The sequence below is a fragment of the Erythrolamprus reginae genome, chromosome 6 (assembly GCF_031021105.1).
Source record: "Erythrolamprus reginae isolate rEryReg1 chromosome 6, rEryReg1.hap1, whole genome shotgun sequence".
Lineage (NCBI taxonomy): Eukaryota > Metazoa > Chordata > Lepidosauria > Squamata > Dipsadidae > Erythrolamprus > Erythrolamprus reginae.
In genome coordinates, this window is record NC_091955.1 from 10639759 (window position 1) to 10928116 (window position 288358).

At 42.1% G+C, this 288358-nt stretch overlaps 1 pseudogene; it reads left to right on the forward strand.

Moving 5' to 3' along the window:
• Positions 1 to 13717: 13717 nt before the first annotated feature.
• On the forward strand, positions 13718 to 203898 carry LOC139168934 (potassium voltage-gated channel subfamily KQT member 1-like; annotated as a pseudogene).
• Positions 203899 to 288358: the final 84460 nt, after the last annotated feature.

Here is a 288358-nt window from a genome sequence, read left to right on the forward strand (position 1 = left end):
AAGATAAGGAGAGACAACTGGACGGGACGAAAGGCACACTAGTGCACTTATGCACGCCCCTTACTGACCTCTTAGGAACCTGGAGAGGTCAGTCATGGATAGTCTAAGGGAAAAATGTTGGGGGTTAGGTTAACCTTGTCAACTGGCAATCCTACTGGGAAAATATGTCCATTCCTAACTATGATGTCAAAAAGACAAAATAAGCACTAATAACATGGTGCAAGCTCTACCCTTTAATGCAGGTGTCCTCAAACCCGGCAACTTTAAGACTTATGGACTTCAACTCCCAGAATTCTCCAGCCAACTATGCTGGCTGGAGAATTCTGGGAGTTGAAGTCCACAAGTCTTAAAGTTGCCAAGTTTGAAGACCCCTGCTTTAATGTTTGTGTCTTGAAATCACACACAAGTACATAAGATGCAGAGTCTTATGCACATGTCAGTACTACCGCTCTTCTCCAGTGAACCCCAAGAACAGACAAGCATTATTCAACTGTGTGAAGATGAGAAACAAGGACACAAATGGAAAGATCTGCCCACCCCCATGCCCCACCAACTGATTGTGACCAGAGCATCCAATGATGATCTGATATCAGCGTTATTCTCATCTTTCATTGATCTCATCTCTTCCCATGGAGTTTTACATTGCAGGTACTTTTTTTTTAAACAATAATCTTGCATGGCCAATCAATGATTTGTTTTATGGCCAATCAATGATTTAAGTTCCGTTTCTCTCCTACACTACTATCCAGGTAGGGCAAATAATAACATTCTTAGGGATGACCACCTCTAAAATTCAGGAGATAAAAATTGCTCAAAGTTATATATAAAGTGGTTTCTTTTTGAGGGATCACCAATGAGAATGAGAAAGCGATGTGTTGCAGGAGGTCATTAATTTCTCATGAAATCAAAGACAATTACAACTGATGAGGCCATTAACTATTCATGTGGAAGCTGAAAGGTAATAAAAGGGCAAGAGACTTGGGTGTACTCAATACACACTAAGCACACACATATCATATGCCCAAGTCTTCCATCGCTAGGTAATACTAGAGCCAAGCGCACATGTGCTACTCTGGAATTAGTAACCTCACCTGTTGAGTTTCGAGTGTAGAATCAGTGTTTGAATGCTACAGAAAGGTAAGTAGACTGCCGTACATTGGTAATGAGGGAAACTTCATTATCTAAAGCTTTGAAAATGCTAAAGCATTTAATTAGCACCGGCTACACAGTAATCCAATCCCAAGGTTGCAATCAGGTCTGTTGAAGCAGTTCTGGAATTTTACAGCAGGGGGTTCTTGCACTGCTTTCTAGGTACAGTGATATCTCGTCTTACGAACTTAATTGGTTCCGGGACGAGGTTTGTAAGGTGAAAAGTTTGTAAGACAAAACGATGTTTCCCATAGGAATCAGTGGAAAAGCGATTAATGCGTGCAAGCCCAAAACTCACCCCTTTTGCCAGCCGAAGCGACCGTTTTTGCGCTGCTGGGATTCCCCTGCAGCATCGGAAAAACACGGAAGTCCGGAGGTGGTGTTTCCCATGGAAGGGAGCCTCAGGGGAATCCCATCAGCTCAAAAATGGGCACTTCGCTGGCAACAGAAGTCCGGAGGCGAGGCATCCCAGTGCCGGCGGCTTGGGTTTGTAAGGTGAAAATAGTTTGGAAGAAGAGGCAAAAAAATCTTTAACCCCGGGTTTGTATCTCGAAAAGTTTGTATGACGAGGGGTTTATAAGACGAGGTATCGCTGTATTTGCAAATCCAGATTCAGTAAGGACAAGATTACCCAAAACATGCAGGAGCAAGAGATCTCTTTTCATACAATGTTCAGGCAGAGAATGTAATGTGTTCCAAAAGAGCTTATTTTAGGATCCCCATTGGGCTCACAAACCCTGCTTCCTAATTCTCACTTCCTCATTAGTCATGAATAGAATAGAGAATAGAACTAAAAAATTATTGAATAGAAATCAATACAACAGAACAAATAAAAATAGAAATGAAAAGAAATGAATGGAATGGAATGGGAATGGAACAGAATAGAGCAGAGCAGAACACAATTTATTGGCCAAGTGTGATTGCACCCACAAGGAATTTGTCTCCAGTTCGTAAGCTGTCAGTATACATATAAACAGCAAGTACAGTAGTAGATCATAGGACATAATCATAGTTAAAATCATTATTTTATTTATTTATTTATTTATTGGATTTGTATGCCGCCTCTCTCCGCAGACTCGGGGAAGCTAACAACAGCAATAAAACAGCATATAATAATAATCCAATACTAAAATAGTTAGAAACCCTTATTTTAAAACCAAACATACATACAGACATACCATGCATAAAATTGTAAAGGACTAGGGGGAAAGAGTATCTCAATTCCCCCATGCCTGGCGGCAGAGGTGGGTTTTAAGCAGCTTATGAAAGGCAAGGAGGGTGGGGGCAATTCTAATCTCTTGGGGGGAGTGGGTTCCAGAGGGCCAGGGCCTCCACAGAGAAGGCTCTTCCCCTGGGTCCCGCCAAGGGACATTGTTTAGTTGACGGGACCCGGAGAAGACCCACTCTGTGGGATCTAACTGGTTGCTTGGATTCATGCAGCAGAAGGCGGTCCCGGAGATAATATGATCCGGTGCCATGAAGGGCTTTCTAGGACATAACCAACACTTTGAATTGTGACGGGAAACTGATCGGCAACCAGTGCAGACTGCGCAGTGTTGGTGTAACATGGGCATATTTGGGGAAGCCCATGATTGCTCTCGCAGCTGCATTAATTATAAGTTACAAACATCAATTGATAAATAAATCATATGAAACCAATAGAAGGTAGTAGGAAATATGTTAAAACTTTAAATGTTACTGGTTAAGATTTAGTAGGATGGGAAAACAGTAGAGTGAGAATTAAGTGGAGACGAGGAATAAATGGGACACAGCTATTCTCTGCATTGCTCCATCTCTACCCTGGGGTCTGTCAAAGCCCTTGTGAGCACCTCTCCTTGGCTGTCATGCATAAAAGATGCTTAGGATGCAGATGTACAAATGCACACATGTCATCTTGAACTTATAACTGGTTCTTGCACTCTCACATTTACCACTGTTGCAGCAACCGCTATGGCCAGGTGATCAAAATTCAGGTGCTTGGCAACCCAGAATGTCTCTGTGTCTGTCCGTCCATCCATCAATGGTGGTCACAGCATCCCAGGATCAAGTGATCACCATCTGAGACTTTCCCATCAGTTTCTGACCAGCAAAGTCAATTAAGGTGGGGGAGTCAGATTTGCTTAATGACCATATGATTCTGGTCTACACCACATGGATTTGCTTAACCTTGTTGAAGGTTAAAAAAAAATAGATTTCACCACTGGCTGCCACAAAGAAGAGTGGGTCAATTTATTCTCCAAAGAAAAAGAAACCATGGATGGAAACCAACCAAGGAGAGAAGCAACCTGGAATTGAGGAGAAACTTCCTGACAGTGGGGATGTTCTGTCGGGCTCTCTGGTAGACTCCTCCCAACAATTCACAGGTACAAATTTCAGACACACACACGTTTGAAAATTCAAAACAATGTTCTTTATACTGAAAATTCACTTAAACCAAGCCCTCTTTTGGTATAGCAAAGAGCACTCGTCTCCAAACAAACTGGTAATTTGTACAAGTCCCTTATCAGTTCTGTGATACTTAGCTTGCAGCTGTGAGGCAATTCACAGTCCTTCTTCTTTCACAAAGTGAAACACACTTTGCTCTGGTTTAGTTTCAAAGCGGGGGGAAAAATCAGCACACAAAAGGTCAAACGCAGCAAAGCAGGCACGAAACACAACGATCAGATAATCCTCAATGGCCAAACCCACAGGCTGCTATTTATAGCAGCCTCACTAATTTCCACAGCCCCACCCAACCACGGGTGGCCTCATTTTCTTTGATAATAATCTCTCAGTTGTTGCTGCCTATGCATCGCTCTCCACATACGTGGCTGTATCATTAACTCTTGTTCCGAATCCAAGGAGGAGAGAGATAATTGATCTCCTTCTGAGCTGTCTGAGAGAGAGAGAGAGAGAGAGAGAGAGAGAGAGAGAGAGAGAGAGAGAGAGAGAGAGAGAGAGAGATCGGAGAGTTGGAGAACAGACCGAGCACGCACCTCTCCGGCGTTAGGGGGAAAAGAGTGTTGCTTTCAGTATACGAAGCAGCCCGAAAGCAGAACAGGCAACCTACTTTGCTCTCTTCCCTTGTCTTACTGTTTTTATGCTTTTCAAAAGCAGGAAAGATAATAAATTTTATTTTATTTATTTATTTATTTATTTATTTGTCAAACAAGTATAGTATTATAGTACATATTAACACAACATAACACAACATAACATAACATAACATTTATTTATTTATTTATTTAATTATTTAATTATTTAATTATTTAATTATTTAATTATTTAATTATTTAATCATTTAATCATTTAATCATTTAATCATTTAATCATTTAATCATTTAATCATTTAATCATTTAATCATTTAATCATTTAATCATTTAATTATATATATGGCGCCCCTCTCCGAAGACTCGGGGCGGCTAACAGCGATCATAAAACAGCGTACAATAATAATCCAATACTAAAAACTATTAAAAACCCGTTAATATAAAAAACCAAACATACATACAGACATACCATGCATAGAATTGTAAAGGCCTAGGGGGAAAGGGAATCTCAATTCCCCCATGCCTGGTGGCAGAGGTGGGTTTTAAGTAGCTTAGGAAAGGCAAGGAGGGTGGGGGCAATTCTAATCTCTGGGGGGAGTTGGTTCCAGAGGGCCGGGGCCCCCACAGATAAGGCTCTTCCCCTTCATAGGTAGAACGTAGTAATAGAAAGGATAATAAGACAGTAGGACAGGGACATTAGGCACATAAGTGCACTTATGCATGCCCCTTACAGACCTCTTAGAAAAGGGGAGAGGTCAATTGTAGATAATGTAAGGTTGAAGATTTTGGGGTTGGGGGAAGCAACAACAGAGTCAGGTAATGAGTTCCAGGCAGTGACCACTCTATTGCTGAAATCGTATTTTCTGTAGTCAAGTTTGAAGCGATTTACATTCAGTTTGTATCTATTACGTGCTCTTGTGTTGTTGTTGTTAAAGGTGAAGTAGTCACTGACAGGGAGTACATTATGATATATGATTTTATGAACAACAGTTAAATCAGTTCGGAGACGACGTAGTTGTAAATTTTCTAGATTTAGTATTTGAAGTCTGGAGGAGTAGGGTAATTTGTTACGTGAGGAGGAGTGAAGGACTCTTCTTGTGAAGTATTTCTAGACTCCTTCGATTGTATTAATATCTGATATGCAGTGTGGATTCACTGAGTACACCCACCTTCAAGTTGCTAAGGTTGAGAAACACTGATCTGGAATATTAAAAACATTTTAAAGCTGATTGTCCCTTCAAAATGTTAAATCTAACAAACTCTTATGGAGAGTAACACAGGAAAAGGTGTCGGGTCTAAAGAACCAAGGATACACGGAGTTCTTCTGAATAAGTCCCTTTGTTGTTATTCATTAACAAACAGAATCTTGACAGTAAGGCAACTAACACAGGTGAACTATATTCTAGAATAGGTCTGATGAATGTTTTGATAGAAATGACAGACTGGGAAGCAATACACACCCAAAACATTGAGATAAAAGTCTGTAGAGATTTTTCAGTTGTCTGTTGTCCATCCATCCCCCCAATGGTGTCCCACTTTATTATTTATTTTATTTATTTATTAGACTTGTATGCCGCCCTTCTCCGAAGATTTACCAAAGTTATAATCTGGTCGCCTTATTTTTAGAGGAATAAATAATGAATATGTTTCCTTTAACTGGAGTGTGAGATACGTGTAGTAGATTTTTTTTTTTTAAAGAAAGCTGCTGTTCAATAGGCTTGTGTTTTGTTTTGTTTTTTAAATTGTCCTTTCCTTTCAATTTCCCTGTATAATTCATGATGAGAGTTTACAACCTTCGTGTCATCAAAGGTTATGCGGAGCAGTGTGTGTGTGTGTGTGTCTTTTTTCCAGCGCATTAATAATGATTGAAACTAACCTACCAGGACCATACAAGGGCACTCAGTATAATTGATTGTGGAATCAGGTAACACTTGCCGGCCAGCATACAAGAATTTATATTGTCTTGTGGTTTGAAACCTTCCCTACGATTGACACTCGATAGCTCTTTAATAAGAATACACCTCCGTAGGCCACCAGTGATTCTTATCTCCTTTTATCAGGTTCAATAAGGAACAAGTGTTCGGTGTCTTCAATACACCAATGTAGGTACATGTTTATTTATTTATTTTGCGGTCTATGAAATACAAAGTTATGTGGATTTTTTAAGAAGCTCCATAACAAAACAATAGGTTTTTAAATTAATATTCCATTTTGCAAGCTCAATAGTAGTATTATTTATTCAATTTTATTTATTTATTCAATTTTTATGCCGCCCTTCTCCTTAGACTCAGGGCGGTTTACAACATGTTAGCAATAGCACTTTTTTAACAGAGCTAGGCTATTGCCCCCACAATCCGGGTCCTCATTTTACCCACCTTGGAAGGATGGAAGACTGAATCAACCTTGAGCCGGTGATGAGATTTGAACCACTGACCTTCAGATCTACAAGTCAGCTTCAGTGGCCTGCAGTACAGCACTCTACCTGCTGCGCCACACCGGCTCATAGCGAGGAACGCAACCAGAAAATATTCAGGTGTTTATTGACCTCTAAATTGGTTATGATGAGGATGGACCAACCTTACTGGGTTTAAAATAATCCCAAAACCCCACCTCCAGACTTCCATGCTTTTGTGATGCTGCAGGGGAATCCCAGCAGCGGAATCCAGCAGCGCAAAACTGGGCGCTTCGCTGGCAACGGAGGTCCGGAGGTGGGGTTTCCCAGTGAGGGGAGCCTCAGTGAAATTGCAGCATCGCAAAAACACAGAGGTCCGGAGGTGGGGATTCAAGGGCTTCGATGTTTTTGCAATGCTGCGATTTCACTGATGCTCCATTCGCTGGGAAACCCCACCTCCAGACTTCCGTTGCCAGTGAAGCGCTCGTTTTTGCGATGCTGGGATTCCGCTGCTGGGATTCCCCTGCAGCATCGCAAAAACACAGAAGTCCAGAGGTGGGGTTTCCCATGGAGGGGAGCCTCAGGGGAATCCCAGCAGTGCAAAAATGGGCGCATCGGCTGGCAAAAGGGATGAATTTTGGGCTTGCACGCATTAATCACTTTTTCATTAATTCCTATGGGAAACATTGTTTTGTCTTACAAACTTTTCACCTTAAGAACCTCATCCCAGAACCAATTAAGTTTGTAAGACAAGGTATCACTGTACTTGTAGAATTTTGTCGTTTCTGCAGGACAGAAAGGAAATTATTATTATTATTATTATTATTATTAGTAGTAGTAGTAGTAGTAGTAGTAGTTGTATTATTATTATTATTATTATTATTATTATTATTATTATTATTATTCCAGTGCAACATTTTATTATTTTATTGTACTGTTAATTTATTTATTTTATTTATTATTTATTTATTTATTTATTGGATTTGAATACCGCCCCTCTCCGTAGATTCGGGGCAGCTAACAACAGTGATTAAAAAACAGTATGTAACAATCCAATACTAAAAGAACTAAAAAAACCCTTATTATAAAACCAAACATACATACAAACATACCATGCATAAATTGTAAAGGCCTAGGGGGAAAGAATATCTCAATTCCCCCATGCCTGATGGCAAAGGTGGGTTTTAAGAAGCTTACGAAAGGCGAGGAGGGTGGGGGCAATTCTAATCTCTGGGGGGAGTTGGTTCCAAAGGGCCGGGGCCACCACAGAGAAGGCTCTTCCCCTGGGTCCCACCAAACGACATTGTTTAGTTGATGGGACCCAGAGAAGGCCCACTCTGTGGGACCTAACTGATCGCTGGGATTCCTGCAGCAGAAGGCGGTCCCTGAGATTGCGTTTTCAAGATGGATTTGATTTTACCACTTACAAATTCCCTTTCTTCTATCACAATAAGCAGTGCAACATGTGACCAATGATTTCATCAATCGTGATTTGCAAATGAATAGAATAGAATAAAAACCTTATTTATAACTTTACCATTTAAATGCGCAATAATCAGCAAACATTAAAATGAGATCGATACGTAAAACTACATAAGATTATCAAGAATTTACGCTGAATATTTGGAAGTTTGAAGAGAAACAGATAGTTTCTCTCATTTTTAGCATTTTCTTTCCTTTTTGCTTATGTTTCTTGCCTTTTTCCAAAAAAAATTTCTTTTTGTTTTTTTGTTTGGGGTGAAGGTTTTTTTTGTCTTTAACTTTCCTTCTATCATTTTTACATTCCGGTTATGTATATGTGAAGTTTGTATATGTATGTTCAATATCTCAATAATTTTTTTTATAACAAGAGGGGAAAATGAAATTGAAATGAAATTTTACTTTCATTCAATAATGAAATAAAATTTAATTTTAAAAATGTTGCCCGAGTTCTGCCTACATTTCAGTAGCTCTCTCAATTCTCAGCCCTTTTCCAAAGGGCACCAGCCAGGCTTGGCAGGTGCCACATCTGTCTTCAGACAAGGTAAGAAGGTGGTGTCGAGTCCACTTGTTTTGAACTTGCTGGGTCAAAAGAGGTGCTAGCAGGAACTCAGAGATAAAGCTCCATTTGTCTGGGCAGGTGCCCAGAACCTCTTGAGCTAAACAAAACCCAGCAAGGGAAACGGAGGGGAGGACTTATGGATGTCCGAGGGTGGGACTTTCTGAAATGGAGGACGAAGCCAGAAGCTCTGCATCCAGTCTTGGGTGATACCAGACGGAGCAGAGAGAAAACAGCAACACGAAACAGGAGAAGATGCTTTGCGACTTTGTCTGCGTTGATATCTGAAGGGTGAATTTGCAGAAGCCTTCCCTGTGAGAAATTCCGCAGCTCACAAGATAATAAGGTTTATTAAAACGGCTTGAGGGGGGAAAGTGAGCCTGTTTGCTCCCTTATAAATTCGTCCCCCAGAAGCAATAAATACTAAGACAAGGGAAGAAAAATTAGCTGGTTTGTACTGTTCCCTGAAGAGGAATTCCTGACTTACAAATGGAACTAACGGGATATATTTAGTGGGTGCCGTGAGAATGCGTGACAAAAAGAGTAAGTTGAGTTGCAAATGGGAGCTGTCCAAAACTTTTGAAAGTACTTCTGTTTTATTTATTTATTTTTTAATATATTTTTATTTTATTTAACATACAGACATTTAAACACCATGCAAAACAACATTAAACATTTACGATTTATATATATACAAAATTTATCTTTTACAATTCTGTTTGCTATACCTTTTTCTTAATTTCCACCCAGTTGTATATTTTCTCCCACACTCTATAATAGTCCTTGTTTTGTTGATTTTGTATCTCATATGTTAATTTGCTAAATTTGGCGCAGTCTAATATTTTTTTAATCGCCATTTCTTTGTTTGGAGTCTTTTCTTGTTTCCATACTTGTGCACAAGCTAATCTTGCGGCTGTGAGTAAATGATTTATTAAGTAATAGTTTTCTTTACAGTAGTCCCTCACCTATCGCTGGTGTTACGTTCCAGACCCGGCCGCGATAGGTGAAATCCGCAATGTGGAATTTATCGACTGATAGTACTTATTTAAGTATTTATATTGTAATTGTTTGGTAAGTTTTCATTGTTTTAAGTGTTTATAAACCCTTCCCACACAGTATTTATTTTAGATACAGTATTTAAATACAGTATTTACAATTTTAGATATATATTTTTTGAAAAACCTGCCGATTGAGTTTGGCGGGCTGTTTAAATCTGCCGATCGACTTCCTCAGAAACCCGCGAACCAGCGAAGATCCGCGAATGATTTTTCTCATTAATATTTCTTGAAAACCCGCGATGAAGTGAAGCCGCAGTAGGTGAAGCGCGGTATAGCGAGGGACTACTGTACTATGTTTGCCTCTGATTATGCCCAGTAAATACATTTCCGGTTTTATCTCAAGTTTATAATCCAGTATTTCTTCCATCCGTGTCTGGATTTGGATCCAAATTTTTTTTGCTTCCTTACATTGCCACCAAATGTGGAAGCATGTTCCTACCTTTTTTTGCACTTCCAACATTTATTACTAACCTTTACATTCATTTTGGCTAAGCGCGCTGGCGCATAGTGCCATCAGAAGAACATTTTATAAAGATTTTCTTTATAAGGTGTTGATAGAGTCATCTTATAGTTTACTGGCCATAGTTAGTATTTCTGTTTTAAGGCAGAGCAAAATCTGAGTCAGTATGTTTTGACGAGGGAATTCCAATTTGGAATGTTTTGAAATCATCCCATCCATTCCAGAAAGGAACAATTGTAACGTTTAATTCAAAATGTTTCACGCTGGGAAAAAATGGATAGATCACCGTTTAGGCACCAGTTTTACTTGGGTTTTGAGATAAAAGGTATGTTTTGTCATTGTGCTACAGTTAAATATTAATGGGTGGGAATATATACACCGCAAAATAATTTCCCAAAGAAAGGAAACTAAATTCCTTGTAGCTTTAGGGGTAGGTGAATAAAGTGAGGGAAGGTGTTTGATATCTATTTAAGTTTTTGCTGATCTATGAAAGGTGAATTGTTCATTTTGGATCTTCAGATGTGGGGAAATGTTCCTTATTCTAAATAAATTGGATATCGAGAAATCCCACTGACACAATGAATTGTAAGTCATCAGAAGCTGCTACCAATTGATAGTATAACAATGATGACAATCATTTATATAATATGTGGGAGAAAGTATATATCTTTGCAATAATTAAAACTGGGACCCTATGTCCAGAATACCTTATATAATTTCAGGTATGCTTAGTTACATTTTTATAATGATTTCAAATATTAAATACTGTTAAATTAATTGAAAACTAAATTGTAGTTTCATTTTTTTTATAACTTTAACTAGGTAGACTTGAGTACCAGTTATAGCAGTGGGTGTTCCCATGAAATATAAACTGGAATTCTATCCTATCCTATTCTATATAATATATGTTATGTATAGAAACATAGAAGACTGACGGCAGAAAAAGGCCTCATGGTCCATCTAGTCTGCCCTTATACTATTTTCTGTATTTTATCTTAGGATGGATATATGTTTATCCCAAGGATGTTTAAATTCAATTACTGTGGATTTATCTACCACGTCTGCTGGAAGTTTGTTCCAAGGATCTACTATTCTTTCAGTAAAATAATATTTTCTCATGTTGCTTTTGATCTTTGCCCCAACTAACTTCAGATTGTGTCCCCTTGTTCTTGTGTTCACTTTCCTATTAAAAACACTTCCCTCCTGGACCTCATTTAACCCTTTAACATATTTAAATGTTTCAATCATGCCCCCCCTTTTCCTTCTGTCCTCCAGACTCTACAGATTGAGTTCATGAAGTCTTTCCTGATACGTTTTCTGCTTAAGACCTTCCACCATTCTTGTAGCCCGTCTTTGGACCCATTCAATTTTGTCAATATCTTTTTGTAGGTGAGGTCTCCAGAACTGAACACAGTATTCCAAATGTGGTCTGAGCAGCACTCTATATAGCGGGATCATAATCTCCCTCTTCCTGCTTGTTATACCTCTAGCTATGCAGCCAAGCATCCTACTAGCTTTCCCTTCCGCCTGACTGCACTGTTCACCCATTTTGAGACTGTCAGAAATCACGACCCCTAAATCCTTCTCTTCTGAAGTTTTTGCTAACACAGAACTGCCAATACGATACTCAGATTGAGAATTCCTTTTCCCCAAATGCATTATTTTACATTTGGAAGCATTGTATAATGTTTTACATTTGGAAACATTGTATAATATATAACATATTGTATAATATATAACCTATACAATATATGTATAATATATATAATATGTCCTGTAGTTTTGAGGTGTTGGAAAAAGAAGGACGTTTTTTCTTCTCACTACATTCTTGTTCTGTGTTGTGTGTGTTTACTCTCCTATTAGTTTGTCCGTTATATGTGGCTGGGCAGATTTTACATAGTATTTCATAGACTCCTTAGTTTTCTAGCTGGATCTTGTCTTTGGGGTTTCTTAAGGTATTGCCCTTTTTGGGGGGGGGGCGCAATGCCAAAGACTGTCTTGATATTGTGTTTGTGGAGAATTTTTCTGATTTTATCTGTGGTGCTTTTGATGTAAAGGAGGAGGGCGATGGCATTGTCCTGTTCTGTGTCTTGGTTCTTGGGGTGTGTGTGTCTCCTTTCGGATTAGGTTGGTGATTATTTTTCTTTGTAATCCATTGGAAATTAATACATTTGTGAGATTGTGTAATTCAGTTTCCAGTTGGTCTTTGTGGGCTAGGCGTTTGGTTCTGGAGAAGAAGGTCTTGGCTACGAGTTGATCTGTGCAGGGTGGTGGTGGGATTGTGCGTTTAAGTAGTGGTTGGTGTGTGTTTCCTTGAAACAACCGCTGGGTGAGATCATCCAAGGGCATGGGGTGAGATATCATCAATATGTAGATGATACCCAGCTTTACATCTCCACCCCTTGTCCAGTCAGTGAAGCAGTGGATGTGATGTGTCGGTGTCTGGAAGCTGTTGGGGTCTGGATGGGTGTCAACAGACTCAAACTCAACCCGGATAAGACGGAGTGGCTGTGGGTTCTGCCTCCCAAGGACAATTCCATCTGTCCGTCCATAACCCTGGGGGGGAACTATTGACCCCCTCAGAGAGGGTCCGCAACTTGGGTGTCCTCCTCGATCCACAGCTCACATTAGAGAACCATCTTTCAGCTGTGGCGAGGGGGGCGTTTGCCCAGGTTCGCCTGGTGCACCAGTTGCGACCCTACCTGGACCGGGACTCACTGCTCACAGTCACTCATGCCCTCATCACCTCGAGGCTCGACTACTGTAACGCTCTCTACATGGGGCTACCTTTGAAAAGTGTTCGGAAACTTCAGATCGTGCAGAATGCAGCTGTGAGAGCTATCATGGGCTTTCCTAAATTTGCCCATGTTACTCCAACACTCCGCAGTCTGCATTGGTTGCCGATCGGTTTCCGGTCAGAATTTAAAGTGTTGGTTATGAACTATAAAGCCCTTCATGGCATCGGACCAGAATATCTCCGGGACCGCCTTCTGCCACACGAATCCCAGAGACTAGTTAGGTCCCACAGAGTTGGCCTTCTCCGGGTCCCGTCAACTAAACAATGTCATCTGGCGGGACCCAGGGGAAGCGCCTTCTCTGTGGCGGCCCCGACTCCCCCCGGATATCAGAGTTGCTCCACCCTCCTTGCCTTTCGTAAGCTCCTCAAAACCCACCTCTGTCGTCAGGCATGGGGGAATTGAGATTTTCCCTTCCCCCTAGGCTTACAAAATTTATGCATGGTATGTTTGTATGTATGATTGGTTTCTTAAATTGGGGGTTTTTAGATTATTTTTAATATTAGATTTGTTTATATTGTCTTTTTATTGTTGTTAGCCGCCCCGAGTCTGCGGAGAGGGGCGGCATACAAATCTGATCAATAAATAAATAAATATTGGTTTTGACTTCTAGCATCTAAATATCTTCTCGTGCTTTACTTTCAGCCTCCTGACATCAGGTGATGGACATTTGGACGCCGTAGAAGAATTTGATAAGAATGCTCTTTTTGGAGTCCTCAAGGATTAGCAAGGCTTTATCGTGCTTTGATTGCTTTAAACGTTGACCAAGGGATCGAGTCTTGACTGGACTGCAGAATGTCCTATGCTAATGGCGAAACTGGTGGACACCCAAGGCGTCACTTGTCCAAGCGTGACGGTTCTCAGGTGGGGAAACTAAATGGCCCCCCAAAGGCTTCAAATTCGCTAGAAATGAGGACAAATGTCAACAATGTGGAATATTCTTCCGTGGCTCTTAATTCAGATTCCCCGGTGACAAATGGATCACAGGTTCTTCCAGAAACTGAAGGGGACAATTCACCGGATTCTGCTTTCCAAATCAATAGTGAATCTATAGGACGGCACGAGGCTCAGCAACCTTACGCTCCTAAGCGTTATTATGGCCCACATTTAACAAAAACTAGTATTCAAGGAGACGTGTACAATTTCCTAGAGAGGCCTACAGGATGGAAATGTTTCATTTACCATTTTACTGTGTAAGTGCCCGTTTTTTTATATAAAAAAACCTTTCTTGTGAATGTTTAATCTTTAGTTTCTAAATTGCAAAGTAAGGGAAAACATTGATCTCCCCTGCTACCGCACGAATCCCAGCGGCTGATAAGGTCCCACAGAGTTGGCCTTCTCCGGGTCCCGTCGACTAAACAATGTCGTCTGGCGGGCCCCAGGGGAAGAGCCTTCTCTGTGGTGGTCCCGGCCCTCTGGAATCAACTCCCCCCGGAGATTAGAACTGCTCCCACCCTCCTTGTCTTCCGTAAACTACTTAAGACCCACCTATACCGCCAGGCATGGGGGATTTGAGACACCTTTCCCCCAGGCTTATTATAATTTATGTTTGGTATGTATGTGCTGTTTGGTTTTTAATTATGATAGGGTTTTTAGTTTTTTTAATATTAGATTTGTGCCAGTATAATATTGTTTTTATCGTTGTTGTGAGCCGCCCCGAGTCTTCGGAGAGGGGCGGCATACAAATCTAATAAATTATTATTATTATTATTATTATTATTATTATTATTATTATTATTATTATTATTTTTACTTTAAACATCAATCAAAGCAAAAAAGCCAATGTTTTGTACATCACGAGATAACAGAGATAACCCACACACACACACAAACTTTAACCTTAGACTGTCTATTGTAGTCCTCATCCCATTCTAGCAGTGGGTTGTTCCTGGTTTGGCCTAGGTATGCAAACTGGTAGCAGTGGTGGCAGGAGGCTGCACCCGTCCACCTGCAATGTTCATGCGCAGAAGCATCACGTTTGAGAGTGTGCGTTCACGAGCGAACTGGTAGTGACAGGATTTAGAACTCACTATTGCCCTATTCCTAAGAGGTCTTTAAGGGGCGTGCATAAGTGCACCAGCGCGCCTACTGTCTGTCTCTCTCCTAATGTTCCCTTTTATTCATATCCATTTCATGTATTCATAATCATGTTATACTTACATCTGTTTTCTAATACATGCTTGATGAAAATAAATATAAGATAAGATAAGATAATCCCAGCGACCGATAAGGTCCCACAGAGTTGGCCTTTTCGGGGTCCCGTTCGCCCCAGCGGAAGAGCCTTCTCTGTGGCGGCCCCCGCTCTCTGGAACCAACTCCCCCCAGAGATTAGAACTGCCCCCACCCTCCTTGTCTTTCGTAAACTACTCAAGACTCACTTATACCGCCAGACATGGGGGAGTTGAGACAGCTTTCCCCCAGGCTTTTTTATACTTTGTTTTATGTTTGGTATGAATGTGCTGTTTGGTTTTTTAAATAATGATAGGGTTTTATATGTTTTTTAATATTAGATTTGTTTCATTACTATTTTGTTTTTTATTACTGTTGTGAGCCGCCCCGAGTCTTCGGAGAGGGGCGGCATACAAATCTAATAAACAATAAAAAATAATAATAATAATCATATAATCATATAATGTAATGTAATGTACTATAATATAATGTAATGTAATATAATGTAATACCATAATAATATTATATTATATTATATTATATTATATTATGTTATATTATATATTATATAATATTATACTATACTATACTATACTATACTATACTATATTATATTATATTTTATTATATTATATTATCAGTGATGGGCTCCTATGGGTATAGTCAGGTATACAGTACAAGTAGAAGAATTTTGGTCAGGTTCGCAGAACTGGTAGAAATGTTTTGAATTTTTTTCTTTTTTTCCTTTTTGGGCTCTGGGTATGTTTTTCCTGTCGCATTAAATGAGGTTGAATGTGTATAATTTTAGAACAGCTGTGCATGTGTGTGTGTACATACAAATACAGTTTATATAGCAGATAATTTATATTTTTGTGTGCCTGTGTGTAATATGTATGTACATATATGGCATATATACATTAGAATTAAAGAGTATATTTTGGATGTTCAGTAATAGTAAATAAATTGGGAAATTGTATCTCTTTGAGGCAAGGAAAAGCCAGGCACCCTAACTCTAACACAAACCCTTGATTTGAGTGATGTCACGTTGGCCACCTTTAAGCCAGTCACATGACCTTTAAGCCACCCCTGTCACATGGTTGTCAAGCCACTCCCACCTGGTCACATGGCTGGCAAGCCACCCCCACAAAATAAGCCACGGCCACAGTATGGTAGTAAAAATTTTTGCAGCCCTTCACTATATCCTATCCTATCCTATCCTATCCTATCCTATATATCCTATCCTATCCTATCCTATCCTATATATCCTATCCTATACTATATATCCTATCCTATCCTATACTATACTATATATCCTATCCTATCCTATCCTATACTATATATCCTATCCTATCCTATCCTATATATCCTATCCTATACTATACTATACTATATATCCTATCCTATCCTATCCTATACTATACTATATATCCTATCCTATCCTATATATCCTATCCTATACTATACTATATATCCTATCCTATCCTATCCTATATATCCTATCCTATCCTATGCTATACTATACTATATATATCCTATCCTATCCTATACTATATATCCTATCCTATCCTATATATCCTATCCTATCCTATCCTATACTATATATCCTATCCTATCCTATACTATATATCCTATCCTATCCTATCCTATCCTATGCTATGCTATACTATACTATATATCCTATCCTATCCTATACTATACTATATATCCTATCCTATCCTATCCTATACTATATATCCTATCCTATCCATCCATCCTATACTATACTATACTATATATCCTTCCTTATACTAATACTAACACTAACACTAATACTAATACTAATACTAATACTATAATAATATATAAAAAAGAGGCACCTCTAGGGATTACTAAGAATGGTTCTGGATAGAGCAAGTACCCAATGTTTGCTGAGCTATTGCCAAAATGTTTCTGTACTGGCGGCCAAATCTAGATTCATGCCTCCCTACTGTTCCCATTATAATACAAAGATTTAGATAACCGTGTAAGTGTCCGATCTCAATTGTCCAAGCACTGTACGCATCTTCAGGCTATGCAAGGTGAAAGATATGTTTAACAACAAGACCGGCAGACCTTTGAGCCCCTTCAAAGCTCTCAAAACAATAGTCTGAATGAGGACACAGATAAGTGGCTTTATCTGCAATGATGAGATCAAGGAGGCTTTTAAGAGGTCAGGTGTTGCATTCCTGGGCCAATTTCCAAGGCATCCTTCATCACCAATGGGCAACATTAAGCAGATGCAGCCATATCAGGAATACCAGTGATTCAAAATTTCTTAAATATATTTGGTTTTCTTCTTTCGAGGCCCTCCAAATTCCTCACAATGGTAGGATTGAGCCAGAAATCTTTCTTGTGATTATATTGCCAAGGGAGCTCATCATTATAAGTAGGAACAAGGATTTTGACCAATGGGTAAATCTAATTTTTTTTACTACCGATTCGGTGGGTGTGGCTTGTTGGGCGTCATGTGACTTAGTGGGAGTGGCAGGGGAAGGATACTGCAAAATCCCCATTCCCACCCCATTCCAGGGGAAGGATACTGCAAAATTTCCATTCCCGCCTCACTCCAAGGGAAGGATACTGCAAAATCTCCATTCCCACCCCACTCCAGGGGAAGGATACTGCAAAATCCCTATTCCCACTTCACTCTAGGGCAGGGGTCAGGAACCTTTTTGGCTAAGAGAGCCGTAAACGCCACATATTTTGAAATATAATTCCGCGAGAGCCGTACAACATCAGCCCTGCTGGGCAGGCCTCTTAGCCCCACCAAAGAAATGGGGGTTAAGGAAGACCCCACCCCCCACCTTGCCCCAAACACTGGCACTCTGCATAACCCATGCGGGGGCTTTGGCTTCCCCTCTGCAGAACAGAAGCTGGGGACCTCTCCCTCCACATACACTGGATCCCTATGGCCCATCCGAGGGCTGGCAAAATAGGTGTGCCCCCCCCTGCTTTTCTATCTCTCTCTCTCTCTTTCTCTCTTTCTCTCCCTCTCTTTTTGTCTCTCTTTCTCTCTCTACTTTTCTTTCTTTTTCTCTTTTTCTCTCCCTTTCTCTCTCTTTTTCTCTTTTTATGTCCCTTTCTCTCTCTTTCTCTTTATATCTTTCTCTCTTTTTTCTTCTCCCAACCTCTCTCTTTCTCTTTCTATCTCTTTCTCTCCCTCCCTCTATCTTTCTCTTTTTATCTTTCTCTTTCTCTCTCTCTCTTTCTATCCCTCTTTCTTTCTCTCTCTTCCTTTCTATCTCTCCTCTTCCTTTCTCTCTCCTCTCTCTCTCCCTCTCTTTCTACCCTCCTTTCTCTTCCTTCCTTCTCTCCCTCCCTCCCCTCCCTCCCTCCCTCCTTCCTTCCTCTCCATTTCTCTTTCCCTCCCTCTCTTTCCCTTTTCTTTCTTTTGGTCCACTTCTCTCTCTCGCCGCTTCTCCACTTGCCTCCCCCTCGCGCCTCGCCCTTCCCACCCGGCCACCCGCGCGCGCTTACCAGCAGCAGGAATTCAAGTAAGCCCAAAAGAAGCCATTGGCTCCGGGCGGCGTTCATGGCCCCCCCGAACCCCCAGCCCAGCTGGAGCTCCCTCTCGCCGCCGCCATCTCCCTATGACTGCCTACGGCCGCTGCAGCTCCCCCCCCCCCACCGGGCCACAAAGGACACTTGCCGACGCCAGTGAAGCTTCAGCTGGGCGGGGCGCTGCCGGTACTTCCCTCCTGGGGCTCCCGCTCGCAGCTGTCCCCCGGCTTCTGCTCGATGCCGCGGTTTTCGGCGTTGTCCTGCTGTGCCCCAAAGACGGAAGGCGGGAAAAAGGCGAGAAGAATGGAGCCGGCGCTGGGTGTGAGGGAGGATGCTTTCTGTGCGGGCGGAGGACTACCCTCGCCGGAAGAGCTGCCCATCTAGCAGTCCCGCTGCCCCATTGGCCGGCAGGGGATGATGGGCAAGGGACGCCTCGGGGAAGGTGGGCAGGGTGGGAAGGGAAGGAGGGGGCTGGCGGGGGTTTAGGGAAGGGGAGCCGAGGCCAGCCTTGCAGCTCCTCGGCGGGAGGAGTCGAAAGCCACCGGGAGAAGACTGGGCTCAGCAGCAGAAGCGCCGGGCCCGCCCCCCCCATTATCCCATAGACAGGCAGGAGTCCTGTCTGCGAGCCAGATACGGCCATCAAAAGAGCCATATCTGGCTCGCGAGCCATAGGTTCCCGACCCCTGCTCTAGGGGAAGGATACTGCAAAATCTCCATTCCCACTTCACTCCTGGGAGAAGGATACTGCAAAATCTCCATTCCCACCCCACTCCAGGGGAAGGATACTGCAAAATCCCTATTCCCACTTCACTCCAGGGGAAGGATACTGCAAAATCCCTATTCCCACTTCACTCCTGGGGGAAGGATACTGCAAAATCTCCATTCCCTCCCTACTCCAGGGGAAGGATACCCCCCCTCTTTTTTCACCTTCTGGGCTCTGGGTATGTTTTTCCTATTGCAGTAAATGAGGTTGAATGCGTATAATTTTAGAAGAGTTCTTTGTACACTTTATATAGTAGATAATGTATATTTGGCTGCCCATTACTGCCCTAACCCAAACTCTTGATGTGAGTGATGTCACGTTGGCCACCTTTAAGCCAGTCATATGATGTCTAAGCAGAAGTGGGCTGCTGCCTGGACAGGGGGGACTGCAGTGGGGTAGCGAAAATGGAGCTCCACCCTAGAGCACCCAATTTGCACTGAAAGATGTTGAAAGAAAATGCAGGGCGTCCTGCATAAGCTACGCCCACTGTGTGGTAGTAAAATTTTTGATAGCCCTTCTCTGCCTTTAAGCCACCCCTGGTCACATGATCATCAAGCCACTCCTACCTGGTCACATGGTCGACAAGCCACACCCACAAAATAAGCCACGCCCACAGAGTGGTAGTAAACGTTTTTGCAGCCCTTCACTGAGATCAATTATTCAAAAAGGAGTTTCTTTTCAGAAATCCAAGAAAGGAAATTACATTCCTGACCTCCCTAAACCCCATCGCTACCTGCTCACTCGTGTGTGTGTTCTCCCGCGCATGCATGTGCCATTTCTGCACATGTGCAGATGCGTCCCGGGTGGGTGGGCGGAGCTTCGTGCTGCCATCATTGCTACCAGTCTGCAGAACCGATCTGAACCTGGAGCAACCCACCGCTGTTATGGATGTATGTAAGTCATTAGTCAGTGGTCAGACCATATTTTTCATGTGATTTACAAAATTACAAAACACACACGTATGATTTTATTTATTTATTTATTTATTCATTCATTCATTCATTCATTTATTTATTATTTAGATTTGTATGCCGCCCCTCTCCGCAGACTCGATTTTGTTGCTGGGAGGGTGAGGTGTGTTTTTGTCGCATTGAATGCTTCAGCCAAAGGATGCGGGTGTTTAATGCAACTGCTATCTCGGTTACTGATAGAGAACCGTTTAGGAAAGAACTTTGCACAATATGGCTCTATTACTGGGACATGTTATCTTTGATAGCAAGACATCCCAAGATGCAATTTGAAGTCTTAGAAACTCTTATTAGAGGAAATATTGACCCCTCCCCAATGCACTGTTTAAAAATATATTCCTAAAAATATGGATCAACTGCTTAGGAAATGCCAGCTTCTCAAGTGGGAAGTACAGTGATACCTGGTCTTACAAACTTAATTGGTTCCGGGACGAGGTTCTTAAGGTGAAAAATTTGTAAGACGAAACAATGTTTCCCATAGGAATCAATGGAAAAGCGATTAATGTGTGCAAGCCCAAAATTCACCCCTTTTGCCAGCCAAAGTGCCCGTTTTTGCACTGCTGGAATTCCCTTGAGGCTCCCCTCCATGGGAAACCCCACCTCCGGACTTCTGTGTTTTTGTGATGTTGCAATTTCACTGAGGCTCCCCTCGCTGGGAAACCCCACCTCTGGACTTCCGTTGCTAGCAAAGCGCCCATTTTTGCACTGCTGGGATTCCCCTGCAGCATCACAAAAACATAGAAGTCCGGAGCTGGGGTTTCCTATGGAGGGGAGCCTCAGGGGAATCCCAGCAGTGCAAAAACGGGTGCTTCGCTGGTAACGGAAGTCCGGAGACGGGGCATCGCAGTGGCGGCGGTGGGTTTGTAAGGTGAAAATAGTTTGCAAGAAGAGGGGGAAAAATCTTAAACTCCGGGTTTGTATCTTGAAAAGTTTGTATGACGAGGTGTTTGTAAGACGAGGTATCACTGTACCAGATTTAGCATGGATTTTTAAAAAATAATTGTGGAAAGGGGATGAAAATAGCATATCTTCCCAATCTCCCTCTTCAGACCACACCGCACATTTCCACCAAGGAGGTATACATGAGGTGGAGAGATCAGAATTGAACAATAACAGGTCTGTAGAGATTCTCCATCATCCAACGTCATGGTTGCCCCAAAAGTGCTTTTTTTCAGGGGGGAACTGGACTTTCTTGTTTTTCTTTTTGAGGACTTTTTGCTTCTCATCCCAAATGTCTTCATTTATAAGTTGATAAATGTCCCCAAATGTCTCAGTCTCCATCAGTTGCTTAACATAAGCATATTGCTTTAAAGACTAGAAAATGATAATTTTAATTGAATTACCATTTTTTAATTATTATTATTTTTATTTGTAGATTTCTGCTGGTGCTAGTTTGTTTAATTTTCAGTGTTCTATCTACTATAGAACATTATGCAGAATTTGCCACTGGAACGCTTTTTTGGATGGTAAGTGATTTACTTTGAAATATTATTTTGAAAAATCCCACCCACATCCTCTTATATTTCTTGGCGACTTAAACCTGCCACATATAAACTGGTCCCTAAATGAATGCACAACTGAACCCATTCACTCCACCTTCTACAATGCTATTCCTAGTCTAGGGCTAGTTACAGACAATACCAAACTCAATAATTGTCTAGACCTCTAGCTATGCAGCCAAGCATCCTACTTGCTTTCCCTACCGCCCGGCTGTGAAATGTGGTGTTTTGGGCTGACAAGGAGGAAAGGGGCTGCCCCTGGCATTGCATAACTTTTTAACATAAAATGCTTTCTGAATGGTTGATGCAAGTGCGTATTTTGAAAGAATGTCAAAAATAAACCTGATTGTCTCTGATTTTAGGAAATTGTCTTGGTGGTCTTTTTTGGTGCTGAATACGTGGTGAGGCTCTGGTCTGCAGGTTGCAGAAGCAAATATGTTGGCATCAAAGGACGAATACGTTTTGCCAGGAAGCCAATATCGATAATAGGTGAGACTTAACTTTTAAATAATGTTCCAGTTGTCTAATGCTGAGCATTTTTTCACCTCATCTCCCAGAATTCCCTGGACAGGATATTGTCTAGGAATTCAGGGTGTTAGAAGTCCACAAATGTCAGCAAGGGAATTCTGGGAATTGAAGTCCACAAATGCTTGCTGGGAAATTCTGGAAATTGAAGTGTGCACACTGTTGAGGTTGGGAATTGCAGATTTTATTTATTTATTCTATCAACTTTTATTGATTTGATATTTATTTTATCAAATTTATAAGCAGCCCCTCTCCTGATGGACCCAGGGCAGCGTACCACAATAAAATAACTGAAAAAATGAAAAATATCCCAAAATACAAATTATAAAAACGAATAGAAAAATTTAAAACCCGATATAAAACAAATATACAACATCCGTCATTCATACTACTGACCGGAGCAGTATACAATTGCTCAGCGGCCCCAGGCCTGCCGGCATAAGTGCGTTTTCAAAGCCTTTTGGAAGGCCAGGAGGGTGGGGGCAGTACGGATCTCTGGGAGGGAGTTGGTTCCAGAGAACTGGAGCCACAACAGAGAAGGCCCTTCCCTGCAGTCCCACCAGCCGGCATTGTTTGGCCAACGGGACCTGGAGAAGGCCAACTCTCTGCGATCTAACCGGTCACTGGGACATGTGAGGTAGAAGACAATTCCCGTAAATAATTATAGACAGATCTAGTTTAAAAACTGCAAAGACATTAATAAATGAGAGATATTATTGCTAGTCATAACCATTCTTCCTTCATCTCTAGCTATCATTATGAATTTTCCAGAAGGCCTAAGAAAAGTTTTATTTTCCTCCCTTGTGCAGTGAAGATTATCATGTTGCCCGCTGTTTTATGCTATTACTTTCTTATCAAGATGTACGGATATTTGTAAAGTCAGGTATTTGTGAAGGCCATTTTCTGGCAATCCCCTCAGAGAGGGTCCGCAACTTGGGCGTCCTCCTTGATCCACAGCTCACATTAGAGAAACATCTTTCAGCTGTGGTGAGGGGGGCGTTTGCCCAGGTTCGCCTGGTGCACCAGTTGCGGCCCTATCTGGACTGGGACTCACTGCTCACAGTCACTCATGCCCTCATCACCTCGAGGTTCAACTACTGTAACGCTCTCTACATGGGGCTACCTTTGAAGAGTGTTCAGAAACTTCAGATCGTGCAGAATGCAGCTGCGAGAGCAATCATGGGCTTTCCTAAATACGCCCATGTTACACCAACACTCCGCAGTCTGCATTGGTTGCCGATCAGTTTCCGGTCACAATTCAAAGTGTTGGTTATGACCTATAAAGCCCTTCATGGCACCGGACCAGAATATCTCAGGAACCGCCTTCTGCTGCACGAATCCCAGCGACCAGTTAGGTCCCACAGAGTGAGTCTTCTCCGGGTCCCGTCTACTAAACAATGTCATTTGGCGGGACCCAGGGGAAGAGCCTTCTCTGAGGCGGCCCCGGCCCTCTGGAACCGACTCCCCCCAGAGATTAGAATTGCCCCCACCCTCCTTGCCTTTCGTAAGCTTCTTAAAACCCACCTCTGCTGTCAGGCATGAGGGAATTGAGATATTCTTTCCCCCTAGGCCTTTACAATTTACGCATGGTATGTTTGTTTGTATGTATGTTTGGTTTTATAATAAGGGTTTTTTCAGTTGTTCTGGTATTGGATTGTTACATGCTGTTTTTTATCACTGTTGTAAGCCGCCCCGAGTCTACGGAGAGGGGCGACATACAAATCCAATAAATAAATGAATGAATGAATGAATGAATGAATGAATGAATGAATGAATACATACATACATACATACATACATACATACATACATACATACATACATACATAAAATTAACAGTACAATAAAATAATAAAATATTGCACTGGAGTATCTGATGTAGTATCTCTAAGCTGGATTGGCAAATTTAAAATCCATGTAAGAAAATCGCTTTATGTGATATCAAGCTCTGTTTTGTAGAAGGTTTTTGTTTCATAAACGGTGTTAAGCAGATATTGAAATAGTCGATATGCTTTATCCACAGATCTCATAGTTGTGATAGCTTCGATTATTGTTCTGAGCGTGGGATCAAATGGACAAGTGTTTGCTACCTCTGCCATAAGGTATGTTGAAGCCGTTTCGATAAATTATTTTAAAATGTCCTGCTTCTCAACTTTGCAACCTGCCAATAGGCATGTATTTTCATTAACCCCCTACCATAAATGTTGTGATTTTTATTTTAATGCAAATAAAACTATCAGCGGACAGGTTTGAGATAAGCTATTCATACCCCTCTGGGACATCCTTAGATAGAAAGAAGATCAACAGCAATTAAGAAGAGAAAGAGGAAGAAGAAGTGAATTAAAACCCTGCTGTTCTGTTCGAAAAAACTTCCTAATGTTATGTTCGGGTCACATACGACCCGGACCAAAAACTCTTCATTTGAAGTGCTTATGTTTGGTCAATTTGAAAACTTTTTTCACTTGGAAAGTAGTCTGAACATTTCTGCACACAATGATATGAAAATTGAAATGAAAAAAGTAAATCTTATTGGTTTATTTTGCGGATATATTGCATGCCCCCCCGTTTTTGTGAATTTTTTCAATTTATGGATAGTTTTGCTTGCAAAATCCATTCTATTTTACGAAAGTTGGTGTGGAATTGGTAGCTTGAACATTTCTGAACATAATGATATGAAAATTGAACTGGAAAAATTGATGCATATTGGTTTATTTTGTTGATGAAATGCATGCCCCTCCGTTTTTTTGAAATAGTCTTCACTTTATGGATAGTTTTGCTAGCAAAATACATTCTATGTTACTAAAGTTGGTGTGGGATTGGTAGCTTGAATATTTCCGAACATAATGATATGAAAATTGAACTGGAAAAATTGAAAAAATTGAACTGGAAAAATTGAAAAAAAATTCACAAAAATGGGGGGGGCGTGCATTATATCCGCGAAATAAACCAATAAGATTTACTTTTTTCATTTCAATTTTCATTCCATTGTGTGCAGAAATGTTCAAACCTGTTTCCAGGTGAAAAAAGCTTTCAAAAAGACCAAATATAAGTACCTAAAATGATCAATTTGCAGTCCGGGTCAAATAGACCCGGGAACATAACATTAGGGAGTTTTTTTTTTCAGCAAGAAAGAAACCCCCCACCCCCCCAAAAAAAATTCTCATAGAGAGAACCCCTGAAATGATGACAACTCATGGAATTTCAAGTTTCAGATATGCAGGGAAAATGTTTTACAGGGACTCAAACTTGGTTTCGGGTCACATACGACCCGAACAGAACAGCAGGGTTAAGAAGAGGAAGATGAAGTATACAAATGAAGGGACACGTTTTATTTATTTATTTATTTACTTACTTACTTATTTATTTATTTATTTATTTATTTATGGACAGTCAGACAGGATAGGATACATAGATAATAGATAGATAATGATAGGTGTGTATGTAGGTAGGTGGTAAGAGGTAGAGGTATGTATGTTGCAGGTATATTTTATGTATGTACAGTGTTCCCTTGCTTTTCGCGGGGGATGCGTTCCGAGACTTCCCGCGAAAGTCAAATTTCTGTGAAGTAGAGATGCGGAAGTAAATACACTATTTTTGGCTATGAACAGTATCACAAGCCTTCCCTTAACACTTTAAACCCCTAAATTGCAATTTTCCATTCCCTTACCAACCATTCAGATTATTATTCACCATGTTTATTTATTAAAGTTTATTAAAAAAAATATTTATTAAAGGCGGACGAAGGTTTGGCGATGACATATGACGTCATCAGGTGGGAAAAACCGTGGTACTGTATAGGGGAAAAACCCGCAAAGTATTTTTTAATTAATATTTTTGAAAAACCGTGGTATAGACTTTCCACGAAGTTCGAACCCACGAAAATCGAGGGAACACTGTATATTGCATGTGTTATATATGTGTTTGGGTAGAATATACACTTTCTTTTGAAGAGCTAGCATGAGAATTTCATTTTCATCAATGTAGGCCAGTGTGCTCATAGTAAAAAAAAAAGAGAATAAAAGTTATCTTAAGTGCCAGCCTCCCTATCACTATTAATTCCAGACCTTGACATATAAAGAACACTAATCTCAATCTTCACTCTACATTTTCTCTGCCAATGTTTTTTTTTACAGGGGAATCCGGTTTCTGCAGATCCTTCGCATGCTTCATGTAGACCGACAAGGTGGGACTTGGAGACTCCTGGGATCTGTGGTATTCATACATCGTCAGGTACAGTGTCAAATGTGAAGCGGGCTTATGCTGTTGCAAACACGATCGCTTTTCAACTTGCCAGAGAACCAAGCTGGGAGGGAAAGGGGAGATGGATTGCGGGCTCCAGGCTTTAAGCAGAAGAGCTGTGAGAGCCAAGGACACATCGGCAGGTGTCTGCCAAGCCTAGAGACTTTTCTCATAACAAAATAATGGCACTCAATTGGATAATGTGACCTATATTAATCAGGGAATGGGGAATTCCATATTGTAACTACAGTATATGGGCTAGCATGGGAGATAATCAGAGCTGGTTTGCCTTCTTGAATGCTGAAATGATGTACCCAATAAACCTTGTACGACCATGTACATCTTACGACCATGACAACTTATGATTGTATAATAAGACAGGCTCCATTATAGTTGTAATTCGAGGGCTACCTGTACATGTTACATGAAAATTACGTAATTTTTTTTTCATAACAAAATGTCAAGAAATAAGAATATTAAATATGAAAGATATTATTATTTAAAAGTATTATACACATGGAATGTTGTGTTTATTTATATTTCATGTTTTTTTTAACCAGTGAGGGGCCCTGGGCAGTGTACAATTTAATCAATAAAATTAAAAGTCGGGGTGGCGCAGTGGTCAGAATGTGGTATTGCAGGCTAATTCTGCCCACTGGCAACAGTTTGATTCTCAACCGTTCTAGGTTGACTCAGCCTTCCAGACTTCTGAGGTCGGTAAAATGAGGACCCAGATTGTTGGGAGCAATATAATAATAATAATAATAATAATAATTATTATTATTATTATTATTATTATTATTATTATTATTATTATTATTTACAATATTATTATTATTATTATTATTATTATTATTATTATTATTATTATTTATTGGATTTGTATGCCGCCCCTCTCCGTAGACTCAGGGCAGCTAACAGCAATGATAAAAACAGCATGTGACAATCCAATAATAAAACAACTAAAAACCCTTATTATAAAACCAAACATACACACAGACATACCATGCATAACTTGTAATGGCCTAGGGGGAAGGAATATCTCAACTCCCCCATGCCTGGCGGCATAAATGAGTCTTGAGTAGTTTACGAAAGACAGGGAAGGTGGGGGCAATTCTAATCTCCGGGGGGGGGAGTTGGTTCCAGAGGGCCGGGGCCGCCACAGAGAAGGCTCTTCCCCTGGGGCCTGCCATACGACATATGCTGACTCTGTGCTTACAGAGGGATGTAAAAGTTCTGTGAAGCGGTATATAAGTCTAAATGCTATTGCTATTATGTCCTGGCTTGCAGGCTCCAAGAAAGTCATTGTTGTTTTCCTTAGGAACTCATAACTACCCTGTACATTGGATTCTTGGGCCTAATCTTCTCCTCCTATTTTGTCTACCTGGCTGAGAAAGATGCTGTGGATGAACAGGGACAAACGGGATTCTCCAGCTATGCTGATGCTCTCTGGTGGGGAGTGGTAAGTAAATATCATAAGAAGATACGTACTACTTGCATCAGAGCCTCAAATGTGATGTGGCAGCTGTGTGACCCCTGGAAACCTAATTAAAGAGGGAGATTTTACAGAGACGAGAGCCAGTTTAATTTAGTAGTTGTTGTGATTCCGTCTGAGGCCCCTCAGGGAACTGCTGATCCTCTGCCGGCTTCCTGCTCAGAGGGGGAGGATGAGGAACAGGAGGTTCAGGCAGACGGGGAGGAGGAATCTCAGGCTGAGGGAGAGGGAGGACAGCCAGAGTCCCCCGAGAGGGAGCTCTCCCCAGCAAGCAGCCTGGATTCCTTAGATGAAAATGCACAAGCAATCATAGATCTCCGGCAGAGAAGAGCAACACAACGAAGGGGACAATTAGCCAGGTACTTTCAGCACTAAAGAGGCAACAGCTGGGTTTGGGTGTGGTGCTCTCTGGAAAGGCTGAAAAGGCAGACCCACCCTTCCTGGCTTGTGGAGTATTATCTTTGGGAGTCCTGGGACCTGGCTGTGATCTTTGGCGTCTTGGAATTCTGGTTTGTGACTTTGAATACTGAAACCTTGGGGGGAAAAGGTGTGGGTCTTATTCTCTACAGTGGTGGGTGTGCCAGCAAGAAGTCTGCTGTATTGTCTGGCCATCAGGACTCTGCTGTGAAGTCTCATAGCCTGCCTGTTGGGAAGAACAGGTTTTTCTCTGTGTTTATTTTTCAAACTATAAAGTGCTTTTGCTTTTACCAGCGTGTCTGGCTGCTTTTTCCAGTTGGTGTTGAAGTCTGGGGGCACCCAGACAGAACAGTAGTTAAATAATCTGGCTAGAATAAAGGATGCAGTGGCTCAGTGGCTAAGACGTTGAACTTGTCAATTAGAAACGTCGGCAGTTCGGTAGTTCGAATCCCTACCACTGCATAACATAGTCCTATAGTTATAGTCAATAATCCATATCTGCTGGCATGCGAGCCGTTACCCTGGCTCAACTCCAATGTGCATGTGTTTGCTAGCCAGCTGGTTTTTTGGCTTGGCCAGAGGCTCTGGGAGGGCATTTTTGGCTTCCAGAGAGTCTCTGCGGGGATGCGGGAGGGCATTATTGCCCTCCCCAGGCTCCAGAGCCCTGGTAGGGTGAAAAATCGATCCACTGGGCCCACCAGACGTTGGGAAATGGGCTGTTTTAGGCCTCCATAGGGGGCAGGGGAGGCCATTTTCGCCGTCCCCAGGCATTGAATTGTGGGTGTGGGCACTCATACATGCACAATAGCACACACAAATGCACTTTCAGCGCCCAAGGAAAAAAAGGTTCACCATCACTATTCTATGAACTTAACAAAACGAAGAAGCTTTTTTAAAATACATGCTTGATACGAAGAGGCCCAGAGCTATTGTATCTTCTTTTAAATAGCAGAGAATAAATGTACTTCCAGAAAGCCACATCAATTTAAAAAGCGTCTGTACAAGTATAGTCTGAAATGTTAACAGTGTCCTGTTTTAATATTAAGATAAGGCAGCTGAGTTAAACCCTGCCTTAGTCATGTTTGGAGTAGATCTATTTAAATAACTGGGAGGAGTTAGTGTGATTACATTTAAGAAAACCTTCTGGCATTAATACACTGCCATAATGTACATTTCTCCAATTCTTTGCTATTTCTATGGGTCAGGCATATATGCACAGAAATACACATCAGTATATATATCGTCTGTGCTGTTTGCTATTTAGCAAATTGCTGAGAGGCAGAGGCCTTTTTCCCTTGTTTTCCTCCCCCAAAACTAAGGTTGTGCAGTAATGGTCAACCAAAATTTTTACTGCCACACTGTGGGTGTGGCTTATTCTGTGGGCGTGGCTTAGTGGCCATGTGACTGGGTAGGAGTGGCTTGCTGGCCGTGTGACCAGGTGGGAGTGGTTTGAACTATCATCATCGTTCAAGTGAACTGTGAAGTCCTCGACTTACACTCTTACCAGCGTCGCTTGCTGTAGTGAAAATTGGCTTAGTGTTTCCCACATTCTTCTTCCTGGGTCACCCTCTCCTCCTCAAGCTGGGTATCTAGGCAACTGGGGGCTGCTAGAAGCATAAATGCTGCCAGCACCGTTTCCACCCACACCTTCTGCTTGCACCTCAGGGGGGAGGTGGTCCCGTAAGGCTGGAGGGGAGATGGCAGGAGAGAGGGAAGGCCAGGAAGGAGGAAAGAGGAAAAAAGCAAGGAGCGCAGACGCAGCAGCAACACAAGAGAAAAAAGGAGAGTCGAGCCGAGACCAGTAATCCAGGAAGTGACAGCCGCCGATCAGCTGGAGCTGCGCACGCATCTTCATTTCCACCGGTGGAACTGTGTTCCACCCCGTCCTGCCTGCTGCCCACCCCTGCGCCTGTGCATCTTATACTCTGAAAAATATGGTTTACAGAGTCAGCCTCTTGCCCCGAACGATCTGGGCCCTCATTTTACCCACCTGGGAAGGATGGAAGGCTGAGTCGACCTTGAGCCTGGTGAGATTCGAACTGCCAAATTGTAGGCCTGCAATCTTGCATTCTAACCACTGCACCACCATGGCTAATTCAAATGTATACTGCTCAAAAAAAATAAAGGGAACACTCAAAGAACACATCCTAGATATGAATGAATGAAACATTCTCATTGAATACTTTGTTCTGTTCAAAGTTGAATGTGCACAACAGCCTGTGAAATTGATTGTCAATCAGCGTTGCTTCCTAAGTGGACAGTTTGATTTCACAGAAGTTTGATTTACTTGGAGTTATATTGTGTTGTTTAAGTGTTCCCTTTATTTATTTAGTTTTTGAACAGTGTATATTCCAGACAAATCCTTTCTTCTCTCTTTGTGTAGGTGACGGTGACAACGATTGGCTACGGGGATAAAGTGCCACAAACATGGATTGGCAAGACAATTGCCTCCTGCTTCTCTGTGTTTGCAATCTCATTCTTTGCTTTGCCTGCAGTGAGTATATGAGTATTAAGTATGAGCCAGCAGTGTCCTGCAGCTGCCAAAAAAGCCAATGCAGTCCTAGGTTGTATAAATAGAGGGATATTTTCAAGATCATGTAAAATGATAGTGTTTGTTTGTTTGTTCGTTTATTTATTTATTATTTATTTATTGGATTTATTTATTGGATTTATATGCTGCCCCTCTCTGAGGACTTGGGGCGGCTTACAACAAATAAAATGTCGGTTGGCGGGACCTCGGGGAAGAGCCTTCTCTGTGGCAGCTCTGACCCTGTGGAATCAACTGCCTCCAGATCTTCCGGAAAGCTATGTGTGTATGGTTCTTTTTAGAATGTTATTTTATTGTTTTATTAGATTACTGATTTTATTATGTATTTTGATTGTATTTTAGTATTGTTGCATTTATCCCACTTGTTAGCCGCTCAGAGTCCACTTCGGAATGAGCGGCATATAAATAAATAAATAAGTAAGTAAGTAAGTAAGTAAGTAAGTAAGTAAGTAAGTAAGTAAGTAAGTAAGTAAGCAAACAAACAAACAAACAAATAAATAAATGGAAACAGTGAAACACAATAGATAAATCCAATTAGTTAAAACTAGATAAACTAATCTAAAACCCCCAATTTTGTTAAAAAATCCCAATCATACCCATTCAGATAACAATCACACATAACATTCGTCAGCCAGGGGGCCAAGATCTTATCGGCCCAAGTCTGGCGGCATAAATGAGTCTTAAGATTCTGGTGGAAGGCGAGGAGGCTGGGGGCCTCCTCTTATTAAAACCTCTTATTAAAAAGCAAAACATACACGCAAACATACCATGCATAAACTGTATAGGCCCGGGGGAGATGTCTCAATTCCCCCATGCCTGACGGCAGAGGGGGTTTTAAGGAGTTTATGAAAGGCAAGGAGGGTGAGGGCAATTCTAATCTCCAGGGGGAGCTGGTTCCAGAGGGTCGGGGCCGCCACAGAGAAGGCTCTTCCCCTGGGTCCCGCCAAACGACATTGTTTAGTCAACAGGACCCGGAGAAGGCCAACTCTGTGGGACCTAATCGGTCGCTGTGATTTGTGCGGCAGAAGGCGGTCCCGGAGATATTCTGGTCCGATGCCATGAAGGGCTTTATAGGTCATAACCAACACTTTGAATTGTGACTGGAAACGGATCGGCAACCAATGCAGACTGCGGAGTGTTGGTGTTACATGGGCATACCTAGGGAAGCCCATGATTGCTCTCGCAGCTGCATTTTGAACGATCTGAAGTTTCCGGTCACAATTCAAAGTGTTGGTTATGACCTATCACTTTGAATTGTGACTGGAAACTGATCGGCAACCAATGCAGACTGCGGAGTGTTGGTGTAACATGGGCATACTTAGGGAATAATAAAATATTCGGAAAGCCATTTGCCAAGAATGGAATGGGGTGTCCTGGTTGAGCAGTAGATTCGAAGAGAAGACTGCCAAGGTCCATTACAACCCTATCATTCTATATTCTATGAATGGAAATATGATGCAAAAAGGCGACACTTTCTGATTTTGAAGATTGTGCGTCTGCCTACATTTTTTTTATTTTTTATTTATTTATTTATTTTGTCCAATACACAATGAGGGTTTTAGTGGGTGTATGTGTGTGTATATATATATATATATATATATATGTTTTTCTTTAACACACACACATATATATATATATATATATATATATATATATATATATACATAGTAAAATACATGATGAATGTTATAGAGGAGATACTCATAGTAAAATATATCTAAGAAATAATAGAAAAGAAGATATGGGAATAGAACATATCAATGAAAGAATAGAAGAAGAGATATAGGAATAGAAGAAAGGTATAGGAGATATAGGAGAGCAATAGGACAGGGGACGGAAGGCACTCTAGTGCACTTGTACTCGCCCCTTACTGATACTATTTGCTAGTTGCACAACTACAAAACATCTGAAGCCAATGTGTAAAAATGTTTTAAAACACTTATAAGCAAAATAATAACCGATAATGATAAAGGAAGAAAAGAAGACCATGATGTGATTAAATGGCTTTTTTAAAAAAAATAGTTTCTTTTGGTTTTTAGGGAATTCTGGGATCAGGATTCGCCCTTAAAGTCCAACAGAAACAACGGCAGAAGCATTTCAACCGGCAGATTCCTGCAGCGGCATCTTTAATTCAGGTACATATAGAGCGCTGGTGAAACCACATTTGAAGTACTGTGTTCAGTTCTGGAGACCTCACCTACAAAAAGATATTGACAAAATTGAACGGGTCCAAAGACGGGCTACAAGAATGGTGGAAGGTCTTAAGCATAAAACGTATCAGGAAAGACTTAATGAACTCAATCTGTATAGTCTGGAGGACAGAAGGAAAAGGGGGGACATGATCGAAACATTTAAATATATTAAAGGGTTAAATAAGGTCCAGGAGGGAAGTGTTTTTAATAGGAAAGTGAACACAAGAACAAGGGGACACAATCTGAGGTTAGTTGGGGGAAAGATCAAAAGCAACATGAGAAAATATTATTTTACTAAAAGGGTAGTAGATCCTTGGAACAAACTTCCAGCAGACGTGGTTGGTAATTCCACAGTTATTGAATTTAAACATGCCTTGGATAAACATATATCCATCCTAAGATAAAATACAGGAAATAGTATAAGGGCAGACTAGTTGGACCATGAGGTCTTTTTCTGCCGTCAGTCTTCTATGTTTCTATGTTTCTATACCGAATCGTAAAATTGGAAAAATGAACTGAACGATAAGAATGAAAGGGGAGAGGAACTTCTGTGAAGCTGAGCTGAAGTGGTCATTTCTATCTGTGGCCATTGAGGGGTGGAGGGAAGAGAGAAGAAGGTTCCATAGAAATTGTTGTACTCTCGTGTTGGAAAATTAAAATAAAGGAGTGAAAATGTAAAGTTAAAAAAATCACCGTGTTCGCTATGAAATAGCAAAAACCAAGGAGCTGCTGATACAGTTGTACAGAGCAATCATTGAGTCTGTCATCTGCATCTCTAAAACTATCTGATTTGGTTCTGCAACCCAACAAAACCGACACAGACTTCAAAGGAGAATCAGAACTGCAGAAAAAGCAATTGCTGCCAACCTGCCTTCCATTGAGGACCTGTATACTGCACGAGTTAAAAAGAGGGCGGGGAAAATATTTATTGACCCCTTGCATCCTGGACACAAACTCTTTCAACTCCTACCCTCAAAACGTCGCTACAGAGCACTGCACACCAAGACAACTAGACACAAGAACAGTTTTTCCTCGAACGCCATCACTGTACTAAACAAATAATTCCCTCAACACCATCAGACTTTTTACTAAATCTGCACTTCTATTCTACTAGTTTTTCTCATCATTCCTTTCACCCATTTCCTCCCACTTAGGACTGTATGACTGTCACTTGTTGCTTGTATCATAAGACTTTTATTAATATGGATTGTTTCTTCATTGCTTATTTGACCCCCATGACAATCATTAAGTGTTGCACCACGTGATTCTTGACAAATGTATATTTTATTTTATGTACGCTGAGAGCATATGCACCAAAGACAAATTCCTTGTGCGTCCAATCAAACCTGGCCAATAAAATTCTATTCTATTCTATTTTACACCCTGTAGACTTTGTGGAGAAGTTACGCAGCAGAGAAGCCTCAAGGTTGCCTGGCGACCTGGAAGATCTATGTTACCCCAACTCAAAACTCAAAGAAAACGGCAGTACCGCCCAGCCCAAATCTCCGAAAACAGGTCAGAAGAAGATTTGTCCTTCCTCCACCTGCCTGCCCGCCAGTTATTTACAATTATAAAGCATTTTTCCTCAGTCCCAAACCTCCAATGTTTTTATTTGTTTGTTCGTTTGTTAAATTTGCATGCTGCCCAGCTCTCTGGGGATTTTGGGCAGCTCACAACCCAAGAAATAAAACATATAGTGTAATATTTATTTATTTATTTATTTACTTATTTACTTATTTATTTATTTATTTATTTATTTATTTATTTATTTATTTATTTATTTATTTATTTATTTATTTATTTATTTATTTATTTATTTATTTATTTATTTATTTATTTATTTATTTATTTATTTATTTACAGTACTTACTTACTTACTTACTTACTTACTTACTTACTTACTTACTTACTTACTTACTTATTTATTTATTGGATTTGTATGCCGCCCGTCTCCGTAGTAATAAAAAACATAATGTAAATCCAATACTAAAAACAACTAAAAAACCCTTATTATAAAACTAAACAAACATACCATGCATAAATTGTAAAGGCCTAGGGGGAAAGAATATCTCAATTCTCCCATGCCTGACGGCAGAGGTGGGTTTTAAGGAGCTTACGAAAGGCAAGGAGGGTGGGGGCAATTCTAATCTCTGGGGGGAGTTGATTCCAGAGGGCCGGGGCCACCACTGAGAAGGCTTTTCCCCTGGGCCACGGCAAGAGACATTGTTTTGTTGACGGGACCCGAAGAAGGCCCACTCTATGGGACCTAACCGGTCGCTGGGATTCGTGCGGCAGAAGGCGGTCTCGTAGATACCCTGGTCCGGTGCCATGAAGGGCTTTATAGGTGATGACCAACACTTTGAATTGTGACCGGAAACTGATCGGCAACCAATGCAGACTGCGGAGTGCTGGTGTTACATGGGCATTTTTGGGAAAGCCCATGATAGCTCTCTCAGCTGCATTCTGCATGATCTGAAGTTTCCGAACACTTTTCAAAGGTAGCCCCATGTAGAGAGCATTACAGTAATCTTAAAACCTCTAGCAAAACAGTTTAAATTTAAAACCAACAATTAAAAAACATGCATGCCATTTATGGCTGGATCGCTATGGTACACCATAAAATTAATGACTCTAGGCCTGCCGGAAAAGCTAGGTCTTTACAACTTTCTGGAAGGACAGTAGGGTGGGGGTGGTCCTGATATCAGGATGTAGCTGGTTCTAGAGAGTCGGAGCAGCCACAAAGAAGGCCCTCCCTTGTGGACCCGTCAGCTGACACTGTTTAGCTGACGGGACCTGGAGAAGATCAACCCTGTTTTTAAATTTATGGGAATTTTGTTAATTGTATACTGCTTTTATTCTTTATGTCTCCCTGAGTCCATTGGAGGAGGGCAGCTTATAAATCTAATATACATCATAGCTAGAGGTATAACAAGCAGGAAGAGGGAGATTGTGATATAGAGCGCTGGTGAGACCACGTTTGGAATACTGTGTTCAGTTCTGGAGACCTCACCTACAAACAGATATTGACAAAATTGAACGGGTCCAAAGACGGGCTACAAGAATGGTGGAAGGTCTTAAGCATAAAACGTATCAGGAAAGACTTCATGAACTCAATCTGTATAGTCGGGAGGACAGAAGGGAAAGGGGGAACATGATCGAAACATTTAAATATGTTAAAGGGTTAAATAAGGTTCAGGAGGGAAGTGTTTTTAATAGGAAAGTGAACACAAGAACAAGGGGACACAATCTGAAGTTAGTTGTGGGAAAGATCAAAAGCAACATGAGAAAATATTATTTTACTGAAAGAGTAGTAGATCCTTGGAACAAACTTCCAGCAGACGTGATTGCTAAACCCACAGTCACTGAATTTAAACATGCCTGGGATAAACATATATCCATCCTAAGATAAAATACAGGAAATAGTATAAGGGCAGACTAGATGGACCATGAGTTCTTTTTCTGCCGTCAATCTTCTATGTTTTCATGTTAATAAATTCAATTCAATCTGGCGAAACATTTTCAAAATTCTGTCAGCATGATTTGCTCCTGCATATGGAGGATCGTAAAATTTGAGTGTTCTGTTTTGTTTCAGAGTAAAAGATATAAGAGGAAAGGGAAACCTGGGCGTGATAATGGCTCGACATCTATCAATCCAGGTGACACGGCGTTATCCATTCCTCAGATTACTTACGACTTCATCGATGATCAAGAAGACAAGAAAGAATTTAATTTTTACCTTGATGAACCTGGAGGTAAACTGTCTATTTCAGGCTTGGTACTTTTTGAATTAATACTTCCTAGATTCAGAAGAGATACGGCTGCTTTAATGAACTGGAGACTCAATACTTCCAGAACTATCCTAACATCTGGATGTGTTGTGTTAAGCAAAAGGGCGAGACCTTTCATGACATCATCAGGGTCATTATTTTAATTATTTGGACCATACCTTGCGGACAACCCTGGTTGTGGCATCCTAAATAGGCTGACCTGTTCAGGTTATAAAAGAATGGTGTACACAAAGAAAATGAAATACCTCTCCTTCTCTGGAAGTTCACCATCAGGCATCCTATAAAATTGTAGGACTAGAAAGACGGAGAGAAACAGTTAACCAAGTCTGTTCTGAATGAGAGGTGGCTGGGGAAGGGAGGGGACCGGTCATTCTGCAGCAGTTTCTGACATTTGGCTAATTCTGAATGTGACTTGAGATCATTCCTTTGAAAATCTTCCAAGCTTAGATCATGTGTAATTTACGTTTACCAAAGAAGGTAGCGAAATGACGTGCGTTCCTTTGATATTAATCAAGACAGAAAGTGAGTAGCTGAATTGAAGACTGTGACTGATCTGACTGTGACTGTGACAGGTGTTACCACAGTTTGGAGAGAGATAGAGAGATAGAGAGATAGAGAGAGAGAAAGAGAGAGAGAGAGAAACACACAGACAGACAGACAGACAGAGACAGAGAGAGACAAAGAGAGACAGACAAAGAGGCAGAGGGAGAGACAGAGACAGATAGACAGAGAGAGACAGAGACAAAGAGACACACAGAGAGACAGAGACAAAGAGAGACAGAGACACAGAGACAGAGAGAGACAAAGACAGAGGGAGACAGAGACACACACACACACACACAGAGACACAGAGACAGAAAGAGAAGGGGGGCCAGAGACAGAGAGAGAGAGACACAGAGAGAGACGGAGAGAGAGACAGACAGAGTTAGAGAGCAACAGAGAGAGACACAGTGACAAAGACAGGGAGACAGAGATACTGAGAGAGACAGAGAAGGACAGAGAGAAACAGGCAGAGAGAGATAGAGAGAGAGACAGACACAGAGAGAGACAGAGACAGAAAGACAGAGAAAGAGAGACAGAGAGGGGGAGAGAGAAAAAGTGACAGAGGGAGAGACAGACAAAGAGAGACACACACACACAGAGACACAGAGATACACAGAGAGAAAGACAGGAGAGAGAGAGAGAGGAGAAAGAGAGAGAGAGGAGAAAAGAAGAGAGAGGAGATGGAGGAGAGGAGACACACACAAACAGAGAGAGAGAGAGAGAGAGAGAGAGCTACCTAGTGCAAAAAAGAAATGCAACCTGTGAAAATCGTTGGGGTTGTTTTTAGAACAATGGGATCATCTTCCCACCTAGGACCAATTTAGAAACAGGTAAGAACTACGAGGGGCTCTTTTTGAACACATTGCATCCTTCTTCCTCCATTAGGTCTTACGCGGATTTTCAAGCAAACAGGTAGGTTGAAAAAAACAAACAAACCACCACTGTGAATATGCAAGTCATTTTAAACAAGCATATAAATCTCAGTGATGCACCCACCCACCCACCCACACACACACACACACACACACACACACACACTATGGGTTCTGTGCATGTGGCTTGGTGAGCGTGATTTGGTGGGCATGGCCGGGGAAGGATACTGCAAAATCTCCATTCCCACCCAACTCTGGGGCATTTGACAGTTCTCCGAACTACTCAAAATTTCCTCTATGGGTTTGTCAGAACTGGCTCAGTACTGTCTCTGGATGGTGGTTTTTTTTTGGAATGGTAGACTTATTGAAATTGTTGGCGTGATACAGCAGCTTCCTTGATTGGGCAGTTTATAATTGTCCTTTGGGCTCCTCATTTGGACTAATAAGGGTGTCTAAGAACCTAAGAACCTGAGAGTAGAGTAGAGTAGAATACAATAGAATACAATAGAACAGAATAGAACAGAATTCTTTATTGCCAAATTTGTCTTTGGTACATAAGCTCTCAGTGTACATAAAAGACAAGATGCAATCATCAAGAATCAGAAGAATCTGTCTTGGATCAGTGGGTGGAAGAAAGGACGAATACAAAAATAACAGGTTTGTAAAGTGTGGAATCATGAAATAAGACATAGAATCGAGTGGAGTGGAATAGACGAGACGAGAATAGAATAGAATAGAACAGAACAGAATTCTTTATTGGCCAAATCTGATTGGACACACAAGGATTTTGTCCCGCTGGAGAGATGTACCGCTCCCTCCCTGCTGGTCTTTCGTAAAGCTCCAAAGGCCTACCACTGCCGGTGGGCATGGGGGCCGGGAGTGGTGATATTGTCTCCAGCCGATACTATGCATGATTGAATTGGATGAATTCTCATGACTGTATATGGGGTTTTTAATACTTTTTTTTTTTAGTAATTTGTATAATTTTTTATAGTCACTTAGATTTCTTTACCTATTGTTCCATTTATAATGTTGTACGCCTGAGTCGCCTCGAGAAGGGTGGCATAGAAATCTAACTAATAAACAAATAAATAAATTAAAACTTGCGAGGGAGATTTCGTGCGCGAGAGATTTCGGCATTTGTTTTGCTCCTGCGCCTTCATGGAAGCAAAAAAAAAATTGCTGAAATCTCTCGTGCACACGCGGCCTCTCACGAGATTTTGCTTCCTGTGCATGCGCAGAAGCTAAATCTCACTGGGTTGTGCGCGCGTGCCTGCCGGCAACCCAAAACTATGTGCATCTCCCTGCTGGCCGCGGTAAGTAGCAGCCCCTGCCTGAAGTATGGGGATTGTTCCCGTTTACATGTGATAGCTTACGTATATACAGTAAAAAGGACATGCTGGAGGAATTTAACCTCCCTGCCTAGATTAACGAGCGTTCCATTTCCCATTTTTCACCTTCTAAACTTAGTCAAGAAACATCTGGAAGGCAACAGTGGTGGGATGTCGAGAGCCGGCAGCTTCATTGACGATGTGGACCTGCCGGCTGAAGAGGCTTTTCTGCCTGCTGTGACAGACGTCTCACAGTAAGTCCAGTTGTTATATTTTCTCCCTAGGATTGTTGAATTGGTGTCTTGGATGTTTTTATCTGAACACAAAATCGGATGGCAAGCCTCGGGGGTCTAGGTTGCTCGTGACCAGCAAGTAGATGGCATCGGACCAGAATATCTCCGGGACCGCCTTCTGCCGCACGAATCCCAGCGACCGGTTAGGTCCCACAGAGTTGGCCTTCTCCGGGTCCCGTCGACTAAACAATGTCGTCTGGCGGGACCCAGGGGAAGAGCCTTCTCTGTGGCGGCCCTGACCCTCTGGAACCAGATTAGGATTGCCCCTGCCCTCCTTGCCTAGGTTTTGGGAATCAGTTAATTTTATATTTGTGTATAACAAAGAGTCTCAAGGTCTATGCATGAGGTACTGTTCCCAAAAGCAATGGGATGTTATGTTAAACAATGTTTTTGAAACCCCTTTTTGTACTTTTATTTTTTGTTTCCTTACTAGCATTATTTGTGAGATCTAGTGAAGAACTGCTGCTTACATTGAAGCTACATTATATAGTAGCTTTTCGAACATTGGTGTATCGTAACTGTTTTATATGTTTAAGAATATCATTTGTCTGCAGATCATATTTCCATCACTAACTTCCTTTTTGTTAGAAAACATCTGGGACAAGAAATTACTTTGAGGTGGACAGAATAGGGTATTTTTTCATTGGGTGTTCTGAATGTTGGATTTTTCCCCTCTTGATATTGGAGTTGTTTTTGACACCACCAAAGTTTAAATTAAAGCACATTTGTTAGTTGAAGACATGTTTACTGTACAAATTGGTGATTATGAATAAAAATCCGTAATGTTTATATGCTGCCAAAAAAAATTGACCAGAGTGGGTCTCAGCAATCTCTTTTGTGACCTCCATAAATATTCGAATAAATAAATACAATGGCCAACCTTCTAGGTTTTATGGGAGGTGTTAATGGTTCTATGTGCTTTTATTTATTTATTTTATTTTATTTTATTAAAACAAAGCAAAACACCAACAAGCTCTTGTCAGAAGTTTCCAGAGAAAAACCTTTACCAATCTTTTCGTGCAAAGAAACACATGCTTATATTTCATACTAAAACTTTCTCTTTTGTTCTTAACTACTTAGCATTCTAATAATAGATTACAATTTTACTATTTACAGATTAATAGCTATTTAACTATGACTATTTACTTATTTATAATATATTTAGTTCTCTGATTATTCCTTAATCTTCTGTTCAACCAATCATAGACCTTATCCCAGACTTTATAAAATTCTGTTTCCTCTTGTTCTAGGTGCTTTTATGCTTTCTTCTAACTTACATTTGAAACTCAGACTTTTAATATCAGCTTATACGCAATATAATTTATAATGAATTGAACTCAATTCAGAGAATCATACTAACTAACCGCAGCTTCTGTTTGTGATTTCCAAAATGCCTGCTGCATAATTAGTTGAATGTTTCGTCCAGTTCACTGTACCGATCTGCTCTGCATTTTGGTCATTCAGCCAGAATTCATCATACAATGTGGATAACTGATGATTCTGATCAGTAGTGAGTTCTAAAACCCTCTACTACCATTTTGTGCATGTGTAACGCTTCTGCACATGCTCAGAAACATTCTGGGCAGGTGGGCGGAGCCTCCGGCTGCAGCTGCTACCAGTTCGTAGAACTGGGCCAAACTGCTGCCTCTGATTGGATCATGGCAATCGGCATCATTAGCAAGGTTTACAATCTGATTAATAAAGGATCGATAGAGTTCTTTTTCTAATCATGCTCCTTAGGGCTGAAAGGGTAGTTACGCAAACTATTAAATCAGAACTTTCTACTGTCGGGCCAGTTCTATAGTGTTGTGGTTAGCTCTGGCCCTGCTCCTGCCCCAAGGACTGTGGATGTGGGGGAGACATCCACATGCTGCAGGCCTGTTTTGCCCCCGGTGGAATCTGATGATGAAGGCTCCTCTGACCAAGAAGACACGAGTGACAGGGAGGAGGAGAGTGTGGCAGACAGCTCAGAAGGAGATCAATTATCTAGCTCCTCCTTGGATTCAGAACAAGAGTTAATGCTACAGCCACGCATGCGGAGAGCGATGCATAGCCAGCAACAACTGAGAGATTATTATCAAAGAAAATGAGGCCACCTGTGGTTGGGTGGGGCTGTGGTCATTAGTGAGGCTGCTATAAAGAGCAGCCTGTGGGTTTGGCCATTGTGGAGGATTATCTGATCGTTGTGTTTCGTGACTGCTTTACTGACTTTGACCTTTTGTGTGCTGATTTTTCCCCGCTTTGAAACTAAACCAGAGCAAAGTGTGTGTCACTTTGTGAAAGAAGGACTGTGAATTGCCTAACAGCTGCAAGCTAAGTATCACAGAAGTGATAAGGGACTTGTACAAATTACCAGTTTGTTTGGAGACAAGTGCTCTTTGCTATACCAAAAGAGGGCTTGGTTTAAGTGAATGTTCATGATAAAGAACATTGTTTTGAATTTTCAAACATGTGTGTGTCTGAAGTTTGTACCTGTGAATTTTTGGGAGGATTCCAGCAGAGAGCCCGACAGAACACATAGGAACATGTATTTATCCAACATATGTGAAATAACAGTCTTTGATTTGTATTTTAGCATTGGGGCGGATCACTTACTTAAGCAGAAGGGGAAATAATTGAAGGATTCGGCCCGACAAATTGGAAAATTCCTACGCCCTAAGAAATTGCAGGAACTGTGTTGTGTACAAAATAATATAAAGTATTTTTTCAGTGTGTTTTCTGCATTGGTTGGTTTAAAAAAAGGCACGAGGAATGTTGCTCTGTTTTGATGGTTGGACGTTAGAGGGTGCTCTGTCATAATAAAATGTTTTCATGGTCTCCTGCTGTTCCTCTTTCAGCAAAATGAGACAGGAGGGAATTTGTATTTTGAGCCAAGAATTGTAGAATGAACGAGTGAGGTTATTCTAGCAGCCGAAGTTAACACTAGGTTAAATCACGTGCATTTTTACAGATGCTGTTTGAATAGAACTAAACACTCCATCTGGAGCACTTGACAGGAACAGAGGCCAATAATTAATAAACATTTCAACATTATAATATTTTTGAGGCACATCATTAGTTTACCTTTCAGCTGTGGCGAGGGGGGCGTTTGCCCAGGTTCGCCTGGTGCGCCAGTTGCGGCCCTACTTAGACAGTGAGTCATTGCTCACAGTCACTCATGCCCTCATCACCTCGAGGCTCGACTACTGTAACGCTCTCTACATGTGGCTACCTTTGAAAAGTGTTCGGAAACTTCAGATCGTGCAGAATGCAGCTGCGAGAGCAATTATGGGCTTCACTAAGTATGCCCATATCACTCCAACACTCCGCAGTCTGCATTGGTTGCCGATCAGTTTCCGGTCACAATTCAAAGTGTTGGTTATGATCTATAAAGCCCTTCATGGCACTGGACCAGAATATCTCCGGGACCGCCTTCTGCTGCACGAATCCCAGCGACCGGTTTGGTCCCACAGAGTTGGCCTTCTCCGGGTCCCGTCGACTAAACAATGTCGTCTGGCAGGACCCAGTGGAAGAGCCTTCTCTGTGGCGGCTCCGACCCTCTGGAACCAGCTCCCCCCCTGAGATTAGGATTGCCCCCACCCTCCTTGCCTTTCGCAAACTCCTTAAAACCCACCTCTGCCGTCAGGCATGGGGGAACTGAAACATCTCCCCCTTGCCCATGTTGTTTTGGTGTTAGATTGATTGTGTGCTTGTTTTAATATTCTGGGGTTGTTTTTATGAATTTTTAGCTTAAAATTGTAATTGGATTGGTGGGTATTTGATTTGTTATTATGTATTGTTTTTATCTGGTTGTGAGCCGCCCCGAGTTTTCGGAGAGGGGCGGCATATAAATCCAATAAATCTAATCTAATCTAATCTTTTACTGTGCAAATAAGTCTTCATCGGACAACTGGACCATAGGATTCCAAAGGAATCTTGTGTCTTTTTACCAATGTTTTTCGATCTTAATAACTTTCAGAGGCACGGACTTCAATTCCCTGGAGTGGGAATGCCTCCTCCAAATTTTAAAAGTCATGTCATTTTGAAAAGGCTGTTAAATCCCCCAAATCAGACACAAACCTGTTAGGGTTCTGAGGTCAAAGGTCACCTTAAAGAATGCATTGGTAAGCATCTGGAAACCAACACTGGTCTTAGAGTGGATGCTGTGATTAGGGAAGTGGGGTTTAATCCATGTTCTATTTTTGAATCTTTTCCAAAGTCGACCTTGGTACCTTTGAATCCAGAGTGTGTTTAAGCAGAATAAAATATAATAAGTAAATAAATAATCGGCATCCTGTTTGTAACCAAATATTTTTTTAAAAAAAAATTAAGCGAAGAGGACTTACTTGGAGCTATCCAAGGTCCTGTTCCTCGTTGCTTTCTGTCGTGTTTGCTGACAATTATTTCTCAAGTACGTATTGGTGGTATGCAAAGATATAACAATGTTTATATTCATGATATTGGTACTAATAATAGAGAAACATTAGGACAGGGACAGTAGGCACACGGTGCATTTATTCACGCCCCTTACTGACCTCTTAGGTCAGTAAGACCTAAGCTATTCCCTTTGAGTATTAACTGCACAAAAGACAAGGTGATTTGGCTCATTTATTTATTATTAGAGTTGGAAGGGATCTAATCCAATCTAATAAGATATAAATTGTCATAGCCAAAATATCAGTTCTGGCAACTGGAAATAAGGCCTTGAGAAAATTTGTTTGTCTGTCTGTCTGTCTGTCTGTCTGTCTGTCTGTCTGTCTGTCTGTCTGTCTGTCTGTCTATCTATCTATCTATCTATCTATCTATCTATCTATCTATCTATCTATCTATCTATCTATTTATTAGATTTGTATGCCGCCCCTCTCCGTAGACTCTGGGCGGCTCACAACAACAATAAAACAATTCAAGACAAATCTAATAATTTAAAAACATAAAAAACAAACAGAACCCGTTATTAAAGCAGACATACACACAAACATACCATACATAAATTGTATACGCCCGGGGGTGATGTCTCAATTCCCCCATGCCTGATGGCAGAGGTGGGTTTTAAGGAGTTTATGAAAGGCAAGGAGGGTGGGGACAGTTCTAATCTCAGGGGGGAGCTGGTTCCAGAGGGTCGGGGCCGCCACAGAGAAGGCTCTTCCCCTGGGACCCGCCAAATGACATTGTTTAGTCGACAGGACCCGGAGAAGGCCAACTCCTAATCGGTCGCTGGGATTCGTGCGGCAGAAGGCGGTCCCGGAGATATTCTAAATATACCTACTCAGGTTCAATTACACGTTTAACAGAAAGGAGTCCAATTCATTCTAGTCCAACCCCAAGCAGGAGACCCTATTAAGGTAAAGGGTAAAGGTTCCTCTTGCATATATGTGCTAGCTGTTCCTGACTCTAGGGGGCGGTGCTCATCTCAGCTGAAAACCAGTGCTGTCTGAAGATGTCTCTGTAGCCATATGACCCGGCATGACTAAAAGCATATGGAAAGCTGTTGCCTTCCCACCAAAGGTGGTCCCTATGTTTCTACTTGCATTTTTACATGCTTTCGAACTGCTAAATTGGCAAAAGAGGAGAAGCTATGGCCGTGATGGCAAACCTATGGCACGCATACCGCAAGTGGCACACGGAGCCGTATCTGTGGGCACATGAGGCATTGCACTAGCTCAGCTCCAGCACACATGTGTGTGTTGGTCAGCTGATTTTAGGCTGGCCCCGCCTACGCCATCCCTCCCCTCCCAAGAGTCTCCACGCCCGTTTTGGATGCTAGGTAAATACAGAGCTCGTGTGGAGGCTCTGGGAAGGCATTTTTGGTGGTGGTGTAGGGGAGGCTGTGCGTGTTTGCGTGGAGGGGTGGTGGAGGTCACACATGCATGTGCAGCGTACGGGACACATAGGGGACATTGAGTTACGGGTGTTGGCACATGGGCGCTTGCTATCACACTTGTCCATGCATTTTTGGTACTCGAAGGAAAAAAGGTTTGCCATTACGGCTCTGTAGCATTCCAGAAAAATGGCCAAGACGTCATATATATATATATTTTTTCGTAGATTTTCAAGGGTACAAGTATGACGGCCTTGGTATATTTGGGTTTCTTCCTGTGTAGGATTTAGAAATTTCTGGCAACATTTCAACGAGGTCCCACTCGTCATCTTCAGGCTGGTGCTTCTGTCCTTGTTCTAGGGCGAACACAGCGAGACCTGAGCTCTCTTCCTTCTATAAATACTGGTGGCTGGGTGTGGTTTGATGACTCAGCAATTGCCTGCTGTGTAGAAACTTCCTGGTGAGTCAGTGGGGTAACACCTGGGGTCGTTGATTTAACTGAGGTATGCTGATTAGTTAATGATTGTGGATTAGGGTGATATCCTGAGTAGTTGGAGCTTGCAGGCTACTTGGTTGTTTTGCAATGTGTGTTCTGAGTCTGGTTTCAGTTTCTATGGCTGGGATACGTTTGTTAATGAGGGCTGGTTTCCAGATGTCTGGTAGGCGGGAGGTATCATCACGCTTGTTCATATTTTGGGGATGTTTTTCTATCTCGATGGCTTCCATGATTATTCTTTTGCTGTAGTGTTCTGTTTTGGAAATTAATTTAGTACTGTCAAAATCAATTTCACGTCCTGTAGTTTTGAAGTGTTGGAAAAGGGAGGAGGTTTTTTCTTTAAGAAAAAAAGAAACGGGGTATAGACTTTCCGTGAAGTTTGAATCTGTGAAAATCGAGGGAACACTGTATATATATATGTGTGTGTGTGTGTGTGTGTGTGTGTGTGTGTGTCAAATGTTTTTTTTTTTTAGCTGGAATTTTAAAATTAAGGGAGACTAGGATGGTCCCATTTTGGCCTTGTTCTGGCCTCATCAGCTAGCCACACCCTTCCTTACTGGGATTCGATCCGGTGGACTCTGCCTTGTAAGGCAGAGAATTAGCAGTTGAGCTATCAGATCAGATCCCTTCCAGCTCTGTACCAGGGAGGGGCTATATGTTGTTGTTGTTGTTGTTGTTGTTGTTGTTTTTTATGTCGGATCACCCTGGTATATTGAAGGAACATCACAGCTCCTTTTTGCCTCTAAGCCCAACCCAGGACCATTTCAAGGCAGTTAATTTATTTATAGCCGACTACTATATATATATATATATATATATAGATAGATAGATAGATAGATAGATAGATAGATAGATAGATAGATAGATAGATATAGATAGATAGATAGATAGATAGATATAATAGATAGATAGAAAGAGAGAGAGAGATAATAGATAGATAGATAGATAGATATAATAGATAGATAGAAAGAGAGAGAGAGAGATAATAGATAGATAGATAGATAGATAGATAGATAGATAGATAGATAGATAGATAGATAGATGGATGGATGGATGGATGGATGGATGGATGGATGGATTGGTGGATGGATGGATGCATGGATGGATGGATGAATGGATTGGTGGATGGATGGATGGATAGAGGCTACCTGTATTTCCATGGCTGTTTTAACAAGGGCTAGTTTTTCTGAGCAAATCTCATTTTTATCTACCTTCTCAGTTAAATACTGCTCATTTTTTCAACATGCTCCATATTTAACCTTGACGTAATATTTCTGCTTCTCCTTAGAAGAGACCACATGTCTTGGATTGGATTTTTGCTGATACCTGGCTCAGTACTTTGGGGTGTTTTTTTCTTCCTTTCTCACAAAGAGCAGAGAGCCCAGAGCTTTCTGCATTCTGCCAGGAATGAGGCTAATCCTCCAGGGAATGGCAACAAGGGTCTTTGGTTCTGTCTGTTTCCTTTATTAAGCAACCAAATTGAAAGGACTTATGCCAAGTATACAAATATGTGCAAATGTTTACTTGGCTGCCAAGCCGTCACTCAATTACTTAATTAACTTGTAAATTAGTAATCCAAAGCCTTTGCCCCAAGCTGGCTCAATTTTGATGAATTCCCTCCTCCAGGATTGATGAGATTACTCCCAGGTATGTATGTAAGTATGTGGTTTTTGTGTGTGTGTGTGTATGTGTATGTGTGTGTCTGCCTCTCTGTGTTGTTTGTGGGTTCATTTATTTGATTATAGAATCATCTCTGGATAAAATGGATGGCATACCAATGTAATAAATAAACAAAGGAATACCAGTATCCACCTGTCTCCTGGGATTTGGCTAATAATAATAATAATAATAATAATAATAATAATAATAATAATAATAATAATAATTTCAATTTGTATGCCGCCCCTCTCCGAAGACTCGGGGCGGCTCACAACATAACAGCAATACAATATAAATACAAATCTAATGTTAAAAAATTTAAAAAACTAATTTAAAAATGCATTGTTATAAAAACCTATCTGCTACACAATCATACACACTCATATCTTTTTATGAACATGCGTGAAAAGAAGCTATGCGTCCCACCTTGTACATAGGACTTGTGAACTCTTTCTGTAGTCACCTATTGCTTTCTCTCACTTCTTAAATCCCTAAATTTGCCTTGATGGGTTAAATCAGTCCCACCGTCTAATCTGGTTGCCCTTCTCAATGAGAACACGATCATTTCACCTCTCTGTATTTCTTCCCACTAATTTTCTGAACAATCATTTGATGGATTTCTAATACATGTGTGCTGCTTTTCTGACTGCGCTAACTAGAATTAAAAAAATAATAATAATAATTACTGTTACGCTTTTCTGAGTACAACTGATTGTTAAGTGTCTTGTTCGCTTCCCCAGTTTCTTAAAAGGCTTTGATATAAAATTCCTGGTTTCTTTGTTTCCTTAAAAAAACACACAACCATTTTATCTTTTCATAGAAATGTAATATTCCCAAAGTGAAGATCAAATTAGGATTAAGGCCATTCAGACATCTGACAAAGGCAGGAATAACAAGCAATAGAGGTTTTCATGGATAGTCTGGCCAAATCATTAAGTTTTCTGCTGGCACCGATAGTCAGCCAGGCTGCGTGCCAACTATAACTCAAACAGAAAGGAATTCCAGAGTCGGGCGCTTATCTTAACAATGTCCTTGTTTGGTGGCTGTATGGTGATTTCCTGCCTGTGTGGCATCACCAAGCGGCCATTCCCACCAAATCGTAGTGGCCCGACCGGCACCTACAGAATACACAATGCTGCTGGGGGCTCTCCAAGTTGTGAAGGGGTGGCGAAGGAGTCTCAACAGCAACAATTTTACTTTCGCATGCCAACTTTCATGACCGATCCGCTTTTTCAGCAATTTTAGAGGCATCGTTGCGTGGCAATGGTAGATTCCATGACAAGTCTTATGCAGGCCCACATACAGTGCATTATTTATTTGTTTGTTTATTTGTTTGTTTGTTTGTTAGTTAGATTTGTATGCTGCCCCTCTCCGTAGACTCGGGGCAGCTCACAGCAATAATAAACAATATACAGTGGTCCCTCGATTTTCGCAGGTTCGAACTTCGCGAAATGGCTATACCACGGTTTTTCAAAAATATTAATTAAAAAATACTTTGCGGTTCCCCCCCCTATACCACGGGTTTTCCTGCCCGACGACATCATACGTCATTGCCAAACTTTCGTCCACCTTTAATAAAAAAAAATTTAAATAAACTTTAATAAATAAACATGGTGAGTAATAATCTAAATGGTTGCTAAGGGAATGAGAAATTGCAGTTTAGGGGTTTAAAGTGTTAAGGGAAGGCTTGTGATACTGTTCATAGCCAAAAATAGTGTATTTACTTCCGCATCTCTACTTCGCGGAAATTTACTTTCGCGGGCGGTCTTGGAACGCATCCCCCGCGAAAATCGAGGGAGCACTGTATAACAAATCTAATAATGTAAGAGAAACACTAAAAACCCCATTATTAAAAGCAAACATACACACAAACATACCATACATAAACTGTATAAGCCTGGGGGAGATATTTCAGTTCCCCCACGCCTGATGGCAGAGGTGGGTTTTAAGGAGTTTACAAAAGGCGAGGAAGGTGGGGGCAGTTCTAATCTCTGGGGGGAGCTGGTTCCAGAGGGTCGGGGCCGCCACAGAGAAGGCTCTTCCTCTGGGTCCCGCCAAACGGCATTGTTTAGTTGACGGGACCCGGAGAAGGCCAACTCTGTGGGACCTAACCGGTCACTGGGATTCGTGTGGCAGAAGGCAAGATTTCAAAGAGATAAGTAAGAAAAAATGTTTTTGTCCTCCACAGCCCCCAGGGGCACTCTGCAAGCCTCCCAAACCCTAAACTAAAGAGCAGAGGAGAATTAATCACACAAAATATAAATATGGATTGGTGGACTTACCTTCAAATCCAATCAAGATATAAAAAGAAACGAAAAACAAGATGGCGGCAGCTGTGGTGCCCCTCTGAGAGCCAGTTCGGTGTGTGTGTGTATTGTGTTTCCAGCCAGCTAATAATAATAATAATAATAATAATAATAATAATAATAATTATTATTATTATTATTATTATTATTATTATTATTCATTAGATTTGTATGCCGCCCCTCTCTGAAGACTCGGGGCGGCTCATAACAGTAATAAAAACAGTATAACAATGGAACAAATCTAATAATAAAATATATAAAAACCTCAACAATTAAAAACCATATAGCACATACACATCAAACATGAAATATAATAAGCCTGGGGGAGATGTCTTAGTTCCCCCATGCCTGGCGATATAGGTGGGTCTTAAGTAACTTGCGAAAGACAAGGAGGGTGGGGGCCGTTCTAATCTCCGGGGGAAGTTGATTCCAGAGGGCCGGGGCCGCCACAGAGAAGGCTCTTCCCCTGGGGCCCGCCAAACAACATTGTTTGGTTGACGGGACCCGGAGAAGGCCAACTCTGTGGGACCGTATCGGCCGCTGGGATTCGTGCGGCAGAAGGCGGTTCTGGGGGTATTCTGGAGTATTGCTGCTGCTTTGGTGAGTTGGGGGAAATTCCGCTATCGGTTCTATAGAACCGGTCCAAACTGGCAGGAACCCACCTCTGCTGCAAAGGGACAACGTCTTTCTGAAAATTTAGATACAGGTCCCGCTGCACAGTTTACAGAATGCTGGGCAACAATTTCCAGTCAACTGCATGAGTGGAACCCAACTTGTTCTCCCCAAAATGTGTTTTCCTCTACGTCCAGAAGCTGCCTGAGTAGAACAAAACAAAAGGCTTTACTGGGGGGGGGGGGGGGGGGGGCTGAATAGAGTGTGATGCTTTTCCAGTTCTTCCCCCTTTTTGGGACAATTTGATAATCACCCTTTTTATTTTCTCCCCTCGTCCGGGACGCACACATTTAACAGCCTTGTTAATTCCTGCACCATGCTGTTCCGATCATGCTTCAGTAATTCTGTTGTGATTTGGTCTGAACCGAGGGATTTGTTATTCGTTAAAGTTCTCAGTGCTTGCTCAGTTTTCCCCGACTGTGATTATACCCAGGCCTACATTCAAGTCTGTCAAAGCGACTGAAAGCACCAAAATGCTACGTTCGGCATTGAACTTGACTGATTTTACGAGTCTAGGGAGAGGGGCGGCCTACAAATCTAACAAATAATAATTGTTGTGGTTAGCTCTGGCCCAGCTCCTGCCCCAAGGACTGTGGGTGTGGGGGAGACATCCACATGCTGCAGGCCTGTTTTGCCCCGGGTGGAATCTGCTGATGAAGGCTCCTCTGACCAAGAAGACATGAGTGACAGGGAGGAGGAGAGTGTGGCAGACAGCTCAGAAGGAGATCAATTATCTAGCTCCTCCTTGGATTCAGAACAAGAGTTAATGATACAGCCACGCATGCGGAGAGCGATGCATAGGCAACAACAACTGAGAGATTATTATCAAAGAAAATGAGGCCACCTGTGGTTGGGTGGGCCTGGGGTAATTAGTGAGGCTGCTATAAAGAGCAGTCTGTGGGTTTGGCCATTGTGGAGGATTATCTGATTGTTGTGTTTCATGACTGCTTTACTGACTTTGACTTTTTGTGTGCTGATATTTCCCTGCTTTGAAACTAAACCAGAGCAAAGTGTGTTTCACTTTGTGAAAGAAGGACTTTGAATTGCCTCACAGCTGCAAGCTAAATATCACAGGACTTATAAGGGACTTGTATAAATTACCAGTTTTTTTGGAGACGAGTGCTCTTTGCTATACCAAAAGAGGGCTTAGGTTAAGTGAATTTTCATTATAAAGAACATTGTTTTGAATTTTCAAACATGTGTGTGTCTGAAATTTGTACCTGTGAATTTTTGGGAGGATTCTATCAGAGAGCCCGACAGAATACTATCCAGCATGCTTTCTGTTTTTCCTTATTTAGCAAAATCTTCTTGCCTTTGATAAGAGCATTGGCATTATTAGTGTTGTTTGATTTGGACTGTTCCAGGATTTGCAAAGACTTTTTGGATATTTCACAGTTAAGTACATTTTGTGGACTCTTGAAGGGGGGTGGCTGTGATGCCTTCAGAGCTGCCTTTATCTGCTCTGTTTTGTTTTTGCTTTTCACAGCATTCCAGGTAGTGGTTTGCGGGAGAGCACTTTGGCTGTTTAAAGTGCGTGTGTACAACACTTTTGTTTTGATAAACCGATTCTCTGTTTACTTTACAACAGCGTGTGTGTTTGAATTTACATTCCTGACTTAATTGGGACTCGTAACGTGAAGCCCGGCATAACGAGATTGTATTTAAAAAAAAAAAAAGAATAGACTGAATGTAGCTCAGGATTGAACTGTGAAGACTTCGGTGATCTCTGAGCTGAGATGTCTGCTTGCAGATGTTTTGTTACCCAGCTACGTAACAAATCGGAACACTGAAGGTGTTATCTAGTTGGGTAATGAAACGTCTGCAAGCAAACAAGTGAACACAGAGAGCATCTGCCTTCAGAAGTTGTTGGTGATCCCTCTGTTCTATTGGGCTCTCTGGTAGACTCCTCCCAAAAATTCACAGGTACAAATTTCAGACACACATACGTTTGAAAATTCAAAACAATGTTCTTTATAAGGAAAATTCACTTAACCTAAGCCCTTTTTTGGTATAGCAAAGAGCACTCATCTCCAAACAAACTGGTAATTTGTATAAGTCCCTTATCAGTTCTTGCAGCTGTGAGGCAATTCACAGTCCTTCTTCTTTCACAAAGTGAAACACACTTTGCTCTGGTTTAGTTTCAAAGTGGGGAAAAATCAGCACACAAACAGGGCCTCCACCCTCCCTGTGGTTTTCCCAATCACAGGCATTATTTGCTTTTATGTTGATTCCTATGGGAAAAATTGCTTCTTCTTACAAACCTTTCTACTTAAGAACCCGGTCACGGAACAAATTAAGTTCGTAAGTAGAGGTACTGCTATACTTGACAAAACAAACATAAAATCAAATAAAAATAAATAAAAGTTGGAAGCTCAGCATCCAACATTCCTGCTTTCTCTTATTTTAATATTTTTATTGATTTAAAATACATATATACACATTTACAAAAATATAAGATAAATAATCGAACCATAAATGGAAACAAGACAAAACTAACACATACAAACAAAAAATAATCCTAGTTAATATAGTTAATTACTTATTTAAGTACACTAAACAATAATAACAATAACGGTAAACAAGTAACATAATACAGTGATCCCCCGATCATTGCGAGGGTTCTGTTCCAGGACCCCCCGCAATGAGTGGGTTTTCGCGAAGTAGCGCTGCGGAAGTAAAAACACCATCTGCGCATGCGCGCCCTTTTTTTCATGGCCGCGCATGTGCAGATGGTGTTTTTTACTTCCGCACCTGGGAAGACCCCTGCCCAACAGCTGAGGAGCTGCCTGCCCGCCCGCCTGCCCGCCGCTTGTCCGGCCGCCGCTCGTGCCGCCGCCGCTTGTCCGGCTACCGCTCATGCCGCCGCTGCTCGTGCCGTCGCTGCTGGTGCAGCCGCCGCTTGTCCGGCCGCCGCTCGTGCCGCCGCTGCTGGTGCGGTCGCCGCTTGTCCGGCCGCCGCTCGTGCCGCCGCCGCTTGTCCGGCCGCCGCTCGTGCCGCCGCCGCTCGTGCCGCCGCTGCTGAGGAGGAGCGAGAGGAGCAGCAAAGTCCCGCGCAGGAAAAAAGCCGCGGGCAACCGAGCGGATCCTGCCGTTTGGGGCACTCGGCGGTTGGGGCACTCGGCGGGCAGGGGCATGAAGGATCTCCCCACCGGCCTCGGGAGCGCGTGGGAGGGTGGCGAGCCTAGGAAGACAGCTGATCTGCCCGGCAAACTCCACCATCTACGCATGCGTGGCCATAGAAAGAAAATGGCGCGCATGCGCAGATGGTGTTTTTACTTCCGGGTTGCAAAATCGCCATATAGCCATTTCGCAATGATCGGGGTCGCAATACCCGGGGGATCACTGTATATATTATTTAAATTTAAATTCCAACATTCCTGCTTTCTCATCTGGGAATACAACAAACAAGGGTGGAATTGCTAAAGACATGTTTCCCCCGAATTTCACCTATTATGCAAACCGATATTTTCTCCAATGCAACATATTTAAAGCGGTCTAGGCAAAATTGGGTTCAGAAACGAATAGGTTTGGAGCGCCACGGATCTCATGCAAAGGTGGAAAGACAGATGTCGCTGCTGTGCAGTCAGAATTAATCTCCTCGTAGATCCTGGGCACGGAGGTCTCGTTTCATCTTATGCAAATCTTCCCCCATAAACTCAATCAACTTTGCATCACCCAGTCTTGAAATCATTTTGACTTATAGGGGCATTTCTCAATTATTGGCTTAGAGAATAGCACAAAGACAGTATTATGTGTCTAGTCAAAACAGGCTGAAAGAGATTTTGGAATCCATCCAAGGTGTGTGCGGGTGTGTGTTTGAGCTTTTATTTACCGTACGTCCAAAGCGTCAGTTTTTCCTCTTTTGTACTAAGCTGTGAATATTGTCCCTCAAACACATGCTACATTTGTCATTAGGTATGACTTGATTTGTTTCGTTTTTGTTTGCATTTACATAGCGTATGAATATTCAGTTTCACGTTGTTTTATTATTCAAAGCAGAGCGTTTCTTTCCTTGACGATGTCCTTCCCTGGGTGTATCTGTTGTGTAAAGAGGATTCTTATAACCTCGTTGGTTTGGACCGCTACAGCTGCGAGCTCCATTCCTTCTCTGATACTGCCCTGACTCCAAGAACATCTTTAAAAAGTAGTGGGCGGCTTTATTTTAACATTTTTTTAAATTGGGATGCATTTTTAGGCATCCTGGAAAGAAATTCGCAGCTCCTCTGGATATCCATCACTTCTGCATGTCTGAGAATGTAAATTTGGGGTAGTCTTTTATAACAACTCCTTTGATGTACAATGGTGAGCAGAAAGCCCTGCAGAATTTTTTTTGCATATATAACTATATATATATATATATATATAATTATATAATTATATCTATACTGTATGTGTGTGTGTGTGTGTGTAAACTTCTCAAAACCCACCTTTGCCGTCAGGCATGGGGAAACTAAACATCTCCCCCTGGGCCCGCTGAATTTATACATGGTATGCTTGTGTGTGTGTATGTTAGTATAGGGTTTTTTTTAAACTTTTAATATTTTAATTAATTGGATTATGTATTGGATTGTTTTTCACTTGTTGTGAGCCGCCCCGAGTCTTCGGAGAGGGGCGGCATACAAATCCAAATAATAAATAAATAAATAAATAAATAAATAAATAAATAAATAAATATGTGTGTGTGTGTGTGTGTGTGTCAAATGTTTTTTTTAGCTGACAACTATATACCAGGGTGATCCGACATAAAACACACACACACACACACACACACACATATATATATATATGACAGTCTTGGTATGTTCGGGTTTCTTCCCGTGTAGGATTTGGAAATTTCTGGCGACGTTTCGATGAGGTCAGGATATCACACCTAATCAACAACCATTAACTAATCACCATACTTCAGCTACATCAACGACCCCAGATGTTACCCCACTGACTCACCAGGAAGTTTCTACACAGCAGGCAATTGCTGAGCCATCAAACCACACCCAGCCACCAGTATTTATAGAAGGAAGGCAGCTCAGGTCTCGCAGTGTTCGCCTTAGAACAAGGACAGAAACACCAGCCTGAAGATGATGAGTGAGACCTCATCGAAACGTCGCCAGAAATTTCCAAATCCTACACGGGAAGAAACCCGAACATACCAAGACCGTCATACCTGTACCCATGAAAATCTATGAAAACAAATATATATACATATATATATATATATACATATATATATATATATATATATATATATATATATATATATATATATGTATCAAATGTTTTTAGCTGATTTTTAAAAAAAAAATTAAGGGAGACTAGGATGGTACCATTTCGGCCTTGTTCTGGCCTCATCAGCTAGCCACACCCTTCCTTACTGGGATTCGATCTGGCATGTATATGACGGAATTCGATCTATATATATGACGGTCTTGGTATATTTGGGTTTCTTCCCGTGCAGGATTTGGAAATTTCTGGCGACGTTTCGACGAGGTCACACTCATCATCTTCAGGCTGGTGTTTCTGTCCTTGTTCTAAGGCGAACACTGCGAGACCTGAGCTGCCTTCCTTCTATAAATACTGGTTGCTGGGTGTGGTTTGATGGCTCAGCAATTGCCTGCTGTGTAGAAACTTCCTGGTGAGTCAGTGGGGTAACATCTGGGGTCCTTGATGTAGCTGAAGTATGCTGATTAGTTAATGAATGTTGATTAGGCGTGATATCCTGAGTAGTTGGAGCTTGCAGGCTATTTGATTGTTTTGCAATGTGTGTTCTGAGTCTAGTTTCAGTTTTTATGGCTGGGTTACTTTTGAGGGCTGGTTTCCAGATGTCTGGTAAGCGGGAGGTATCATCCCGCTTGTTCATATTTTGGGGATGTTTTTCTATCTCGATGGCTTCCATGATTATTCTTTTGTTGTAGTGTTCTGTTTTGGAAATTAATTTAGTGCTGTCAAAATCAATTTCATGTCCTGCAGTTTTGAAGTGTTGGAAAAGGGAGGAGGTTTTTTCTTTTTTCCTTAATGCATTCTTATGTTCTGCAACACGTGCATTTACTCTCCTGTTGGTTTGTCCAATATATGTGGCTGGGCAGATTTTACATGGTATTAGATAAACTCCCTGGTTTTCTAGCTGGATATTGTCTTTCGGATTTCTTAGGATGTTGGCTATTTTTTTATCTGTACCAAAGGCTGTCTTGATGTTATGTTTGCGGAGAATTTTACTGATTTTATCTGTGGTGCCTTTGATGTAAGGGAGGAGGGCAATACCATTGTCCTGTTCTGTGTCTTGGTTCTTGGGGGGTGTCTCTTTATGGATTAAGTTGTTGATTGCCTCTCTTTGGAATCCATTGGAAATTAATACATTTGTGAGACTGTGTAATTCAGGTTCCAGGTGGTCTTTGTCGGCTAGGCGTTTGGTTCTGGAAATGAGGGTCTTGGCTACGGAATTGATCTGTGCAGGGTGGTGGTGGGATTTTGCGTTCAGGTAGTGGTTGGTGTGTGTCTTCTTCTGGTAGATGGTATGTCCTAGGGAGCCATTGGGTTTTTTGTAAATTAGGACATACCGTCTTTTTTCAATAGGGGACGAAAGGCACACTAGTGCACTTATGTACGCCCCTTACTGGCCTCTTAGGAATCTGGAGAGGTCAATCGTGGAGAGTCTAAGGGAGAAATTTTGGGGGTTAGGGGTTGACACAATTGAGTCCGGTAATGAGTTCCACGCTTCGATAACTCGATTGTTGAAATCATATTTTTTACAGTCAAGTTTGGAGCGGTTAGTATAAAGTTTGAATCTGTTGCGTGCTCTTGTGTTATTACGGTTGAAGCTGAAGTAGTCATTGACCGGTAGGACGTTGCAGCATATGATCTTGTGGGCAATACTCAAATCTCAAAACTTTCCATCCAATGGGCATGGATAAAACTTTCCCCAAATTTTATAATAATCCGCGTGTTCTTTATCGTTATATTAGAAACAAAACATTTTCAAAGGGAAAAAAAACCACCGAAAGTCCAGCTGCTTTTTGAAAAGCCCCTTTGGGAAAACTATGACCTGATGACTTGAGATTCTCGGCAGACTATTAGAGCCTCTTTTTCAAAACCCAACTTTTCTGACATCATTCAAACCTGAGAGATTGGCTTCAGCCGCTCCCCACAATCAGCATCCATTCCCTGCCCTGCTTATCACCCTTAATGTAAAATGGCAAAGCTTCAAAGATCACTGATTAAGGATGGCATTACCGTTGATTTTTCTCCTATCTGTTAATAAGCTTCTGTTTTCAGTATGCCCCCTTTGAGCAGAGCACTTAAAAAACATTTGTCTGATGAGTCATACGTTGGTTCTCAGGCCAAGAGGCCTTGGAGGTGGTACAGAAGCTATTCAATCGGATACTATAGCTGCCACACAGAGTCAAGATCGGAATAGAGCTGGAATAGCAATAGCATTATAGCATTTAGACTAATAATAATACTATTTAATTAATTAAAAATTTTAAAAAAGTAATTTATTGGATTTGTATGCCGCCCCTCTCCGCAGACTCGGGGCGGCTAACAACAATAATAAACACAACATGTACAATCCAATAATAAAAACAACTAAAAACCCCTATTATAAAACCAAACATACACACAAACGTACCATGCATAACTTGTAATGGCCTAGGGGGAAGAGCTATCTCAACTCCCCCATTCCTGGCGGTATAAATGAGTCTTGAGTAGTTTACGAAAGACAGGGAGGGTGGGGGCAGTTCTAATCTCCGGGGGGAGTTGGTTCCAGAGGGCCGGGGCCACCAGAGAGAAGGCTCTTCCCCTGGGGCTCGCCAAATGACATTGTTTAGTCGACGGGACCCGAAGAAGGCCAACTCTGTGGGACCTTATCGGTCACTGGGATTCATACGGTAGCAGGCGGTTCCGGAGGTAATCTGGTCCATTGCCATGTAGGGCTTTAAAGGTCATAACCAACACTTTGAATTGTGACCGGAAACTAATCGGCAGCCAATGCAAGCCACGGAGTGTTGAAGAAACGTGGGCAAATCTTGGAAGCCCCACGATGGCTCTCGCGGCTGCGTTCTGCACGATCTGAAGTTTCCGAACACTTTTCAGAGGTAGCCCCATGTAGAGAGCGTTGCAGTAATCGAACCTCAAGGTGATGAGGGCATGAGTGACTGTGAGCAATGACTCCCTGTCCAAATAGGGCCGCATCTGGTGCACCAGGCGAACCTGGGCAAACGCCCTCCTCGCCACAGCCGAAAGATGATGATGATGATGATGATGATGATGATGATGATGATGATAATAATAATAATAATAATAATAATAATAATAATAATAATAATAATGTCAATACCACTCAGCAAACGAGATCACTATGCTGGATTTCGTATTTCATCACTAGTCAGGCGTTTCCCAAGCACCTAGGACTGCGTGATGAAGTGGAGAATTATGTTTGCCGATCCCAGTAAAGCGGCCTTTTGCAATTGACAGATGGAGATTTTGTCAATTCCGATGGTTTTCAAATGTCCGCTGAGATCCTTTGGCACTGCGCCCAGCGTGCCAAGTACCACTGGGACCACTTTCACGGGCTTATGCCGGAGTCGTTGCAGCTCGATTTTTAGATCTTCGGATTTCACTAATTTCTCTAGCTGTTTCTCCCCAATTCTGCTGTCTCCTGGGATTGCGATGTCGATGATCCATACTTTTCTTTTCTCCACAATCAGGATGTCTGGTGTGTTATGCTTCAAAATTCGGTCAATCTGAAGTCGGAAGTCCCACAGTAGTTTTGCTTGCTCATTTTCGACCACTTTTTCGGGCTTATGATCCCACCAGTTCTTTGCCACTGCTGCCTCCCATCCACTGCGCCAGAGAGAGAAACCCAGGGGGAATGGCAAGAAACTGGCTGGGCCTTCGTGCCGCTCTCAAATTTCCTGGGAAAGTTTTCCGGGCTCGAGTTCTTAAGTAGAAAATGTTTCTTAAGAAGAGGCAAAAAAATCTTGAACACCCGGTTCTTATCTAGAAAAGTTCTTAAGTAGAGGCGTTCTTAGGTAGAGGTACCACTGTATTGGGTATGTTCGTCATCTGGGGTTATTTATAAAAAACAACAAATGCAGGATATAAATAAATGCATGAATAAATAAATGTATAAATGCATAAGTGTGTTGTGGTTAGCTCTGGCCCAGCTCCTGCCCCAAGGACTGTGGATGTGGGGGAGACATCCACATGCTGCAGGCCTGTTTTGCCCCCGGTGGAATCTGATGATGAAGGCTTCTCTGACCAAGAAGACATGAGTGACAGGGAGGAGGAGAGTGTGGCAGACAGCTCAGAAGGAGATCAATTATCTAGCTCCTCCTTGGATTCAGAACAAGAGTTAATGGTACAGCCACGCATGCGGAGAGCGATGCATAGGCAACAACAACTGAGAGATTATTATCAAAGAAAATGAGGCCACCTGTGGTTGGTTGGGCTGTGGTCATTAGTGAGGCTGCTATAAATAACAGCCTGTGGGTTTGCCCATTGTGGAGGATTATCTGATCCTTGTGTTTCGTGACTGCTTTGCTGACTTTGACCTTTTGTGTGCTGATTTTTCCCCGCTTTGAAACTAAACCAGGGCAAAGTGCGTTTCACTTTGTGAAAGAAGAAGGACTGTGAATTGCCTCACAGCTGCAAGCTAAGTATCACAGAACTGATAAGGGACTTGTACAAATTATCAGTTTGTTTGGAGACCAGTGCTCTTTGCTATACCAAAAGAGGGCTTAGCTTAAGTGAATTTTCATTATAAAGAACATTGTTTTGAATTTTCAAACATGTGTGTGTCTGAAATTTGTACCTGTGAATTTTTGGGAGGAGTGCACCAGAGAGCCCGACAGAACAAATTGCATAAATAAATAAACAACCAACCACCTGTTTATTCCTGTCTCCTATCCACTCAATGGGCAGGATATTACTTTGGGAGAAAACAAGCAAACTGTAGAAAAACAATTGGCTACTGATAAGGGCAAAGAGGGCCAAATGTAAAAAGCAACCGATTAATTCAAAACGATACAGATCCCACCCAGAAGCTGGATTTAGAAGCGTGAAAGTAAAGCCAGAACTCTTTGGAGTGCTTCAGGAATGGCAGCTTGACAAGGACTGTCAGCAGATCAAATTAAGGTCACCCAAGGTAAAGTTCTTAAAGTTTATGGAAAGAGGGCAAAAAAAAAAAAATCCCGATAGAACCTTGTGTATTTTAATGAGAGAGATAAAGAATGTTGCTTTCGCTCCGCCTATGCTATAAGTCTTTGGAGAGGGGCGGCATACAAATCTAATAAATTATTATTATTAATTATTATTATTATTATTATTAATTGAATTTTATTATTTTATTTATTTATTTATTTATTTAGTCCAATACATAATACACATTGAAGAGAATAGATATGTAATAATATAAATAAAGAAAAGAATAGAAGAAAAGATATAAAAGTATAGGTGAACATATTTGAAAGGAAGAAAAGATAAATGAGATAAGGGAGAGACAATTGGACAGGGGACGGAAGGCACACTGGTGCACTTATGCACGCCCCTTACTGACCTCTAAGGAACCTGGAGAGGTCAATCGTGGATAGTCTAAGGGAAAAATGTTGGGGGTTAGGGGTTGACACTATTGAGTCCGGTAATGAGTTCCACGCTTCAACAACTCGGTTGCTGAAGTCATATTTTTTACAGTCAAGTTTCGAGCGGTTAATATTAAGTTTGAATCTGTTGCGTGCTCTTGTGTTGTTGCGATGGAAGCTGAAGTCGTCATTGACAGGTAGAACGTTGCAGCATATGATCTTGTGGGCAATACTTAGATCATGTTTTACCGTGTCAAAACAGAGGGATTTGGGCGAGTAAAAGAGCCCAAAGTAAATATTGAAATCTCAAGCACTTGTAAAGGTGCCATTTCCTGTCTTTTTCAGTTCACCTTGTGGTTTGCTATAAGTTCTAATTGAGTAACATGTTTTGGGGTTTTTTTGAGGCACCTGGTAAAATAGAGAACTCTGCCTGGGATTTGAAAAAAAATGTACAAGGGTTATCTGGGAAGTAAGGTTACAAGCAGTGAAGGGCTGCAAAAAAAATTTCTACCACACTATGGGTGTAGCTTATTTTGTGGGTGTGGCTTGCCAGCCATGTGACCAGGTGGGAGTGGCTTAAAGATCATGTGACTGGCTTAGGGGTGGCCAAATTGACATCACTCACGTCAAGGGTTTAGGTTAGGGTTAATGCCGACCTCTGAAACACAGCTGAGAAGCTGCTTCTCAGGAGACGCAGGGGGAAAAAAATCACCAAAAATTGCATCATCAGTGAGTTCCTACTAGTGCAGCGCTCTGGACCGCACCAGTAGAAACCCACCACTGGTTCGGGTGACCTGGCAGCAATTCCCCACTGAAGTTTAGTGGATCGCTTCATCCAGATTTGTAAAACCTTGAGAATAGATCAACAGAGTCGGCCTTCTCCAGGTCTCGTCCACCAAACAATGTCAGTTGGCGGGACCTCAGGGAAGAGCCTTCTCTGTGGTGGCTCCAACCCTATGGAATCAACTGCTCCCAGAGATTTGCATTATCTTCTCCTTACTGGTTTTCCGGAAAGCTGTTAAAACATGGCTTTTCCGGCAGGCCGGTGTTCTGTCGGGCTCTCTGGTAGAATCCTCCCCAAAAATTCACAGGTACAAATTTCAGACACACACATGTTTGAAAATTCAAAACAATGTTCTTTATAATGAAAATTCACTTAACCTAAGCCCTCTTTTGTTATAGCAAAGAGCACTTGTCTCCAAACAAACTGGTAATTTGTACAAGTCCCTTATCAGTTCTGTGATGCTTAGCTTGCAGCTGTGAGGCAATTCACAGTCCTTCTTCTTTCACAAAGTGAAACACACTTTGCTCTGGTTTAGTTTCAAAGCGGGGGAAAATCAGCACACAAAAGGTCAAAGTCAGTAAAGCAGTCACGAAACACAACGATCAGATAATCCTCCACAATGGCCAAACCCACAGGCTGCTATTTATAGCAGCCTCACTAATGACCACAGCCCCACCCAACCACAGGTGGCCTCATTCTCTTTGATAATAATCTCTCAGTTGTTGCTGCCTATGCATCGCTCTCCGCATGCGTGGCTGTATCATTAACTCTTCTTCCGAATCCAAGGAGGAGCTAGATAATTGATCTCCTTCTGAGCTGTCTGCCCCACTCTCCTCCTCCCTGTCACTCATGTCTTCTTGATCAGAGGAGCCTTCATCATCAGATTCCACCGGGGGCAAAACAGGCCTGCAGCATGTGGATGTCTCCCCCACATCGACAGTCCTTGGGGCAGGAGCTGGGCCAGAGCTAACCACAACAGCCGGGAATTAAGATTGATTGTTAGTAAATCACTGTGAAGCGGTATATAAGTGCTATTTCTATTGCTATGCAGGGAGCTTATGACAAATTCCTTGTGTATCCAATCACACTTGGCTGATTAAACTATTCTTCCTCCTCCTCTCCTTTTCCTTCTCCTTCTCCTTCTCCCAAACCTTTCCACTGGTCAATTGTTCTCACTGTCAGGAAATTCCTCCTTAGTTCTAGCTCGCTTCTCTCCTTGATAAATTTCCATCTATTTTCCCCTCTCCTGCCTTTAGGTCCTTTGGGAAATTGATTGATACCCCCTCCCTCCTCTTCTTTGTGGGGGCCCTTCAGATATTGGAAGACTGCTGTTTCGCTTATCCTTCTTTTTACTCTAAGGAAAATCACCTGTCTAGAGGGAACTATTGACCCCCCCAGAGAGGGTCCGCAACTTGGGCGTCCTCCTCGATCCACAGCTGACATTGGAACACCATCTTTCGGCTGTGGCGAGGAGGGCGTTTGCCCAGGTCCGCCTGGTGCACCAGTTGCGGCCCTATTTGGACAGGGAGTCACTGCTCACAGTCGCTCATGCCCTCATCACCTCGAGGTTCGATTACTGCAATGCTCTCTACATGGGGCTACCTCTGAAAAGTGTTTGGAAACTTCAGATCGTGCAGAACGCGGCCGCGAGAGCCATCGTGGGACTTCCTAGATTCGCCCACGTTTCTGCAATACTCTGTGGCCTGCATTGGCTGCCGATCAGTTGCCAGTGACAATTCAAAGTGTTGGTTATGACTTTTAAAGCCCTGCATGGCATTGGACCAGAGTACCTCCGGAACCGCCTGCTACCGCACGAATCCCAGCGACCGATAAGGTCCCACAGAGTTGGCCTTCTCCGGGTCCCATCGACCAAACAATGTCGTTTGGCGGGCCCCAGGGGAAGAGCCTTCTCTGTGGCAGCCCTGGTCCTCTGGAATCAACTCCCCCTGGAGATTAGAACTGCCCCCACACTCCTTGTCTTTCGTAAACTACTCAAGACTCATTTATACCACCAGGCATGGGGGAGTTGAGATACCTTTCCCCCAGGCTTTTTTATATTTATGTTTGGGTATGTATATGTTGTTTGCTTTTTAAAATATGATAGGGTTTTATGTGCTTTTTAATATTAGATTTGTTTTCGCTGGAATATTGTTTTTATTATTGTTGTGAGCTGCCCCGAGTCTTCGGAGAGGGGCGGCATACAAATCTAATAAATTGAATTGAATTGAATTGAACATCTCCACATATACCTCCAAAATTCCCCCCAAATCCTATTTACAGTCAAATTGCAGATTATTTTAGATGAGTGGATGTGTCATTGAGCAAGATTGTGACTCTTAATGCCATAGGTAGATTATCATTAAGCAAACCTTTCCTATTTATTTAATTTATTTACCATAGCAGAAAGCACGGTGGCACATTACCTTCATTAAATTTTGCTAGGAAGCATTTTGTTCTAAGCAGCGGTTAGGCAAAAATGTTTTCACAGTATGGAAAACCGTTGCTTGATACATCTGGCCCCTTCAGTTCTCTCTCTATAGTGCATATATACTCTCTGTTTCTGTTCTACAATGAAGACTTCAAAGATCACAGGAAGGATTATGTCTAGGGCGGTTAGACATTTAGAGCAGAGGATCTACTTAATAAGGTTTAGTTGCCTCTCGGTACAAGGGATTTCAAATCCTCTACTTGGTACAAATAAATCATTTTATTTTTAATCTTCTATAGCAACACATACCTTTGTACTGTATTGTGCCATGAAAGACTAGCCTCAGTTGCTAACTCAGATTTTACATACCGATATATAAATATTTTATTGCAGATTTTCTTGTTTGATTTCCTATTCCAAATTATCTGCTTTTGTTTCTGGAGTTGGTTCAGAGCATTAGTCTTCGGACAAGGATGACATACAAATCTAAATAATAATAATAATAATAATAATAATAATAATAATAATAATAATAATAATTATTATTATTATTAGTGATTGCTTCTTGCTTTTTTCTTCACAGTATGTTGTGCTGGAGGTTCAAATTTATTTTATTTTATTTTTGTAGCTTTCAATTGTTTCCCCCCACCACCCTTGTCCCTACAGATTACCAATATCCAAGGCAATTCAGTACATCTAATGCATAAAAAGAAAATATAAAAAGAAAGCATAAAGATCACATTTTGATAACTGCTGCAAACTTATCAGGATTTGTTTTGGAATTGAAATCCAGCGTTTCAGTACTTGAAATAGAAATAAGGAAAAGGCCAAATAAAATCCTACTAGATGGAATCTTCAACCTATCAAACAAGCATATAATAATAATAATAATAATAATAATAATAATAATAATAATAATAATAATAATAATAATAACCTGGTCATGTCTTACAAGTGGAACACTCAAAAGGGAGACAGAAGGTCTAATACTGGCGGCACAAGAACAGGCCTTTAGAACAAATGCTGTCAAAGCCAGAATTGAAAAATCAACAGGCGATCCAAAGTGCAGACTCTGTAACGAAACAGATGAAACAATCGATCACATACTCAGCTGCTGCAAAAAGATCGCACAGACTGACTACAAGCATAGACATGATTCTGTGGCACAGATGATCCACTGGAACTTGTGCCAGAACTACCATTTACCAGTGGCAAAGAACTGGTGGGATCATAAGCCCGAAAAAGTGGTCGAAAATGAGCAAGCAAAACTACTGTGGGACTTCCGACATCAGACTGACCGAATTCTGAGGCATAACACACCAGACATCCTGATTGTGGAGAAAAAGAAAGTATGGATCATCGACATCGCAATCCCAGGGGACAGCAGAATTGAGGAGAAGCAGCTAGAGAAATTAGTGAAATACGAAGATCTAAAAATCGAGCTGCAACGACTCTGGCATAAGCCAGTGAAAGTGGTCCCAGTGGTACTTGGCACACTGGGCACAGTACCAAAGGATCTCAGCGGACATTTGAAAACCATCGGAATTGACAAAATCTCCATCTGTCAATTGCAAAAGGCCGCTTTACTGGGATCGGCAAACATAATTCGCCGCTACATCACGCAGTCCTAGGTGCTTGGGAAGCGCCCGACTGGTGATGAAATACGAAATCCAGCATAGTGATCTCATTTGCTGTGTTGTACTGACTAATAATAATAATAATAATAATAATAATAATAATAATAATAATAATAACAACAACAACAACAACAACAACAACAATTAGTGATTGCTTCTTGATTTTTTCTTCACAGTATGTTGTGCTGGAGGTTCAAATTTATTTTATTTTATTTTTGTAGCTTTCAATTGGTTCCCATCCCCCCTTGTTCCTACAGATTACCAATATCCAAGGCAATTCGGTACATCTAACGCATAAAAAGAAAGTATTAAAAGAAAGCATAAAGATCACACTTTGATAACTGCTGCAAACTTTTCAGGATTTGTTTTGGAATTGAAATCCAGCGTTTCGGTACTTGAAATAGAAATAAGGAAAAGGCCAAATAAAATCCTACTAGATGGAATCTTCAACCTATCAAACAAGCATAGAAAAATAATAATAATAATAATAATAATAATAATAATAATAATAATAATAATAATAATAATAATAATAATAATATAAATCTAAGTACAGTATTCCCGTTTTTAGGTAGATTGGATGGAGCAGCATTACAATTGATATTATTTCTTGAAAGAAAACTGTTTATTTTTTTATTGTAAGACAAAAATGAGATGTATATAATAACTTATTCTATAATAAATGAATAAAACTTCACAAATATGGGTGAGCAGTGTGGTCGGGCGGTAGGAAAAGCAAGTAGGATGCTTGGCTGCATAGCTAGAGGTATAACAAGCAGGAAGAGGGAGATTGTGATCCCGCTCTATAGAGCGCTGGTGAGACCACATTTGGAATACTGTGTTCAGTTCTGGAGACCTCACCTACAAAAAGATATTGACAAAATTGAACAGGTCCAAAGACGGGCTGCAAAAATGGTGGAGGGTCTTAAGCATAAAACGTATCAGGAAAGACTTAATGAACTCAATCTGTATAGTCTGGAGGACAGAAGGAAAAGGGGGGACATGATTGAAACATTTAAATATGTTAAAGGGTTAAATAAGGTTCAGGAGGGAAGTGTTTTTAATAGGAAAGTGAACACAAGAACAAGGGGACACAATCTGAGGTTAGTTGGGGGAAGGATCAAAAGCAACGTGAGAAAATATTATTTGACTGAAAGAGTAGTAGATCCTTGGAACAAACTTCCAGCAGACGTGGTTGGTAAATCCACAGTAACTGAATTTAAACATGCCTGGGATAAACATATATCCATCCTAAGATAAAATACAGAAAATAGTATAAGGGCAGACTAGATGGACCCGTGAGGTCTTTTTCTGCCGTCAGTTTTCTATGTTTCTACGTTTCTATGTAATATGCAGCTACCATGACTCAGAATTGTTCTGAAGTTGACTAAAACCTTGTTCAACAGTAGTAACTGTGAGAGGGATCTTGGAGTCTTAGTGGACAACCATTTGAATATGAGCCAGCAGTGTGCAGCAGCTGCCAAAAAAGCCAACACATTTCTAGCCTGCTTTAACAGAGGGATAGAATCAATATCATGTGAAGTGTTAATACCACTTTATAAGGCCTTGGTAAGGACACACTTGGAATACTGCATTCAGTTTTGATTGCCACGATGTAAAAAGATGTGGAGACTCTAGAAAGAGTGCAGAGAACAGCAATAAAAATAATTAGGGGACTGGAGGCTAAAACATATGAAGAACGGTTGCTGCAACTGGGTCTGTCTAGTTTAACGAAAAGAAAGACTAGAAGAGAAATGATAACAGTGTTCCTATATCTCAGGGGAGGCAACAAAGAAGAGGGAGACAAACTATTCTACAAAGCACCTGAGAGCAAGACAAAAAGCAATGGGTGGAAACTAAACAAGGAGAGAAGCAACTTAGAACTAAAGAGAAATTTCCTGATAGTTAGAACAATTAATCAGTGAAACAGCTTGCCTCCAGAAGTTGTGAATAGTGATGGGCAAACCGAACTCACACAATTCGGGTCCGTACCGAATTTTGCGGTGTTCGGTCTGCCGAACCCGAACCCGAAATTTTTTAAAACTTCGGGCAAAGTTCGGGGTCGTGTTCGGCGTTTGGAGATTTGATGTCACCGGCAGGTTGCTAAGGACGTCAAGGTGATCACTTCCCGGATTCCATAAATAACATTTTTATTTTTAAGTGAAAGGACCACCCTTTGCCTGCAGTGCCGCTGTGGCGTCCTTTTTCGTAAAAATAACAATATTTATTTTTACGTGAAGACTTCCCTTTGAAGGAGCTGGGGAATCCCTCCCATGAAGAGATTCCGGGGGCGGAGCTTTGACATCACCGGCAGGTTGGTAAGGATGCCAAGGTGATCACTTCCTGGATTCCATGGAATCCAGGAAGTGATCACCTTGGCATCCTTACCAACCTGCCGGTATAAGTGACATCAAAGCTCCACCCCCAGAATCTCTTGGTGGGATTCCCCCTTCGGGTTCGGGTTCGCTTCGGGTTCAGCCGAATTTTGCCTCAAGTTCGTCCGAACTTGCCGAACCCGAACACTGTTGGGTTCACCCATCACTAGTTATGAATCCTCCAATGCTGGAAGTTTTCAAGATTGGACTTAATCCCTGGATAGTTCAATGGATTTGCAGCTGGCTGAAGCGTAGACATCAGAGAGTTATTGTTAATGGCGAGTATTCTGAGCAGAGACAGGTTACAAGCGGTGTGCCACAAGGGTCTGTTCTGGGTCCTATTCTTTTTAATATGTTTGTGAGTGACATAGGGGAAGGTTTGGTAGGGAAGGTTTGCCTATTTGCCGATGACTCTAAAGTGTGCAATACGGTTGATATTCCTGGAGGCGTCTGTAATATGGTAAATGATTTAGCTTTACTAGATAAATGGTCAAAGCAATGGAAACTGCAATTTAATGTTTCCAAATGTAAAATAATGCACTTGGGGAAAAGGAATCCTCAATCTGAGTATTGTATTGGCAGTTCTGTGTTAGCAAATACTTAAAAAGAAAAGGATTTAGGGATAGTGATTTCTGACAGTCTCAAAATGGGTGATCAGTGCAGTCAGGCGGTAGGGAAAGCAAGTAGGATGCTTGGCTGCATAGCTAGAGGTATAACAATCAGGAAGAGGGAGATTATGATCCCGTGATATAGAATGCTGGTGAGACCACATTTGGAATACTGTGTTCAGTTCTGGAGACCTCACCTACAAAAAGATATTGACAAAATTGACCGGCTACAAGAATGGTGGAAGGTCTTAAGCATAAAACGTATCAGGAAAGACTTCATGAACTCAATCTGTATAGTCTGGAGGACAGAAGGAAAAGGGGGGACATGATCGAAATATTTAAATATATCAAAGGGTTAAATGAGGTCCAGGAGGGAAGTGTTTTTAATAGGAAAGTGAACCCAAGAACAAGGGGACGCAATCTGAAGTTATTTGGGGAAAAGATCAAAAGCAACATGAGAAAATATTATTTTACTGAAAGAGTAGTAGATCCTTGGAACAAACTTCCAGCAGATGTGATAGATAAATCCACAGTAACTGAATTTAAACATGCCTGGGATAAACATATATCCATCCTAAGATAAAATACAGGAAATAGTATAAGGGCAGACTAGATGGACCATGAGGTCTTTTTCTGCCGTCAGACTTCTATGTTTCTAAGATGTTAGATAACCATTTGTCTGAAGTGGTGTAGGGTTTTCTGGCTTGGCAAGGGTGTTGGACTATAAGACCTCCAAGGACCCTTCCAACTCTGTCATCACATTATATTGATAAAATAACTAAATGTGTTAGGAGAATTCTGTTTCTTTTTGAAAGATGGAATAAACACAATGGATGAGTTAGTATGAAGTCCATTTTCCTTCAAAACAATCCATCAGATCTTTCGGGGAAATGTTAGTGGGCGCCTAATAAATGTAGGCTTGATTTTATGTGGAATATTAATTTCTTTACACAGTTGCGTAAACAGTATTTAGAATCATGAAAGGCCTAATTGCAATTAATTAATTAAGAGCATGGGAGCGTGCAGAGAGGTTGAAATTTATACAGTACATAACTCTTGAAAGTAGTCATCATGAAAAAAAAGTTGTTGTTGTGGGGCATTAAAGGTATTGTTAGTTTTCAACAAGAATAAATTTAAACTAAGAATAACTCTAAGAGTAAAAAATATACAGTATTAAGAAAACTCAAGATGTTACATGATACATCATTTCTTTCTGGCTCACATAAGGTTCTGATTAATTTTACATAATTTAAAAATTGTCTTTGAATGATAAAACTGTATGTAACTGGGACTTTGAGATAATTCACAAAAGCCTTTTTTTATCATTCCTTCATCATGAATAATAACGAAGTGTTTTTTTTTAAAACTGTTGTTTTAAATAGAACAGAACAGAATAGAATTCCTATCATCCTTTTCCTCCCACTCAGGACTGTATGACTGTAACTTGTTGCTTGTATCCTAAGATTTTTATTAATATTGATTGTTTCTTCATTGCTTATTTGATCCCTATGACAATCATTAAGTGTTGTACCACATGATTCTTGAAAAATGTAACTTTTTCTTTTATGTACGCTGAGAGCATCTGCACCAAGACAAATTTCTTGTGTGTCCAATCACACATGGCCAATAAAGAATTCTATTGTATTCTATTCTATTCTCCAAGTGTGATTGGACACACAAGGAATTTGTCATTTGTGCATATTGTGCACCAGTTGCGGTCCTATCTGGATCGGGAGTCACTGCTCACAGTCACTCATGCCCTCATCACCTTGAGGCTCGACTACTGTCATGCTCTCTACATGGGGCTACCTTTGAAAAGTGTTCGGAAACTTCAGATCGTGCAGAATGCAGCTGCGAGAGCAATCATGGGCTTCCCTAAATATGCCCATGTTACACCAACACTCCGCAGTCTGCATTGGTTGCCGATCAGCTTCCGGTCACAATTCAAAGTGTTGGTTATGACCTATAAAGCCCTCCATGGCATTGGGCCAGAATATCTCCGGGACCGTCTTCTGCCGCACGAATCCCAGTGACTGGTTAGGTCCCACAGAGTTGGCCTTCTCCGGGTCCCGTTGACTAAACAATGTCGTCTGGCGGAACCCAGGAGAAGAGCCTTCTCTGTGACGGCACTGACCCTCTGGAACCAGCTCCCCCCAGAGATCAGAATTGCCCCCACCCTCCTCGTAAGCTCCTTAAAACCCACCTCTGTTGTCAGGCATGGGGGAATTGAGATATTCACTTCCCCCTAGGCTTACAAAATTTATGCATGGTATGTTTGTATGTAAGATTGGTTTCTTAAATTGCGGTTTTTAAACTACTTTTAATATTAGATTTGTTTATATTGCTCTTTACTGTTGTTAGCCGCCCCGAGTCTACGGAGAGGGCCGGCATACAAATCTAATTAATAAATAAAATAAAATAAAATAAAATAAATAAATACAAATCCAATTTTAAAAACCCAAATAAATAGATAAATAGACCCTAACAGAAGGCAACGTAACGTCAAACTCTCCTCCCACCCACCCCCGCTAAAAAAAAGATTATAAGCTTTTCGGAATTTATTTTACCTGCATTGACAGAAGTTGGGGAATTGAAGGGAATAAAGAGGAGGAAGCGACGGGTGGATTTGTAAGCCTAATCTTAAACGTCGTGCAATAAAAAGCGCTCATCGGCCTGATGTCAAGGAGTGATTTATCTTTCGGCTCACAGCTGTCTCCGTTGCTGCCTTCATCTGTTCCCTAAAACCATAAATGACTTCCACGGCTTTGATGTGGAAGGTTCAGAATTCTGCAGGCTTTGATGTCTGTTTGAAGTCGTTCACATGAAAGGAACAGTGTATTGTGTCCTTTTTTTTTTCATTCAAGGGTTCGGATGGAGCGAGTGGAAGGAAGGACAGACGGTCCTGGACTGTGTTCAGCTAGGGCAAAACCAGGGAGGATATTTCGGAATCCCCGAGTTTATCGTACCAAAAATCACAACACTGAATAGAATAGAATAGAATAGAATTTTATTGGCCAAGTGGGATTTGACACACAAGGAATTTGTCTTGGTGCAATATGCTCTCAGCGTACATAAAAGAAAAAGATACATTTGTCAAGAATCATGGGGTACAACACTTAATGATTGTCATAGGGGTCAAATAAGCAATGAAGAATAGAGTAGAGTAGAGTAGAGTAGAGTAGAGTAGAATAGAATAGAATAGAATAGAATAATTTATTGGCCAAGAGTGATTGGACACACAAGGAATTTGCCTTGGTGCATATGCTCTCAGTGTACATAAAAGAAAAAGATACATTTGTCAAGAATCATGGGGTACAACACTTAATGATTGTCATAGGGGTCAAATAAGCAATGAAGAATAGAATAGAGTAGAGTAGAGTAGAATAGAATAGAATAGAATAGAATAGAATTTAATTGAATTTTATTGGCCAAGTGAGATTGGACACACAAGGAATTTGTCTTGGTGCATATGCTCTCAACGTACATAAAAGAAAAAGATACATTTGTCAAGAATCATGTGGTACAACATGATTGTCATAGGGGTCAAATAAGCAATGAAGAATAGAGTAGAGTAGAGTAGAGTAGAGTAGAGTAGAGTAGAGTAGAGTAGAATAAAATAGAATAGAATAGAATTCTTTATTGGCCAAGAGTGATTGGACACACAAGGAATTTGTCTTGGTGCATATGCTCTCAACGTACATAAAAGAAAATATACATTTGTCAAGAATCATGTGGTACAACACTTAATGATTGTCATAGGGGTCAAATAAGCAATGAAGAATAGAATAGAATAGAATAGAATTTTATTGGCCAAGTGTTATTGGACACACAAGGAATTTGTACATAAAAGAAAAAGATACATTTGTCAAGAATCATGTAGTACAACACTTTATTATTATTATTATTATTATTATTATTATTATTATTATTTATTAAATTTGTATGCTGCCCCTCTCCATAGACTCGGGGCGGCTGACAACAATAGTGGCAAAACAATGTAATACAAATCTACTAATTTAAACTAAAAACCCATAATTTAAAAACATGCACACAACACACCATACATTAAAAACATAGGCCTAGGGAAGTTATTTCAGTTCCCCCATGCCTGACGGCAGAGGTGGGTTTTAAGGAGTTTACGAAAGGCAAGGAGGGTGGAGGCAATTCTAATCTCAGGGGGGAGCTGGTTCCAGAGGGTCGGGGCCGCCACAGAGAAGGCTCTTCCCCTGGGACCCGTCAAACGACATTGTTTAGTCAACGGGACCCGGAAAAGGCCAACTCTGTGGGACCGAATCGGTCACTGCGGGGTCAAATAAGCAATGAAGAAACAATCAATATTAATAAAAATCTTAGGATACAAGCAACAAGTTACAGTCATAGAGTCCTAAGTGGGAGGAAAAGGATGATAGGAATGATGAGAAAAACTAGTAGAAATAGAAGTGCAGATTTAGTAAAAAGTCTGAGAGTGTTGAGGGAATTATTTGTTTAGTAGAGTGATGGCGTTTTATTTTATTAATCAATATTAATCCATATTAATATTTTAATAATCAATATTAATAAAAATCTTAGGCTAAAGCAGCTTTTGGCTTTGCAAAGTTTCTTCCTCAAGTGACAGCAATGTAAATATCTACAGAAACGTGGGGGAAATATGTATTTGAAACCACTGCAAAGTGGACGAGTTTGTCCCCATTTAAAACCCTTTGCAAATTATTCCGCTGTATAAATTCCATGGCATTCTCCTTTGCAGCGAAGGGTTAAAAATCTTTCTTTAAAACTTGACAGTTCTCAAGGATTTTCCAACATATTTAGCTTCAGGGAATTGTTTCCAACTCACGTTGACTTGTCTGCTGAGAATTCCCCAAGGAGATGCAGTGGAAATTTTCTGCGTTGTAGACTTTACGGGATGTTTGGGGGCCTCGCTTAGTGGTGTGTGATCTACTGACCTGAGGTAGAGCTCTTTTTTTTTTTATAAAAAGGAATATTTTCCATGTTATTCTTTTAAAGGACACCCCCCCCTCCCTTTGCTTTCAAATTAACTTGTAATATAATAAGTGAAGGGAAATTAGGAAACAGGAACAGATAAAACAGTGCTCAAATCTAACATGAAAACTGAAGCTAGGAAGCTTGTTTGGGCTCACATGGAGTTAAGTAATATATGTTTTGGAGGATCTTGAAATAGTATAAATATTGTCAGATGCTTGTATATGTTCATTGTTTGTTTTAGCTTTCCTTATAGAATCTTTGGGACATTTGCCAAAGAAATAAGCAGGGTCAAGTTCTCGGTTGATTGTATGGCCAGAGAACAAAGCCAAATGTGAATACCAGACATTCTTGGTAGATGGACAGTCTGTTGTGATGCTTTGTAATCAATCAAAAGAAAAAATAAACTAAGACATGTCTAGTCTACTCCAAGGATTTATTAGGCAAAGCAATGTTTTGATTCAGTGTACGAATTTTTTTGCTGTTGTTGTTGTTGTTGTTGTTAAAGCCCTTCATGGCACCGGACCAGAATATCTTCGGGACCGCCTCCTGCCGCACGAATCCCAGCGACCGGTTAGGTCCCACAGAGTTGGCCTTCTCCGGGTCCCGTCGACTAAACAATGTCGTTTGGCGGGACCCAGGGGAAGAGCCTTCTCTGTGGGGGCCCCGACCCTCTGGAACCAGCTCCCCCCTGAGATTAGGATTGCCCCCACCCTCCCTGCCTTTCGTAAACTCCTTAAGACCCACCTTTGCCGTCAGGCATGGGGGAACTAAAACACCTCCCCCTTGCCCATGTTGTTTTGTTGATTGATTGACTGTGTGCCTGTTTTTTATATATACTGTTTTTATGAGATTATTAATTTAAATTGTAACTAGATGGGTGGGCATTGGATTTGGTATTATGTACTGTACTGTTTTTTATTATTGTTGTGAGCCGCCCCGAGTTTGCGGAGAGGGGCGGCATATAAATCCAATAAACCTAAACCTAAACCTAAGTGTCGGTGTTAACCCAGTAATGGGCAGCCAAACTTTTTACCGCCATACTGTGGGTGTGGTTTGTTTTGTGGGTGTGGCTTAATGGTCATGTGACTGGGTAGGAGTGGCTTGCTGGTCATGTGACCAGGTGGGACTGGCTTGAACGATTATCATCGTTCAAGTTGAAGGAAAAATCCATTGTGTATAAAATAATTTAAGTTTTATTTTAAGAATATCAGTACAGTGTTCCCTCGATTTTTGCGGGGGATGCGTTCCGAGACTGCCCGCGAAAGTTGAATTTCCGCGAAGTAGAGATGCGGAAGTAAATACACTATTTTTGGCTATAAACAGTATCACAAGCCTTCCCTTAACACTTTAAACCCCTAAATTGCAATTTCCCATTCCCTTAGCAACCATTTAGATTATTACTCACCATGTTTATTTATTAAAGTTTATTTTAAAAAAAAAATATTAAAGGCAGACGAAAGTTTGGCAATGACATATGACGCCATCAGGCGGGAAAAACCGTGGTATAGGGGGGGAAAACCACAAAGTATTTTTGAATTAATATTTTTGAAAAACCGTGGTATAGACTTTTCGCAAAGTTCGAACCCGCAAAAATCGAGGGAACACTGTATTTGCTGTCTGTAGTTTCTTTCTTTAACAAGATAAGGATTTCCTGTTTTTCCTTATCTTGTGACTGTCATTTTGGGATCTGTTTTTAACAAGATAAATGTTTTCTGTTTACCCAAAAAACCATATAAGGTACTATTCATCTCCAGGAGAAAGAAACAGGATGTAGACCATATTTAGGCAAGGAATTCTATGTACCTTTGTGATTTGTAAAACCTATATAACCTGCTCTTTAGCTTCTGTACAAGTGTCTCTTCCCTTATGAAGAGTACCTGCTTTGCAAACCGTTTTTGGTATATACCCAGAGAGAATAAACATTTCTGTTCTCTTTGTCCAAACGTCTCGTGTGAACTTTTTCATAAAATTTCAGCGCACAACGTGAACTGTTAAATCCTTGACTTACAACCTCACCAGTGTAACTCGCTGGAGTGACAATTCGCTTCGCAGTTCCCACACTCTCCTTCCTGGGTCGCCCCCCATGCCTCAGGCTGGGTAGTTAGGTGAACGGGTGCTGCCAGAAGCATAAATGCTGCCAACGCTGCTTCCACCCGCCTTGTGCTTGCACCTCAGGTGGGAGGTGGCCGCGTGAAGCTGGAGGGAAGCTGGGCAGGAGAGAGGGAAGCTCGTCCGAGGCCAGGAAGGAGGAAAGAGGAAAAAAGCAAGGAGCGCAGATACATCAGAAGCAGGAGGAGGAAAAAGGAGAGCCGAGCCGAGACCAGTAATCCAGGAAGTGACTGCCACCAATCAGCTGGAGCTGTGCACGCAGCTTCATTTCCGCCGGTGAAACTGCGTTCCTCCCCGTCCTGCCTGCTGCCCACCCCTGTGTTAACCCAGTGTTTCCCAACCTTGGCAACTTGAAGACATTTGGACTTCAACTCCCAGAATTCCCCAGCCAGCGAATGCTGCCTGGGGACATCTGGGAGTTAAAGTCCAGATATCTTCAAGTTACCAAGGTTGGGAAACACTGGGTTAACCTATGTGTAGTACAAAAGGAAACTTGAAATGGTGGACAATTTAGCTTTCCTATATAGTTTGGAAAAATGAAGGAAAAGCCAATGTTCAGTCATGCGCTTTGTTTCATAATGCTATGAATATTACCCATCAAATAATGACTTCTTATTCGGAAATTATAATTTGTTATCCAGAACAGAGCAGAAATGGTACAACAAGCTGTTTTCAATCTGGTCTAAAGGGAAGACACTATTTTTAGGAGCGGGGGCTATTTTTTTGTGCTTTTTCCCCTCTAAATTATCAGAAATCAGTTCCTGGTTGGGAGGAAAACAGAGAATGAAGCACATAGTCACAATGTGTTTGAGGCCCTTTTTATCTCTTCCGTTTTGATCTTCTGGTTTTTTTTAAATTTCAAATGTTTTTTCATCCAACACCAATCCTACAGAAGCCAATAGCAATATTACGAAGTGATATTTTTCCAGTTTGTAATCCTAAACTCTTCTAATAAAATTTCCTTACAGTTTATGCCAAATCATATTCATGTATCTACTACGAATTTCAGTTGTCCTGTTCAAATATTTTAGTCACACTTGTTTGTTTGTTTGTTTATTTATTTATTTATTCAATTTTTATGCCGCCCGTCTCCTTAGACTCAGACTGCTACTTATTATTATTATTATTATTATTGTTATTATTATTATTATTATTGTTATTATTATTATTATTATTATTATTATTTATTGTTCAGGATAGAAGTGTTTTTAATAGGAAAGTAAATACATGAACAAGGGGGCACAATCAGGTTAGTTGGGGAAAAGATCAGAAGCAACGTGAGAAAATATTATTTTACTGAAAGAGTAATAGATGCTTGGAAGAAACTTGTTGGTAAATCCACAGTCACTGAGTTTAAACATGCCTGGGATAAACATACAGTATATCCATCCTAAGATAAAATACAGGAAATAGTATAAGGGCAGACTAGATGGACCATGAGGTCTTTTTCTGCCCTCAATCTTCTATGTTTCTATGTTTCTATGTTTCTATGTTTCTATGTTTCTATGTTTCTATGTTTCTATGTTTCTATGTTTCTATGTTTCTATGTTTCTATGTTTCTATGTTTCTATGTTTCTATGTTTCTATGTTTCTATGTTTCTTTGTTTCTATGTTTCTATGTTTCTATGTTTCTATGTTTCTATGTTTCTATGTTTCTATGTTTCTATGTTTCTATGTTTCTATGTTTCTATTATTATTATTATTATTATTATTATTATTATTATTATTATTATTATTATTATTTCAATACAACACAGCAAACGAGATCACTATGCTGGATTTCGTATTTCATCACCAGTCGGGCGCTTCCCAAGCACCTAGGACTGCGTGATGTAGTGGTGAATTATGTTTGCTGATCCCAGTAAAGCAGCCTTTTGCAATTGACAGATGGAGATTTTGTCAATTCCGATGGTTTTCAAATGTCCAGTGAGATTCTTTGGTACTGCGCCCAGCGTGCCAAGTACCACTGGGACCACTTTCATGGGCTTATGCCAGAGTCGTTGCAGCTCAATTTTTAGATCTTCGTATTTCACTGATTTCTCTAGCTGCTTCTCCTCAATTCTGCTGTCCCCTGGGATTGCGATGTCGATGATCCATACTTTCTTTTTCTCCACGATCACAATGTCTGGTGTATTATGGTTCAGAATTCGGTCAGTCGGAAGTCGGAAGTCCCAGAGTAGTTTTGCTTGCTCAGTTTCGACCACTTTTTTGGGCTTATGATCCCACCAGTTCTTTGCCACTGGTAGATGGTAGTTCCGGCACAAGTTCCAGTGGATCATCTGTGCCACAGCATCATGTCTATGCTTGTAGTCAGTCTGTGCAATCTTTTTGCAGCAGCTGAGTATGTGATCGATTGTTTCATCTGTTTCTTTACAGAGTCTGCACTTTGGATCGTCTGTTGATTTTTCATATTTTAATAATAATAATAATAATAATAATAATAATAATAATAATAATAATAAATAATTATTATTTATTATTATTATTAATTATTATTATTTATTATTATTTATTATTATTTATTATTATTTATTATTATTATTATTTATTATTATTATTATTTATTATTTATTATTATTAATTATTATTATTATTTATTATTATTAATAATAATATTTAATATTAATAATAATATTTAATATTTGTTGTTGTTATTATTATTATTATTATTATCATTATCATCGTCATCATCATCATCATCATCATCATCCTAACTTAAAACTTTAAATATAGCCTTTCCGCATTATATAATATCATTTATATGGCCTGTTTTGCTTTCGCAGTTTTCCTTTTTTTTAAAAAAAATATATTTTTATTGATTTTATAATATAGAACATACACACAACATATAACAATGTGCTCAGTGATTAGTGCCCGCCACCAGACAACATTCATACCCCTCCACCAAAATGGGGGCATATTTTGTATATACCATTTTAACTCAAGAGCAATATATCTATTTACATATTATAAAGTGATTCCAAATTACAGTGTTGCCTCACTTTTCGCGGGGGATGCGTTCCGAGACCGCCCGCGAAAGTTGAATTTCCGCAAAGTAGAGATGCGGAAGTAAATACACTATTTTTGGCTATGAACAGTATCCCAAGCCTTCCCTTAACACTTCAAACCCTTAAATTGCAATTTTCCATTCCCTTAGCAACCATTTAGATTATTACCATGTTTATTTATTAAAGTTTATTAAAAAAATATTTATTAAAAGCAGACGAAAGTTTGGTGATGACATATGACGTCATTGGGTGGGAAAAACCGTGGTATAGGGAAAAAACCCGCGAAGTATTTTTTAATTACCGGTAATATTTTTGAAAAACTGTGGTATAGACTTTTCGCGAAGTTCGAACCCGCGAAAATCGATGGAACACTGTATTCCTTGTAGCTTGGACTCAAATTCCTTTCGCAGTTTTCCCAGCTCCAGTTTTATGTGTGTTTGCCACGGAGAGGCAAAATATTAAATTAAAGCAAAGCACACAAAGCCAGCCAATTCAAGAGGGTATCTTGGTTCCAACCCCCCACCCTCTGATGCTTCATCTCTAACACACACATTGGCCTCCCACGTGTGTGTGTGTGTGTTAAATTCATTCTGGATTTGTATTTATGTTTTTGGGATTAGGAGTCATATGTTGACACACATGGAGTAGCGATTCAAAATCAAGGCTAACATAATACAGCCGAAGGAGACCACCCACTTAATGTCAGGGATTCCTGGGTGGCCTTACTTGACACTGTTTCTTTCTCTGGTAATCCCCCCATTCTTAAAATTGCTACCGAGGAGCTTCTCAGGAGATTGTGGTCAAGATGACCCGGGAGAGAGAGAGAAAGCTGAGGTTTCCATTTGAAAGCCACCCCAGGGTGTGTCTAATAAGGAAGGAACGTAGCAAACATATCTGAACCCCAGTTCACCCCTCATCTGTCAGAGGGAAGCTGACTTGAGTTTGAAAAATGGCATGAATCCTTCCTTTTCCAGCCTGGGAAGCAAGATATTGACAAAATTGAACGGGTCCAAAGACGGGCTACAAGAATGGTGGAAGGTCTTAAGCATAAAACATATCAGGAAAGACTTAATGAACTCAATCTGTATAGTCTGGAGGACAGAAGGGAAAGGGGGGGAGAAGGGAAAGGGGGGGACATGATCAAAACATTTAAATATGTTAAAGGGTTAAATAAGGTGCAGGAGGGAAGTGTTTTTAATAGGAAAGTGAACACAAGAAGAAGGGGACACAATCTGAAATTAGTAGCATCCCTGTGATCACGTAATCAAAATTCAGACACTTGGCAAGTGGTTCATATTTATGACAATAGACTAGACTAGACTAGAACAGAACAGAACAGAAAATATGGAATGGAACGGAGTGGAGTGGAATGGAATGGAATAGAATAGAATAGAATAGAATAGAATAGAATAGAATAGAATATATGGGATGGATAGGATAGGATGGGATAGGATAGGAGCTGGAAGGGACCTTGTAGGTCTTCTAGTCCAGCTCCCTGCTCAAGCAGGAGAATCCATACCAATGATGGAGAACCTATGGCATGGGTGCCACAGGTGGCACGTGGAGCCATATCTGTTGGCACGTGAGCAATTGTCCTAGCTCAGCTCCAACATTCATGTGTATGCTGGTCAGCTGAATTTTGGCTCACACGGAGGCTCTGGGAGGACATTTTTGGCTTCCAGAGAGCTTTCTGGGGGATGGGGGAGGGCATTTTTACCTTCCTTCGGCTCCAGGGAAACCTTTGGAGCCTGGGAAGGGTGAAACATGAGCCTACTGGGCCCAACTGAAGTTGGGAAACAGGCCATTTCTGGCCACCAGAGGGCCTCTGAGGAGCAGGGAAAGCTGGTTTCGGAGGTCCCCCAGGCATTGAATTATGGGTGTGGGCACTCGTGCATGTGCGATAGTGCACGCCCATGCTCTTTTGGCACCTGAGGAAAAAAAGGTTTGCCAGAAGAACAGAAGAAGAGCCATGCTGAATCGGGCCAAAGCCCATCGACTCCAGCATTCTGTGTCACACAGTGACCAATTGTCCATGGGGATCTTGAGCAGAAAGAGAAGGCAAGACCCTCCCCTTCCTATGACCTTCCAACAAATGGTACTCAAGGGAATCCTGCCTGTCTCAACCAACATAGAGGCGGCACTTGGCATAGAAATCTAAACAATAACAATAACAATAACAATAACAATAACAATAACAATAACAATAACAATAACAATAACAATAACAATAACAATAACAATAACAATAACAATAACAATAACAATAACAATAACAATAACAATAACAATAACAATAACAATAACAATAACAATAACAATAACAATAACAATAACAATAATCCGTTTCAATAACCACCGATACACTTGGCATCCATGAATCTGTCTAATCCTGCCTTGAAGCTCTCCAGGCTGACAGCTGTCACAACCTCTTCTGGAAGTGAATTCCATAAACCAACAACCCTCTGGATGAAGAAATATTTCCCTTTATTTGTCCTCACTTTCTTACCTGTGAGCTTTAGGGAGGGCCCCCTCGTCCTAGTATTGTGTGATAGAGAAAATATTTTTCCCTATCCACCTTTTCTATCCCATGCATGATTTTATACACTTCGATCAAGTCACCCCTTAAACTCCGTCTTTCAAGGCTGAAGAGACCAAGGCGTTGCAACCTGGTATCATAAGGGAGGGGCTCCATTTCCTTAATCATTCTTGTTGTCCTTTTTTGCACCTTTTCCAATTCCATTATATCCTTCTTGAGATGCCATCACTGGTCTAGTCTCTTCTGATCTGGGGTCATGTGATCCTCTTTTGTGACCTTCTGACAAGCAAAGTCAACGGGGAAGCTAGATTGCCTTAATGACCATGTTACTAAGTGTACAATTGAAGTTGTTCACTTAACAGCTGTGACAAGAAAGATCATCTAAAACTCACTTAGGAACTGTCTCACTTGCCAGCATAAATTTTGGGCTCAGTTTTGGTTGTAGGTCAAGGACTGCCCATATCCGAATACTTTTGGCTTACATAGAAATATAGAAACATAGAAGACTGATGGCAGAAAAAGATCTCATGGTCCATCTAGTCTGCCCTTATACTATTTTTTGTATTTTATCTTAGGATGGATTTGTAGGTGAGGTCTCCAGAACTGAACACAGTATTCCAAATGTGGTCTCACCAGCGCTCTGTATGGCGGGATCACAATCTCCCTCTTCCTGTTTGTTATACCTCTAGCTATGCAGCCAAGCATCCTACTTGCTTTTCCTACCGCCCGACCACACTGTAGCCCATCACTGTATACATGGTACTAGTAAGAGATAAATATTAGGACAGGGGACGGAAGGCACTCTGTTGCACTTATGCACACCCCTTACTGACCTCTTAGGAATTGGGAGAGGTCAACAGTAGATAGTCTAAGGGTAAAGTTTTGTGGTCTGGTGCATCACTTACTCGGTTACTAAAGTCGTATTTCCTGCAGTTGACTTTAGAGCGGTTTATCTATCTATCTATCTATCTATCTATCTATCTATCTATCTATCTATCCATCTATCTATTTATTTATTTAGTCCAATACATAATACACATTGAAGAGAATAGATATGTAGTAATATAACTAAAGAAAAGAATAGAAGAAAAGATATAAAAGTACAGGTGAACATATTTGAAAGGAAGAAAAGATAAATGAGATAAGGAGAGACAATTGGACAGGGGACGGAAGGCACACTGGTGCACTTATGCACGCGCCTTACTGACCTGTAAGGAACCTGGAGAGGTCAATCGTGGATAGTCTAAGGGAAAAATGTTGGGGGTTAGGGGTTGACACTACTGAGTCCAGGAATGAGTTCCACGCTTCGACAACTCGGTTGCTGAAGTCATATTTTTTACAGTCAAGTTTGGAGTGGTTAATATTAAGTTTGAATCTGTTGCGTGCTCTTGTGTTGTTGCGGTTGAAGCTGAAGTAGTCACTGACAGGTAGAACATTGCAGCATATAATCTTGTGGGCAATACTTAGATCGTGTTTTAAGCGTCGTAGTTCTAAGCTTTCAAGACCAAGGATTGATAGTCTGCTTTCATAAGGTATTCTGTTTTGAGTGGAGGAGTGAAGGACTCTTCTGGTGAAGTATCTTTGGACATTTTCAAGGGTGTTGATGTCCGAGATTTATTGATTTGATTTGATTTGATTTGATTTGATTTGATTTGATTTGATTTGATTTGATTTGATTTGATTTGATTTGATTTGATTTGATTTGATTTGATTTGATTTGATTTGATTTGATTTGATTTGATTTGATTTGATTTGATTTGATTTGATTTGATTTGATTTGATTTGATTTGATTTGATTTGATTTGATTTGATTTGATTTGATTTGATTTGATTTGATTTGATTTGATTTGATTTGATTTGATTTGATTTGATTTGATTTGATTTGATTTGATTTGATTTGATTTGATTTGATTTGATTTGATTTGATTTGATTTGATTGCTGACCCTCTCCAGAGACTCGGGGCGGCTAACAGCAATAATAAAACAATGTACAATAATAATCCAATAAATACTAAAAAAGATTAAAAACCCATTAATATAAAAAACCAAACATATATACAGACATACCATACATGAAATTGTAAAGGCCCAGGGGGAAAGAGTATCTCAATTCCCCCATGCCTGGCGGCAGAGGTGGGTTTTAAGTAGCTTACGAAAGGCAAGGAGGGTGGTGGCAGTTCTAATCTCTGGGGGGAGTTGGTTCCAGAGGGCTGGGGCCACCACAGAGAAGGCTCTTCCCCTGGGTCCCGCCAAGCGGCATTGTTTAGTTGACGGGACCCGGAGAAGACCCACTCTGTGGGACCTAACCGGTCGCTGGGATTCGTGCAGCAGAAGACGGTCCCTGAGATAATCTGGTCCGGTGCCATATGGTATGGGATGTCCGAGATGTGGTATTTACTTTAAGTTTGTATCTGTTGTGTGATCGTGTGTTGTTTACGGTTGAAGCTGAAGTAGTCGTTGACAGGAAGGACATTGTAGCAGATGATTTTATGGGCTATGCTTCCCACTCTTCCTACTGGAAACATACTGATGAAATTTGCCTGGGCCTTGCTGCCTCGTTACCTCCTTGTCCGATTTGATTCCCTTGACCAGATGCTAATTTTTATCAATGCGACTTGTCAAAAAGCGTCCAGGGATGTCAGCGAAGAAAAATAAGCACCTCTGTTGGAAGGCTGGGAGTGAAATAGCTGTGAATGAGATGAATGAATTTAGGCGGGCAAAAGAGTGGGAAAGGACCGTGTAACTTAAAACGGGAAGACCCAAGAACGTAACTTAGTGGCTGGTTGAAGCAAGGCATATTTATCAATGCCACATTCATCGGGACACCATATGGTTAATTGCATTACGAAGCCGCCCGTATATTGGCACCCCTTGAAAATAGATGCTGCTACTTGTTATTAGAAAGCTAATATTACAACATCCTTTTTCGTCTGGCGACTCTGGGAGTTAAGTTACTCCAGCTTTTCTGCTGCTGTCTGAGAGTCATTTAAATATATCGGTGCACGGGATGTTTAATGCTCTCGTTTTAGGCTTTTGTGTCTGCCCTAAAGTCATAATGATATTTTGCGTTCTTCTTGGTTCTTTTTTTTTTTTTTAATCAGCTGCAGATGCTTATTTCTTGAACAAACACGAGACAGGAAATAAATTTATCCCGTGCCTTGTATGATTTGAGCCAAGGAAAGTTGAACTGACCTTCCTGTTAAACTGTGAAAACTCGATTCTTTGTTTTTTTTAATGCCCCGAATTACAGCGCTGTAAGAATGAAGTATGTTAAGATATTTCTCCTGAATACAAGTAGACCTCAGCTTACAATGACTGTTAGTCCAGTAGTTCTGTGCTCCGCAAGGCAGGAGTTAAATGAATCCTGGCCAGGTTTTTTTGGGTTTGCTATGATTGTTAAGCAATGTGAATTACACAAAATCATTAAGTGAATGCAACTTCTGCCCTCGACTTTGCTTGTCATTTTTTTGGTAAGAATTTTTTATTTTTCCTCCACAATCTGTCTGTCTGTCTGTCTCTCTCTCTCTCTCCGAATCCCAGCGGCCGGTTAGGTCCCACAGAGTTGGTCTTCTCCGGGTCCCGTCGACTAAACAATGTCGTCTGGCGGGACCCAGGGGAAGAGACTTCTCTGTGGCGGCTCCGACCCTCTGGAATCAGCTCCCCCCCAGAGATTAGGACTGCCCCCACCCTCCTTGCTTTTCGTAAACTCCTTAAAACCCACCTCTGTCGTCAGGCTTGGGGAAACTGAGACATCCCCCTCTTGCCTATGTAATTTTGTGCATGATATGACTGTGTGTATGTATTTTATCTATTGGGTTGTTTTTTTACTTTTTAGACTTTTTAATGTAAAACTGAAAGTCAGTTGAAAGTCAGAGGTCCACCTATCTTTTTTAAAAAAATAATTTTATTGATTTTATAATATAAAAACACAGACGCAACATATAACAAGTGCTCAGTGATTGTGCTCACCACCAGACCAACATTCGTACCCCAGCACCAATCGGGGGTGTTTCTTGTATAAACCATTGTCCATTTTGTCGCGTCCTTCCAACCCAAGAGCACTTTCTATCGCTGCTTGTTTTATTTCTCTGAATTCTCCCATCTCATTACTTTTAACTAATGCTGCCATTTCCTTAGTAATTATCCATCTTATATTTAATATCCTATTAATATCCTCTTGCACTTTTTGCCAAAAATTCTGCACTACTGGGCATTCCCAAAACATATGCATAAACACTCCTTTATCTTGGCACCCATGCTAACAAATACTTTTAACATTCTGCAGAACGTACGCGAGTTGAACGGGTGTGTAATACTACTTATGTAATATTTTCCTTCTCATTTCCCTAACTCTTGTATATATTCTCTACTATATTTTTCATCAGACGGGGACGAGATCCAAGGATTAGAAACATAGAAACATAGAAGTCTGACGGCAGAAAAAGACCTCATGGTCCATCTAGTCTGCCCCTATACTATTTTCTGTATTTTATCTTAGGATGGATATATGTTTATCCCAGGCATGTTTAAATTCAGTTACTGTGGATTTATCTACCACGTCTGCTGGAAGTTTGTTCCAAGGATCTACTACTCTTTCAGTAAAATAATATTTTCTCATGTTGCTTTTGATCTTTCCCCCAACTAACTTCAGATTGTGTCCCCTTGTCTTTGTGTTCACTTTCCTATTAAAAACACTTCCCTCCTGGACCTTATTTAACCCTTTAATATATTTAAATGTTTCGATCATGTCCCCCCCTTTTCCTTCTGTCCTCCAGACTATGCAGATTGAGTTCATTAAGTCTTTCCTGATACGTTTTATGCTTAAGACCTTCCACCATTCTTGTAGCCCGTCTTTGGACCTGTTCAATTTTGTCAATATCTTTTTGTAGGTGAGGTCTGATTGACTAAATGGTGGCAAAATGAGATACAAGTAGAGGCGCAAGAGATGAAAAATATAGTAGAGAATATGAGGTCCACCTATCTTAAAGGTGCTGGGATTGAGAAACCATGAAGTAAACTGTAACCATTGGATTTTTCGAGTGGTTTATTTAATTTACAATTAAGACCAAAACAAAACATAGGTCCAGTATCAAATAATAAAAAAGAAATGAATGGAGGATTCAAAGTTGATGGTGGCTCTCTTAAAACCTGCTAGGCTTGGGATCATTAGATACTAGATCCCTGGCTGATGAGTGAAATGTATGTTTGCTCGTTTCAATGGGAGTGATTGATTTTTTTAACTCTGGTTAAGTTGGGTTTTAGATTAGGTAGTTTTAAATTTAAGCACATTGTTACATGTGTGAATGTTTTACTGTTATTGATTTATTTATTGTTTATTGTTTATTTGTTTGTTTGTTTGTTTGTTTGCTTGCTTGCTTATTTATTTATTTATTTATTTATTTATTTATTCCCAATACACAATAATACACAATGATGGTTATAGAGGATATAGTAGAGAAGAAATACAAGATAAAGGAGAGACTATAGGACAGGGGACGGAGGGCACTCTAGTGCGCTTATGTACACCCCTTACTGACCTCTTAGGAATCTGGAGAGGTCAACCGTGGATAGTCTAAGGGTAAAATGTTGGGGGTTAGTGGATGATACTACAGAGTCTGGTAATGAGTTCCACGTTTCAACCACCCGATTACTAAAGTCATATTTTTTACAGTCAAGTTTGGAGCGGTTAATATTAAGCTCGAATCTATTGTGCGCTCTTGTGTTGTTGTGGTTGAAGCTGAAGTAGTCTTTGACAGGCAGGACATTGCAGCATATAATCTTGTGGGCAATACTTAAATCTTGTTTTAGGCGTCGTAGTTCTAAGCTTTGAAGACCCAGGATTGTAAGTCTAGTTTCGTAGAAAATTATAAAAAAAATAGATTAGTTTAATTGGATTTAGGATTTTTTAAATTGTCTTTTATATGTTGTAAGCCGCCCCGTGTCTTCGGAGAGGGTGCGGCATATCGATCCAATTAATTAATTAATAAAAGCTTTCCAGGGTCAACATGAACCTTATAAGCTTCAGTGTTCTTTCAAATTTAGTATTTTATGCTGGGTTGCAGCTGAGTCGGAAGCTTGAATACAACTTAGAATAGAATAGAATAGAATAGAATTTTTATTGGCCAAGTGTGATTGGACACACAAGGAATTTGTCTTGGTGCATATGCTCTCAAGGTACATAAAATAAAATATACATTTGTCAAGAATCATGTGGTACAACACTTAATGATTGTCATAGGGGTCAAATAAGCAATGAAGGAGCAATATTAATAAAAATCTTAGGATATACGCAACAAGTTACAGTCATACAGTCAACATGGGTGAAAGGAATGATGAGAAAAACTAGTAGAATAGAAGTGCAGATTTAGTAGAAAGTCTGACAGTGTTGAGGGAATTATTTGTTTAGTAGAGTGGTGGCGTTTGGGAAAAAACTGTTCTTGTGTCTAGTTGTCTTGGTGTGCAGTGCTCTGTAGTGACGTTTTGAGGGTAGGAGTTGAAACAATTTGTGTCCAGGATGTGAGGGGTCAGTCAATATTTTACCCGCCCTCTTTTTGACTCGTGCAGTCTACAGGTCCTCAATGGAAGGCAGATTGGCAGCAATTGCTTTTTCTGCAGTTCTGATTCTCCTCTGAAGTCTGTGTCGGTCCTGTTGGGTTGCAGCACCAAACCAGACAGTTATAGAGGTGCAGATGACAGACTTAAAAAGGAGATTTGGAGTGAAGTCCCCAACGAATAACAAATCTTTCCAGAAAAGACTTCAACCAATTTGGAAACGATTCAGAAGACGAATATATGCCTCTCTTTGAAAGAACTCTTTATCTCTATAACCACCACTTTTATCTGCTGGTTAACAAGCCGTTGTAAAATCCAAGCCATGGGTACCGATTCCTCCCTTCTTCCCATGGAGGAGTGAATGAGGAAATCCTACTCATATAGAGAAATAGTTGGATTACTTTTCTTTCTTTTTAAAAAAAAAGTTGATTCAAAGCGGTGGGCAGGCTCCGCCGAAGGTCACTTCATCGAAAGCATCAAAGGAAGCTTTTAATTGTTTAATGAATATATTTCTCACGACATCGCAACATCGTGGATAGCTTTCTCACAGCGCACGGATTGGAAATTACCCCGCTAAAGAATTCATGGCTAGGACTCTACTCCATCCACCCACCCGCTCATTCTGTCTCTGTCTAGCTTGTTCTAATTTGTTGTTTTAGCCTTCTGTCCTTGAGCGAAATCCATGTTAGCAGAAGACTAACAGAAGTTACATTCTGTATGGCAACTGTATTGCCACAGGATTTGTGGTTGTTTTTTTTTTTTCACACACTGGTGTCTGCTGAGCTAAGGCATCTCTGCCTTGCAATGGGAAAGCAATGAACATAGCGTAGAGATTACCTAATTATATTGCCGAAACCGGGATGGTTAGTGTCTTAGCCCATTGTTCATTTAACTAAACCCCTTGTTTTTCCTGCTATAGTCGTAACACAAGAGAGCTTCCGGTGCACTGTAACCTTGACTCTGGGATTCAATGGGATTGACAGCCCTTATTTAGTTTGCAGAATGCAGAAGAGCTGAGCTGGGAGGCACCGTGGAGGTCTTCTAGTCCAACCCCCTGCTCGAGCAGGAGACCTTATATCTGTGACGGCGAACCTATGGCACGCGCACCGGAGGTGGCATGGGGAGCCATATCAGAGGGAATAAAATAGAGTAGAACAGAACAGAAGAGAATACAATAGAACATGGAATGGAATAGAATAGAATAGAACAGAATAGAACATGGAATGGAATGCAATATAATAGAATAGAATAGAACAGAACAGAACAGAACATGGAATGCAATAGAGTAGAGTAGAGTAGAGTAGAATAGAACAGAACATGGAATGGAATAGAATAGAATAGAATAGAATAGAACAGAATAGAACATGGAATGGAATGCAATATAATATAATAGAAGATAACATAACATGGAATGCAATAGAATAGAGTAGAGTAGAACAGAACAGAATAGAACATGGAATGGAATAGAATAGAATAGAACAGAATAAAACATGGAATGGAATGGAATAGAATAGAGTAGAGTAGAATAGAGTAGAATAGAATAGAACAGAATAGAACATGGAATGGAATGCAATATAATATAATAGAACAGAACATAACATGGAATGCAATAGAATAGAGTAGAGTAGAACAGAACAGAATAGAACATGGAATGGAATAGAATAGAATAGAACAGAATAGAACATGGAATGGAATAGAATAGAACAGAACAGAACAGAATAGAACATGGAATGGAATAGAACAGAACAGAACATGGAATGCAATAGAATAGAGTAGAGTAGAGTAGAATAGAATAGAATAGAATAGAATAGAATAGCTTTATTGGCCAAGTGTGATTGGACACACAAGTAATTGTGTACATGCAAGTTGGCGGGATCACAGGGGAGGGCCTTCTCTGTTACCGTCCCGGCTCTAACTCCGCCCCCCGCCCCCGATGCCCGTACTGCTCCTACCCTTCTGGCCTTCCGTAAGGCTACAAAGACCTGGCTTTGCCGACAGGCCTGGGGGCCCTAAACTAACAACCATGCTGGCCAAATCGTATGCATGTTGTTGTGACTGTTCTATCATGGGTTTTTTAATGGGGGTTTTATTGTTTTAGATTTTATATTCAACTTCTTTTTTTATTGTATTGTATTTATATTGTTTATGGTTAGCCCCCCTGGTAAATATGCTCTCAGTATACATAAAAGACAAGATACAATCATCAAGAATCATAAGAATCTGTCTTGGATCAGTGGGTGAAAGAAAGGACGAATACAAAAATAACAGGTTTATAAAGTGTGGAATCATGAAACAAGACATAGAGTGGAGTGGACTGGACTGGACTGGAATAGACTGGACTGGACTGGACTGGACTGGACTGGAATGGAATGGACTGGAATAGACTGGACTGGACTGGAATAGACTAGACTGGACTGGACTGAACTGAACTGGACTGGACTGGACTGGAATGGAATGGAATGGAATGGAATGGAATGGACTGGACTGGACTGGAATAGACTGGACTGGAATAGACTAGACTGGAATGGAATGGAATGGAATAGACTGGACTGGACTGGACTGGACTGGACTGGAATGGAATGGAATAGACTGGACTGGACTGGACTGGACTGGACTGGACTGGACTGAACTGAACTGGAATGGAATGGAATGGAACAGACTGGGCTGGACTGGACTGGACTGGAAAGACTAGACTGAACTGGACAGGACAGGACTGGACTGGACTGGACCGGACCGGACCGGACCGGAATGGAATAGATTAGACTAGACTGGAATGGAATGGAATGGAATGGAATGGAATAGAATAGAATTATTTATTGGCCAAATGTAAATGAACACACAAGAAATTTGTCTTTTGTGCATAAGCTTTCAGTGTCCATAAAAGATATAAGTAATAAATCATAATCATAAAGAATATCCACCCAAGCCAGAAAGACAGGATAAAAGAAGCAAAAGTGCTAAAGCAGCCCCAGAAAATACAAAGGACGGAAAACAGTAACTTCATCAGTTTAACTTGGTGTACGTGACTATTTCCTGATTGGCCACCTCCATTGTGGCTGCTCTTTTATGCTCTTCCCCGGTGGCTTAAAATTCCAGATATGCCCATCAAGCAAAAACCCTGAGCTGGCAGGATATAACTTCGCATTATTATAACAGCACAAACGCTTTGAAACGGCCTGCTTGTGCTAGGCAGATGTTGTGTCTTGTGTGTGTGTTTAATTTCAAAAAGCCTGGGTAGGGTCCCAGAATAGGTTTGCTGCCTCGGGTAGTTCTAGCTATGGAGAAACCTTGGCGTCAGGATAGCATCAACATCAACCTTGACATACATGCAGTAATGGGCAGCCAATTTTTTTACTGCCACGCTGTGGGTGTGGCTTATTTTGTGGGTGTGGTCTGGTGGTCATGTGACTGGGTAGGAGTGGCTTGCCAGCCATGGGACCAGGTGGGAGTGGCTTGAACAATCGTCATCGTTCAAGCTCTCTGGGGTGACAATTTGCTTTGTGTTTCCTGCGCTCTCCTTCCTGCCTCCGGCTGGGTAGCTAGGTGAACGGGTGCCAATCAGCTGTTGAGAAAAGATGGGGGAGGAAATGGGCCCCCTATAACTTCTGCCGGTGCTGGTCTCCCTGCCGCTTTCCTAGGAGAAGGAGGAGGAGGATGGGAGAGTGGGATGGTCAGCTGGAGCTGGGCACACAGCTTCATTTATGTTGTGAGCCGCCCCGAGTCCTCGGAGAGGGGCGGCATACAAATCCAATAAATAAATAAATAAATTTTCACTGGTGGAGCTGCGTTCCACGCCATCCTGCTTGCTGCCCACCCCTGAACACATGGCATTGGGTCAGATTACCTCCGGGACTGCCTTCTGCCGCATGAGTCCAGTGACTGGTTAGGTCCCACAAAGTCGGCCTTCTCCAGGTCCCGTCAACTAGACAATGTAGTTAGGGGAAGAGCCTTCTCTGTGGGGGCCCCAGCCCTCTGGAATCAGCTCCCCACGGAGATTCACACTGTCCCCACCCTCCTCGCCTTCTGTAAAAACTTGGGGGAGGTTATAAAATTTTTCTTTATTTTTCTTTCAACATACAATAAAACAACACGAGCAATAAAAACACAGAATCAATGCTTAAAATAATAATTAATAATGTTTCTTAGAGATGTTAAACATTCAGAGAGAGAAATAAGCACTAATAATACTTTCAATATATACTTTTTATCCTCTTCTCTGCTAAGTTAATTAAAATTAACCACACATGAGATATATTTCATCTACAAATAACAATATTATAAAATTTAGGCCCTTATATTCCCTTTTTCTATTTATAATAAAACATAAACATCTTAGCTCAATATCTAATTTAATCCTTTCATCTCTGGCTTATGCCAGAGTCGTTGCAGCTCGATTTTTAGATCTTCATATTTCACTAATTTCTCTAGCTGCTTCTCCTCTATTCTGCTGTCCCCTGGGGTTGCGATGTCGATGATTCATACTTTCTTTTTCTCCACAATCAGGATGTTTGGTGTGTTACGCTTCAGAATTCGGTCAGTCTGAAGTTGGAAGTCCCACAGTAGTTTTGTTTGCTCATTTTTGACCACTTATGATCCCACCAGTTCTTTGTCACTGGTAAATGGTAGTTCTGGCACATATTATTATTATTATTATTATTATTATTATTATTATTATTATTATTATTATTATTTAGATTTGTATGCCACCCCTGTCCGGAGACTCGGAGCAGCTCACAACAACAAAATACAGTACAAATCTAATGATTAAAAAACAGTTTAATATAAATTAAATTAAATTTAATTAATATAAAAAAACAATCATACATCTCAAACAAACCCTACATAAAATGCATATGTTTTGGGAATGCCCGGCAGTGCAGAACTTTTGGAAAAAAGTGCAAGAGGATATTAATAGGATGTTAAATATACGATGGATAATTACTAAGGAAATGGCAGTATTAGTTAAAAGCAATGCAATGGGAGAATTTAGAGAAATAAAACAAGCAATGATAGAAAGCGCTCAGGCGGTAATAGTCTTGGGTTGGAAGGATGCGACAAAATAGACAATGCAAAATTGGTACTGGTACATGGTGGACCACATTCAATTTGAGATTATGGATAAAAGAATGAATTTGGTTAATGAAACTGACTTGCGAAAACTGATGGGACAAGGTAAGATGATATATGGCTACAACAAATAAATTGGAATCACTTTATAATATGTAAATAGATACTTTGCTTTTGAGTTAAAATGGTTTATACAAGAACACCCCCCCCCCCCCCCCCCGATTTGGTGGTGGGGTGTGAATGTTTGTCTGGTGCTGGGCACAAATCATAAAGCACCTGTTTTATGTCGTGTCTGTGTACTTATATTTGAAAAAAACCAATAAAAATATTGAAATTTTAAAAAAGAAAATAGAAGAGTGAGGAGAAGAAGAAAGGAAAGGAAGTGAGTAGAAAATGGAAGTTCAGACTGACAGATATCGATGGGAAAGATTTGGACTGAAATCAAAGCAAGATATATATCCACAGCTCACATTAGAGAAACATCTTTCAGCTGTGGCGAGGGGGGCGTTTGCCCAGGTTCGCCTGGTGCACCAGTTGCAGCCCTATCTGGACCGGGACTCACTGCTCACAGTCACTCATGCCCTCATCACTTTGAGGTTCAACTACTGCAATGCTCTCTACTTGGGGCTACCCTTGAAAAGTGTTCAGAAACTTCAGATCATGCAGAATGCAGCTGCAAGAGCTATCATGGGCTTTCCTAAATATGCCCATGTTTCACCAACACTCTGCAGTCTGCATTGGTTGCCGATCAGTTTCCGGTCACAATTCAAAATGTTGGTTATGACCTATAAAGCCCTTCATGGCATCGGACCAGAATATGTCTGGGACCGCCTTCTGCTGCACGAATCCCAGTGACCGGTTAGGTCCCACAGAGTTGGCCTTCTCCGGGTCCCGTCGACTAAACAATGTCATTTGGCGGGACCCAGGGGAAGAGCCTTCTCTGTGGCGGCCCCAGCCCTCTGGAAACAACTCCCCCCAGAGATCAGAATTGCCCCCACTCTCCTTGCCTTTCGTAAACTTCTCAAAACCCACCTCTGCCGTCAGGCATGGGGGAATTGAAATATCTTCCCCAGGCCTATATAATTAATGTATGGTGTGTTGTGTGCATGTTTTTTAAATTATGGGTTTTTAACTTCGTATTATTAGATTTGTATTGTACATTGTTTCTATCCCTTCTATAAATAGATAAATAGATAAATAGATAAATAGATAAATAGATAAATAGATAAATAAATAAATAGATAAATAGATAAATAGATAAATAGATAAATAGATAAATAGATAATAGATAGATAGATAGATAGATAGATAGATAGATAGATAGATAGATAAATAATAGATAAATAATATATAAATAGATAGATAGATAGATAGATAGATAGATAGATAGATAGATAAATAGATAGATAGATAAATAGATAAATAATAGATAAATAGATAGATAGATAAATAGATAAATAGATAAATAGATAAATAGATAAATAAATAGATAAATAGATAAATAGATAAATAGATAAATAGATAAATAATAGATAAATAATAGATAAATAATAGATAAATAATAGATAAATAACAGATAAATAACAGATAAATAACAGATAAATAATAGATAAATAGATAAATAGATAAATAGATAAATAGATAAATAGATAAATAGATAAATAGATAAATAGATAAATAGATAAATAGATAAATAGATAAATAGATAAATAGATAAATAGATAAATAGATAAATATTTTGGGTGTTTTTTTCTTTATTACTATGTTTGGTTTATATGGATGTAATTATTTGATGTATGGTGGAGGAAATTTTTAAAAAAAGACTGGCTGAGAAATTACTAACACTGTATGAGCAGAAAGTCAACAATATTTGCAAGACATTAATCTGACTGAACAGTCAATTACACTTCTACACTGCTTGTTTAAACACTTCACATCTGCAAGAATAACTCTCCGAGGATGATAGTAACTCCATCAAAGATAATTCTGTTTTAAGTCTTTCTTCCGCTTTGTAGGGAAATCACAATATTGATGCGTGGAGTTGGTTAACAGTTATTTAGTTTGCGATTTCACACAGTTAGTGTAGCCTTTCCCCCCCCTTTTCTTTGCAGAGTCCAGACTTTCCCATGGGAATGTTACATCAGCTCTTTCAGAGTTTCATGTGTTTATCCTGGGTGGTGTTGTGGTTGGCTCTGGCCCAGCTCCTGCCCCAAAGAATGTGGAGGTGGATGCAGGGGAAACATCAACATGTCATAGGCTTGTTTTATTGCCGACAGAGTCAGGTAGTGCAGTTTTGAAGAAGAAGGTGGGGGTGACTCGGAAGAGGGGTGCTTGGCACACAGCCCAGGAAGCCAATCTCCATTATCTTCGGTCGATTCGGATGAGGAAGTGTTAGACCCACGCATGCGCAGAATTATGCTTCAAAGAGACCAATTGAGGAAATATTACAGGAGATAAGAGAGGCCACCTGTGTTTGGGTGGGGCTCCAGTAATTAGAGCTGCTGATATAAATAGCAGCGTGCTGGCTTGGCCGTTGTGGAAGATTATCTGATCGTTGTTTCTTCAGGACCGTGCCTTGCTGTTTCCAGACTTTGTTTGTTGATTTTTCACGACTTTGAAACCAAAGCAGAGCAAAGTGTGTGTGTTTCACTTCGTGGAAGAAGGAGGGCTGTGACGTTCCTTCACAGCTGCTAGCTAAGTACTTAAGGACTGGTTAAGGGGATTGTACAGACTACCAGGTTGTTTTGGGACCAGTGCTCTTTGCAATACAAAAAGGGTGCTTTGTTTCTTTTGAATTTTTGGGATAAAGAATATTGTTTTTGAACTTTCAAGTGTGTGTGTGTGTCTGAAATTTGTTCCCTTGAATTTTCGGGAGACTCATACCATAGAGCCCGGCAGAACAGGTGGGAGAAATATTGCAAAACATTGACTTGAGAAATATGTGGAATACGATTATAGGTGTTGTTTTCAAATAATAATGAACATTTGACACCAGGCAAAACTGTAGTGAGAAATCTGTTCTGGCAGTTAGGTCCCACAGAGTTGGCCTTCTCCGGGTCCCGTCGACTAAACAATGTCATTTGGCAGGACCCAGGGGAAGAGCCTTCTCTGTGGCGGCCCCGACCCTCTGGAACCAACTCCCCCGAGAGATCAGAATTGCCCCCACCCTCCTAGCCTTTCGTAAGCTTCTTAAAACCCACCTCTTTCTTCAAGCAGGGGGGAATTGAGATATTCCCTTCACCCTAGGTAGGTCCTTGGACTCTTTTTCAGTTGATTAAGTCACATTATTTGAACAGCCACAAAAAGGACAAATGATTGACAGCATTATTTGTTGCGGAGCACAGTAACGTTTTAAGGTTCAGTGAACCACGAGGTTCAGTATGATAACAAATTAGGCAAGTAGCTCGATATTCTTTAATTGCTATAAAAGTTCAGTTCTAGATCATGGTTAAAATAATTAAAGCGTTTATGGGTAAAAACATACTGTTTAATTATTTCCTATTTTAAAAGCAATCAAGGCTCATGCTTGTTCTGTCGGGCTCTCTGGTAGAATCCTCCCAAAAATTCACAGGTACAAATTTCAGACACACACACGTTTGAAAATTCAAAACAATGTTCTTTATAATGAAAATTCACTTAAACCAAGCCCTCTTTTGGTATAGCAAAGAGCACTCGTCTCCAAACAAACTGGTAATTTATACAAGTCCCTTATCAGTTCTGTGATACTTAGCTTGCAGCTGTGAGGCAATTCACAGTCCTTCTTCTTTCACAAAGTGAAACACACTTTGCTCTGGTTTAGTTTCAAAGCGGGGAAAAATCAGCACACAAAAGGTCAAAGTCAGTATAGCAGTCACGAAACACAACAAACGATCAGATAATCCTCCACAATGGCCAAACCGACAGGCTGCTCTTTATAGCAGCCTCACTAATTACCACAGCCCCACCCAACCACAGGTGGCCTCATTTTCTTTGATAATAATCTCTCAGTTGTTGTTGCCTATGCATCGCTCTCCGCATGCGTGGCTGTATCATTAACTCTTGTTCTGAATCCAAGGAGGAGCTAGATAATTGATCTCCTTCTGAGCTGTGTGCCTCACTCTCCTCCTCCCTGTCACTCATGTCTTCTTGGTCAGAGGAGCCTTCATCATCAGATTCCACCGGGCGCAAAACAGGCCTGCAGCATGTGGATGTCTCCCCCACATCCACAGTCCTTGGGGCAGGAGCTGGGCCAGAGCTAACCACAACAATGCTAATGTACTAGAGAAGAAAGGACAAAAAAAACCTATTAAGTATGCAATAAATAGTGCATAAAATTACTATCCCCACTACATCATCTCCCCCTTTGTGGCGCAGCAGCCCATCACTGGTTGAATGTACTCCATTGTTCTTCAAATAATTTTTTCCCCCTTCCTAGCTAAATGTCTATGGAGAATCTCTTACCACCGTAGCATTTTCCTACAAGCGAAGGAGGTTCTGCTTTTTTTGGATCCACCAAGTGTTGATCCATTTGGGCGTGACAGGAACTGACCAATCAGACTATCACCCAAGCTTGACATTGCTTCTTAGAGTTATCCTCAGGAATTTTAAGTCTGGAGAAAAGATTTGAAGCGAGCCTTTTTAAAAAAAATAGAACGGACAACATGTTCGTTGCTGCAAAGCAGGAACATTTTTTTCCCCATGCATTGTTAGCAAAGCCGTGACTGCAAGTTAGAGGAACGGAAGCAATTCTCAACCTCATCTTTGCTTGCCGGGAGTTGTGTGCTTATGAGTGGTGTGTTCCCGATTACATGTTCCAAGAGCAATGCCAGCAGTTTTAATTTCAGTGTGGAGAAAACTAGACACACTGTCAGATTTGGAAAATACCGCTTTGATGGATCTAGATCAGTGATGGCAAACCTTTTTTTCCTCGGGTGCTGAAAGAGCTATTGCACATGCGTGAGTGCCCACACCCAAAATTCAATGCCTGGGGAGGGCAAAAAGCATTTCCCACCTCCCAGAGCCACGCCGGAGGCCAGAAACAGCCTGTTTCCCAACTTCTGGTGGGCCCAGTAGGCTCGTGTTTCGCCCTTCCCAGGCTCCAAAGCATCCCTGGAGTCAGGGGAGGGTAAAAACACCCTCTCCCATCCCCCTGGAGGTTCTCTGGAAGCCAAAAACGTCCTCCCAGAGCTTCTGTGTGATCCAAAAATCAGCTGGCCGGCACACACATTCATATTCGTGCTGAGCTAGGGCAACAGTTCGCGTACTGGCAGATATGGCTCTACGTCAATGTTCCCTCTAAGCTGTGTGTGAGAGACACAGAGCAAGAGAGAGGGAGAGAGAAAGAGTGAGAAAAAGAGAGAGAAAGAGTGAGAAAGAGAGAGAAAGTGGGGAGAAAGAGAAAGAGAGATAGCGAGAGAAAAAGAGAGAGAGAGAGAGAAAGAAAGAAAGAAAGAAAGAAAGAAAGAAAGAGAAAGAGAGTGGGTGAGAGAAAGAAAACAATAGAGAGAGAGAAGGAGAGGAAGGGAGAAAGAGAGAGAAAGGAATGAAAGCAAAAAGGGGGGAAAAAAGAGAAATGAGAAATATTTACTTACTTACTTACTTACTTACTTACTTACTTACTTACTTACTTACTTACATACTTACTTACTTACTTACTTACTTACTTACTTACTTACTTACTTACTTACTTACTGTTGTGGTTGGCTCTGGCCCAACTCCTGCCCCAAGGAATGTGGAGGTGGATGCAGGGGAAACTTCAACATGTCATAGGCCTGTGTTATTGCCGACAGAGTCATTTCAGAGTTTAGTTTCCTCGGACGAAGAAGAAGGTGGGAGTGACTTGGAAGAGGGGGGTTTGGCACACAGCCCAGGCAGTCAATCTCCATTATCTTCCATTGATTCGGATGAAGACGTCTTGGACCCACCCAAGCGCAGAATTATGCGTAGAAGAGACCAAGTAAGGACATATTACAGGAGATAAGAGAGGCCACTTGTGTTTGGGTGGGGCTCCAGTAATTAGAGCTGCTGCTATAAATAGCAGCGTGTGGGTTTGGCCATAGTGGAAGAGTATCTGATCGAATCCCACACCAACATCTAGTTTTAACACAGGGCTCGATAGTGCATCCGGAACCACAGTGGTGGAGGCTTGCCGTGTGGAGATTGAGGGGAACCGCATGAGAGCAAGACAGGTTCCGGACAGCGTCATCAATACCATTCAGGCAGCACGCCGTCCGTCAATGACACGTATCTACCAGGCTACCTGGGCAGCATACTGCACCTTTTGCAGGGCTCAAGGAGTCTCCCCCTCATCATCTTCAGTCCTACACCTTCTAGAATTTCTCCAGAAGGGACTAGAACAAGGGCTGGCACCCAACACCCTCCGCCAACAGGTTGCGGCCATAGCAACAATTCTTAGGCCAGACCCCTTTTGCCCAATTTCTCATCACCCTTGGGTGAAGGACTTCCTACGTGGGGCAGCAAATCTGTCCCCTCCAGTTGTACACCATTTTCCATCCTGGGACTTACCATTGGTTCTGAGGGCATTGACAGGACCTCCCTTTGAACCACTGAGGGAGGTGTCGCTTCGCCTTCTCTCGATAAAGGTGGCCTTCCTAGTGGCCATCACTTCGGCTCGTAGAGTCTCCGAACTTGCAGCACTATCGGTACGTCCAGACCTATGTGTTTTCCATACAGATAGAGTGACTCTACGACTGGACCCTTGCTTCCTACCCAAGGTCAACACCAGGTTTCATAGGGCTCAGGACATTGTTCTGCTGGATTTCTGCACCCATGGCTCCCATCCATCGGAGCTATGGTGGCATAAGGTGGACGTTAGAAGAGCCGTAAAAATATATATCCGCCGCACAAGCACCTTTAGAAAGTCGGAGGCCCTCTTTGTGTCCTTTCTTCCATCCTCCATGGGAAGGAAAATATCAGCTAAGACGATTAGCAGATGGATCAGGACCTGTATCATCGAGGCATACAAAACCACGTCGACATCCTCACCGGGTAGGATTACTGCTCACTCTACCAGAAGCGCGGCTACCACAGCGGCTTGGACTACACAAGCACCAATTGAGGACATTTGTAGGGCAGCAACCTGGGCTACCCCCACGACTTTTATCAGACATTATCATTTGGACTCCTTTGCTTCGACGGAAGCAGCCTTCGGCAGAAGAGTGCTACAGGGAGTTTGTGTTCCAGCGCCCCTGGTCCATCCTATCCCTCCCTGAAGTGTGGCTTGGGTATATCCCACCTTGGACTCTCTGAGCAGTGCAGTGGAGAAGATCGCAGTTCTTCAGGAATCATGTGTTGCTGTTTTCTGGACTTTGTTTGTTGATTTGAAACCAAAGCAGAGCAAGGTGTGTGTGTGTGTGTGTGTGTGTCTCACTTCGTTGGAAGAAGAAGGGGTGTGAAGTTTCTTCACAGCTTCTAACTAAGTACTTAATGACTGCTTAAGGGAAATTGTACAGACTACCTGGTTGTTTTGGGACGAGTGCTCTTTGCAATACAAAAAGAGTGCTTAGTTTATTTTGAATTTTGTGATAAAGAACATTGTTTTGAATTTTCAAACGTGTGTGTGTGTGTCTGAAATTTGTACCCTTGAATTTTCGGGAGGCTCCTACCAAAGAGCCCGGCAAAACACTTACTTACTTACTTACTTACTTACTTACTTACTTACTTACTCACTCACTCACTCACTCACTCACTCACTCACTCACTCATTTACTTACTTCTGTGCCGCCCAGTCCCGAATGGACTGCCACTCAGACACTATACTTTTCCGCCCACCGCGAAAAAAAATTAGAAGGAACATTGCTCCACGTGCCACCTATGGCACCCGTGCCATAGGTTCACCATCACTGATCTAGAATGTATTCCAGAAATTGCCTGGACTTGTAAACTCACCTACAAATAACCTGCTTTATCTAGAACAGGGGTTTCCAACCTTGGCAACTTTAAGCCATGAGGACTTCAACTCCCAGAATTCCCCAGCCAGCAAATCTTTCCTGATCTAGAAAGCTGAAACACACAACACATTCAGACAAACGAGCTAACCTTAAATCATTGTCTTTCCAGATTAAACAAAAAAAAACCCACCTCCAATTCATGCCACTTCTTTTTTTTTACTTATTTAGCTTTCAACACCCCAAGTCCCTATTCATCAGCACTGTCCTTTTGCTCCGCAGGGTGTTGAGGCACAGAACCAATCTCAAGAGACTTCAAACAAGCGGTGGGCAATTTACCGCAGTCTGCTCTGCTGTCTCACTTCCCTTCCTTTATCTTACGCTGTCATTCCCCCAACCCAGATGTGCAGGGGGTGGGATCTGTCAGGCACACACCCAGCAGGTAACAGGAAAAGCAGAATCCTTAAGCCCGAGCACGCGGCCACAGATAGCGAGACATGTACCGCTTGGCTGCACACTTTTTGATCCTCCCTTTGATCGATCCAGACTATTTCGTGACGCTTTCGTTGAGCAGAGCTTTGCCAAGGGGCCGTAACACCAATTTTCTTGAAAATAAACCTCTCGTACTTCCTGGATAAAGGTGCAGAGGAGGGCAGCTTTTGGGGAACAGAATTCAATCTTTTCCTCTCCCTTCCTAGCTGTGAATAAATTTACCCCAAAGAATGAAAGTTACCCATCCAATACAGGGGTTAAATCAAGCAGGATCTGACATACTACAGAACCGGTAGCGGAAATTTTGAGCAGTTTGGAGAACCAGCATATACCACCTATGGCTGACCCCAGAATGGGGAGGGAATGGGGATTTTGCAGGATCCTTCTAGAATGGAGTGGGAATAGGGATTTTGCAGGATCCTCCCCTTGGAGTGGGAAGGGAATGGGGATTTTGCAGTATCCTTCCCCTGGAGTGGGGAGGGAAAGGAGATTTTGCAGTATCCTTCCCCTGCAGTGGGGAGGGAATGTGGATTTTGGAGTATCCTTCCCCTGGAGTGGGGAGGGAAAGGAGATTTTGCAGTATCCTTCCCCTGCAGTGGGGAGGGAATGTGGATTTTGGAGTATCCTTCCCCTGGAGTGGGGAGGGAAAGGAGATTTTGCAGTATCCTTCCCCTGCAGTGGGGAGGGAATGTGGATTTTGGAGTATCCTTCCCTTGGAGTGGGAAGGGAATAGGGATTTTGCAGTATCCTTCCCCTGCAGTGGGGAGGGAATGTGGATTTTGGAGTATCCTTCCCCTGGAGTGGGGAGGGAATGGGGATTTTGGAGTATCCTTCCCCTTGAGTGAGGAGGGAATGGGGATTTTGCAGTATCTTTCCCTGGAGTGGGAAGGGAATGGAGATTTTGCAGTATCCTTCCCCTTGAGTGGGAAGGGAATTGGGATTTTGCAGTATCCTTCCCCTGGAGTGGGGAGGGAAAGGAGATTTTGCAGTATCCTTCCCCTGCAGTGGGGAGGGAATGTGGATTTTGGAGTATCCTTCCCTTGGAGTGGGAAGGGAATAGGGATTTTGCAGTATCCTTCCCCTGCAGTGGGGAGGGAATGGGGATTTTGCAGTATCCTTCCCCTGCAGTGGGGAGGGAATGTGGATTTTGGAGTATCCTTCCCCTGGAGTGGGGAGGGAATGGGGATTTTGGAGTATCCTTCCCCTGGAGTGGGGAGGGAATGGGGATTTTGCAGTATCTTTCCCTGGAGTGGGAAGGGAATGGAGATTTTGCAGTATCCTTCCCCTTGAGTGGGAAGGGAATGGAGATTTTGCAGTATCCTTCCCCTTGAGTGGGAAGGGAATGGAGATTTTGCAGTATCCTTCCCCTGGAGTGGGAAGGGAATGGAGATTTTGCAGTATCCTTCCCCTGGAGTGGGAAGGGAATGGAGATTTTGCAGTATCCTTCCCCTTGAGTGGGAAGGGAATGGAGATTTTGCAGTATCTTTCCCTGGAGTGGGAAGGGAATGGAGATTTTGCAGTATCCTTCCCCTTGAGTGGGAAGGGAATGGAGATTTTGCAGTATCCTTCCCCTTGAGTGGGAAGGGAATGGAGATTTTGCAGTATCCTTCCCCTTGAGTGGGAAGGGAAGGGAGATTTTGCAGTATCCTTCCCCTGGAGTGGGAAGGGAATAGGGATTTTGGAGTATCCTTCCCCTGGAGTGGGAAGGGAAGGGAGATTTTGCAGTATCCTTCCCCTGGAGTGGGAAGGGAATGGAGATTTTGCAGTATCCTTCCCCTTGAGTGGGAAGGGAATGGAGATTTTGCAGTATCTTTCCCTGGAGTGGGAAGGGAATGGAGATTTTGCAGTATCCTTCCCCTTGAGTGGGAAGGGAATGGAGATTTTGCAGTATCCTTCCCCTTGAGTGGGAAGGGAATGGAGATTTTGCAGTATCCTTCCCCTTGAGTGGGAAGGGAATGGAGATTTTGCAGTATCCTTCCCCTTGAGTGGGAAGGGAAGGGAGATTTTGCAGTATCCTTCCCCTGGAGTGGGGAGGGAACAGGGATTTTGGAGTATCCTTCCCCTGGAGTGGGAAGAGAATAGGGATTTTGGAGTATCCTTCCCCTGGAGTGGGAAGAGAATAGGGATTTTGGAGTATCCTTCCCCTGGAGTGGGAAGGGAACAGGGATTTTGCAGTATCCTTCTAGAATGGAGTGGGAACAGGGATTTTGCAGTATCCTTCCCCTGGTGTGGGAAGGGAATGGGGATTTTGCAGGATCCTTCCCCTGAAGTGGGGAGCGAATGGGGATTTTGCAGGATCCTTCCCCCTGGATTGGGGAGGAAATGGAGACTTTGTAGTATTCTTCCTCTGGATGGGGACAATTGTTCAACCAATCCACAATTTTAAAATATGATTGCTAATATAAATATTAAATTAATGCATACTTTAAAACCCACAAAAAAAGTGTAAAAGCCTTTGAAGCAGTTGCCAATTTCCTTTCATAAACTCATTCCTGGACTTGTGTCAAAATTTGAAGGTTCTACTTTTAATAACCAGGGTCATTTTAACAGTTTCCTCATGCTCCTTCATGCTGATTAGATAATCTCCTGTCTGAAAGACCTGATGGAATCATCCGAGGTCTGTAATTACGCTGCAAAGGCCATCTCCAAAGACTCTGCTTTGAGAGGTTTCTCATTTTCCAATTTCTTTGTCAATCTTATCTTCTTCTTCTTCTATGTGAGGTTGAGCTCTTAGGAAGATCAGACATTGTAATTTCATTCAGACACTCCCCCGACAAGAGAATAAAAATAGAAAGGTCACTCAAGTTCACAGCTCATCCTTGTTTATGAAGATAACTTTTTCAGACCTGGCTGGAACAAGGCTGCATTAACAGAGGGATAGAATCAAGATCACGTGAAGTGTTAATACAACTTTATAGAAACATAGAAACATGGAAACATAGAAGTCTGACGGCAGAAAAAGACCTCATGGTCCATCTAGTCTGCCCTTATACTATTTCCTGTGTTTTATCTTAGGATGGATATATGTTTATCCCAGGCATCTTTAAATTCAGTTACTGTGGATTTATCTACCACGTCTGCTGGAAGTTTGTTCCAAGGATCTACTACTCTTTCAGTAAAATAATATTTTCTCATGTTGCTTTTGATCTTTCCTCCAACTAACTTCAGATTGTGTCCCCTTGTTCTTGTGTTCACTTTCCTATTAAAAACACTTCCCTCCTGAACCTTATTTAACCCTTTGACATATTTAAATGTTTCGATCATGTCCCACCTTTTCCTTCTGTCCTCCAGACTATACAGATTGAGTTCATGAAGTCTTTCCTGATACGTTTTATGCTTAAGACCTCCCACCATTCTTGTAGCCCGTCTTTGGACCCCTTCAATTTTGTCAATATCTTTTTGTAGGTGAGGTCTCCAGAACTGAACACAGTCTTCCAAATGTGGTCTCACCAGCACTCTATATAGTGTTGTGATTCCGTCCGAGGCCCCTCAGGGAACGGCTGATCTTCTGTCGGTTTCCTGCTCAGAGGGGGAGGATGAGGAACAGGAGGTGCAGGCAGACGAGGAGGAGGAATCTCAGGCTGAGGAAGAGGGGGAACAGCCAGAGGCCCCCGAGAGGGAGCTCTCCCCAGCAAGCAGCCTGGATTCCTTAGATGAAAATGCACAAGCAATAATCGATCTGTGACAGAGAAGAGCAACACAAAGAAGGGACCAATTAGCTAGGTACTTTCAGCACTAAAGAGGCAACAGCTGGGTTTGGGTGTGGTGCTCTCTGGAAAGGCTAAAAGGCAGACCCACCCTTCCTGGCTTGTGGAGTATTATCTTTGGGAGTCCTGGGACCTGGCTGTGCTCTTTGGCGTCTTGGAATTCTGGTTTGTGACTTTGAATACTGAAACCTTGGGGGGGAAAGGTGGGGGGTCTTATTCTCTACAGTGGTGGGTGTGCCAGCAAGAAGGCTGCTGTATTGTCTGGACATCAGGACTCTGCTGTGAAGTCTAATAACCTGCCTGTGGGGAAGAACAGGTTTTTCTCTGTATTTATTTTTCAAGCTATAAAGTACTTTTGCTTTTACCAGCGTGTCTGGCTGCTTTTTCCAGTTGGTGTTGAGGTCTGGGGGCACCCAGACAGAACATATAGCGGGATCATAATCTCCCTCTTCCTGCTTGTTATGCCTCTAGCTATGCAGCCAAGCATCCTACTTGCTTTCCCTACCGCCTTATAAGGCCTTGGCAAGGCCACATTGGGAATACTGCAGTCAATTTTGGTCGCCACGATGCAAAAAGGATGTCGAGACTCTAGAAAAAGTGCAGAGAAGAGTGACAAATATGATTAGGGGACTAAAGGCTAAAACATACGAAGAACAGTTGCAGGAACTGGGCATGGCTAGTTTAATGCACCAGGGGAGACATGATAGCAATGTTCCAATATCTCAAGTGTTGCCACAAAGAAGAGGGAGTCAACCTATTCTCCAAAGCACCTGATGGTAGAAAAAGAAGCAATGGGTGGAAACTAAACAAGGAGAAAAGTAACTTAGAACTAAGGAGAAATTTCCTGACAGTTAGAACAGTTGATCAGTGGAACAGCCTGCCTCCAGAAGTTGTCAGTGCCCCAACACTGCCATCCGTGCCATCACTCCGCTAAACAACTACCTTCTACAACACTGTCAACAACCAATGTAAAAAGGCAGTATAACCACCATTATTCTCATCTTCTAGATTGGGCTGCATAGAAGTCAAACAAACAAACAAACAAACAAACAAACAAACAAACAAACAAACATTACCTATCTTCTTATGACTATAACTTTGTTGCTCATCACTATTGTATGTACATTGAGAGCTTGCGCACTGGAAACAAATTCCTTGTGTACCTAATCACACTTGGCCAATAAATTCTATTCTATTCTGTTCTACTCTACTCTACTCTACTCTACTCTATTCTATCCTGCATTCAGTTTTGGTTGCCACGATGCAGAAAGAATGTCGAGACTCTAGAAAAAGTGCAGAGAAGAGCGACAAATATGATTAGTGGACTAAAGGCTAAAACATACGAAGAACGGTTGCAGGAACTGGGTATGTCTAGTTTAATGAAAAGAAGGACCAGGGGAGACATGATAGCAGTCTTCCAATATCTCAGGTGTTGCCACAAAGAAGTGGGAGTCAACCTATTCTCCAAAGCACCTGATGGTAGAAAAAGAAGCAATGGGTGGAAACTAAACATGGAGAAAAGTAACATGGGTGGAAACTAAACATGGAGAAAAGTAAACATGGAGAAGTTGTGAATGCCCCAACATTGGAGGTTTTAAAGCAGATGTTGGATAATCATCTATTTGAAGTAGTGTAGGGTTTCCTGCTTAAGTAGGGGGTTGGACTAGAAGACCTCCAAAGTCCCTTCCAACTCTGTTGTTGTTGTTGTTGTTGTTGTTGTTGTTATTATTATTATTATTATTATTATTATTATAACAACAGAGTTAGAAGGGATTTTGGAGGTCTTCTAGTCCAACCCCTTAGATTATCTACGGTTGACCTATCCAGATTCCTAACAGGTCAGTAAGAGGCGAGTACAAGTGTCCTAGAGTGCCTTCCGTCCCCTGTCCTATTGCTCTCCTATATCTCCTATACCTTTCTTCTATTCCTATGTCTCTTCTTCTAGACACAAGAACAGTTTTTTCCCGAACGCCATCACTCTACTAAACAAATAATTCCCTCAACACTGTCAGACTTTCTACTAAGTCTGACCTTCTATTCTACTAGTTTTTCTCATCATTCCTTTCACCCATTTCCTCCCATGTTGACTGTATGACTGTAACTTGTTGCTTCTATCCTAAGATTTTTATTAATATGGATTATTTCTTCATTGCTTATTTGACCCCCTATGACAATCATTAAGTGTTGTACCACATGATTCTTGACAAATGTATATTTTATTTTATGTACGTTGAGAGCATATGCACCAGGGCACCGAGGTCCCTGTAAGTCTCCTGAATGAGAAAGTGGGTCAGACTAGATGGCCACTGATTTCCCTTCCCTCTCTATCATTCTGTAAGTCTCCTGAATGAGAAGGTGGGTCAGGTCAGACTAGATGGCCACCAAGGTCCCTTCCCTCTCTATCATTCTGTAAGTCTCCTGAATGAGTAGGGGGTCAGACTAGATGGCCACCAAGGTCCCTTCCATTTCTATCATACAATGTGTGTGTTTGTGTATGAAAGAGCAAACTGTCCCATTCTTTCCTTCCAAAAGTAGCATTTTGTAACAACCGTTCTGATTGGATGGTGGCGAAGTGTCCCATGTGGCCAAAAGGCTGTGGCTGAATTTGGATTTTTGTGGCCAAAGGGCTGGGGCCAAGAGCTAGGGGCCTTTGGGCGAGGGAGTGAAGGCAGCGGCCGATCAGCTGCTGCGGAGGAAAGAGCTTCATCCAACTGGCGGAGGCTAAATGTCCTAAACCCTATGCACCAAGACAAATTCCTTGTGTGTCCAATCATACTTGGCCAATACAAATTCTATTCTATTCTATTCTATTCTATTCTATTCTTTCATTGATATGTTCTGTTACTATACCTTCTTTTCTATTCTTTCTTAGATATATTTTACTATGAGTATCTCAACTTTTTTTCTTTAAAAAAAAAATTGTATATGCCTCCCTCACCACCACCCCTATTTGCACAGTTAAGCATATAATGCCTTATATGGGCATTTGAACAATTCTGCCTTATTCTGGACGATATTGACGTGTTGAGTTTAATTAGCATTTGCTTTGCTTCATTAGCCAGCTTGTGTATTCTCTCCATTGACTTCTTGGGTACTTTGAAGCTTAAGAATAAATGTTAGAATGGGAGTGTTTACTGAAGCATCACTCCTTTTTTCTTTCTTTCTTTTGCGCTTTGGTTCATTTTAATTTCAGTTTTTGACCACCTGCAGATTTAACACAAGGTCACAAACTGCAGAACACAAGGTCACAAACTGCAGAAGTCAACAGTTAAGTTGACAGTTTGTCCGTTATATTAAATGCCATTTCGATACTCAGAGAAGGGGGCATGTATATAATCAGATATCAATAGGAAATTATTATCATCATCATCATCACATAAAGTAGGTGACCTAAGCAGCTAAAGAAAACTCTTTAAAGCTTAAGATTTGCACACAAATAGGGAGTGGGAAACAGATTCATGTATTTGTGTTTCTTTGATTTGGATGTAGCAATAGCATAGCATTTAGAAACATAGAAGATTGACGGCAGGTAAAGACCTCATGGTCCATCTAGTCTGCCCTTATACTATTTCCTGTATTTTATCTTACAATGGATATATGTTTATCCCAGGCATGTTTAAATTCAGTTACTGTGGATTTATCTACCACGTCTGCTGGAAGTTTGTTCCAAGCATCTACTACTCTTTCAGTCAAATAGTATTTTCTCACGTTGCTTTTGATCTTTCCCCCAACTAACTTCAGATTGTGTCCCCTTGTTCTTGGGTTCACTTTCTTATTAAAAACACTTCCCTCCTGGACCTTATTTAACCCTTTAACATATTTAAATGTTTCGATCATGTCCCCCCTTTTCCTTCTGTCCTCCAGACTATACAGATTGAGTTCATGAAGTCTTTCCTGATACGTTTTATGCTTGAGACCTTCCACCGTTCTTGTAGCCCGTCTTTGGACCCGTTCAATTTTGTCAATATCTTTTTGTAGGTGAGGTTCTCCCAATTCGAACCGGATTGCCTGAACTAATAGCGACCAGTTGCTGATGTCACTGTTGGTTTGTGTGTGCCATCATTTTTTGTGACTTTTTTGTGACTTTTTTCTCTGTTTGGATGGTTTTGTTGAGATGTGAACCGGTAGAGAAGGTAAATAGAACCCATTCCAGTCTGCATTGGTTGCCGATCAATTTCCAGTCACAATTCAAAGTGTTGGTTATGACCTATAAAGCCCTTCATGGCATCGGACCAGAATATTTCCGGGACCGCCTTCTGCCGCACAAATCTCAGCGACCGCTTAGGTCCCACAGAGTTGGCCTTCTCCGGGTCCCATCGACTAAACAATGTCTTCTCTGTGGCAGCCCCGACACTCTGGAACCAGCTCCCCCCGGAGATCAGAACTGCCCCTACTCTCCTTGCCTTTCGTAAAGCTCTTAAGACCCATCTCTGCCGTCAGACATGGGGGAACTGAGACATCTCCCCCGGGCCTATACAGTTTATACATGGTATGTTTGTGTGTATGTTTGCTTTTAATAATGGGTTTTTAAGTGTTTTTTAAATTAGGGCCAGTTGCGGCCCTATTTGGACCGGGAGTCATTGCTCACAGTCACTCATGCCCTCATCACCTCGAGGCTCGACTACTGTAACGCTCTCTACATGGGGCTACCTTTGAAGAGTGTTCGGAAACTTCAGATCGTGCAGAATGCAGCTGCGAGAGCAATTATGGGCTTCTCTAAGTATGCCCATATCACTCCAACACTCCGCAGTCTGCATTGGCTGCCGATCAGTTTCCGGTCACAATTCAAAGTGTTGGTTATGACCTATAAAGCCCTTCATGGCACCGGACCAGAATATCTTCGGGACCGCCTCCTGCCGCACGAATCCCAGCGACCGGTTAGGTCCCACAGAGTTGGCCTTCTCCGGGTCCCGTCGACTAAACAATGTCGTCTGGCGGGACCCAGGGGAAGAGCCTTCTCTGTGGGGGCCCCGACCCTCTGGAACCAGCTCCCCCCTGAGATTAGGATTGCCCCCACCCTCCCTGCCTTTCGTAAACTCCTTAAGACCCACCTTTGCCGTCAGGCATGGGGGAACTAAAACACCTCCCCCTTGCCCATGTTGTTTTGTTGATTGATTGACTGTGTGCCTGTTTTTTATATATACTGTTTTTTATGAGATTATTAATTTCAATTGGAACTGGATGGGTGGGCATTGGATTTGGTATTGTGTACTGTACTGTTTTTTATTGTTGTTGTGAGCCGCCCCGAGTTTGCGGAGAGGAGCGGCATATAAATCCAATAAACCTAAACCTAAACCTATTAGATTTGTTCTTACATTATTCTTGTTATTGTTGTGAGCCACCCCGAGTCTACGGAGAAGGGCGGCATACAAATCTAATAAATAATAATAATAATAATTCCTGCTCCTCAGCCCACCTTCCTTGGTCTCTCAAGGCTCAAGTGCCCACCACTCAATTTAGGGAAGGAAGATTTGAACTAGCCATGAAAATAACAAGGGCTCTAGTCACAAGTGTTAATGTGCTTGAACTGGTTCTTGCTGTCCTCTGTGCCAGCTGCAGCTGCTAAAGTTCACTTGAAGGGCAGCTTCAAGCCAAGGGAAGGCAAAGCAGTCTAATTGCGAAATGGCAAAACGATAAAAGATATGCATGGTTTTATTTATGGGTTTTTAAATTGTTTTTTTTCATTGTTCTTTTGTTGTGAGTTGCTCAGAGTCCTTGGGGAGTTGGGCAGCATTTAAAATTAAAATTAACATTAAAATTAACACAATTAAAAATTAAATTAAATTAAATTAAATTAAATTAAATTAAATTAAATTAAATTAAATTAAATTAAATTAAATTAAATTAAATTAAATTAAATTAAATTAAATTAAATTAAATTAAATTAAATTAAATTAAATTAAATTAAATTAAATTAAATTAAATTAAATTAAATTAAATTAAATTAAATTAAATTAAATTAAATTAAATTAAATTAAATTAAATTAAATTAAATTAAATTAAATTAAATTAAATTATTGTTAAAATAATTAAAATTAAAATAATTAAAATTAAAATAATTAAAATAAAATTTAAATTTAAAATTTAAATTTAAATTATTAAAATTAATTATTAGAATTATTAAAATTAATTATTAGAATTATTAAAATTAATTATTAGAATTATTAGAATTATTAGAATTATTAGAATTATTAAAATTATTAAAATTATTAAAATTATTAAAATTATTAAAATTATTAAAATTATTAAAATTATTAAAATTATTAAAATTATTAAAATTATTAAAATTATTAAAATTATTAAAATTATTAAAATTATTAAAATTATTAAAATTATTAAAATTATTAAAATTATTAAAATTATTAAAATTATTAAAATTATTAAAATTATTAAAATTATTAAAATTATTAAAATTATTAAAATTATTAAAATTATTAAAATTATTAAAATTAAAATTATTAAAATAATTAAAATTAAAATAATTAAAAAAATTAAAATTAAAATTAAAAAAATTAAAATTAAAATTAAAATTAAAAAAATTAAAATTAAAAAAATTAAAATTAAAATTAAAATTAAAATTAAAATTAAAATTAAAATTAAAATTAAAATTAAAATTAAAATTAAAATTAAAATTAAAATTAAAATTAAAATTAAAATTAAAATTAAAATTAAAATTAAAATTAAAATTAAAATTAAAATTAAAATTAAAATTAAAATGTTTTTCAACACTGCCCAGTCCAGGAATCATTATAACTGGTGGTTTGACTGAAGGTTGTGTGGCCTTTCCTGAGTACTCTAAGCAGGTAGCCAGAAGAGCCAGTCTGTGAACCAGCTTATTTCAGGGAAATACAATCCCATCCACAAACCTCCCTTTGTTGATTTATGATATTGAAATCCAAGAGTGCCATGTCCTTGACCTGAGCTCCCGCTCTCCGTCTCAGTAAAATTAGTACTGTGACTTAAAGTCAAACTTATAAGGAACAAACACTCGAAAGGTGGGTTTGTATGCTGTCATAAATGCTCTGGCAGTTTGAAAGACCTTTGCCTGGCCATGGGGAAGTGCTTGTAAAGAAGGATTTCTTGTAACAGGTCCAGACTTGACTGTTGAATGACACACGAACAAGCGGATAAGTAATCAGAGAAGTTTGGACAACTTACAGAACTGAAAGCTCAAGGAAGCAGATCATTTCACAGTATGAATCTGAGGAGGAAGAGGAGAAGGAGAAGAAGAATGGGGGAAAGGAGGAGAAGAAGGAGGGCGAGGGGAAGAACAAGCAAGAGAAGGAGAAGGAGGAGGGGGAAGGGAGGAGAAGAGGAGGAAGAGGGGAGAAGGAAGAGGAGGACAAGCAGAAGAAGGAGAAGGAGGATGGAGGAAAGGAGGAGAAGAAGGAGGAAGAGTAGGTGCAGGGGAAGAAGGAGAAGGAGAAGAAGGAGGAGGGGAGAAGGAGACGAGGAGGAGGAGGATGGGGGAAAGGAGGAGGAGGAGGAGAAGAAGAAGAAGAGGAGGAGGAGGAGGAGAACAAGCAGAAGAAGGAGAAGGAGGGGGAGGGGAGGAGAAGAGGAGGAAGAGTGGAGAAGGAAGAGAAGGAGGAGGACAAGCAGAAGGAGGAGGAGGAGGAGGAAAAGGAGGATGAGGAGGAGAAGAGGAAGATGAAGGCAAAGAAGAAGAGGAGGAGGAGAAGCAGAAGAAGAGAAAGAAAAGAAGGAGGGAGATGGGGAAAGAAGGAGAAGGAAAAGGGGGAAACAACAAGAAGGAGAAGGAGAAGATGGAGGAGCAGAGAAAGAGAGGAGATGGAGGAGGGAGAGAAGGAGAAGGAGGAGGAAGAAGAGAAGAATAAGCAGGAGGAGGAGAAGAAGGAGGAAGAGGGAGAGAAGAACAAGAAAGAGAAGGAGGAGGAGGAGGAGGAAGAGGAGGTGGTCAAAGGTTTTAGGCCTTAACACAGAGAGCAAAGGGCCACTAACATCCTCGTGAGATTCTTCAAGGGTCTCTCTCCAATGCCAGACCTCATTTCCTCTCCTCTGCAGCTATTTTGATCAGAGGGTTTGTCTGCTGCCTCTTGAAATAGATAAATCAGGCAACCGGCCAGATAAGGTGGCATTCCACACCATGGCTTGCATTACTCTGTCCTATCTACAGTTCTGCTGAAATTTGCAATTCTTTAGGCATACGCGAGGCAGAAATAGCCTGGCAGCCTGACCAGAAGGTCAATGTTATGGTTATAGCTTCCCCACCATTCTGAACATTCATCTCCTTGAAGAACATATGTCCTGGGCCATTGACAGAAGAGCAATCCTTCTGTTCTTTTTTTTTTTAATATTTATTTATTTTTCCTCCCGCATTTATCTCATATACAACAACACATATACCTCAAAATACATCAATAAAACACATTTTCACCATAAAGTCAATAGCTGCCATTCCTGGATTAAAATGCAATTAATTAATTAATCAATCAATCAATCAATCAATCAATCAATCAATCAATTAATTAATTAATTAATTAATTAATTCAATCATTCATTCATTCATTCATTCAATCATTCATTCATTCATTCATTCATTCATTCATTCACTCAATCATTCATTCATTCATTCATTCATTCATTCTATTTCTATGCCACCCTATTCCTCAGTCTCAGGGCAACTCACAACAAAAGTGAATACATAACATATAGAAATCTAAAATTAAAACATACTAAAACCCCATTTCTTAAGAAAGCCAATCACTCACTTTCCATCAATCAAACCCTGTATATCATTTGACGAGCGGGGCAAGATGATAGACTTAATGGCCCCAAGCCTGCTGGCAGAGATAGGCCTTTAAACTCTTGTGGAAGGCAGGGAGAGTGGGGGCGCTACAAATCTCTGGAGGGAGTTGATTCCAGAGGGCCGGGGCTGCCACAGAGAAGGCTTTTCCCCTAGGTCCCGCCAGATGACATTGTCTAACTAAGGGGACCTGGAGAAGGCCAATTCGATGGGACCTGACCGGCTGCTGGGATATATAATTTAGCACTTCACATCTACAGAATGATCTTTCTTCTCTTAAAAATTGCAGTTGTGCAGATGCATTGGGAAGAAGACTCTTGAGGGTCGTAGTCAACATTTTCAAAATAATAATAATAATAATTAATTTAATAATTTATTCGATTTGTATGCTGCCCCTCTTCGAAGACTCGGTGTGGCTCACAACAACATAAACAGTGTACAAATCCAATTTTTAAAAAATACAATTTAAACCCCCTTATAATAAAATAATCACACTATCCAATCCAACCATACACCAACCTTGACAATTGGTGTGTGTGTGTGTCAATTTCCCCTTGCCTGGTGGCCAAGATGGGTTTTAATGACTTATGAAAGGCGAGGAGGGTGGGGGCAGTCCTAATCTCAGGGGGGAGTTGATTCCAGAGGGCCGGGGCCGCCACAGAGAAGGCTCTTTCCCTGGGCCCTGCCAGACGACATTATTTAGTCGATGGGATCCGGAGAAGGCTAACTCTGTGGGACCTAATCGGCTGCTGGGATTCGTGCGGCAGAAGGTGGTCCCGGAGGTATTCTGGTCCAATGCCATATAGGGCTTTTGTGCTCTGTGCTCTGCTATTCTAGCGAAATTTCCCTTGGTTAAATGATGAGTCGATGTGAAAGTCAAAAGCCACGGCAGTTTATAGGTGTATTTATTTATCTGGGTGTCCAGCCAGGTAATTTGTGTAAAAGCTGGGTTGAAATGGACAAGGGACCATGACATATAGTTGTGTTGGTCTATAGCAGTGTTTCCCAAGCTTGGCAACTTGAAGATATTTGGACTTCAACTCCCAGAATTCTGGGAGTTGAAGTCCAAATATCTTCAAGTTGCCAAGCTTGGGAAACACTGGCCTATAGACTGACCTGTAGTTAAGATCCTGTTAGTATTCCACACTTGGCTTACACCAAATATTAGAATACCAAACTTGAAACAGAGTATCTGGAGCAGCGGTGGTTGTTCAACCAATAACACAGATTAAGAAGTAAGAGTATAAATATAATTTACAATGTATACAATAAATTAACTAGTAAACAGTTAGCTACATACATATCCAAATCAAGCAATCATATACAGTTCCAAACATACAGCAGCTAACCATTAATATTACACATAGTTCCATACAATACCACTTATTATTTATTTATTGGATTTGTATGTGTCTCTATGAACTCGGGACGGCTCACAACATGTCAACAATAAAACAGTGTACAAAATACAATTGGATCCAATTAATATAAATAGTTAGTTCAAAACAGTATGAAACCTGAATATCAAAAATCATTCATTCAGTACAAACCAAACATAGTAGGCATTCAATGGCCAGAGGCTTGGATCTAATGACCCCAAGCTTGGCGGCATAAATACATTTTCAAATTCTTACGAAAGGCAAGGAGGGTTGGGGCAGTATGAATCTCTGGGGGCAGCTGAGTCCAGAGGACCGGGGCCCCCACAGAGAAAGCTCTTCCCTAGGCCCCGCCAAGCGACATTGTCTAGTTCAGTGTTTCCCAACCTTGTCAACTTGAAGAGATCTGGACTTCAACTCTGGGAGTTGAAGTCCAAATATCTTCAAGTTGCCAAGGTTGGGAAACACTGGTCTAGTTGACGGGACCTGGAGAAGGCCGACTCTGTGGGACCTAGCTGGACACTGGGATTCGTGCGGCAAAAGGCAGTCCTGGAGATATTCTGGTCCGATAGTACCGCAGAAGAAAGGCATATAGATTTGGAGACTTAATAAATATACACTGCTCAAAAAATAAATAAAGGGAACACATCCTAGATCTGAATGAATGGAATTGTTGTGGTTCAGCCTGAGGCTGCTCAGGGACCAGCTGTGTCTCTGCTGGCTCCATGCCCGAAGGAGGATGACAGCGAAGAGGAGGGGGCTGAACAGTCGGATGGGGGAGAGGAAAATCAGGAATGGGATGAAGGAAAATAGCATGAGAGCCCCGGGGGGGGGGGGGCTCTCCCCAGCCAGTAGTTAGGAGTCATTAGGTGATGAGGCTCAAGCCATCATTGACATGTGACAGAGACTGTCAGATCAAAGAAAGGAGCAATTAAAGAAGTATTATCAGCACTGAATTAGGAACAGCTGGGTTTGGGTGTGGTCTTCCTTAGCAGGGTTTAAAAGGCAGGCAGGCCCTTGAAGCCATGTGGAGTGTTATCAGTTTGGAGTTGCGTTATCCTGTCTTGTTTCTCGGCGTCTCTGTTCCTGGCTTGTGGCCCAGCAGCTTTGGAAGACCCGTGGGAGGTGTAGGTCTGCTATCTACAGCCTCGGCTTGGCAGCAAGAATTCTGTATTGCTGCATAGACTTTTGCCTTCATGGATATATCTGAAGATACAGCATTTTCCTGTTTGCAAGGACATTTTCTGTTACCTGTGTTTTTCTTGAATTTTATAAAACTGCCTTTGCCTTTTACCAGTGTGTCTGGCTTCTCTTTTTGGGTTGGTATTGGCTTCTGGAGTGACCCAGACAGAACAGAAATATTCTCATTGAATACTTTGTTCTGAACAAAGTTGAATGTGCTGACAACATGTGAAATTGATTGTCAATTAGTGTTGCTTCCTAAGTGGACAGTTTGATTTCACAGAAGTTTAATTTACTTGGAGTTATATTGTGTTGTTTAAGCGTTCCCTTTATTTTTTTGAGCCGTATAGTTTTGGGTCATATCACTTCCTTCTTGTAAAGTAAAGCAAGTAACTTTCCATGTGGATTCCTTCCTTCCTGGTTGTGGCTTGGGTGCAGAGAATTTAGTACAAGATCTTTCGGGAAATTCCTCTCTCATCTGTTTTCTCCTTGCCTCACTAGATACAGGAATAATAAACGCATTGTTTGGTATCCACAATGGCACTGTTCACAATCCAGGAGGGAGGTATCAGTAGACTTGGAATAATCCCAAAGATTGCATGAGTACAGAAGTATTTAGAAAAGGAAAAAAACTCTTAAGGGTAGAGATCTTTGAGAATACTGAGAATGATTAATGCCGGCTGACAGGCCCTTTAGGTGCCATGAAAATGACCTTACCCAGCTGGTATCTAGAAATGACCAAGAAACTGCAGTGGGGGTACCTTCTTTCATATGTGACGGTTATGTCCCAAAGTGAGAAAATACTAGTCCAAATTTAATTTAATTTAATTTAATTTAATTTAATTTAATTTAATTTAATTTAATTTAATTTAATTTAATTTAATTTAATTTAATTTAATTTAATTTAATTTAATTTAATTTAATTTAATTTAATTTAATTTAATTTAATTTAATTTAATTTAATTTAATTTAATTTAATTTAATTTAATTTAATTTAATTTAATTTAATTTAATTTAATTTAATTTAATTTAATTTAATTTAATTTAATTTAATTTAATTTAATTTAATTTAATTTAATTTAATTTAATTTAATTTAATTTAATTTAATTTAATTTAATTTAATTTAATTTAATTTAATTTAATTTAATTTAATTTAATTTAATTTAATTTAATTTAATTTAATTTAATTTAATTTAATTTAATTTAATTTAATTTAATTTAATTTAATTTAATTTTTTAAATTAATTTTATTTTTTTATTCATTCATTCATTCATTTATTTATTAGATTTGTATGCTGCCCCTCTCCGTAGACTCGGGGTGGCTAACAACAATAGTAAAACAACATATAACAAATCTAATATTTAAAATAATTTAAAAGACCCTAATTTAAAAACCAAACATACACACAAACATACCATGCATAAATTGTATAGGCCTAGAGGGAAGGGAATATCTCAGTCCCCCCATGCCTGATGACAGAGGTGGGTTTTAAGGAGCTTACGAAAGGCGAGGAGGGTGAGGGCAATTCTGATCTCTGGGGGGAGTTGGTTCAAGAGGGTCGGGGCCACCACAGAAAAGGCTCTTCCCCTGGGTCCCGCCAGATGACATTGTTTAGTCGACAGGACCCGGAGAAGGCCAACTCTGTGGGACCTAACTGGTCGCTGGGATTTGTGCGGCAGAAGGCGGCCCTGGAGATATTCTGGTCCGATGACATGAAGGGCTTTATAGGTCATAACCAACACTTTGAATTGTGACCGGAAACTGATCGGCAACCAATACAGACAACCAATGCAAAATACATACTGATCGGCAACCAATGCAAAATACATAATTTGTTACAAGAAGTAACAAAACCAACAATAGAATTGCTCTTACTATTGGGAATATTCAAAAATCAATATAACAAGAACATCAAATATCTGATCCTCCATATTTACTACTGCAGCTAGGCTCACATACACACAGTGCTGGAAAACCCCCAAACCACCAATGGAAAGCTTAAGAATTAAACAATTTGCCTGGTGCACGAGTTGCGGCCCTATTTGGACAGAGAGTCATTGCTCACAGTCACTCATGCCTACATCACCTCGAGGTTCAATTACTGCAACGCTCTCTACATGGGGCTACCTTTGAAAAGTGTTCAGAAACTTCAGATCGTGCAGAACACGGCCGCGAGAGCCATCATGGGGCTTCCAAGATTTGCCCATGTTTCTACAACACTCTGTGGCCTGCATTGACTGCCGATCAGTTTCCGGTCACAATTCAAAGTGTTGGTTATGACCTTTAAAGCCAGAACCGCCTGCTACCGCACGAATCCCGGCAACCAATAAAGTCCCACAGAGTTGGCCTTCTCCGGGTCCCGTCGACTATACAGTGTCGTTTGGCGGGCCCCAGTGGAAGAGCCTTCTCTGTGGCTGCCCCGGCCCTCTGGAATCAACTCCCCCCGCAGATCAGAACTGCCCCCACACTCCTTGTCCTTCGTAAATTACTCAAGACCCATCTATACCGCCAGGCAATGGGGAGTTGAGACACCTTTTCCCCAGGCTCTTTATATTTTATGTTTGATATGTATGTGTTGTTTGGTTTTTAAATATGATAGGATTTTATATGCTTCTTTTTTAATATTAGATTTGTTTCGCTATAATATTGTTTTTTATTATTGTTGTGAGCCGCCCCGAGTCTTCAGAGAGGGGCGGCATACAAATCTAATTAATAATAATAATAATAATAGTCCAACCCTGCTCCAGGAGGACATTATTAAAGTGAGTTTTTGTCTTTTGATCCCCCCAGTCACCTGACTACATAGCTGCGCCCACCCGGTCACATGACCCCACCAAGCCCCACCCACAGAACTGGTAGGAAACAAATTTAGATTTCACCACTGCTATGGAGATAGAAATTGCCTTTGACTTGTCGGAAACTTAGGGTTCAGCCAGAATATTTATGGAAGCGTAGAGGGCTTTGATAATTTGAGATTCATCAGCTCAATGTGAAAGTTTTATCTCTTTTAAATCCATCTAGGATTCACTCCCCTGCTGCATATTTTGGGAAGACATCAATGAGAATCTTGTTCTCTGGTCCGCACGGGAAGATATTTTGCTATAAATGTATTTGTTTGAACAAGTCTTTTGGGGAGGTTCACACACAGTCTTCTGTAAAGAAGTAAAACTGACTCTTTAATTACACGGGGTAATATTTATAGATATGGTCCCAGGTAGTCGAAAATACTTCTAGGGTGAATCCATAGCGCAGTGTTCCTTTACTCTTGAGCAAGGAGGAAACTTGTGGTAGCTGGCAGAAAATATACTTAACACTTCTTGGAGGTACAACAACTACCGTGTTTCTCCAAAAATAAGACCTTGTGTTATATTTTTGGAACCCTGAAATAAGCACTTGGCCTTATTGGCATGTAATCAAAAACCTGACGGGGCTTATTATCAGGGGATGTTTTATTTTGGTGGAAATATAGCCTCCAGTCCCCTCATCAGTAGTGGGTTTCAATTACCTTCCCCACCAGTTCGCTATTGGGAGTCCGTGCATGCTCAGGGCATTTCTGCACATACGCAGAGATGTCCGGTTGAGTGGGCGGAGTCTCCCACCACCGGTAACAAACCAGTAACAATCCACCACTGGGAGTGGATCACTGTTGTTGTTCTTCTCTGCACTCTTTCCAGAGTCTCAACATCTTTTTTATATATATAACAGGGTGACCTGGAACCAGAGGCAGTCTTCCAAGTGTGGTCTTACTAAGGCTTGGTAAAGTAGTACTAGAACTTAATAATAATGAATAATTTATTAGATTTGTATGCCGCCCCTCTCCGTAGACTCGGGGCAGCTCACAACAATAATAAAAAACAATATTATAGCGAAACAAATCTAACATGAAAAAAGAAGCATATAAAACCCTATCATATTTAAAAACCAAACAGCACATACATACCAAACATAAAATATAAAGAGCCTGGGGGAAAGGTGTCTCAACTCCCCCATGCCTGGCGGTATAGGTGGGTCTTGAGTAGTTTATGAAAGACAAGGAGGGTGGGGGCAGTTCTAATCTCTGGGGGCAGTTGATTCCAGAGGGCCGGGGCCGCCACAAAGAAGGCTCTTCCTTTGGGGCCCGCCAAACGACATTGCTTAGTCGACGGGACCCGGAGAAGGCCAACTCTGTGGGAACTAACTGGTCGCTGGGATTCGTGCAGTAGCAGGCGGTTCCGGAGGTATTCTGGTCCAATGCCACATGATTTTGATTCTATCCCTCTATTAATGCAGTCTAGGATTGCATTGGGGTTTTTTTGGCTGCTGCCCCAAGAAATATTTCTCAGAATTACTTCTGCTTCTCACCTTAAAAATTTTTCAATATGATCCAAAGGGCGTCTTGGTTCTGAACTGAGAGGATGCAGCTAGCAGAAATTGAGAAATGTTGCCCTAAAATGATTCCAAACGAGAAAAATATAAAGAGCCAAACATGATATATATATATAGAGAGAGATGTAGGCAAAGATACACAGTTGTACACTTGGTGGAGAAAAGGAGATAATGTGTTTTTTTTTAATTCAATAGTATTTTAAAGTGTGTTGCATTCTTTATTTTTTCTCTCTCAGGTTAACAGAAACCCATCGTGCAGCTATCAAGGTCATAAGAAGGATGCAGTATTTTGTAGCTCGAAGGAAATTTCAGGTAATGTAGTAGGCCGGATATTGGTGGAATCAGCCGGAATCATAGAGTCCTAAGGCTGGAAGGAACCTTGGAGGCCTTCAAGGCAGGAGTCCTCCTACATTTTTATATTTTATATTTTATATTTTATATTTTATATTTTATATTTTATATTTTATATTTTATATTTTATATTTTATATTTTATATTTTATATTTTATATTTTATATTTTATATTTTATATTTTATATTTTATATTATTTTATATTTTATATTATTTTATATTTTATATTTTACATTATTTTATATTTTACATTATTTTATATTTTACATTATTTTATATTTTATATTTTATATTATTTTATATTTTATATTATTTTATATTTTATATTTTATATTTTATATTTTATATTTTATATTATTTTATATTTTATATTTTATATTTTATATTTCATATTTCATATTTTATATTTTACATTATTTTTATTTTATTTTATTTTATTTTATTTTACTTTATTTTATTATTTTATTATTTAATAATAATAATAATAATAATAATAATAATAATTTATTAGATTTGTATGCCGCCCCTCTCCGAAGACTCATTTATTCTTTGTTTTGTTTTGTTTTGTTTTGTTTTGTTTTGTTTTGTTTTGTTTTGATGCCGCCCACTCCAATGGGACTCAGTGGGAAGGGAAGGGAAGGAATGAGGAGTGAGTGAGTGAATGAGAGAGGGTGGGTGGAGCAGGGAAGGAAGGAAGGAAAGAAGGGAGGCAAGGAGGAGAAGGGAAAGAAGGAATGAGGTGAGGGGAGGGAGGGAGGAGAAAGGGAGGAAGGAATGAGGAAGGAGGGGGAAAGGAAGGGAGGGATGATGAGATTGTTTACTTGTTCCAAAATACCACAAAAAATACATATTTTGCTCTCTCTGTCAAAGAAAGCTGAGAACAAACGAGTCCTCCCTATTTTTCAAATCCTAGATCGGTTTTTTCCCCTCATGGGAATCACCTGCAGCTGGGCCTTGGGGCCTTCACCTTGAACTGAGTGACTGTGCCACTGACTTCAACCACCATCTGGTTTTGCTGTAGCCCTCGGTTTCCCCTGATGTTTATGCTTAAAAAAGAGCTACTCAGTAAAATGAGCGAGAGGAGAGGTGCCAACTTCATGCCCTCTCTCCTCTCCTCTGTGGCTTTCATTCCCCTTATTTATGGGCTGACTAATTCTAAGCCTTTGCTTGGGCCCGGCCACTTTTCACTTTGCATTACTTAGCTGCATAAATCTTTTAATTCTGCACCAACAAAGGGAGGTTTGGAAAATTAAAGTTTATTGGGAAAAGGAGAAAATTAATTATGCATTTGGAGAGCCCCCACCCCCATTCCCCTGACCCCGTTTTGTTTTCAAAAGCTTTGTAAACCTCTAGGCTCTGAGCCATCGGGATTCAATAGCAAGAAACACCCCCACCCCTTTCCACCACCTCCAAAACACCCCCCCCACCCCAGATCTGGAGCGTAACGGGTGCCCCCCAAAACAAAATGCTCTTCAAAACCCCTGCCAGTCAATCCAGAGCCATCCTGGCAGAACTGCCCTGCCGCGGAAACAATGGCGGGCTGTTTTGCTGGCCAGAAGTAAGGATGTGTCAGCGCCTGTCAACAGTGAAGGAGGAAAAGGGAGAAAAAGTAATCATTTTAAAGCTTTTTTTTTTTAAAAAGGAAAGTATAACAAACCCGTTTCTAAGCAGACCCTTAATTTTACCAGACTGGAGCGCTGCTAAAGACCCACAAGGCAGGAGTCCTCCTTATTTTATTTTATTTTATTTTATTTTAATATTTTATTTTATTTATTTTATTTTATTTTATTTATTTTATTTTATTTTATTTTATTTTATTTTCCCTTCTCCTCCCTTCCTTTCTCTTTTCTTTCTTTCCTTTCTTTTTCTTCTCTCTTCTCTTCTCTTCTCTTCCTTTCCTTTTCCTTCCTTTCCCTTTCTTTTTTCTCTTCTCTTTTCTTCCCATCTTTCACTTCCCTTCTCCTCTCCTCTCTTTCTTTCCTTTCCTTCCCTTCCTTTCTTTTTTCTTTTTTCTTCTCTCCTCTTCTCTTCTCCTCTCCTCTCCCCTCTCCTTCCCTTCCCTTCTTTTTCTTTTTCTTCTCTCTTCTCTTCCTTTCCTTTCTTTTTTCTCTTCTCCTCTCTTCCCTTCCCTTCTCCTCTCCTCTCTTCTTTACTTCCCTTCCTTTCTTTTCTTTTTTCTTCTCTCTTCTCTTCTCCCCTCCCTTTCCCTCTCCTCCTTTCCTTTCCATTCCTTCCCTTCCTTTTCTTTCTTTTTTCTTCTCCCTTCTCTTCCTTTCCTTTCCTTTCTTTTTTCTTCTCTTTTCTCTTTTCCTCTCCCATCCCCTCCCCTCCCTCCCCTCTCCTTCCCTTCCTTTCTTTTTCTTTTTTATTCTCTCTTCTCTTCCTTTACTTTCTTTTTTCTCTTCTCTTCTCTTCCCTTCCCTTCTCCTCTCTTCCTTTACTTCCCTTCCTTTCTTTTCTTTTTTCTTCTCTCTTCTCTTCCTTTACTTTCTTTTTTCTCTTCTCTTCTCTTCTCTTCCCTTCCCTTCTCCTCTCCTCTCTTCCTTTACTTCCCTTCCTTTCTTTTCTTTTTTAATTCTCTCTTCTCCCCTCTCCTTTCCTTTCCTTTTCGTTCCTTCCCTTCCTTTTCTTTCTTTTTTCTTTTTTCTTCTCTCTTCTCTTCCTTTCCTTCCTTTTCCTTTCCTTTCCTTTCTTTTTTCTCTTCTCTTCCTTTCCTTTCATTCTTTTCTTTTCTTTTTTCTTTTCTTTTTTCTTTTCTTTTTTCTTTTCTTTTTTCTTTTTTCTTTTCCTTCTTTTCTTTTTTTCTCTTCTCTCCTCTTCTCTCTTTTGTTTTTCTTTTTCTTCTCCCTCCCTCCCCCCTCTCTCTCCCTCCTTCCTATTTTGTTTTCTCTCCCCCCCCCCTCCGCTCATCTACCATTTCTAGGATCCCATGGCCGGATTCCAAGCATGGTCCCACTGCCCAGTGGAGGTGCTGAATGCATGCTAATAGTTAGCCCAGTCTCGGGCAGAGTGGAAACAAACAATCCAGCTAATGAGCTGTTGTTAGTTATTTTTCAATTACTTCTGAGTTTTCCAGGGTACCTTCTCCTTTCCCCCCTCCCTCCTTCTTTTCCCCCCCTTCTCTCTTGAACCCTAGCCAAAAAAAAAAAAAGGAGACCTAACTTGCCCCAGATTCCGCACTGAGCTTATGCAGATTCCCAACCACCAAAAGCCCCCAGGGTTAGCCTCTCTCACTCACCATATCTTCCCTGTGTGTTTACTCCATTAAGAGCAGCATTGTCATGGAAATTTACCAGGTTTAGTTTTTCTCTCTACTTCTCCTTCTTTTTTTAGTGCTCAGTCTCAGCCAATCCCACTGGTCCTCGAAGTCTGAGCAACAAGGCCAGCCTGGCTGAAGCCAATGAAAATTAGGAGTGCTGTTTTTAAAACTGTTTTTTTTGTCACGCCCCCCCCCCCTCCGCCCCCACTCTAGACTTGTTTGTTTCCATGTGAGCCGTCCTAAATTCTATAAAGAGGTTTTGTTTTATTTGTTTATAGTTTGAAAAAGTCTCCGAGCTGATTGTCATCTGAGACATTTTTAGTTTGCGCTAAATACAGAAAGACATATACAGTGATACCTTGTCTTACAAACTTAATTGGTTCTGGGACTAGGTTCTTAAGGCGAAACGTTTGTAAGACGAAACAATGTTTCCCATAGGAATCAATGGAAAAGTGATTAATGCGTGCAAGCCCAAAATTCACCCCTTTTGCCAGCCGAAGCGCCTGTTTTTGTGCTGCTGAAATTCCCCTAAGGCTCCCCTCCATGGGAAACCCCACCCCCAGACTTCTGTGTTTTTGCAATGCTGCAAGGGAATCCCAGCAGGAGAATCCCAGCATCACAAAAACAAGCACTTCGCTGGCAACGGAAGTCCAGAGGTGGGGTTTCCCAGCGAAGGGAGCATCAGTGAAATTGCAGCATTGCAAAAACACCGAAGTCCTCGAAATCCCACCTCCGGACCTCTGTGTTTTTGCGATGCTGCGATTTCACTGAGGCTCCCCTCGCTGGGAAACCCCACCTCCGGACTTCCATTGCCAGCAAAGCGCCTATTTTTGTGCTGCTAGGATTCCCCTGCAGCATCGCAAAAATACAGAAGTCCAGAGGTGGGGTTTCCCATGGAGGGGAGCCTCAGGGGAATCCTAGCAGCGCAAAAACGGGTCAGAAGTCCGGAGGCAGGGCATCCCAGTGGCGGCAGCTTAGGTTTGTAAGGTGAAAATAGTTTGTAAGAAGAGGCAAAAAAATCTTAAACCCCGGGTTTGTATCTCGAAAAGTTTGTATGACGAGGCGTTTGTAAGACGAGGTATCACTGTATATATGTATGTGTGTGTGTATGTGTGTATATATATATATATATATATATATATGTCATGGGTTTTTTTGCTGAATTTGAAAATTAAGGGAGACTAGGATAGATCTATTTCGGCCTTATTTTGGCCTCATCAGCTAGCCATACACTCACTGGGACTTGAACCTGCAACCTTTGCCTTGTAAGGCAGAAAATTAACCTCTAGGCTACAGTATCCAATCCCTTCAGCTCTGCACCAGGGAAGGGTTACATATTTTTGTGTCGAATCACCCTGGTGTATTGAAGGAACATCACAGCTACTTATTTGCCTCTTGGCCCAACCCAGGCCCATTTCCAAGGCAGTTAATTTTATTGATAGTCGACAATTCTATCTGTATGTGTCACATGTTTTTTTGCTGAATTTGAAAATTAAGGGAGACTAGAATATATACAGTCATACCTGGTCTTACGAACCTAATTGGTTCCAGGGGAAGGTTCGTAAGACGAAAGGTTCGCGTTTGGCGTTTGGAGGCTGCTGGAAAGCCCCCCAGCCCGGCTGTCACCTTTTAAAACAGCCGCGCGGCTTTCCAGCAGCCTCCGAACGCCAAACGCGGAAGTTAGGGTTTGGCGTTCCGCTTCGGGAGGCTGCTGGAAAGCCGCGCGGCTGTTTTAAAAGGTGACAGCCGGGCTGGGAGGCTTCCCAGCAGCCTCCGAACGCCAAACCCGAACTTCGGCGTTCGGAGGCTGCTGGAAAGCCACGCGACTGTTTTAAAAGGTGATAGCCTGGCTGGGGGGCTTTCCAGCAGCCTCCCGAAGCGGAACGCCAAACCCGAACTTCCACGTTCGGCGTTCGGAGGCTGCTGGGAAGCCCCCCAGCCCGGCTGTCATCTTTTAAAACAGCCGCGCGGCTTCCCAGCAGCCTCCGAACGGTTCAGAAAAAAATTGCCTCTTCTTACGAACTTTTTTCGTCTTATGAACGCCAAACCCGAACTTCCGGGTTTGGTGTTCGGAGGCTGCTGGGAAGTCCCGCAGCCCGGCTGTCACCTTTTAAAACAGCCGGGGGGCTTCCCAGCAGCCTCCGAACGCCAAACCCGGAAGTTCGGGTTTGGCGTTCGTAAGACGTAAAAAGTTCGTAAGAAGAGGCAAATTTTTTCTGAACCCCGGGTTCGTATCTTGAGTTTTTCGTAAGACGAGGGGTTCGTATCTTGAGGTACCACTGTATATGTTGTGGTTGGCTCTGGCCCAGTTCCTGCCCCAAGGAATGTGGAGATTTGATGCAGGGGAAACATCAACATGTCATAGGCCTGTTTTATTGCCGACAGAATCAGGTAGTGCAGTTTCCTCGGATGAAGAAGGTGGGGGTGACTTGGAAGAGGGGGGCTTGGCACACAGCCCAGGAAGCCAATCTCCATTATCTTTGGTCGATTCGGATGACGCATGCGCAGAATTATGCATGGAAGAGACCAATTGCAGAAATATTACAGGAGATAAGAGAGGCCACCTGTGTTTGGGTGGGGCTCCAGTAATTAGAGCTATCTGGTTTCTCCATTGATCTTGCTTGGCCAGGAGGTCGCAAAATTTCTTTACTTACTTATTTAATTCATTAAAATTATATGCTGCCCAATTCCCTAGGGCAGTGATGGTGAATCTTTTTTTCCTCAGGTGCCAAAAGAGCGTTCACACATGTTATCGCGCGTGCACGAGTGCCCACACCCATAATTCAATGCCTGGGGAGGGCAGAAACACCTTCCTCCCGCCCCCCTGGAGGTCCTCTGGAGGCCAGAAACGGACTGTTTTCCAACTTCCGGTGGCCCCAGGAGGCTCGTATTTCGCACTCCCTAGGATCCAAAGGCTTCCCTGGAGCTGGAGCAAGCCAGAAATCAGCTGGTCGTCACACACATGCACGTTGGAGCTGAGCTAGGGCAACAGTTCCTGAACCAGCAGATAGGGCTCCGCGTGCCACCTGTGACACCCATGCCATAGGTTTGCCATCACTGTCCTAAGGACTTAGAGCATCATGTTAGCCAGGGACACGGAAACCGTCATAACTATGAACCAGTTGCTACATGGCTGAATTTTGATCACATGACCATGGGGCTGCTGTAACGGTCACTAAGTGAGAAAAACAGTCCCTTTTTTCAGGGCCATTGTATCTTTGGTCAGTTGAGAACTTAACAACTGTTTCATTTATCAACCGTGGCAAGAAAGGTTGTAAAAAGTGTCAAACTCACTTAACAACCATCAAACGGTCACAAGACACTTTTCCCAGTGCTGTTGTCATTTCCAGCAGTCACTAAATGAATCGTTGTAAGTCGAGGGCTGCCTGTAATAGTAATATGCATATGGTTCCTATGCATGAGGAATAAGAGGACGTTCCATTCATTATGCATTTTAAGCTTATTTATTTTTCTCCCGTTTTTTCTTTTCTCCTCCAGCAAGCTCGAAAACCTTACGATGTCCGTGACGTCATTGAACAATACTCTCAAGGACACCTCAATATGATGGTTAGGATAAAAGAACTCCAAAGAAGGTTAGTTGTGAGCCACCCCGAGTTTTCGGAGCGGGGAGGCATAGAAATCTAATAAATCTAATATAAAATATAGTATATAGTTATGTTCTCCTTTCCCCAGCCATTCAAGGGTTGAATACCTGGGATCCTTCTGATGTTTTGGGGGGAATTAAGGCTGTCACGGTCTCCTGTCCTTGACCAAGCTAAGGATGATGGGCAAAGAAATCCGAGATATCAGAGAATAGCATAGCTTCCTCTTCTCAGACCAAAGAAGTGGCCATCTGGATGAATTTAACTCTGGTATCAAAATAGGGATGGAGAGAAAAAAAAATGGGAACCCATTGGCAAGGCATTTCAATGTGGGTACATCAGATCCAGGAACCATTGAAACAACAGATATGATGTCACTTTACTAGACTGGTTAGGTCCCACAGAGTCGGCTTTCTCCAGGTCCCGTCAGCCAAACAATGTCATCTGGCAGGGCCTAGGGAAGAGCCTTCTCTGTGGTGGCCCCGGCCCTCTGGAATGAACTCCCTCTGGAGATATGTACTGCCCCACCCTCCTGGTCTTTCATAAAGCTCTTAAGACCTACCTCTGCTGTCGGGCATGGGAGCCATGAGCGATGATATTGTCTCCAGCTGATGTTGTGAATGATTGAATTGAATGAATGGGAATGAGTGCATATGGGGGCTTTTTACGATTTTATTAATAATTCCTTTTTTAACAATAATTATATTTGTTTTTACATTATGTTGTACGGCGCCCTGAGTCGGCATAGAAGATAAATAGATAGATAGATAGATAGATAGATAGATAGATAGATAGATAGATAGATAGATAGATAGATAGATGAGCCGGGGTGGCGCAGCAGGTAGAGCGCTGTACTGCAGGCCACTGAAGCTGACTTGTAGATCTGAAGGTCAGCGGTTCAAATCTCATCACCGGCTCAAGGTTGACTCAGCCTTCCATCCTTCCAAGGTGGGTAAAATGAGGACCCGGATTGTGGGGGCAATAGCCTAGCTCTGTTAAAAAAAGTGCTATTGCTAACATGTTGTAAGCCGCCCTGAGTCTAAGGAGAAGGGCGGCATAAAAATCAAATAAATCAAATAATAAATAAATAATAGATAGATAGATAGATAGATAGATAGATAGATAGATAGATAGATAGATAGATTAGCCTATAGGCAGTAATTGGCAGCCAAAATTTTAACTGCCACACTGTGGGTGTGACTTTATTTGTGGGTGTGGCTTAATGGTCATGTGACTGGGTAGGAGTGGCTTGCCGGCCATGTGACCAGGTGGGAGTGGCTTGAACGATCATCATCGTTCAAATGAACTGTTAAGTCCTCGACTTACAACCTCACTAGTGTCACTCGCTGGGGTGACAATTTGCTTCACGTTTCCCACGCTCTCCTTCCTGGGTCGCTCCCCCTGCCTCAGGCTGGGTAGCTAGGCGAATGGGTGCTGTCAGAAGCATAAATGCTACCAGCGCCGCTTTCACCCATACCTTCTGCTTGCATGAGGCTGGAGGGGAGCCGGGCAGGAGAGAGGGAAGCTCGTCCAAGGCCAGGAAGGAGGAAAGAGGAAAAAAGCAAGGAGTGCAGATGCAGCAGCAGCAGCAGCAAGGAGAAAAAGGAGAGCCGAGCCAAGACCAGTAATCCAGGAAGTGACAGCCGCCGATCAGCTGGAGCTGTGCACACATCTTCATTTCCGCCGGTGGAACTGTGTTCCACCCCGTCCTGCCTGCTGCCCACCCCTGCCTATAGGCCATATCAAGGTACCTGTTCAAACACATATTACCAATAAAATTCTAATCAAACCATTTAAAATTATAGTAGGGTAAAATAAAATAATTTAATACATACATATGTAAAATAGAATAAAATGACATAAAATTCTATTTCTGTATCCCCTCTGCAATTCGTCCCAATCAGGCCCACGTATCCCATCTCAGCTGGATCATTTCAATCAGAAATTGTCAGGGATGAGATTCAGTCAATTTGGACCAGTTCGGGTGAACTGGATGCTAATTTTACATCTGGTTCACCGAACCTGTACTTGTAAGGACTGGCTGGCCCTGCTCACCTCCTCGCCCCTCCCGCCCCTCTCAGGAGTCTCCACATGGTCCGTTTTGGATGTCAGGTAAGTGCAGGGCCTGCATGGATGCTCTGGGAGGGCGAATAATTGACCTACTGGAAGTTCTGGAAGTCTAGAAATGGGCCCATTTCCAACCCCCAGAGGGGCTCAGGAGCCTGAGAGAGGCCATTTTCACCCTCCCAGAGGCCCAAGAAAAACATCTGGAGCCTGGGACGGCCAAAATCCAGGCCTCCCAGAAGTTTCTGATGTCTAGAAAAAGGCCCATTTTTGGCATCCAGAGAGCCTCTGAAGCCCAGGGGAGGCCATTTTTGACCTCCTGTAGGCTTGGGGAAAGTTTCCTGAACCTGGGATGGCCAAAAAACAGGCCTCCCAGAAGTTATAGAAGTCCAGAAACAGGCCTGCTCCTGGCCTGGAGAGGGCCTCCGGAGCCCAGGGGAGGCCATTTTTGACCTCCTGGAGGCTCAAGGAAAGCTTCTGGAGCCTGGGAAGGGCAAAAACACCACCCCCCCACCAACATGGTGCAGGAGGCTAAGTAGGGCACACCCACCATGGCCACGCCAACCCAGCACCAAGCCAGAGAACTTGCTGAAATTTGCTAAAATTTTTGAATCCCGCCCCTGGACATTGTACTGTATGGAATGTTTACTAGTAAGTATTCCAGGTGTGGCTTTACTAAAGCTTTATAAAGCGGTTTGACCAGAGTCATGATCACAGCCAAACAAATTTATCTTTTATTACAATAATAGGAAGAAATTGGGAATCAATGGGAAGAAATTCAGATTAAATCTATCTCCTGGATCAGAGATTTTCTCGCTTGGAATATGATTGACGTCTTTTCTTTTCTTTTTTCTTTTTTAAAAGTCTCAATTCTATTTGAACTCTGCTGAATCAAAATCTCCCTTCTCTTCTTTTCTAGGCTGGACCACTCCCTTGGAAAACCCGGTCTGTTTCTTCCAGGTACAGAACCAACTCTTTCATCAGCTATTGAGGGGGGGTTTTTTGGAAAGGGAGTTGGTCTTAGATTAAAAAGTTAAACGATAAAAGAACGCTTGGTTTCATCCTGTTTCTATCTTCTGTGTGCCTTCCGTCCCCTGTCCAATTGTCTCCCCTTATCTCATTTATCTTTTCTTCCTTTCAAATATGTTCACCTATACTTTTATATCTTTTCTTCTATTCTTTTCTTTATTTATATTATTACATATCTATTCTCTTCAATGTGTATTATGTATTGGACAAAATAAATAAATAAATAAATAAATAAATGTTATTGTTATTTGCTTATACTACATAGAATATATCTGCACATCCTTTTTATTCACAGAAAATATTCTCACTGTAACAATATCGGCAATACGGTTTTTGTAACCTTCACATTGTCAGTTATTGCAATTCAAGCACAAATTCTTTTTCATTCCTGCTCCTCTTTTTTGTAGAAAAGGGTGTAGACAAAGGCTACTACACAATGGGAGCCAGACTGATTAGATTGGAGGATAAGGTAAGGTCTTTTGGGGGGCGGGGGGGATGCTATTTTTTCTGGCCATTTTCCAGAAATGTTGACTGTCAGCCTGCATCCTTTACTCAACATCTGAGCCAAAAAAATGTACCGGTCATGAGAAATGTGTAAAATAAATATGGGTTACATTGGGACACTTTTTCATTGAAACGCCGTCTGAAACTCTCAATCTGTCTCCGAGTGGGGAATGTTTGTACTCAGCCCCTTTGCGGGATGCAAAGATATGTTCAGAGTTATGGCTTATTCTGAAACTCATAAACCATAATTCTCGTTTGCTTCCAAGGTTGACCATTTTTGTTGTGTCCTTATTAGCTGTGGCAGAAATGCTACTTTGAGGGAATCTGCAGAAATATAATCTTGTATTCAATTTATCAGTAATTATTTAAAATAATTTTAAAATTATTTTAATTTTTGTCATTCGCATTTCATTTTTTTCTTCTTCCTTCTGCATTCTTTTTTTACGATTTTATTCCGTCATTTCCTTGATATTAGTGCAACTTTTGTCCAGTGGCTACCAATTTTTTTACTACCATACTGTGGGTGTGGCTTATTTCGTGGGTGTGGCTTGCCAGCCATGTGACCAGGTGGGAGTGGCTTGGTGATCATGTGACTGGGGTGGCGTAAAGGTCATGTGACTGGCTTAAAGGTGGCCAACTTGACGTCACTCATGTCAAGGGTTTGGGTTAGGGTTAGGGTGCCTGGCCTCTCCTCACATTAAAGAGATACAATTTCCCTCTCTATTTACAATTACTGAACATCCAAAATATACTATTTAATTCTCTGTATATATGCCATATGTGTACATGCATATTACACACAGGCACACAAAAATATACATTATCTACTATATAAACTGTATGTGTATGCACACCCACGCACGCAGTTAATAATTGTATTGCACGGTAAAGTAGAGATTAGTCTAATTTAGGCTCCGGCCATAATCACTGGGTTCTTATCATGGCAATACCTGTATGTTAATAGTAAAGATGCAATCAGGGTGCAGAAAGACATGTAGGGTTTTTTTGGTTTTTTTTACAATTTACAAATTGCTCTAGTTCCATTAAGGATCCATTGAAATTTTTTATTTTATTTATTTTATTTTATTTTATTTTATTTTATTTTATTTTATTTTATTTTATTTTATTTTATTTTATTTTATTTTATTTTATTTTATTTTATTTTATTTTATTTTATTTTATTTTATTTTATTTTATTTTATTTTATTTTATTTTATTTTATTTTATTTTATTTTATTTTATTTTATTTTATTTTATTTTATTTTATTTTATTTTATTTTATTTTATTTTATTTTATTTTATTTTATTTTATTTTATTTTATTTTATTTTATTTTATTTTATTTTATTTTATTTTATTTTATTTTATTTTATTTTATTTTATTCTATTCTATTCTATTCTATTCTATTCTATTCTATTCTATTCTTTTTTTATTTATTTATTTACTTACTCATTTACTTACTCATTTACTCATTTATTTACTTACCGGTATTTACTTATTTACTTACTTACTTACTGACTTACTGACTGACTGACTTACTTACTTATTTATTTTGTCCAAGACTCAATAATACACAATGAAGGTACTACCAGTTCTGTGGACGTGGCATGGTGGGTGTGGTGTGGTTTGGTGGCTGTGGCTTGGTAGGCGTGGCAGGGGAAGGATACTGCAAAATCTGTTCTCTCCCTCTCCCTCCCTCTCTCTCCTCCTTCCCTCCTCTCCTCTCCTTCCTTTCTACTTATTTATTTATATTTATTTATTTTGTCCAATACCCAATAATACAGAATGAAGGTTATAGAGGATATAGTAGAGGAGAAATACGAGATATAGGAGAGACTATAGGACAGGGGACAGAAGGCACTCTAGTGCGCTTATGTATGCCCCTTACTGACCTCTTAGGAATCTGGAGAGGTCTAACGTGGATAGTCTAAGGGTAAAATGTTGGGGGTTAGGGGATGACACTACGGAGTCCAGTAGTGAGTTCCACGCTTCAACAAATCGATTACTAAAGTCATATTTTTTACAGTCAAGTTTGGAGCGGTTAATATTAAGCTTGAATCTGTTGTGTGCTCTTGTGTTGTTGTGGTTGAAGCTGAAGTAGTCGTTGACAGGCAGGACATTGCAACATATGATCTTGTGGGCAACACTTAGATCATGTTTAAGGCGTCGTAGTTCTAAGCTTTCAAGACCCAGGATTGAAAGTCTAGTCTCGTAGGGTATTCTATTTTGAGTGAAGGAATGAAGGGCTCTTCTTGTACAGGCGATTAGGGAGAGCTGAACTTTTGCCTTGCAAAATCTCCATTTCCGCTTTGTTTCATTCTACTAAAATGGTATTCCTGCATTTTCTTTCAAATATCATTGATGCACATGCTTCCAATTGAAAGGTTTTTATTTTCTAATGTTCTTGAAAGGGTGGGGTGGGAAAACAGCCTCTGGTTGAAGTTTCCCTGCTAGAAACCTGTCAGTTTTGATCAGTGCAGAGAACGTTTCCAAGATCAATTGGTATTAAAATTTCCCTATATAGTTGCCTTCTGTTGCCGCTTTATAATTTAAACTGGAATTTATTCATTCATTCATTCATTCATTCATTCATTCATTCATTCATTCATTCATTCACTTATTTATTTATCTATTTGTCTGTTTGTTTGTTTGTCTGTCTGCCTGCCTGCCTGCCTGCCTGCCTGCCTGCCTGCCTGCCTATCTATCTATCTATCTATCTATCTATCTATCTATCTATCTATCTATCTATCTATCTATCTATTTATTAGATTTGTATGCCGCCCCTCTCCGTAGACTCAGGGCGGCTCACAACAACAATAGAAAACAGTTCATAACAAATCTAATAATTTTAACAATTAAAAAAGAAAACATTAAACTCCCCGTTATTAAAACATACATACACACAGACATACCATACTTAAATTGTATAGGCCCAGGGGAGATGATTCAATTCCCCCATGCCTGATGGCAAAGGTGGGTTTTAAGGAGTTTACGAAAGGCAGGGAGGTTGGGGGCAGTTCTAATCTCCGGGGGGAGCTGGTTCCAGAGGGTTGGGGCCACCACAGAGAAGGCTCTTCCCCTGGGGCCCGCCAAACGACATTGTTTAGTCGACGGGACCCGGAGAAGGCCAACTCTGTGGGACCTAATCGGTCGCTGGGATTCGTGCGGCAGAAGGGGGTCCCGGAGAGTGGAATAGGAAGTGCCCACTGGTTTTTCTACTGGAATGGAAAGTGCTATGCTCCAGATCAAGGGAAACACTAAAACAAAACAAGAAAAATAAATAAATTCTAATTCTAAGAGAATTGGAAAGCGATAAAAAGGTATAAGTATATGCTAATGACTTGGATTAAAAATACCGATTATTCCTCACAATTCTCCAGCAATTTGTTCTGCTAGATTTAGTTATAATTGACATGCCTGTAATAAAGTTTCAAGTGAACCGATTGTGTAAACATGATGGAGCTATGCGATAGCATTTAAAATGAGCAAAAAACGCTGAGAAACGCAGAGGAGTAAATCTGTAGCCTTGAGGACATGAGCACCGTTTCAGGGCAAGTCACAGCAAAATAACTTACATAAATATACACTCCACCGCTGAGTGAATTTGTTTAGTTTTATTTTTAGTAAAATGTAGCTGAACTGGAAAAGCAAAGTAGCTGGGAAAATTACAAATACATTCTCTCTTTTTTTGGTGGATGATGCCCCGGGCATGTTAAAATATTAAAGCTAAGTATATCTTAAGGTAAAATAACAATGCTCCATATTATTCATCATAATTTTCAACTTTGGCTCATAGTTTTCTACGGTAGGATGCTGGTTTATGCAATAGCCATAGTTATGATCACATCGGATGCAGGTGGACATGTTGGCATATGATTTTATGAACTACATTTAGATCAGATCGGAGTCGACATAGTTGTAAATTGTTTAATCTCGGTATTTCAAGTCTGGTGGAATAAAGTATTTTGTTGCGAGCAGAGGAGTGAAGGACTCTTCTTGTGAAATATTTCTGGACTCTCTTGATTGTATTAAGCCGCCCCGAGTCTACGGAGAGGGGCGGCATACAAATCTAATAAATAATAATAATAATAAATAATAATAATAATAATAATGTCTGATATGCAATGCAGGTCACAATGACCAAAATGATGACCCACGTTGCATATCAGACCAATCATGATTATCAAAACTGCACATAGTATTCCAACTGTGGTACCAAAGAAATGATAGAAATTAGCTTGTAGACTCTGTTTGGAAATCTGAATCAGAAATTGAGAAGAATCCTTTTCAATGGACTCTTTTGATTGAATATTCTCACATTCTTGTACCAAAGGCACGGCTAACAAAGAAACAAAACTCATATATTCCCAAGGAAAGAAAATAACTAATAGCCCATCATTCATTCATTCATTCATTCATTCATTCATTCATTTATTTATCAAATTTGTATGCTGCCCCTCTCCGCAGACTCGGGGCAGCTAACAACAGTAATAAAACAATATAAACAAATCTGATATTTAACTTAATTTTAAAAAGAAACCCCAATTTAAGAGACCAAACATACACACAGACATACCATGCATACATTTTTTATAAGCCTAGGGGAAGGGAATATCTCAATTCCCCCATGCCTGATGACAGAGGTGGGTTTAAGGAGCCTACGCAAGGCAAGGAGGATGGGGGCAACTCTGATATTTGGGGGGAGTTGGTTCCAGAGGGCTGGGGCTGCCACAGAGAAGGCTCTTCCCCTGGGTCCTGCCAAACGGCATTGTTTTTTAATTTATTTATTAGATTTGTATGCCGCCCCTCTCCGTAGACTCGGAGAAGGCCAACTCTGTGGGACCTAACTGGTCGCTGGGATTCGTGCGGCAGAAGGCAGAATTCCTGCCTTCGTAAAATGAAAGTCCTATCGTGTTCTTTAAAAACAGAAATAAAGAGCTAGATATAGTATGTCTATTTTGAAAAAATCCATGACTGGGATGATAAATTGCTGACATAAATATCACTGCGGGTCGGAAGAACTTGTCTTAGAAATCCAGCGCAGGAATGATTTCATTAATATTATTATCAAAGGCATACCAAGCAACCAAACTTTACTGGTACAGTCTTATATAAATACCATATATGAGGATTATTTTATTAGTGGAGAAGGATGAATGTGGTTCACTTCATCGCCTACAAGCATTGCCTATAATAAGCCTACTTACATGGAGAGGCATTAAAATGTCCATTCATGCTGAAGACCTCTCTTTCGCTTTCAGTTACAGCCCAGAAATAGCTCAGAAATTACACTGCCCATTCATGAATTTTAGACTTAAGTGGCTGTTTCTAAAAATGTCCCAGTGGGCGGAGAGGTGAGTTGGTTCTGCTTGGCTGGGATTCCGGAGCGGCCCTGTGTTCATTTGGTTTGGCTCCCGTCACGAAATGCTACAGGCTGAAATAGCTTCTTATACATTGACATCTGTCTATGGAGAAGAAGGGAAGAAGCCCGCCTAGGCTCTGAGCATCCAGCAAAGCAACCAGGAGGATCAGGGGGCTGGAGACTAAAGCATCTAATGAACAGTTGCAGGACTACCTTTGAAAAGTGTTCGGAAACTTCAGATCGTGCAGAAGGCAGCTGCGAGCATAGTTCCCTCTAAGCTGAGCAGTGAGCAATCGCTCACTTAAAAATCATCATCAACTCAGAGTTTTCCAAACCTGCCCAGAAGCCGAGAGGGAAAGAGTGAGAGGGAAGGAGAGAGAGAGGAAGAGAGGAAGAGAGAGAAACAGATAGAAAAAAGAGAGGAAGGAAAAGAGAAAGAACAAGAATGGGAGTAAGGAAGAGAGAAAGAAAATCAAAATCTAGTTTGAAACTAGCTCAACTATTTAAGTGGCATTTTGATATTGATAGAGTTGCCCTATTATGAGCTCACTGTTAGAGACACACAGTACAGTATTTTATTTTGAAATTCTCTGAGGCAAAACAGGGTGGGTTTTTATTTATTTATTTATTTGTTTGTTTGTTTATTTATTTATTTATTATTTCTGTGCCGCCCAGTCCAGAAGGGACTGCCGCTCAAACACTATACTTTTCCGCCCCCCCCCCCCCAAAAATTAGAGGGAACACTGGCTGCGAGAGTTATCATGGGCTTTCTAAATATGCCCATGTTACTCCAACACTCCGCAGTCTGCATTGGTTGCCGATCGGTTTCCAATCACAATTCAAAGTGTTGGTTGTGACCTATAAAACCCTTCATGGCATTGGACCAGAATATCTCCGGGACCGCCTTCTGCCGCACGAATCCCAGTGACTGGTTAGGTCCCACAGAGTTGGCCTTCTCCGGGTCCCGTCGACTAAACAATGTCGTCTGGTGGGACCCAGGGGAAGAGCCTTCTCTGTGGCGGCCCCGACTCTCTGGAACCAACTCCCCCCAGATATCAGAGTTTCCCCCACCCTCCTTGTCTTTCGCAAGCTCCTTAAAACCCACCTCTGTCGTCAGGCATGGAGGAATTGAAATTTTCCCTTCCCCCTAGGCTTATAGAATTTACACATGGTATGTTTGTGTGTATGATTGGTTCTTTAAATTGGGGTTTTTTAGATTGTTTTTAATATTAGATTTGTTTACATTGTCTTTTTTACTGTTGTTAGCCGCCGCGAGTCTGCGGAGAGGGGCGGCATACAAATCTAATAAATAAATAAATAAATAAACTGGGTATGGCTGGTCTAGCAAAGAAAAGGATCAGGGGAGACATGATAGCAGTCTTCCAATATTTGAGCGGCTGCCACAAAGGGGTGGGGGGTCAAGCTACAGTGGTATTGTATTTGTATTTATTAGATTTGTATGCCTCCCCTCTCCGAAGACTCGTACCTCTACCTAGGAATGCCTCTACGTACAAATTTTTCTAGATAAGAACCGGGTGTTCAAGATTTTTTTTGCCTCTTCTCAAGAACCGTTTTCCACTTACAAACACGAGCCTCCAAACTGTACCGGAAAAGGCAGGGAGAAGCTTCTGTGGGGCCCCTCTAGGAATCTCCTGGGAGGAAACAGGGCCAGAAAAGGCAGGGAGAAGCCTCTGTGGGGCCTCTCTAGGAATCTCCTGGGAGGAAACAGGGCCAGAAAAGGCAGGGAGAAGCCTCTGTGGGGCCCCTCTAGGAATCTCCTGGGAGGAAACAGGGCTGGAAAAAGAAGGAAGAAGCCATCATGGGGCCTCTCTAGGAGTCTCTTGGGAGGAAACAGGGCTGGAAAAAGAAGGAAGAAGCCATCATGGGGCCTCTCTAGGAATCTCCTGGGAGGAAACAGGGCTGGAAAAAGAAGGAAGAAGCCATCATGGGGCCTCTCTAGGAATCTCTTGGGAGGAAACAGGGCTGGAAAAAGAAGGAAGAAGCCATCATGGGGCCTCTCTCGGAATCTCCTGGGAGGAAACAGGGTCAGAAAAGGTGGGAAGAAGCCTCTGTGGGGTTTCTAGGGGTGTTAAACTCAAGCCCGCAGGGTGGGGGCTGAATTTGGCCCACAAAGTGCTTAGATCTAAACTTGGCTGCAGAAAATACGACTTCAGCAACAGAGTAATCAACGCCTGGAATGCACTACCTGATACTGTGGTTTCTACTCCTAACCCCAAAACCTTTAACCTTAGACTATCTACAATTGACCTCTCCCCCTTTCTAAGAGGTCTGTAAGGGGCGTGCATAAGCGCACCACTGTGCCTACCATCCCTGTCCTATTGTCTACTTTTTATCATTACTTATCTAATGTTTTATATGTACAAATTATCACCCTATAATTGTTTGACAAATAAATAAATAAAATAAATAAAAATAAAATCTAGCTTGTGGGGCCAACCCAGGACGCCTCTGCCAGCGAAAATTGTGTTTGACCTCTTTTTTGTTCAACATAGTTATATTTTATACTTCTATTATATAGAGAAATGCAACAGCACTTTTGAAACTTTTGGTAAATTAATTCTGTCCTTTTTTAAAATAGACACATTTTTGTATTGAACTAAGAAGCAGAGACCTCCTGAAATATATACTGTAATACACAACTGGGTCTTCATTTCAGTCTTGGACAAGATCCAGTTCTTGGAGGCTCCGTAGAACAGGGATAGTAAATAAGATGAAATTCTAAATTTAACAGCTGTAATGCAAACTTGTGGCTTTAAGACCAAAATACCCAGCCGTAAGATGCATGTGAGTGTTGGTGCAAAATGTTTGCAATACGTGTGGCTTGGCATCCTCTGCTTTGTACAAATTCCACCACCAGAAATGTAACATAAAATTAAGGAGAGCAGAAATGGGGAGGGGGGAGAACAAAGATGGTGGTCTTGACCATAGAATTATACTTCATCTCTTGGCATGCAGGATTCGTAGCACATATTGCATACCAGATGGGGGTATAGTTTAATTGTGGCATCACAACCACCCACTGTTGTGGTTGGCTCTGGCCCAGCTCCTGCCCCAGGGAATGGGGAAGTGGATGCAGGGGAAACTTCAACATGTCACAGGCCTGTGTTATTGCCGACAGAATCAGTTCAGAGTTTAGTTTCCTCGGAGGAAGAAGAAGGTGGGAGTGACTCGGCAGAGGAGGGCTTGGCACACAGCCCAGGCAGTCAATCTCCCTTATCTTCCATTGATTCAGATGATGACATTTTGGACCCACACAAGCGCAGAATTATGCGTAGAAGAGACCAAGTAAGAACATATTACAGGAAATAAGGGAGGCCTCCTGTGTTTGGATGGGACTCCAGTAATTAGGGCTGGTGCTATAAATAGCAGCATGCGGGTTTGGCCATTGTGGAAGAATATCTGATCAGAGTTCTGTGTCTTCTGGACTTTGTTGCTTTTTCACGCCTTGGAAAACAAAGCAGAGCAATGTGTGTGTGTGTCTCACTTCGTTGGAAGAAGAAGGGGTGTGAAGGTTCTTCACAGCTGCTAGCTAAGTACTTAATGACTGCTTAAGAGAAATTATACAGACTACCCGGTTGTTTTGGGACGAGTGCTCTTTGCCATACAAAAAGAGTGCTTTGTTTATTTTGAATTTTGTGCTAAAGAACCTTGTGTTGAATTTTCAAACGTGTGTGTGTGTGTCTGAAATTTGTACCCTTGAATTTTCGGGAGGCTCCTATCAGAGAGTCCGGCAGAACAGGTATAAAGGATAAAAACAGGGTATCAGAGGAGTAAACTACCACTTGGGCTGAGATATATAAAGGAGTAACATGGGTGATCCCCTAAATCTTCATTTCCTCTGCCGTTGGTTTTACAAAGACTGTACAAATGATATTTCTTGTGCAATTCCGTTTTTTTTTCCTGTTAGCCTTGGCTCTTCGTTAACCGTGAACAGAAAATCGCAATTTAATATGAGGGTGGACTTGATCTATTTCTGGCTGTTTTAGGGTGGAGTTTTGTTTGCCTTAACTCATTTGCATTAGTTAATTAGACCCTAGTTTGAGCTGTTCCTATGTCTGTTTTAAATCCTGTATTTTTTTTTTTGTCCAATTACTGGATGAAGTTCTGTTGCTGAGTAAGCCCTCTTTTCAAGTTGGATTAAAAGATTGTGTTTTTCTTGTAGAAATAAGAGGTAATCCTTTCCTGCATCCATTCTCCACTGACTGGGAAACATGTCACAATAAGCCTACCTTTTCATTCAACTATAAGATGATTAATGATATTACAAAACTATACGGGTGGAGTATTGCTACAACGAGAGTGGTGTCGTTATGTCACTATTCTTCACAGCCTCGTGGTATTACAATTAGCCACTTGCTTCCTGCATTAGCCGTACGTTCATGGAGAAACGTCTGTCCAAGCTACAGAATGCAACAATAAATTTTTAAAGGATAAAATGGTAATTGGTAAGTTTTCTACCACTATCACTGTTTTATTTATTTTGTCCAATACACAATGAGAGTTTTAGTGGGTATATATAAAGGATCTACTACTCTTTCAGTAAAATAATATTTTCTCATGTTGCCTTTGATCTTTCCCCCAACTAACTTCAGATTGTGTCCCCTTGTTCTTATGTTCACTTTCCTATTAAAAACACTTTCCCCCTGGATCTTATTTAACCCTTTAAAACAAAGACCCAGATTGTTCGGGGGGCATATTTATCTATCTATCTATCTATCTATCTATCTATCTATCTATCTATCTATCTATCTATCTATCCTATCTATCTACCTACCTACCTACCTACCTATTGTCTGTCTGTCTGTCTGTCTGTCTGTCTGTCTGTCTGTCTGTCTGTCTGTCTGTCTATCTATCTATCTATCTATCTATCTATCTATCTATCTATCTATCTATTTAATAGGATTTATATGCCACCCCTCTCCCAGGATTCGGGGTGACTTACAACATATAACAAAAAACCCCAGTACAATATAATAGCCTAAATCCAATTAATTTAAAACTAATCATACAATCTATAATCCCCAATTTATTCAAAAAACCAGTCATACCCACTCAGATAGCAAACAAAGGTGACATTCATCAGCCAGGGCGCTAGAATCTAATTTGTCCCAAGCCTGGTGACACAGGTGAGTCTCAAGACTGTTGCAGAAGGCGAGAAGGGTGGGGGCAGTACGAATCTCTGGGAGGAGCTGATTCCAGAGGGCTGGAGTCCCACAGAGAAGGCTCTTCCCGTAGGCCCCACCAAGCGACATTGTCTAGTTGATGGGCCCTGGAGAAGGCCGACTCTGTGGGAGTTTTAGGGGGTTTGGTGATGAAACTACAGAGTCCGTTAGTGAGTTCCATGCTTTCACTACTCAATTGCTAAAGTTGTATTTTCTACAGTCGAGTTTGGAGCAGTTTACTTTGAGTTAGTATCCGTTGTGTGTGCATGCATATTGATGTGGTTGAAGCTGAAGTAGTCATTAACAGGAAGGGCGTTGTTCCAGATGATTTCATGTGCTATGCTTAGGTTGTGTTTAAGGCGACGTAGTTCTAAGCTTTCTAAGCCCAGGATTTCAAGTCTTAGAAAGCTTAGAACCACGTCGCCTTAAACACTAAGCATAGCCCATAAAATCATTTGCTACAAGGTCCCTCCTGTCATCAACTACTTCAGCTTCCACCACCACAATACATTAGCACACAACAGATACAAACTCAAAGTAAATCACTCGAAACTCGCCTGTACAAAATACGACTTTTGCAACCGAGTTGTTGAACAAGTGATCATAACTCAAGCTCTGGTGGTGTGTGGGTGAGGGAGCACGTGGGCCGTTTTTCCTCCAACTCAGTTTAATTTCCTGGTCGGGCTCCATTTCTAAATATAGCTTTTCACATTTCATCTAGGAATGTTTGCCTATACAAGGTAAACACCTTCTTGTAAGCCTCCTTTTAATGAGTAATTATTGACTTTCAAAATATGTTTAGTTTCTTTTTATTTATCGGCATGAATTAGGTGGGAAGGAAAAATTAACTGCGGCTATTACATTTTGGCACTCTCAATTTATTTTTCGGGAGGGAAGTTTAAGTGGCGCGTGGCTTTTCCCATCTGTGGGCAAAGCGATGGAAACTTTAAAATTTTAATGAAATGAAATGTTTAAAAGTTATGATGTTTATATAGTTACTTACCAAGCACATCTAAATTATATTAAAGTAGCCAAAATATCTTTTACAATCCCCAAGGCCTGTTACAACGTTTCAGCACCCCTAATGTTTAGAAATGGGAAAGTTGAAAAATTTGACACACCTAGTGCAAATGTTACCAATTCTCTGTTTTAAAAAATGCAACAGAATCACAGAATAGAGTAATGGAATACAGTGGTACCTCTACCTAAGAATGCCTCTACTTACGAACTTTTCTAGATAAGAACTGGTGTTCAGGATTTTTTTGCCTCTTCCCAAGAACCATTTTCCACTTACAAACCCAAGCCTCCAAAACTGTAACCAGAAAAGGCAGGGAGAAGCCTCCGTGGGGCCTCTCTAGGAATCTCCTGGGAGGAAACATGGCCTCCACCCTCCCTGTGGTTTCCCCAATGGCATGCATTATCCGCTTTTACCTTGATTCCTACGAGAAAAATTGCTTCTTCTTACAAACTTTTCTACTTAAGAACCTGGTCATAGAACGAATTAAGTTTGTAAGTAGAGGTACCACTTTACCAGAGTTTGGAAGAGATCTTGGAGCAGAACTGTCTTTATCAGCATTACAGTAGTCCCTCACCTATCACTGGTGTTACGTTCCAGACCTGGCCGCGATAGGTGAAATCCGCGATGGGGAATTTATCGACTGATAGTACTTATTTAAGTATTTATATTGTAATTGTTTGGTAAGTTTTCATTGTTTTAAGTGTTTATAAACCCTTCCCACACAGTATTTATTTTAGATACAGTATTTAAATACAGTATTTACAATTTTAGATATATATATTTTTTTAAAAAACCTGCCGATCGAGTTCGGCGGGCTGTTTAAATCTGCTGATCGACTTCCTCAGAAACCCGCGATGAAGTGAAGCCGCAGTAGGTGAAGCGCGGTATAGCGAGGGACTACTGTATAGCCCTTGGACAAAGCAGTGTATTGGGATCCCACGATTACTACTCACAGGAATAAAAATGTAAGTGGCCAATAAAATTAAACATAGATTTATTGTATTGACACTTCCAACAATACACAGATTAATATGGAGTCCTAAGCTCGTGAGGGCCATGGCCCATCAGACCCTTACATTAAGTGGCCCCGGAGGTGTTTTAGTTCAACCCGCAGCTCATACTATTTCAGACAAATAATTGTCCATTCTTTTCTTTAAAACCTTCAGTGTTGGAGCACCCACAACTTCTGGAGCAGTGAAGGGCTGCAAAACATTCTACTACTGCACTATGGGCGTGGCTTATTTTGTGGGTGTGGTTTGCCAGCCATGTTTGCCAGCCATGTGACCAGGTGGGAGTGGTTTGACGATCATGTGACGGGGGTGGCTTAAAGGTCCTGTAACTGGCTTAACGGTGGCCAACTTGACGTCACTCACATCAAGGGTTTGGGTTTGGGTTTGGGTTAGGGTGCCTGGCCTCTCCTCGCCTCAAAGAGATACAATTTCCCTTATTATTACTGAACATCCAAAACATGCTATTTAATTATACCCTGTTTCCACGAAAATAAGACAACGTTATACATGTTTTGTTTGGGAATGTTGCGAAATGAAATGTCTCCTATGTCTTACTTTTGGGGGATGCCTTATACTGTATTAGGCAATTCTACAATCATTCTCTCCTATGTCTTAGTTTCTGAAGTGATTTATTTTCGTGAAAACAGGGTATGTATATATGTCATATGTGTACATATATATTACACACAGGCATGCAAAAATATGCATTATCTATTATATAAAGTGTATGTACACACACACACACACACACAGCTCTTCTAAAATGATACACATTCAACCTCATTTACTGCGAGAGGAAAAATATACCCAGAGCCCAGAAGGGGGATTAATTGTCAGACGTCTGAACATGGGGATACTGCAATGAAGTGTGAAAAGAGGTCCTAAGTCTCTTTTTTACAGCACCATTGTCATTTCTAACGGTCATTTAAAAGAACTATTGTAAGTTGAAGATTACTCTGTATTGGAAAACACAATTGATATTTTGCCTGTGTGGTTGTTTGATTTGGGTATACCTATAGAGATGGTATTCACCCGGTTCGCACTGGATCGGGTGAACACTTCACCAGAAGAGCCCTTCATTCCTCCACTCAAAACAGAATACCCTACGAGACTAGACCCTTTACTATTTTTCAAGCTCCATACATGCGTGCAAGCCGCATGGGTGAGCAATGCGTACACATGGAAGTGTGCACACATTCGTCGAAAGGTTTGCGCACTCACATTTTCGGTGCTGGGCGAACTGGTAGGCAAATGATGTGAATCCCACTTCTCAATACCTATGACGAGAAACTGTCATAACCAAGAATGCATCAGATCAAAGATGGCTTCCCTTGATATCTAAAGCCATTTCTTTTTCTTCTTTTTTAATATAAATTTTATTTACTCACACACATGTATATATGCATACAGCAAACAATACAAACTAAACATTTAAAAGTAACAAAAAATAAAAAGTGGACGAGTTTGAGGCAAGTCTGTATAACAGTACTAACTGTGTACATATTCCATTGCCTATTATTATTATTATTATTATTATTATTATTATTATTATTATTATTATTATTATTAATTAGACTTGTATGCTGCCCCTCTCCAGAGACTCGGAGTGGCTCACAACAGCAAAACACAGTACAGATCTAATGATTAAAAAAACAGTTAAAACCCTTAATATAAAATAGTCATATATCCCAGACAAATCATACATAAAGTGGAAACGGCCCGGGGGAATCAATTTCCCCATGCCTGATGGTAGAGGTGGGTTTTAAGGAGGTTGCGAAAGGTAAGGAGGTTTGGGGCAATCCTGATCTCTGGGAGGAGTTGATTCCAGAGGGTCAGGGCCGCCACAGAGAAGGCTCTTCCCCTGGGTCCCACCAGACAACATTGTTTCATCGATGGGACCCAGAGAAGGCCGACTCTGTGGGACCTAATTGGTCGCTCATTTTTCTGTTTCAAACAATACCTATTAAATTAATATAAGACTATTTTACAAATCTAAATAAATTGGTCAGCATATTTATATGGCAAGAGACCTAGAATTTGGCTAAAATATTTGCAAGATATAAAAGAAGATGGCTGGTTGGGCCTACCTAAAGCCAAAGACCCGGGGTGGCGCAGCAGTAATGTACTGTACTGTACTGAGTGCTGTACTGCAGGCCACTGAAGCTGACTGTAGATCTGCAGGTCAGCGGTTCAAATCTCATCACCGGCTCAAGGTTGACTCAGCCTTCCATCCTTCCGAGGTGGGTAAAATGAGGACCCGGATTGTGGGGGCAATAGGCTGGCTTTGCTAAAAAAAAAAAAGGGCTATTGCTAGCATGTTGTAAGCCGCCCTGAGTCTAAGGAGAAGGGCGGCATAAAAATCGAATAAATAAATAAAATAAAATTTCCAGATCTCTCCAGATCTCCAGATTTAGGATCAATCTTTCCGCAACAAATCCCAGCGACCGATAAGGTCCCACAGAGTTGGCCTTCTCCGGGTCCCGTCGACTAAACAATGTCATTTGGCGGGCCCCAGGGGAAGAGCCTTCTCTGTGGCGGCCCCGGCCCTCTGGAACCAACTCCCCCCGGAGATTAGAACTTCCCCCACCCTCCCTGTCTTTCGTAAACTACTCAAAACTCACTTATGCCACCAGGCATGGGGGAGTTAAGATATTCCTTCCCCCTAGGCCATTACAAGTTATGCATGGTATGTTTGTGTGTATGTTTGGTTTTATAATAAAGGTTTTTAGTTGTTTTATTAATTGGATTGTTACATGCTATTTTTTATCATTGCTGTTAGCCGCCCCGAGTCTATGGAGAGGGGCGGCATACAAATCCAATCAATCAACAAACAAACAAACAAACAAACAAACAAACAAACAAACAAACATGGGCAGGCTTTTAGAGTGGAATTATGTTAAGCCTGGCTGTTAAGATGGCTCAGCTGGGTCCAGTTTGCTTTTTCTCTCCTTTTAGGACCTGTGGCTTTGGCACAGTGATGTCTCACACATACACAAACACACACACACACACACACAGACGCCCCTGTGGGAGATAAGGCCATTTCTACCATGTCATTGACCAGAGGCAGCCGCAGAACATTAGAAGGGCTCCTCACTGTCGACTCTGGGCAGTTTTAAAAGCTTACGGTCAGCCTGCTCACCAGCAGACTGATATTATCTCATTAGTGGTGGCCTTTTCAGCAGACGGCAGAACAAGGGCATCATTAACACAAGAGAGAAAACGTCGACTGCGGATTTGGATTTCTGTCTATTATGCGACCTATCTCAAACCCGTATTAAGGAAGCGCCTTCGTCCGAATCCAGGTTCTAAAAGGCTGGAAAGTTGAGCATATATCCAAGCATTTTTCACTCGGGAAGGGCGGTTTTTAGAATATCAAGAACAAAGCAGAGAGAGGGAAATGTGGCTGGCATTTCTTTCTTTTTTGTGTGTGTCTGCGTAATTTTCAAATATTTTTTTCTCCTCCACAGTTCTATATAAAGTGGTACCTCTACTTAATTTGTTCCGTGACCAGGTTCTTAAGTAGAAAAGTTTATAAGTAGAAGCAATTTTCCCCATAGGAATCAATGTAAAAGCAAATAATGCGTGCAAACCCATTAGGAAAGAAATAAAAGCTCGGAATTTGGGTGGGAGGAAGAGGAGGAAAAAGAGGAGGAGGACAGTCGCGGCTGAAGGAAGAAGGTGAGGTGAGGGGAATCAAAAAAATCCAAAACTTTAAGGCTTTAAAAAAAAAGAGGGACTTTGAGGTGGCTAGGAGAAGTATGTGCCTCCCATACACCCGACATAAGGCTGCCTCCCATACACTGCGCCAGAGAGAGAAACCCAGGTGGGCGAGAGTGGGGAACCTCCCGCTACTTTGATCTGCTGCTGCTACCTGCTTCCTCTTCCTTCCCATGCTGAAGGGCTCTCATCTCACTCGCTCACTTTGTAGTCCACGCCTTTCCTTCACTGTGATGACTCCTCAGTTTGCCTTGAGAAAGAAAAATGCTTCATCCGCTCTGGACTGCCAAAGCCTTTTTAAGCGCCACCAAAAGGCTTCTCTGGCAGCCCAGAAAAGCCCAAGATGGCCGGGATAGGATAGTAGGACAGGGATGGTAGGCACAGTGCTGCGCTTATGCACACCCCTTACAGACCACTTAGAAACGGGGAGGAGAATAATAATAATAATAATAATAATAATAATAATAATAATTTATTGGATTTGTATGCCGCCTCTCTCCGTAGACTCGGGGCGGCTAACAACAATAATAAACACAACATATACAATCCAATAATAAAAAAACAACTAAAAACACCTATTATAAAACCAAACATACACACAAACACACCATGCATAACTTGTAATGGCCTAGGGGGAAGAGCTATCTCAACTCCCCCATGCCTGGCGGTAAAATGAATCTTTAGTAGTTTACGAAAGACAGGGAGGGTGGGGGCAGTTCTAATCTCCGGGGGGGAGTTGGTTCCAGTGAGCCAGGGCCACCACAGAGAAGTCTCTTCCCCTGGGGCCCGCCAAACGACATTGTTTAGTCGACGGGACCCGGAGAAGGCCAACTCTGTGGGACCTTATCGGTCGCTGAGATTTGCGTGGTAGCAGGCGGTTCCAGAGGTAATCTGGTCCATTGCCATGTAGGGCTTTAAAGGTGATGACCAACACTTTGAATTGTGACCGGAAACTGATCGGCAGTCAATGCAGGCCGCGGAGTGTTGAAGAAACGTGGGCGAATCTTGGAAGCACCACGATGGCTCTCGCGGCTGCGTTCTGCACGATCTGAAGTTTCCGAACACTTTTCAAAGGTAGCCCATGTAGAGAGCATTGCAGTAATCGGACCTCGAGAAGTCGACTGTAGGCAGTCCAAGGTTAATGTTTTTGCAGTTTGGGGAAGAACTCCTCAAATTCTGGGACTTAAAGTCCACAAAGTCTTAAAGTTGCCAAGTTTGAAGACCTCTGCATCTCTTTGAATTTCCTCTGGTAAATTTGGTGACTTTGGAACGGTGTCCTTGGTTGGATTCCGTGCAAAATCCTCTCTTTTCAATCCATACTCAAGCAGATGGTTAAATCTGATAAACTAGAAGCCATTCGCAAGCCATTAGGCCCTTCATCAAACAAGTATTTTCACGCACTTGGATTTTGTAGACTAAACATTCGGTCGCTCAGACAGGGAGTGATAATCTGCAATCCAGGTGCATCCATGCATGTACCTTTTTAAAAAAAAGAAAGAAAGAAAGAAATTTGCCATCTGGAGCCTCCCAAGATTGTGATACGAAATATTTTGGCAAAAAGTAACGCTGGAGTGCAGCGGGAGATAAAAGATCATAGGCGAGTGAACTCTAAAATAAACTACAGACAGTCCTCTATTTACAACCACAATTGAGGCCCAAATTTCTGTTGCTAAGCAAGATGGTTGTTAAGAGAGTCTTATTTATTTATTTATTTATTTATTTACTTACTTACTTACTTACTTACTTACTTACTTACTTACTTACTTACTTACTTACTTACTTACTTACCGTACTTACTTACTTACTTACTTACTTACTTACTTGATTTGTATGCCACCCCTCTCCGTAGACTCGGGGCCGGCTAACAACAATAATAAAAACAGCATGTAAATCCAATACTACAACAACTAAAAAACCCTTATTTTAAAATCAATCATACCTATAAACAAACATACCATGCATAAATTGTAAAGGCCTAGGGGGAAAGAATATCTCAGTTCCTCCATGCCTGACGGCAGAGGTGGGTTTTAAGGAGCTTACGAAAGGCGAGGAGGGTGGGGGCAATTCTAATCTCCGGGGGAGGGGTTGGTTCCAGAGGGCCGGGGCCGCCACAGAGAAGGCTCTTCCCCTGGGTCCCGCCAAACGACATTGCTTAGTCGACGGGACCTGGAGAAGGCCCACTCTGTGGGACCTAACTGGTCGCTGGGATTCGTGCGGCAGAAGGCGGTCCCTGAGATAATCTGTTCCGGTGCCATGGAGGGCTTTATAGGTGATGACCAACACTTTGAATTGTGACCGGAAACTGATCGGCAACCAATGCAGACTGCAGAGTGTTGGTGTGACATGGGCATATTTAGGGAAGCCCATGATTGCTCTCGCAGCTGCATTCTGCACGATCTGAAGTTTCCGAACACTTTTCAAAGGTAGCCCCATGTAGAGAGTGTTACAGTAGTGGAGCCTCGAGGTGATGAGGGCATGAGTGACTGTGAGCAGTGACTTCCGGTCCAAATAGGGCCGCAACTGGTGCACCAGCTGAAAGATGTTTCTCTAATGTGAGCTGTGGATCGAGGACGACCCCCAAGTTGCGGACCCTCTCTTGGGGGGGTCAATGATTCCCCCCCCAAGGGTGATGGACGGAAAGATGGAATTGTCTTTGGGAGGCAAAACCCACAGCCACTCCGTCTTATCAGGGTTGAGTTTGAGTCTGTTGACACCCATCTTGCCCTATTTTACGACCTTTCGTGCCACAGTTGCAAAGTGAATCATTGCAGTTGTTAAGGGACGCAGTTATTCAATGAATGAGGCTTCCCCAATGACTTTGCTTGTCAGAAGCTCACAAAAGGTGATCACATGACTCCAGGACATTACAATCATCATAAATATGAGTCATTTGCCAGGAATGCTAATTCTGATCATTGCAACGGTCATAAATGTGAAAAACCAGTCATAACTCATTTGTTTTGTTTTTTTCTTTTTTAAAAATAGTTTTTATTAATTTTCCAATGTTAAAAAACCCAAATACAAAATACAAATGCAAAACAAGACAAAGAAAAATAAATGAAAGGAAAAAAAATAATAAGACAAAAATCAAATTGAACCAAGATAGAATACGCACACATTTATTTATTTGTTTGTTTATTTGTTTGTTTGTTCGTTCGTTCGTTCAGTCCTTCATTTATTTATTTAATTGAATTTATATGCTGCCCACTCCCTGAGGACTCAGGGTGGCTTAGAACAATAATTATAAAACAATATAATTAGATTAAAACATTTCATGATAACAAAATAAATTTCATAACAATAATAAATTTCATAACAATAATTTAATAATAATAATAATAATAATAATAATAATAATAATAATAATAATAATAATAATAATATTTCACACATTGTGATCGTGGAGAAAAAGAAAGTACGGATCATCGACATCGCAATCCTAGGAGACAGCAGAATTGAGGAGAAGCAGCTAGAGAAATTAGTGAAATATGAAGATCTAAAAATCGAGCTGCAACAACTCTGACATAAGCCAGTGAAAGTGGTCCCAGTGGTACTTGGCATACTGGGCGCAGTGCCAAAGGATCTCAGCGGACATTTGAAAACCATCGGAATTGACAAAATCTCCATCTGTCAATTGCAAAAGGCTGCTTTACTGGGATCGGCAAACATAATTCGCCGCTACATCACGCAGTCCTAGGTGCTTGGGAAGCGCCCGACTGGTGATGAAATGCGAAATCCAGCATAGTGATCTCGTTTGCTGTGTTGTACTGACATAATAATAATAATAATAATAATAATAATAATAATAATAATAATAATAATAATACATTAGATTTGTATGCCGCCCCTCTCCGAAGACTCGGGGCGGCTCACAACAATAATAACAGTATACAATGTAATAAATCTAATATTAAAAATTATCTAAAATGAAATACGAAATCCAGCAGTGATATCGTTTGCTGTGTTGAACTAACATAATAATAATAACAATAATAATAATAATAATAATAATAATAATAATAATAATAATAATAATAATAATAATAATAAAAAATAAATTTCATAATAATAAAAAAACATTTCATAATAATAATTAAAGAAATTCTGAAAGAGACCCCGCAGGTCAGATTTAAGCACTCCAGCGGCTGAATCCAGTCCCCGGGCCCTGAGTTTGACACCCCTGATTTTGATGATTCCTTAAAGATCCCCTCCTACCAGGCGTGGGTTCCTCCCTGTTCGGACTGGATCGCCAGAACCGGTATCAACCCACTTTTGACATCACTGAACTGGATTGGCTGGTGCCAGTCCGTAGGCGCCAACATAATTTTTTAAAAAAGTTTTTGTAAATTTCTTTACTGTTTTGAAGGTCTTTCCTGTTCTACTCCTTGTAAAGGGGCCCTCCCACCCATCCACAGCAGTATTGGGTTGTTACAGCTACAGATAAGGACGGTGCACTGGTAGCGAAAGACGCATTGCATCTTCTATTCTCTTGTGTTGATGAGTGTCCCAGCGTGCTTTTGCTGCGCATGCACAGGAAGCAAAATGAGGGGACGCGCATGTGTGTGAGACAGATTTTGGTGATATTTTTTTGCTTCTGCGCATGCGCAGGAGCTGGGACACACACATGTGCACACAGGAGAACAGAAGCTGTGTGCACAGTGCGCAGTAATGTGAATCCACCCCGATCTGCAGGTTTACAGACCCTTATTCCTTCGCTCGAAGCACAGCTGATCAGCTCCTCAGCTGTGTTTAGGGCAGGTTCCAGCTCCTGAGCATGCGCAGAGGCCAAATTGCACAAGGGAATGCCTGCCCATGTCACACCAACACTCCGCAGTCTACATTGGTTGCCGATCAGTTTCCGGTCACAATTCAAAGTGTTGGTTATGACCTATAAAGCCCTTCATGGCACCGGGCCAGGTTATCTCCGGGACCGCCTTCTGCCGCACGAATCCCAGCAACCAATTAGGTCCCACAGAGTTGGCCTTCTCCGGGTCCCGTCAACTAAACAATGTCGCTTGGCGGGACCCAGGGGAAGCGCCTTCTCTGTGGCGGCCCCGGCCCTCTGGAACCAACTCCCCCCAGAGATTAGAATAGCCCCCACCCTTCTTGCCTTTCACAAGCTTCTTAAAACCCACCTCTGTCGTCAGGCATGGGGGAATTAAGATATTCTTTCCCCCTAGGCTTCCACAATTTATGTTTGGTACGTTTGTATGTATGATTGGTTTTAAAGTAAGGGGTTTTTAGCTGTTTTAGTATTGGATTGTCGCATGTTGTTTTTACCACTGTTGTTAGCCGCCCCGAGTCTACTGAGAGGGGCGGCATACAAATCCAATAAAATGAAATGAAATGAATGAATGCACGCTAGCGGAACGAGCACCCACATGGAAAACATCACGATGCGAACCAGTGGCAAAGTTAAATGGAACCCACCCCTGCCTCCTACTCTCCCAATCTTGAGAACGAACTTTTCTGGAATAGTACCCCGAGGCAAAACCAGAGTAGTGTTTTTAGATCTATTGGCTTGGGAAAGATTTAATCAGATCTTTCCTGAACAGAAAGTCTCAGATTCTATCCTGATATTCTGCTAGGCTAAGAGAAGTTTCATATTATAGTATATTAGCTGTGGCAGTCTGTGGCCACCAAAAAGTCTGGTAGTTCCTTTCCCAGCTGACAGATTTTATGAAGAGTCACAAGCTTTTGTGAGTTAAGGAACTTTTTTGAAGTGGGCTAACCCGATTTCTTCTGGTTTTAGGTGAGAAGAAAAGAGAGCTGTTGTAAATACAGTGATACCTTGTCTTACAAACTTAATTGGTTCCGGGACAAGGTTCTTAAGGTGAAAAGTTTGTAAGACGAAACAATGTTTCCCATTGGAAAAGCGATTAATGCGTGCAAGCCCAAAATTCACCCCTTTTGCCAGCCGAAGCGCCCGTTTTTGCGCTGCTGGGATTCCCCTGAGGCTCCCCTGCATGGGAAACCCCACCTCCGGACTTCTGTATTTTTGCACTGAGGCTCCCCTCGCTGGGAAATCCCACCTCCGGACTTCCGTTGCCAGCGAAGTGCCCGTTTTTGCGCTGCTGGGATTCCCCTGCAGCATCATAAAAACACGGAAGTCCGGAGGCGGGGTTTCCCATGGAGGGGAGCCTCAGGGGAATCCCAGCAGCGCAAAAATGGGTGCTTCGCTGGCAACGGAAGTCTGGAGATGGGGCATCCCAGCGGCGGCGGTGGGTTTGTAAGGTGAAAATAGTTTGTAAGAAGAGGCAAAAAAATCTTAAACCCCGGGTTTGTATCTCGAAAAGTTTCTATGACAAGGCGTTTGTAAGACGAGGTATCACTGTATTTAATTTGCCTCTGCCAGATGCAGGTACTTCCGCCTTACAGCAGTTCATGTGGCGACTGTTAAGTTATTCTTTTCCCCTAGGCCACTACAAGTTATGCATGGTATGTTTGTGTGTATGTTTGGTTTTTTATAATAAGGGGTTTTAGTTGTTTTATTAAATTGGATTGTTACATGTTCTTTTACCATTGTTGTTAGCCGCCCCGAGTCTGCGGAGAGGGGCAGCATACAAATCCAATAAATAAATAAATAAAGTCATATTTTTTACAGTCAAGTTTGGAGCTGTTAATGTTAAGCCTGAATCTGTTGTGTGCTCTTGTGTTGTTGTGGTTGAAGCTGAAGTAGTCTTTGACAGGCAGGACATTGCAACATATGATCTTGTGGGTGTTGGGTTTAACTACTCTACTACATGCTTGCACTGTCTTGTAAACACTTCTCTATGGTCAGGTCGCAATTAACTGACCAGTGTGTCACCTTTTGATGACCAAAAGGGGCAGATGCTCTGCAGGCTATATAAACCTCTGCAGAGTAGATGCTCCACCCTTCCTTCTTTCTCTTCTATCTCTTCTACCTTCTTCTGTGTGTGCTCCATTGTCCTCGGCTGAGGACACATGTGTGAGATGAAATCCAAAGCCATCCTCACACATGGGACCATCCAGAAGTTATTAATATGGACTGGGATATAAACTTATCTGCCTGCAATCTATCAATTGCATGAATCAACATAATTGTAAGTAAAGATTGTATTTTTCATCTTTATGAAGGAGTGGTCATTCATTGCTACCAAATGGGATTCTGAACCACGTGTTATTTCTTGCCATGCTAACTCCGCTGCAAATTAAGCCAGCTGAACTCTGCTAATACAAATGATATTAATAATAATCAAAATACCCAACAGTGGGCAATACTTAGATCATGTTTAATTCGCTGGCTGGGGAATTCTGGGAGTTGAAGTCCAAATATCTTCAAGTTGCCAAGGTTGGGAAACATTGCTCTAGAACAGGGGTCCCCAACCACCGGGCCACGGACCAGTACCGGGCCACGGGGCATGTTGCACCGGTCCGTGGAGTCAGCAGCTGCCGGCCCTCATGCCGCCACCCCCTCCCTCCAGTGCTTCGCCTCCCGCCGGGCAAGAGGCCTCGGGAGGCAGGTTCTGCCAGCCACAGGATGATGGATGGGACAGAGGGGCGGGAAGGACCGAGAGGCTCAAGCCTCTTTTGGCTTCTGCCGTGGGGCGCTTTTGCGTTTTTGGCTGGGGGGAGGCAGGAGGGCCAGCCTGACCCCCTCTCTCCAGCGCTTAGCTCCCGCTGGGCAAGAGGGCTTGGGAGGCAGGTTCTGCCGGCCACAGGACGATGGCGGGAAAGAGGGGCGGGGAGGACCAGCACCCCCATGCTTAATCCCACCCCCAACCACGCCCCTTTCCGCCCCCACTGGGCCATAGAAAAATTGTCTTGCTGAAACTGGTCCCTGGTGGAAAAAACGTTGGGGACCACTGCTCTAAAACAACGAAGATGCTCGGTCCATCCCAAAGTTTCCTCCTTGTTCTTGTCCACCTGAATGCTTGCTCTTTCCTGACTGCCGCAGGAAGTTAGGAACTCCCTTCCTTTTATTTATATTTTGCTTTCGTGTTTTGCAGCTGAATCATTGGGACATGTGCACGAAAAGAAACGCCGAATGTTAGTCATTTGTTGTTGGTTAACTTGAAAAGACTGGGGTTGGTTTTCTTTTGTTTTCTTTTTTTTTGCAGACATTTCCCGTCTCTGCAATGATTTACTGTTTTTAGGCATGTTTGAAGGCTGGTTATAATGACTCAGCGAGGGGTCCACCTTTTCAAAGGCTCGGGAGCCATTCCCAATAGAAAACTCTACCTTTGAAAGGCAAGTCAATCCGTTTCCACTGTGCGTCACTCATCGGCGTCGTAGGAGGGGGTCAAAATGATGTGCGCCAATGGTGTGATCAAGGTTTCGCCCCCTTTTCTTGTGCATTGCACATTAAAATCAGGCAGAGTCACACCTTTCATCTTGGCCAGTTTATCTCGAATCCCAGTGACCAGTTAGGTCCCACAGAGTGGGCCTTCTCCAGGTCCCATCAACTAAACAATGTCGGTTGGCAGGGCCCAGGGGAAGAGCCTTCTCTCTGGCGGCCCTGACCCTCTGGAACCAACTCCCCCTAGAGATTAGAATTGCCCCCACCCTCCTTGCCTTTCGTAAGCTCCTCAAAACCCACCTCTGCAGTCAGGCATGGGGGAATTAAGATAATCTTTCCCCCTAGGCTTCTACAATTTATACATGGTATGTTTGTATGTATGATTGGTTTTATAACAAGGGTTTTTAACTGTTGTAGTATTGGATTTTTACATTCTGTTTTTTGTCACTGTTGTTAGCCGCCCCGAGTCTACGGAGAGGGGCGGCATACAAATCCAATAAAATGAAATGAAATGAAATGCCTCAGGAATTCTGTGAGCTGAAGTCAACAAGTCATAGAAGAGCCAACTTTGCCTACCATGGGGTCGCGATGGGTCAGACACGACTTCGCAACGAACAACAACCACATTCCGAAGTGAGCAGTGTAAGTGAGTGGCAACGTAGAAAGTGTTTAAGTACTCCTGCTTCAGTAGATGGTGCTGTTCACTGTTTGTCAATAATTGAATTCATGTAACGCAGAGGGAAGTTGTTGTTATTTATAAAGAAGGAATCAGGGAACATCTATTTTCTACCAAGCCAGTTAATTCCTAAAGTCTTAGCTGAAACCATCATGGCTTATTCTTTCGGCCCTATTTTGAGCTTTGTATTGAATCAAGTTGTGTTTCCCCGCAAAAGCATTGGCTATTTGAATCTTCCACTAACATGTATATCGCCAGGCATGGGGGAACTAAGACATCTCCCCACAGGCTTTCTTATATTTTATGTTTGGTATGTATGTGTTGTATGGTTTTAATTGTTGGAGGTTTTTATGTAATTTTATTAGACATAGAAACATAGAAGACTGACGGCAAAAAAAGACCTCACGGTCCATCTAGTCTGCCCTTATACTATTTCCTGTATTTTATCTTACAATGGATATATGTTTATCCCAGGCATGTTTAAATTCAGTTACTGTGGATTTACCAACCACGTCTGCTGGAAGTTTGTTCCAAGGATCTACTACTCTTTCAGTAAAATCATATTTTCTCATGTTGCCTTTGATCTTTCCCCCAACTAACTTCAGATTGTGTCCCCTTGTTCTTGTGTTCACTTTCCTATTAAAAACATTTCCCTCCTGAACCTTATTTAACCCTTTAACATATGTAAATGTTTCGATCATGTCCCCTCTTTTCCTTCTGTCCTCCAGACTATACAGATTGAGTTCATGAAGTCTTAAGACCTTCCACCATTCTTGTAGCCCGTCTTTGGACCCGTTCAATTTTGTCAATATCTTTTTGTAGGTGAGGTCTCCAGAATTATTATATTTGTTTCATTATTATACTGTTTTTTATTGCTGTTGTGAGCCGCCCCGAGTCTTCAGAGAGGGGCGGCATACAAATCTAATAAATAATAATAATAATAATAATAATAATAATAATAATAATAATTAGAAATGTGGAATTAAATACACAGTTATTAATAAAAAGAGGAAGGGGGAAAGGACAGCATAAGCCATGTAGCAAAAGGACTCTGGTAATCATTAAGGAATGCATAAGATGTGACTCAGGGTGTTCTTAGTGTACTCCATACAATTGATTGACACTTAAAATACGGCATCCAGTTTTGGTCACCTCAATACAAAAAAAGATGCTGGGGTTTGGCAAAATGTTCAGAGAAGATGGAACAGAATCAGGATCACGTGAAGTGTTAATACCCCTTTATAAGACCTTGGTAAGGCCACACTTGGAATATTGCATTCGGTTTTGGTCGCCACGATGCAAAAAGGATGTCGAGACTCTAGAAAAAGTGCAGAGAAGAGCGACAAAGATGATTAGGGGACTGGAGGCTAAAACATACGAAGAACAGTTGCAGGAACTGGGCATGGCTAGTTTAATGAAAAAAAGGATCAGAGGAGACATGATAGCAGTGTTCCAGTATCTCAGTGGCTGCAACAAAGAAGAAGGAGTCAACCCATTCTCCAAAGCACTTGAGGGCAGAACAAGAAGCAATGGGTGGAAATTAAACAAGGAGAGAAGTAACTTAGGGCTAAGGAGAAATTTCCTGACAGTGAGAACGGGTGGTCAGGGGAACAGCTTGCCTCCAGAAGTTGTGAATGCCCCAACACTGGAAGTTTTTAAGTAGATGTTGGATAACCATCTGTCTGAAGTAGTGTAGGGTTTCCTGCCTGTTCTGCCGGCGTGTCCCAACTGCCCGTAATTACAGGGTAATTAGTCCAGGAAGACACACACCACACGATAAAAGGAAAACCCAAAAGTTTTTATAAACAGAAAAACAGAAACAGCTCCCTTTGTCAAAGGGATTTTCTGGTAAACACAAGGCACAGGTAAAATGCAGTCCAATTGCTCACCCAATAACTGGGAAATTGAGTCCAATTCTAAAGTCCAGAGAGTCCACACACACAATCCTGAACAGCAAAAACCATGATCTTGACAAAACAATGAATCAGATAAACTGCCATGAGGCTAAAACACCAAGCTGCACTTTTATCTGTACCACTAATTACAGCAGCCCCACCCAACCACAGGTGGCCTCATTTTCTCTTGTAATAATCCTTCAGTTGTTGTCTCCCATGCATCACTCTACGCATGCATGGATGTGTCATTAATTCTTGTTCAGAATCCAGGGATGATACAGATGATTGATCTCCTCCTGGGCTGTCTGCCAAACTCCCCTCTTCCCTGTCACTCACGCTTCCTTGGTCAGAGGAGACTTTGTCGGCAGATTCCACTGGGAGCAAAACAGGTCTGCGGCATGTGGATGTCTCCCCCACCTCCACCTCCACATTCCTTGGGGCAGGAGCTGGGCCAGAGCTAACCACAACACTGCCTAAGCAGGGGTTTGGACTAGAAGACCTCCAAGGTCCCTTCCAAATCTGTTGTTGTTGTTGTTGTTGTTATTATTATTATTTGCCTTCAGAAGTAGTGGGAGCTTCATCACTGGAAGCTTTTGAGAAGAGGCTGGACTGACATCTGTCAGAAATGGTGTAGGGTAGGGTCCCCTGCTCGGGCAGAGGGCTGGACTAGATGACCTACAAGGTCCCTTCCAAATCTGTTAATCTGTTAAAAATGAAAATGAGTTCACTGAATCATTTAGAAATGCAACAACTCTGTTTAAAGCATGAAGGCAGATTTTACATTTTAAAAAAAGCCATACAGATAGTTCTCAATTTACAACATTTTGTTTAGTGACAACAGCACTGGAAAACAAGCGACTTGTATTTGTATTTGTATTTATTAGATTTGTATGCCGCCCCTCTCCGAAGACTCTGGGCGGCTAACAACAATAAAAAAGACAATGTGAACAAATCTAATATTAAAAATAATCTTAAAAACCCCAATTTAAAGAACCAATCATACATACAAGCATACCATGTATAAATTCTATAAGCCTAGGGGGAAGGGAAAATTTCAATTCCCCCATGCCTGACGACAGAGGTGGGTTTTAAGGAGATTGCGAAAGGCAAGGAGGGTGGGGGCAACTCTGATATGTGGGGGGAACTAGTTCCAGTGGGTCGGGGCTGCCACAGAGAAGGCTCTTCTCCTGGGTCCCGCCAAATGACATTGTTTAGTTGACGGGACCCGGAGAAGGCCAATTCTGTGGGACCTAACCAGTTGCTGGGATTCGTGCAGCAGAAGGCAGTCTCGGAGATATTCTGGTCCAGTGCCATGAAGGGCTTTATAGGTCATAACCAACACTTTGAATTGTGACCGGAAATTGATCGGCAACCAATGCAGACTGCGGAGTGATGGTGAAACATGGGCATACTTGGGAAAGCCCATGATTGCTCTCGCAGCTGCATTCTGCACGATCTGAAGTTTCCGAACACTTTTCAAAGGTAGCCCCATGTAGAGAGCATTACAGTAGTCGAACCTCGAGGTGATGAGGACTTAGGGTTATTTTTCACACATGTGTTCATTGCAGCATCCCTTAACATTACCGAGCTAGCATGATTGGCTCAGGAATTCTGGGAGTTGAAGTCCACGAGTCACGGAAGAGCCATCTTTGCCTACCCCTGCTCTAGACGGTTATGTTATTCCACTTCAGCAAACTTGAAGATTGAAGCACACTGGCTGGAGCACTCTGGGAGTTGAAGTCCGCCTCTCTTCAAGTCTCTAAGGTTACAAAAAAAACCCAAAAGCCTATAGACTGATCTAAATACCAGCTGGTTCGACTGTGGAGTGTACTCTAGCAGCTGCTCAGTCCTCAGCGCTTTTGATTTAATGGCATTTTGGACACCATATGTCACTTCTTTGGCAGCACCATGCTGGGAAAGCTTCCATTAGGTCTCCACGGCTGACTGATTTCATCCCGGAGTCAAAGCCATTTGATAGGGTATATCACCCCATACATTATTGGAGCACGTGGACGGCCTCACTATTTTTTTCATTCTTGGCTAAGCACTTGACACAGCCCGAGCGTCTTGTATTTTGACAGCAAGATCCAGGTGGCTCTGTTTATTTCGGGGAAATGGCAAAAACAGGCTCCAGCTCGGGAGCGAGCAGTTGCAACCCAAGCTTCTGAAACTGGATCCCATTACAAATCTGAAATCATTCGGGGTGTACACCTGGCATGCGGTTAGACCTCTCAGCACTACTGCTAGCCAGACACCAGGGAAATGCAGACTGGTCGAGCCACAGAATTCCTGTCTCCCTTAGGAATGTTGTGTGCATTGCCTTTTTTTGCAAAATAAAGGAAAGGAAGGGGAGGGGGGGAAGGGAAGGGAAGGGAAGGAGAGAAAAGTAAGAGGAGAGGAAAGGAAAGAAAGGGAAGGAAAGGAAAGAAAAGAAAAGGAGATAAGAGGAGAGGAAAGGAAAGGAAAGACAGGGAAAGGAAGGTAAGAAAAGGAAAGGAAAGGAGAGAAAAGTATGGAGAGAAAAGGAAAGAAAGGGAAGGGAAGGAAAGGAGAGAAAAGTAAGAGGAGAGAAAAGGAATGAAAGAGAAGGAAAGGAAAGAAAAGAAAAGGAGATAAGAGGAGAGGAAAGGAAAGGAAAGAAAGGGAAAGGAAGGTAAGAAAAGGAAAGGAAAGGAGAGAAAAGTATGGAGAGAAAAGGAAGGGAAGGGAAGGAAAGGAAAGGAGAGAAAAGTAAGAGGAAAGGAAAGAAAGGGAAAGGAAGGAAAGAAAAGGAAAGGAGAGAAAAGAATGAAAGGGAAGGAAAGGAAAGGAGATAAAAGTAAGAGGAAAGGAAAGGAAAGAAAGGGAAAGAAAGGAAAGAAAATGATAGGAAAGGAGATAAAAGTAAGAGGAGAGGAAAGGAAAGAAAGGGAAGGGAAGGAAAGGAGAGAAAAGTAAGAAGAGAGAAAAGGAATGAAAGAGAAGGAAAGGAAAGAAAAGAAAAGGAGATAAGAGGAGAGGAAAGGAAAGGAAAGAAAGGGAAAGGAAGGAAAGAAAAGGAAAGGAAATGAGATAAAAGTAAGAGGAGAAAAAAGGAAAGGAAAGAAAGGGAAAGGAAGGTAAGAAAAGGAAAGGAAAGGAGAGAAAAGTATGGAGAGAAAAGGAAGGAAAGGAAAGGAAGGGAAAGGAAGGAAAGAAAAGGAAAGGAGAGAAAAGAATGAAAGGGAAGGAAAGGAAAGGAGATAAAAGTAAGAGGAAAGGAAAGGAAAGAAAGGGAAAGAAAGGAAAGAAAAGGAAAGGAAAGGAGATAAAAGTAAGAGGAGAGAAAAGGAAAGAAAGGGAAGGAAAGGAGAGAAGAGAGGAAAGGAAAGAAAGAGAAGAGAATGAAAGGAAGTAGAGAGAATCAGAGAAAGAAAGAGAAAGAAAAAGAGAAAGAAAGAGAAAGAAACAAGAGAGAAAGAGAAACAAGAAAGAAAGAAAAAGGGGAAAAAAGAAAGAAAGAAGAAAAGGAAAGAAAAAAGAAAAAGAGAAAAAAAAAGAAAAAAGGAAGGAGAAATGAAACGAAGAGCAAAGAAAAGAAAAAAGAAAGAAAAAAGAAAAAAGGAACAAGAAGTGAAAAGAAAAGAAAAGAAGAGAAGAGAAGAGAAGAGAAGAGAAAAGAAGACAAAAGACCTTAGCAAAGGGGAAGGAAGAAAACTTCTTAATTATGATACAGTATTTCTTCCTCCTCCTCCTCCTTGGTTCGGGTGAATCTCCAAAGACTTGGTGGATTAAAAAAAAAACAAACAAGGGCTGGTTTGTAAAGCCACTTGCTGTTGATGGATTAGGGCAGTGTGCCGGTTGTAACCCGAGCCACAGTATGAGTAAAATACTCTGACTTGCTGGAGGCTTCCTCCCTCTCCACCCCCCTCTTTTTTTGGGGCCATTGGGTTGGTGAAATGCAACACCTCCGGAGATTTTATTGCAGTTTGCAGTTCCCCAACAATGCGTGTCCTGCTGTGTAAAATATTGTTGTAAATCAAAAGTCAAGAGATACAGTAGGAGCGCCGGCCTTTGTAAAAGGGCTCGGTTCCAAAACTAACTAAACAAAACTTTTGTGTCGTGGGTGAGATATGCATCTGGAGAGGGAAGCGATATTCAGTGGCTGGCTTTTTTTTTAAAAAAGGGCCACTCGATTTGGAGCTGTGATTTTTAATTAGTGTAAGAGATTGTGACGTTCAGTACCTCCCCTCCTCCTCCTCCTCCTTCCTTGTTTCCTTCTCTCCTCCTCCTCTTCCTCCTTCTCTCCTTCTTTTTCTTCTTGTACTTCCATTTCTTATTTATTTATTTATTTATTTATTACTTAGATTTGTATGCCGCCCCTCTCCGAAGACTCATTTACCTACTTCTTTAATAATAATAATAATAATAATAATAATAATAATAATAATAATAATAATAATTTATTAGAGTTGTATGCCACCCCCTCTCCGAAGATTCGGAGCGGCTCACAACAAAATACAAAGCACAAATCTAATATTAAAAACAATTATAAAAACCCATTATAAAACAGTCATATCATCCAATTAAACCATACATAAAATGAAACAGCTAAGGGTCAGTTATGTCCCCCAAGCCTGGCGGCATAGGTGGGTTTACAAGGCAAGGAGGGTGGGGGCAGTCCTGCTCTCCAGGGGGAGTTGATTCCAGAGGGCCGGGGCCGCCATAGAGAAGGCCCTTCTCCTGGGGCCCGCCAGACGACATTGTTTCGTCGATGGGACCCGGAGAAGGCCAACTCTGTGGGACCTGATGGGTCGCTGGGATTCGTGCGGCAGGAGGCGGTCCCGAAGGTATTCTGGTCCGATGCCATGTAGGGTTTTATAGGTCATAACCAACACTTTGAATTGTGACCGGAAACTGATCGGCAGCCAGTGCAGCCCGTGGAGTGTTGATGAGACATGGGCATATCTGGGAAAGCCCATGATTGCTCTCGCAGCCGCATTCTGCACAATCTGAAGTTTCCGAACACTTTTCAAAGGTAGCCCCTTCCCCTCCTCCTTCTTTGTTGTTTCCTTTCTCTTCCCCACCTCCTCCTCCTCCTCTTATTTTTCTTCCTCGTTTACCTTCTCCTTTCCTCCTCCTCCTTCTTCCTTCTTTCCCCCATTCCCCCCAGAGGCTCTCTGGAAGCCAAAAATGCCCTCCCAGAGCCTCTGTGCGAGCCAAAAACCAACTGGCCAGCACACATATGCACATTGTAGCTGAGCTAGGGCAACAGCTCGCCTGCCAGCAGATATGGCTCTGCGTGCCACCGGTGACACCCATGCCATAGAGCAGTGTTTTTCAACCAGTGTGCCGTGGCACACTAGTGTGCCGCGAGACATGGTCAGGTGTGCCGCGAAGAAGGAAGCTCAGGTTCCAGTCTCACAACTTTTTGCTGAGAGAGAAAGAGAGAGAGAGAGAGAGAAAGAAAGCAAGAGAGAGAGAAAGCAAGAGAGAAAGCAAGAGAGAGAAAGAGAGAGAAAGGAAGCAAGAAAGAGAGAGAAAGAGAGAAAGAAAGCAAGAGAGAGAGAGAGAGAGAAAAGGAGAGGAAGGGAGAGAGAGAAATGAGCAAAAAGGGGAGGAAAAAAGAGATGAGAAAATGATTGAGACAGAGAATGAGAGGAAAAAGAGAGAAACAAAAGAGAGAGAGAAGTGACTCTTGATTTAAAGCATATGATAAAAAGCACCCAAAGAATAAGAGAGAGAAAACCCCCAGCCCTCACCTGTTTTTGGAAATGGTTCAAGAGTATGTATATATACACATACACAAGGGGGGGGAGGAGACAGGGATGGAAAAAGAGAGGAGAGTGTCTTAGGGTGTCATTTGGTGTCATTTTGGTTGGTGGTGTGCCCCAGGATTTTGTAAATGTAAAAAATGTGCCGCGGCTCAAAAAAGGTTGAAAATCACTGCCATAGAGACACCATCACTGGTGTAGGGTTTCCTACATAAGCAGGGGGTTGGACTAGAAGACCTCCAAGGTCCCTTCCAACTCTGTTGCTGTTGTTGTTAAATAAGTCAAATGGTTAAAAAGACCACAGGTTTCTTGTACTAAGAACTCAACCCTCCTAATTCTCAACCAATAACGAAACAAATAAAACTTACAGCTCACTATCCAACTACCGAATCTGAGTAATAAACAACTCTTCCTAAATATATATTACTTAGATGTGGCTCAAAATAAATAAAACCGTTGTTAGCGTACTCAAAACACAAACTAAAAAAAACCCTGTCACTTACTGCTGGGAGCCTGTTGAGGATATTTATGCAAGTGGGAAAAATAAATTAAGCTTTGATGGTTGCCAAGGGAGCAAATCAGCCTCCAAACTTAATAAGATTATCGGATTTTTAAAGAGGAAGTCGAAATATTTTAAGCATGAATTAGAGAAATGTTTCTTGTGCCTTATTACAGTTCTCCCGCAATAAAATAAGCAGCTTAATTGAGGGCCCCGTGGCCTGTTCATCATTCATTACGTTCTTAGATTCAGGGCTCCAATCTCTACTTTCTAGCTGGTTAACCTGATTAGAAATAGAAGAATGCTAAAGAGGAGAGAGAAAAACAGAACCATTCGGTAAAGACCCTGATTTAAGATTCCTGAGCCCAATGCCACCATTGTCCGAATGCATTTTGTTACTGTGGTTGGGATTTGCAAAAACCTTAATCACTCCCTTGGTTAATAATGCCCGCTTTATTACCACCTCTTGCTGTACATCCAACGTGCAACATTAGAAACATAGAAACATAGAAGACTGAGGGCAGAAAAAGACCTCATGGTCCATCTAGTCTGCCCTTATACTATTTTCTGTATTTGGTGCTGCAACCCAACAGGACCGACACAGACTTCAGAGGATAATCAGAATTGCAGAAAAAACAATTGCTGCCAATCTGCCTTCCATTGAGGACCTGTATTCTGCACGAGTCAAAAAGAGGGCGGGTAAAATATTTACTGACCCCTCACATCCTGGACACAAATTGTTTCTACTCCTACCCTCAAAACGTCGCTACAGAGCACTGCACACAAAGACAACTAGACACAAGAACAGTTTTTTCCCGAACGCCATATTTTGGAAGGCCCAAAACTGTTCACGCGGCTGCATTTTGGACGATTTGAAGTTTCCGAATACTCTTCAAAGGCAGCCCCATGTAGAGAGCATTGCAGTAGTTGAACCTCGAGGTGATAAGGGCATGAGTGACCGTGAGCTTGACTCCCTCAGTGTAACTCTTGGCTGTCTTACAGTCAAGAGGTCAGTATTGAAACGTTTGGCTGATCCTACATCAGAAGGTCACCTTGAATTTTTTGCTCTTATTGTAAGTCTATACTTACAATAGAAAGCCTAGAACTACGGCGGCGTCTAAAACATGATTTGAGTATTGCCCACAAGATCATATGCTGCAATGTCCTACCGGTCAATGACTACTTCAGCTTCAACCGCAACAACACAAGAGCACGCAACAAATTCAAACTCAATACGAACCGCGCCAAACTGGACTGTAAAAAATATGATTTCAACAATCGAGTTATCGAAGCGTGGAACTCATTACCGGACTCAATTGTGTCAACCCCTGACCCCCAACACTTCTCCCTCAGACTCTCCACGATTGACCTCTCCAGGTTCCTAAGAGGCCAGTAAGGGGCGTACATAAGTGCACTGGTGTGCCTTTCGTCCCCTGTCCAATTGTCTTTCCTTTCTTTCACCTATCATATATATTTTCTTCCTTTCATATATCCTCTCCTCTAAGTTCACTTTCACCCTTTTTATATTATCACATGTCTATTTTCTTCCTATGTACTTGTGTATTGGACAAATGAATAAAATAAAATAAAAAAGAAATAAATAAAAATTTTATCCTGAGTATTGGGGTCAAGGAAAGCCCTTCATCGGATACGGCAGCTCCACGAGTTCTTCAGGAGCAGACGGACAGTCTCTTCATCATGCGTGGTCTGTGTAATTATCCTAGTTCTTGCAACAGGGTGGCGAGTGGGAGTGTCAAAAACAAAAAGTAGATGTGGGAACATCTGGAAGTTTTCAGGGAGATGATTCAATGTCAGACTCACTAAAAATAGTTGTGCTGTGACCAATGTTCCCTCTAATTTTTTTTCGGTGTGGGCGGAAAAGTATAGTGTCTGAGCGACAGTCCCTTTGGGACTGAACGGCATAGATAGATAGATAAATAAATAAATAAATAAATAAATAAATAAATAAATAAATAAATAATTCCCTTCTTTTTTTATTAAAAGAAATTAATAATAAAACAAAACCAAAATCTATTACTATTATTATCTTCTCTTTTTCCATCCCTGTCTCCTCCCCCCTTGGGTGTGTGTGTGAGCTATTGGAAATGGTTCAAGAGTTCGTACACACACACACACACACACAAACGGCTGGGTTTTTTTTTCTCTGTTATTATTTGGGAGCTTTTTACCATATGCTTTAAATCAAGAGTCATTTCTCTCTCTTTCTCTCTCCCCCTCTTGCTCTCTCTCTCTCTTTCTCTCTCTATATTGCTTTCTTTCTTTCTTTTTCTCTCTATCTCTCTTGCTTTCTTTCTCTTCTCTCTCTTGCTATCTCTCTCTCCCCCCTTTCATCTCTCTCTCTCTTTCTCGCTTGTTTTCTCTCTCTCTCTCTCTCTTGCTTTCTTTCTCTTCTCTCTCTTGCTATCTCTCTCTCCCCCCCTTTCTCTCTTTCTCTCAGCAGCAGCATTGGGCAGTAGCCATGGGGCAGCGGCAGGGTGATTAGCTGTGAGGCGGAGCTCCGGAATGGAGGCACCGACGGCGAGGGGGCTGCTGCGAGAGCGCTTTCTCCGAGCGCTTCGGGAACGCCTGCCCTGCCTCTGCTGCAGCCCCCTTGCTGGAAGTCTGGGACGAAAGCGCTCCCAGCAAAGGGGCTGCGAGAGGGGCGGGGCGGGCATTCCCGAAGCCCGCGGAGAAAGCCCTCTCTCACAGCCCCCTGACTGGCAGCGCTTTCGTCCTGCAGCCGCCACCGCCGCGGGAGAAGTCGCGCCCCAAGGCAGGAGGTGGCGGAGGAGGAGAGGGGCCGGATCGGGCGGGCGGGGGGCAGGGCCAAGAATCCAGGGGCGCGTTTGGCCGGAGGCACCGTGGGGAGGCAGGGGTGGCCGTGGCTCCCTTTCCTCCTACTGCCACACCTCCCCCCCCCCCCCGCAGGCTGGCAGGGGGATGGGGAGCACGCGCCCATGGAAAAGGGTGCACGAGGGGGTATTTGGGGGCACGCGTGCACGCTTACCAGTACGGATGAAGATGCCGCGTCGGTAGTAAATCCGGAGCTGCGTGCACAGCTTCGGGTCTCTGGCGTGCGCATGCATGTCCCAGCGAGATTTTGCTTCTGCGCATGCACAGGAAGCAAACTCTCACGAGGGGACTTGCTCAAGAGAGAGAGTGCAGTCATTTTTTGCTTCTGTGCATGCACGGATGGGAAAAAATGCTGAAATTTTCATCGTGTGCATGTCTCCTCGCAAGATTTTGCTTCCTGCTCATGCGCAGAAGCAAAATCTCACCAGGGTGCGCATGCACCAGAGACCAGAAGCTGCAAGTGCACAGCTCCGGATTTACTGCAAGTGCAGTGCACAAATAGCAGTGGGATGGGCAACTCTTGCCTGTCCCCTATAGAACCATAGAACCATAGAACCAGAACCATAGAATCTTAGAACCATAGAATCTTAGAATCATAGAATCATAGAATCACAGAATCATGGAGTTGGAAGGGACCTCCAGGGTCCTCAGGTCCAACCCTCTGCTCAATGCAGGATTCATTAAACCATCCCAGAAAGATGGCTGTCCAGTCTCTGTTTGAAGACCTCCAGTGAAGGTGAGCCCATCACCTTCTGTGGCAAACTGTTCCACCGGTTTATTACCCTTACTGTTAGAAAGTTTGTTTGTTTGTTTGTTTGTTGGTTGGTTGGTTGGTTGGTTGGTTGGTTGGTTGGTTGGTTGGTTGGTTGGTTGGTTGGTTGGTTGGTTGGTTGGTTGGTTGGTTTATTTAGTTAGTTAGTTAGTTAGTTAGTTAGTTAGTTAGTTAGTTAGTTAGTTAGTTAGTTAGTTAGTTAGTCCAATACACAATGAGGGTTTTAGTGAGTATACACATAGTAAAATACATGATGAAGGTTATAGAGGAGATGCTCATAGTAAAATATATCTAGAAAGAATAGAAGAGAAGATATAGGAACATATCAATGAAAGAATAGAAGAAGAGATATAGGAATAGAAGAAAGGTATAGGAGATATAGGAGAGCAATAGGACAGGGGACGGAAGGCACTCTAGTGCACTTGTACTCGCCCCTTACTGACCTCTTAGGAATCTGGATAGGTCAACCGTAGATAATCTAAGGGTAACGTCTTGGGGGTTCGGGGATGACACTATGGAGTCCGGTAATGAGTTCCATGCTTCGACAACTCGGTTACTGAAGTCATATTTTTTACAGTCAAGTTTGGAGCGGTTAATATTAAGTTTAAATCTGTTGTGTGCTCTTGTGTTGTTGTGGTTGAAGCTGAAGTAGTCGCCGACAGACAGGATGTTGCAGCATATGATCTTGTGGGCAATACTTAAGATCTGATATCTCATCTAAATCTACTCCGTTGCAGTTTCATTCCATTGTTTCTAGTCCTTCCATGTGCTAATGGGAACAATGCTGATCCCTCTGCTCTGGGACAGCCCTTCAGATATTTGTAGACAGCTATCAAGTCTCCTCTCAGTACATGTGCCTATTGAAAGATGTTATTCAGGTTGTTGTTGTTAGTTGCGAAGTCGTGCCTGACCGATTGCGACCCCATGGACAATGTTCCTCCAGGCCTTCCTGTCCTCTACCATCCCCTGGAGTCCATTTAAGCTCATACCGACTGCTTCAGTGACTCCATCCAGCCACCTCATTCTCTGTTGTCCCCTTCTTCTTTTGCCCCCCATCGTTCCCAGCATTAGGCTCTTCTCCAGTGAGTCCTTCCTTCTCATTAGGTGGCCAAAGTTTCATCTTCAGGATCTGGCCTTCTAAAGAGCAGTCAGGATTGATCTCCTCTAGGAAGGAAGGAAGGAAGGAAGGAAGGAAGGAAGGAAGGAAGGATGAAAGGAAGGAAGGAAGGAAGGAAGGATGGAAGGAAGGATGTAAGAATGGAAGGAAGGAAGGAAGGAAGGAAAGATGGATGGAAGGATGGATGGATGGATGGATGGATGGATGGATGGAAGGATGGATGGATGGAAGGAAGGATGGAAGGATGGAAGGAAGGAAGGAGGAGGAAGGAAGAAAGAAAGGAAGAAGGAAGGAAGGAAGGAAAGAAAGAAAGAAAGAAAGAAAGAAAGAAAGAAAGAAAGAAAGAAAGAAAGAAAGAAAGAAAGAAAGAAAGAAGGGGATAGGAATACCTTCCTCTTCACTTCTCCTTCAATTATGGTGTGCCAGTCTGTGCGCTAATAATAATCCAAGCATGAAGCGCCTGTTGGACAAACAATGATGGGCGATATTCTCTGTGCCGTTGGAGAAAAACACCCCCCTGCCATAGTTATTAAAAGCTTCTCTGCAGACTGGAGGGTCTGCAGACAAGCAGCAATCTATGTTTACTGCATTACTGTGTAGTAATCTATGTGGAGCCAGCCGGTCACTGCGGACAAAGAAGGAGCCACACCTCACAGCCTTTTCTAGATAAGAACCGTGTATTCAAGATTTTTTTGCCTCTTCTCAAGAACCATTTTCCACTTACAAACTAGAGCCTCTGAAACTGTAACTCGAAAAGGCGGTGAGAAGCCTCCGTGGGGCCTCTCTAGGAATCTCCTTGGAGGAAACATGGCCGGAAAAGGTGGGGAAAAGCCTCTGTGGGGCCTCTCTAGGAACCTCCTTGGAGGAAATGGGGCCGGAAAAGGTGGGGGAAAGCCTCCGTGGGGTCTCTCTAGGAATCTCCTGGGAGGAAACAGGGCCGGAAAAGGTGGGGAAAAGCCTCTGTGGGGCCTCTCTAGGAACCTCCTTGGAGGAAATGGGGCCGGAAAAGGTGGGGGAAAGCCTCCGTGGGGTCTCTCTAGGAATCTCCTGGGAGGAAACAGGGCCGGAAAAGGTGGGGAAAAGCCTCTGTGGGGCCTCTCTAGGAACCTCCTTGGAGGAAATGGGGCTGGAAAAGGTGGGGGAAAGCCTCCGTGGGGTCTCTCTAGGAATCTCCTGGGAGGAAACAGGGCCGGAAAAGGTGGGGAAAAGCCTCTGTGGGGTCTCTCTAGGAATCTCCTGGGAGGAAATAGGGCCTCCCCCCTCCCTGTGGTTTCCCCAATCGCACACATTATTTGCTTTTACATTGATTCCGATGGGAAAAATTGCTTCTTCTTACAAACTTTTCTACTTAAGAACCTGGTCACGGAACGAATTAATTTCGTAAGTAGAGGTATTGTATTGTGTTGTATCTTTTGTATTGTATTGTATCTATATTGTATCTTTTCCACTTTAATGTTGTATCTCTTCTCCCAAAAGGAGAAATATAACTCTGGATCTGTTTGTTGTTCCAATCTCCTTCCTGATTCCTTATTGGATTGCAAACATGTGGGAGTACAAGCCTTTCTATGGGAATAATACACCAATATTTAATTATCAGAGGACAAGCAAAGGTAGACTGGAATATTTTTATTTATTTATTTATTTATTCATTCATTCAGTTAGTTAGTTAGTTAGTTAGTTAGTTAGTTAGTTAGTTAGTTGGCTAGTTAGTTAGTCCAAATCACAATGAGGGTTTTAGTGGGTATATATCTATATACACATAGTAAAATACATGATGAAGGTTATAGAGGAGATACTCATAGTAAAATATATCTAAGAAAGAATAGAAAAGAAGATATAGTAATAGAACATATCAATGAAAGAATAGAAGAAGAGATATAGGAATAGAAGAAAGGTATAGGAGATATAGGAGAGCAATAGGACAGGGGACGGAAGGCACTCTAGTGCACTTGTACTCGCCCCTTACTGTCCTCTTAGGAATCTGGAGAGGTCAACCGTAGATAATCTAAGGGTATTATTTCAGATGAGAGATAGCGGTCCTATTTCAGGTGAGAGATAGCGGTCCTGAATGCTATTAAAAGATAAATAATCCTTCCAATAAAAAGCAGAGCCAATGCTGGGGAAAAGTCAAAACCCATTGGTTGTGTTCAGAAGTATCGCTTGCCTTCACTAGCTCCTCTCCACCACGAGCATGTAAAGGCAAGTCTGAAAAAAACAGATTGCCTTGCAGATGGTTACGCAAGTAAATTGAGATAATCAAGTTTTCCAACCACTTTCCCATCCATTTTCCCAGGCTGTTATTATAATGCACACGCCAAGATATTTGTAATTACTTGCAAGCTGGGTTTATTTTATTTATTTTCAGTCCTGGGCTCCTATTCCTGGATAATCCTGGGGATGTTCTCATAGAGAGAGACATTCCCAGGGTTATCCAGGAATATCTAGGATCTAAATCTAGGGCAGTGTTTTTTTCAACCTCGGCAACTTTCAGGTGTGATCATTATCCTTGGTTTAAGACATTAAAGGCAAGCAAAGGTGCTGGAAGGCTGGGACTGGGTGGGAGGGAGAGATGGGGGGAAAGGAGAGAAGAAGAAGAAGAAGAAGAAGAAGAAGAAGAAGAAGAAGAAGAGGAGGAGGAGGAGGAGGAGGAGGAGGAGGAGGAGGAGCATTTAGCATTTAGACTTATATACTGCTTCATAGTGTTTTACAGCCCTCTCTAAGCAGTTTACAGAGTAAGCCTATTGCCCCCAACAATCTGGGTCCTGATTTTTCCGACCTTAGAAGGATGGAAGGCTGAGTCAATCTTAAGCCTGCTGAGGTTTGATCTGACAAACTGCTGGCAGCTGGTGATCAGCAGAAATAGCTTACAGTGCTGCACTCTGAGGAGGAGGAGGAAGGAAGAAGAAAGAAGAAAACAAGAGGGGAAGGGGGAGGAGGAAGAGAAGAAGAAGGAAGAAGAAGAAGAAGAAGAAGAAGAAGAAGAAGAAACAGGAAAGAGGAAGAAAAATGAAAGAAGAAAGAAGAAAAGAAGAAGGGGAGGAGCAGGAGGAGAAGAAGAAGAGGAAGAAGAAGAAGAAGAAGAAGGGAGAAGAAAGAGGAGAAGGAAGAGGAAGAAGAAGAAAGGGGAATAAAAAAGAAAGAAGAAGATGTGGTGGTGTTGGAGGAGGAGGAGGAGGGGAAGGGGAAGGAGGAGAAGAAAGAGAGGGAGAGAGACCTTCCTATTAAGAAGTCACTGCCTGCAGGCAGCTACTTGCTTTCAAAAGTACAGAGAATATACTGTAGCATCATAAGCAGTAGTGGTATTCGCACTGGTTTGAGCGAACCGATAACAGCAGCGATGGAAAACTCCGCCCACCCACTTGGACATCATCACGGATGCTCTGTAACCACCGTAGTTGTTCTTCTCTATATTCTTTCTAGGGTCTCAGCATCTTTTTTGTGTGTGTCGCGGTGTTGTGAAAAATGTGCGCTGGAGCTGATCTAGAGACATGCTTCGCATGCCCTCAGCTATGGCTCCATGTGCCACCTGTGTCATGCGTGTCATAGATTTGCCATCACAGGGGTATAATATTCCAAGTGTGGTCTCTCTACTACAGTGTAAGGGGGGCGCGGCGGCATACAAATCCAATAATCAATAAATCAATAAATCAATAAATCAATAAATCAATAAATCAATAAATCAATAAATCAATAAATCAATAAATCAATAAATCAATAAATCAATAAATCAATAAATCAATAAATCAATAAATCAATAAATCAATAAATCAATAAAAGGGTTGTTCTTTGATGGAGACTATGAAGCAGAAGGGATGAAAAAAATGTCCTAAAGCAGTGGTTCTCAACCTTTCTAATGCCGCGACCTCTTAATACAGTTCCTTGTGTTGTGACCCCCAATCATAAGTCTAGTCTAGTGCCAATTCTCCCAACAGAGCTTTAAGCTGATTGGCAGGATGGTCAGAGGGACACCCCCACTGTAAACGCCTGATTGGTCAGATGGGGGGGGAAATGTTTCAAGGCGCCAAGTTAGAAGCTTTAGTTCCTAATGCCATAGGAAATTTGTCTTTCCCCATGGTGTTAGGTGACCCCTGTGAAACAATCGTTTGACGCTCAAAGGGGTCACATCCCCCAGGTTGAGAACCATTGTCCTAAAGCAAAAAAGTATTGGATTAAAATACATAACTGGTTGCAGGATATAGTAGAAACAACTGTAGAATATACTCCTGAACTCTTCTTACTAGGCATTATTATTATTATTATTATTATTATTATTATTATTATTATTGTTGTTGTTATTATTAATTAGATTTGTATGCCGCCCCTCTCCGGAAACTCGGAGCAGCTCACAACAGCAAATAATAAGCAAATAATCAAAAGACAACGTCCCCAAAATATCAAATATTGTAAATTAAAACAGTGCCCAGGATTGTGTATGCACAATATTGGAAGGATACCCACAGAAAATATGATAATGAAGAAGATTTATACTGCTCAAAAAATAAAGGGAAAACTTAAACAACATATTATAACTCCAAGTAAATCAAACTTCAGTGAAATCAAACTGTCCACTTAGGAAGCAACACTGATTGACAATCAATTTCGCATGTTGTCAGCACATTCAACTTTGTACAGAACAAAGTATTCAATGAGGATATTTCATTCATTGAGATCTAGGATGTGTTCTTTGAGTGTTCCCTTTATTTTTTTGAGCAGTGTATTTGACCGTGCCAAAATGGATAAATTAACTATAACTAAATGGACAAAAAGATTCAGAATACTAAGACGTAAGGACAAAATCATGATATAGTTGGACTAAAAATAGGAAATTGAAAAGAGAATGTGGGATGAAGGCACAGGATTAGACAATATTTATTTGTTTGTTTGTTTGTTTGTTTGTTTGTTTGTTTGTTTGTTTGTTTGTTTGTTCGTTCGTTCGTTCGTTCATTCATTCATTCATTCATTCAATTTTTATGCCACCCTTCTCCTTAGACTCAGGGCGGCTTACAACATGTGAGCAATAGCACTTTTTAACAGAGCCAGCCTATTGCCCCCACAATCTGGGTCCCCATTTTACCCACCTCGAAAGGATGGAAGGCTGAGTCAACCTTGAGCCGGTGATGAGATTTGAACCGCTGACCTACAGATCTACAGTCAGCTTCAGTGGCCTGCAGTACAGCACTCTACCTGCTGCGCCACCCCAGCTCTTCAATATGGGAAAATGATGTATACGTTGCATGAATACAACAACAGTATGCCTATGCGGATGTTATGATATCTAAAATGCAAAAATCAATAAAAATATGCCAAAAAAAGAAAAAAATGGACCTTTTTGTTTTGGTAGTGACAGGCAACAATTTTGTGGCGACTTTCATTTGGAAGCACCCCATCAGATTGCAAAATCCCGAAGCACTCGTATAATCTTCAATGTTCCCTTGCAAGAAAATTAACTATATTTATCCCCAGCACACTTATTCCTGGGAGCAGAATCAAGATTTTCCCATGCTCAATCTTTCTGCGGCGAGGTGGTTTTAATGCACCCTCTGCCTTGCACCAGAATTTTCCCAGGGTGGAATCTTGTTGTGTCTTGTCAGAGTCTGGGTGAGGTTAGTAAAGTGCATGATAATATCACACTTTGCACACCTAAAGCCCTGGGAATGTTTTTCTGCAGGAATCGGTTATGGCACAACGTAGGCTTAAATAACATTCCCACAGCAAATTACGGTGGAATTATCATACTTTAGGACTGGAGGGTGTTTCTTTTTCTACAAGTACATAGCCTCTTCTTTTAATGCCCTCATAATTGTATCGATTTCCATTTGTGAAATAATTTATAGTTTTCATTAAAAAATTAAACACCCCAGCTAGCTTCAGTGGCCAAGTAATTCCAAGTCTGACGGTATGCATGATATGAATAAGCTAAATTCATCTACAGTCTTGGAGTACTGTGTACAGTTCTGGTCACTGCACCTCCAGAAGGATAGAATGGAACTGGAAATGGTGCACCCAAATTTTCAGCCTTGTTGGGGGGCGAGAGAGATGTATCTTATACTCTGAAAAATACGGTACATTTCTCATGAAAAAATGGAGCCAAAAGGGGAGAAAAAGAACGACTTATTTTTGCAGCAATTCCACTCGAGGTCAGGCTAGCCACAATGAGCTGACCAAGAGCACCTCCCTCATAAGTAATTCGAAGGAACATTTCCACACCCTAGTAGCAACTGCTGAAATAGCAGAAAATTACAACCCCTGCAGAGGATATCACAAACACGCTTGCTACTTATTTATTTATATGTATTTATATCCTGCCTTTATTATTTTTACAAATAACTCGCGGCGGCAAACCAGGGGTGGGCTGCTAAGGTGGAACGGTGACGTGTGCTCGCCCCCGTGGCTCTGAGTACTAGCGGAGTCCAACGCAATTCTGCTACTGCAGCTGTACATGTAGCAGAATCGTGCGCGAAGCAAAAAAAACCCACCAAACCACGGGCGCACCTGCGTCTCCGCACACGATTTGACTATTTTGACTATATTTGACTATATTGTTAACTGACCCATATAGAATAGAATAGAATAGAATTTTATTGGCCAAGTGTGATTGGACACGCTAGGAATTTGTCTTGGTGCATATGCTCTCAGTGTACATAAAATAAAATATACATTTGTCAAGAAACATGTGGTACGACACTTAATGATTGTCATAGGGGTCAAATAAGCAATGAAGAAGCAATATTAATAAAAATCTTAGAATACAAGCAACAAGTTATAGTCATACAGTCAACATGGGAGGAAATGGGTGATAGGAATGATGAGAAAAACTAGTAGAATAGAAGTGCAGATTTAGTAGAAAGTCTGACAGTGTTGAGGGAATTACATTTGTTTAGTAGAGTGATGGCGTTCGGAAAAAAACCTGTTCTTGTGTCTAGTTGTCTTGGTGTGCAGTGCTCTGTAGCGACGTTTTGAGGGTAAGAGTTGAAACAGTTTGTGTCCAGGATGTGAGGGGTCAGTAAATATTTTCCCCGCCCTCTTTTTGACTCATGCAGTATACAGGTCCTCAATGGAAGGCAGGTTGGCAGCTATTGTTTTTTCTGCAGTTCTGATTCTCCTCTGAAGTCTGTGTCGGTCCTGTTGGGTTGCAGCACCAAACCAGACAGTGATAGAGGTGCAGATGACAGACTCAATGATTCCTCTGTAGAACTGGATCAGCAGCTCCTTGGGCAGTTTGAGCTTCCTGAGCTGGCGCAGAAAGAACATTCTTTGTTGTGCTTTTTTGATGCTTTTTTGATGATATGGTTCCTAAGCAAATTTGGCTCCCCCCCCCCAAATGATTTTGCCTGTCAAAAACTGTCTGACAAGTGTATAAATGGTGATCACGTGACCCTGGGATTCTGCAACTATCATAAATACATTGACAAATGTCCACATTGTGATCGTAGATGCTGCAACAGTTGGGAGTGCAAGCACTAATTTTATGTCACTTTTTCCAGCGCCACTGTCACTTTGAACAGTCGTCCTATGAATTTGTTGCACGTCGAGAACTACCTGTAGTATTAAAGGTAAAGGTTCCCCTTGCACATATGTGCTAGTGTTGTGATGGCGAACCTACGTGGAGCCCTATCTGCCGGCACATAAGCCATTGCCCTAGCTCAGCTCCAGCACACATGTGCATGCTGGCCAACTGATTTTCAGCTCCTGGGAGGGTGTTTTTGGCCTCCGGAGGGCCTTCCGTGGGGTTGTTTTCGCCCTACCCAGGCTCCAGCCTCTGAAGCCTGAGGAGGTCGAAAAACAGGCTTACCGGACAAACCGGAAGTTGGGAAATGGGCCGTTTCTGGCCTCTGGTGGGGTTCTGCGGGGGACACAGGAGGCCATTTTTGCCTTCCGGAGGCCCAAGGGAAAAAACGCTTCAACCTCACTGTGCTAATTGTTCCGAGCTCTTGGGGGCAGTGTTCATCTCCGTTTCTAAGCCAAAGAGCCAGCGCTGTCTGAAGACGTCTCCATGGTCATGTGGTCGGCATGACTAAATGTCGAAGGCGCATGAAATGCTGTTATGTTCCCGCGAAAGGTGGTCTGTGGATGCTGTCAAAGTCCCTAGTGAAGACAATGTCCTCAAAAGGGGCTAAGAGCAACCCAGCCGTGTGGGATCACTCACGAACGCGAATCCTAGAAAGAAAACTTGGACACATTCTCTCTCTGGGTGAAGTGACACGGTTATAGAGCCATGTACCTCTTTTTATTTGGGAATATAAGGAAATGGGGATGATTACACGTACATGTCAAATGGCCAGTGTTGTGCCTAATGGCCAGTGTTGTGCCTATCCACAAGAAGGGCAGTAGAGAAGAAGCTGGTAACTACAGGCCAGTTAGCTTGACATCAAAGGTAGTTAAAATGATGGAGACTCTACTCAAAAAGAGGATAAATCAGCACCTAAAAAACAATAACTTATTGGACCCAAATCAGCATGGCTTTACTGAAGGCAAATCATGTCAGACTAATCTCATTGATTTCTTTGACTATGTCACAAAGGTGTTGGATGGATATTGCCTACCTGGACTTCAGCAAAGCCTTTGATACGGTTCCACATAAAGAGCTGATAAATAAAATAGTGAAGATTGGACTTAATCCCTGGATAGTTCAGTGGATTTCAAGCTGGCTTAAGCATAGATATCAGAGAGTTATTGTTAATGGCGAGTATTCTGAGCAGAGACAGGTTACAAGCGGTGTGCCACAAGGGTCTGTTCTGGGTCCTATTCTTTTTAATATGTTTGTGAGTGACATAGGGGAAGGTTTGGTAGGGAAGGTTTGCCTATTTGCCGATGACTCTAAAGTGTGCAATAGGGTTGATATTCCTGGAGGCATCTGTAATATGGTAAATGATTTAGCTTTACTAGGTAAATGGTCAAAGCAATGGAAACTGCAGTTTAATGTTTCCAAATGTAAAATAATGCACTTGGGGAAAAGGAATCCTCAATCTGAGTATTGTATTGGCAGTTCTGTGTTAGCAAATACTTCAGAAGAAAAGAATTTAGGGGTAGTGATTTCTGACAGTCTCAAAATGGGTGAACAGTGCAGTCAGGCGGTAGGGAAAGCAAGTAGGATGCTTGGCTGCATAGCTAGAGGTATAACAAGCAGGAAGAGGGAGATTATGATCCCGCTATATAGAATGCTGGTGAGACCACATTTGGAATACTGCGTTCAGTTCTGGAGACCTCACCTACAAAAAGATATTGACAAAATTGAACGGGTCCAAAGACGGGCTACAAGAATGGTGGAAGGTCTTAAGCATAAAATGTATCAGGAAAGACTTCATGAACTCAATCTGTATAGTCTGGAGGACAGAAGGAAAAGGGGGGACATGATCGAAACATTTAAATATATTAAAGGGTTAAATAAGGTCCAGGAGGGAAGTGTTTTTAATAGGAAAGTGAACACAAGAACAAGGGGACACAATCTGAAGTTAGTTGGGGGAAAGATCAAAAGCAACATGAGAAAATATTATTTTACTGAAAGAGTAGTAGATCCTTGGAACAAACTTCCAGCAGACGTGGTAGATAAATCCACAGTAACTGAATTTAAACATGCCTGGGATAAACATATCCATCCTAAGATAAAATACAGAAAATAGTATAAGGGCAGACTAGATGGACCATGAGGTTTTTTTCTGCTGTCAGACTTCTATGTTTCTATGTTTCTATGATACATCCAATAACATAACTTCAAACATATCTTTGAGTTCTTCCTATCACAAAATAATTTCCTAGAAACTCTTCCTCAGAGCAGATGTTTCTCACACCTAATTTCTCTGAAGCCTTTTGCCTCATCTCAACTAATCTTCCTTAATCACCCTTTCGTCCTGTATATGCTTCAGGCAATGTAAATCTCCCCCTTAGATCGTATCTGTCCGGAGTGATGTAAACTTTGTTTATTACTGGGATGTTTATTGAGCCCTTTTGTTTCCCTGTTGTAATTGCCAGGAATGCAGACTAGGCAAGTTTAGTGCCCTCCTGTCCTGGATTATAATAAGCAGAGCATTTTTATGCTAGAGGTCCAGATATATATAATTATAATACAATCCTATTCTAACATAGTTTATGCTATACTGCAACGGTGGTCCCTATTTTTCTAGAAACATAGAAACATAGAAACATAGAAGACTGACGGCAGAAAAAGACCTCATGGTCCATCTAGTCTGCCCTTATACTACTTGCATTCTACTTGCATTTTTGACGTGCTTTCGAACTGCTAGGTTGGCAGAAGCTGGGACGAGCAACGGGAGCTCACTCCGTTATGCGGCGCTGGGGATTCGAACTGCTGACTTTTCTGATTGTCAAGCTCCACATCTTAACTGCTGAGCCACCGCGTCTGTACCTGTAGTATTAATGCACTTTTTAAAAAGTCGCTCATGCCTTTATTCTCCCCCAAAACTCTAACAAATGAATTAGAATGGTAAAGGCAGCTTTGGGGATGATTTTATGACTCTGTAATGGAGTGTCTGAAATGTTAACAGATTCTGTAAGTGTTGTGGTTGGCTCTGGCCCAGCTCCTGCCCCAAGGACTGTGGAGGTGGATACAGGGGAAACATCAACATGTCATAGGCCTGTTTTATTGCCGACAGAGTCAGGGAGTGCAGTTTCCTCAGACGAAGAAGAAGGTGGGGGTGACTTGGAAGAGGGGGATTTGGCACACAGCCCAGGAAGTCAATCTCCCTTATCTTCGGTCGATTCAGATGAGGAAGTGTTGAATCCACGCATGCACAGAGTTATGCATAGAAGAGACCAATTGAGGAAATATTACAGGAAATAAGAGAAGCCACCTGTGTTTGGGTGGGGCTCCAGTAATTAGAGCTGCTGGTATAAATAGCAGCGTGCTGGCTTGGCCGTTGTGGAAGATTATCTGATCGTTGTTTCTTCAGGACCGTGCCTTGCTGTTTCCGGACTTTGTTGATTTTTCATGACTTTGAAACCAAAGCAGAGCAAAGTGTGTGTGTTTCACTTCGTGGAAGAAGGAGGGCTGTGACGTTTCTTCACAGCTGCTAGCTAAGTACTTAAGGACTGATTAAGGGGATTGTACAGACTACCAGGTTGTTTTGGGACGAGTGCTCTTTGCAATACAAAAAGGGGGCTTTGTTTCTTTTGAATTTTGTGATAAAGAACATTGTTTTTGAACTTTCAAGTGTGTGTGTGTGTGTGTGTGTGTCTGAAATTTGTACCCTTGAATTTTCGGGAGACTCATACCATAGAGCCCCGCAGAACAGTAAGTGCCATACCGTTCGGGCTGGCTTATCAGATACATGGAGGGCTTCGTCATTGTGTGGAGAATTTCAGCAATTGCATTTCAAGTTTCAAGTTTAATTGGATTTGTAGCCCATCCATCTCGGAGGACTCGGGATGGCTCACAACATATAGAAAAAGACAATAGTAGGTCAATCCAATTAATATACATGAAAAAAACAATCCTTATAATTCTAATTTTTTTTTTTAAAAAAACTTCCATTAACATTCAATCAACAATCACGCTTAAAACACTCGCTGATCAAGGGGAAGATCTAATAACCCCAGGTCTGGTGGCAAAGATGAGTTTTTAAACTGTTACAAAGTTTTTCCTGCTGCTTTTGTTTAAAATGATGAGTCCCAAACCTATCCTTGATGGTTCACTGACATTTAAGTACATGGCAAAAAAAAAAAATGCTAGCAACATGGGTCCGTGGATCTTAGTTGCCTGAGAAAATAAAAAAGTGAATTATCTAGAAAGGATAAGGAATTCTCACAAGCTGCTTTAAGGGCTAAATGGAACCCTAATTGTTTTATGGTACCATTAACTGCAAACTTTTCAACATCATTAACTATGGAATGAAAATGCTACCAGTGTTCAGGGCTATAAATTAAGCTAACTCCTCTGTTTACCAAAACAGTAAGGAAGGCTGCCAAAAAAAAAGACTCTTAAAAAGAGAGAAAGGAGAAAAAGAGAGAGGAGAGAGGGGGAGAAGGGATGGAGATGGAAAGAGAGGAGAGAGAAAGGGAAGGAGGGATAGAGAGAGGAAGGAAGAGAAAGAGGAAAGAGGGAGGAAGGAGAAAGAGAGAGAGAAAAAGAGGGGGAGAGAGAGGGAGAGGAGAGGTACGGAAGGAGAGAGACAGAGGAGAGAAAGAATATGCAAGATGTCAATGTTTCAATGGCCCCAAGCCTGCTGGCAGAGGTGAGTCTTCAAAGCTTTTCAGGAGGCATGGAGATTGGGAGCATTTACACCAGGGGAGGCGCCCTCCAAATTTCAGATTAAACATGCCTTGGAAAGACCAGTGCTAACTCATGCAGTTGAAGTTCTCGGAGAGATTGCTCAGATGTGTATGGGAGAAGGCCATTTTTTAAAAGTCGTTGGATGTTTGATTTATTGCTTAAATGATCCATATCTATGCACAGGAATCTTCACAACTAACAGTCAGCATCTGCTTTGGAATGAGATAAGAGTCAATGGAATTCAAGGAAAGTTGGACCTATTTTGCTTGTGACTACACAGGGATTCTAGGCTGAACCCTCTTTTAACTCCACCTCCAGTTCTGCCCCTCCTTCTCCTGTATATGTGCCTTACCAGGTGACTCCTTCTAGTCCTTCTACAAGTAGTCTCACCAGTTAACTGACCACAACATCAATCTCTAGGCCAACTTAAGCAGCATTGTAGTGTCATTATGCAGGGTGAGAATTGCCTGAACTACAAAGACTGAGTGATCTTGTCCAAGAAACATGCAGAATAGTTGTAGATGTTCTAGCTCTAGAGTTGACATAGATGTTCAAGGCCTGAGCATGAAAGGTACCCTGTCCTAGAACTCAGTTAGATTCTTTCTGTGATACTCCACAACCATCGTAGCTGGAAATTTATCTCTGTCGTATAAGGGTTCAATTGCAGCCTTCAAAAACTGTTCACGCCCTATTGAGCTATAGAATAGAATAGAATTTTATTGGCCAAGTGTGATTGGACACACAAGGAATTTGTCTTGGTGCATATGCTCTCAGTGTACATAAAATAAAATATACATTTGTCAAGAATCATGTGGTACGACACTTAATGATTGTCATAGGGGTCAAATAAGCAATGAAGAAGCAATATTAATAAAAATCTTAGGATATACGCAACAAGTTACAGTCATACAGTCAACATGGGAGGAAATGGGTGATAGGAATGATGAGAAAAACTAGTAGAATAGAAGTGCAGATTTAGTAGAAAGACTGACAGTGTTGAGGGAATTATTTGTTTAGTAGAGTGATGGCGTTCGGAAAAAAACTGTTCTTGTGTCTAGTTGTCTTGGTGTGCAGTGCTCTGTAGCGACGTTTTGAGGGTAGGAGTTGAAACAGTTTGTGTCCAGGATGTGAGGGGTCAGTAAATATTTTCCCCGCCCTCTTTTTGACTCGTGCAGTATACAGGTCCTCAAGGGAAGGCAGGTTGGCAGCAATTGTTTTTCCTGCAGTTCTGATTGTCCTCTGAAGTCTGTGTCGGTCCTGTTGGGTTGCAGCACCAAACCAGACAGTTATAGAGGTGCAGATGACAGACTCAATGATTCCTCTGTAGAACTGTATCAGCAGCTCCTTGGGCAGTTTGAGCTTCCTGAGCTGGCACAGAAAGAACATTCTTTGTTGTGCTTTTTTGGTGATGTTTTTGATGTTAGGTGACCATTTTAGGCCTTGAAATATGATTGAGCCTAGAAATTTGAAGGTCTCTACTGTTGATACTGTGTTGTCTAGTACTGTATTGTGAGAGGTGGAAGGGTAGAAGGTTTTCTCTTAAAGTCTACCACCATTTCTACGGTTTTGAGTGTGATACTTGATGTGCTATCTATTTGGCTAGAGTCTTTCTTTCTTTCTTTCTCATTCTCTCTTTTTCTTTCCTTCTTTTTCTTTCTTCTTTTCTGTTTTTTCCTTCTTTCTCTTTCTTCTTTTTCTTCCTTTCTTCTACCTTTCATTTTTTCATTTATTTCCTTCCTTCTTTCCTTCCTTTGTCTTATGCTGGCTGCTATAACATTTTTATGCACTTTTTTTAAAAAAATGCCAACCACTTTTCCTTCTTGGCTCTCCGTTGCCTTGATTCCTTACCCCCAGCATGGCTAAAAAACTTTAGAAAAAATGTCCTTGCCAAATCAGATCCACTCTATCACGTATGAGAAATATTGCTTCCTTTTAAAGGAATAAATCATTTAAAGTCTGTATTGGGCAAGGCCATGAATTTATTGCCTGGCACCATATCCTGTATTTGAATCAGCCGTATGCCATGAGTGCGTTCAAGTGGAAAAAAAACCCCACTGTGATGATTTTGGGTGGCGTGGATTGGGTTGGGTAGCTCAGAGAAAAAACTGGTGATCTAAAGAGCTGAGCAGAAATTCCCAGTTAAAATATTTACCCAGCTGAAATCAAAAATCTTTCCTGTGTGTTTAACAGAGGAAACCAAAGTACAGTGGTACCTCTACTTACTGAACTTAATTCATTCCGTGACCAGGTTCCTAAGTAGAAAAGGTTGTAAGAAGAAGCAATTTTTCCCCTAGGAATCAATGTAAAAGCAAATAATAGAAACATAGAAACATAGAAGACTGGCGGCAGAAAAAGACCTCACGGTCCATCTAGTCTGCTCTTATACTATTTTCTGTATTTTATCTTAGGATGGATATATGTTTATCCCAGGCATGTTTAAATTCAGTTACTGTGGATTAATTTACCACGTTTGCTGGAAGTTTGTTCCAAGGATCTACTACTCTTTCAGTAAAATAATATTTTAGATTAGATTAAATTAGATTTATTGGATTTATATGCCGCCCCTCTCCGCAAACTCGGGGCGGCTCACAACAATAATAAAAAACAGTACATAATAAAAATCCAATGCCCACCAATCTAATTACAATTTAAAATTAGTAATTTCCTAAAACAATCCCAATATATATAAAAAACAGGCACACAGTCAATCAATCAACAACACAACATGGGCAAGGGGGAGGTGTTTTAGTTCCCCCATGCCTGACGGCAGAGGTGGGTCTTTTCTCATGTTGCTTTTGATCTTTCCCCCAACTAACTTCAGATTGTGTCCCCTTGTTCTTGTGTTCACTTTCCTATTAAAAACACTTCCTTCCTGGACCTTATTTAACCCTTTAACATATTTAAATGTTTCGATCACGTCCCCCCTTTTCCTTCTGTCCTCCAGACTATACAGATTGAGTTCATGAAGTCTTTCCTGATACGTTTTATGCTTAAGACCTTCCACCATTCTTGTAGCCCGTCTTTGGACCCGTTCAATTTTGTGTGCGATTGGGGAAAGCACGGTGAGGGTGGAGGCCCTGTTTCCTTCCAGGAGATTCCTAGAGAGGCCCCACGGAGGCTTCTCCCTTCCTTTTCCGGTTACTCGGATGCTCGGGTTTGTAAGTGGAAAATGGTTCTTGAGAAGAGGCAAAAAAATCTTGAACACCCAGTTCTTATCTGGAAAAGTCCATAAGTAGAGGCGTTCATCAGTAGAGGTACCACTGTATGGCTAAAACAGTTTACAAATTAAGAGCATTTTCATTCCATTTCGGTAGTGTGGATTGTGGCAGAGGTGGGTTTCAGCAGGTTCTGACCAGTTCTGGAGAACCAGTAGCGGAAATTTTGAGTAGTACAGAGAACCATTAAATATCACCTCTGACTGACGTCACTCCCATCTATTATCTGCCTCCCGAGTCCCAGCTGATCGGGAGGAAATGGAGATTGTGCAGTATCCTTCCCCTGCTATGTCCACCAAGCACAACCACGCCCACCAAGCTACGCCCACAGAACCAGTAGTTAAAAAATTTGAATCCCACCACTAGATTCTGGACTGCATTTTCAAAATTTCCTTCTTAATAGGAGTGAGGTACTAACGTTCCCTAGTTTGAATTTATTATTATTATTATTATTATTATTATTATTATTATTATTATTATTATTATTATTATTGTTATTATCATTATTATTATTATTAAATATTAATATTAATATTAAATAATATTAAATAATGATAATAATAATAATAATTAATTTCCTATTAAGAAGGAAATATTAATATTAAGATTAATAAGATTTGTAATATTAATATTAAGATTAATAAGATTAATAAGATTTGTATTATTATTATTATTAAATATTATTATTAAATATTATTATTAATATTAAATAATATTAAATGATGATGATGATAATAATAATAAATTTCCTATTAAGAAGGAAATATTAATATTAATATTAATACGATTTGTATGCCGCCTCTTTCCAAAGACTCAAAACAACAATACAACAGTCCAGAGCGAATAAAGTCCAGGCTCTAAGGGTTGCTTTGTGCATTCCCGAGAGAGACAGAGAGAGAGAGAGAGAAGGAGAGAGAGGGAGAGATCGGAGGGTTGAGAAAGAGACCGAGCACGCACCTCTTCGGCGTTGGGGGGGGAAAGAGTGCAAAAAGAGACAAGCTACTTTGCTCTCTTCCCTTGTCTTACTGTTTTTATGCTTTTCAAAAATGGGAAAGATAAGAAATTGATAGAAGTGTCAGACATTGCGATAAAAGTCTGTAGAGATTTTTCAGTCGTCTATCGTCCCCGCTCCCCCTTCCAATGGTGTCCTGCTTTACCAAAGTTATAATCTGGTCACCTTAGATTATATTAGATTTATTGGATTTATATGCCGCCCCTCTCTGCAGACTCGGGGCGGCTCACAACAATGGCAGAAACAGTACATAGTGACAAATCCAATACCCACCAATCCAATTACAATTTTAAGTTAAGAAATTCATAAAACAATCCCAATATATATAAAAAACAAGCACACAATCAATCAAACACCAAAACAACATGGGCAAGGGGGAGATGTTTCAGTTCCCCCATGCCTGACGGCAGAGGTGGGTTTTAAGGAGTTTACGAAAGGCAAGGAGGGTGGGGGCAATCCTAATCTCAGGGGGGAGCTGATTCCAGAGGGTCGGAGCCACCACAGAGAAGGCTCTTCCCCTGGGTCCCGCCAGACGACATTGTTTAGTCGATGGGACTCGAAGAAGGCCGACTCTGTGGGACCTAACCGGTTGCTGGGATTCGTGCGGCAGAAGGCGGTCTCGTAGATACCCTGGTCCGGTGCCATGAAGGGCTTTATAGGTGATGACCAACACTTTGAATTGTGACCAGAAACTGATCGGCAACCAATGCAGACTGCGGAGTGTTGGTGTAACATGGGCATATTTGGGAAAGCCCATGATAGCTGTCGCAGCTGCATTCTGCACGATCTGAAGTTTCCGAACACTCTTCAAAGGTAGCCCCATGTAGAGAGCGTTACAGTAGTCGAGCCTCGAGGTGATGAGGGCATGAGTGACTGTGAGCAGTGAGTCCCGGTCCAAATAGGGCCGCAACTGGTGCACCAGGCGAACCTGGGCAAACGCCCCCCTCGCCACAGCTGAAAGGGTGGGGGCGTAACAGAAAATAACTGAGAAGCACTGATGTAGCCTTACAATAAAGTAGAATTAGCTCATCTGATCAAGCTTCCTGTCTGGTCTACTTGGAGAGGCTGGCAGAGATGTGATTCCAACGAGCAGGTGCATCCACCGAAGAATAGCACCCGGCAGCCTCCATTACATCACTTCTACAAATGGGGAGCTGGGAGGCAGGTTCTTTCAGGGCTCATAAATCAGGAGGGTCAAAACCAGTCGGAACAGGCAGTTCTCCGCTGCCGAGCCATGTAAGGCCTTAAAAACATTTTTAAAAAAGCCCTGCTCTTTGAATCACACTTGGAGACAGCGCAAGAATCTTGTGCCAACAAGTATCTGCCAATCGCTGGGCCACTGCGTTCTGGGCCAGTTGAAGCTTGCAAATAGTCTTCAAGGGCAGCCCCACGTAGGATGCGTTAGAGTATTCCCAACAACCGGTAATGAGGGCATAGATTAGTGTCCAACTCCCTGAGTTCTTTGAATTGTGTTAAGAAGAACGTTTTGCAGGAACTGGGCGTGGTTAGTTTAATGAAAAAAATTACTAAGGAAGACATGATAGCAGTGTTCCAATATCTCAGGGGTTACCACAAAGGAAGAGGAGTCAATCTATTCTCCAAAGCACCTGAGGGTAGGACAAGAAGCAATGGGTGGAAACTAAACAAAGAGAGAAGTAACTTAGAACTAAGGAGAAATTTCCTGACAGTCAGAATGGTTGATCAGTGGAACAGCTTGTGAATGCCCCAACACTGGAAGTTTTTAAGCAGATGTTGGATAACCATCTGTCTGAAGTAGTGTAGGGTTTCCTGCCTAAGCAGGGGGACCTCCAAGGTCCCTTCCAACTCTTATTGTTGTTGTTGTTATTATTGTTATTAATAATAATAATTATTATTATTAGATTTGTCGTACATTGTTGTATTGTTGCTGTGAGCTGCCCTGAGTCTACGGAGAGGGGTGGCATACAAATCTAATAAATGGATAGATGGATGGATGGATGGATGGATAAACAAACAAACAAACAAACAAATAAATAGAGAGAGAGAGAGAGAAAGAAAGAAAGAAAGAAAGAAAGGAATGAATGAAGAAATGGAGAAATGGAGAAATGAAGAAATGAAGAAATAAACAAACAAACAAACAAACAAATAAACAAACAAACAATAGTGCAGTTCTATGCACAGATTCTCTCGGACTTAATCCCAGGTTAAAGGTCATGGAACCATAACTTTTAGAGTGCTCATTCAGCACCCAGTGGATCCAAAGGTGCCATTTTAAATATACAGTAGACCCCCGCTCGTTGCGAGGGTTCCGTTCCAGGACCCCCCGCAACGAGCGGGTTTTTGCGAAGTAGCGCTGCGGAAGTAAAAACACCATCTGCGCATGTGCAAATGGCGTTTTTACTCCCACAGCGCTAGCGAGGAGCCGAAGATTGGGGGCGGGGCGGCTGTTTGCCGCCGGCATGGAGGGCTTCCTAGCAGCCCCCCAAACCCGGGTTGGGGGTCCGGGGGGCGCTGGCTCTCGGCGCTTTCGAGCTGAGTCCGGGAGCGAATTCGCTTCCGGACTCAGCTCAAAACCGCCGATAGCAAGCGGCAAGGAACGGCTTGTCTCGGCGCTTTCGAGCTGACCGGACTCAGCTCGAAAGCGCCGAGACAAGCCGTTCCTTGCCGCTTGCTATCGGCGCTTTTGAGCTGAGTCCGGGAGCGAATTCGCTCCCGGACTCAGCTCAAAAGCGGCGAGAATGAACGGCGTGGGCGGGCGAAGGGCGGGCGGCAGCGAGGAGTTTGCGTGGGCGGTGGGGAAACTCCTCGCTGACGCCAGCAAGAGGGGGAAGACCCAGGGAAGCCGCTGCCATCTACGCATGCGTGCCCGGCATTTTTGACTTCCGGGTTGAAAAATAGCGAAGTACCCTGTTCGCAATGGTTGGGGACGCAATAAACGGGGGATCACTGTATATATTTATTTTTTAAAAATTATGCTGTCCAGTCACCTCTTACGGGAGATGGGTGGTATAGCATCCGAGGTTCGATTACGGCAATGCTCTCTCCATGGGGCTACCTTTGAAGAGTGTTTGGAAACTGCAAAATGTGCAGAACACAGCCGCATGAGCGGTCATGGGCCTGCCTACACATGCCCATGTTTCTCCAACACTCCGCAGACTGCATTGGCTGCCGTTTGGTTTCCGGACAAAATTCAAAGTGTTGGTCATGACCTATAAAGCTCTACATAGCATCAGGCCAGATTACCTGCACGACCGCTTTCTGCCGTACAAGTCCCAGCAACCAGTTAAGTCCTACAGAGTCGGCCTTCTCCAAGTCCCGTCAACTAAACAATGTCGCTTGGCGGGGCCTAGGGAAGAGCCTTCTCTATGGGGGCCCCAGCCCTCTGGAATCAGCTCCCCCCAGCGATTCGCACTGCCCCCACCCTCCTCGCCTTCTGCAAGAGTCTCAAGACTCATCTATGCCACCAGGCTTGAAGCCATTAGATTTATTTATTTTTTATTTATTTATTTTGTCCAATACACAATAATACACAATGAAGGTTATAGAGGATATAGTAGAGAAGAAATACGAGATATAGGAGAGACTATAGGACAGGGGACAGAAGGCACTTTAGTGCCCTTACGTACGCCCCTTACTGACCTCTTAGGAATCTGGAGCAGTGTTCCCTCTAATTTTTTTTTGGGGTGGGCGGAAAAGTATAGTGTCTGAGCGGCAGTCCCTTCGGGACTGGGCGGCACAGAAATAATAAATAAATAAACAAACAAATAAATAAAAAACCCACCCTGTTTTGCCTCAGAGAATTTCAAAATAAAATACTGTACTGTGTGTCTATAACAGTGAGCTCATAATAGGGCAACTCTATCAATATCAAAATGCCACTTAAATAGTTGAGCTAGTTTCAAACTAGATTTTGATTTTCTTTCTCTCTTCCTTACTCCCATTCTTTTTCTTTCTCTTTTCCTTCCTCTCTTTTTTCTATCTGTTTCTCTCTCTTCCTCTCTTCCTCTCTCTCTCCTTCCCTCTCACTCTTTCCCTCTCGGCTTCTGGGCAGGTTTGGAAAACTCTGAGTTGATGATGATTTTTAAGTGAGCGATTGCTCACTGCTCAGCTTAGAGGGAACTATGATCTGGAGAGGTCAACCGTGGACAGTCTAAGGCTATAATGTTGGGGGTTAGGGAATGATACTGCAGAGTCCAGTAATGAGTTCCACACTTCGACAACCCGATTACTAAAGTCATATTTTTTACAGTCAAGTTTGGAGTGGTTAATATTAAGCTTCAATCTGTTGTGTGCTCTTGTGTTGTTGTGGGTGAAGCTGAAATAGTCTTTGACAGGCAGGACATTGCAGCATATGATCTTGTGGGCAATACTTAGATCATGTTTAAGGCGTCGTAGTTCTAAGCTTTCAAGACCCAGGATTGTAAGTCTAGTCTCGTAGGGTATTCTGTTTTGAGTGGAGGAGTGAAGGGCTCTTCTGGTAAAGTATCTTTGAACATTTTCAGGGGTGTTAATGTCTGAGATGCGATATGGGTTCCAAACAGATGAGCTGTATTCGAGGATGGGTCTGGCGAAAGTTTTGTAAGCTCTAGTAAGTAGTAAGTAGGAGTCTAGCCTCCTGGCTGACAAATGTATTGCGAGTTAGCTGTTTCGATGGGAATAAGTGTTTTTTTATGGTTTTGTGTTCTTTAGACTATTAAGTTAAATTAATTGCATTTAGGATGTTTTATCATTCCTATATATGTCGTAAGCCACCCCGAGTCCTCGGAAGAGGGGCAGCATAAAAGACCAATTAATAAATATAAATATACAAATTTAATTAATAAATAAAATTTAAAAATTGTCGCCTTTGGGCAAGGGATCCACTTGCCACTTGTGCTCTGGGATCCAATGTGGTTACAGAGAAACTTCAAAGACCCAAGACACGATCTCATACAGCACTTGGAGAAACGTAGCGTAATCGGGAGTGTTTCAAAGTTCACAGGTTCTGCATCCAATTTCAAAAATAGAAAGACATTTATTTCAATCCGGAGACCAGTGTTTTTCAACCATTAGCCTTCCTCAGTTTGCCTCTACTTTTACCATCCATGAGGACTCCAAATTGTCAAAAACTATGGTTGGATCATGTGAAGTTTGAAACTGATACTGCAGAGCTTTTTAAGAATGGTGGAAGGTCTTAAGCATAAAACGTATCAGGAAAGACTTCATGAACTCAATCTGTATAGTCTGGAGGACAGAAGGAAAAGGGGGGACATGATCGAAACATTTAAATATGTCAAAGGGTTAAATAAGGTTCAGGAGGGAAGTGTTTTTAATAGGAAAGTGAACACAAGAACAAGGGGACACAATCTGAAGTTAGTTGGGGGAAAGATCAAAAGCAACGTGAGAAAATATTATTTCACTGAAAGGGTAGTAGATCCTTGGAACAAACTTCCAGCAGACGTGGTTGGTAAATCCACAGTAACTGAATTTAAACATGCCTGGGATAAACATATATCCATTGTAAGATAAAATACAGGAAATAGTATAAGGGCAGACTAGATGGACCATGAGGTCTTTTTCTGCCGTCAGTCTTCTATGTTTCTATGTTTCTAAGACAACGTAGATTGCAAAGAGTGTTTTTCTTTTGTTCCCTGAATATTTGGGACTTCATCTTTCATTCTCTGAATATTTGGAGTTTTCAGAAATTGCTTTGTAATAGAACAACAGGTGAACATCCTGAAAAGCAATCTACACGCTTATTGTCAAAGCTGTGGCTTCCTTTATTTCTTCTAACTTGCAAGATCTTTCAATTCTTTATCTTAGAGCCAGCATATCATCAATGTGCAAGAGAAAATCTCTTTTTGTTTACATTGATGTATGAGATTTGGATGTAGATCTGTGTAAAAACGACATAATGTTTAAAGACAAAAAGGAATAAAAAATAAATTACCTATTCTAAAAATGTAAAATATTTAAGCTTGCATATTACAACAGCTGCAAGGATTGTATTTGCACAGAACTGGAAAAATCCGCAAATACCTGAAGACAATGAGATCATCAAGAAAATATACGATTGTGCCGAGGTGGACAGATTGACAATGGAACTTAATAATCGAAAAGAATCGGACTATTATGAAACCTGGACAAAATAGTACCAATGGACAAAAAAAAGAAACTCAAAAGAAACATCGAAATAAAATATCAAGAAATCTAAAAGTAATTAGAAGACAATGTCGATAGGAATGTATATATGATGTAGATTCATCTGTAAATATAATTATGTACTTTTTTAAAAAAATGGAAAAATTTAATAAATATTGTTGTGATTCAACCTGAGGCTGCTCAGGGACCAGCTGTGTCTCTGCTGGCTCCGTGCCCGGAGGAGGATGACAGCGCAGAGGAGGGGGCTGAACAGTCGGACGGGGGAGAGGAGAGTCAGGAATGGGATGAAGGAGAACAGCATGAGAGCCCCGGGGGGGGGGGCTCTCCCCAGCCAGTAGCTTGGAGTCATTAGGTGATGACGCACAAGCTGTCATTGACATGAGACAGAGACGTTCACAGCAACGAAAGGAGCTGTTAAAGAAATATTTTCACCCTTGAATTAGAAACAGCTGGGTTTGGGTGTGGTCCTCATCAGCAGGGTTTAAAAGGCAGGCAAGGCCTTGAAGCCATGTGGAGTGTTATCAATTGGAGTTGCGGTGACCTGTTTTGATTCTCAGCGTCTCTGATCTTGGCTTGTGGCCTCACAGTCTGGAAGACTCGTGGGAGGCGTCTGTTTGCTATCTACAGCTTCGTCTTGGCAGCAAGAAGCTGGTATTGCTTCATGGACTATTCCCTTCGTGTATATCTTTGAAGTTCCAGCGTTTTTCCTGTTTGTAAGGACATTTTCTGTTACCTGTGTTTTCCTTGAATTATATAAACTGCCTTTGCCTTTTACCAGTGTGTCTGGCTTCTCTTTTTGGGTTGGTATTGGCTTCCGGAGTGACCCAGACAGAACAAATATATATTAAAATAAATAAATAAATTACAACTAGGGGGGGAAACCTAGTTCAGCCAAATATTTAACTTTTTTTCTTCCTTCCCTCGTTCTTGATTCTGATTGCTTGTATTTATTGGGTTTTCTTTTTTTAAAAGACGGTTTTCCTGTTGTTCCCGGTGAACTCTTGTAAATATTTATCCGTTGCACTTGTTGCAAGCGTATTCTTTGCTTCTCGACGGGAACGGTCAAATTCCAGCTGTGCAAAGATGTTCAGCTTTTCCAACAGTGGCTGCCGCTTTCGGTGGCGTTAGATGAAAAGAAAAGGGGAGCCAGGTGGTGGGCTTCAAAGGAAGGTTTGGTGCTGCTCTGCTGCTTTTGGGGCTGTGAGATGTTTGGGTTGGCTCTGGCTGAAAAGCAACACGGAGGAGAATTCGAGACAAATAAAAGGAGAGGCTTTGTCCCTTGAATACCCCACCTTCGCTGCTGTGGGTAGTGTCACAGCTTATATGGATTCCCCCCCACTCCTGCCCCCTTTTTATTCATTTAAATTTAAATTAAATGTTACTGGTTTCATCTAAAGATGGCCTTCTCCGGGTCCCGTTGACTAAACAATGTCGTTTGGAGGGACCCGGGGGAAGAGCCTTCTCTGTGGCGGCCCCGACCCTATGGAACCAACTCCCCCCAGATATCAGAGTTGCCCCTACCCTCCTTGCCTTTCGTCAGCTCTTAAAAACTTACCTCTGTTGTCAGGCATGGGGGAATTGAAATATTCCCTTCCCCCTAGGCTTATAAAATTTATGTATGGTATGACTGTACGTATGTATGACTGATCTCTTAAATTGGGGTTTTTAGATTTTTAATATTAGATTTGTTTACGTTGTCTTTTTACTGTTGTTAGCTGCCCCGAGTCTGCGGAGAGGGGCGGCATACAAATCTAATAAATGAATGAATGAACGAACGAACAAACAAACAAACAAAATAAATAAATAAATGAATAAAGAAAGAAAGAAAGAAAGAAAGAAAGAAAGAAAGAAAGAAAGAAAGAAAGAAAGAAAGAAAGAAAGTTGATAGTATCTAAGAGTGAAGGATACTGCATTTTTTGGAGTATAAGAGTGAAGGATACTGCATTTTTGGGAATATAAGACGCACTTAAAGTAGGTTTTAGAGGTGGAAAACAAGAAAATAGAATAGAATAGAATAGAATTTTTATTTTATTTATTTAATTAATTAATTATATTTGTCCAATACGCAATAATACGCAATGAAGGTTATAGAGGATATAGTAGAGAAGAAATACGAGATATAGGAGAGACTATAGGACAGGGGACGGAAGGCACTCTAGTGCGCTTATGTACACCCCTTACTGACCTCTTAGGAATCTGGAGAGGTCAACCGTGAACAGTCTAACGGTAAAGTGTTGAGGGTTAGGGGATGATACTACGGAGTCCGGTAATGAGTTCCACGCTTCAACAACTCGATTACTAAAGTCATATTTTTTACAGTCAAGTTTGCAGCGGCTAATATTAAGGGCCTGGGAAGCCTGCAGAGAGCTCCTGGATGCTGGGGGATGGCAATAATGCCCCTATTTTTGTGAAAAACGGTCCATTTTTCACAAAAACAGGGGCATTTTTGCAATCCCCCAGCACCCAAGAGCTCTCTGCAAGCAGGGGGTAGGGATTCGGGACAACAAAAATGGCTGCATTCAGTGTATAAGATGCACCAATATTTCCACCCTCTTTTAAGGTGGAAAGGGTGCATCTTATACTCTGAAAAATACAGTAATTCCACTTACTGAAAAATACAGTGATTCCACTATGAGTTTGCTTGAAGGTACCCCACTTTTAAATTAAGCTAATAGGTTTAGGTTTAGGTTTATTGGATTTATATGCCGCCCCTCTCCGCAAACTCGGGGCGGCTCACAACAATAATAAAAAACAGTACAGTACACAATACCAAATCCAATGCCCACCCATCCAGATTCCAATTGAAATTAATAATCTCATAAAAAACAGTATATATAAAAAACAGGCACACAGTCAATCAATCAACAAAACAACATGGGCAAGGGGGAGGTGTTTTAGTTCCCCCATGCCTGACGGCAAAGGTGGGTCTTAAGGAGTTTACGAAAGGCAGGGAGGGTGGGGGCAATCCTAATCTCAGGGGGGAGCTGGTTCCAGAGGGTCGGGGCCCCCACAGAGAAGGCTCTTCCCCTGGGTCCCGCCAGACGACATTGTTTAGTCGACGGGACCCGGAGAAGGCCAACTCTGTGGGACCTAACCGGTCGCTGGGATTCGTGCGGCAGGAGGCGGTCCCGAAGATATTCTGGTCCGGTGCCATGAAGGGCTTTATAGGTCATAACCAACACTTTGAATTGTGACCGGAAACTGATCGGCAGCCAATGCAGACTGCGGAGTGTTGGAGTGATATGGGCATACTTGGAGAAGCCCATAATTGCTCTCGCAGCTGCATTCTGCACGATCTGAAGTTTCCGAACACTTTTCAAAGGTAGCCCCATGTAGAGAGCGTTACAGTAGTCGAGCCTCGAGGTGATGAGGGCATGAGTGACTGTGAGCAATGACTCCCGGTCCAAATAGGGCCGCAACTGGCGCACCAGGCGAACCTGGGCAAACGCCCCCCTCGCCACAGCTGAAAGGTGTTTTTCTAATGTGAGCTGTGGATCGAGGAGGACGCCCAAGTTGCGGACCCTCTCTGAGGGGGTCAATAATTCCCCCCCCAGGGTAATGGACGGACAGATAGAATTGTCCTTGGGAGGCAAGACCCACAGCCACTCCGTCTTGTCTGGGTTGAGTTTGAGTTTGTTGACACCCATCCAGGCCCCAACAGCCTCCAGGCACCGGCACATCACTTCCACTGCTTCGTTGACTGGACATGGGGTGGAGATGTACAACTGGGTATCATCGGCATATTGATGATACCTCACCCCATGCCCTTGGATGATCTCACCCAGCGGTTTCATGTAGATATTAAATAGCAGGGGGGAGAGGACCGACCCCTGAGGCACCCCACAAGGGAGAAACCTCGGGGTCGACCTCTGACCCCCCACTAACACCGACTGCGACCGACCGGAGAGGTAGGAGGAGAACCACTGAAGAACAGTGCCTCCCACTCCCAACCCCTCCAGCCGGCGCAGAAGGATACCATGGTCGATGGTATCGAAAGCCGCTGAGAGGTCAAGGAGCACCAGGACAGAGGACAAGCCCCTGTCCCGGGCCCGCCAGAGATCATCCATCAACGCGACCAAAGCAGTTTCCGTGCTGTAGCCGGGCCTGAATCCAGACTGCTGAGGACCTAGATAATCGGCTTCATCCAAGGACCGCTGGAGTTGAAGTGCCACCACCTTCTCGACAACCTTCCCCATGAAGGGGAGGTTGGAGACTGGACGGTAGTTATTAAGCACGGCTGGGTCCAGGGAAGGCTTCTTGAGGAGGGGGCGCACAACCGCCTCCTTATAAAGTGGCGGAAAGGACCCCCTCCCCAAGGAGGCGTTGACAATCTCCTGGACCCAGCTCCGTGTCACCCCTCGACTGGCCGAAACCAGCCAAGAGGGACACGGATCCAGTAAACAGGTGGCGGAACTCACAGCTCCAATGGCCTTGTCCACTTCATCAGGTGTCACCAAGTCAAACTCCTCCCAGACAGATGGACAAAGACGTTTAGCCCCAGTCACCTCGACTGACTCATTGTCAGTCGACTCTGTTTCACAATTGGAGTCGAGGTCTGCTCGGATCCGGGCGATTTTATCAGCGAAAAACGTGTTAAAATCCTCGGCACTACTCTGTCACTACTAATATCTTCATCCCTAGAAAGCTTGCCAGATATCTATGATCAGGGAGACAATTAATTTTATGGCAGTCTTGTTAATTGGCTCCCCTTAAGCTGATTCATCTGTTTAATGAAAAATTCACTTTTCTAATGGTTTGTATATTCCGAGGGTTTTTAATGCAGGCACTTTTGCCATCTACATCCTCTGGCTGTGAATTTAATTCAAAAGAACCCCATTCTAGCATTAATAATTTTTTAAATTTCCTGTTTTCCTGCTTTCTTACCTAACTGTATTGCACTGTACTGTGCATATTTTGGTCTTTAGCTGCAAAGAAAGTTGTGGTCTGGGAGGATTGAGGTGGAAGAAATGGCTTCCTTTTCCATTCACTGGCTGGGGAATTCTGGGAGTTGAAGTCCAAATATCTTCAAGTGGCCAAGGTTGGGAAACACTACTCTAGATAACTAAAAGCCAGCTGCCAAATTTCATCCATTGGAACCAACAATATTTATTTTTAGCAAACAGTGCAGGGGGTGGGAGGAATGGAAAGCATCAAGCAATCAGAATTCTTCATGGGGTCAAAAGACAAATTTTCCATGGTGTTTAGGAATTAAAACATCTATTCTGGCACCTTGAAACATATTTTTACAATCCGACCAATCAGGCATTTACGGTAGGGGTGTCCATATGACCTTCCCGCCAATCAGCTTAAAGCTCTGTTGGAAGAATTACTACTATTACTACTATTACTACTACTACTACTACTACTACTACTACTACTACTACTACTACCAGTGTTCCCTATAATTTTTGGGGGGAGTGGGCGGAAAAGTATAGTGTCTGAGCGGCAGTCCCTTCGGGACTGGGCGGCACAGAAATAATAAATAAATAAACAAATAAACAAACAAACAAACAAACAAATAAATAAATAAATAAATAAATAAAAACCCACCCTGTTTTGCCTCAGAGAATTTCAAAATAAAACACTGTACTGTGTGTCTATAACAGTGAGCTCATAATAGGGCAACTCTATCAATATCAAAATGCCACTTAAATAGTTGAGCTAGTTTCAAACTAGATTTTTATTTTCTTTCTCTCTTCCTTACTCCCATTCTTTTTCTTTCTCTTTTTCTTCCTCTTTTTTTCTATCTGTTTCTCTCTCTTCCTCTCTTCCTCTCTCTCTCCTTCCCTCTCACTCTTTCCCTCTCGGCTTCTGGGCAGGTTTGGAAAACTCTGAGTTGATGATGATTTTTAAGTGAGCAATTGCTCACTGCTCAGCTTAGAGGGAACTATGACTACTACTACTACTACTACTACTACTACTAATAATAATAATAATAATAATAATAATAATAATAATAATTTATTAGATTTGTGTGCTGCCCCTCTCCAAGGATTCAGGATGACTCACAACAGCAATAACAATACAATACAAATCTAATATTAAGAAAAACAAGTCAAACCCCATTATTACTAAAAACAATCAATGCTACACAATCACACCACACTCAAATGCTACAAGTCAGAAGGGGGGGGGGGGGAATTGTCGCTAGACTTATGGTTGGGGCTCACCACAACATGAGGAACTGTGTTAAGGGGTTGCGGCAATAGAAAGGTTAAGAGCCACTGTGTCTATCAGCACAAGATCTGATCCCCATCCCATTTGGGTCAGAGGGAACTTTTAAGGCACTTCCAGGGTGAGATAAATAAATTGCTGTTGCTTGGGGGATGCGTGTGGGGGCATCTTTCATGTCCCCATCAAGAAGCTGGAGCAAATGACGGACCCTCACTCCATTACACCGCATCACTTGGATCTCAAACATGGGCTTGCTAACTTCCAGCCCAGCATCCTAACTACATGAGCCACCTTGTTCTTTGTTCCTTGTTCAGCTTCAACCGCAACAACACAAGAGCATGCAACAGATTCAAACTCAATACGAACCGCTCCAAACTTGACTGTAAAAAATATGATTTCAACAATCGAGTGATCGAAGCGTGGAACTCATTACCGGACTCAATAGTGTCAACCCCTAACCCCCAACATTTCTCCCTTAGACTCTCCACGATTGACCTCTCCAGGTTCCTAAGAGGCCAGTAAGGGGCGTACATAAGTACACTGGTGTGCCTTTCGTCCCCTGTCCAATTGTCTTTCCTTTCTCTCACTTATCATATATATTCTCTTCCTTTCATATATCCTCTCCTCTAAGTTCACTTTTACCCTTATATATATTACCACATGTCTATTTTCTTCCTATGTATTTGTGTATTGGACAAATGAATAAATAAAATAAAATAAATACATTTATTAATAGAGAAGATGGGCCATTGCTAAAATTTAACAGGACAAAGATGAACGAGGCGAACCCACAGCCTCGCTTTGCCTAGGAAAGTCCTGGGCGAGGCCTTAAGAAAGCAATGTGCATGTTGTTGTTTTTTCCTTCGGTGTCTGCAAACAATTTTTTATGCCTCCTAAAATAAGGCACCCTTGAAGAATGGCTGTCCTCTTTAATGTCTCTGAAGCCTACAGCGTTTGCCAGAGAGAAACATTGCATAATTACATATACAGTTTGGTTGACTCAGAAATCCCTTTACATCATTCTTAGCTATTGGGATGTGGTTGCATTGGTAACCGAGAGGTAGAAACATAGAAACATAGAAGACTGACGGCAGAAAAAGACCTCATGGTCCATCTAGTCTGCCCTTATACTATTTTCTGTATTTTATCTTAGGATGGATATATGTTTATCCCAAGCATGTTTAAATTCAGTGACTGTGGATTTATCTACCACGTCTGCTGGAAGTTTGTTCCAAGGATCTACTACTCTTTCAGTAAAATAATATTTTCTCACGTTGCTTCTGATCTTTCCCCCAACTAACTTCAGATTGTGTCCCCTTGTTCTTGGGTTCACTTTCCTATTAAAAACACTTCCCTCCTGGACCTTATTTAACCCTTTAACATATTTAAATGTTTCGATCATGTCCCCCCTTTTCCTTCTGTCCTCCAGACTATACAGATTGAGTTCATGAAGTCTTTCCTGATACGTTTTATGCTTAAGACCTTCCACCATTCTTGTAGCCCGTCTTTGGACCCGTTCAATTTTGTCAATATCTTTTTGTAGGTGAGGTCTCCAGAACTGAACACAGTATTCCAAATGTGGTCTCACCAGCGCTCTATATAAGGGGATCACAATCTCCCTCTTCCTGCTTGTTATACCTCTAGCTATGCAGCCAAGCATCTTTCCCCCAACTAACTTCAGATTGTGTCCCCTTGTTCTTGTGCTCACTTTCCTATTAAAAACACTTCCTTCCTGGACCTTATTTAACCCTTTAACATGTTTAAATGTTTCGATCATGTCCCCCCTTTTCCTTCTGTTCTCCAGACTATACAGATTGAGTTCATTAGCTTTTCTTCCAGACAACATCCTCTCTGGCACATGAAATCTCAGCCTGGGGCATTTCTCCAGCCAATGATGGGAGGTGTTTGCACTGACCAAATCAAGAAAGCCATGCTGGGGGAGGGGAAAATCCAACAGAAACGACATACCGTCAGATGCTGCACATATGTCACTTTCCAGAGACTAAAAATAGGCTTTCCATAAATATCTGGGAAGAAGAGTGGAGTCTAAAATGAGTAGATGAAGATGGGGAAAAAAATTCAGAATGGGTTTCCAGGAGTTTAGTGTCATGATATATACACCAACAACACTCCGCAGTCTGCATTGGTTGCCGATCAGTTTCCGGTCACAATTCAAAGTGTTGGTTATGACCTATAAAGCCCTTCATGGCATCGGACCAGAATACCTCCGAGACCGCCTCCTGCCGCACGAATCCCAGCGACCGGTTAGGTCCCACAGAGTCAGCCTTCTCCGGGTCCCGTCGACTAAACAATGTCGGTTGGCGGGCCCCAGGGGAAGAGCCTTCTCTGTGGTGGCCCCGACCCTCTGGAACCAGCTCCCCCTGGAGATCAGAATTGCCCCCACCCTCCTTGCCTTTCGTAAGCTCCTCAAAACCCACTTCTGTCGTCAGGCTTGGGGGAATTGAGACATCTCCCCCTGGGCATGTTTAATTTGTGTATGGTATGCTTGTGTGTGTGTCTGTTAGTATATGGGGTTTCTTTTAAATCTTAAATGTTTTAAACTTACTCGGATTATTTATGATTTGTTTTTCTCTGTTGTGAGCCGCCCCGAGTCTTCGGAGAGGGGCGGCATACAAATCTAAATAATAAATAAATAAATAAATAAATAATCTGAACTACCCTTTCCCCCCTAGGCCTATACAATTTATGCATGGTATGTTTGTGTGTATGTTTGGTTTTAATAAGGGTTTTTTAATTATTTTAAACATTAGATTTGTTACATGCGGTTTTTTATTACTGTTGTTAGCCGCCCCGAGTCTACGGAGAGGGGCGGCATACAAATCCAGTAAGTAAGTAAGTAAATAAATAAATAAATAAATAAATAAATAAATAAAAAAAACTAGTAGAAATAGAAGTGCAGATTTAGTAAAAAGTCTGACAGTGTTGAGGAAATTATTTGTTTATCAGAGTAATGGCGTTCGGGGAAAAACAGTTCTTGTCTCTAGTTGTCTTGGTGGGCAGTGCTCTGTAGCATCATTTTGAGGGTAGGACTTGAAACAGTTTGTGTCCAGGATGCGACAGGTCAGTAAATATTTTAACCGCCCTCTTTTTGACTCGTGCAGTATACAGGTCCTCAGTGGAAGGCAGGTTGGCAGCAATTGTTTTTTCTGCAGTTCTGATTATCCTCTGAAGTCTGTGTCGGTCTTGGTTGGTTGCAAAACCAAACCACAGTTATAGAGGTGCAGATGACAGAGTCAATGAGAGTCTCCTCTTTCTCCTCTGTTTGGGGCCTGTGTGTGGAGTAAGAGTGGGTGCACTTGGGAAACAATAGGTTTCGGAGAAGGTTTAGGTAGGATCTCAGAAAATCCTTCACTGTCCTTCCATCCCAAATATTACCAACAATATTTCGAGGGGGTGGAAATGTTGAGGGCCTTCTATACCATTTGGCTAATGACAATAATGCTCTACAGGTGTTTCCTTTAACTGAGTGATTATACACTAAGACCTTTTTTTTCCAACCCACCCCTTTGAGGGTTTGCTCCATTTATCATATTTAAATTATAACTTAAAGGTGTATCCTGTTTACCCTGTCATAATTATAACCTGGACCAAATAAGCCACCCTGGATACTTTCCAAACTATTGTAGTCTATCAACAGAGAACATGACATATTAGGAAGTCGAAGTGAAGTACTGTACCCCAGAATCAGTGGCACAAGTTACAAGGGCCGCTTTATACAATATATTATTATATACAAGTTTACATATATATATAAAAGGGATTTTGTGTTGATGGAACAGCCCATTTTTAAAAGGTTTTATTTATTTTATTTTATTTATTTATTCATTTGTCCAATACACAATACATATGGAAGAGAATAGACACGAAGTAATATGTATAAAGATAATAAGAGAATAGAGGAGAAGATATATGAAAGGAAGAAAATATATATGATAAATGAGATAAAGGAAAGACAATTGGAAAGGGGACGAAAGGCACACTAGTGCACTTATGTACGCCCCTTACTGGCCTCGTAGGAATCTGGAGAGGTCAATCGTGGATAGTCTAAGGCAGTGTTTCCCAACCTTGGCAACTTAAAGATATTTGGACTTCAACTCCCAGAATTCCCCAGCCAGCAAATGCTGGCTGGGGAATTCTGGGAGTTGAAGTCCAAATATCTTCAAGTTGCCAAGGTTGGGAAACACTGGTCTAAGGGAGAAATGTTGGGGGTTAGGGATTGACACTATTGAGTCCGGTAATGAGTTCCACGCTTCGATAACTCGGTTGTTAAAGTCATATTTTTTACAGTCAAATTTGGAGCGGTTAATATTAAGTTTGAACCTGTTGCGTGCTCTTGTGTTGTTGCGGTTGAAGCTGAAGTAGTCATTGACTGGTAGGACGTTGCAGCATATGATCTTGTGGGCAATACTTAAATCGTGTTTTAGGCGCCGTAGTTCTAAGCTTTCTAGACCCAGGATTGTTAGTCTATTTTCGTAGGGTATTCTGTTTCGAATGGAGAAGTGAAGGGCTCTTTCGGTGAAATATCTTTGGATGTTTTCAAGGGTGTTGATGTCCGAGATGTGGTATGGGTTCCAGACAGAAGAGCTGTATTCGAAGATGGGTCTAGCAAAAGTTTTGTAGGCTCTTGTGAGTAGTGTGAGATTACTGGAGCAGAAACTACGTAGGATCAGGTTAACAACTCTAGAAGCCTTTTTGGCGGTTGTACAGTTATCCCTCGTTTTTCGCAGGGGGTGCGTTTCAAGACCACCCGTGAAAAACGAATTTCCGTGAAGTAGAGGAAAGATGTTTTTTTAATTTATTTAACAAGTATTTGGACTTTTAAAACCCACCCTTTGCATTAAACAGTCATTCGACAATGTTTCTCAGCTGGAACTATATGTGATATCCTACCAGTTTCTTTAATAGAGTACAGTAGTACTGTAGAAGAATTTTATGAATTTTTAATGGATTTAAAAATTTTAATGGATGTAATGGATTTAAGCCCCCTTTGAAAACCCGTGAAAGAGCGAATCCCGAAAGATGAACCATGAAGTAGCGAGGGATTACTGTATACCTATGCATGTGTTTACTATCTAACTGAAGTAATTTTATCGGTCAAAATTATGTTGGTTCTGATCTCTTTTGAAAACTCTTCAGTTTTCTTAAACCTTTATTCTTAAATCTTCTTTTGAGTTAATAGTCGGATGGAAAGAGCAGCTAATTAAATGTTATCTTACGGAGTGTGTGGCTTTGGAGGATTTCGGTTTATTGCATCTGCTCTCTATCTCATTATCTTTCATCCTCAGACCAATTTTGAGGTGTTTCGTTCGGTTAGTAATTAAAGTATAATAACTTCATATGCCCTCCCACAATAAATGATGTAATAGAATAGAATTCTTTATTGACCAAGGATTTGTCTCCGATGCACAAGCTCACAGCATACATATAAACAGGAAGTTTAATTAATGTTAAGGGAAAACAAAATAAAAAATCAGAAATTGAGGCATTTTTAAGCAGTCTTTTACAAGCAACTCTGGACTTCATCTACAATGGGCTAATGCGCTCATATTAAAGTGATTTTTTTTTTCCTTTGAAGGAAAGTGTCCTACGTCTATTTCAGTAATGCACCCCAGGCCAGCCTTTTCATCCTCATGAAAATAATGATGGAATTTGGCGATGATGATGATGATGATGATGATAATAATAATAATAATAATAATAATAATAATAATAATAATAATTCTTGGAGAAGATTGAAGGCAAAGTTGATAAAGAAAAGATCTGGTCATGGCTTACAAGTGGAACACTCAAAAAGGAGACAGAAGGACTAATACTGGCGGCACAAGAACAGGCCATTAGAACAAATGCTGTCAAAGCCAGAATTGAACAATCAACAGACGATCCAAAGTGCAGACTCTGTAAAGAAACAGATGAAACAATCGATCACATACTCAGCTGCTGCAAAAAGATTGCACAGACTGACTACAAGCATAGACATGATGCTGTGGCACAGATGATCCACTGGAACTTGTGCCGGAACTACCATTTACCAGTGGCAAAGAACTGGTGGGATCATAAGCCCGAAAAAGTGGTCGAAAATGAGCAAGCAAAACTACTGTGGGACTTCCGACTTCAGACTGACCGAATTCTGAAACATAACAGACCGGACATCCTGATTGTGGAGAAAAAGAAAGTATGGATCATCGACATCGCAATCCCAGAGAACAGCAGAATTGAGGAGAAGCAGCTAGAGAAATTAGTGAAATACAAAGATCTAAAAATCAAGCTGCAACGACTCTGGCATAAGCCAGTGAAAGTGATCCCAGTGGTACTTGGCACGCTGGGCGCAGTGCCAAAGGATCTCAGCGAACATTTGAAAACCATCGGAATTGACAAAATCTCCATCTGTCAATTGCAAAAGGCCGCTTTACTGGGATCGGCAAACATAATTCGCCGCTACATCACGCAGTCCTAGGTGCTTGGGAAGTGCCCGACTGGTGATGAAATACAAAATCCAGCATAGTGATTTCGTTTGCTGTGTTGTACTGACATAATAATAATAATAATAATAATAATAATAATAATAATAATAATAATAATAATAATAATAATTATTTATTAGATTTGTATGCCACCCCTCTCCGCAGACTCAGAGAGATGTTGTGACATTCAGCAAGATGACCAACATCTTGTCCCTTCAGTTGTCTGAATATGGTTTATTTATTTATTTTGTCAAGTACATATTGGTAACACAGTGTTCCCTCGATTTTCGCGAGCTCAAACTTTGCGAAAAGTCTATACCACGGCTTTTCAAAAATATTAATTAAAAAATACTTCGTGGGTTTTTTCCCTATACCACGGTTTTTCCCACCCGATGATGTCATATGTCATCGCCAAACTTTCGTCTGCCTTTAATAATTTTTTTTAATAAACTTTAATAAATAAACATGGTGAGTAATCATCTGAATGGTTGCTAAGGGAATGGAAAATTACAATTACTCTACTCTTCTCTACTCTACTCTTCTCTACTCTACTCTTCTCTACTCTACTCTACTCTTCTCTACTCTACTCTACTCTTCTCTACTCTACTCTTCTCTACTCTACTCTTCTCTACTCTACTTTACTCTACTCTTCTATACTCTACTCTTCTCTATTCTTCTCTACTCTATTCTTCTCTACTCTACTCTACTCTTCTCTTCTCTACTCTACTCTTCTCTACTCTTCCCTACTCTACTCTTCTCTACTCTACTCTACTCTACTGAGATCATATTGGATCCAGGCTTTCAAAGGCAACCCTGTTGATTTTAGCTTTGTTGAACTACATTAACCCAGGGAGAAAATGGAAGCATGTATTTATGCCCTCTTCCTCTCTAACCAAGTCCATTCAAAGTCAACAAATAAATATTCCAAAGTTGACTGTACAGTAAAATGTGTGACTTATTTTGAAGAATTGCTTCCCCGATTCAATATTTGATTTTGTCATTACTTTATTTTCAGTAGCACATCCTTAGCCTCCCCAGGGCTCTGGATTCGTAACTACCTCTCCTGTTCTATCTGGGTGGAATCCACGTGGCTTTACAGGCTGAGGTCTCCTGGTTGTGGGCATCAAATGACACGACAGCTGCCTGAGCTTCCCCTCCTTGACAGATTTTTTTGTGGTAGGAAAAAAAAAGGTAGAACAACTGGTGGGAAAACAGGAGACGCCTTAAAAAGGAATATGAGGTTATCTGGATTCCCCATAAAATTCCAATAATGGGGGCAGGGCGACAGGGCTGATTCAGGCGTGTGGAGTCCTAATGTAACACCACCAGGGTTTAAAGCTGACAAACAGCCCTTGGTTAACATTGCAGAAGGATTCCTACAAGAAAAGGAGGAGGACATTTCTTCCATAAGTCTATATGAACATCACCCATCGTCTTAGCTTTTAGCGTTTCTGTTTTCTTCTTTTTCTTGTTCTTCCTTCTCTTCCTCCTCTTGTTCTTGTTCTTCCATTTCCTCCTCCTCTTTTTCTTTGTCCTCCTCCTTTTCGTTTCTTCTTCTTTGTCTTCTTCCTCTTCCTCTTCTCCTCCTTCTCTTCTTCTTTCTTCTTCTCTTCCTCATCTTCTTCTTTCTTCTCTTCCTCCTCCTCCTATTCTTCTCCTTTGTCCGCCTCCTCCTCTCCTTTTCTTTTTCGTCTTTGTCTTCTTCCTCCTCTCCCTCCTCCCCCTCCTCTGCTTCTTCTCTTCTTCTTTGTCTTCTTCCTCCTCCTCTTCCTCTTCTTCTTTTTCTCCTCCTCCTCTTCTTCTTCTCCCTCCTCTTCTTCTTTTCTTCCTCCTCCTCCTCTCCTTTTCTTCTTCTTTGCCTTTTTCCTCCTCTCCCTCCTCTTCTTTTCTTCTTCTTCTTTGTCTTCTTCCTCCTCCTCTTTTTCTTCTTCTTCCTCCTGTTCTTCTTTCTTCTCCTCCTCTTCTTCTTTTCTTCTTCTTTGTCTTCTTCCTCTTTTCTCCTTCTCCTCCTATTCTTCTTTTCTTCTTCTTTGTCTTCTTCCTATTTTCTCCTCCTCCTCCTCCTCTTCTTCTTCCTCCTTTTCTTTTCTTCTTCTTTGTCTTCTTCCTCCTCTCCCTCCTTTTCTTTTCTTCTTCTTCATCTTCTTCTTCTTTTCTTCTTCTTTGTCTTCTTCCTCTTTTTTCCTTTTCCTCCTCTTCTTCTTTTCTTCTTCTTCTTCCTCCTGTTCTTTTTTCTCCTCCTCTTTTCTTCTTCTTTGTCCTTCCTCCTCTTCTTTGTTTCTTCTTCTTCTTTGTCTTCTTCTTACTCCTCCTCCTCCTTCTTCTGGCCTTTGACCTGACAAATTGATCAGGCACCATCCGTCCTGCTTAGAGGAATGACCTCTTCACCCCTATCTAACCATTAGCTAATACAGAGATGCCTTAACCTAGAAGTGGACCTGGGCCCCTAAACTCCCTCCTCCCCCCAGCCTGAGCTATCTCCCTAAATTACAGGTTAGGAGAGGTGGCTAGCAAGCTGAGATAAGACTTCACATCACCAGGCAATTGCCCATCTCTATGTAATGCATATGATGAATAGAAATGTTTTGTAATATATATGGCCAAAATATTTCCATTCATTCACAATTCCATAGCATCATACTGTGCAAACAGCTCCGTGGTTTTTATAAACCTCTAAGCCCATCTATTAGCAAATACAGAGTTGCATTACAACTAGACTTTCAATCCTGGGCCTAGAAAGCCTAGAACTAAGACGCCTTAAACATGATCTAAGTATTGCCCACAAGATCATATGCTGCAACGTCCTGCCTGTCGGCAACTACTTCAGCTTCAACCACAACAACACAAGAGCAGATAACAGATTTAAACTTAATATTAACTGTTCCAAACTTGACTGTAAAAAATATGACTTCAGTAACCATGGAACTCATTACCGGACTCCATAGTGTCACCCCCAAACCTCCAACATTTTACTCTTAGATTATCCACGGCTGACCTATCCAGATTCCTAAGAGGTCAGTAAGGGGCGAGTACAAGTACAAGTTTTTTTTCCTAGAGAGAAATCTCAGTTGTTTACCTAGAAGTGTGCTGAAGTGTGTTTAGATTGGCATCTTCAGGAGCGAGGGAGACTTACTGGGTTTCTGTTTATATTATTTACAACTTCTCTGCCAACGAGATAGTGGGGAATATTTTAAAAAAATATTTAAAAGTGCTTTTAACTACATTACATAGCTGTGAGAGCAATCATGGGCTTTCCCAAAAATGCCCATATAACACCAACACTCCACAGTCTGCATTGGTTGCTGATCAGTTTCCGGTCGCAATTCAAAGTGTTGGTTATGATCTATAAAGCCCTTCATGGCACCGGACCAGATTATCTCAGGGACCGCCTTCTGCTGCACAAATCCCAGCGACCAGTTAGGTCCAACAGAGTGGGCCTTCTCCAGGTCCCGTCAGCTAAACAATGTCATTTGGCGGGGCCCAGGGGAAGAGCCTTCTCTGTGGCGGCCCCGGTCCTCTGGAACCAACTCCCCCCGGAGATTAGGATTGCTTTCACCCTCCTCGCCTTTCATAAGCTCCTTAAAACCCACCTCTGCCGTCAGGCATGGGGGAACTGAGATACCCTTTCCCCCTAGGCCTTTACAATTTATGCATGGTATCTTTGTAGGTATGATTGGTTTTAAAATGAGGGTTTTTTAGTTGTTGTAGTACTGGATTTACATGCTGTTTTTATTATTGTTGTTAGCCGCCCCGAGTCTACGGAGAGGGGCGGCATACAAATCCAATAAATAAATAAAATAAATAAATAAATAGTTCTCCCGGTGTTGCTAAGAAGGACTCAGGAGGAGCTACAGAGGTTATTGAGTTCAACATCAGTAGCCAGGATCCAAATTCAAAACCTATGGTGAATGGTTGCTGGAACGGGGTATGTGTGGTCCAGTGTTTCTCAATGATTTTCTGTTATGCCCCTCCTAGGAAGAACTAAACACTTTGCGCCCCCCCCCCCCAACTCTCCGCTGGGACGATTGTTTGCAATATTCAGCATGTTTTCCCTGAAAAAACTCAAGCAGCTTATCAGCGTGATTGGAGTATAATGCGTTTCAGTGACATCTTAATTTATTTGGCTTCATGCTGTCCGCTGCCAACATTTTTACACACAGTAAACATACCGGTCTTTCCTCGTCTCTCACCATAGTCACAGTGAAGCAAAGCGCTGCATACGCTTCCTCATATTTCCTTAGCTTCTGGGAGACTTACCTTTGTCTCATTATCTCCGTCTCTCTCCTCCTTCCTTTTCATCCCTGTTAAATATTTTCCCATGGTGTCTCTTAAAGGTTTGTTATCTGCACTTCATATCCCCTGCTGTGTGCTATTGTTCAGTGCAAAAAACCCCCAACTCCCTGTGGCTAAAAAAGCACGTTCCCTGGGTCCTGCCCCCGCCCCCCCGGCATTACTTCGTGCCATCCCGGGGGGGGGGGCAACCCCACTATTTGAAAAGCACTGGTCTAGTCCAGGGGTAGGCAAAGTTGGCTCTTCTTTGACATGTGGACTTCAACTCCCAGAATTCCTGAGCTAGCATGATTGGCTCAGGAATCCTGGGAGTTGAAGTCCACAAGTCATAAAAGAGCCATCTTTGCCTGGTCTAGTCTAACGAAGACATGCAAGTGGGGGTTCTTACTTATCGCTGTTACCAGTGCGATCCACGCACAGCTCTGGGTGACGGTCGGGTGCACGTGTATGTGTCCAGAGGGCACCTGGGAACATCAGAGCGTGATTTGGCTTCTGCGCATACACAGTAGTTATATTGTAAATTACACTTTACAATGTGAAATCAAACTGTCCACTCAGGAAGCAACACTGATTGACACTCAATTTCACATGCTGTTGTGTACAGAACAAAGTATTCAATGAGAACATTTCATTCATTCAGAGCGGTATATGCTGTATATAGAATAGAATAGAATTTTATTGGCCAAGTGTGATTGGACACACAAGGAATTTGTCTTGGTGCATATGCTCTCAGCGTACATAAAATAAAATATACATTTGTCAAGAATCATGTGGTACTACACTTAATGATTGTCATAGGGGTCAAATAAGCAATGAAGAAGCAATATTAATAAAAATCTTAGGATATAAGCAACAAGTTACAGTCATACAGTCAACATGGGAGGAAATGGGTGAAAGGAATGATGAGAAAAACTAGTAGAATAGAAGTGCAGATTTAGTAGATGTATTTAACATACATTGCAATTCTTTCTCCCTTTCTCCTGTTTTTATTTCTTTTGGACCATCTCTGGCCTTGCTAAAATCAGTCATGAAAGTCCTGCCTCCAGGTTTCTGTTATGCCTCTTAAATCCTATTTACTTTCCTGCGCTAAGAATTCACACTCCTCTTGTTTAGTTCCCATAATTGGAGCATTAATGTGCAGACAATTAAGGCCATGAACTTTATGAGCCGGTGTTCTTCCTGATTTTTTCTTTTCTTGCAGGGCTAAAAGAGACTCTTAAAGCCACACGCTGCATTTCTGCCTAAGACTTTAACTGGCATCCTTCAATAGTCTCAATGGATGGGAAAGAGGCAGTATCTGCTGCGAGGGCTTTCAGGAATCCTCAAGAGGCTTTACAAAATTGCTTGTCAGTTGACCCGAGTCTACATCTGCTCAAGATCCAGAATTTGGGGTGCAGGTTTTTACTTTTTCCCAAAAATATTGAAGAGGGAGGGAGAGGGAGAGCCCCCACCTGTTCTGACCCACCCTTAACCGAAACAAGAAACAAACTGCTTATTTATTTATTTTATTTATTTTATTTATTTTATTTATTTTATTTATATTTTATTTATTTTATTTATTTTATTTATTTTATTTATTTTATTTATTTTATTTATTTTATTTATTTTATTTATTTTATTTATTTTATTTATTTTATTTATTTTATTTATTTTATTTATTTTATTTATTTTATTTATTTTATTTATTTTATTTATTTTATTTATTTTATTTATTTTATTTTATTTATTTTATTTATTTTATTTATTTTATTTATTTTATTTATTTTATTTTATTTATTTTATTTATTTTATTTATTTTATTTATTTTATTTATTTCATTTATTTCATTTATTTCATTTATTTCATTTATTTCATTTATTTCATTTATTTTATTTATTTTATTTATTTTATTTATTTATTTTATTTATTTTATTTTATTTATTTTATTTATTTCATTTATTTCATTTATTTCATTTATTTCATTTATTTTATTTATTTTATTTATTTTATTTATTTTATTTTATTTTATTTTATTTATTTATTTTATTTTATTTTATTTATTTTATTTATTTTATTTATTTTATTTATTTTATTTATTTTATTTATTTTATTTATTTTATTTATTTTATTTATTTTATTTATTTTATTTATTTATTTTATTTTATTTTATTTTATTTATTTATTTTATTTATTTTATTTATTTTATTTATTTTATTTATTTTATTTATTTTATTTATTTTATTTATTTATTTTGTCCAATACATAATACACATTGAAGAGAATAGATATGTAATAATATAAATAAAGAAAAGAATAGAAGAAAAGATATAAAAGTATAGGTGAACATATTTGAAAGGAAGAAAAGATAAATGAGATAAGGGAGAGATAATTGGACAGGGGATGGAAGGCACACTGGTGCACTTATGCACGCCCCTTACTGACCTCTAAGGAACCTGGAGAGGTCAATCGTGGATAGTCTAAGGGAAAAATGTTGGGGTTAGAGGTTGACACTACTGAGTCAGGTAATGAGTTCCACGCTTCGACAACACGGTTGCTGAAGTCATATTTTTTACAGTCAAGTTTGGAGCGGTTAATATTAAGTTTGAATCTGTTGCATGCTCTTGCATTGTTGCGATTGAAGCTGAAATAGTCATTGACAGGTAGAACGTTGCAGCATATGATCTTGTGGGCAATACTTAGATCGTGTTTTAAGCGTCGTAGTTCTAAGCTTTCTAGACCAAGGATTGATAGTCTGCTTTCGTAGGGTATTCTGTTTCGACTGGAGGAGTGAAGGGCTCTTCTGGTGAAATATCTTTGGACATTTTCAAGGGTGTTGATATCCGAGATGTGGTATGGGTTCCAGACAGATGAACTGTATTCAAGGATGGGTCTGGCAAAAGTTTTGTAGGCTCTTGTGAGTAGCGTGAGATTGCCAGAGCAGAAGCTGCGTAGGATCAAGTTAACAACTCTAGAAGACTTTTTGGCGATATTGTTGCAGTGGGCTTTGGCACTTAGATCATTTGATATTAGTATTCCAAGGTCTTTTACTGATGTTACCCTGGCTGGCGGCTCTTCAAAAATTCAACGAAAACAGGGAAAGGATATTTCGTTGAATTTTTGAAGAAGTGCCAGTAAGGGCAACCTCAGACAGAAGTGGAACAAAGTCATCTAATTCAAGGAAATAGGGAAAGGATAACGATTAGGAGAGAGACTCGGTGGCTCAGTGGCTAAGATGCCAAGCTTGTCGATCGCAAGGTCGGCAGTACGGCGGTTCGAATCCCCAGCGCCACGTAACGGAGTGAGCTCCCGTTACTTGTCCCAGCTTCTGCCAACCTAAGAGTTCAAAAGCATGTAATAATTAATTTAATAATAATTTATTAGATTTGCATACCGCCCCTCTCCGTAGGCTAGATTAGAATTCTTTATTGGCAAAGTTTGATTGGACACACAAGGATATGCAAGTAGAAAAATAGGAACCACCTTTGGTGGGAAGGTAACAGCATTCCATTTACCATTGGCATTTAGTCATTATTATTATTATTATTATTATTATTATTATTATTATTATTATTTATTCGATTTGTATGCCGCCCCTCTCCGAAGACTCGGGGCGGCTCACAACATGTAACAACAAATCATAAATAATCCAACAGTTTTTAAAATGTTTAAAGATTTAAAAGACCCCATATACTAACAGACATACACACACGCATACCATATATAAATTAAACATGCCCAGGGGGAGATGTTTCAATTCCCCCATGCCTGACGACAAAGGTGGGTTTTAAGGAGTTTACGGAAGGCAGGAAGAGTAGGGGCAATCCTAATCTCCGGGGGGAGTTGGTTCCATAGGGCCGGTGCCGCCACAGAGAAGGCTCTTCCCCTGGGGCCCGCCAACCGACATTGTTTAGTTGACGGGACCCGGAGAAGGCCCACTCTGTGGGACCTAATCGGTCGCTGGGATTCGTGCGGCAGTAGGCGGTCTCGGAGATATTCTGGTCCAGTGCCATGAAGGGCTTTAAAGGTCATAACCGACCACATGACCACAGAGACTTCTTTGGATAGCGCTGGCTCTTCAGTTTAGAAATGAAGATGAGCACCGCCCCCTAGAGTTGGGAACAACTAGCATAGATGTGCAAGGGGAACCTTTACTTTTACTTTAATGATTAGAAGAGATCAGAAATTGTAAATACTTTTATTTACCTCTTTGTCCTTGCAACCAGTAGTGGGTTGCTACCAGTACAAATCAGGATGCTGCGCCGGTAGTGAAAATCAAGTTGCACGCACAGATTTGCATCCCCGGCATGTGCGAGATTTTGCATCCTGCGCAGCGCAGATGCAAAATGTCAGCTGGATACGTACATGCTCATGCCGGAGATGTGAAGCCGGAACACGTAGCACACCAGGAACTGCAGGAGCTGCAAACTCTGTCTCAGGGCTGCAGAAATTTTTACTACCACATTGTATGCATGGCTTACTTGTGGGTGTGGCTTGCCGGCTATGTGACCAGGTGGGAGAGACTTGACAGTCATGTGACTGGCTTAAAGATGGCTAGCTTGATGTCACTCATGTCAAGGGTTTGGATTAGGGCGCCAATTTATTTACTATTACAAATTTACTATTTAATTCTTGTATATATGCCATATGTGTACATACATATAGAATAGAATAGAATAGAATAGAATAGAATTTTTTATTGGCCAAGTGTGATTGGACACACAAGGAATTTGTCTTGCTGCATATGCTCTCAGCGTACATAAAATAAAATATATACAGTATTTGTCAAGAATCATATGGTACGACACTTAATGATTGTCGTAGGGGTCAAATAAGCAATGAAGAAGCAATATTAATAAAAATATTACGCATAGGCACACAAAAATATACATTATCTACTAGATAAACTGTATGTGTATGTACATACACACACACACACACACACACAGCTCTTCTAAAATAATACACATTCAACCTCATTTACTGCAATAGGAAAAAACATACCCAGAGACCCAGAAAGGGAAAAAAAAACCAAAAAACAATTTTTTTCTACTGGTTCTGTGTATCATTGATATGTTCTATTACTATACCTTCTTTTCTATTATTTCTTAGATATATTTTACTATGAGTATCTCCTCTATAACCTTCATCATGTATTTTACTATGTGTATATAGATATATACCCACTAAAACCCTCATTGTGTATTGGATAAAATAAAATAAAATAAAATAAAATAAAATAAAATAAAATAAAATAAAATAAATAAAATAAAATAAAATAAAATAAAATAAAATAAAATAAAATAAAATAAAATAAAATAAAATAAAATAAAATAAAATAAAATAAAATAAAATAAAATAAAATAAAATAAAATAAAATAAAATAAAATAAAATAAAATAAAATAAAATAAAATAAAATAAAATAAAATAAAATAAAATAAAATAAAATAAAATAAAATAAAATAAAATAAAATAAAATAAAATAAAATAAAATAAAATAAAATAAAATAAAATAAAATAAAATAAAATAAAATAAAATAAAATAAATAAAATAAAATAAAATAAAATAAAATAAAATAAAATAAAATAAAATAAAATAAAATAAAATAAAATAAAATAAAATAAAATAAAATAAAATAAAATAAAATAAAATAAAATAAAATAAAATAAAACAAAACAAAACAAAACAAAACAAAACAAAACAAAACAAAACAAAACAAAACAAAACAAATAAAATAAAATAAATAAAATATCTGACCGTACCCAAAAAGAGTTTTGGCCGAGGAAGATTTCTGCCTTCCCTCCCCCTGCAGACTTCTCAGGTCCCTTTTGGATAACCTGAAAAACACGCAAACAAAGTTTGCAAAAACTGTCAAAAGCTGCAATCGTTTTTTGAGTTGAATCACGGAGGGCTTGTAGGGCCCCCTCCAAACATACCCTCCTGTACGTGTTTGCATTTATAGATTTGTGGCTCGGCAAAACAATCTTCAAAAGACGTTGAGCCACGCTGAAATAAACAGGAATCGTTTTAAGTCTTTCCAGCCCCTGCCTTCCTTTTCGTGCCCTTTCCACCTGTTGAGATGGTTGTACAAGTAGGATAATAAACAGGGCCCCAGGAGGGGCTTCAGCTGTTAGAAATGGAAAATAAAACCGACGGTTTGTGAAGAACGGCAGATTCCCTTCCCTGGCCCTGCCCGTTGGCTAGTGAAACCCAATCCCCAAAATTGTCGCACACACCCACTCGTTTTGGCATCTGGAACTCAAACCCAAAATGTGGATGTGCTGGGGGGGGGGCCTTCATTTTATCTATTGAGTTAACAGGGGCACTATTTATAGGAGAAATTCTCCACTCGTCATGTGGTGTGCGCAGTGGCAGGCCACCATTCCCAGCACCACCGGAACAAGACCGGGAGTGCTTGGGCGTGTGTACATGGCGTGGGATTCAGCTTCTGCACGTGCGCAGAAGCTCGCGCAAGGATATCTTTCAGCTGTGGCGAGGGGGGCGTTCGCCCAGGGTCGCCTTGTGCACCAGTTGCGACCCTACTTGGACCGGGAGTCACTGCTCACTGTCACTCATGCCCTCATCACCTCAAGGCTCGACTACTGTAACGCTCTCTACATGGGGCTACCTTTGAAAAGTGTTCGGAAGCTTCAGATCGTGCAGAATGCAGCTGCGAGAGCAATCATGGGCTTCCCTAAATATGCCCATGTCACACCAACACTCCGCAGTCTGCATTGGTTGCCGATCAGTTTCCGGACACAATTCAAAGTGTTGGTTATAGACCTATAAAGCCCTTCATGGCACCGGACCAGATTATCTGAGGGACCGCCTTCTGCCGCACGAATCCCAGTGACCAGTTAGGTGCCACAGAGTGGATCTTCTCCGGGTCCTGTCAACTAAACAATGTCGCTTGGCAGGACCCAGGGGAAGAGCCTTCTCTGTGGCAGCCCCGGCCCTCTGGAACCAACTCCCCCCAGAGATTAGAATTGCCCCCACCCTTCTTGCCTTTGGTAAGCTACTTAAAACCCGCCTCTGCCATCAGGCATGGGAGAATTGAGATACTCTTTCCCCCTAGGCCTTTACAATTTTATGCATGGTATGTTTGTATGTATGTTTAGTTTTTATATTAATGGGTTTTAATTGTTTTTAGTATTGGATTATGATTGTATACTGTCTATGATTGCTGTTAGCCGCCCCGAGTTTTCGGAGAGGGGCGGCATATAAATCCAATAAAACTTGAAACTTGAAAACTTGAAACATGTGGCGTGGGGAGTAGGCCATGCGGCCCCGAGCTCCAGCCATGTGGGTTGTTCTCTTGTCTCCACGCCGCACGCACCTGCCTGTGGCACGGGAGAGCAGAAAGCAAGCCACGCGGCTGGCGATAGGGCAAAAAATGCCTTTTTTTTTTTTTTGCTTCTGTGCATGCGCAGCCCTGTACCGATAGCAACCAATTACTGATCTGGCATTACTCCACTGCCTCCATGATCAGATTGGACCAGCCCTGGTCCATCCATGGACCAGCCTTCATTTATGATCGGTTGCCATGTCCCATAGTAATGTGGTCATGTTTTGCTATTTTTCTGGATGTTTTCAGGCAAAAAAAAAATGCCCATTGGATAAACAGATTCAAACGTATGGCGGTGGGATTCCCTTGATGACTGTGTTGTTTGTTTGTTTGTTTATTTATTGATTGATTGATAGATTAGATTAGATTAGATTAGATTAGACTAGACTAGACTAGACTAGACTAGACTAGACTAGACTAGACTAGACTAGACTAGACTAGACTAGACTAGATTAGATTAGATTAGATTAGATTAGATTAGATTAGATTAGATTAGATTAGATTAGATTTGTATGCCGCCCCTCTCCGTAGACTCGGGGCGGCTAACAACAATAATAAGACAATAGAAACATAGAAACATAGAAGACTGATGGCAGAAAAAGACCTCATGGTCCATCTAGTCTGCCCTTATACTATTTCCTGTATTTTATCTTAGGATGGATATGTGTTTATCCCAGGCATGTTTAAATTCAGTGACTGTGGATTTACCAACCACGTCTGCTGGAAGTTTGTTCCAAGGATCTACTACTCTTTCAGTGAAATAATATTTTCTCACGTTGCTTTTGATCTTTCCCCCAACTAACTTCAGATTGTGTCCCCTTGTTCTTGTGTTCACTTTCCTATTAAAAACACTTCCCTCCTGAACCTTATTTAACCCTTTAACATATTTAAATGTTTCGATCATGTCCCCACTTTTCCTTCTGTCCTCCAGACTATACAGATTGAGTTCATGAAGTCTTTCCTGATACGTTTTATGCTTAAGACCTTCCACCATTCTAAACAAATCTAATATTTAAGTTTAAGTTAAATTAAGAAACCCTAATTTGAGAAACCAATCATACATACAAACGTACCATGCATAAATTTTATAAGCCTAGGGGGAAGGGAAAGTCTCAATTCCTCCATGCCTGACGACAGAGGTGGGTTTTAAGGAGCTTACGAAAGGCAAGGAGGGTGGGGGCAACTCTGATCTCTGGGGGGAGTTGGTTCCAGACATTGAGCTGACTACGCCCATCCCGCCCCCCTGAGTTCAAACATAACCCTGACGCCTCCCTCAATGAAATTGAGTTTGACACCCCTGCTGTAGAATATTATTTATTATTATTTATTAGATTTGTATGCTGCCCCTCTCCGAAGACTCGGGGCGGCTCACGACAGTAATAAAAACAATATAGTAGTAGAACAAATCTAATATTAAAAAACATATAAAACCCTATCATTATTTAAAAAACCAAACAGCACATTCATACTAGACATAAAACAAAGTATAAAAAAGCCTGGGTGTCTCAACTCCCCCATGCCTGGCGGTATAAGTGAATCTTGAGTAGTTTACGAAAGACAGGGAGGGTGGGGGCAGTTCTAATCTCCGGGGGGAGTTGATTCCAGAGGGCCGGGGCCGCCACAGAGAAGGCTCTTCCCCTGGGCCCCGCCAAACGACATTGTTTGGTCGATGGGACCCGGAGAAGGCCAACTCTGTGGGACCTTATCAGTCCCTTGGATTCGTGCAGTAGCAGGCGGTTCTGGAGGTACTCTGGTCCAATGCCAGTGGCGTCTGGAAGGGCCCAGTCGAAGCTACGAATCTTTTTTTATGGATGTCCACACATAACAACAGACTGAGCTTTGATCACAGTGCGATGGTCGCCACCTTGAATTTTGCTACTTTACCTTCTGAGGAACACCTGTTCCCCAAGAGTTACAAAGCTCTCTGGCCCCAGCCACCCGACAGCCGAAAGGACAACTGCCGACAGCACATGTGCTGCGTTGCCCGACAAAACACACCGAGGCATTTCAGAGGCATTAAAAGGACATTTGTTGCAACAACTGGAGCCGTCTAAAAGATGCGTCACACGGTATTCCCCAACGCTGCTAGCTTTTCAAATGCCTGGCTTGGGAGAAGAGTTTGCTATTTTTACCGTGGTGCTTTTGCAGACGCTAGGTAAAGAAGGAAGAGAGAGGAGAAGGAGGAGGAGGAAGGAAGGGAAGGGAGGAAGAAGGAAGGAAGGAAGGAAGGGAGGAAGGAAGGAAGGGGGAAGGAGGGAGGGAGGAAAGAATAAGAAAGGAAGGGGAGGGAAGGGAAGGGAGGAAGGAAGGAAGGGAGGAATAACGAAGGGAGGAAGGGAGGGAGGGAAAGAGAGAGGGGGGGAGAAAGAAAGAAAGAAAGAAGGAAGGAAGGAGGAAGGAGGGAGGAAAGAATAAGGAAGGAAAGGGGAGGGAAAGGAGGAAGGAAGGAATAACGAAGGGAGGAAGGAAGGGAGGGAGGGAAAGAAAGAGAGAGGGGGAAGAAAGAAAGAAAGAAAGAAAGAAAGAAGAAAGGAAGGAAGGAAGGAAGGGGGAAGGAGGGAGGGAGGAAAGGGGAAGGAAGGGGAGGAAGGAAGGAAGGAATAACGAAGGGAGGGAGGAAGGGAGGGAGGGAAAGAAAGGGAGAGGGGGAAGAAAGAAAGAAAGAAAGAAAGAAAGAAAGAAAGAAAGAAAGAAAAGGAGGAGGAGGATTTTCAGTAGCAACCTGCTGATTAAGAGTCATCAACAGTCATCAACTTGTTTGAGGGTAGTAAAAGGATCAAGGCTGGAGCCAGAGCTACAAAACTAGCAATTTCTGTGTCTGTGACAGAACCCTATACTCCCATTTACCAAAGGATTGCTGGGGAGGGGGTGGAAAGGATTGCAAAGCTTTGTAAATGCTACTCAGACCAAAGTTCTCAGACCTTTTCACTGCTCACAATTTCAGGGAAGTGGGGAGGAAAACCAGCCAGCTGCTACTTGGAGTGGGAGCCTGGCTCGACAGATATATATATATATTTTCCGCAAAGGCCATACTAGGGGAGAGAGGCCATAATTTGGTATACCGATGGTCTACTAAACATTTCCATTGCAAAGCAGGACAGTTGTTAAATGAGATTTTTGTCCCACATCACACAATCAATGACACTACGGAGTCCGGTAATGAGTTCCACGCTTCGACAACTCGATTACTGAAGTTGTATTTTTTACAGTCAAGATAATATTAAGCTTGAATGTATTATATTCATTTATTTATTAGATTTGTATGCCGCCCCTCTCCGTATACTTGGGGCGGCTAACAACAATAATAAAAACAACATATAACAAATCTAATATTTAAAATAACTTTTAAAAAACCCTTATTAAAAACCAAACAAGCACACACACAAACATACCATGTATAAATTATATAGGCCTAGGGGAAAAGGATATCTCAGTATATGCTCTTTTGTTGTTGTGGTTGAAGCTGAAGTACGGTAGTCGTTGACAGGCAGGACATTGCAGCATATGATCTTGTGGGCAATACTTAGATCTTGTTTAAGGCGTCTTAGTTCTAAGCTTTCTAGACCCAAGATTGTAAGTCTAGTTTCATAGGGTATTCTATTTCGAGCGGAGGAGTGAAGGGCTCTTCTGGTCTAAAGGAAAGTGATCACACAGGGGACAAAGGAAGTAATACAAAGACATATTGCAAACCTCCTTCAAGTTCCTTGATATCGGCACCACCTCCTGGGAAACTCTGGTACGAGATTGATCAAGATGGCGCACACTGATCCACCAAGGCCACCAGATATCTGAAGACAGAAGACCAACCATGTTGTGGTTAGCTCTGGCCCAGCTCCTGCCCCAAGGACTGTGGATGTGGGGGAGACATCCACATGCTGCAGGCCTGTTTTGCCCCCGGTGGAATCTGCTGATGAAGGCTCCTCTGACCAAGAAGACATGAGTGACAGGGAGGAGGAGAGTGTGGCAGACAGCTCAGAAGGAAATCAATTATCTAGCTCCTCCTTGGATTCGGAACAAGAGTTAATGACACAGCCACGCATGCGGAGAGCGATGCATAGGCAGCAACAACTGAGAGATTATTATCAAAGAAAATGAGGCCACCTGTGGTTGGGTGGGGCTGTGGTAATTAGTGAGGTTGCTATAAAGAGCAGCTTGTGGGTTTGGCCATTGTGGAGGATTATCTGATCGTTTGTTGTGTTTCGTGACTGCTTTACTGACTGACTTGTGTGTGCTGATTTTTCCCTGCTTTGAAACTAAACCAGAGCAAAGTGTGTTTCACTATTTGAAAGAAGAAGGACTGTGAATTGCCTCACAGCTGCAAGCTAAGTATCACAGAACTGATAAGGAACTTGTATAAATTACCAGTTTGTTTGGAGACGAGGGCTCTTTGCTATGCCAAAAGAGGGCTTGGTTTAAGTGAATTTTCATTATAAAGAACATTGTTTTGAATTTTCAAATGTGTGTGTGTCTGAAATTTGTACCTGTGAATTTTTGGGAGGATTCTACCAGAGAGCCCGACAGAACAAACCATAGCAGAAGACACGCGAACACTACGCAAAGCCAGAGATGGAAATTCTGCGACAATGGTGCCCACACATGTGGCAGAACATTTTGTGCCTGTATAGGCCTTGCCAACCACCTGCAGACATATCTTGGACAGCCCACAATCTGTTAGATGTCAAGGTCCTCTTCGAACATGATGCACGAACATCATCATCATGTCCAATGGAACAGTTTGCTTTCAGAATTTGTGGCACCAGGTGGGAGTGGCTTGACAGTCATATGATCAGGGGGTGGCTTAGAGGTCATGTGACTGGCTTAAAGGTGGCCAAATTGACATCACTCACATCAAAGGTTTGGGTTAGGTTTAGGGTGCTTGGCCTCTCCTTGCCAAAAAGAGATACAATTTCCCTATCAATTTACAATTACTGGACATCCAAAATATACTCTTTAATTCTATATATATATGCCATATGTGTACATACATATGACACACAGGCATACAAAATATACATTATCTGCTATATAAACTGTATGTGTATGTACACACATACTTCTAAAATTATACACATTCACCAGAAGATCCCTTCACTCCTCCACTCGAAGCAGAATACCCTACGAGACTAGACTTTCAATCCTGGGCCTAGAAAGTTTAGAACTAAGACGCCTTAAACAAGTTCTAAGTATTGCCCACAAGATCATATGCTGCAACGTCCTGCCTGTCGGCGACTACTTCAGCTTCAACCACAACAACACAAGAAACAGATTTAAACTTAATATTAACCGCTCCAAACTTGACTGTAAAAAATATGACTTCAGTAACCGAGTTGTCGAAGCGTGGAACTCATTACCGGACTCCATAGTGTCATCCCCAAACCCCCAACACTTTACCCTTAGATTATCTACGGTTGACCTCTCCTGATTCCTAAGAGGTCAGTAAGGGGCGAGTACAAGTGCACTAGAGTGCCTTCCGTCTCCTGTCCTATTGCTCTTCTATATCTCCTATACCTTTCTTCTATTCCTATATCTCTTCTTCTATTCTTTCATTGATAACTTCTATTACTATACCTTCTTTTCTATTATTTCTTAGATATCCCAGCGACCGATTAGGTCCCACAGAGTGGGCCTTCTCCGGGTCCCATCAACTAAACAATGTCGGTTGGCGGGCCCCAGAGGAAGAGCCTTCTCTGTGGCGGCCCTGATTCTCTGGAACCAACTCCCCCCAGAGATTAGAACTGCCCCTACTCTCCTTGCCTTTCGTAAGCTCCTTAAAACCCACCTTTGTCGTCAGGCATGGGGGAATTGAGACATCTCCCCCGGGCATATACAATTTATGCATGGTATGTTTGTATGTATGTTTGCTTAGTAAATGGGTTTTTTTAAATATTTTAAACTATAATTTAGATTTGTCATGAATTGTTTTATTCTGTTGTGAGCCGCCCCGAGTCTGCGGAGAGGGGCGGCATACAAATCTAAATAATAAATAAATAAATAAAATAATAAATAAATATATTTTACTATGAGTATCTCCTCTATAACCTTCATCATGTATTTTACTGTGTGTATATAGATATATACCCACTAAATACACCCTCATTGTGTATTGGACAAAATAAATAAATAAAAACATTTAACCACAGTTCCTGCAATAGGAAAAACATACCCGGAGCCCAGAAGGGGGGAAAAGGGAGGGAAAAAAATCAAAGATTTTCTACCAAACCTGGGCAACTTTAAGACTTATGGACTTTTATTCGCAGAATTCCACAGCCAGCTTTGAGACAGGCAGCGTAGCCCTCTGGCTGGGAATTAGAAGAGTGATCTCAATCTCTGGGCCACAAAATAATTTCCTCTCCCACCGATTTCCTATGGAAAAGCATTCACGGATTTGCAATCTGGCCGGCCTTTTTGTTCATTTCCAGTAAGATGCTTCGACAGCCTCTGATCTCATCTTTTCTTTAGAGAAGCAAAACCCACAAGTTAAAAATTAAACGCCAAACAACAACAACAAAGCTTGGCTGGAATCCAAGAAAGAGAGGAAACGTAAAAAAAGTCAATGGGACTATTGTTATTTTGCCCTCTCAGAGCTGAACTTACCAGAATAATGCAGAGAATCATCTAACGGAGTAGGATATTGTTATAAAATTAGTTGCAGTGTTGTGTTTAGAGAATGAATAAGCTAGTACAGACCTTGGAGGTCATCTACTCCAGCCCCCTGCTCAAGCAGGAGAATTTCCAGTCAACGAAGCAGTGGAAGTGATGTGCCGGTGCCTGGAGGCTGTTGGGGCCTGGATGGGTGTCAACGAACTCAAACTCAACCCAGACAAGACGGAGTGGCTGTGGGTCTTGCCTCCCAAGAAGGACAATTCCATCTGTCCGTCCATTACCCTGGGGGGAGAACTATTGACCCCCTCAGTGAGGGCCCGTAACTTGGGCGTCCTCCTCGATCCACAGCTGACATTGGGACACCATCTTTCGGCTGTGGCGAGGGGGGCGTTTGCCCAGGTTCGCCTGGTGCACCAGTTGCGGCCCTATTTGGACAGGGAGTTATTGCTCACAGTCACTCATGCCCTCATCACCTCGAGGTTCGATTACTGCAACGCTCTCTACATGGGGCTACCCTTAAAAAGTGTTCGGAAACTTCAGATCGGGCAGAATGCAGCCGTGGGAGCCATCGTGGGGCTTCCTAGATTCGCCCATGTTTCTGCAACACTCCGTGGCCTGCACTGGTTGCCGATCGGTTTCCGGTCACAATTCAAAGTGTTGGTAATGACCTTTAAAGACCTACATGGCATTGGGCCAGAATACATCCAGAACCGCCTTCTACCGCACGAATCCCAGCGGCCGATAAGGTCCCACAGAGTTGGCCTTCTCCAGGTCCCATCGACCAAACAATGTCGTTTGGCAGGCCCCAGGGGAAGAACCTTCTCTGTGGCGGCCCCAGCCCTCTGGAATCAACTCCCCCCAGAGATTAGAACGGCCCCCACCCTCCTTGTCTTTCGCAAATTACTCAAGACCCACCTTTGTCACCAGGCATGGGGGAGTTAGGATATTCCTTCCCCAAGGCCATTACAAGTTATGTATGGTATGTTTGTGTGTATGTCTGGTTTTTATAATAAGGGTTTTTAGTTGTTTTATTAAATTGGATTGTTACATGTTGTTTTTTATTATTGTTGTTAGCCGCCCCGAGTCTGCGGAGAGGGGCGGCATACAAATCCAATTAATAATAATAATAATAATAATAATAATAATAATAATAATAATAATAATAATTTACACTACTTCAGATGACTGTCTAGACCCCTGGTTCCCAACATGGGGCTCATGCCCGACAGGGGGGCAATTTAATTTTTAATGGGGGCAATTGGAACCTTGTTTAAACCTAGTTAATGCCTTTTAGGCTTCCTCCGCAGAGATCCCTTCGCCCGAACGGAGGAGGTGGTGGCAGCGGTGGCTTCGAAGCTGTCCCCGGGTCGTCGTAACGACGAAACGTCATACATCGGGGACAACGTAACCCGGGGACTACCTGTAATCATTTATTGAACACAATGAAACTTACACAGAAGAAAGAATGATGTTTCTTCTACACTCCCTATTTTTCCAAGTAATCTCCGTCCCGTTCTATGTCTTTCCTCTATTTATTTATTTATATTTTATTTATTTATTTTGTCCAACACACACACACACACACACACAGTAAAATACATGATGAAGGTTATAGAGGAGATACTCATAGTAAAATATATCTAAGAAAGAATAGAAAAGAAGGTATAGTAATAGAACATATCAATGAAAGAATAGAAGAAGAGATATAGGAATAGAAGAAAGGTATAGGAGATATAGGAGAGCAATAGGACAGGGGATGGTAGGCACTCTAGTGCACTTGTACTCACCCCTTACTGACCTCTTAGGAATCTGGATAGGTCAGCTGTAGATAATCTAAGGATAAAGTGTTGGGGTTTTGGGGATGACACTATGGAGTCCGGTAATGAGTTCCACTCTTTGACAACTCGGTTACTGAAGGCATTTTTTTACATTCAAGTTTGGAGCAGTTAATATTAAGTTTAAATTTGTTGTGTGCTCTTGTGTTGTTGTGGTTGAAGCTGAAGTAGTCGCCGACAGGCAGGACGTTGCAGCATATGATCTTGTGGGCAATACTTAGATCTTGTTTAAGGCGTCTTAGTTCTAAACTTTCTAGGCCCAGGATTGAAAGTCTAGTCTCGGTGTGTATGCCCTGTGGGTACCACTCCTTGTTCTGGTCACTAAGCCATTTCTGCACTGTGCGAATCACCTCTTCGTCATCCTCAAAATGTGCCCAGCCACTAACCGTACTTCTGTCGACTGCAGATTCTCCATAAACTGTACACAAACGTTTGTGAATGTTCCCAACAGTTTCTTTCTCCGCAGTTAGAAATTACAATGCTTGTAACGTACATCACATACAGACGCCATTTTGAAACACGGCTGCAGCTACACTATCTGTCTAGAAAAACACAAAATTTACACACGCACGCCTGACAATTCAAAGAATGTATAACTAAAGTTTCGCATTCATACCATTACTGTAGGCCGAGGAAAAAAATGTGGTGCATTACTTTCTGGGCAACCTTTGTACCAATCTCCAGCAATTCTCTTTTACAGTCTGAGAGGTTAGGAAGGTTCTTTACTGACATTTTTTCCCTCTACCCATTATGCAGCTGCAGGCTACGTCCTCTTTTATCTGATTGTTCCCTAGGCAGCAACTCTTTCTCTTGTTTTACAAGGTCATTTCCACTTACAGATTATAACACGTTGGCAATTCTGCACCCAAGAGCTTTTTTCTAGTAGATGTGACCATGGTTGCATATTTCTGCACTGAGTGGTGCATGATAAAAATTGGTTAAATGATACCAATAAAACCCCAATGCTGAATATTATCTTTCAAGACTGAGAAGAGCATTTATTTATTAAGAGAGAGAGAGAGAGAAATGGCGGATCATATTCAATTTGAGATTATGGACAAAAGGATGAACTTGTTTAATGAAACTGATTTGCGACAACTGATGGGATGATGGGACGATATATGGTTAGTAGAATCCGAGACCAAGCTACAAGGAATAAATTGGAATTACTTTATAATAAGTAAATAGATATTTTGCTCTTGAGTTAAAATGGTTTATATAAGAAACACCCCCAATTTGGCAGTGGGGTGTGAATGTTTGTGTGGTGGTCGGCACCAATTACAGAGCACTTGTTGTATGTTAAGAACATAAGAAGAGCCATGCTGAATCAGGCCAAAGCCCATCGAGTCCAGCATTCTGTGTCACACAGTGGCCCACCAATTGTCCATAGGGATCTTGAGCAGAAAGAGAAGGCAAAGCCCTCCCTTTCCCTTGACCCCCAACAAATGGTACCCAAGGGAATCCTGCCTGCCTCAACCAACATAGAGGCGGTACATGGACATCCGTTTCAATAACCATCTATGAATCTGTCTAATCCTGCCTTGAAGCTATCAAGGCTGACAGCTGTCACCACCTCTTCTGGAAGTGAATTCCATAAACCAACGGACCTCTGGGTGAAGAAATATTTCCCTTGATTTGTCCTCGCTTTCTTACCTATGATCTTTAGGGAGTGCCCCCTTGTCCTAGTATTGTGTGATAGAGAAAATATTTTTTCTCTATCCACCTTTTCTATCCCATGCATGATTTTATACACTTCGATCAAGTCACCCCTTAAGCGCCATATTGTGTGTGTGTTTTATATTCTATAAAATCAATAAAAATATTTCATAAAAAAAGAGAGAGGGAGGGGGGGGAGAGAGATATATATATTTATGAGCCGCCATACTCCAAAATGGAATCTGGGCAGCGTGCATAATAAAACCACAATAACAAGAGTGGGCCTTCTCCGGGTCCCGTCAACTAAACAATGTCGGTTGGCGGGCCCCAGGGGAAGAGCCTTCTCTATGGTGGCCCCGACTCTCTGGAACCAACTCCCCCCGGAGATTAGAACTGCTCCTACTCTCCCTGCCTTCCGTAAAGTTCTTAAAACCCACCTTTGCCGTCAGGCATGGGGGAATTGAAACATCTCCCCTGGGCATATATAATTTATGCATGGTATGCTTGTGTGTGTGTTTGTTAGTATATTGGGGTTCTCTTTTAAACTTTTTTAAATATTTAAATTATTTGGATTTGTTCGATTTGTTTATGCCTTGTTGTGAGCCGCCCGGAGTCCGCGGAGAGGGGCGGCATACAAATCTAAATAATAAATAAATAAATAAATAAATAAATAAATAATAACAATAAAACCCCCATAATAAAACCCCTATCACAATAAAACCCCACCCCTAAAAAATATTCATAAATAAATGAATACCACCCTTGAATGAAGAATGAATGAATGTATGAAGAATTGTTAGAGGAATTTGGTATGTCTAGCTTAGTGAAAAAGAAGGACTACGGATCACATGGTGTTGTGGTTGGCTCTGGGCCAGCTGCTGCAATGGGGAATTTGGATGTTGGCTTAGGAGAGTCCTCAGGTTCCCAGAGACTTGTCTTACTGCCATCAGCTTCGGACAGTGAGGATTCCATGCCGAGGTCAGACGCTGGGGAAGAAGAAAAATCAGATAGAGAGATGGATGCAGCCAGCTCATTAGTTAATGACCCCATTAGTGGGTCATCGGAGGAGGAGGATCGGTGGATAGATGCCAGAATGCGCAGGCTCATGGCTAGAAGGGACCAACTGCGCAGGTATCATCGGAGATAAGGGAGAACACCTGTGGCCGGGGCAATTACGCTAATGGGGTTGCTGATAAATTACCAGCATTGCAGAGATCACATGTGGGAGTGTATCCATTTGGAGAAGGATACGTCATGGTTGCTTTGTTCCTGGACTTTCACAGACTTTTGGGGATTTCACAGCTAAGTAAATCTTGTGGACTCACTCGAAGAGGTTTGGCTGTGGCGCTCTCACAGCTGCTCTTATCTGCTCTGTTTGTTTTGTCTCTCACAGCTTTCAAGGACTGTTATCTGTGTGTGAGCTAATTTGCTCAGTTTAAAGTGCCTGTGCACAGCTCTATTTTGGATAAACTGCGTTTCTGTTTACTTTATAACAGCGTGTGTGTTTGAATTTCCATTTCTGACTTAATTGGGGCTCGTAACGTGAAGCCCGGCATAACACATGGTAGCAATGTTCCAATGTTTGAGGGGCTTCCATGAAGAAGAAGAGGGAGTCAACCTATTCTCCAAGGACCTAAAGGCAGGAGGAGAAGAAGCAATGGATGAATCAAGAAGAGGAGCAACCTAGAAGTAAGGAAGAATTTCTTGGCAAGACTTGTCTCTAGAAGTTGTAGATGCCCCATCACTGAAGATTTTCAAGGAAAAAATGGATAGCCATTTGTCTGAAATGGACTAAGTCTACTGCTTGAGCCGAGAATTGGACTAGAAGCCCTTCAATTTACTCCCGACACTTTTATTTCATATTCTATATTTGGTTCAGCTCCAGGGTGGTGAAGGAAGTGAGATATTTATCTTTCCATCCTCTCTCCATTGCCCAGATGCCAAATCAAGGTGAGGCAGGTGGAAAAGAGAGATAAGGTTGGTGAGAACAGGAGTTGCTGTGCGTAGAATTTAATGACACAAGAGTCAGTTTGATGTACTGCAGTGATGGAGCATGGGTGCGCACTATCGCACATGCCCAAGTGCCCACATCCATAATTCAATGCCTGGGGAGGGTGAAAACAGTATCCCCCTGCTGCCCAGAGGTCGCCTGGAGGCCAGAAATGGTCTGTTTTCCAACTTCTGATGGGCCGAGTAGGCTTGTGTTTCACCCTTCCCAGGCTCCAAAGCAGCGGTCCCCAAACTATGGCCCGCAGGCCACATGCGGGCCACTGAGGCCATTTATCCGGCCCATGGGTGAGTGACAACACACCAGATTTTACACCTTCCAGCGCCGCTAACAGTCCGTTACTGGGGGAGCGGGGACCATGATAGTAGGGAGATTGCTGTAAATTATTTTGCTACCAGTTTGTGCACACGTCCTGGGCGGGTGGATGGAGTTTCCCGCCGCCATCACTACCAGTTCTAAGAACCAGTCGGAACCAGGAGCAACCCACCACTGAACTGGACCTATTCTTAGATAAATTCTTAGACTCAAGCTCAACCCTGACAAGATGGAGTGGCTATGGATTTTGCCTCCTAAGGAAAATCCATCAATCCATCCATTACCCTGGTGGGGGAGCTTTTGACCCCCTGAGAGAAGTTCCTCAACTTGGGCGTGTTCCTTGATCCACAGCTGAGCTTAGAATGCCATCTCTCAGCTGTGGCGAGGTGGACATTTGCACAGGTTCTCCTGATGCACCAGTTGGGCCCTATTTGGACAGGGAGTCTCTCCTTACAGTCGTTCACACCCTCATAACCTTGAGGATCGATTACTGCAATGCCGTCTACATGTGGCTACCTTTGAAAAACTATTTTTGTATTTCTTTTATATGTTGTGAGCTGCCCTGAGTCTTTGGAGAAGGGTGGCATGTAAGTCCAATCACTAACTAAGTAACTAAGTAACTAAGTAACTAAGTAACTAACTAACTAACTAACTAAATCAGTCAGTCAGTCAATCAATCAGTCAATCAATCAGTCAGTCAATCAGTCAATCAGTCAATCAGTCAATCAGTCAATCAGTCAATCAGTCAATCAGTCAATCAGTCAATCAGTCAATCAGTCAATCAGTCAATCAGTCAATCAGTCAATCAGTCAATCAGTCAATCAGTCAATCAGTCAATCAGTCAATCAGTCAATCAGTCAATCAGTCAATCAGTCAATCAGTCAATCAGTCAATCAGTCAATCAGTCAATCAGTCAATCAGTCAATCAGTCAATCAGTCAATCAGTCAGTCAGTCAATCAATAATACCGTATTCTGGGAGTAAAAGATGCACCATTTTCCTCCCTAAAAGAGGCTAATAATTTGGGTACGTCTTATACTCTGAATGTAGCTTTATTTGCAGGCTCTTTCATTGTTTCTCTCTGCAAAGAATGTTTTCCAAGCCCTACGTCTTTGCAGGCTTTTTTTCATTGCTCTAACTTGCTCCGAATAAGATTCTTTCCAGCCCTAACCAGGTGCTAATGATGTTCCCAGCTCTTACCGGCTTGCAAGCTCTTTCATTGTTACTCTCTGCGAATAATGTTTTCCAAACCATTTCTTTGTAGGGGTTTTTTTCCCCCATTGCTTTACTTGCTCCAAATGTTTCTTTCCAGGTGCTAATATTGTTCCCAGCTTTTACTGGCTTGCAAGCTCTTTCATTGTTACTCTCTGCTAAGAATGTTTTCCAAACCCTTTTTTTGTAGGGTTTTTTTTTCCATTGTTTTACTTGCTCCAAATGTTTCTTTCCAGGTGTTAATAATGTTCCCAGCTCTTACTGGCTTGCAAGCTCTTTCATTGTTACTCTCTCCAAATAAAGTTTTTTTTTAAAGCCCTAATCAGGAGATAAAATAATGTGCTGAAGCTGACCAGACTATGCTAACCAGAGGACCTGGTAAGCAGATTCTTTTCCCTATTTTCCTCCCCCAAAACGAAAAGTGTCTTATACTCCAAAAAATACAGTAAATACAGAATGATTTAAGTTGATGGCAGTCCTATTCTTTAAAGAAAACTCTCAAAAACATCACCTGTTACAGCAAACCACCTTCCCAAGCTGAAGGAGATCAGCAATTGGCAGATAACCTGAATGTGTTCTACTGCAGGTTTGAAAAGAAACCTCAACCACTTATCTGCACAACCTCCATCCCAGACACACCAACAACGGCTAAATCTTCTACAACTGAACCCATCCCATTGGGTTTACAACCCCTAGTGATCACAGAAAAGGAAGTGAAAGATCTATTTCTCAGACAGAAGCCTGGAAAAGCACCAGGCCCAGACAAGATAACTCCTTCTTGCTTAAAAGTCTGTGCTGACCAATTGCCCCCCATCTTCACCCAAATCTTCAACAAATCACTAGAGTTGTGCTATGTTCCTTCCTGCTTCAAACGCTCGACTATCATCCCAGTGCCGAAGAAGCCCACCATCAAGGAACTGAATGACTACAGACCAGTTGCTCTAACATCTGTAGTTATGAAAACCTTTGAAAGGCTAGTGATGTCTCACTTGAAAACCATCACGGATCCACTGTTAGACCCCCTGCAATTTGCATACCGAGCAAATAGATCAACAGATGATGCTGTTAATATGGCTCTAAACTATATCCTTCAACATCTTGAATCTCCAATGACCTACACTAGGGTCCTCTTTGTGGACTTCAGTTCAGCATTCAATACCATCGTACCGGACATTCTCTTAACCAAATTAAATCAGCTAGCGGTACCTGAACACACTTGTAAGTGGATCACAAGCTTCCTAACAGACAGGAAGCAGCAGGTGAAGCTAGGAAAAATCACATCAGATACATGTACAATTAGCACAGGTGCCCCCCAAGGCTGTGTACTCTCACCACTTCTCTTCTCTCTATACACTAATGACTGCATCTCAAATGATCCATCTGTTAAACTACTGAAGTTTGCAGATGATACAACAGTGATCGGACTCATTCGAGACAATGATGAATCCGCATACAGATGGGAAGTTGAACAACTATCCTTGTGGTGTGACCAGAACAATCTAGAACTGAACACACTTAAAACCGTAGAAATGGTGGTAGACTTTAAGAGAAACCCTTCCACCTCTCACAATACTAGACAACACAGTATCAACAGCAGAGACCTTCAAATTTCTAGGTTCTATCATATCTCAAGACCTAAAATGGTCACCTAACATCAAAAACATCATCAAAAAAGCACAACAAAGAATGTTCTTTCTGCGCCAGCTCAGGAAGCTCAAACTGCCCAAGGAGCTGCTGATCCAGTTCTACAGAGGAATCATTGAGTCTGTCATCTGCACCTCTATAACTGTCTGGTTTGGTGCTGCAACCCAACAGGACCGACACAGACTTCAGAGGAGAATCAGAACTGCAGAAAAAACAATTGCTGCCAACCTGCCTTCCATTGAGGACCTGTATACTGCACGAGTCAAAAAGAGGGCGGGGAAAATATTTACTGACTCCTCACATCCTGGACACAAATTGTTTCAACTCCTACCCTCAAAACGTCGCTACAGAGCACTGCACACCAAGACAACTAGACACAAGAACAGTTTTTTTCCGAACGCCATCACTCTACTAAACAAATAATTCCCTCAACACTGTCAGACTTTCTACTAAATCTGCACTTCTATTCTACTAGTTTTTCTCATCATTCCTATCACCCATTTCCTCCCATGTTGACTGTATGACTGTAACTTGTTTCTTATATCCTAAGATTTTTATTAATATTGCTTCTTCATTGCTTATTTGACCCCTATGCCATTCATTAAGTGTTGTACCACATGATTCTTGACAAATGTGTATTTTATTTTATGTACGCTGAGAGCATATGCACCAAGACAAATTCCTTGTGTGTCCAATCACACTTGGCCAATAAAAATTCTATTCTATTCTATATGTGTATGGGCGGGGGCTACCACTCTCTAATGCACATGATGGTTAATCGTGGAAAAATGTTCCTTTTTAAACATTTTCCCCTCTCTTTCCCCCCAAAGGAGACACCTGATGGGGGAAGGAGTCAAAAGTGTTGCGTGTGTGTGAATTGGAACAGGAAAGATAGATGGAAACCAAAACAAATGGAACTGTGTGGGGGTTTTTTTATTAAAAATAAATGGTGATCCAGGTCACCAGAAACCACCACCCTCTTAACACCTAACCTAAGAATGGGTGGGTCTGTTTTAGAGAAAGGAAGGGAGAGTAGGGAAGTGATGGGAAGCCATAGATAAGTTTGGTGGAATGAAAACAAACAAGAACTAATGGGAAACTCAAACAAGATAATCTCATGGATGAAAGGCTGGTTTTATCCCACCCACCCTCCTCCTTCTCTCCTCATTTCTGGGTGATTCTGTAGATCACAGCAGCTAATCCTTCCCCGGCCATCCCCATGGAAAGAAATAGCGGAAACCTGACCTCCGTAGTAAAATGTTTCACGCTCTCCTTGATGCTTGTCTTTGGTCGATTATAGTATTTTATTTACTTGATAGGATCAGGTCAAGGCTACCTTAGTCAAATGTTTCACTTCTGCCGTTGGCCAACCACCCAATATCTCTAGGGAGCTTTTCCATGCGAAATAAAAACAACCCATTTCCCAACTAATATTTGGAGACATGTTTGCTCCAGGGGTGGGCTGCTGGGAGTTCACAACGGTTCAAGAGAAGCTCTAGCTAAGATAATACAGTGATACCTCATCTTACAAATGACTCATCATACAAACTTTTCAAGATACAAACCCGGGGGGGTAAGATTTTTTTGCCTCTTCTTACAAACTAGAAACATAGAAACATAGAAGTCTGACGGCAGAAAAAGACCCCATGGTCCATCTAGTCTGCCCTTATACTATTTCCTGTATTTTATCTTAGGATGAATATATGTTTATCCCAGGCATGTTTAAATTCAGTGACTGTGGATTTATCTACCATGTCTGCTGGAAGTTTGTTCCAAGGATCTACTACTCTTTCAGTAAAATAATATTTTCTCATGTTGCCTTTGATCATTCCCCCAACTAACTTCAGATTGTGGCCCCTTGTTCTTGTGTTCACTTTCCTATTAAAAACACTTCCCTCCTGAACCTTATTTAACCCTTTAACATATTTAAATGTTTCGATCATGTCCCCCCTTTTTCTTCTGTCCTCCAGACTATACAGATTGAGTTCATTAAGTCTTTCCTGATACGTTTTCTGCTTAAGACCTTCCACCATTCTTGTAGCCCATCTTTGGACCCGTTCAATTTTGTCAATATCTTTTTGTAGGTGAGGTCTCCAGAACTGAACACAGTACTCCAAATGTGGTCTCAGCAGCGCTCTATATAAGGGGATCACAATCTCCCTCTTCCTGCTTGTTATACCTCTAGCTATGCAGCCAAGCATCCTACTTGCTTTTCCTACTGCCCGACCACACTGCTCACCCATTTTGAGACTATCAGAAATCACTACCCCTAAATCCTTCTCTTCTGAAGTTTTTGCTAACACAGAACTGCCTTACAATTTTCTATTTTCACCTTACAAACCCACCGCCGCCACTGGGATGCCCCACCTCCGGACTTCCGTTGCCAGTGAATCGCCCATTTTTGTGCTGCTGGGATTCCCCTGAGGCTCCCATTCGTGGGAAACCCCACCTCCGGACTTCCATGTTTTTGTGATGCTGCAGGGGAATCCCAGCAGCGCAAAAATGGGTGCTTCGCTGGCAACGGAAGTCCGGAGGTGGGGTTTCCCAGCAAGGGGAGCCTCAGTGAAATTGCAGCATCCCAGAAACACAGAGGTCCGGAGGTGGGGTTTCAAGGACTTCGGTGTTTTTGCGATGCTGCGATTTCACTGATGCTCCCTTCGCCGGGAAACCCCACCTCTGGACTTCCGTTGCCAGCGAAGCGCTCGTTTTTGCGATGCTGGGATTACCCTGCAGCATCGCAAAAACACAGAAGTCCGGAGGTGGGGTTTCCCATGGAGGGGAGCCTCAGGGGAATCCCAGCAGCACAAAAATGGGCGGGGTGAATTTTGGGCTTGCATGCATTAATCGCTTTTCCATTGATTCCTATGGAAAACATTGTTTCGTCTTACAAACTTTTCACCTTAAGAACCTCGTCCCGGAACCAATTAAATTTGTAAGACAAGGTATCACTGTATAATATAATAATAATAAAGCTAAACAATGCCGCTTGGCGGGACCCAGGGGAAGAGCCTTCTCTGTGGCGGCCCTGACCCTCTGGAACCAACTCCCCCCAGAAATTAGAATTGCCCCCACCCTCCTTGCCTTTCGTAAGCTACTTAAAACCCACCTCTGCCGTCAGGCATGGGGGAATTGAGATACTCTTTCCCCCTAAGCCTTTACAATTTTATGCATGGTATGTCTGTATGTATGTTTTGTTTTTATATTAATGGGTTTTAACTGTTTTTAGTATTCATTCATTCATTCATTCATTCATTCATTCATTGGATTATTATTGTACACTGTCTTATTGTTGCTGTTAGCCACCCCGAGTCTCCAGAGAGGGGCGGCATACAAATCCAATAAATAAACTAAATAAAAATAAAATAAATAATGTGCAGTTTGGAGAACCTTCAAATCCCACACTCCTGGCTGGACTTGCCCACCCAACCCCTCCAGTATCGGTAGAAAAGTTTTGGTCGGGTTAAAAAAAAATTGATTTTTTTTTTCTTTTTTCCCTTCAGGGCTCTGGGTATGTTTTTCCTAATGCAGTAAATGAGGTTGAATTTTAGAAGAGGTGTGTGTTGAGGGCGAAACGGCCTTCTGTTTGGGTTCTGTGACGCGTGGCAGAACATTTATTCATTCATTCATTCTTTCATTCATTCATTCATTCTTTCTTTCACTAATTCATTCTTTCTTTCTTTCATTCATTCATTCATTCTTTCATTCATTCATTCTTTCATTCATTCATTCTTTCTTTCTTTCATTCATTCATTCATTCTTTCATTCTTTCATTCTTTCATTCATTCTTTCTTTCATTCTTTCATTCATTCATTCATTCTTTCATTCTTTCATTCATTCTTTCATTCATTCATTCATTCATTCATCCTTTCATTCTTTCATTCTTTCATTCATTCTTTCTTTCATTCCTTCCTTCCTTCCTTCCTTCCTTCATTCATTCATTCTTTCCTTCCTTCATTCATTCATTCTTTAAATCATTCTTTCATTCATTCTTTCATTCATTCTTTCATTCATTCATTCATTCATTCATTCTTTCATTCTTTCATTCTTTCATTCTTTCATTCTTTCATTCTTTCATTCATTCATTCATTCTTTCTTTCATTCATTCATTCATTCATTCTTTCATTCATTCATTCATTCATTCATTCATTCATTCATTCATTCATTCAAATTTTTTAATGCCGCCCTTCTCCTTAGACTCAGGGCAGCTTACTACATGTTAGCAATAGCAGTTCTTAACAGAGTCAGCCTATTGCCCCCACAATCCAGGTCCTCATTTTACCCATCTCGGAAGGATGGAAGGCTGAGTCGACCTTGAGCCAGTGATGAGATTTGAACCGCTGAATCTAGCAGTCAGTTTTTAGTGGCCTGCAATACTGCACTTTACCCACTGCGCCACCTGTGGCTCATGCCACGGGTTCGCCATCACGGATCTATCTGATTGACTTTTCTCATCTTTTTCACATGGCTTCAATCGGAACACCATCTCTCGGCTGTGGCGAGGAGGGCGTTTGCCCAGGTTCGCCTGGTGCACCAGTTGCGGCCCTATTTGGACAGGGGGTCATTGCTCACAGTCGCTCATGCCCTCATCACCTCGAGGTTCGACTACTACAACGCTCTCTACATGGGGCTACCTTTGAAAAGTGTTCGGAATCTTCAGATCGGCCGCGAGAGCTATCATGGGCTTCCTAGATTCGCCCACGTTTCTACAACACTCCATGGCCTGCACTGGCTGCCGATCAGTTTCCGGTCACAATTCAAAGTGTTGCTAATGACCTTTAAAGCCCTACATGGCATTGGACCAGAATACCTCCGGAACCGCCTTCTACCGCACAAATCCCAGCGGCCGATAAGGTCCCACAGAGTTGGCCTTCTCCAGGTCCCTTCGACCAAACAATGTCGTTTGGCGGGCCCAGGGGAAGAGCCTTCTCTGTGGCGGCCCCGGCCCTCTGGAATCAACTTCCCCCGGAGATTAGAACGGCCCCCACCCTCCTTGTCTTTTGCAAGTTACTTAAGTCCCACCTATATCGCCAGGCATGGGGGAACTAAGACATCTCCCCCAAGCTTATTATATTTCATGTTTGATGTGTATGTGCTGTATGGTTTTTAACTGTTGAGGTTTTTATATATTTTATTATTAGATTTGTTCCATTGTTATACTGTTTTTATTACTGTTGTAAGCCGCCCTGAGTCTTCGGAGAGGGGCGGCATACAAATCTAATAAATTGAATTGGATTGAATTGTCCACCTTATCCTGTAAGGTAACACACTGAAACATATTCCAGATCCTAATGTTTTTTTCTTCTGAAAAAAAGAACAGTTGTTATGATCTCTATGAAATTATTTTGGGGGATTGGTTCTTTTTCCACTTTACCTAGAAAACAGGAGAAACATATTGTGTGTGGATTGATAAAGCATGTTGACATTGAAACGTCCTTTCCCGATGCTGAGTTTACCGGAAAAAATGGAAAATTTGAAGCGATAAGCTTCAGCGGTTGGTGGTGGGGAATGACCAAATCACCTGATGACTATTCTTTCTATGCAAAGAATTGCCACTTCCTCTCTCAGAAAACTTTTCACTAGTAAAAAATCAGGATTGAAAGTTGAAGCATTTCATCCGAGGATAAAGAGGAATCATAGTTGTACAAAGCGTGGAATAAATGGTACACCTGGCTGGATAGAAGACAATATAAAAATAATAATAATAATAATCATCATCATCATCACCACCATCACCATCATCATCATCATCATCATCATCATCATCTGTAGTTTAATGTTTCCAAATGTAAAATAATGCACTTGGGGAAAAGGAATCCTCAATCTGAGTATTGTATTGGCAGTCCTGTGTTAGCAAAAACTTCAGAAGAGAAGGATTTAGGGGTAGTGATTTCTGACAGTCTCAAAATGGGTGAACAGTGCAGTCAGGCGGTAGGGAAAGCAAGTAGGATGCTTGGCTGCATAGCTAGAGGTATAATAAGCAGGAAGAGGGAGATTGTGATCCCGCTATATAGAGTGCTGGACTGGTGAGACCACATTTGGAATACTGTGTTCAGTTCTGAACACCTCATCTACAAAAAGATATTGACAAAATTGAACGGGTCCAAAGACGGGCTACAAGAATGGTGGAAGGTCTTAAGCATAAAATGTATCAGGAAAGACTTAATTGAACTCAATCTGTATAGTCTGGAGGACAGAAGGAAAAGGGGGGACATGATCGAAACATTTAAATATATTAAAGTGTTAAATAAGGTCCAGGAGGGAAGTGTTTTTAATAGGAAAGTGAACACAAGAACAAGGGGACACAATCTGAAGTTAGTTGGGGGAAAGATCAAAAGCAACATGAGAAAATATTATTTGACTGACAAGAGTAGTAGATCCTTGGAACAAACTTCCAGCAGACGTGGTTGGTAAATCCACAGTAACTGAATTTAAACATGCCTGGGATAAACATATATCCATTGTAAGATAAAATACAGGGAATAATATAATGGGAGACTAGATGGACCATGAGGTCTTTTTCTGCCGTCAGTCTTCTATGTTTCTAATAATAATAATAATAATAATAATAATTTATTAGATTTGTATGCCGCCCCTCTCCGAAAACAATTGTTTATACAATTCCATCATTATCTTTTTACCCTTCACCCAAACAATTATCCCACAAATCTATAAAATAATATTATGAATCATTGATAAAAGGATGAACAAATCCAAACCCACAAAACTCAAACCTTAACCCAAGTTTAGAAACCTAAAACTTTTATTTATGTTGATAGTAAAGATCTTAAAAGCTATAGAGTAATCGCACATGAGCGATAGCCCCACGCTCACGTTCTTTCGGCACCTGAGGGAAAAAAGGTTCTCCATCACTGCTATAGGCCCTTTCTAGTAGTATCAGGTTGCTACACGGCGCATTGGTAGCAAAAATGGGCCTGGGCATGTAGCTCTATGTCTCCGCCTGCGCGCATCCCAGGGAGATTTTGTTTTCGCGCATGCACCGGAAGCGAAGTCTTGTGAGATTTCTTCCATTCCTGCCAGTATATCCCTTTTGTGTTCATCAAAACAGGCCCAGGTTTTACACTAAGTGAGTTTAAATACATTTAGAAACTATATTATTAACTATGTGTAAAATATGTACTGTGTTAGAGTGTTATTTTGTGTCATTTGGGTTGGTGGCGTGCCCCAGGATTTTGTAAATGTAAAAAATGTGCCGCAGCTCAAAAAAGATTGAAAATCACTGGCCTAGGTAATCACGGCACAATTGATATTTGCAAAGGCTTTCCTTAAAAAAGAAAATTCCTTGAGATGTCTAAATCTCAGCCTTGGGTCTCCCTGCTTTAAATTCTCACTGCCCTCACAGCTGTGTAAGCATCCAGCACCCCAGAGACCATGGCCATGTCAGGAAAAGACGCCACGGAGGTCCCAGCCTTAACCTCTGCCCAGGATTGGGGAGGCCTCCAGGTTCTCACACGAAGAGAAAGAAGAAAGGAGCGGAGAGCAATGGTTACAAGAGGGATGCAGCTGACAATCGCGGGTGAAGTGGGGGACGGAAAGAAGACAATGCAGAAGAAACAGCTCATCTGTTTGGAATCCATACCGCATCTCAGACATTAACACCCTTGAAAATGTCCAAAGATACTTCACCAGAAGAGCCCTTCACTCCTCCACTCGAAACAGAATACCCTACGAGACTAGACTTTCAATCCTGGACCTAGAAAGCTTAGAACTAAGACACCTTAAACAAGATCTAAATATTGCCCACAAGATCATATGCTGCAACGTCCTGCCTGTCGGCAACTACTTCAGCTTCAACCACAACAACACAAGAGGCCTCCAGGAACGTGGCTGAAACATTGCCTCCAGGAAGGACATCTTTGTGACGTCAAAGCTCCGCCCATGGAATTCCCTATTGGGATTCCCCACCTCCGTTTTAGCCTCCAGATCGGCCGAAAACGCCACTGCTGATTGTAAAAACAGCGCTCCGCCGGGCGGCGGCACCTGGCTGTAACTTTCTGAAACAGCTGGGCGCTTCTCGGCGGCCTCCTGAACCTGAACCCGAACTTTTGCCAAACCTCCGGGCTTGGCGTTTGGGAGAACGCCGAGAAGCCCCTGCTGTTTCAGAAGGTGACAGCCGGGCGGCGGCGCTTCTCAGCGGCCTACCGAACCTGAACCTGAAAAGTTCGCGTTCAGGAGAACGCCGAGAAGCAACCTGGCTTTTTTAAAAGGTGACAGCCGAGCGGCGGTGCCCAGCGGAGCGCCATTTTGCGATCTGCAGTGGGTTCGTAAGCCAGAAAAGGTTCGTAAGAAGAGGCAAAAAATTTCCGAACCCTGGGTTCGTATCTTGAGATGTTCATATCTCGAGGGGTTCGTATCACGAGGTACCACTGTATGTATGTAGGTAGGTAGGTATTCATTCATTCACTCATTCATTCATTCATTCATTCATTCGATTTTTATGCTACCCTTCTCCTTAGACTCAGGGCGGCTTACAACATGTTAGCAACAGCACTTTTTAACAGAGCTAGGCTATTGCCCCCACAATCCGGGTCCTCATTTTACTCACCTCGGAAGCATGGAAGGCTGAGTCAACCTTGAGCCGGTGATGAGATTTGAACCACTGACCTACAGATCTACAGTCAGCTTCAGTGGCCTGCAGTACAGCGCAGTACCTGCTGCGTCACCCCGGCTCTGTGATGGCGAACCTATGGCACATGTGCCACAGGTGACACTCAGAACTTTCTCTGTGGGCATGCGAGCCGTCAGCCAGCTCAGCTCCACCACCAATGCATGCGCACGCATCCTGCTGACCAGCTGATTTTTCAGATATGCGGGGGTTGGAGCATATGAGATATTCATGGGTGGGGTTGACATGTGCATGCATGGAAGGAGCGTGGGGAGGTGGTACAGCCCATTTTTGGTGCCAGAAGGCTGCAGGATGTGCTATTAGGCCCAGAATGGGGTCTGATGCATGTGCATGCGTGAGAGGTGGAAGAGCATGAGAGGGTCATGTGCACATTCTCAGGCGCCCCGCATTGTATTACAGTTGCCGGCACCAGGAGCGGGTTCTTCTTACCTGCCTACCAGTGCACTATGTGTATATTGTAATGTTTCACATGCACATCCCCAAGCACAATTTTCCTTCTGCACATGCTCGTAGTGCCGAAAAATCACTGAAAATTAGGAAAAAAAAGAGTTGGTGGTGCGCACAGACCGACAAAGACAGCACTGGAGTCGTCACAGCAAAATTACACAATCGGTAGGCTACTACCGGAGCGGCGTACCGGACCACACCGGTAGGAACCCACCTCTGGCTGGCACATGTGTACACTTTCCGCACACAACAACAAAAAGGTTAGCTATCAACTGATATGGAGTCTTCCCCTTTGTTCTGTCGGGCTCTCTGGTAGACTCCTCCTGAAAATACACACACACACATTTGAAAATTCAAAACAATGTTCTTTATAATGAAAATTCCCTTAAACTAAGCCCTCTTTTTGTATAGCAAAGAGCACTCGTCTCCAAACAAACTGATAATTTGTACAAGTCCCTTATCAGTTCTGAGATACTTAGCTTGCAGCTGTGAGGCAATTCACAGTCCTCCTTCTTTCACAAAATGAAACACACTTTGCCCTGGTTTAGTTTCAAAGCGGGGAAAAATCAGCACACAAAAGGTCAAACGCAGCAAAGCAGGCACGAAACACAACGATCAGATAATCCTCCTCAATGGCCAAACCCACAGGCTGCTATTTATAGCAGCCTCACTAATGACGACAGCCCCACCCAACCACAGGTGGCCTCATTTTCTTTGATAATAATCTCTCAGTTGTTGCTGCCTATGCATCGCTCTCCGCATGCGTGGCTGTATCATTAACTCTTGTTCTGAATCCAAGGAGGAGCTAGATAATTGATCTCCTTCTGAGCTGTCTGCCACACTCTCCTCCTCCCTGTCACTCATGTCTTCTTGGTCAGAGGAGCCTTCATCAGCAGATTCCACCTGGGGCAAAACAGGCCTGCAGCATGTGGATATCTCCCCCACATCCACAGTCCTTGGGGCAGGAGCAGGGCCAGAGCTAACCACAGCACGCTTGAGCAGGGGGCTAGACTAAAAGACCTCCAGGGTCTCTTCCTACTCTATTCTGGTTCTGAAATTCTGACTTACCACTACCAAATATTAAATTATACACATTGGATAAGTTTTTAAAGTAAGAACATACGTTGTGCGCAGAGGTCTCGGGAAATGTGGAAACAGTGTTAAAAATGTGTAGGACTTCAACTGCTCCATCAGAGATACCATCTTCTCATTTTGTTTAAACCCCCTCCCATAAATGTTCCTGGTTTCCTGCCAAAGTAAGTTGGCAGGATTTTCCTTTTACCACTTTGTGGGGAGAGGGGAGGACTGACCCCTTTAAAATCCCAAGTTTTATCATGACTTCCATATCACCAGAAAATACATGGTGTGGAGGCGAGGGCAGGGGGAGGTTGGTTTTTTCCAATGTGACAATTAATGCCTCCATGTCAGAAAATATGACTAGTGTTTCCTATTGTTGGAATATTTGTCTGGGATCACGATTAGTTGAAATGGACCTGCAAGAAGAATTAACTCCCGGTTGGCTCAGTGGCTAAGACGCTGAGCTTGTCGATCAGAAAGGACGTCAGTTTGGTGGTTCGAATCCCTAGTGCAACATAAACATAGAAACATAGAAGACTGACGGCAGAAAAAGACCTCATGGTCCATCTAGTCTGCCCTTATACTATTTCCTGTATTTTATCTTACAATGGATCTATGTTTATCCCAGGCATGTTTAAATTCAGTTACTGTGGATTTACGAACGTCTGCTGGAAGTTTGTTCCAAGTAACTACTACTCTTTCAGTAAAATAATATTTTCTCATGATGCTTTTGATCTTTCCCCCAACTAACTTCAGATTGTGTCCCCTTGTTCTTGTGTTCACTTTCCTATTAAAAACACTTCCCTCCTGGACCTTATTTAACCCTTTGACATATTTAAATGTTTTGATCATGTCCCCCCTTTTCCTTCTGTCCTCCAGACTCTACAGATTGAGTTCATTAAGTCTTTCCTGATACGTTTTATGCTTAAGACCTTCCACCATTCTTGTAGACCGTCTTTGGACCCGTTCAATTTTATCAATATCTTTTTGTAGGTGAGGTCTCCAGAACTCACCTACAAAAAGCTCCCATTACTTGCCCCAGCTTGTACCAACCTAGCAGTTCAAAATCAGGTAAAAATGCAAAATAGGGACCATTTTTGGTGGGAAGGTAACAGTGTTCTGTGCGCCTTTGGTGTTTAGTCATGCCAGCCACATGACCATGGAGACATCTTCGAACAGCACTGGCTCTTTGGCTTAGAAACAGAGTTGGGAAAGACTAGCATGTATGTTCAAGATGAACCTTTACTTTTACCTATAATACTGAAAATATTTTTGTGGTTCACCAGTTTTTACTAGAATTGGATTTTTAATGGACTGATTGGGCTTCGAGCTATTACAATCCGAAAGTTCAGTGAAGAAGCCATTGTGTTATGTGCGTAGAAATGTGGTCCAGTTTTCTGTTATTTCTTGTTCGAAATCCATTCCATAAAACAGGGCTGGGGAACTGTTCTGTCGGGCTCTCTGATAGGAGCCTCCCGAAAACTCAAGGATACAAATTTCAGACACACACACACGTTTGAAAATTTAAAACAATGTTCTTTATCACAAAAGTCAAAATAAACTAAGCACTCTTTTCGTATTGCAAAGAGCACTCATCCCAAAACAACCCGGTAGTCTGTACAATGTCCCTTAAGCAGTCATTAAGTACTTAGCTAGCAGCTGTAAAGAAACTTCACACCCCTTCTTCTTCCAACGAAGGGAGACACACACACACGCTGCTCTGCTTTGGTTTCAAAGGTGTGAAAAAGCAACAAAGTCCAGCACACAAGATTCCTGACAAAACTGCAACAGATATTCTTCCACAATGGCTAAACCCACATGCTGCTATTTATAGCAGCAGCCCTAATTACTGGAGCCCCACCCAAACACAGGTGGCCTCCCTTATTTCCTGTAATATGTTCTTACTTGGTCTCTTCTATGCATAATTCTGCGCTTGCGTGGGTCCAACATGTCATCATCTGAAGCTATAGAAGATAAGGAAGATTGACTGCCTGGACTGTGTGCCAAGCCCTCCTCTGCCGAGTCACTCCCACCTTCTTCTTCGTCCTAAGAAACTAAACTCTGATCTGATTCTGTCAGCAATAACACAGGCCTGTGACATGTTGAAGTTTCCCCTGCATCCACCTCCCCATTCCCTGGGGCAGGAGCTGGGCCAGAGCCAACCACAACATGAACTAGGCCCTTTGATGACTTGCGGACTTCAACTCCCAGAATTCCTCAGCCAGTCAGCATGGCTGACTCAGGAATTCTGGGAGTTGAAGTCCACATAGTCATCAAAGGCATGCCCAGTGTGAGATTTACTTCCTGAGCATGCACAGAAGCAAAAAATCCACAAAGATTGCCGAAAACTCAAGGTCGCGCACATCCTCACATGAGATTTGGAAGCAAATCTCACATCTGGCGCATGCACCCAGCCCCTGCCCGCACGTCCTCTGCCCACACGACCGCGCCCACCACCCACCCGGAAATGTCTCAGAAAATGGAGGTAAGTGCAGACCCTCACTGCATACAAGGACCATGATTCCCCACCCCCTGCCATAAAATAAGTTTATGACAGATTTAACACTGGAATCAATTCCTCGTTTGAAGCTTGATTGATATATACCTCAATGAGCAAAGTTACAAACTATGTTATCCTTCCGTTTTCCCAACAGGTCATCCAGATTGACCAAAAATTACATGATATCATGGATGCTCTTCAGACTCACCTTCTGAAGAAGTCACAGGGTCCGAATTCCTCTTCATCCAAATGATTACAGCCCACGTCAACTTCTGAATCAGAAGATGTAAAGTCACCTGAACCATCTTTGCTTCCTTCTTCCATTTCATACGTTACCAAAGTTGACGTTGAGTTCCAAATGGCCCCATGAAGAAGACTGACATGAAACTGGTCCTCGCCTACCATTCCTCTTAAGCCATGTTCCTTTCTTATATTCACTTTGTGTATTATTATTATTATTTATTAGATTTGTATGCCGCCCCTCTCCAAAGACTCGAGATAGAACCACGAGATAGAATCAACATGTTGGAGAAGAATTGCTAGAAAGAGCAAATGGTTTCTCTCGGCTATAAGACTCGATCATTTCTATGTCCAAGCATGAATTCTTGGACAGAAAGAACTTCTGAGGGACTATCTCCATGTCTGGATGCTACATGTACGGAGGGAAACGCCATCTGATTTATGCCGATTTGTGCGTTGTAAGGCTGGACTCAAATGAGGTGCCTACTGCCTTAGTTCAAAGATTCCAACTGAATAGAAAATAACTGGTAAAATTACCATGTGAGCAATGGTGAAATCCTTTTTTTTTTTTACTACCGGTTCTGTGGGCATGGCTTGGTAGGTGTGACAGAGGAAGGATACTGCAAAATCTCCATTCCCACCCTACTCTTAGTGGAAGTGTATCGCAGGGTATGGTCGGAGGCTCAGGAGGGCAAAAACGGGCCTACTGGAAGTTTGGGAGGGTTTCTAAACCCTGGGTGTTGTGGTTCAGCCTGAGGCAGATCAAAGGCCAGCTGCGTCTCTGCTGGCTCCATGCCCAGAGGAGGCTGACAGCGAAGAGGAGGGGGCTGGGCAGTCAGATGGGGGAGGGTCCAGTCAGGAATGTGACGAGGAAGAACAGCACGGGAGCCCCGGGGAGGGGCTCTCCCCTGCCAGTAGCTTGGAGTCATTAGGTGACGAGGCACAAGCTGTCATTGACATGCGACAGAGACGTTTAGATCAAAGGAAGGAGCAATTGAGGAACTATTATCAGCATTGAATAAGGCACACCAGGGTTTGGGTGTGGTCCTCATTAGCAGGGAAGGGTTTATAAGGCAGGCAAGCTCTTGAAGCCATGTGCAGTGTTATCAGTTTGGAGTTCCTGTAACCTGCATTGTTTCTCGGCGTCTCTGTTCCTGGCTTGTGGCCCATCAGTCTTGAAGAACCGTGGGAGGTGTATGTCTGTTATCTACAGCCTCGTCTTGGCAGCAAGAATCCTATATTGATGCATGGACAATTGCCTTCGTGTATATATTTGGAGTTCCAGTGTTTTCCTGCTTTGTAAGGACATTTTCTGTTAGCTTCGTTTTCCTTGAACATTATAAAACTGTATTTGAATTTTACCGGTGTGTCTGGCTTATCTTTTTGGGTTGGTTATAGCTTCCGGAGTGACCCAGACTGGGGAGGCCATTTTCGCCCACCTGGAGACTCAAAGAAAGCCGACGAAGCCCGGGAGGGCAAAAATGCCCCCCTCACAATGCAGGAGGCCAACTAGACCACACCCACCATGGCCACGCCCACCCCGCAAACGGGCAAAAAACCCCTTGCTAAACAAATTTTGAAGCTCTCCCCTGGACACGTATATTTGCCTTCATGATAAATAATCCATGTCTATTTTTTTTTTTTAAAGGAAACATTTTCATAAGAGTGTGGGATACTCCATGTGTGTGGCTATTTTAACAGATATTTATTTGCATGTTTATTTTTTTGGTTCGTTTGCTTGTTTTTACTTCCATAGGTCATTTTCGTTGACAGCCCGGCCATACTCTGTGTCAATTTTAACTTGACAAACCCTCTGAAAAAATTGTGCAGGAGGGCTAAGCAATCTCTTCTCTCAGCGATTGCTGTTGGTGAATGAGCAGGGAGGATTTTGAAGTCGAGGGGAAGCCCAGGTGATGTGAACATATTTTTATAGCTGGAGGTAGTCCCCGAGGGCCCGTTTAAAGTTAATTTGGTAGACAAACTCGAGTGTGCAAAACCTGTGCCTTTTGTTTCAACCGGGGTTTTCACTCTTTTACATCCCACGGGATCCTTCAGACGAAGGACTCACATAATAAAATAAAATAAATGTATTTATTTATTTTATTTATTATTTCTTTAACTAGACTTCTATGCTGCCCTTCTCAATCGACACAGGACGACGTACAACATAATAAATACAGTCCAAGTGTATAGAAATCTAATATTCAAATTAAGAATTTAGATACTATTGTGAGGAACTCCAGAATCTGGATGTGTATCCATCAATTTTTTAAAAAATGTGATTTCTTCACTCTACAAATGTGTAGCAACGTAAGGAAATGCCATACCTAGGAAGTCAATGAAATAGAAGGTTGACACGCCACTTATTATCCAAACATTAAAAGATCCTTACCCATTCAAGGGAAGACGGCTTATTGGTCAACCCATGAATGTTGCTTTCTCTATCCAGAATACACTTCCCAAAGCAAACTTGGTTTTACAGTAGGTTATTAACAATCATCGAGAGAGAGAGGGAAAGAAAACAAGAGAGGGAAAGTGAGAAAAAGAGAGAGAGAGCAAGAGGTGGAGAGATAGAGAGAGAGAGAGAAAGAAAGAAAGAAAGAGAAAGATGAGAGAGGAAGGAAGAGAGTGAGAAAGAGGAAGAAAGCAAGATAGAGAAATGAATGAACAGAATTGGAATTTGAAATACTGTGTTCAGTTCTGGAGACCTCACCTACAAAAAGATATTGATCAAATTGAACGGGTCCAAAGATGGGCTACAAAAATTGTGGAAGGTCTTCAGCATCAAACTTATCAGGAAAGTCTCAATGAACTCTATCTGTATAGTCTGGAGGACAGAAGGGAAAGGGGGGGACACGATTAAAACATTTAAATACGTTAAAGGGTTAAATAAGGTCCAGGAGGGAAGTGTTTTTAATAGGAAAGTGAACACAAGAAAAAAGGGGCACAATCTGAGGTTAGTTGGGGAAAGATCAGAAGCAACGTGAGAAAATATTGTTTTACTGAAAGAGTAGTAGATGCTCAGAACAAACTTCCAGCAGACGTGGTTGGTAAATCCACAGTAACTGAATTTAAATATGCCTGGGATAAATATATATCCATCCTAAGATAAAATACAGGGAATAATATAAGGGCAGACTAGATCAGTGATTTTCAACCTTTTTTGAGCCGCGGCACATTTTTTACATTTATGAAACCCTGGGGCACATTGAGCGGGCGGGGAGGGGGTCTAAAAAAAGTTTGGGCAAAAAAATTATCTCTCTCTCTCTTCCTCCCCTTTGCTCTGTTTCTTTCTCCCTCCCTCTTTCTCTCCCTTCCTTCCTCTTTCTTTCTCTCTCTCCATCCCTCTTTCTTTATCTTCCTTCCTTCCTCTCTATTTTGCTCTTTCTCTCTCCCTCCCTACTTCCCTCTATATCTTTCTCTCTCCCTCCTTCCCTCCCTCTCTTTCTCTCTCTCTCTTGCTCTCTCTGTCTTTCTCTCTTTCTCTCTCTTGTTCTCTTTCTCTCTCTCTCTTTCTCTCTCTCTCTCTTTCTTTCTTTCTTTCTTTCTCTCTCTCTCTTGCTTTCTCTCTCTCTTGCTTTCTCTCTCTCTTGCTTTCTTTCTCTCTGAGCTTCGCAGCACACCTGACCATGTCTCGCGGCACGGCACAGCACACTGGTTGAAAAACACTGGACTAGATGGACCAGGAGGTCTTTTTCTGCCATTAATCTATGTTTCTATGAGAGAACATTTGACTGATTAACACAATGTGTATCAGATACAACTTGGAACACAGCTTGAGGTACCCAACCTGGCATCATTATAAGCAGCTATTGTCGTCCAACAATTATTCCCTTTACAAGCAGTGAAATCTTCTCGATCCTGAAATTACCATATTACCATAATTCTCCAGGGGGATGGAATAAGCTGCTATTAATAAGCTTCCAACCCAGGTTATACCGTTTCTTTTCCCTTCTTCTCTACAGCTTCCCACCCACCCGACTCCTGCCCCAAACCCCAACTTAGCCGGCTTAACAGTTGCACTTTCCACATTTTTTCAGGGGCCTGCAAGCTCTTGAATGCTATCATTGTCCCACTAAGCGTATTATAACCGGTACCAGCCGCGGCTCGTCTTCTGCTGCGGCTTTGGTTCCTTAAAATGACAAGGAACAGAAGCCTTTGTAAATTGGACGTGACAGCTCTCCAAGAATTGTAACCAAGCGTTTTTTCCCCTTTTCCTTTATACCTTCCTTGCTAAGCTCCTGTCTGGTGAGAAGCACGTGGGCACGTGTACCTCCTGATGCAAGATGGAAATGTCCAGATCTGATCTTTTGCAGAAGAATAGAATAGAGAATAATGGAGGTAGAAGGGACCTTGGAGGTCTTCTAGTCCAACCCCCACCCTGCTTAGGCAGGAAACCCTATACCTGGGTTCAGTAATGGGCAGCTAAATTTTTTACTGCCACACTGTGAGTGTGCTTCTCTCCTGTTTAGTTTCCACCCATTGCTTCTTGTTGTACCCTCAGATGCTTTGATTGGATTGGATTGGATTGGATTGGACCAGAGTACCTCCGGAACTGCCTGCTACCGCACGAATCCCAGCGGCCGATAAGATCCCACAGAGTTGGCCTTCTCCGGGTCCCGTCGACTAAACAATGTCATCTGGCGGGCCACAGGGGAAGAGCCAGAATCAACTCCCCCTGGAGATTAGAACTGCTCCCACCCTTCTTGTCTTACGTAAACTACTTAAGACCCACCTATACTGCCAGGCATGGGGGATTTGAGACACCTCTCCCCCAGGCTTATTATAATTTATGTTTGGTATGTATGTGCTGTTTGGTTTTTAATTATGATAGGGTTTTTAGGTTTTTTAATATTAGATTTGTGCCAGTATAATATTGTTTTTATCGTTGTTGTGAGCCGCCCCGAGTCTTCGGAGAGGGGCGGCATACAAATCTAATAAATTATTATTATTATTATTATTATTATTATTATTATTATTATTATTATTGGATTGGATTGGATTGGATTGGATTTGTATGCCGCCCCTCTCCGTAGACTCGGGGCGGCTAACAGCAGTAGTAAACAGCACATGACAATCCAATATAAACAGTTAAAAAACCCTATTGTAAAACCAACATACATACAGACATACTATGCATAAAATTATAAAGGCCTAGGGGGAAAGAATATCTCACTTCCCCTATGCCTGATGGCAGAGGTGGGTTTTAAGGAGCTTACGAAAGGCAAGGAGGGTGGGGGCTATTCTAATCTCTGAGGGGAGCTAGTTCCAGAGGGCCGGGGCCGCCACAGAGAAGGCTCTTCCCCTGGGTCCCACTAAATGGCATTGTTTAGTTGACGGGACCCGGAGAAGGCCAACTCTATGGGACCTAACTGGTCACTGGGATTCGTGCGGCAGAAGGCGGTCCCGGAGATAATCTGGTCCGGTGCCATGAAGGGCTTTATACATGATACTAGTAAAAAATAAAAGAAGAAACATTAGGACAGGGAATGGAAGGCACTCTGGTGCACTTATGCACGCCCCTTACTGACCTCTTAGGAATCAGGAGAGGTCAACAGTTGGATAATCTAAGGGGTAAAGTTTTCGGGGGTAGGTGAAGATACTACAGAGTCTAGTAGTGAGTTCCATGCATCAACTACTCGGTTACTAAAGTCGTATTTCCTGCAGTCGAGTTTGGAGCGGTTTACATTAAGTTTGAATCTGTCGCGTGCTCGTGTGTTGTTGTGGTTGAAGCTGAAAGAGTCGTGGACAGGAAGGACGTTGTAGTGGATGATTTTATGAGCTATGCTTAGATTGTGTTTAAGGTGCTTTCTAAACCTAGGATTGTAAGTCTAGTTTCATAGGGGATTCGGTTGTGAGCCTGCAGTGGGACAAGTCCAGACACCTCGTGATCGTAGTACAGCTGCCGTCTAGAACAGCCTTTGAATCCATATCATGCCACGTGTTCTACCCGGGCCAGATATTTTCCTTGTTTGGACCATTGTGCACTGTGTGTTGTTTGCCCAGGGAGAATGGCCAGCCAGGGCCCTTTCCGTACCAGCCTAGGGCAGCTGTTCCGAAGCCAGCGATTCCTCCCTCTCTGGCGATCCCTTTTTGACGCTGCCAGGCAAAGCTCCGATTTCAGCAAAGAATTTGATGATCGCCTGCTAAGTGTGTAACTCATAATGGAAACTTTGTTTCCCTCTCCCAAAATAAAAACACTCCAGACCTCCTAAATGTCCTTCAAGGGCTGCAGCTTACTGGTTTCCAATTAATTATGCTGTAGTTGTTATTATTTATTTATTTATTTATTATTTAGATTTGTATGCCGCCCCTCTCCGCAGACTCGGGGCGTCTCACAACAAAGTAAAAACAATTTACAACAAATCTAAATTACTGTTTAAAAATATTTAAAAGACCCCATTTTCTAAACACACATACATACAGACATACCATTCATAAATTGTATATGCCCAGGGGAGATGTCTCAGTTCCCCCATGCCTAACGACAAAGGTGGGTCTTAAGGAGCTTACGAAAGGCAAGGAGAGTAGGGGCAGTTCTAATCTCCGGGGGGAGTTGGTTCCAGAGGGCCGGGGCCGCCACAGAGAAGGCTCTTCCCCTGGGGCCCGCCAACCGACATTGTTTAGTCGACGGGACCCGGAGAAGGCCAACTCTGTGGGACCTAATCGGTCGCTGGGATTCGTGCGGCAGCAGGCGGTCTCAGAGATATTCTGGTCCAGTGCCATGAAGGGCTTTAAAGGTCATAACCAACACTTTGAATTGTGACCGGAAATTGATCGGCAACCAATGCAGACTGCGGAGTGTTGGTGAAACATGGGCATACCTAGGTAAGCCCATGACTGCCCTCGCAGCTGCATTCTGCACAATCTGGAGTTTCCGAACACTTTTCAAAGGTAGCCCCATGTAGAGAGCATGACAGTAGTCGAACCTCGAGGTGATGGGGGCATGAGTGACTGTGAGCAGTGAGTCCCGGTCCAGATTATAAAAATCATATGAATTCTAGGCAGATTCCCTTGTTTGGGATGGTTAGGGTTCTCGGATACAAGTGTGTTTAAGACGTTCCTGAAGTTAGAAGCATAGAAACATAGAAGATTGACAGCAGAAAAACACCTCATAATAATAATTAATAATTTATTAGATTTGTATGCCGCCCCTCTCCGAAGACTCGGGGCAGCTCACAACAATAATAAAAACAATATTATAGTAGAACAAATTTAAAAAGCATATAAAACCCTATCATATTTAAAAAACCAAACAACACATTCATACCAAACATAAAACAAAGTATAAAAAAGCCTGGGGGAAAGGTGTCTCAACTCCCCCATGCCTAGCGGTATAAGTGAGTCTTGAGTAGTTTACGAAAGACAGGGAGGGTGGGGACAGTTCTAATTTCCGGGGGGAGTTGATTACAGAGGCCCAGGGCCGCCACAGAGAAGGCTCTTCCCCTGCGGCCCGCCAAATGACATTGTTTAGTCGACGGGACCCAGAGAAGGCCAACTCTGTGGGACATTATCGGTTGCTGGGATTTGTGCGGTAGCAGACGGTTCCGCAGGTACTCTGGTCCAGTAGATGGTCGATCTAGTCTGTCCTTATTTCCTGTATTTTATCTTAGGATGGATATATGATTATCCCAGGCATGTTTAAATTCAGTTAATGTGGATTAACCAACCACATTTGCTGGGAGTTTGTTCCAAGCATCTACTATTCTTTCAGTAAAATAATATTTTCTCACATTGCTTCTGATCTTTCCTCAACTAACCTCAGATTGTGCCCCCTTGTTCTTGCATTCACTTTCCTATTAAAAACACTTCCCTCCTGAACTTTATTTAACCTTTTAACACAGTAATGGGCAGCCAATTTTTTTACTGCCACATAGTGGGTATAGCTTATTTTGTGGGTGTGGCTTAATGGTCATGTGACTGTGTAGGAGTGGCCTGCTGGTCATGTGACCAGGTGGGAGTGGCTTGAACGATCATCGTTCAAGTGAACTGTTAAGTCCTCGACTTTCAACCTTATCAATGTTGTTCCCTGGGGTGACAATTTGCTTTGCGTTTCACGCACTCTCCTTCCTGGGTCGCCCCCCTGCCTCAGGCTGGGTATCTAGGGGAACGGGTGCTGCCAGAAGCATAAATGCTGCCAGCGCTGCTTCCACCCACACCTTCTGCTTGAACCTCAGGCAGGAGGTGGCCGCGTGAGGCTGGAGGGGAGCCGGGCAGGAGAGAGGGAAGCTCGTCCGAGGCCAGGAAGGAGGAAAGAGGAAAAAAGCAAGGAGCACAGACGCAGCAGCAGCAGCAGCAGCAGCAGGGGGAAAAAGGAGAGCCAAACCGAGACCAGTAATCCAGGAAGTGACAGCCGCCGATCAGCCGGAGCTGCGCACGCATCTTCATTTCCACCAGTGGAACTGTATTCCACCCCATCCTGCCTGCTGCCCACCCCTGCCTTAACATATTTAAATGTTTCGATCACGTCCCCCCTTTCCCTTCTGTCCTCCAGACTATACAGATGGAGTTCATGAAGTCTTTCCTGATACGTTTTATGCTTAAGACCTTCCACCATTTTTGTAGCCCGTCTTTGGACCCGTACAATTGATTTTAGTGCGTTCTGGCATTTGAAGGTGTGGAAGAGAAACAAAAGAAGACTTCTATTTCGGTTTTTTTTTTCTTAATGGGTATCTTAAGAGGTTCCCAGTCTCAAGGTCACAAAGTTAAAATCCTGTTACAGTCAGTTTCTAATCAGAGGGGTCCCTACTAATTATAACATGTGTGGGAGTTTGGTTTCGTCCTTTTCACCAAAGGCCGTGTTTAGTCTGGCAAGAAAACAGCAGTTACTAAAGAGTTGGCGCAGTGGGTGAAATGCTCCCGGTTCGCTCGTGCCTGTCAGTTCTCGAAGAGATGGTCACGAAGGGAGCCCACCCTCCTGGATGCCACCATTTTTTTACCCTCCTCTTCTTCTTTTTTTTGCAAAAATGGGGTGGGAAACCTACAGTGAGCTCCTGGGTGCTGGGGGGTGGCAAAAATGCCCCTGTTTTTGCAAACAGGCTGTTTTTCACCTTTTTTTCCACAAAAATTGGGGCATTTTAAAAAAAGTTTATTTTTATTATATTATTATTATTAATAATAATAATAACAACAACAACAACAACAACAACAACAACTCAATGTCGTATGGGCAGTTGGTGGAACAAAGCATTGCATGGCCAGTTCTTGGAGAAGATTGAAGGCAAAGTGGATAAAGAAAAGACCTGGTCATCGGCCAGGGGACAGCAGAATTGAGGAGAAGCATCTAGAGAAATTAGTGAAATGCAAAGATCTAAAAATCGAGCTGCAACGACTCTGGCATCAGCCAGTGAAAGTGGTCCCAGTGGTCCTTGGCACGCTGGGAGCAGTGCCAAAAGATCTCAGCGGACATTTGAAAACCATTGGAATTGACAAAATCTCCATCTGTCAATTGCAAAAGGCCACTTCAATGGGATCGGCAAACATAATTCGCCGCTACATCACGCAGTCCTAGGTGCTTGGGAAGCGCCCGACTGGTGACGAAATACGAAATCCAGCATAGCGATCTCGCTTGCTGTGTTGCATTGAAATAATAATAATAATAATAATAATAATAATAATAATAATAATAATAATAATATTTGTATGCTTTCCCTCTACGGAGACTCGAAGCGGCTCACAACAAGAAAAACAGTACAAATCCATTAATTAAAACAATTGAAAACCCCCAATATAAAAACAATCATACATCTCATACAAACCATAAATAAAACGAAGACGGTACTGGGGAATCAATTTCCCCATGTCTGACGGCAGAGGTGGGTTTTAAGCAGTTTGTGAAAGACAAGGAGGGTAGAGGCAGTCCTAATCTCCCGGGGGAGTTGTTTCCAGAGGGTCGGGGCTGCCACAGAGAAGGCTCTTCCCCTGGGTCCCGCCAGACGACATTGTTTCATTGACAGGACCCGGAGAAGGCCAACTCTGTGGGACCTAACCGGTCGCTGGGATTCGTGCGGCAGAAGGCAGTCCTGGAGATATTCTGGTCCGATGCCATGAAGGGCTTTATAGGTCATAACCAACACTTTGAATTGTGACCGGAAACTGATTAGACTTGTATGCCGCCCATTTCTGAAGACCCAGGGCGGCTCACAAAATACAGTACAAAAAACAATACAGTGGAACCCCGACATAAGAGCTGCTCTACTTAAGAGCAACTCGAGATAAGAGCTGGGAGGGGAGAGATATTTTTGTTCTACTTACAAGCCCAAATTCGAGATACAAGCGCCAAGGAGCTGTCTCCTGAAGCCAAACGCTAACTTCCGCGTCCGGCTTCAGGAGACAGCTGCGAAGCAGCGCGCGTGTTTTAAAAGGTTGCAGCCGGCCTGGGGGGCTCGGGGGGGTGCTTGCAGCTTTCTTTCTTGCTCTTTTTCTTTCTCTCTTTTACCTTCCCTTCTATTTCTTCTTTTCTTTCTCCTTCCCACCTTCTTCCCTCCCTCCCTTCACTCATTCCTCTCTTACTCTCCCCTTTCATAAGTTTCCTTGCTTCCTTCCTCTGTTCCTGTCCCTTCCCCCTTTCTTTCTTTCTTTCTTTCTTTCTTTCTTTCTTGCTTTCTTTCTTGCTCTTTTTCTTTCTCTCTTTTACCTTCCCTTCCTCTATTTCTTCTTTTCTTTCTCCTTCCCACCTTCTTCCCTCCCTCCCTTCACTCATTCCTCTCTTACTCTCCCCTTTCATAAGTTTCCTTGCTTCCTTCCTCTGTTCCTGTCCCTTCCCCCTTTCTTTCTTTCTTTCTTTCTTTCTTTCTTTCTTTCTTGCTCTTTTTCTTTCTCTCTTTTACCTTCCATTCCTCTATTTCTTCTTTTCTTTCTCCTTCCCACCTTCTTCCCTCCCTCCCTCCCTTCACTCATTCCTCTCTTACTCTCCCCTTTCATAAGTTTCCTTGCTTCCTTCCTCTGTTCCTGTCCCTTCCCTCTTTCCTTCCTTCCTTCCCACCCTCCGTCCATTCATTCACCCATTCCTCTCTTGATCGCTTAAAGCCGGTCCCTGGTGCAAAAAGGGTTGGGGACCTCTGTCCTACAGGATTGGGTGGCAGAGAAGTTGAACATATGTAAATGTAAAAGTTTAAGAAAGTTTACAAGTTAAGTGAAAGAAACTTCATTATTCATTTATATGTACATGTACATTTCTTCATTAAAAACATGTCTTTCTGCATAATTTAGACTAACTTTGTGAGTTTTTTGAGGGCTGGAACCAATTAAAATTATTTACATTAATTCCTATGGGGAAAAGTCGTTCGAGATAAGAGCTGCTCGACTTAAGAGCCCAGGTCCGGAACGAATTAAACTCGTATCTCGAGGTACCACTGTACGTACATAAATCTAATAGTTAAAACTATAAACTAAAATCCCGTTACATTAAAAAGCATTTACTCAATCACATCCACGCATAACATTTAATGGTCAGAAAAAAGGGGGCAAGATCTAGTTGCCCTATGCCTGGCGACATAGATGGGTCTTAAGGCTCTTGCAAAAGGCGAGGAGGGTGGGGGCAGTACGGATTTCTGGAGGGAGCTGATTCCAGAGGGCTGGGGCCACCACAGAGAAGGCTCTTCCCCTAGGCCCCGCCAGACGGCATTGTCTGGTCAACGCGATCTGGAGAAGGCCTAATCGGGAGCTGGGATTTGTTTATTTATTTATTGGTTTTCACAAAAATGTTTTTTTTTAAAAACGAAATAAATCTAAACAATTTCCACAGAGTGTAACCTGTATCTATTACATTTTGTAATTCAATACGCAGTATGTCCAATTCAATATGTGATCATATTAGTGCACTTATGCACACCACTTACTGACCTCTTAGGAATCTGGAGAGGTCAACCGTGGACAGTCTAAGGGTAAAATGTTGGGGGTTAGGGTATGATACTACAGAGTCCGGGAATGAGTTCCACGCTTCGACAACTCTATTAGTAAAGTCGTATTTTTTACAGTCAAGTTTGGAGCGGTTAATATTGAGCTTGAATCTGTTGTGTGCTCTTGTGTTGTTGTGGTTGAAGCTGAAGTAGTCATTGACAGGCAGGACATTGCAGCATATAATCTTGTGGGCAATACTTAGATCATGTTTAAGGTGTCTTAGTTCTATTTGCTTCATCTCTGGGTTACATTGTTAATTCTTTATAAAGTGATTGAATTTTATTTCTTACATTTGCATCGCTTGCTGATATTGTTAATATATAATTTTTGACCTTCTCCCACCGCCTCATTGTTGCTGCTAATTTCTCTTCATTATAATTATGTAATCTGATTTCCATAATTTCATAGTGAATGTGGTCCACCATGTATCTGCACCAATTTTTTATCGTCCATTTATTATCATCTTTCCACCCAAGCACTATAGTTGCCTGGGCGCTTTCTATCGCTGCAGTTTTGATTTCTTCATATTATTTTACCTCACTATTTTTTATCAGTAATGCTGCTTCCTTGGTTATTTTCCAATTACCATTCGTAATTTTATTCACTTCCATTTGTATTTGTTTCCAAAATTTCTGAACTTTATTACATTCCCAAAACATATGCATAAATACTCCTTTTTCCTTACATCCATGCCAGCAATTTCCTTTCCTCATTGTTTGAAAACGTGCTAATTGTACTGGTGTGTAATACCATTTATGTAGTATTTTTCTTCTCATCTCTCTTATTCTTGTGTTTTTAATTCTTTTGATATTTTCAATTATGCCTTCCATATCCCATTCATCAATTTCTAATTCATCCTGCCAATATCTCGTCAATCCATTTACTACTTGTTCCTCTGCTTGTAATAATTCTCTCTATATATTACCTGTTTGTGCTTTTATATTCTATTATAGTACATTTTTGATGTTCAGTAATAGTAAGGTAAATTGTATCTCTTTGAGGCGAGGAGAGACCAGGCACCCTAACCCAAACCCAAACCCTTGACTTAAGTGACATCAAGTGGGCCACCTTTAGGACAGTCACATGACCTATAAGCCACTCCAGGCACATGATCATCAAGCCACTCCCAAATTGTCACATGGCCAGCAAGCCACACCCGCAAAATAAGCCACACCCACAGTGTGGTAGTAAAAAAATTTGCAGCCTTTCACTGGATCCTTGCTTCATAGCACTATCTGAGCGGCTTACAGAGTCCGCATATATTATTTATTTATTTATTTATTTTATTTATTTATTTTGCCCAATACACAATACATGTTGAAGAGAATAGACATGTAGTATTATATATAAAGAAAAGGATAGAAGAAAAGATATAAAAATAGAGGAGAAGATATATGAAAGGAAGAAAAGATAAATGATATATTAGATAAAGGAGAGACAATTGGACAGGGGACGAAAGGCACACTAGTGCACTTATGTACGCCCCTTACTGACCTCTTAGGAACCTGGAGAGGTCAATCGTGGAGAGTCTAAGGGAGAAATGTTGGGGGTTAGGGGTTGACACTACTGAGTCAGGTAATGAATTCCACGCTTCGACAACTCGATTGCTAAAGTTTGGAGCGATTAACATTAAGTTTGAATCTGTTCCGTGCTCTTGTGTTGTTGCGGTTGAAGCTAACCACTTCAACCGCAACAAAACCACTAGACAATCTGGATCCTCATTTTACCAACCTCAGAACGACGGAAGGCTGAATCAACCATGAGCATGGTCGGAATTGAACTTCTGACATCCTAACCACTGCACCACCATGGCTCCCAATCTTTGAAGGGGGGGGGCTCTCACAGAAAAGAAGATGTAGTAGTTCCTAGGGGTAGGACCAAGATGTTTAGTAAATGCTGCAGCATGTGGATGTGGGGGAGACATCCACATGCTGCAGGCCTGTTTTGCCCCCGGTGGAATCTGCTGATGAAGGCTCCTCTGACCAAGAAGACATGAGTGACAGGGAGGAGGAGAGTGTGGCAGACAGCTCAGAAGGAGATCAATTATCTAGCTCCTCCTTGGATTCAGAACAAGAGTTAATGATACAGCCACGCATGTGGAGAGCGATGCATAGGCAGCAACAACTGAGAGATTATTATCAAAGAAAATGAGGCCACTTGTGGTTGGGTGGGGCTGTGGTCATTAGTGAGGCTGCTATAAAGAGCAGCCTGTGGGTTTGGCCATTGTGGAGGATTATCTGAATGTTGTGTTTCGTGACTGCTTTACTGACTTTGACTTTTTGTGTGCTGATTTTTCCCCACTTTGAAACTAAACCAGAGCAAAGTGTGTGTCACTTTGTGAAAGAGGAAGGACTGTGAATTGCCTCACAGCTGCAAGCTAAGTATCACAGAACTGATAAGGGACTTGTACCAATTACCAGTTTGTTTGGAGACGGGTGCTCTTTGCTATACCAAAAGAGGGCTTGGCTTAAGTGAATTTTCATTATAAAGAACATTGTTTTGAATTTTCAAACGTGTGTGTATCTGAAATTTGTACCTGTGAATTTTTGGGAGGATTCCACCAGAGGGCCCGACAGAACAGTAAAGAGAATTCCAAATTCAAAGTAAGGGGGAATTTCCTGACTGTGGGAACTGTTGAGCAGGGAACAGCTTGTCTCCTGGCCTCATGGAGGCTCCACACTGGAGGTTTTCAAGCAAAGGTTAAACAGCTCTTTGTCCAGGACGATCTGAGAATTCCTGCACTAACCAGGGGGTTGGATTAGATGACCTCCAAGGGTCATCTTCAGGATCAATTCTATTTTTGATTCCTGCTTCAAGCTTGCAAAGATCTTCTGTCCCGTCAGGAGAAATTGGGCAGAGGATGCTACAACCTTATGTCCAATTAAGCCTTTCTTATTCTATGTTTGCTCCAAGAAAAATTTACCTCACAAAAGTTGTAAAGTGTTGTGGTTGGCTCTGGGCCAGCTCCTGCCCCAAAGACTGTGGGGGTGGATGTGGCTGAATCCTCCCAGGGTCAGAGGCCAGTTTTACTGTCGACTGCTTCCGACAGTGAAGTGTCTGTAGCTGATAGTGAGAGTGAAATGGGATCCTCAGAGGGGGTCGAGGCAGACAGCCCATTAGATAGTCACACCCTGAGTGATTCATCATCATTATCATCAATGGATTCGGAAGGAGAGACATTCATTGATGTACGCAGCTGCAGGGCAATTGCTAGGAAAGAGCAGCTGCGTAAATACTACAAGAAATAAGGTAGATGCCCTGTGGGTGTAATTAGACTAATTGGGGACTGCTGTTAAATATTTTATTTATTTATTTATTTATTTGTTTGTTTGTTTGTTTGTTTGTTTGTTTATTTGTTTATTTGTTTATCTGTTTATCTATTTATCTATTCATCTATTCATCTATTCATCTATTCATCTATTCATCTATTCATCCATTCATCCATTCATTCATCCATTCATTCATTCATTCATTCATTCATTCATTCATTCATTCATTCATTTATTTATTTATTTATTTATTACATTTGTATGCCGCCCCTCTCCGCAGACTCGGGGCGGCTCACAACAAAAACAAAACAATTCATGACAAATCTAATAAGTATAATTTAAAATATTTTAAAAAACCCATTTACTAAGCAAACATACATACAAACATACCATGCATAAATTGTATATGCCCAGGGGAGATGTCTCAGTTCCCCCATGCCTGACGACAAAGGTGGGTTTTAAGGAGCTTACGAAAGGCAAGGAGAGTAGGGGCAGTTCTAATCTCTGGGGAGAACTGGTTCCAGAGAGTCGGGGCCACCACAGAGAAGGCTCTTCCCCTGGGGCCCGCCAACCAACATTGTTTAGTTGACGGGACCCGGAGAAGGCCCACTCTGTGGGACCTAATCGGTCGCTGGGATTCGTGCGGCAGCAGGCGGTCCCGGAGATATTCTGGTCCAGTGCCATGAAGGGCTTTAAAGGTCATAACCAACACTTTGAATTGTGACCAGAAATTGATTGGCAACCAATGCAGACTGCGGAGTGTTGGTGTAACATGGGCGTACCTGGGGAAGCCCATGACTGCTCTCGCAACTGCATTCTGCATGATCTGAAGTTTCGGAACACTTTTCAAAGGTAGCCCCATGTAGAGAGCATTACAGTAGTCGAACCTCGAGGTGATGAGGGTGTGAGTGACTGTGAGCAGTGAGTCCCGGTCCAAATAGGGCCGCAACTGATGCACTAGGCGAACCTGGGCAAACGCCCTCGGGCAAATAGTCAGTGTTCTGGCCTGTGGGTGTGGAAGTTTATCCATTCAGTAAAGGAGGACATGTATTTTGTATCAGGATTCTACAAGGACTCTCTTTGACCTGTTTCCAGGACTTTTGAACTAAATCATAGTCAAGTTTGCGACTTTGCGAACTCTTGAAGGAGAGTGACTGTGACATCTTCACAGCTGCTTGTTATCTGCTTTTTGTTTGTTTATTGTTCTTCCCGGCACTCAAGGCTGTTGCTTTGAAGATGAGCATTTTGCCTGACTAAAAGTGTGCTTGGCTTCTATTTTACTTTCGATGAAAAACAGTGTTATTGACTTACATCTGTGTGTGTCTGAATTCCTACCTTTGAACTTCATAGGGCTCGTGCCGAGAAGCCCGGCAGAACATAAAGGATAAAAACACTTTTAATCAATTAAAAGTAGCAGCAGCAGCAGCAATGAAAAAGTAAAAATTCCAGACCTCAAATTAAACCTGGGCCTGTGTTTAAATGAGAGGAAATACCTCCATTATTACGAACAATGCATGATTCTTTTTAGCACAATGCAGAACAAATAAAACGGCCCTTTGAGTTCAGCTCAACTTCCAGAAAAGTCAAGACTTCCAGCCACATCGTGGAATCCGACGAAGGCTATTCACCGAGAGACAAACACAACCGGAAATTAAGTAATGCGGTGAAACTAGAGGGGGCAGAATTGCAATTTAGGAAAGTAGAGGTTAATTATATTGTTTTGACGCTTGGAGCCCGGCCAGGACACTAAAGGCAGGACACCTGTAATGTTGCGAAAGCTGGCAAGGGAAAATAAGCAGCTCAGGGAAGGTAATTTCCCATCTCACTACGGTTCCAAGCTTTTCGTGGGACTTGTTCTGTTAGATTGGCAACTTAAGTCAGAATATTTTGAATTCTGACATTTCAATCCGCGGGTGTGAGATGGAGGAGCGGAAGGAGGCATGGAACAACGTACAACTCCGTCGTCTCCGTTCCGACTTAATTATAGTTCATAAAATCATATACCAAAATGTCCTACCTGTTAATGACTACTTCACCTTCAACTGCAACAACACACGAGCACAAAATCGATTTAAATTAAATGTCAACCGCTCCAAACTTGACTGCAAAAAATAAGACTTCAGCAACAGAGTAATCAACGCCTGGAATGCACTACCTGATTCTGTGGTTTCTACTCCTAACCCCAAAACCTTTAACCTTAGACTATCTACAATTGATCTCTCCTCCTTTCTAAGAGGTCTGTAAGGGGCGTGCATAAGCGCACCATTGTGCCTACCGTCCCTGTCCTATTGTCATCTTTTGTTACTTTTTATCTAATGTTTTATTTGTACAAATTACCACCCTATAATTGTTTAAATAAATAAATAAATAAACAAACAAACAAACAAAGATAGATAGATAGATAGATAGATAGATAGATAGATAGATAGATAGATAGATAGAGATAGATAGAGATAGAGATAGATAGATATAGATATAGATATAGATATAGATATAGATATAGATATAGATATAGATATAGATATAGATATAGATATGACGGTCTTGGTATATTCGGGTTTCTTCCCGTGTAGGATTTGGACATTTCTGGAGACATTTCGACCAGGTCCCACTCGTCATCTTCAGGCTGGTGTTTCTGTCCTTGCTCTAAGGCGAACACTGTGAGACCTGAGCTGCCTTCCTTCTATAAATACTGGTGGCTGGGTGTGGTTTCATGGCTCAGCAATTGCCTGCTGTGTAGAAACTTCCTGGTGAGTCAGTGGGGTAACATCTGGGGTCATTGATGAAGCTGAAGTATGCTGATTAGTTAATGGTTGTTGATTAGGCGTGATATCCTGAGTAGTTGGAGCTTGCAGGCTACTTGATTGTTTTGCAATGTGTGTTCTGAGTCTAGTATCAGTTTTTATGGCTTGGTTATGTCGCCAGAAATTTCCAAATCCTACACGGGAAGAAACCCGAATATACCAAGACCGTCATACCTGTACCCTTGAAAATCTACGAATATATATATAAAGTATATGTACGCACACCGGCCCATGATTGAAATGAATGTTATAGGATAAATGTGGATGGTTGATTTTCACATATAAGGGTTTTAGAATATAATTTCAGTTAGATTTCTATGTATTTTAGTATTGAGGTTTTTAAAGTATTTTAAATTTATATTTCTTATATGTTTTGTATTAACAATAACAGAGTTGGAAGGGACCTTGGATGTCTTATAGTCCAACCCGCTGCTTAGGCAGGAGACCCTACACCAGACAGATGGTTATCCAACATCTTCTTAAAAACTTCCAGTGTTGGGGCATTCACAACATCTGGAGGCAAGTTGTTCCACTGATCAATTGTTCTAATTGTCAGAAAACCTCTCCTTAGTTCTAAGTTGCTTCTCTCCTTGTTTAGTTTCCACCCATTGCTTCTTGTCCTACCCTCAGGTGCTTTGGAGAATATGTTGATTCCCTCTTCTTTGTGGCAACCCCTGAGATATTGGAAGACTGCTATCATGTCTCCCCTGGTCCTTCTTTTCATTAAACTAGCCATGCCCAATTTCTGCAACCGTTCGTCATATATTTTAGCCTCCAGTCCCCTAATCATCTTTGTCGCTCTTCTCTGCACTTTTTCTAGAGTTTCAACATCTTTTTTGCTATCGCACAAATCCCAGCGACCGATAAGGTCCCACAGAGTTGGCCTTCTCCGGGTCCCGTCGACTAAACAATGTCGTTTGGCGGGCCCCAGGGGAAGAGCCTTCTCTGTGGCAGCCCCAGCCCTCTGGAATCAACTCCCCCCCCAGAGATTAGAACAGCCCCCACCCTCCTTGTCTTTCGCAAATTACTCAAGACCCACCTATATCGCCAGGCATGGGGAAGTTGAGACACCTTTCCCCCAGGCTCTTTATATTTTATGTTTGGTATGTATGTGTTGTATGGTTTTAATTGTGTATTTATTTATTTATTTATTTATCAGATTTGTATGCCACCCCTCTCCGCAGACTCGGGGCGGCTCACAGCAATAATAATACAATGTAAACAAATCTAACATTTAAGTTAATTTAAAACCCCAATTTAGAAACCAATCATACATACTAGCATACCATGCATAATTTTTTATAAGCCTAGGGGGAGGGAAAGTGTCAATTCCCCCATGCCTGACGACAGAGGTGGGTTTTAAGGAGCTTACCAAAGGCTCGGAGGGTGGGGGCAACTCTGATATCTGGGGGGAGTTAGTTCCAAAGGGTCGGGGCCGCCACAGAGAAGGCTCTTCCCCTGGGTCCCGCCAAATGACATTGTTGGGGTTTTATATATCTTTTCTTTTAATATTAGATTTGTTTACTGCTATATTGTTTTTATTATTGTTGTGAGCCGCCCCGAGTCTTCGGAGAGGGGCGGCATACAAATCTAATAAATTGAATTGAATTGAATTGAATGCACTAAGGCTTGCTATCTTATAGCATTATTATGGTATATGAATAGTGATTAATGACCCCCTTCTAACTGACCATCTCCTCCTGCTGCTGATGCTTGTCTCTGGACACCCTCCTCGGAGGGATAGGCCAGAGCGGTGAAAGGCTCTCTCTGGCCCCTGGTTGAATGCAGGTCCATTGATCAGGAGAAAGACCATGTCAATGTTTTTGGAGCTCTCTCTCCCCTGCCCCCCAGCCACCTCCTGCCAGCTCAGCTTGAACACCCGTGAAGATAATGGATCACTGTTCGGTCTCTATAAATGACAGACAAATATTCCCATCCTGGTGGCTTCGACCCTGGTTTGTGGCTACCCAGAGCAAGCATGCTGCTTTTCTCCGCTGCCTCCGACTGCTCTATTTAGTCCCCGGGAAAGATTGATGTGGGAATCCCACAGACAGGCCTACCGTTTGTGTACTTGGCCTAGTACAGCTCCAGCACGTAGTAACGGCTGTGCTCCTGTTCTGTCGGGCTCTCTGGTAGAATCCTCCCAAAAATTCACAGGTACAGATTTCAGACACACACACGTTTGAAAATTCAAAACAATGTTCTTTATAATGAAAATTCACTTAAACCAAGCCCTCTTTTGGTATAGCAAAGAGCATTAGTCTCCAAACAAAATGGTAATTTATACAAGTCCCTTATGAGTCCTGTGATACTTAGCTTGCAGCTGTGAGGCAATTCACAGTCCTTCTCCTTTCACAAAGTGAAACACACTTTGCTCTGGTTTAGTTTCACAGCGGGGGGAAATCAGTACACAAAAAGTCAAAGTCAGTAACGCAGTCACGAAACACAACGATCAGACAATCCTCCACAATGGCCAAACCCACAGGCTGCTATTTATAGCAGCCTCACTAATTACCACAGCCCCACCAACCACAGGTGGCCTCATTTTCTTTGATAATAATCTCTCAGTTGTTGCTGCCTATGCATCGCTCTCCGCATGCGTGGCTGTATCATTAACTCTTGTTCAGAATCCAAGTAGGTGCTAGATAATTGATCTCCTTCTGAGCCGCCTGCCCCACTCTCCTCCTCCCTGTCACTCATGTCTTCTTGGTCAGAGGAGCCTTCATCAGCAGATTCCACCAGGGGCAAAATAGTCCTGCAGCATGTGGATGTCTCCCCCACACCCACAGTCCTTGGGGCAGGAGCTGGGCCAGAGCTAACCACAACACAACATAGAGGATATCCTTTTTTTCCTCAAATAAGGATGCTCACAGGAGGTCAAGATAGCTGCAGCCACACCCCTGCAATCAAAGCCCTATCCCTTTTTAAACAATGGTCATAAGATCCGTGTTTGAGTGGCTGCCATTTTGACTTTTTTGACCTCGCTTCCTTGCAAATGCTCCCATTTCTAGCTATGCTTATTCTTCCATGAAAATAAGCATCGGATTGGCCAATTTGCTTCTCTCCCTGGATGGCTTGCCATAAATTACTTTTTAAGTAGACCTTCTTAGCAATTCCTGGCTCTGGTTCTGTGTCCCCCCGTTCTCACACACACCCCTCCAAAAATAACCCCCTCTCTATTGGATCGTCGCCCTGCAGCCAAAGCCATTAAGGTAGCACATCTGCCCGCAAAATAAAACACAGCGAAATCAAATTAAACCTAATGAGGAGCACATTGCGAAGGGCAGCCAAGGAACCCAACTGAACATAGTAAATGCCAAAATACTGAAAGGGACGGAGGAGTGAAAGGATCGGGGGACATAAATAAAAAGAATTGTGAGTCACTTTATGGCACAGCTGGTGTTGATGGGCCCAAAGCGAAGTGGCTGGCATGCTGAGCCAGCTGACTTTGATTTTTTTAAACGATGCTTTTAAATCAATACATAAAGAGTTTGGAAACTGTTGTGGTTAGCTCTGGCCCAGCTCCTGCCCCAAAGACTATGGATGTGGGGGAGACATCCACATGCTGCAGGCCTGTTTTGCTCCCAGTGGAATCTGCTGATGAAGGCTCCTCTGACCAAGAAGACATGAGTGACAGGGATGAGGAGAGTGGGGCAGACAGCTCAGAAGGAGATCAATTATCTAGCTCCTCCTTGGATTCAGAACAAGAGTCAATGATACAGCCACGCATGCGGAGAGCGATGCATAGGCAACAACAACTGAGAGATTATTATCAAAGAAAATGAGGCCACCTGTGGTTGGGTGGGGCTGTGGTCATTAGTGAGGCTGCTATAAAGAGCAGCCTGTGGGTTTGGCCATTGTGGAGGATTATCTGATCGTTGTGTTTCGTGACTGCTTTACTGACTTTGACCTTTTGTGTGCTGATTTTTCCCCGCTTTGAAACTAAACCAGAGCAAAGTGTGTTTCACTTTGTGAAAGAAGAAGGACTGTGAATTGCCTCACAGCTGCAAGCTAACTATCACAGAACTGATAAGGGACTTGTACCAATTACCAGTTTGTTTGGAGACGAGTGCTCTTGGCTATACCAAAAGAGGGCTTGGTTTAAGTGAATTTTCATTATAAAGAACATTGTTTTGAATTTTCAAATGTGTGTGTGTCTGAAATTTGTACCTGTGAATTTTTGGGAGGATTCTACCAGAGAGCCCAACAGAACATGAGTTAATTTTGTGGTACAGCTGGTGTTGATGGGCCCAAAGCGAAGTGGCTGGCATGCTGAGCCAGGTGACATTGATTTTTTTTTTAAACGATGCTTTTAAATCAATACATAAAGGGTTTGGAAACTGGCAGAGCAACGCATCGACTCTCATACCCGCCTTTCTTCCTAACAAGCCTTTGCACTCCCTGTTCGAAAGGAGACAAACACTAGGAAGATTGTTAGTCCAAGTGGGTTTTAGAGGCAGGGGAAGGTTCTCGGAGTAAGGAGCAGAGCACAAAATTGCCAAGAAGTCAAGAACAAACATATGAATCAATCTTCAATCTGCAGGGTTGGGGCAACCCAACTTCAGAATCCAAGATGTCCGCCGGTCCGATCCAGAAGAAGTTCACAGAAGTCCAAAAATCACACCTAGTTTTGGGATGATTCGGAATTGAAAGTCACGAGTATTGCTCACCCAATAACTGGGAAATTGTGTCTAATTCTAAAGTCCAGAGAGTCCACACACAATCTTGAACAGAACAAAAACCACGATCTTGACGAAACAATGAATCAGACAAACTGCCATGAGGCTAAAACACCAGGCTGTACTTTTATCTGTAGCACTAATTACAGCAGCCCCACCCAACCACAGGTGGCCTCATTTTCTCTTGTAATAATCCTTCAGTTGTTGTCTCCTATGCATCACTCTACACACGCGTGGCTGTGTCATTAATTCTTGTTCAGAATCCAGGGATGAGACAGATGATTGATCTCCTCCTGGGCTGTCTTCCAAACTCCCCTCTTCCCTGTCACTCACGCTTCCTTGGTCAGAGGAGGCTTCATCGGCAGATTCCATCGGGAGCAAAACAGGCCTGCGGCATGTGGATGTTTCCTCCACATCCACCTGCACATTCCTTGGGGCAGGAGCTGGGCCAGAGATAACCACAACACATCCTCATGTTGCTTGTATCCTAAGATTTTTATTAATATTGATTAATATTGTTTCTTCATTGCTTAGTTGACCCCTATGTCAATCATTAAGGGTTGTAGCACATGATTCTTGACAAATGTATCTTTTCCTTTTATGTACGCTGAGAGCATATGCACCAAGACAAATTCCTTGTGTGTCCAATCACACTTGGCCAATAAAATTCTATTCTATTCTATTCTACTTACTTATTTGATTTCTATGCCGCCCTTCTCCTGAGACTCGGGGTGGCTTACAACCTATTTATTTTATTTGTTTGTTTCTTTGTTTATTTATTTATTTATTTATTTTGTCCAATACACAATAATACACAATGAAGGTTATAGACGATATAGAGAAGATATAGGAGATATAGGAGATATTATAGGACAGGGGATGGAAGGCACTCTGGTGCACTTATGCACGCCCCTTACTGACCTCTTAGGAATCTGGAGAGGTCAACCGTGGATAGACTAAGGGTAAAATGTTGGGGGTTTGGGGATGATACTACAGAGTCCGGTAGAGAATTCCACGCTTCGACAACCCAATTACTAAAGTCATATTTTTTACCGTCAGGTTTGGAGCAGTTAATATTAAGCTTGAATCTGTTGTGTGCTCTTGTGTTGTTGTGGGTGAAGCTGAAGTAGTATTTGACAGGCAGGACATTGCAACATGTGATCTTGTGGGCAATACTTAGATCATGTTTAAGGCATCATAGTTGTAAGCTTTCAAGACCCAGGATTGTAAGTCTAGTTTCGTAGGGTATTATGTTATGGGTAGAGGAGTGAAGGGCTCTTCCAGTAAAGTATCTTTGCACATTTTCGAGTGTGTTAATGTCAGAAATGAGGTATGGGTTCCAAACAGATGAGCTGGGTTCTATATACCTAGGGGGAAATCCTGGAAATAGTGAAGGACCAGCCCATGGGGCCTTGGTCAGTGAAAATGTGACCCTCCTGAGCTCTGTTTTTGCTGGCAGCGGGTTGCAGGAGGCTGTCCCAGCTAAAAACTATTCTATTCTATTCTATTCCATTCTACCAATTTTGCATTGTCCATTTTTGTTGCATCCTTCCAACCTAAAACTATTAGCGCTTGGGCACTTTAGCTGCTTTATTTAAGGGCTTTCCTGTAACCAAGCCAGCCACTGACACCCGTTCATTTCTCCCGCTGCTAGATTAGCTAATCAGCGGCGGCCATGCAAATCCATGCGCCATACAGCAGTATGTAACACACCATGTCTAGATTTAAAAGAAACTGTGTGAACAGCCCTAGGACATGTAAAAACAGACGATCAGAAGCCTTAGATATGATGAATGAATCCCCCAAAGCCGGGAGGGAGTTCTCCCCCTCTCTTTAAAACCAGCATCGTGAAATCTAAATACAGTATATTCAGTGACCACAAAACGTGGTTGGTGAAGAAAGACTGAGTCCAAACAGCATATTTGTGTAAGCGGTTATAGGGCATGCTCACCCAATTATCCCAGTCTGGGGTTGTTGTTTTTTAAATCTGATTTGACATATATTTTTTTCCATACACTAATTATCTGTTTGGGAGAAAGTTAGCTGAGAAGGCCGCCTTGGGCCACTGTTCTTGGTTGCTGAAGTCAAGTCGAGCACTTCTCTTGGGAGCGTGTAAATACAACTTCAAGAACACATCATCGTGCCCTCCACGAAGGAACTGGGGACCGAAATACTACCAGTTCTGTCGGGCTCTCTGGTAGACTCCTCCCAAAAATTCACAGGTACAAATTTCAGACACGCACACGTTTGAAAATTCAAAACAATGTTCTTTATAATGAAAATTCACTTAAACCAATCCCTCTTTTGGTATAGCGAAGAGCACTCGTCTCCAAACAAACTGGTAATTTGCACAAGTCCCTTATCAGTTCTGTGATACTTAACTTGCAGCCATGAGGCAATTCACACTCCTTCTTCTTTCACAAAGTGAAACACACTTTGCTCTGGTTTAGTTTCAAAGCGGGGAAAAATCAGCACACAAAAAGTCAAAGTCAGTAAAGCAGTCACGAAACACAACGATCAGATAATCCTCCACAATGGCCAAACCCACAGGCTGCTCTTTATAGCAGCCTCACTAATGACCACAGCCCCACCCAACCACAGGTGGCCTCATTTTCTTTGATAATACTCTCTCAGTTGTTGGTGCCAATGCATCGCTCTCCGCATGCGTGGCTGTATCATTAACTCTTGTTCTGAATCCAAGGAGGAGCTACATAATTGATCTCCTTCTGAGCTGTCTGCCACACTCTCCTCCTCCCTGTCACTCATGTCTTCTTGGTCAGAGGAGCCTTCATCAGCAGATTCCACCGGGGGCAAAACAGGCCTGCAACATGTGGATGTCTCCCCCACATCCACAGTCCTTGGGGTGGGAGCAGGGCCAGAGCTAACCACAACAGAAAGTAGGTGAATAGCAACTCTGGGCCTTCTGGATGGAAATATCAGTCCTCCTGTGATTAAAAACATCCCTCTTTTGTCAACATGGATATTTAGAGATGCTTCCTTCATATGCGTGCAGAATGCAGCTGCGAGAGCAGTCATGGGCTTACTTAGGTATGCCCATGTTTCACCATCACTCCGCAGTCTGCATTTGCTGCCAATCAATTTCCAGTCACAATTCAAAGTGTTGGTTATGACTGTTAAAGCCCTTCATGGCACTGGACCAGAATATCTCCCAGACCGCCTCCTGCCGCACGAATCCCAGCGACCGATTAGGTCCCACAGAGTGGGCCTTCTCCGGGTCCCGTCAACTAAACAATGTCGGTTGGCGGGCCCCAGGGGAAGAGCCTTCTCTGTGGCGGCACCGACTCTCTGGAACCAACTCCCCCCGGAGATTAGAACTGCCCCTACTCTTCCTGCCTTCCGTAAACTCCTCAAAACCCACCTTTGCCGTCAGGCATGGGGGAATTGAAACACCTCCCCCTGGGCACGTTTAATTTATATATTATATGGTATGCTTGTGTGTGTGTTTGTTAGTATATGGGGTTCTTTTAAATCTTTAAATATTTTAAAGTTATTTGGATTATTTATGATTTGTTCTATCTTGTTGTGAGCCGCCCCGAGTCTTCGGAGAGAGGCGGCATACAAATCTAAATAATAAATAAATAAATAAATAAATAAATAAATAAATAAATAAATGCTGCCGATTGAACAACGAGGAGCAGTGCGCTCCACTTTGCTCCAAGTGTTGATAGTCTCTCCATTGAACCTCCCAGCTCTACGAGATGGGATGGGAATCATTGTGTTTGACTGATAGAGAAGTGAATGGGAGGCAGCTTGCTTAAAATCTCCCACTAAGTTCTATAGTCCAAGTTGGACTCTGAAACTTAGACCTCACAAGTAGCGAGAGATCTGAGCCAAGAGGACCACACAAGCTGGCAAGAGGAGGATCCAGCGTAAAGATCTCCCACAGGTATGTTGGGTGGTGTTGGGTGTGTTTTTTTATATCCCCTTCCCTTGCTATTTTAGGGGAAGAAGGTGGTCAGTCTTAAGCGTGGCTTTAGATGAAAATAAGCTTTGAAGCGAAAAAAATAGGTTAGAATCTTTTGTTCGTGATATGCTACCTTACTTAAAGCAAGGGAGAGTAATTGGTTTTCAACAGGGAAGGTGTAGCAGTCCCACTAGGGCTCCATCATATAGTACCGTATTTTTTGGAGTACATTTGCTCCCCCCTAAAAGAGGCTGGAAATTTTGGTGCATCTTATACTGCAAATGTAGCTTTTATTTATTTATTTATTTATTTATTTATTACTTAGATTTGTATGCCGCCCCTCTCCGAAGACTCGGGGCGGCTCACAACATGTAGAAACAAATCATAAGCAATCAGACAAATTTAAAATATTTAAATATTTAAAAAACCCATATGCTAACAGACACACACACAGACATACCATGCATAAATTAAATGTGCCCAGGGGGAGATGTTTCAGTTCCCCCATGCCTGACGGCAAAGGTGGGTTTTGAGGAGTTTACAGAAGGCAAGGAGAGTAGGGGAAGTTCTAATCTCCAGGGGGAGTTGGTTCCAGAGGGCCGGTGCCGCCACAGAGAAGGCTCTTCCCCTGGGGCCCGCCAACTGACATTGTTTAGTTGACGGGACCCAGAGAAGGCCAACTCTGTGGGACCTAATCGGTCGCTGGGATTCGTGCGGCAGGAGGCGGTCTCGGAGATATTCTGGTCCGATGCCATGAAGGGCTTTAAAGGTCATAACCAACACTTTGAATTGTGACCGGAAATTGATCGGCAGCCAATGCAAAAGCTTTTTTCCCCAGCACTAACAAAGTGCTAACTATCTTCCCGGTTTGCAGGAGTTTTTCATTGCTACTCCCTCGGAATTTTTTTTCCCCAGCCCTAAGACTTTGCAGGCTTGTTTTCATTGCTACTCCCTCCGAAGGTTTTTTTCAGCCCTAACCAGGGGATATAATAATGTGCTGAAGCAGACTAAGGACACTAGCCAGATGAATACCTGGTAGGTGTTGTGGTTAGCTCTGGCCCAGCTCCTGCCCCAAGGAATGTGCAGCTGGAGGTGGGGGAGACATCCACATGCCGCAGGCCTGTTTTGCTCCCAGTAGAATCTGCCGACGAAGTCTCCTCTGATGAAGGAAGCGTGAGTGACAGGGAAGGGGGGAGTTTGGCAGACAGCCCAGGAGGAGATCAATCATCTGTATCATCCCTGGATTCTGAACAAGAATTAATGACACATCCACGGATGCATAGAGTGATGCATAGGAGACAACAACTGAAGGATTATTACAAGAGAAAATGAGGCCACCTGTGGTTGGGTGGGGCTGCTGTAATTAGTGCTACAGATAAAAGTGCAGCCTGGTGTTTTAGCCTCATGGCACTTTATCTGATTCATTGTTTCGTCAAGATTGTGGGTTTTGCTGTTCAGGATTGTGTGTGTGGACTTTCTGGACTTTAGAATTGGACTCAATTTCCCAGTTATTGGGTGAGTAATTGGACTGCATTTAACCTGTGCCTTGTGTGTACCAGAAAATCCCTTTGACATTTAAAAAGGGAGCTGTTTCTGTTTTTCTGTTTATAAAAACTTTTGGGTTTTCCTTTTATCGTGTGGTGTGTGTCTTCCTGGACTAATTGCCCTGTAATTACAGGCAGTTGAGACACGCCAGCAGAACAGTAGGTGAGGTGGCAGAGAGAATGACTAGCCCAAGGTCACCCTGTTGGCTTTTGTCACCCCTGATCTAAACCCTCCATCGTCAGTTAGCGGGTTGGAACATCAATCGGTCACAATTCAAAGTGTTGGTTATGACCTATAAAGCCCTTCATGGCATCGGACCAGAATATCTCCGAGACCGCCTTCTGCCGCACGAATCCCAGCGACCAGTTAGGTCCCACAGAGTTGGCCTTCTCCGGGTCCCGTCGACTAAACAATGCCGTCTGGCGGGACCCAGGGGAAGAGCCTTCTCTGTGGCAGCCCCAACCCTCTGGAACCAGCTCCCCCCAGAGATCAGAATTGCCCCCACCCTCCTCGCCTTTCGCAAGCTCCTTAAAACCCACCTCTGTCATCAGGCATGGGGGAACTGAGATATTCCCTTCCCCCTAAACCTATACAATTTATGCATGGTATGTTTGTGTGTATGTTTGGCTTTTAATAAGGGTTTTTAGTTATTTTAAATATTAGATTTGTCATATGCTGTTTTATTATTGTTGTTAGCCGCCCCGAATCTACGGAGAGGGGCGGCATAGAAATCTAATAGATAGATAGATAGATAGATAGATAGATAGATAGATAGATAGATAGATAGATAGATAGATAGATAGTGTTGTGATTCAGCTTGAGGCTCCTCAGGGACCGGCTGGATCTCTGCCGGATCCATGCCCAGAGGAGGAGGACAGTGAACAGGAGGGGGAGGACCAGGCAGACGGGGGAGAGGAACGTCAGGAAGAGGAGGAGGGAGAGCAGCCTGAGACCCCCATGGGGGGGCTCTCCCCAGCTAGTAGCCTGGATTCATTGGATGAAGACGCACAGGCTATAATAGACATGAGGGAGCGACGAGCAGCTCAAAGACGGGGCCAATTAGAAAGGTATTTCCATCCATGAATTGGCAACAGCTGGGTTTGGGTGTGGTTCTCCTCAGCAGGGTTGAAAAGGCAGGCCCGCCCTTACAGTCTTGTGGAGAGTTATCAATTGGGAGTCCTGTGACCTTGCTTCGATTCTCGGCGTCTCTGATCTTGGCTTGTGGCCTAGAAGTCTGGAAGACTTGGGGGAGGCGTGGGTTTTATTATCTCCAGCGTTGTTTTTGCCAGCAAGAATCCTGTTTTATTGCCTGGCCTTCATGAAACCTCTGTGAATCTTCATAGTGTTCCTGTCTGTAAGAACAGTTTTTGTCACCTGTGTTTGCTTTGAATTATATAAACTGCCTTTGCTTTTTACCAGTGTGTCTGGCTACTCTTTTTGGTTGGTGTTGGCGTCTGGGGGGACCCAGACAGAACAGATAGATAGATAGATAGATAGATAGATAGATAGATAGATAGATAGATAGATAGATAGATAGATACATACATACATACATACATACATACATAGATACATAGATACATAGATAAATAAATCTTGCAAGCATAAATAGGCACCACCTGGAATTTTCCTACTGCTCAATGAATGTCCTTATAGGAGTTTGTCTTGTGCCATTTCATGTTTCCTGGACTTTGTAAAAAAAAAAAAAAAGACTGCTCTTTTTTCTCACAACTCTGTAAGTTGTGTGTGTCTGTGTATGAGGGAGAGAGAGAGAGAGAAAGAGATTTCACAACCAACAACTGCTTCCTATTTTTCACTTCACGGAAAGCTGCAATTTTCGGCCCTGACCAGCATTTGACCCATCGAAATCTAAATGACTGGGCTGGCCCAGCGTAGCGTGAAACTGTCAGTAAGAGTTTGCTTGCAAGAGCTTGCTGGGTATTGCATCACCGATTCACGATAAAGGGTTTGTTCCCACGGAAAGCCCAAGGCCTCCTCCGTTCAGAGACAGCTTGCACCGAAGACAATGGGAGGCCTTTGCAGTGCTCTGCGTGTCTCCCCAGATCCCATGTTGCACTCCCCAGAACGCCCCAAGACTGTGTGGCAACCGCACAGCCTGTTTCTGACTCCTATAGTGCCCAAAGGTGCAGCATTTGGGGATTAAGCCTACTGAAATTTAATAGACTTGTTTACAGCTGATGCACAGCCCACTGCAACAATATAGCCAAGAAGGCTTCAAGAGTTGTAAACCTAATCCAACGTAGCTTCTGTTCTGGCAATCTCACACTACTTACCAGAGCTTACAAAACTTTTGCCAGACCCATCCTCGAATACAGCTCATCTGTTTGGAACCCATATCGCATCTCAGACATTAACACCCTCTAAAATGTCCAAAGATACTTCACCAGAAGAGCCCTCCACTCGAAATAGAATACCCTATGAGACTAGACTTTCAATCCTGGGCCTAAAAAGTTTAGAACTAAGATGCCTTAAACAAGATCTAATTATTGCCCACAAGATCATATGCTGCAATGTCCTGCCTGTCGGCGACTACTTCAGCTTCAACCACAACAACACAAGAGCACACAACAGATTTAAGCTTAATATTAACCGCTCCAAACTTGACTGTAAAAAATATGACTTCAGTAACCGAGTTGTCGAAGCGTGGAACTCATTACCGGACTCCATAGTGTCATCCCCAAACCCCCAACACTTTACCCTTAGATTATCTACGGTTGACCTATCCAGATTCCTAAGAGGTCAGTAAGGGGCGAGTACAAGTGCACTAGAGTGCCTTCCGTCCCCTGTCCTATTGCTCTCCTGTATCTCCTATACCTTTCTTCTATTCCTATATCTCTTCTTTTATTCTTTCATTGATATGTTCTATTACTATATCTTCTTTTCTATTCTTTCATAGATATATTTTACTATGAGTATCTCCTCTATAACCTCCATCATGTATTTTACTATGTGTATATAGATATATACCCACTAAAACCCTCATTGTGTATTGGACAAAATAAATAAATAACAAATAAATAATAAATAATAAAAACTCAAAAGCTTCCACCCTTCTTGGCAAGAAAAAAAATAAACTCCTATCCCTCTGACAGGGACAAGATATTTTTCTTTCAAAACTGCACCCGCTGCCTGGGGAGCAAAAATCTACCACTTTTAAATAAACAGGCTCGTTGGAATATATCAGGGGTCCCCAAACTTGGCCACTTAAAAAGACTTGTAGACTTCAATTCCCAGAATTCCCTGGAGGATTGTGGGAATCGAAGGCCACAAGTCTTAAAGTTGCCAAGTTTGAAGACCTGTGGAATTCGTGCAGCCTTCTGCCGCACGAATCTCAGCGACCGGTTAGGTCCCACAGAGTTGGTCTCCTCCGGGTCGCGTCAACTAAACAATGTCGTTTGGCGGGACCCAGAGGAAGAGCCTTCTCTGTGGCGGCTCCGACCCTCTGGAATCAGCTCCCTCCAGAGATTAGAACTGCCCCCACCCTCCTTGCCTTTCGTAAACTCTTTAAAATCCACCTCTGTCGTCAGGCGTGGGGGAACTGAAATATCTCCCTCTGCCTATGTAGTTCTTTGTGTATGATATGACTGTATGTATGTTTGTTTATTTTTTATATATATTGGGGTTTCTTGTTTTTTAAACTTTTTAAATGCAGTATTGTTATTTTAGATTCTAACTATTAGATTTGTCATTATATATTGTTTTTATCATTGCTGTAAGCCGCCCCGAGTCTACGGAGAGGGGCGGCATACAAATCTAATAAATAATAATAATAATAAATAATAATATAGCCAAGAAAACCCCAAACCAGGGGAGACATGATAGCAGTCTTCCAGTATCTCAGAAGAAGAAACAAAGAAGAAGGAGTCAACCTATTCCCCCAAAGCACCTGAGGGTAGAACAAAAAGCAATGGGTGGAAACTAATCAAGTAGAGAAGCAACTTAGAACTAAGAAATGTCCTGACAGTCAGAATGGTTGACCAGTGGAACGGCTTGCCTCCAGAAGTTGTGAATGCCCCAACACTGGAAGTTTTTAAGTAGATGTTGGATAACCATCTGTCTGAAGTAGTGTAAGGTTTCCTGCCTAAGCAGGGGTTTGGTGTTCTGCCGGGCTCTCTGGTAGGAGCCTCCCGAAAATTCAAGGGTACAAATTTCAGACACACACACACACACACACGTTTGAAAATTCAAAACAATGTCCTTTATCACAAAAGTCAAAATAAACTAAGCACTCTTTTTGTATTGCATTTGCCCAGGTTCGCCTGGTGCACCAGTTCCGGCCCTATTTGGACCGGGAGTCACTGCTGACAGTCACTCATGCCCTCATCACCTCGAGGCTCGACTACTGTAATGCTCTCTACATGGGGCTACCTTTGAAAAGTGTTCGGAAACTTCAGATCGTGCAGAATGCAGCTGCGAGAGCAATCATGGGCTTCCCTAAATATGCCCATGTCACACCAACACTCCGCAGTCTGCATTGGTTACCGATCAGTTTCCGGTCACAATTCAAAGTGTTGGTTATGACCTATAAAGCCCTTCATGGCACTGGACCAGAATATCTCCAGGACCGCCTTCTGCCGCATGAATCCCAGCGACCAGTTAGGTCCCACAGAGTTGGCCTTCTCCGGGTCCCATCAACTAAACAATGTCGTTTGGCGGGACCCAGGGGAAGAGCCTTCTCTGTGGCGGCCCCGACCCTTTGGAACCAACTCCCCCCAGATATCAGAGTTGCCCCCACCCTCCTAGCCTTTCGTAAGCTCCTTAAAACCCACCTCTGTCGTCAGGCATGGGGGAATTAACATGTTCCCTCCCCCTAGGCTTATAAAATTTATGCATGGTACGCTAGTATGTATGATTGGTTTTAATTTGTGGTGTTTTTTAAATTAACTTAAATATTAGATTTGTTTTACATTGTATTGTTATTGCTGTGAGCCGCCCCGAGTCTGCACAGAGGGGCGGCATACAAATCTGATTAAACTAAACTAAACTAAACTAACTCTCCTCCTCCCTGTCACTCATGTCTTCTTGGTCAGAGGAGCCTTCATCAGCAGATTCCACTGGGAGCAAAACAGGCCTGCAGCATGTGGATGTCTCCCCCACATCCACAGTCCTTGGGGCAGGAGCTGGGCCAGAGCTAACCACAACAACTAGACCCACCAGAAGTTGGGAAATAAGCTGTTTGCAGCCTCCAGAGGGCCTCTGCGAGGTGGGGGGAGCTGTTTTCACTCTCCCCAGGCATTGACTTATGGGTGTGGGCACTCGTGCTCACGCTGTTTTGGCACCTGAGGGACAAAAAGGTTCAGCATCACTGTCCTACACTGCTCAGAAAAAAAATAAAGGGAACACTCAAACAACACATCCTAGATCTGAATGAATGAATGAAATAGTCTCATTGAATACTTTGTTCTGTAGGTGAATGTGCTGACACCTTGCGAAATTGATTGTCAATCAGTGTTGCTTCCTAAGTGGACAGCTTGATTTCACAGATGTTTGATTTATTTGGAATTATATTGTGTTGTTTAAGTGTTGCCTTTATTATTTTTTTTGAGCAGTTCATACTGTACATACATACAGTAATGGGCAGCCAATTTTTTTACTGCCATGCTGTGGGTGTGGCTTATTTTGTGGGTGTGGCTTAATGGTCACGTCAATGGTAGGAGTGGCTTGCTGGCCATGTGACCAGGTGGGAGTGGCTTGAACGATCACCATTGTTCAAGTGAACTGTTAAGTCCTCGACTTACAACCTTCCGAGTGTCGCTCGCTGGGGTGACAATTTGCTTCGCGTTTCCCATCTCAGGATGGGTAGCAAGGCAAACTGGTGCTGCCAGAAGCATAAATGCTGCCAGCGCCGCTTCCACCCACGCCTTCTGCTTGCACCTCAGTCAGGAAGTGGCCGCGTGAGGCTGGAGGGGAGCGGGGCAGGAGAGAGAGAAGCTCGTGTGAGGCCAGGAAGGAGGAAAGAAGAAAAAAGCAAGGAGCGCAGACGCAGCATCAGCAGCAACAGGGGGAAAAAGGAGAGCCGATCCAAGACCAGTAATCCAGGAAGTGACAGCTGCCAATCAGCTGGAGCTGCACACTCATCTTCATTTCCGCTGCTGGAACTGCGTTCCACCCCGTCCTGCCTGCTACCCACCCCTGCATACATACCGTGTTTCCCCGAAAGTAAGACAGTGTCTTACTTTCTTTTTATCCCCAAAAGCCCCACTATGTCTTACTTTCGGGGTATGTCTTATATTGGAAAAAAATTGTCGAATTTTTTGTTTTAACCATAAAATTAACATTTATTAACAACCTGAACAGCGGCGCGGAAGTGGGCAGGAGGCGGCGCTCATTAAGATCAGAGGGAGGTGGCAGACGCGGCGACGTATGGAGAGGGGGACGGCGCAGGCGTGGGCAGGAGGCGGCGCTCATTTGGATCAGAGGGAGGTGGCAGATGTGGCGACGTATGGAGAGGGGGACGGTGCGGACGAGGGCAGGAGGCGGCGTGCAGCTAGATGAGAGGGAGGCGGCAATACCCCCGTGTTTCCCCGAAAGTAAGACATATGTCTTACTTTCGGGGTACGGCTTATATTAGCCGACCTCCCTGAAACCCCCGATACGTCTTACAATCGGGGGTGTCTTACTATCGGGGAAACAGGGTACATATATACACACACACGTATCAAAAATCAAGATGGTGGTTGCAAGACATATAAAAAGGGGTGTGGCTTTGGTTGTGTGGCTGTGACACCCCCCCCCCCATGTTTTATTTTATTTATTTATTGGATTTCTATGCCGCCCCTCTCCGTGAACTCGGGGCAGCTAACAACAGTGGTAAAAACAGCATGTGACAACCCAATACTAAAAACAACTAAAAACCATTGTTATAAAACCAATCATACATAAACACATACCATGCATAAATTGTAGAAACCTAGGGGGAAAGAATATCTCAGTTCCCCCATGCCTGACGGCAGAGGTTGGTTTTAAGGAGCTTATGAAAGGCAAGGAGGGTGGGGGCTATTCTAATCTCTGGGGAGAGTCGGTTTCAGAGGGCCGGGGCCGCCACAGAGAAGGCTCTTCCCCTAGGTCCCGCCAAACGGCATTGTTTAGTTGATGGGACCCTGAGAAGGCCCACTCTGTGGGACCTAACTGGTCGCTGGGATTCGTGCGGCAGAAGGCGGTCCCGGAGATGTTGTTGGCTTTAATAACCCAATCACCCCCAACAGAGGCACCTGTATCACTCGGTGCAAGAGCAGAACATCAAGGCTAGTCCACCTGTTTGGTCTTCTGCCAGCCTGAATCTGCCAGTTGGTTGAAGGAAGTAGAATTCCACTGGGGCGATTCATATCTCCACGGCTATAAATGCATCGAAATGTCTTTGCTCCAGTTGTTTTCCCTTTCCCAACGCTCTAATGGCCCAATTAAGCCCCTTGCTGTTTTTCTCTAGGTCGGGGTAATAGGCAGAGGGGAGATTGCATCTACTGAGAAACAGCTCAGCAAATCTGCAATAACAATAGCTGTGAATTGCCTCCGTCTTCCCACAGGACGACCGAAATAAGATTGTTGAGAATTGGAGCAAGGCAATGGGCAGCTGCTGGGTCAAAGTGGCCTGCACGTAGATATTTCTTGTTTTGAAAAGAAAAAAAGCTTTTGGCATGTACAGTGGTACCTCTACTTACGGACTTAATTTGTTCCGTGACCAGGTTTTTAAGTAGAAAAGAAGAAGCAATGTTTCCCATAGGAATCAATGTACAAGCAAATAATGCGTGCGATTGGGGAAACTACAGGGAGAGTGGAGGCCCTGTTTCCTCCTAGAAGATTCCTAGAGAGGCCCCACAGAGGCTTCTCTCTGCATTTCCCAGCCCTGTTTCCTCCCAGGAGATTCCTAGAGAGGCCCCACAGAGGCTTCTCCCCAACTTTTCCGGCCCTGTTTCCTCCCAGGAGATTCCTAGAGAGGCCCCATGGAGGCTTCTCTCCGCATTTCCCGGCCCTGTTTCTCCCAGGAGATTCCTAGAGAGGCCCCACGGAGGCTTCTCTCCACATTTCCCAGCCCTGTTTCCTCCCAGGAGATTCCTAGAGAAGCCCCACGGAGACTTCTCCCCGCCTCTTCTGGCCCCGTTTCCTCCAAGGAGATGCCCCATGGAGGCTTCTCTCCGCCTTTTCTGGCCCTGTTTCCTCCCAGGAGATTCCTAGAGAGGCCCCACAGAGGCTTCTCCCCAACTTTTCCGGCCCCGTTTCCTCCAAGGAGATTCCTAGAGAGGCTCCATGGAGGCTTCTCCCCACATTTCCCAGCCCTATTTCCTCCCAGGAAATTCCTAGAGAGGCCCCACGGAGGCTTCTCCCTGACTTTTCCGGCCCTGTTTTCTCCCAGGAGATTTCTAGAGAGGCCCCACAGAGGCTTCTCCACGCCTTTTCCGGCCCTGTTTCCTCCCAGGAAATTCCTAGAGAGGCCCCACAAAGGCTTCTCTTGGACCAGAGCTTTTAGTCTTCTGAATTTTCAGACTAGTGCTGGAGTCTCTTCAGGGGAATTCTCGCTAGCAGAGAATGCGTGCTTTGGGTTATTCCAGGGGGTCTGCAACCTGATTGCAGCCCTCAATGAAATAGGATTTGACAATCCTGAATCCCATGGGATTGTGCAGCATGTAAACCACATACATTAAATTAAATTAAAATTGTCTGGTTAGCAGAATTGTAATCAGATTTGCAAATCTGGTTGGAGTGCAGTACTGCAAGCTACTTCTGCTGATCACCGGCTGCCAGCAGTTTGGCAGATCGAATCTCACCAGGCTCAAGGTTGACTCAGCCTTCCATCTTTCAGAGGATCCAGATTTTGGGGGGGGGGGGGGATATGCTTACTCTCTGTAAACTACTTAGAGAGGGCTGCAAAATAGAATAGAATGGAATGGAATAGAATATATGGAGTAGAGTACAGTAGAACAGAAAATATGGAGTAGACTAGACTAGACTAGACTAGACTAGACTAGAATAGAATAGAATAGACTAGACTAGAATAGAATAGAATAGAATAGAATAGAATAGAATAGAAAATATGGACTAGACTAGACTAGACTATAGACTAGATTAGACTAGACTAGAAAATATGGAGCAGAGCAGGACAGGACAGAACAGGACAGAACAGAACAGAATAGAATAGAATGGAATGGAAAATATGGACTAGACTAGACTAGAATTATTGACTAAGTGTGATTGGGCATACGTACAAGGAATTTGTCTTTGGTGCATAGGCTCTCAGTCAGTGATGGGCTACCAAAATTTTTACTACCACACTGTGGGCATGGCTTATGCATTTTGTTCCAACATCAACAACACATCAGCACGGAATCGATTTAAACTCAATGTCAACCGCTCCAAACCTGACTGCAAAAAATACGACTTCAGCAACAGAGTCATCAACGCCTGGAATGCACTACCTGATTCTGTGGTTTCTACTCCTAACCCCAAAATCTTTAACCTTAGACTATCTACAATTGACCTTTCCCCCTTCTATAAGTGGCGTGCATAAGCGCACCATTGTGCCTACCGTCCCTGTCCTATTGTCTTCTTTTGTTACTTTTTATCATTACTTATCTAATGTTTAATTTGTACAAATTATCACCCTATAATTGTTTGACAAATAAATAACTAAATAACTAAATAAATAAATAAATAACTAAATAATTAAATAAATAACTAAATAACCAAATAACCGAATAACTAAATAACTAAATGGATGAATGGATGGATGGATGGATGGATGGATGGATAGGTAGGTAGGTAGGTAGGTAGGTAGGTAGATAGATAGATAGATAGATAGATAGATAGATAGATAGATAGATAGATAGATAGATAGATAGATAGATAGATAGATAGATAGATAGGGTGCTCTGGGGTGGATTTGTTCTATCTTGTTGTGAGCCGCCCCGAGTCTTCGGAGAGGGGCGGCATACAAATCTAAATAATAAATAAATAAATAAATAAAATCGCAGCATGTGATCTTGTGGGCAATAGTTAGATCATGTTTAAGGTGGTGTAGTTCTAAGCTTTGGCTTCCTGCCATGCGCAGAAGTCGAATCTTGCGCCAATGCGCCTGCCCGCCAGTCATTTTTCCAACCGGGACTGTGCACCTGAGCGCACCAACTGCAGCCCGCTACTGCAGTCCTTTTGATCCAGCCCTCTACAACAATCCCAGTTTCTCATGGGATCCCGTGGGGGAATTAATTGCCCCGTCCTGGATTAAGCCGTGTTTGTTTCCTTCTAACTGGGAGCGATCTCCAGATGCTTTCTTGGCTCCACGGGGAGATATGCCCTTCGTAGAAATTAGGACACCAAGGAGATGCCCCGGAGGCTCAGGCTGCAAGTCTGAACTGCAGGAAACGGGTTCTCCCTTCTGCTTCGCAGGCCGGGGCGCCATGACGGTGTTTTTTTCAGTCCAGAAATAGATCAGAGCGAGATTAAAGAAGGCAGTTTCAAAGGAAGGCAGCAGGGGAAAAAAAGGAAAGCAGACAAAGAGACTTCTTTAATTACGACCCAGAGAGGAACTCTCTATCCTTTGCCTGCCACTCCTTGCCCTTAGGAAAGTCTCCTTTGGCCGGAGGGAAACTCCCACACCAAGCGAGCGAAGGTTAATTGCAAGGGAATACTGGAAGAGAGGCATCTGGGGAGAGATGTAAATCTTCTCTTTCTTTTTTTTTTCTTTTCCTGTCTTCCTTCATCGCTTTGTCTTCCCTCTTTTCTTCCTTCCCATCTTCCTTTTCTTTCTTTCCCTTGTCTTTCATTTTTCCTTCCTTACTCTTCCTCTCCTGTTCTCCTCCCTCCCTTTTTTCTTGTTTCTTTCTTTCCCTCCTTTCTTCTTTCTATCCTTTCTTCCTACCTCTCACCTTTTTTTCTCTTTCCTTTCTTTTTCTTTTCTCTTTCCTTCCTTTTTTCCCTTTTTCTTTCAATCCTCTTCATCGCTCCTTCTTTTTTCTTCCCTTCCTTTTCTTCCTATCTTTGTTTCCATCCTTATTCTCTCCCTCCCTCCCTTCTTTCTTTTCTTTCTCTTTTCCTCTTTTCTTTCTTTCTTCTTTCCATCCTGTCTCTCCCTCCCTTTCTTTTTCTTTCTCTTCTCTTTTCCTTTCATTTCTTTCTCTTTCTTTTTTCTTCATTCATTCATTCATTCATTTATTTGATTTGTAGACTCGGGGCGTCTAACAACAATAATAAAACAGCATATGACAAATATAATATTTAAAATAATTAAAAACCCTTATTTAAAAAATCAAACATACACAGAAACATACCATGCATAACTTGTATAGGCCTGGGGGGAAAGGAATATCTCAATTCCCCCATGCCTGACGACAGAGGTGGGTTTTAAGGAGTTTGCAAAAGGCAAGGAGGGTGGGGGCAATTCTAATCTCTGGGGGGAGCTGGTTCCAGAGGGTCGGGGCCACCACAGAGAAGGCTCTTCCCCTGGGTCCTGCCAGACAACATTGTTTAGTTGATGGGACCTGGAGAAGGCCGACTCTGTGGGACCTAACCGGTTGCTGGGATTCGTGCGGCAGAAGGCAGTCCCGGAGATATTCTGGTCCAATGCCATGAAGGGCTTTATAGGTCATAACCAACACTTTGAATTGTGACCGGAAACTGATCGGCAACCAATGCAGACTGCGGAGTGTTGGTGTAACATGGGCATACCTGGGGAATGAATGAATGAATGAATGAATGAAGGAATGAATGAATGAAGGAATGAATAATAATTTATTAGATTTGTATGCCGCCCCTCTCCAAGGACACAGAGCGGCTCACAACAAAACAATACATAGTATACAAATCCAATGATTAAAATACAGTTTAAAACAAATAAATAATAAACCACCAGACATCAACATCTGCTATCCTAGGTCCTTGGGAAGGACTTCATAGCTGGATAAAAATTCATTCTGAACATCTGGCTGACTATGCAATCAACCATAATACCAGGGAATACAGAGGAGATTCATATAGAAACTGTTCATTTCATGATACGTTGGAAGAAACTTTTGCCATCTAGCAAAGTTCTAAAGCTCTCGGTTAAGTCTTAACAAATCCTACATTGTTACCAGCTCTCTGTTTGGCATTGCTGGGGGGAAATTAGGGGAGGCCTGTTTATGCAGATTTGAGCAAGCAGAATAACAAGATCCGAATGCAGGGTGGGGGGCTATTATAGCAGAAACTTCCCACTTTATATTTCAGTCTTGGAAGCCCCATCTCTGCTTTGTTTTCCACCAATCCAGAATAAACGATTCTGCTTCCCACCTTTATTCCAGGGCCTTGGCAATCATTTTTAAGATCAAAGAAGTCCTTGGCTGTTTCCAATGGTTGTCCCTCCTCTCTCCATCGGATCTCCAAGCCAGTCGAATAGGATGGGTCTTTTTTTTCAATTTTCCATCTATCCTGGGAAGGAAGGCTCGAGTTTACACACTATTTGTAGGCTGCACAAACAGAGGGATAGAATCAAGGTCGCGGGAAGTGTTAATACCACTTTATAAGGCCTTGGTAAGGCCACACTGGGAATACTGCATTCAGTTTTGGTCACCACAATGTAAAAAAAAAGATGTTGAGACTCCAGAAGGAGTGCAGAGAAAGAGCAAGAAAGATGATTAAGGGACTGGAGCCTAAAACATAACAAAGAACGGTTGCAGGAACTGGGCCTGGCTAGTTTAATGAAAAGAAGGACCAGGGGAGACATGATAGCAGTGTTCCAACATCTCAGGGGTTGCCACAAAGAAGGAGTCAGGTTATTCTCCAAAGCACCTGAGGGTAGAAAAAGAAGCAATGGGTGAAAACTAAACAAGGAGAGAAGCAACCTAGAACTAAGGAGAAATTTCCTGACAATCAGAACAATTAATCCATGGAACAACTTGCCTCAAGAAATTATGAATGCTCCAACACTGGACGTTTTTAAGATTAATATTGTTTCTTCATTGCTTATTTGACCCCCATGACAATCATTAAGTGTTCTACCTCATGATTCTTGAAAAATGCATCTCTTTGTTTTATGTACGCTGAGAGCATGTGCACCAAGACAAATTTTTGTGTGTCCAATCACACTTGGCCAATAAACTTCTATTCTATTCTATTCTATGTTGGATAACCAGGGGTGGGCTGCTAAGGTGGAACGGTGACATGCGCTCGTCCACGTGGCTCTAAGTGGTAGCGGAGTCCGGCGTGATTTTGCTCCTGCACCTGTGCAGGTAGCAAAATCTCACACGGAGACGCAGATGCGCCTGTATTTCGGTGCGGTTTTTGGCTTCCCTGCGTGCAAGGAAGCATTGTCAGTAAATTTCCATTGATTGACTCTACAGCCTCTTGGATTTAGCAAAATCCAGAGTTTTAAGGCCTGGGTTGATTGATTTGTTTGTTTTGAATCAAAATTAAATCCCTCCTGTATTTGAAGAAGAGGCATAGAAGGTGGTGTGGGGTTTCCTGCCTAAGCAGGGGGTTGGACTACAACAGTGTTTCCCAACCTTGGCAACTTGAAGATATTTGGACTTCAACTCCCAGAATTCACCAGCCAGCAAACGCTGGCTGGGGAATTCTGGGAGTTGAAGTTCAGATATCTTCAAGTTGCCAAGGTTGGGAAACACTGGGCTAGAAGACCTCCAAGGTCCCTTCCAACTCTGTTGTTGTTGTTAGGCAGGGCAGGCCTTCCAATTGCACCGCCGTCTCGCTGCAAAGAATTCCCTCACAACCAGCGGAGTGTGACCACAAAACAGACCCGCTCAGGGACGGCGCCTCTCGGCCGAGGAGCCAAAAAGCTCTCGGTCTCCCCCTCAGACACACACATACACACCCTCACAAACACACAAACACGCTTAGCCTGGCTGGGAGGCGTAAAAAGCGAGAGAGGCTGAAGCGAAGCAACAACCGCGTTCCACACACACAGACACACCCGCCCCCAAAACACCCAAAGGCGGCTGTCAGTCTCCACGGCACACGGAAGGCGGGGCTAGATTCAAACTGCAGGGCTCGGCCAATGAGCGCACGGCGGCAGAGGGAGGAGGGGAGAGGAGAGGATCGGAGCCTGCCCCCACCCCCCTCGGCTGCTGCGGCTTCCCCACCCGGGCGGGGCGCGGAAAATCCGGACCCACCTTAAGCAGGAGGGAGAGCCGATGGGGGCCCCCCCCTCCCCCAACACAAACACACACGCACGCACGCACGCAGACGTACACGCATGCGCACATATAAACACACGGCCGTGGCCAAGACTTCCTCTCCGACAAAGTGCTCCAGGCTCAAAGGCATCGGCCCGGCCAGTTGTTTCACACATAGACAGAATACGCACAAATAGAGAGACAGGATACACATTGGACACACACACACAGGACATATTGCACACAGCACGCACGCACTAGACACACACACTGGACAGACACACACATTGGGCATGCGCACAAGCACACTGGACCTACACACACGAGACACATACTAGACAAACAGACGTCGGACATATACACACGACACACATACACACGCACAGCGGACATACACACACTAGACACAGGACGCAAGCAACAGCGGACATACACAGGACACACAAACCAGTGTTTCCCAACCTTGGCAACTTGAAGATATTTGGACTTCAACTCCCAGAATTCCCCAGCCAGCATTCGCTGGCTGGGGAATTCTGGGAGTTGAAGTCCAAATATCTTCAAGTTGCCAAGGTTGGGAAACACTGTTGTAGAGGATATAATCAGGTAGAATGTATTAAAGGGGAATAGAGGAGAAAATAAAGGAGTGAAATACAACTGAGAGAATAGCAGAAAAAGATATAGGTATAGAAGAGAAGATATAGGAGAGACAATAGGACAGGGTACGGTAGGCACTCTGGTGCGCTT